Source organism: Ammospiza caudacuta, chromosome 2 (genome assembly GCF_027887145.1).
Source record: "Ammospiza caudacuta isolate bAmmCau1 chromosome 2, bAmmCau1.pri, whole genome shotgun sequence".
NCBI lineage: Eukaryota > Metazoa > Chordata > Aves > Passeriformes > Passerellidae > Ammospiza > Ammospiza caudacuta.
This window is the reverse complement of record NC_080594.1, coordinates 105,547,003-105,777,624: the sequence shown is the minus strand read 5'-3', so window position 1 is coordinate 105,777,624 and position 230,622 is coordinate 105,547,003. Positions and strand designations below refer to the sequence as shown.

Genomic DNA, 230,622 nt, shown 5'->3' with positions numbered 1-230,622 from the left:
GCGTCCTGCAGTGTTCTTATTAAATTCTGGAAGAGAACTCTGTTGAGTAAAGTGGGAAAAGTGGATACATGAAGAAACTTCTGACATGGTAGTTTTGCTAACACTGTTTGGAAGTAATGCTGGAGTAGTCAGACTTCAGTCAGTTAATGCTGCTTTAACCAGGTTTCAACATGTGACTGACTCCTGATTTTGTGATTTATTTTATCTATGCATGGTTAATTTGTTTTGTACTTTACAGTTTAGCTTTGTGTTTATTTCTGCAACTGGGAGCAACATATTGCAAAGAAGTTTGTGGGTTTTTTGGCTTGTTTGCTGACTTTGGTCCCCCCCAACCCATGGTCCTAAGATGAATGTCTTGTAGTCGCTGTTTCAGTTGGTTTATCTTTTGTATGATCCCATTTGCTCAAATCACATTTTTACTGATAATTTTACTTAAATAGTTTTGGATTCTGTCATGATAAAACCTCTTATATTCTAAAAAATGCACACAGAAATAATGACTTTTATAAAAATTCATGGCTTAGGTGCTAGAAACATCTGGTCTATGATATGATGTGAGACATTGCTATGTAGATATACCTTTGTGAATTACAGAGACTTGTGTGTATATACTCATACCCAATTCAGCTTGTTTATTGTTTTAGCACAGAAAATTCTGTTGTACTGGAATACAGTGTTTGATTGAGGGCAATGTATTGAAGTTACTGTTTGGCTTGTGAAGGCACAAAGAAAAGGGTTAGGAAGAAGAAAGGTCAATTTACTTGAATAACCTGGTGCCTTTCAATATTGTGACTGCATTGTAGAAAAGACATGTACAGAGACTTAAGTTCATTGCAATCTTTCTAGTGAGAGCATGGACTGATAACAGTTCTTGTTAAAACAACTGTTTACTTTAAATAGGTGTGTAAGCCTCTAGGAAAACAGTGACTCTTTCATTAATAAAGTCTGTCACTGCATTGGAAGGGCAAGTTAAAAATGTGATTGTCTTAAGAGCTTTCTGACTTTCTGTTTTACACTTTGAAAATACAAATGTGAATTGCCTTTGTTTTGTTTAGCTTGAAATGGCTGTTAAATGCTGTCATTTTCAGTTGTTCACATGTGAAATTTTATTTTTAATTGCTATCCAAAATGTAATGGGTTTAATATGACTAGAGTCTCCCTTTTAAGTGTCTGAAATACTAAGTTGCTATGATGTTAGCATTTATATTGCTGATTCATTTAATTTCCGCATAAATTGATTAGAATACTTATTTTAAATTTGTAATTCTTGAGTTCACAAGGTTCACAAAATTCTGGGCCAGTAAGAAGCAACATATTGTGAGGTTTCTATAAGTCTGCCTTAACTCATAATTGCATGTTTGAAATCGTTTTACCTGATGGATATAGATGGTCTTGAGACCTGAACATAGCTGTCTCAACTCAGGTAACTAATAGCAGAGGATACGAGTAAGTCCAGCTGATCCATCACCTGCTGTGTAATGTTTACCTGCTCCCATCTTCCCTAGGGCCCCAGGCTGAAATGCTGAGGTTTATTTAAATGAGCTTAGTTGCTTTACAAACAGAACCAAACCCCAGGATTACACTTTTGTGGCATTAGAGGCAGAGTTCTCAAAACTTGATTGTTATGCATCAGAAAGTCATTTTCTGCCTTGTCTGTGAAATGGATAATGAGAGTCACTTGAAGAAGGTGATAAAAGATCATAACAAAGAGAGACTGATTTCTCAGTATTCACCTTAGAAGACTGTAAATAGAGGGATTTCTTTAATTTCCTTGCTTTCCTAAAGGGAGGCTTTTCCCATACTGTGTTGAAATCCACCTCTTGCCTTTCTTTAAGCATCTGAACAGCAATCTACAAGGTTCTTTGTGTGAGAGCTCTCTAAAAGACAGACTTCAGACTTGCATCCTAATGAATCTGAAAAAAAAGGATGTTTCTGCACGTAACTCTGACCCTTGACAGACTTCATTCCATTGCTGCAGAATGTGAAGATAAGAAGTTCTTCAGCCTCCTTACGAAGGAAGGAAAGAATAAAAGCCATTTAAAGATTGTTGAAAGCCTCCTTGTGACACTTGATTCCCTAACAGACCTTAAGGATAGCCATGAACATTTAAGTGTGTTCTGTTTTGAGCTTTGTGAACATTATTTTTCAGTGTCAAGATCAGAGAAAACTCTTGTCATAACACCTGCCCCTTCCTTCCATGCCTGGTGGTTTTGTTGGAGGGATTTTGAGTAGGTATTTAGACACATGGTTTAATAGCCTGCCACTTTTAATGCAGTTTTCTTCTGTTCACTGTTCATTGCTCTGAATTTTGTCTAAGTAGTCTGAATCTCATGTTGTCTTTTTAATATTTCATTTTCTGTAAATAATGTAGTAGATGGCTTTCATTTTGTGACTGGCTTCTCACGTCTTTAGTATCGAGGGAGGAGGCAGTGGAAAGAGTTGTTGTTTGAGTATGTTCTTCAAGGAATAAAAAAAGCCTCATTGTTTTAAGAATAGCAGGAATTTTCTACTCCCAGTTGAATGAGGGGAACTAATGTCCACTTCTAAGGAATAGATTGTTGATGTTATTTATACTGTAGTTTCTCAAGGACTGTCTAATGTGTGTATGTGTACGTGTATGTGCACATGGAAACACACTGTTAGAGAAGCCTTTAATTATTTGTAAGTGTGGATAAGAAATTACATTTTTAAACTACTGAAGCTGGAGTTAAATGCAAATGCATTTTAAGTCTGTAGTCTTTGAGTCCACGACGGTGCTTTTGACAATGTTACTCCATATCTAAAAGCCTCATTCATAAGGATATATAGTAAGATGTAGGTATGTTTATATGTATGTTTAACATAGTTTATATAAAATAAATGTAAATTTTGTTTCTACAGACAATAAATGTTTTCACGAAATTTTTACTTATAAATAATTCAGTTATTTGATTCAGTAGTTATTAATGTTTGGTGTAATTTTCAGGGTAAAAAGAAAAAGCTTTTTTCAAAGTCTCTTGCGCAGGGAGTGGTAAGTGGCAGTTTTCTGTTTTCATGCACAAATTAACTATCTGAGGTAAGAACAGGCTCATTTTGCTACTGTTTCATTAATAGTCAAGGTGATCATGCTGTAAAATGTTACCTATACTTTAATACCAGCTCTTTTTTTTTTTTTTTTTAATCTGCGCTTCTCCTCTGCTGCTATTGTAGTTTTTTTCCCAGGGGTCTTTACCTGTGGGAAGGCGTGCCTGTGCAGAAGCCTCCCCACCCTCCTTCCATGCCTTTCTGTCCAAACACGTTGCTGATGTGTGCGTACTGTTACTGTAGCAGGGGTTCGCATCTTGCGGTACGAACAATCCGTGCTCCTGTGCCACGCCGCTCTTTTTAGTAAAGCATCAACACTATCCCAAAGGCGCTCTTCATCTTCCCTTTTTGTCTTTTCTTCCTTCCCTGCTCCTAAACCCAAACCTGGAGCGGTGCGTGCGGGGAAGGTGGGCCGGGCGAGGGGGCTCTGCGGCGCTGCCGCTGCCTTTCCCAGTCAGTCGCTCAGAAAGCAGCGCCTCGGGGGCCGGGCCGGGCCGGCCACGGCTGCCTGGGGCAGGTGTGCGGGGCCGGGATGCGCGGTTCGGGGCCCGTCCCGCCGCCCGGGAGCGCTCTGCATCCTCCCCCAGCGCGCAGCGAGGACGCGCCCGTCCCCTCCCTGTGCCCGGGGAGTCCTGCCCCGAGAGGGCGGGAGCCGCCCCGCTGCCCGCCGCGGCTCCGCTCCCCGCCGCCCCTGCCCCCGCCGGGACCGCGCCGCGGCTCCGCTTCTGCGCCCTCCCCGCCCTCCTCTCCCGCCGGCCCGAGGCGGCGCAGCGGCTCTGGCGCAGTCTCGCGACACTTCCCGCAGCGCGGAGCCGGAGCCGCCGCTCGCCCCGGCAGCAGCAGCGGCAGCCGCGGCTCTCGCTGCCCTGCCCGCGCCTGGAGCCGGAGCCGCTCCCGCCCCGCGCCCGCCGCCCGCCCCTGCCGCGCCTCGGCGGCACACGCTCCTCCGGGCGCTTTCGCCCCGGGCTGCTTTTCCCGGCGGCAGCGGGGACCCAGGTGGCTGCAGGAACTGAAGGCTTAGCCCCTTCTCTCGCCTGATTTCTGTATATTTCCTTTTCCTCACACACGCCGAGGGAGCCGCGGCGCAGGACGCAGGATGCAGCCCGGCTGCGGCGGGTGCTGAGCGCCGTGGCCGCCGGAGGAGGGAGCGGCTCTGTCAGCGCCTCCGCTCCGCGCGGCGGCGGCTCGGGCCGTCCCTCGCCCCCTTCCTCGTCGTGGCCACCCGCCCCAAACTTTCAGCCTGTTGTCGCTGCCAGGCGAAGCCCAGCTGGACATAAATGGGTGAGTTCAGGCCGCCGAGGTGGCGGTGCCGGGGGCCAGCTGCGGCTCCCGGCTAGCCGAGGGGTGCGTGTGCCTCTGGGGGGGCGGGAGGGAGGTGGCCGCCACCGGCCTCCGCTCCTCCGCCTCACGGCTTTTAACTTCTCCTCCCCTCCCCCGTCCGAGGCAATAATTGTTTTCATGTGACAGGCGGAGAGGTCGGTGTTGGCGGCGGCGGGGCGACGGCCGGGTGCCCCTCGGGGCTGCCGCTGTGGGTGCTCCCGAGCGGGGCTGACGCGGTTACGAACCCTCCCGAGCATCCCGGCCTCGCCGCCTTCCCGCCGGGCACGGCCTCCCCGGGCACTCTGGGGTGTGGTGGCACCGGGCCGGGCCGGGCCGGGCGGAGGGAAGAGGCATCTCCGTGCCGGGCGCGCAGGTCGCGCTCCGAGGGCTGCGGCGGGGAGGGATGCGCCGCCCGTCGCTGCCCTGCACGGCCCCGCACGGTTCCGCACTGCCCCGCCGGGCGGGGGCGGCTGCCGGGGCCGCTGCCGGGGTCCTCGGAGCCACAGCGCGGGGGGCGGCCGCGTTCGGCTGCCGCTGCCCGTGAGGTGTCACCCGCGGACTTCGGGAAGAGGCAGCGCCGGGATGCTCGGGCCGGGCTGGGCAGCGCCCGTCACCTGTGCAGGGGCAGGCACGGAGGATGGGGTGAATTGTCCCTCATGCGGGCGAGGCGGCGGCAGCGGTGCCAGGCGCGGGCTGAGCGATGCGCACGGGGAGTGCGGCTGCCGCGGCTCGCTCTGCCCAGCGCGGTGCCCGGCAGAAAATGACGGATAGTCGGGAACAAAAGAAGCGGCGGCGTCGGTGGGCAGCCTCGGTGCACACACCGGCCGGTGTCTGGAGACAGCAGCGCACGGTGCTCCGAAACAGCGGCTCTTGGATGTCCCCAGGCCCCGCTGCCCGCCTCGCTCACGGCGGCGGAAATGCGGTCGGACTGTGGGGAAACCTAAGGGCAGCATCACCGAAACGACTGAATGTAATGCGTGATGTGGGAGGACATTTTACACCATTTCACCTGTTATAGTACAGCGACTCTTGGAATATAGTGGGAAATATATCCCCCCTTTGTTCTTTGAGAGATTACTTTGCGGGGTGCTATGGGAGCGATGCACAGCTGCTGTACCTGTGTGTTGCCAGATTAAGCAGAAGCTTTTTGCTATCGACTTCCAGTTATCCCTCCCGTTGGGGCTGAGATGGGCCCATCCCTGTGTAGCTCGCTCGGCCCCATTGATCCGGCTGGGCTCCGAGGCTGGGCCGGCACCCCCGGCTGACCGGGGCATCGCAGGAGCTCGGCAGGGCTGCTCTGCCGCGCACTGACACAGCCCTCAACTTCTGTCCTCTGTCACAACAGATGAGGCTCTAAACATAGTGCTGTATTGAGAGTTAGGGTTTGTAACTGCTGAATGGAGCAGAATCTGTACTCACTAGGGCATGTCATAGGAATTTTTTAAAAATTATTTTTGGTTTCTTATCCTCTTCCAATGCATTCATTTCTTACTAACTTTGTATTGTGATACAATAAGGCTTTTCTGATTTCAATTTGCTCCATAGTCCAAATATTAGCCTTCATGGTTCAAAAGATTTAGTAAAGCAATAAAGAACCAACAAAGTGATTTGCATTGATAGAGCTCTAGGAAGGTTTTTAATACAGTAACTTGGTAGTAAAGGCCATCTTTTTTCTTTTTACTCACCCATCCCTCTCCTGGGCAATGATCCTAAACATCTGGTTTCTTTAAAGCTCATTTGGGTGATTACTTTCCCAAATCATCATGATTCAGTCATACTTTGCTTTGCAAAATGGGAGTGCAGGGAAGGTAGATCTGATTTAATATTTTTTCATATCTTTAAATGATAATTGATTCTCATAGTTTGCAAACAAATAGAAAAATTGTGAAAGGAGGTGAAGATATGCATAGTATGAAAGTAAAATCTTTATAGGAGATATCAAATGAAAGCAGTTTTATTAAACACATTTTTAACATAGTTAACATTTTTGTAAGGTATCTCAGATGCAGAAGAGAATAGGTGAATTCTTTGTGTACTATTCCTACTAGGAATTTGTGTACTAATCCTACTCAGGATTCCTATTTTTTTTTTTTTAGATTACTTGTAAGCCTTCTTATATTAACCATTTATATTTTCTCAGTGGCACTGCAGGGTGTTTTAAGCCCAGCCCTGTGCATGTGTGTATGTTGGGTGTATGTTATACATACCTTATGCTGAGATTCAGTGCTTCTTTACAGCACACACCCCAAACCTTACAAGAAATTCCTTGTGTAATTGGTGTTTTATGAGCTCTTCTATGACATTATAGGGAGAGTACATTAAAATTAATTAATTTGCACTTGGAATGGACTTCTCAGGAGAGTTGAGTGCAATAATGGTACAACATAAAAAAGGGGGGATAAGGCAAAGATGTTGAAGGTAATAATGAATGCAGTGAAACAAGCTTGGTCCCTCTCCTTAAGTGTTTGAGAACTGAAGATGTGGTGTTTTGTGGGGACATGTGTGTGGGAGAGGATTGTTTGTTTGTTGTTGCTTTTGGGTCTGTTTCGTTTTGAAACTACTTAGACTCGAGTGTGGTCAGGGAACTCAGTCTCAACTGCAAGAGCATGGAGTGTCCACAAATCAGACTGTGCTCCTGAAGTTGAAGGCGCAGAAAACAAAGTAGATATGGGGAAACCTGGTTTGGAATGTACTGCTTGTCAAATTTAGAAAATGCAAGATTAGAAGTGTGATTTTAGAGAGCAGAGTTTGACTGCCATCATCACAAAGCAGCTGTGCAGCTCCTTCTGCCAGTCGAGGCACACCTCCCAGCTTCTGCAGTAAATGAAGGAAAATCTTTTCTTCTGCTGTGAAAGAAAATCCTTTCTTCTGCCTCTCAACTTCTGCAGTAAATGAAGGAAAATTGTTTCTTCTGCTGTGCACTCTTTGCTCAAGTTCAGAGCACAGCCAGTTTAGTGCATTAAATGAGTTGTGTGTCCTGTATAATAACATTGCAATGAAGCTATGAAACGTTCATCACAATGCTTAAACACTTTCTTCATCAATATTTTTTCATCTAAATGTTTTTTAAGGTATTGTTAAAGCTCTGCTGTTTGGAAAGGGGAAGAGAGGAAGCGCTGCTTTTGTTTAGTGAAATCACATCCATCACCTCTGCTGCCACCACAGTTGGGAGTTTGGATCCAGAGAGTCTTGTGCCCTTAGAACCAGCTAGATTACTTCCCCTGCAGGCAGCTGTTGTCTTGGTGGTTTTACATAATTGGCTGAGAAAGGTGCTTGCTGTGGAATACTGCAGCTGGTTTGTACACACCGAAGGAATATTACACCAAGAGATAATGCAATCAAAAGAATTCAGTCTATGTGAGAGTGAGATTTTTCTGTACTAGTTGCAATCCCTTTTTCTGTTTTTACCATTCTTAATTTTTTTTCATTTTCTAAATTCTTCTCTATCCCCTGCCCTCAACTTTCCCCCTCCTCTGTTTCTCTTTACGCATTTCAGACTTGCTGCTTCCTCTGCCTTCCTCTCTCTTATCACAGCATCATCAGAGGGAGTGCTCTGAGCACATTTCCTGCCTGTGGGGCCAGGCTGACCCCAGCACCAGGGCTGTGCCCCATCTAAACTCCTGCTTGGCCCCGTGGAGACACCTGGGGAGCGCAGCTGGAGAGCTCCAGCAGCCCTGCTCTCCCATCTAAAACAATGAATTTTTGAGGCCTGAGCTTAGCAGAAGTTGAACACAGAAGATGGTAGGTGTGCTTGTGGTTGCCTTTCCAAAATGGTGAAAATATTAGAGCCTTTCAGTGAAATAGCTGTAAGATTTTAAAAATAGAAATAGTATTTGCCATTCCAGTCATCCTTGAAGGCAGTTGAACAGTTTCAGCTGAATAAGGAAAAGCAATAAGAAAGATGATTAGCATGACTTTTTCCACTTGGATTTCTTTTTTTAAAATAAGGTTTTAAGCAACTGTAAAGTGTCTTTATAGGAAAAAAGTTGTGTAAAAATCCTTCCCAACTCATAAAAAGTCTTTATTCTCCTCATAGGGGGTGTTACTGATTTTAATTCTTTTGTGGTCGTTGGTAGGTTTATTTCTCACAAGAAAGCAGCTACATTGGAGCTGTTCAGAATCAGATGTCCAGTGGTTTGGTGGCATTATACAGCCTGTGAGTGGCTTATGATCTGAGTTCCAGTGGAGTTTTCATGAACTGTAATAAAATACTTTCAGTAATCTGTATAAAGTTTCATTTAAAAATAGCTGGTGTGAAGTTTTCTTTTCCTAGAAATCAAGAGATAATGACTCCTGTCATAAAAGGTTGTCAGAGCTGCCTTCTATATGGATCAAGATAGGTGTTGGAAATCAAGAAATATAAAATATGTAAACATGTGTGTATATGTAAAGGATTATAAAAATAATTCATGATTGTGGCATCTCTTCTGCTTGCTCCTTTGCAGTAGCTCTTTCTTCCTGGACTCTCCATTAGAGTTGTTTTTTTATATTAACTGTTGCTTTTAGCTCAGGAAGTGTGATAAAAAACACAATACTTAAAATAGATGGTTTCTTAAAAGAACAGAATTCTTGCTTGTTTTGTGCTAGTCAAAGATTTATATGTAGAAAATGACAATTGAGCTGCTAGAAAAGGGTATTTTTAGCTGCCTGGGTTTGAGGGGGGAATGTAATGAGCATGTAATAATAACAATGTAATGTAATAAAACACTTTCTTGAGAAGCAGTTTTGTTTTGATATGAATGCTGAGTGCGTACATATTTTTGTTTAAACTGTTACTAATGTAATAAATACAATTTTTCAATACAATTATATACAATGTATACAATTTATCTCTGGTGTTATTAAGATTGTTTATTTTGTAGTTGTTGTCCACTGGATGTTAGAGGGTGTTTTAAGAACGTGGTATATCAGGATTTGTATGGGAGATCAGTGTTGGCCTTGTAGATAATGCATTGACTCCTTCCCTGCTTACAGGGCAAGGGTTGCATGTGTTAGGAGGAGAAAAAGGAGAGCTTGGGAATGTGAAATGAGCAGCTGAAATTTCAGGTCTGATGTGTTAGAGGTCACTGACTGACATGCTGCAAGCAGGTTAGCCCTGATGAGATCAAAGGAGTGAAAACAGCTGCAGAGATGGGATCTGTTGTTTTGCTCTGATCCTGCTGCTACAGAGCAAGCTTATAAAAAAAGATGATGGATTTTGTATGGCTCCTATCTGTGTGGTTTTTAAAATCCTGGGCCAGGGAGCGGATGTTTTCCCTTGATGCCAAAGCAGGAAGTAGCTGCGGGCCATATCTGCATTCTGTACGCTGAGGAATGATGAAAGAATATATTAGGGGGAGGGGAATGATGGAGGAGGTGAGTATCAAGATTCAGTAATTCAGCTAATGTAAAAGTAATTGCTGACAGTCTGCTTCACACTGAGAGGAAACACAATAAAAGCTTGAAGTCCCTGTGTGTGAGAGAATATGCAAATACTGCAGTTCAGTAGTCATGGATTGTGTTAGCAATTCAAGTTGTCTTCTCCCTCCTTTTTGTTATTGATAACTGAGAAGCATCAGTAGAAAGCAGCTCCTGAGAATGCAGTGGTAAATCCAGATAAATTCTGTGTGGTGAGATGACTGCTGCAAGGTCTTGGCTGTGCTTTGTTCCTAACATAACTTTGCCTTAGAGAATGGAGCATCCTGGAGGACAAGCAGTGAAAGGGGAAAGGATGTCTTTGTTCCCAGTCTTACAGCAGTTTGTGTTACAGTGGGAGTGCTCCTGAGAATTTGTGCTTCTGATTTTGTATGAAGAATTGTGTGGAGTTGTGGATCAGAAATTATGCTTGTGCTGAAAAAATTCTCTTTAGCAACAAAGATAATGTATTATAGAAAGCTGAGGATTTATACAAGAGAAATGTCCCTAACTTCTGATTAATCAGTAGTGTCGGTGTAAAGAGGTGTCTTTTGAACTCTGCCTTTGGATTTTATTAGAAGTATTGTACAGAAGGAAAAAGTTCCTCTTTACCTCATTCTCTGTCTTTCAGACTGTGCAGCTAAATCACTTCTGACAATTGAAACCTGCTCACACCAAAACCAGTGTAAAAAAGAGTGTAAGTTTATTCATTTATTCGAAGATCAAAGTCAGCATTGCTCCCCGGGGAGATAATGCCTTTTTGGAACCGTCAATATAGATTCATGGCATGTGTTGCAAGTCAAGGCCCAATTAGACTAGGTCTAGACCTTTAAGGGTCCCTCCCAACCCAAAGCATTCAAAATGATCTATCAATATTTAATTAGCTTTCAGTGGTCACACCAATTGTATTTAAAAATTAAGTGGTTTATGTCCCAGCAGTAATTTGTATTAATGAATTTGTGACTTACATTTAAAAAAACCCAACTCACCTAAAACAAGCAAACACAAAAACCACCCCTGCAAAATAGGAATACTCATAACACGTTGTGTTCTCTGCTTGTAATTTCCAGGAACTTGCTTGTTACCTTAAAAAGCAGCATATTTGTGCTTTTTATTGATAATGGGGTCTAAAAGCAAACACATACAAAAGTCACTTCAGGGTGTTTTGTTTGTTTTAGGTTGGTTTTGTGGGAAGAAGTTCTTGGGGGTCAGTGCCACTGCTGGTGCTGTATGGACTACTTGTGCCAGCCTGGCTCTCTTTGTGTGTAGCCCTGTCTTCCCCCATGAGCTGGATTTATAAATGTTTTCATTAAAGGTAGCAGCAGTATCAGAATATAAGTGTACACATAAAGAACTTTTCATTATTGAGCCAATTGTAAAGCATTCTTTGAGAACTTCCATGTCAGGTTTAAGTTAAATACATTCTCTATCTGTGGTTGCTGATTCATCCTCACCACTGGCAAAAAAATCATTTTTCATACTCTGGTAACTTGGCAGAGTTGATTTTTTTTCCTGATAGGCTTGTGCAGCATTGAAAATTTTCTGTCCTTGTGACAGATATAAAACTGGCAAGCAGCAAGACCTCAGCTTAATTTTTCAGTGTTTTTCTCATTCCTGCTGTTCTTTTGGTGAGGTCTCACTGAGCTCTTATTGAGCTGTTAGTGCTCCTCTATTTCTTACTGTCAAAGGGCACACCAGATTGCAAACTGTGCCCAGGAAAAGATGCCTTTATTTAGAGGTTTTGTTATGGCAAAGTTTAAAAAACTTCTTTGCTGTTAAATTTGGACCATTTATAAAAAAATGTTTTAGCTTTGGCTTTGTGCTTCCAAATGTAGGGATTAGTGGCTTACTTTGGAAGAGTTTTGATGCTTATTTATAAACAGTATTTGAATGTTGATGAAGATTGACTACTGCAGTACTTTTCTTTTTTGTGATTCATTTCTTATGAACATTTATTTATTGTCATCAACAGCTTTATGGAAAAATATCCTATGAAAGCATCTCACCCCAGACAAGACCACCTTAATTTCCCATGAAATAGCCTGGTACTATTTCAATTTCATTGAAATTGCAGAACGGCCAGTTTCATTGAATACAACTACCCAACTTTTCTGCTTAATGATTACATTAAAGAAACCCTCGAAAGTTTACACAAGGCAGCCAAAATACCTCAGACAACTCCTAAAAAAAAAGAAAGGAAATAATTCTAACCCTAGAGGAACCTGACTTTGTTTCCATCAGACTTTAAATGGTTGGGTGAGAGGAAGGGATGGAGAAATGAGTGCAGAGAGTGAACACCTTGAGAGCCTTGCCTTGAATGCACAATCCTGCAGTTTGTGACAATGGGAATTGCTGAACACCTGAGAGTGAGCAGCAGTGCTTCCAGGCAGGTCCTGCTGGCAGGGAAGACAAAATTGCACCATGGTAGTAAGGAATCGCAGGCCTGGTAGTAAGAAATGCTTGTAACTTCACTCATTAATAAAATGAAAAAAAAAAATTAGTTCCAGGAGAGTAAAAAAAAATGTCTACAAATTTATAAACCCTCATTATATTAAAGATTTTTTGATGGCATGTGCTGCACCTTATTATTTGATTTTAATTTTTGTTCAGAGAAACATCAGGGTTCCAACAGTTGTGGAGAACACCAGTTTGAAAGCTTACAAGCTTTTCCTTTTTTATATCTGTATTTTTAGATTGCAGGTGGGAAAGATAAGGTTCATTGCTATGCAATCTTGAAATCCAGATTTGGTTCTGACTTAAATATTGATGTTGAAGTTAAACAGTTAAACCTCTTTAGTAGATCTGAAGTTTGATGCACTTCTGTGCTTTTGTTGCATTTGTTTAATGAAAATGGTAACAATTAAGTTTCATCTCATTTTAAGGTTCTTAGCCATTTGCTGAACTGACCTGATCATGTAACTAGTTCTGTTGTTAATCTCAGTCTGATACGAGATTACTTTTAATCTTGATTCATTGCTAATTGCTGTATCCTGAATGTTGGAAATGTGTTCTTTGTAGCTATTTTTGTTAGTGAGTTGAACAGCAAAGTTAATTTTCCAGGTGACAAAAACCTGAGTATTTTGTGGGTTTTGTTGGCTTTTAAGTAGTTACCTTATAGATTTGGCCATCTCCTCAGTTGCCTCTTTCTTTGTTGCTTCTTTCTCTGTAAGTCTGGTAGATGACAGTGGGTCAAGTTTATCTTTCTGTATAGAACTGCTCCAACATCGTAGAGGTAACATGTGGTTAATTAAGGGATTTGTGTGTCTGGTTCATCCAGGCTAGTTAACTGCTATTTTATTGATGGGAGGTTTGCTTAATAAGCAAAATCCTTTTCTGACTTCTTCCTTGCTTGACTAAATGTGTGATGAAAAGAGATTTATCCTTGAATGGCCAGCTAATTTGTACAAGTAAGATCAGCTCTTTCTTTTGCAAGAAACAACCTTTCAACTGGGAGAGAAATCTTCCTGCTGCTGTTATCTTTGGTTATGATTGTTTTTAATGTTCATCTTCCTGGACAGCTGCTATTTCCTCCTCCATCCAGTAATCTCTTTTAAAATGGAAAAGATCTTTATTTTCTTTGAAACTTAATACAAAAGCCCCTTGTATCTGCTGCTCGTTTCATTCATCAAACACCTTTATTCAGCTTCATTTGAAAACAGTAGAAATACAATTGTCAGTTTTCCTTTGACCACTGAGGTCAGTTTGAATGCTCTTTGTTCTGTCAGCTCATAGCGCCCTTCAGAATTGCTCACTTTGATTTGCATTAACCATGCTACTTATTTTAAAGGCCACCATTTCTGTGTATGAAGCACCTATAAATAGTGCTTTTGATTAGCTGACATCTCAATTATCTGACTGTGGTTTGTGGAAGATTAAGATAAGATACCTTCTAGTTCATGATGAACTATCTTCTGTCAATTCAAAATTGTCTGCACTGGTTCTGGAGTCATGAGACATCTATTAATATGTATTCCTCTGCAGTGTATTTGATAGTTTGTTCACAGTTGTGGAGAAAACATTCTTGTTTGTTCCTGTGTGTTTCTCATTCCTTCACCTCATTCTGTCAGAAAGCAGTTGCACCTCTTCTCATCACTTACAGAAGTACATGGATGCTTCTTTCCCTTTGTAAGTTGTGCTGTTTTGTTGCTTTGGGTTCATGTGTTGTGGTGCTTTTTGATTCTTAGAGTGTTTTTTTTTTTCTGTTAAAAATAAATCTACGTTACAGTTTCTCAGCTGTTTCTCAGGAAAGATGCTCTTCAGTCTTTTTTTTTTTTTCTCTGTTCACATACCTGGTGCTCTGTCATCCCATGTTTTCATATGCACTTCCTTTGAATTAATCTTTCCTTCTTTGACCTTTCTTTCAAATGTACTGCTTCCCTTTTAAGAAAGCTTTCTTATGTATTTCACTTAGAGTCTCAAAATTCCCTAAATTAAGATGCAAAGGTATACAGGACTCTGAAGGCAATCTGGTGTAGAATACAGCACAATTGTAGCTGATCCTTTATGTGTTTTATTTGAAATTAGGGACAGAAAAAAGCTTTGGCTGCAATCCCATAAATATGATGTCAAGAAGGAAAGGGACTGACTATCTTTTAGAGACTATTGCTTTAATCTGCAAAGATTTTTCAAAGTTGAAATTGCTACCCTGGAATAATGCTGAGGTGTGTGTTGCACGTTGTGTTTTGCCAGCCACGTTTTTGAAATTTTCTGATGGAAGAGTGATGCCTATAGTATGTGGAGTAAAACAGGTTGTAGAAGTTGGCAAAGCCACAAATCAGATTGTGAAGTTCCAATTTTTTTTTTTTTTTTAATTTGGAGAACTTTAAAGCAGGATGTTGCTATTTTAAGTAGAATTTCAGTTCCTGTCTGTTCAAGTCTGTCAGTGTCTCTCTTGAACCAAAAACAAGGAGCTGATGTAAATGCAGCCTTGTAGGCAAACTGGATGTAAGAAACACTCTTTGCCTCTCCAGACCCTCTGAAATCTACAATTAGTTTTGGCTTCCCATTTCCTTCACTCTAAGAACCTGTACCACTCGAAACCAGGGAAGGTCATTAAGGGGATAAAGTTCAGGAAACTTTTCCTTAGATGGAAAAGTAGAGCTGTCTCATTAGCCTTGGAAGAAGTGCTCAAGGTAGAAAACTTTCAGTGACCACCTTATTGCTGTCCTCTCTGGTTCTCTTGGTTGCATGGTTTTTCCTGCCTGCTGCCTCCTGGGTGCTGTAGAGAGATTTTGTGCCAGCACCTGAGGAAGTTCTATCTGTCTTGAGGATAATCTGTGCTGTTGTTACTTCCTTGGCCACACACTTTGTTCTGTTCCAGACAGTACCAGTGCTGGTTACTGGCGGTGGATGAGAGGAGCAGGCTGTCAGAAGAATAACAGCCTATAAAACAATGGGGTTTATTGCCTCTGTTTGTTTCCTTGGGCTCCACAAAGCCATCCTGCTGCTTTCTCCCCCTTTTGCCCCCATCCTCAGTGCAGCAATGGGTTCTTCTGTCTAAATGCTGACTGTTGTTTGTGCTTTCACTCTGTGAGCAGCTCTGCTGAGCATTCCCATTCAGGCAGCACAGAGTGGCTCAGATTCCCTTCTGGAACAAGGCTATCATCGGGTCACAAGCTGTTCTGGCTCACGATGAAAGCCAGGGATAAACTTTCAGATGTACTTCTTTGGCTGCATCAGGTTTTGCTTTCAGGATTGTTCTTCTGAGGAGGAGCTCTGTGTAGGGTCTCCCTTTTGGAGGTTTGTTCTCATTGTAAGAGTTAAAGAGGATCCCTTGGAAGGGAGTGTTTTTTCAGGTGGAAGAGACTTCTTGAGACATTTAACCTGCTACCAGAGATACCTGTTGAAAGAGCTGTGTCTTCTAATTGCAGCATAATCTCTGCTTTCTGAAAGGCGTTGCCTTGTTCAAAATCAAGAGAATTTTTCAAAGAGAAAAATAAACTAAAAAAATGTTAATGCAAGTGCCTCATTGCCCAGGCCTACCACGGTCACATGGGATTTTGAAAAGCACCATTAAAACAAAACATACAGCTAATGCCTCTGATGTGGATTTTTGTTCATAAAAGAAAAAAAGTTACTTTGTGAATTCCATTTATTGTGACATCCAAAAAACATTACCTGCAGAAACTGATTTGAGCTGAGAAAACAGAGGCATTAAAGATACCATCAAAAACTTATTACTCCAGAATTGCATCCTGAAATCTAAAATTGAAATTTGAAAGTTTTTTTATGCACATAAGCTGACACATGTTATCTGATATAGTAGTGAAGTTTATTTGCCCAAGGATTGTCTGGAACTTGTGAATTCATATATGCAGTAATTTCCAAAGCAGCATTTTTTTCCTCAGTCCTATTGTTCTTACCACAGTTTGAAGGAGAATAATAGAACCTGATGTTAAAAGAGAAGATGCTAAGGGTCATGAGCAGCACTTTCATGATATTTCTTTATTAACCAAGAAAATATTATATTGATAGGTTTTAAAGGTGTTCTTTTAGCCACATGTGTCCTTTCTCCAAATATTCCTGCACTGCCTTCCATTGGTGCTCACATAATTGAGGAAGTTTGGTGGTTGCTGGCTTAGTGGAGATGGCTTAATGCTGGTGTGTAGATATTGTTTTGGACCATAGTGATGAAATGCAAATTTCCCATCACCTGAGCTCTTGTACTTAGGGCTGTGAGCCCCAGTACACACACACAGAAGTTAGAGCTCCTGTAATGCCCAATAGCTGTGTCCTTTAATTTCACTTATAAATTATGAAACTATGAGAAATGATGAGAAGTTCCATACTGGGCCTGACCTTCCTCTGAATGTGAAGTTTTGTAGCTTGAAATGCTTGGATTTATGTGAGAGGTTAGAAAGAAAAAAGCTGATTATTTCTGCTCTCCATCCAGCCCAGCTCCTTGCTGTTGCACAGCGCACGTCTCTGTGACAGTTTATTGTGCATCAGTTAAAACACAGCACTGGCTTGTAGTCCTAGCATTTGACAGGTGGAATCAGAAAAGTTGCTGCTGGGGTAAATATTTTGTAACTGCTGTCTTAAAAATGATAGAATTCCATTGAACTGAGGGAAAACAACATAACTTTGAAATTGTTTTAAGACACGGTGTTTGTCTGCAGCTGGCATCCCACAGCAAAAGACTCAGACTGTAGCATAGTCTGAGGATTTTGGCTATATCAGGCTACTGCTGCCAGCAATCTCTTGCAGAAACTGCCACTTCCAAAAGCAAGAATACCTCAACAGGATGTATCTGTGCACCACTTTTCAGTCTGGTTACTTAATGTAGCACCCTTTTTATGAGCACTTACAGCAAATGTGGCTGAGATGCAGAGGAGTATGTTGTATTCTACCCATCCTCCTCCTGTGCAAAAGGGTTGCTACTTTTGGCAAAGACGTGTGGTGATAGTAACAGCTTAGGCATCTAGTGAAATCCTCCAAGCTCCTCTGAGATCATGTTCATAATCACATTCATGCTTCTCTCTGATGTTAATGAGATGAGGTGGATGCTGCTGGTGTAGAAGCTCAGAGTTTCAACGAATGCTATCCATCGCACAATATGAAGACTGTGAACCACTTGTTGATCACAATCTCTGCTCATCTTTCTGAGGGTTAAATGATGCTACATCATCTCTGAAAAGGTGCTTATTCCTTGTCTTTTTAATTTTTTATTCATTTGTCTTTTCACCTCAGTACCATCCATCAACATCTATAAGTATTATGAAGGCAATTTTGGGACTAGAATACTGGGCTAGTACTTGGGAGTAATTTAACACAGCACTTACTATCATGGCATCAGCTTTTGTATCCTGTTTACTTTATATGGTGATACATTCATTTGGTAGCAGTTCTCATGAATTTAGCCAAGTGGTAGTTTTATAAATAGTTCTGGGTGTATTTAGCTGTTATCTGTCTCCTTTTTGTTCTGAAGAAGTAACTCATATCCTTCCTATGTCCTCTCAGTTGTCTGAGAATGAGATTTAGAAACTGCAAGAGTAGAGAAGCATTACTAACAAGTTTGTATGAAGATATAGTTTGTCAAATGGGACTTATTTGTCTTTTTTTACCTTAAGTACTCTTCTCCTTTTCTGTTTTTCTCAGCAGTGGGTATAATAATTTACAGTCTTCAGAACTTGGAATTGTTTTTGTGGATATTGGAGGAGGCAGGAACTCACGTCAAGATGACGATGTTAAATGTTTTCCTCTGAATTTAATGTCTTCCACTTCTTCTGAATGGGTCCTTGTGCGCATTACTTTCTAAGGGAAAGAGCAATTCCAAAGGTGAACAGCTCTCAATACACTTTTGCCTCTGAGAAGCACTACATCTCTTTAGTTACAGGTTAACACAATGCACGTTTTCTGCAAACTTGACAGTGTGAATTTAAAGTAGGTTTGTTTGTGCATGCCATGTGCATTGGGAACAAATGCTGTAGTTGAGAGGCACTTTGGCTAGATAGAACCAAAGAATTACATTAAAATTAGTCTCTTTCAGTTGCAAAAATGTGTTTTGAGTAGTTTGTTGTCCAAGGCAGAAAGACCATTTTGCCTGCAGGAAAAGATCAATTAATTAATGGAATAGAAGTGTTTCCTCTGACTGACAGCCACATGAATGCCAAAGAGTATCTATGCAATCTCAGTATTTTTGAACAGTTAAGGAGACTCATCCTAATAAACTCTAACATGTATTATTGGATCCGAAGTGGTATTAAGGGAGAATACAGATGTTACTGCTGCCACCTGGAACTACCACAGTGATCTTTCCTTGTTTACTCCACAGTTACATGTGCAAGGTTTCTGGTGTTCAGATGTGCTTTGGCATATTGCATAGAAAGTTTGTATCAGAGATACGGTGTGACACTATGAATTCACTTAGAGGCAACTACTATGATAGGCTTAGGAAAAAAATTAAATTCATAGTGTTTCCTAGAAATACCTACCTGAAGTAGTTTACTACAGACTTGCTATGAGATGTATATTTTGTGTGAAAAGGACCTACATAAATACAAAAATACAGACACACTGACTTACTGTTGTTCTTCACCTGACTGTAAATGTGAGATTTTTTCAATGGATTGTGGTCATACTAAGTGGCTTAGCTGGAATATAAAGTATTTCTTGTCCTACTGGGTGATTTCCACTCAAATAACTGTGTGTTTGTTTGTTCTAAAAACTGGAACCAAGCACACCTCTTTGAAAAACAGAAAACTAGCTCTCTTCTTTTCTTGGAGGACAGCTCAGGTGTTCTGTCAGCTGGAGTGGCTTCAGCCCTGCTGTTGCCCAGAGAGGAGCCACATCAGGACAGTGCCAGGCCAGGTGCTCCCTGTCCTGTGGATTAGGACGTGGTTGGGGTCCTCTGGCAGCTCCTCTGTTGTGTGCCTGTGTGTGACTGTGAATTCACATCTCAGAGCTTCCCCCAGTGCTTCCCATCTGCCCTGAGCTCTCTGTGGCTCCCTGGGCTGTCCCAGGCGCAGCTGGAGAGGATTTGTGGCTGTCACAAGGAGGGACCCCGGGCAATCTGATTTAGGTGCCCCTTCTGTGGCTGCTCTGCCCTTTGAGCAGTGATGCAGTGAAGGTGCTATTCTAGGATGTGACCTTTAGCTCCCCCCCATTGTTTGCAAAGGGGAAATAGGAAATCTAATGTAAGCTAATCTAATGTAATCTAATGTTGTCTAAGTGGAGGAGCTGCTGTTTATCATGTAGCATGAATTTAACATCTTGAAGATTAAATAGTACTGCTTTTCCTTCTGATATTGATTTTTCCTTCCCCTACAGCTTTTCTTTTTCATGAAGTGAAACCCTTGCAAATACTTTTAGCAGGGTGTACTATTCCTGCTATGATTGCAAAAGAAAAATGTTAAAAGTTGAGCAAAGTTTGGAACTAATTTTTCAAGGAAATTATGGATCTTGCTTTTGCAATCAAGTAGAAACAAAATTTTGAAGTTATTTTTTTTGTGCCACAGACATGCTGCAAAACTAACAGCTCAAGCTTTCTTAAAAATCCCAGTTGTAATTTACATTTAAGCTGTAAAGTCAGAGGTATATTGGTATTTACCAATTTTTTTACGAGGCTTTTCCATTTTGGGAGAATGATGACTCCAAGGCCTGTTCAGTGACTCATTCCTTCATCTCATATTATAAAGTGTAATGACATTGAGAGACTTGAATCTTTATAAACTATGGATTATTTTGTTCTCTGGTAGAAAAGCCACATCAGACTTAATATGGATCTGTTTTCCTTCTCTTCTCTCAGTCCCATCTGTACCACAGCATCCCTCATGTGACTGGGCTGCCAGCTGCTCAGTGTTCTTAGAGTGAAGCAAACAGTGGCCTTGTAGGGCATATTTGATCTTCAAACCTTGTGGCCCTCCAGGTCTAGTTTAGGAAACCAGCATTATTGAATGTAATGTAGTTTGGGTTTTGGTTGGAGGGCTTTTTTGTGGTTTTTATTTTTCCTTTCCTGTGATTTCCCTTTTTCTTTCTTTCCATATATTTTTCTTTTGGTTTTGATTTTGGTCTTTGTTGTTTGTTTGGGTGGGTTTTTCTTGGGTTTTTTTGGTTTGTTTGTTTGGGTCTTCACGGTTTTTGTTTGTTTGTGTTTTTTAAATTTAAGTTCAGATTGTTCAGTCATGCTTTGCTGTTTGGTCTAATAAAAGATATTGATTTTTTTCTCTCCTGGTGGTTCCTAATATTTCACTAAGAGTTTTATTGCAACCTGTCACAGAGCAAAAAAGTATGCCCATATGTGGTATTCACATGCCCTCTGAACAGAGAGAGATTTAGCTTTCTCAGGATTTCTCGTGAGAGAAGCTGTGAGAGAAGCAGAGAAAAGAGTGATCAAAGCAATTCTTATCTCATTTGCTGCTCCTGTGTTTGTGTCCATGTGGAATGTGTTCTGGAGATTGTTTACCTGAGGTGATTGCTTGATTGGGTTCTGGTGATGGTGCTTTGGATTCATTGACCAGCTGGATCCGTGTCTGTGTGTGTGTGTGTGTGTGTGTGAGGACTCTGGGGCTGAGTCACAGGTTTTCTAGTTAGTTAGTGACAGTTCTTTTTAGTGTAATATAGTTCTAGTATAATATAGTATAATAAAGTAATTAATTAGCCTTCTGATATCATGGAGTTCTGCACATTGCCTTTCCCGCCCGTTGGGCATCTTAGCACTGATACCCCTCAGCTCTGAAAGTGTGCTGGGCTCACCCGTTTGTACCCAGGTGTCTCAGATAGAGCAGCACATTTGAAGAAGACCTTGTCTGTGAAGTTGAAGCAGATGGAATTCAATGGTCAGATTTTTAACCTGTTGTAAGATGTTATCTTCATGCAAAAGCGTGATGCACTCTCTTCTTGGGAAATGCAATTTGAGCTTTGACTGGAGGCTTGAATGCAGAATATTTGCAGGTAGTCTGTCTGGTTTCTGTTCTGGCTTTTTTGGGTAAGCCAATGCAACAAGCATGTTTATCCTTCATATGAAGCTGAGTGGCTTAGAAATGTGAAAACATAAAAATTACAGCTCTTAACTCCTTGACTGCCATGTCTAACTGTATTTACTCACTTTAATGTCTACATTTGGGTGTGAAAGCAGACTGTTGCAGAAGGTGGTGCTGCCATATGGATGCTGTTACTTGGGTGGAATAGTGCCAAAGAGGTTAATAACATTTCCATTGTGCCTACACACTTCAGATGTCTCACAAGAAACTGATTTAATAACATTATTTTCTTGCTTGGAAAGGCACTGTACAATAACTGAAAATAGAATAAACAGAAGACATTTCTGTCTCAAGTATTGGTAGCATTATTAAAGAAATTCTTACTAGGTCAGTTCAAGAAATTAGATTTTACTTATAATTTAAAATGTGGCAAGGAAACAAACTAAACAGTAGGAAAAATATTTGTAATTATCACTAAAATAATTTCACCTGTGTGCGCAAGACTAATTTGTGGAATGAATGAATGAATGAATGAATGGTAGGACTGTAGGACCAGTTAAACTTATAATCAACAGGTGTTTTTCTAGGTGTGCTTTTTAAAAATACAGCTGCTAGGTTACATTTCAATGCCTGGTTCATATCATTAGCAATTCAAATTGTGCATTTTAAATCCAAACCACTAAGCATTAAATGAAAAAAAAACTTTGTCCCTGACATTGCAGTAATGAGTTGTACTGTGCCAGTCTCCAGCGGGGCTCTTAATAACTACCTTTGATTCTATTTCATGAGTTTTTATGTTACAATTTGGATTGATGCTAATACAGGACTAGGAATGGCTGATTTTGTTGGCATGAGAATAAATGTTCTCCTTGTAGATCAAAATAACTGAATTGCTTTTGATATTGAATTTCATTCCTAATGTACAAAATGCTTTTTTCTAACAGAAAGAGTAGCTAGAGTAGCTGGCTGGGGCAGGTTTGACTTTCAGGCATCATGAGTTACAATAATTTGAAGAAAATTTCTCTAAAAAGAGAAACCAGATCTGCCTGTCCCAGTTTTGCCAGTTTATTTTTCTCTTGGCTTGAAATGGATTTGAGTTTTGGCTGTTAATGCAACAATCTGTTTACCTTGGCAGAGCTGGGCCTAAGACCAGCCTTTGTTGGTTAACAAATAACATTAATTTGAGCTCACTGTCCAAGGAGTGTTTTCTCACATCATGAATCATTGTGCAAACTGGGACACAGTTTTAGTCCAGTTCCTGAGGAGAAATCTAGCACAGCACTTCAGGAATCAGGTATGTTGTTCTTACAGATGTGAAGCACAACTCTGATCTGCTTTTTCGTAACAAACCTGGATCAGTGCTGTCTCTAGTATCAATCCAGTTTCCATGAAGACTAAGTTTCAGCTCAAAAGAAACAAAAAATATTAAGTTTGAGTGGCAGAATGAATTTTTCAGAGCGCAGTTTGAGGAGGTGCTGTGATTTAGCATGCTTTAGAAAATGAGTTTGATTTAAAAACTGCAACTGCAAGAACCCAACAATTGTAGAGCACTTTTGCCTGTCTTGTGCTCTTCAAACCTCAGTACTGTGATAAATGAGAATTTTGAGTGATCTCAGAAGTACCTTCCCATCAGTTTGTCACAATTCTGCACATTTGTTAGGTGTACTCTTATTCTCTTTTGTGCTATTGGTTTCCTTTGAAGAGTTTATAAACATCTTGATTGTGTGGTCTCACTTTGGTGACTCATATGTCTCTGACTGCTTACACACACTTATGTTCCAGTAATCAAATTGTCTGAGAGGAGGCAGATTTTAAAAATATTTATATGTGTTTTTTAAGAAGTGGAAACTTTTATAGACAGAGAAAAGCCTGAACAGTGAAGGGTTGGGGTTTTCTGTTTGTTTAAACAAACTTTCAGTAAAACAAAAGTGATTGAACAGCTGCTGTCTGTATGTGAACTAGTGCAAACTTCAAAGAGTTAACTCCAGTGCCTCCAGCCTACCCAAGCCACTGCAGAGTCAGGTCAACAGCCCCATTCTACGTTTTGGTGCCTCAACTTAAGAGAGAGAAAATAATTAATAAGAAAACTGTTGTTAATCATGTCATTTTTGCAGCCTTCTCTTAGAAAACTGCAAGAACAGCAACAGGTTCTAGAACTCTTGAAAAATATGGGACTTAGAGAGTGGGAGAGTTGTTTGTCTTCCTTCATTATGTCTTGCTGCAGTCTGAATGCTGAGGAGTGTTTGAAGAATCAGTGGTTGGAGCCAGCCTGAATCCCTGCTGCATTGTCATCTCCCCTTACAGCTCTCTGCCCACCTCCTAGCTGCTCAGGAAGAGCAAGGCACTATGTAGTTGCACTCACTGCAAAATCAGAATAGGATTTTAAAGCTTCCTAAGCAGGGAGGAGAAATGACTTGACACACACAAAAAGCTTTGAGTCCTGAAAGCAAGGACATCCTAGTAGGCTGCTTAAAAATGAAGATACAGGACCTTGCTTTCAAAATTCTTTCCTGGGGTTCAACCAAACTGGAAATACCCTGCTGAATAGTCTAAATTTTGCCTTTTCTGAGGCACAGTCCTGTTGTGTTCTGTGGAGATAAAAATTTTCATTGATGTGTGTACCTTGCTGCCTCTGCTTGAATCCAGTAGTCTTTGGGGAGCTATTGTGTAAATACAGCTTCTGATCCAAATGCACTGGTTGGTCTGGGGTAAACTGTATGTATGTATATGTGTGTGTGTATATATATATACACATACACACACACACACATATATGTAAATATATGGATAATATTGATGCTAGTTTAGGGACTCTAGTTCATATATTAGAAATATGTGTAAACATTTCTTAGATGGCTGAACTCAGAGGGTTGGGCTTTCCAGCTCTTCAGGTCCCTGAGGTTTCAAGAGCCCAAACCTACAACTTTCCTGAATAAAGGGCAGATGGAGTCTGTGCCTCTTGGGGTGGGTTTAGAGACTCCCAGAATGGCAAACCTGAAAACATGAATTTATAATTTCTGATGCCAGGAGGAAGGTTCCTGCTCCACCTCAAGATCTGAAATTAAAGAACAGATTCAATACTTTTGTAGGTGATGGGGATCTGGGTACTCAGTCCGGTGAAGCACCCAAGCTGGTAAATCTGAGCCATGCAGAAGCACCAGGAGAAAGTGGGAAGTGATAACAGTAGGGAAATTCCCTGCTGTGAGTGTTGTAGACTCCCATCTGCTGACCTGACCTGACCTGACCTCATCTAGGGAGGCTTGTTGCCTGCCAGGGTCTGGAACACTGTGGTAAAACTGCCAGAGCTTGTCTGGCTTCACACCACTGCTCCTGCTGCTCTCCTATGTGGGTTTGTGATACCACCTGAAGGGATCTGAAATCATCAGCTGTGACTCTGTGGTTCTGGGGTGATGACCAGGAGTGTGGGAGCCTGGCTGGATTCTCCTTGGTCCTTCGGGTGAGAGCAAAGTGCATTAGGATGAGTGGAGAGATCTTGTGGGTAAGCTGGTTTCATAGTTGGTGTCAGCAACAGAATTCTAGTTTTAGAATAATGAGGGTCTTTTTGAGGATTGCTTGGAAAAGATGGGATTCACCTGACTGAGGCAAAAGCATCTCTGCTAACTATCTTATGAGCAAGTGGTGGACCAGGCTGGCAAACAAAATGTGATACAAACAATGGAGACCTTGTAATGAAAAAAATCAGGACTGATGGGGGCCTTTCCCAAGCATACCTATATAAACAAGGAAGTGCTTTTCAGAATGACAGGGAAAACTCTGCTACTCTTTCTGGGAAATGAGCACAGCTGAAATGACTGTTTCTCATGCAGACAGCATGGAATGCAAAGAAGAGGAATTACCTGTCTGTATGCAGTTTTAGAGTTAGGATTTCATTGGGATTGTGAAGATGCAATAGGACAGCTCATATTCCATCACCCTGATATCTGCTGGAGGGATAGTGGAGCTTGTTAATGTGCTGGGTTGGGTGTGAGCAGTTCAGGAGGTTTCTGGAGTGTGTTGTCTACTGGATGTCATACCTGCAAACAATGAACTGTTTGGGGCTCTGGAGGCTGAGGGCAGCCTTGGTGGCACTGACCAGGAGATGATAAAGTACAGGATCCAGAGGTGGGGGGGAATAGGCAGAGAGCAGGGTGGCAACCCTGGACTTGAAGAGGAAAGATTTTGGCCTGTTCAGGACTCTGAAACCAGTAGAAAAGTCCAGGGCAAAGTAAACTTTCCCTCAGGGGAAGAGAATCAGGTTAGGGAATATTTAAACAAAATGGTCACATGCAAAGCCATGGCCCTGGTGTGGTATGTCCTGAGGGAGCTAAATGACACTGGGAGATCCCTCTTGATGGTCTTCAAAAAGTCACTGTGATTAGGAGACAGTGACTTTTTTCTTCATTAAAACCAGAAGAATGCACCTCCTGTCTTCAGGAAGAGCGAGAACCTAATTTTTTTTCCTGAAAACTACAGAGTGATCAGCTCCATGTGAACCATTGGAAGATGATGGAAGAAATAATCCTGGAGGCCATTTCCAAACACATGAAGGACAAGAAGACAGTTGGGAGTAGTCAGTGTGGATTTATGGAAGGGAAATCATGTCTGAGAAATCTGTTAGTCTTCTACCATAAGATCATTGACTTGGTGGAGTGAATGTTGTTTATGCTGACTTGAGCAAAGCTTTTGTCACTGTCTCCCATAACTTGACAAACTGAGGAGGGGCAGTACAGGTTAGTGACAAAAGTGTCTGAAATGCAGCCCCCAAGGGCAGCAGGAGCTCCAGCTGCAGGCTGGTCCCTGGCAGTGGTGCCCCAGGGGTGGGAGATGGGGCTGGTGCTGCTCAGTGTGTGCAGGGATGAGCAGGAGCGCAGAGGAGTCTGAGCAGGCTGCAGGTGCTGCAAAGCCAGCAGGTGTTGGACTCCCCAGAGGGTTGTGCTGCCATGTGTGGAGGCCTTTAGAGGCTGGAGAAAGGGGCTGAGAGGATGCTCATGAGCAGAGGGAAATGCCAAGTGCTGCAGCTGGAGAGGAACAGCCCCAGGCAGGAGCAGAGGCTGTGCCTGGGGGTGTGGGGAGCAGCTTTGTGGAGAAGGGCCCAGGGGTGCTGGTGGCCATGAGGCAGAGCACGAGGCAGCAGCGTGTGCCTGTGCAGGGGCAGCTGCTGGCTGCCTGGGCTGCTTTAGGCACAGTGCTGGGAGCAGGAGGATCCTTCTGCCCTCTCCTTCCTGCTGAGGCACCTGTGGAGTTGTGTGCCCAGTTCTGGGTTCTGAGGTACAAGGGAGAGATGGAGAGAGCAGAGTGAGTCCTGTGCAGGGCCATGAAGGTGGTTGAGGGATTGGAGCCTGTGATGTGTGGGGAAGGTCTGAAAGAGATGGGGCTGTTCAGTCTGGAGAAGAGAAGGCTCAGGGTGATATTATTGACGTATCTGAAAGCATTTTTAATCTTAAGGGTGATCAAACACTGGAATTTCCATCCTTTGAGATACTCAAAACTTGGCTGCATAAGGCCTTGAGCAATCTGTGCTTTGGCTGTTTCTGCATTGTTAGGGGATTGGTCTACAGAGGTGCCTTCCAACCTCAAAAACTGTGATTTAGGCAGTGGTTAGTGGTTTGTACTGCAGGTGCAAACTGATAATAAAAAAAGTACCACCGGGGGCTGTCCTGGAACTTCTTCAGTCTAACGTCTCAATCGAGTACCAGAGAAGGCAGTGGAGTGCTCTCTCCTCATATCTGTGATTTCTACCAAATTGGTGGAACAGTTCATGTGTTAAAAAGTGAAGGAACCTGAATCTAGAAGAGCTTTGGTTGTCTAGCTTGGAGAAGAGAAACTGGGAGGTCCTAATAGCAGCCTTACAAATCTTACAAGTAGGTTATCAAGAAGATGGAGTTATTGCCCTGCAGTGGAGGGTGGGCAACAAGACCAGTGGGTGAAAACTGATACAAAAAAGGTTTTCTCTCTACAGTCTGTTGGAGCCTTTTTCCCAGTCAAGCAGTGGAGTAGATTCTACTGCATGCCCTACCTGCCTCTGTAGGAGGAGGTTGGAGGATTTCAAGACCCATGTGGCAAAGCCCTGAGTAACCTGGTTTGACCTCACAGCTGGTCCTGCTTTGAACAGAAAGCTGAACTAGAGATGTGAAGTCCCTCTCAGCCTGAATGACTCTGATTTTTCAGCTAAGTTTCACTGATAAATTTTTCATGTTCTGTTTGCCTGTCAGCTTACAGTGTGTGGTGCCAGTCTTTCTCTTTTGCTGTTCATTATGTAGTTTAGCAGGCCTCCTGTAAACTGGTTTTACAATGGTTTTTGACTTCACTGATGAAGTAATAGAGGAATATTTTAAGCCATAAACTTGTGGCTGGTGTGTATCCAAAAGTCAGAACACTGCTTTAGCTATGACTTGCAAGCTCTGGAGGAGGGATGGAGATATTCAGCATTGTGACTGTGTGACATTTTGGGGGTGGAAAGAAGTAACTCTGCTTTCCTGTCAACTTAATTCAGTTTAGTATGCAGGGTTTGTTATTCAGGCAGAACCTTTTTGCTGCCTGTGGTGCAATGGTTGGCTTTGCTTTTGCAGGCTAGAGCTTGCAGGGTTACATGGCACAGTCATTTGTGCAGAAAGCAGATGCCTGATACTATTTCTCACTTTGCTGTTTCCATGGTTCAAGTGCTGTTTGGTGGGAAGGCTTGGGACAGGCTTTTCCACTGAAGAAAGCAGGAATAAATTCTAGAGATATGGCTGTCCAGACCTCACCAATCTGGCCAGTAAATGTTTGCTGAACCACTGAATATAACTATGGCTTCCATGTTGAGTACCCCAGGTGTGTTATTTTTGGTTCTCTGAAGGAATTTTTCTGTCTTTATGACACCCTTAATTCTCTAAAGAGACTTCCTTGTGTGTATGGTTTCAAAAGATGGGGTGACTTCTTGGGAAAAGACAGACATATCATGTAATGTAGCAAGTTTATAATGCTTATAACTCTGATAACAGACATTCAGAGCTTAATTCTTTGATGCATAATCACAAGTGAAAGTAAATCTTCTCTCTTCGATGAAACCCTATGAGGACATGTTCATGCAGCAAAGCTTTGCATTTCTATATAAACAGCAGTGAAAATCATCATGATGAAAAAAATTCTTGTTAAATATATTTTAGGTTGATAGTGATGTATTTAGCAAGGTAGTTGTAGTGGCTTGGGATGCTTATGAATTTGAGAAACTTTACATATTTATTTCCATATAAAATAAAATGCTTTGAAAGCCCTGTAAACAAAAGGTAAAACTTTGTCCAAGAAACAATAATAAACTTTGTAATGCTGCCAGAATTAATACTGGTGAAGCATCACAAATTGATTTCCTTTAAAAAATAAAGAAAAAGGCATGTTTCCTTAACCATGATGGGTTTCTTGTGTGTTCTTTCACTTTGGCCTCTCTTGTAGCAGGTACCCACAGAACATTACCATTGCATGGTGCCTCTTTGATGTACTCTATTGGTTAAGCTGAATATTATACTTTCACTGAGAATATATGATTGCATTGCTGTTTTCTTATGCCTCTGAAAGCCAGGAAAGCTTAAATGTAGTCAAAAATTGTGCCTGTGTGTGTTTCTCTTTTAGTGGAGGCGATAGTGGAGTTTGACTACAAAGCTCAACACGATGATGAGCTGACAATCACTGTCGGTGACATAATCACCAATATCAAGAAAGATGATGGAGGCTGGTGGGAAGGACAGCTCAAAGGCAGAAGAGGTTTGTTCCCTGACAACTTTGTAAGAGTGAGTACAAAGTGGAACTGTTCTTGTATTGTGTGTATAAGTTAAATGTACTGTGCTGTTCAGGCTAAATATCAGCCTTTATGTCATAATATCTCTTATATTCAAAACCATAATATTTTGCATATACACATGTATTGTGTATAGACATATATTGCATATATATAATGCAATGTTCTATTGAGACAATGTTACAAAGAAAGATTACTTGCTTTGCAAAGACAAGCTGAAAATAAAAGAAGCTACACCTACATTTCTCTGGTGTTCAGTGAAAATACTTGACTTTGTGGTCTGAGAACAAACTGGTTATTCTAGAACTTATAAACCATTGTATTTTAAATATTTTGTCTTCTCTGTAACAGATGCTGCTTTTCCCGAGTGTTTTCTTAGGTTTTATAGAAGTTTTTTTTTTTGGTGAATATTTATTCCTGGCTAAACTAGTTGAGAATAATTAGATTTCTCCATACAGTTCCCTATAAAAACCTTTTAAAAAAAGATTAATTTGTATTCACTTAATATATCAAATAACTTGCAGTAATCCTTGTTTTAGGACAACCATTCATAGGTTTGGAAAGAAATCATAATTTTTACTGAGCATCTGTGTTTGCACACATATGTCTGCACATGTGAAGCCAGCTATCAGAACCTCTGGGCCTCCTTGATTTATCATTGCAGACCTAGGCTGTTAATTTCCATAAGTCTCCATAAACCTGGCTCTCCACTATGGCAAAGAGAGCAAGAACTACAATAATTTACATAGATTTTATGTTAATCTTTTAGTACAGCTTCTGAGGAGCTTTGGTACTTTCACTTTTCTAAGGGTATAAGTGTATTTTTTTTTCAAGTTCTTCTAACTGTGTGAGCCTGTTGTGTGTATGGGCATATGGACCCAATGAAGTAATTTCATTTTGCTTCCCTAGTGCTGCCTGTGTCCAGGTCGCTGGGGAAGTGTCTGGCTGTGATGTCAGCCAGCCCATAGCAGGGGCTGTGGGGTGGACAGGGAGCCTCAGGGGGTCACACACACCCCGTCCTTGCTCCTGACATTGGAGAGAGACAGCAGCTCTGTGTGTGTCAGGCAGCAAAAACGAGGAGCAAGACAGTGCCTCAATGAGATGAGAGGGCACAGTGGAGGACAATGAATAATCTGGTTTTTACTTATCTCTGAAAATACACACTTTGAGCTAGGGGAAGAAACTGTTTTCGTATTCATTGTGTGTTGGTAATATTTTTCTGCTTGAACTCTGGTGAAGTGAACTGTGTGACAAATGCAGACTTCCTCTGGGCTTTTTCCTGGCTGATATTTTAAATTTGCTGCTGATTTTAGGAGGTGTTTGATTTAGTGTTCTAAACAAATGCAGCCTATGAATGTCTGCTATGGGAATATAATAATCTAAAGATTTGTAAGTTGGCACCATTAATACCTAATTTTAAGGCCTCTTTTTCCCAAAATTACTTCAAACTGTGGCATCCTGTCACATAATTGAAATATAAATAGCTTTTTCTTAATAGAAAGTTCTAAAACAACAGTAAATGGTTTAGGTTTTGTCTTCTCATGAAATACCACTCCCTGCTCTTTCCTTCCTGCCTTTTTTTTTATCAACATCCAGGGCTGTTTTCTAAACAAGTAAAAACCACATTGTGTACAAGCTGAGGATGAGGAAGAATTTAAAGTCGAAGATGTTTTTGGTAGCCAATCATTTTCTCTCTAAACTAGGTAAGATGTTTAGAGAGAAACACACTTTAAGATACACACTTTAAGTAGAATTAGTTTATGAATCTCTTGAGTGAAAACTTTCATTTTTCTTGTTTTCCTTGTGTAAATCTCCTAGATGGAGAGATATAGTCAAAATATCAGTCCTGTTAGAAAGCTTGTTGAGCATAATCACTCTGCCTAGTAAGAGTAATTGTGAATTTCTCTTGATTATGGAAATTTTTTTAACAAGTGAATGCAGTCAGATCGTGCCCCATTGGCAAAGTGTGTGTCAACAAAGTAATAGAGAAGCTGGCAAAAAGGGATGCTACAGACAAGTAATGGACTTGAACGCTACTCCAAATTCCTATTTCATGTCAAAATTGGTTCTAGGTGTAGTTGAGACAGTCATTCTTAAAGTACTTTGCATTCCACCTTCAAGAGGTAGGATTAATTTCTTATGGAGAAGAGCTTTTTCTCCCCGTGATATTATTTTCTTTTGAATAAATTCATGATGATGTTCCAAATAAACTGTTGGAGTTTGCAAAAAATTGAATGTTTGGGCTGGAATGAAATAATGGAATTAACACTGTAAAGAGTACTGGATGGTTTCTGTCAACATTTTTGCACAGATTCTAGAAGTCAAGTTTGGAAGAAAAGAAGTAGAAATCAGAAATAGAAAAATTAGAGAAATGCAATATATTGGAATGTTTATGAAAATACATTTATTTGAAGCGTTACTTAAGAAATAAATCCGCCGTATTTTTCAAGGGAATTTGAAATAGGTCGTGAATATGCAAAAGATTTTTGGAATTGCCTGTAGTAAAAGCATTTTTAAATTTCTTGGAATAAATGCAAATTATGAGACCATTGAAGAGGCGTTATCTGAAGACAGATGTGAGACAGAAAGAGGAAAGGGGAGGTAGCAGTGATATACGTGAAGTACATACGCAGTTATTTTTTTTTCAAGGGACTTTCTCTACGAAGTTGTAGTAGAGGTGCTTCCTGTTCTTGAATCTACAAAACAACTGCTTTGAATTTTTTGTGTATTTATACATATAGCGACGAAAAAAGACGGATTCATACCCTTCTTAGGCTCTGAAACTCAACATGCAAGGCGTAACAGAAAAGGTATTTGACATTTGTTTTCTGTTTCTTTTTCCATTGCCTAGTTGTCTGCGGCGATGGCCACTCGAAAGATTTTGAGGAAAAGTTTGTTGAGAAATATGAGAAAAATCTTTGGTGTCTCTTCAAGCTCTAACTTACCTCTGTCAACACTTGATAGATCCCTTGTTTTGTTAGAGAAAATGGTGCTGAATGTATCGTAAGAAATGTACAAAAGTGTATCTGGTTGTTGTCTTCTGTTTTCTTTCAGTTTTTCAGCAGAGAAATAGAAGTAGGAACGGAGAATTACGTACTGTTCCTGGTGTCTGTTTTGATTCTCAGTTATGCAGCTGACAAAGAGGAGGCATCAGGTGTGATTGCAGTGTTGATCATTTATATGATATAAAGTTGGTTTTCGATGTCTTTCTAGCTTGAAAACTTCAACTTGAAATCCACGCTCTGCAGTGTAAAGCTGTTTGTAAGTGTGGCGGCGTCTGAGACAGACTTTGCTGATGGCGGATGGAGATGTAGAAAGCAGGAAACTGGTGCACAGCCATGCTTGCTGGCTTGAGTTTTCAGAGTCAATTCTATGTGGGATTGAATAGTGTTACACTGGCAAACTGAATCTGCTGCATGTAGCAACCTGAAAGCTTCTCTGTACTCCAGAGGACTTGCCAATATTACTAGCAGAGTTGGAGAGGTAAATTTATCTCAAGCAGGAAGTGTAGTGTAGTTGTTTTTGGAATTCTGGTGTATAGCTTTTGTTTTAGAATCAGTGAAACAGGGCAGGGATTTGTGTAACTGTACTGCTGCCTCGGGTCAGAAAAGCAATCTGGATTTCTTGTTATGCAAGCAGAATACAATCTTTAAATAGTGCACATTAGTTGTAGGATGTCAAAGATGTTCATGCTGAATCATGGTGCAGATCCTTATCTGTTCCTTGTTATTTAATTTTCTTCTGTGTATTTGTTTGTTTTTATCACAATCAGCCAGAGGTTGTGGAGGGACTGTGAGTGATTTCTTGATGAGACCCTTGTGCTTGTTACACACCCCTACCTATCTCTGTTCATGCTTTCATAAAACTTAAAACATAAAAAGGTCCTCTGCACATGCAGGGGCCCTTTGCAGCTGAGGTTTGTCTCCTGGGTAGGAAAAGAGAATATTTCCCATGTCTGAGAACACTTTGGTTCTGCTTGGTACCCACCAGGACAGAGAGCTGACCAACTCCTGCTGTCCTTCCCTGCTGCTTTGCCTCAGCCTTTTGCAGTCTCTGGCACTCTGGGACTTCCTGCCCTACAAACCCCCTTGCTCTGGGGTTTGCAGGCTCTTAGGGCCTCCACTGCCCTCCTCAGCAGCCTGAGTACTGCCAGGTAAGGGATGTCTGGGTCAGCTTTGCCTCAGTAGCCGCTTGTCATGGGTTCAGTCCCCACACAGGCCATTCACTCAAGAGCTGGACTCAATCCTTATGGGTCCCTTCCAACTCAGAATATTCCATGATTCTGGGAAAGTTGTGGCTTTAGCAGAGGCACTGAGGTTATATGCAGACTAGGGAAATTATTTCTGTCGGTACCTAAAAAGATAACTTGCTTTTTGGGTCAGTGAATTGTTATGCTGGGGTACTTTTGATTTGGTTTTTTGGTGTTCTTTGTTTTTTCTTCTTTTTACACGCTTGGCAGGAATTTGCAGCTCAATTAATAAGCTTTTTCTTTTGTTGTTTTTGGAAATCTTACTAGAATATTGTCTACATATTTGTTTTCAGGAATTGTTTTAGATTGTGGGATCCTAACAGAATGAGACTCAGGAGTACTAACTTCTTATTCCAAGTTTTGGGTATGGCTGTTAAACTTGCTATACTTATGGTGAAATGCAAGGAAATATAATAATATGAAAAGGTTGTCTCTGAGGTTTTGTTCTCGTCAACAGTGATCAAGATTTTATGAGGAGAAAACTAACATCACAGGCTGTAATTATTTATTATTGCCATTGTAATTACTCTTACAATGATGAAAGCACAACTAGTAAAACAAAATCTTTCCCCCTTTTCCAGCCCATCTCCTCACAAAGGCACAGATTGACCAAGACTGTCTTGTGCCAGTCAATAATCTGTGGCTTGGCTGTGTTCTCTGTTCTGAGGGAGCTGAGCACAGAGCAATGGCAGCACTCGGGGCTGTCCTGGGTGCCCAAGGCGTGGTGACAAAGGATGTCACACCTCAACCTGTTCATCGGCATTCAGAGGAGGTGAGGGAGCTCCAGGGAGGCAGCTGCCTGGGTGCTTGGCCTGGCAGTGATCTGCAGCTCCCTGGCAGTGAGGGAGGCTCTTTCCCCTGGCAGTGTGGGGCCTGGAGCTGTTCCCAGGCGGATGGACGCGCGCTCGGGGCAGGCAGCAGCACGGATGGAGCCCGTGGGGGGCAGCGAGGGCTTGGCTGGCCTGTGGTGACCGCTCTGCTGGATGTGTTTTGATGGCAGGCTTAGAAGGGAGGGGTTTCTCAGGGGAGTGTGGGGGTGTGGAAAAGAGGAAAAATGGTGGTGGTTTGGGTCTGTCAGCTGCTGGATGTTGTGTGGGAATTTAATGAAGTATGTGAAAGTAAGAGTACGTGCAGCAGTCGTGTAGTGAGCACACAGTAATGTAAAGCTTCAGTGTTGAGGTGTTTACTCAGTGACTAGTACATTATATTGCAAAAAGTAACCTTCTGAAAAGACAGTGGCTTACTCGTAATTATATACTGATAGGACTGATAGAAATTCTGCCATGGATCCAGCTCCTCCCATGGCAAGGGGAGTTGAGCTAAATGATCTTTGGGGTCCCCTCCATCCTCTAACCATTCTGTGATTTTATGAGATCCCTGAATTTGAAAACAAAATTTATTGGTTTCCATTCTTTATGCCATGTAAATGCTGAGGTCTAAAACTATTCTTATTTAAATACACATTTTACTGCTTTACTAATAGAGTTAATGTAGGTAGTATCAATTAATATACAAAGGAGACTCAATTGTTTCCTTTCTTGCTCAGATTGTTTTTCATAGTCTTAAGAAAACCTCAGTACAGCATTTCAGTTTAAAAAATGCTGTTGTTTAAATTGTAAATCACAAAGACTCTAATTTGGGAAACAAATACTATTTTTTCTTTCTTTCCTTCCTGAAGCTCCAAGCTATGAGGAGAATCTGATCAGAGATTGAAACAAGAGCCCAACATGTCATCTAGAAATCATCTTTTCAAATATATAATTTCTTTGGAGCTATAACATAATAATTCTTTAAGGTAGCTTCAATTTATTCAGAACTTAGTTATATATTATTATTTGAAATGTGTGTTATACAAAGAATTCAATGTGGTTTTGGCAACAGCTCTTAAAGTAGTCATAAGGATTTATAAAATTGGCAGGATTAGATGGTTCACAGCATTTCTCCAACCTAGTCCTAAAAGCTTGTGAGGCAAAGAGAAGGTATTATAAAAGTATAAATTTATATTGTGTCTTCCCTGAAATCAGTTTTCTTTTCTTTTTTCCCCCCTCTGGCAACCTTACAAGCTCCGGATGTTTTTATTTTCTCTGTAGATTGTGTGTGGGTGGATATGTTAGTAATCCATGTATTTTGGTCTGATTCATTTTCACGCTTGGCCTGGCAATTGTTTTTCTGTTGGAGGAGGCTGCTGTGAGAAACTCTGCTCTGCAGCTAGAATCTGTAGAGGCTCTTAGCAGCATTTGCATACAAATGTCTTGCAGAACATACTTCTACAGTTATGGATTTGAAGGGAGTACAGCTGTGTATCTGATTTTTCCTGACAGGACCAAAAACCTCATTAAAATTCTTAAAGCACAAGCTCCTAGAAATTGAATTGCAGCTCAGTCTCACTGCTGTTTGAAGCTAACGTGAGAATACTTGTCAATACTTCCACCTTCTTTGCAGTTTAATTGCAAGAGCACTCAGATGGATTCCTTCAAGTTTAGAAAATAAACTTTTACAAAATTTAAATGAGTATTCTGAAAGCTTGTAGAGTATCTACAGCATTTAATAATCATAATGGTGAAAGGTTGTGCTTCAGCCTTAGCCTGCCAAATAGTGCATTTACATAGAACAATACAGCCTGTATCCAGACTTCATCCACTGATTGTCTTTTAGTTTATATTACTTAAGAATTAACAGTAACAGTAAAAAAGAATGAGGATGAGAGCAACAGGGACATGTGGGGAAAAAAAAGAAAGCTATCAGAGATTGCTGCTATAACTACTGCTGCCATGACTTAGTGATACTCTAGTTCTGATCAAACACAGTTATTTATTAAATCTGTATGTGTCTGTGGGATTTGTTTAGTGGTGTTGATTTTTAATTTATTTGGATTTTTGTTGATGTATTTAGGGTTTACTTTTATGTACGGAAGTGCTGGTTTTTTCTGAAGTATCATGTGTAGACCATGTAACAGTTTTCATGTTTTTATAGAGTGAATACCAACTGGAATGACAAACTTCTTGCACTATTTGCTGTTGGAAGTAGTATTTGACTAATTAGGTATCTGTATTCTGTTCCTGTAAGTGCTGCAATTTCCTCCTAGAATCTTTTGGGAACTGTTTGGGAAGCTGATGGTGAAGACAGTCCTTAAAGGGTCTGCCATTTCCTGCTGTCACCTAATTATGTACTCTACTAGAATTTCTCTGGCACTGTTAGTGAAAAGTAAAATTATGACATGACAGAGTATATTAGAGCAGTTTAAGTTTATGAGCAGAACGTGTTGTTCTCTTCAGAGCTGGAAAGAGCCGAACGTGTATGAGCCTCTTAATCCTGATTTTTTGGCTTTGTTACAGCCAAATAAAATATATCATTGTTTATATATAGGCACTCTAGTTATTCAGTTACCATGGAAAAAGTCAAAGGTGCAGGTAAATGACCATAATGAAATAGGATGGTTATTTAATAGGGTTATTTACTCACTCTGACTTCAGACTTCAGTGATGGATACATAGTGCCAGTGGTCGTGAAGGGAGGTGGTGAGGGATGGAAGGAAAACAAATAGAACATACACTTTAAAAAATAACATTGCTACTTCCCACCCAGGGAGAAGGAACAAGGCAAACCTTTCATTTTGACAGAAGGTGGTAATGACTTTTGCTTTTATTGAATTTTTTTAAAATGGGAATATCGAGAGAAATAAATGCATCACAAGCCATTCAAGAATGTGGAAGATACTGAGTTTAGGTATCTGGTGCCTCACAAAATCTTAATTCATCCATTTCCCACTTGGCGAGGACTCATTGCACCTTTTGAAAGATGGAGTCAGTACTTGTTCTTCCAGAGAGCCTGCATTTGCCTTCCCAGAAGCAACAGGCCAGTATTATCTAAAGCCCGGATTAAAAACACCCTTCCAACAGATACTGTCTGTAAAGCAGAAACTTCTTTCATAATTTTCATGACTGCTTCAGGATACAAGCTACTGCCATTATTTTGGCTGGTTCCTTACAGCCGGCTTAGCTAAGCCTTGGTTTCCATTTTAAACATGCTTTGGTGTGTTTGGGCTGCCTGATTTATCTGTCAGTATTTACCTATTAATCGATAACACAAACCAAATGAGAATTCCTTTTAGTGCTTTTGGCTGAAAATTATTCTCTTCCTACTTGGAGCCAAGAGCATTACATCATTCAGCTTTGCTTTTGCCAACTTTTTAATCAGCTTTTTGGTCGCTTGAAGGATCTTTTCATTTTTGTTCCCTCACCCCAAGTTTCCTAATCATGGTGCCCCAGGACCAGGTGAGCAGACTGCCTGTCCTAGCTCATGGTGCTGTCATGTTGTCTGCATGGCACTACAGACATGGCTCTTACACTGTCATCAGCCACTGCCAAATCACTGGCCCAATGAATGCCTAATAATTAGAGGTAGAAGAAAGTAAAATGCAAATCTTCATGTTTCCTTTATGCTTCCTCAATGTCCCATGGCTCAGTTTTATTGTGCTATCAAAATGTAATCTGTTCCTCCTTTAAAAGTCCCTCTAAGTTGATCTGAATTATTCTCCTTCCAGAAGTGAATTAGAGAAATATGGATGGAAAATGTCTGTTTCTGTAATTCAGAGCTACCACATTACCAATCTTGAATAAAAATTAGCTGAAACTCACCCACCAAAAATCTGCATGCATGTCTCAGTGTAGCTTTCAACAAAATTTTAAATTCTCCTGTTTTGTTTTAGAGGAGTCTAATTCCAAAATTTAGTTGAATAGTTGCTATATAACTTATGTCATGAAATAAACCATTTTTAAGTAGAACTACCTGAAATGTCGTGTTGTGCAGGTACAGGACATATGCTCAGGATTTTACTTTTGTTCCCACACAGCTTATGAATTTTGCGACTTTCAGTTGATTTGTAATGCTGTGTGGGGCACTGGCTGTATTTACCTTTCTTTGACTCTGACTCTGTCCTTTCAAACTGAGAGAACCTGCAGACTGCAGTTGTGAACTTGAGTTCACAGGTTAGAGAATATTCCAAGTTGGAAGGACCCACAAGGACCATGAAGTCCAGCTCCTAAGTGAATGGCCCATATGGGGATTGTCCCCACAACCTTGGCATTATTAGCCCTCACAAACAGATTGACACAACTAGTAATAGTTAATTAAAAAGCAAAACTAGTTTATTGCTGATGTTTTGTTAAAGTACAGAATGCTGAAGTTGAAGTAAATCCTGGAAGGAATTAGGATTTGAATTATTGCGCTGTCAGATAAAACTGGATTTTTCCCTGCAGAAGAAAAAAATATGTACTTTGAAACATTTCAGTGGTTCACTGAAGTTGATAGAATGTGCTTGTGGGACTGAGCACTGCATTTCATGATTCTTAATTGCTCTGTGGTTCTGCACAGAAAATTTTCTAATTTCTGTATTGTTAGTCCACATGTTTTTACTAGGTTGTTTGAACTTCTGCAGTCAATGTGAAAATTTTTTAGAGGCTACTCAGACTGATGAACATCAGAGGAAAATGTTGAGTAAGCAGAGGGAGAAGAATGACTCATTAAACTGTAAAATAAAAGCTCTTTCTCAATGTGTAATCCCTTTCCAGGTGTTTTCAGAAGTCCATAAATATTTATATATATGTGTGTATATAGAAGGCATGCATGATGTATGTGTGTTGTGCAGAAATAAACACTGGGTCTAAAACCACAACATACAAGTTAAGGCATAGGAATTTTTTTTTCAAGAGACTTTTATTATACAAAATGAAGAAAGAGAATTTATCCTCTGGTATCCATTAATTCAACCTTTTTTACTCCACTAAGCAATTGTATAAGGATGGGGGTTTTTTCTACATGAGGGTTTGCACAAGGAAATAGCATGTGTTGCTTGCCCTTCTGAACCCTGGTGACACTTGCAGTGACACTGCAATATTGACCCCATTTCTTTTTGCTGGGATTTTTACCATTGCATTGTTTCCTCAGTGAACATTCAGATATTTAGAAAAGGGTAGTTTTTGTTTGGTCTCTTTAGCTGAGTATACTATACTCCCAGTACGTTTTCTTTCAGGCTCACAGGTTTCCATTAGAAGCTGCACTTCTCTTCCCACTTTCCTACCCCACAGCTTCTGTGCGGGTTTTATTTTCTCATGAAGCTGAAACCAGGCATACAAGTTCCAGGGCTGAAGAACTCCTCCAGGGCTTCCTTGCTCATGCCTGGAGTTACTTGTAATATGTTGGTAACCTGCCTCTCCAATCTCTGTACTGTGCCCTTCTGCTGTCACATTGCTGCTCCATGACACCGAGCACTGTAAATAATGAGAGAAAGTATTAATTACAGCTGTGTTAGAGAGAGGTTTTTATTTGAAGACTGTTGTATTAGTGGAGGCTTTCCCAGTCACTCTTTTGAGCATGTCTGTGCTGAAATGAGATTCTCGAGTCCTGCCGTTGAAGAATGTATCTGGAAGGACAGACAGGGAGATGGGATTTGAGTTTTGACAACCAGCAGCACCAGCATTTCCTAATGAGTGCTAACAGATGTGTTTGTTTTCTACTGATGTTTTCAGACATTCATAAAGTGAAAACAGGATTTACAGGGAGAGGCTAAATTACTATCTCTTACTAGATTGCGTTGCTGGAAAAATTGACTTGGCTCCCACACAGTATCCCCTCATCAGATCTGGCAACAAGCAATGAAATGAAAGATAAATACTGGCTACAGGCAATTGTTTTTAGTTAAAGCCAATTAATATTAGCTGGTTAGACTGCTTGAGAGAAAAGGGAAGTTTGCATCACTGGAGCATGATGTGGGGTAGCAGAGGGGGCAGGTAAGCTTGAAATGGCATTTTTGATACTGTGTTGCCATTATAGTGACACTATCGTTTTATTCAACTTCATCTCAAAGTAGTAAGATTTTGCATTCCTGCTGCTGTCAGAGAAATACATGTAAACAGGACTTGTGAAAAGATGTCACATGTGACAATACAGTGACAGATTCAGTGACAATACAGAGTGATTAACTACAAGTGCTTTTCTAAGTGTGCAAAAAAAAATACACCAACATAATTGTCTGGCAAGGATCCTTTGGTAGCACTAACAGAGGTCCTTGATTTTTTTGGTGTTAACAGTGGCCTCTTGAAATATTCTTTTTGTTTTTTTTTCTGAATGAGTGTGCCTTTTGATGAGGAGCAAAAAGCATAAGATAGTACAGAAACCAAATTGTTCTTTGTGAACATTATGGATGAGCAGCCTCACTTGTGATAGGAACTTGCACCTCCTGCTCTGGTGCTTTTTCATGGTTATAAAGGTGTGGGTGTGAAGTGTTGCCAGGGAGCTCCTGCTCTGCAGCAGCTCTGCAGCAAAGTCCTGCTCCAGGGCCATAAACCCCTGCACCTAATAAAACCCTGCACAGCGAGCAAACAGGCTGTACCAGTGGCAGCTCAATCAGCTCAACCAGTTCTGCTGCTCCAAGTCAGTGGCAGGGGCTTCTGCTGGTTCAATTGCTAATCAGCCCCTGGTCTTCCTACTTCAGCTATGCTGGCAGAAGTTTGCAAATAGGTGCCATTTTAGAAAATTCCACTTTGGCTGTTTAACACATATAGCACATTGTTGCATTGTACTATTTTCCTTTTTTTTCCCCCCCTTCTTTTGTATCTTTCTTTTCCCTTCTCTCTAAGGAATTTACAGCTATGCCTCTTAGTTATATGTACCTGGTCTTGGATGCAGTTATTAATCACCTGCCTCTCTTGGAAGAAAGGAGTTTAAGTTTGAATTCTATGTCTGGGAGAGAGTAGTTAATATTCAGATTTTACTCTCATGTGAAAGGGTTAGAATGAATAATGACAGCCATGGAAGCTGTGCAAGGTACTTGGACAGCATTAATATCCAAAGAAGTACTGCTTTTTCATAAAACATTAGCATTAACTTCTGGTTTTGTATTCAACTGTTAGCAGATGAGACAACTGGAAAGGAGTGATTGAACAGTTTCTCTAGCATTTTTTAAGTGAACAGGATACCTACAGGGTATCAGGAAAAGCTTCTTTAAGATGAACACATAGTAAGCTAACTTCATTGTACAGATCATTACAGGAAATGCAGCTAAGGCATCAAATTACATTGTTTGAAATGTTAATGAAGCATTTTTGTGCACTGCAGAAACCATAGCTATGCTAGCACAAAACCAAAGTTGTTTTCAGTGGTTGTTGCCTTGCAAGCTCCTCTCTGCTGGGTGCACAAAACCTTGTGTGCAGAGAGAAAAGCTGTACAGCTTGTACTGTGTCAGGTTGCTTCCATGCAAGTGGTAACGATGGTGTGACTAAGAAAAGCTTGAAGAAGCACAAGTTTGATCAGGAAATAAAAAGAATAAATAGGAAAAACATTGAAAAATGGGCACAGGATGAACCGTGTAAATTCAGGCATCTTTGAAAAACCAGTGGTCTAATAGCTCCCCAAGGAAAGTTGGATGCTTTATTTATGTAATATATGGTTATTTTTTAAATTGTAGCTGCCAGGTTGTATATATGTTCTAAAAATTACATTTTAGTATCAAAGGTGGTGTTCCAGTTAGTCATGGTTGTGTAACAACAAGTGTTAGAATTGCTTGAACAGTTATGTCTTACATGGCTTCATTGCTTATCCTTGAGCTTACATCAATGCTTGGTCTGTGTTATGATTGGCTTCAAAAGTATAGATAACTTTATTTGCAGTATTTTGGGTTTCAGAAACCTATTTTACTGTGTGAAATGTCATTCAGTAAGTCTAGATCATATTTGCTTCCAGAGTATAAAGCATTCTAAAGCATTCTCTATCATCCTGCAACCCAGCCTGATACCTGAAAAACAAGTGTTATTTTCATTCATACATCATAAAGATTGTGCAGATAGATCTGCTATAATCCCTCATCCAGAAGAAAATCTCAGAGGAGACTAAACTGACACAGAAAATTGATTTTCTCAGAAAGAACCTTGGGCAAGGCTCCTGGGGAATAGCAGAAAGCAAAAGTTGATCATCTTTTCAAGAAGGAAAAGAAGAATAATTTGGGGAACTCAAGTTTCATGTTTACATCCTGGAGGCCATTTCCAAACACATGAAGGACAAGAAGACAGTTGGGAGTAGTCAGTGTGGATTTATGGAAGGGAAATCATGTCTGAGCAATCTGTTAGACTTCTACCATAAGATCATTGACTTGGTGGAGTGAATGTTGTTTATGCTGACTTGAGCAAAGCTTTTGTCACTGTCTCCCATAACTTGACAAACTGAGGAGGGGCAGTACAGGTTAGTGACAAAAGTGTCTGAAATGCAGCCCCCAAGGGCAGCAGGAGCTCCAGCTGCAGGCTGGTCCCTGGCAGTGGTGCCCCAGGGGTGGGAGATGGGGCTGGTGCTGCTCAGTGTGTGCAGGGATGAGCAGGAGCGCAGAGGAGTCTGAGCAGGCTGCAGGTGCTGCAAAGCCAGCAGGTGTTGGACTCCCCAGAGGGTTGTGCTGCCATGTGTGGAGGCCTTTAGAGGCTGGAGAAAGGGGCTGAGAGGATGCTCATGAGCAGAGGGAAATGCCAAGTGCTGCAGCTGGAGAGGAACAGCCCCAGGCAGGAGCAGAGGCTGTGCCTGGGGGTGTGGGGAGCAGCTTTGTGGAGAAGGGCCCAGGGGTGCTGGTGGCCATGAGGCAGAGCACGAGGCAGCAGCGTGTGCCTGTGCAGGGGCAGCTGCTGGCTGCCTGGGCTGCTTTAGGCACAGTGCTGGGAGCAGGAGGATCCTTCTGCCCTCTCCTTCCTGCTGAGGCACCTGTGGAGTTGTGTGCCCAGTTCTGGGTTCTGAGGTACAAGGGAGAGATGGAGAGAGCAGAGTGAGTCCTGTGCAGGGCCATGAAGGTGGTTGAGGGATTGGAGCCTGTGATGTGTGGGGAAGGTCTGAAAGAGATGGGGCTGTTCAGTCTGGAGAAGAGAAGGCTCAGGGTGATCTTTTTAAGTGTCTGAGTACGTGATGTGTTGGAGTACAGAAAGTGGAGCCAGAGTCCTCCTGACAGTAGACAGTGGAAGGAGGAGAGACAGTGGGTATGAATTGAAATACAGGAAAATCTCTTAAACATAAGAGAAAATGTTTGAGGTTGGCCAACCACTGGAACAGCCCAAGGATATTTTGGAGCCTTCATCCTTGAATGTACTTAACAGCCAGCTGAACACAGCCTTGGCTATCCTGCTCTCACTGACCCTGCTCTGAGCCAGTGGGTTGCACCAAGCAATCTGCAGAGCTGCCTTCCTGCCTTGGCCACTCTGTCAGCCTGTAAAATCAATTAGTTGGATCACAGGACTTTGGCTCAATAGGGATCACTCAGCTATGGAGTAGTAAACAGGAGGATTAGTACAACTACAGGACACCTAGAGGCTCTATCTTGAGAGTAAGCAATGCCTTTTCTGTGTAATCAAGTTAAGTGTTGGTTATAGTTTCCACTTCTAATTATAACTACATGCTTTTTCTTTCAATGAGCAACATTTTTCACACTGCAATTAAAAATATGCCTACACACACACATGCACTTATGCCAAGAATGAAGAAGGAGGTTTTAGTAACATTATGAAAATATGATTCTTAAAGCATTTGAATGGGCTGAGCGAACTGCTCTCTAGTTGATTTTTTTTTTAAACAAAACCCAGCTTTCTTCAGGCTATACTTCTATGTGCCTCCCTTTTCCTCCCTCATTATTTCTCCCATATGTAACAATTTCTGAAGTGACCTTTAACGGTGAAGAAGTGAGTTGTTAATTTATAAGTCACAAGTAACCCTTTGTGAAAATAGGCATCCACAGAGAGCATCCATATTCTGTGAAAGGCAACAATACAAATTCAGGACTTCTCTGATCTAAAGTCTGGGGGGAGAAGAGTGGTTAAAGGTAACTGCTGAGAAAACTTGCAAACAAAGGAATAAAATATCAGAATATTAATGAATATGGGTCTTCATTGAAGATGTATCTGAGTATCTTCAAATTACTCAGAGAGAGGTGGGGTGAGGTCACTGCTCAATGTGTATGTGTCTATGTATGGGCTGGTGTAGGAATGAGAGAGCAAGGGCTTGGGAGGAGTTTGGAAAGCATCTCTTAGATCTCCCCTTACTCTTGTAGGCTCCATGTTTCACATCTACGAAGATTCATTGGGTTGTTGCTGTGCCCAGCAAATGCTGCTCAGGAATCTCTTTGCTCTCCTGGTTAGAAATGCTCCTTTTTACTTTCTCCTCATCTTGTGAGTTAAGACACCTTTTTGGGTTTTTTCCTCCCCATGGTATTTCATCAACCCTGTTTGCTCTTTTTCCTTGTAAGGTCTTTTCTGTGCTTGAGAAAGTGTGGTAAGGTAGGTTTTCCTTCTCCTGAGAGTACAAGCAGCACTACTCTGTGTTTTATTTTACACCATGTGCTGGACAGACAAGACATGATAAGGAGTGTTACATTGTAACCCAGATTAAACTTCAGTATTGCATTCTATATTGAGTTTGACTCATCCATTGTCCATTTAAAACTTTTTTCTCTCATTTTCAGTAACCTGTGAAGCAATTAATGGGCCTGTATTTGTGAAATGGAGTCAAAACTATGAGAGAAACAAAGTCTGCATGGTCTTTTGAAAATCACAGGAATTTTTAATATCTTTCTCTAGCTACTTGGAATTGCTTAAAATGTCTCTGAAACTCATCTCATGATAAGATTGGGGTTTTTTTGAGCTGTACACTAAGGATTGGTTTGAATTTTTTCATGTCATCGGGGCTGCTTTTCTCTCCTTAGCTCCTACACATACAGTTTGGCCTTTTCTCCAAAATGGATTTTGCTATCTTGCCTGTGGGTAAGAGTGTGTGTTAATTTGTGTTTATCTGTCAGCCAGAGAACCACCTGTGTGCTGTCTGTTAAAGCAGGGTGCTGACTGGGATGAGTTTTGTTGAAGAAGTTATGCATGGAATGAGTGTTGGGTTTTTCACTTACCTGAAACAGCCTCCATTTCGCACTTCCATAGAACCATGTTTTCCCTACAACCCTTTCTTTTACCACTAATAACCTTCTCTTATGAGTTCTCACAGCCATAGAATTCCCAAACTACAAAGGGGAGAAAGAAGGATTTAATAATTCATAGAAAAAATGATTGAGTGAAAAGGAAAAGAAAAATTATTGTGGGAAAGGAAAAGGAGCTCTGATGTATATGGGGCTTTATATGCCATTGTGGAACTATTTAAATAATTTAGCTGCCAAATGAATCACACTCCTGTTCTGTCATTCATGGAGGGGTCTGATAAGACAGAAGCTTTGTATGAACAGGATGTTTTCAGAACAGGGTGTTTGAGCAGCCCATTCTGTCTTGAAGTAAAAATTATTTTCAGCAGGCATATTCTAAACACATTGTACCTGTGTGAGAGAAGTACAAAAAGCACAAAGTCCTGCAGTAGAATTTTGTGCCTGAGTTCAGCAACACTTGGCAGAGGCCAGCCAGGATAGGAAATTATCTAAATTATATTTAGAAATAGAATATTTGCCTCTCTAGGACAAACTTGTGAGAAACTGGTATTAGGTTGATATTAGGCTTAATTTAGGAAAATAGAGGAATAGTGAAATTATGATAGAGGGTTAAGGGAGAAGATTGTAATGGCTGAGCTATGTTTGCTGTTCTGAATAGTTAAAACTGGCGACCTCTGTTAAAACAGATAAAAATAAAGAAATAAAAGGATGGCAAAGAGTAAAAACTTCTGTTGAATTGCTAACAAGGTCTGAATTTAACAAGGGTGATTGAAAGGGAGTGAAGCTGTGGGTTGGGGTTAAAAGGCTTGAATAGGGCACTGTGACCCAGGGTAGCCTGTTGAAAAATGTAAATGTAGTTAAAAAAAACCCCAGACAGCGCTAAGATGAAAGTGCACTGGAGGAAATGCAGAGTAATGTTCAAGTGCAGCATACCAGCTCTGCTGTGTTTCCTTTTGGGTTTTTGGGTTTGGGTTTTTTGGGTTGTTTGTTTTTCATTTTTTAGGTGTTTTTTCTTCCATTTTCTTCCTCAGTTATCACCCTGCTACTAAGCCATGCCCCGTGGCTTTCTCTGCAGACCATAAACACCTGTAAACCATCTCTACTGCACCTGTTTCACAGAGGTTTGGTAAAAAGATGAGGGACAAGACAAGTGAAAGTTGATGGAATGCATGGGAAGTTGAGAATTGGAGCCCTGAGGTGGAGCAGAATGCTCTTGGGAGCCACCCCATAGAGCCACTGTTTGTACTGAGATTACCAAGGTTTAATAAAAGCAGTGATGAGTTCTTGGATTTAAAAATCCTATGACACTGTGTACTGGCAAAGACAGACATCTGTGTTTGTAATAAATTTTTATCTTGTGGTGTTTTGAAATTTTCCATCGTGTCTATATATTGATTCCCCCCAGTTAGCCTCCTTTGAAACTGCACTAAACTGTGTAATCAAAATCAATTTATTTGATTTTATTTTTGGTTTTGGGGGTTCACTTTTGACAGATACTCACCAGCAGTGAGTATCATATTACTTTACATATCTTTGTTTTATGAAATCTTTCCTTAATGGTGGTTTGCAGTGTTACCTTCATGGATTTGATCTAAAGTTCATATAGTCTAATTTATGGCTCCCTTTGGATTGCACTGCCTATTGCTAATCATAAAGTGCATATTCTTCAATTTACACTGTTGTTTGAATATTGTAATACTTAACTTTGTACATGTGTGTGTGTGTCTTATCTATCTCCAAACTACACTCTTGAGTTTTTTAACAGTCTCTAAGGAGAAGCAGAAAAAACTGCAAACTGCATGGACCAATGTTGTCACTTAAACTTACGCCCCTATGGAGCTGGTTTATTGCCTTTTTCTTTCTTGAAACCTTACTCTTTCAAATTATATTAATAAGAAATAATTCTGATTGTCTAAGGACAAAATCTTAGAAGTTGAATCAGGTAGATTTGCTTTGCTGTATCAAGGTGAGGTGGCAGAAGGTAGCCCCTTGCATCTATTACCTTTGCAGAGGCTGAGTGTCATTCTGAAGTCTCTTTTCCTCTTTGTGGCAAGTGGTATTTAGACCATCTTTCTTGGCTGCATCTGAAGATCAGAGTCAGGTGTGATTTCTTTTAGGATCCCTGCAAACAGTACCCCTGGAATGTGCAGGGGGCAGTTCTTGCTCATGCTGATGAATTCTGCTACAGCAGCTCAGCATGCCTTTGTTCTGCAGCTGATTATAACAACCTCAGGTCTGAGGGCTGTAAGTGCTCAGCATGTCAAGAAATGAGCACCTGCATGAACCTTTCTTTCTCCTGAATACCTGGTTAATATCTAATTAATGACCACATTATTTAAAATTGTTTGTGTGTTTATGTCCCTTTGCCTGTAAAACTTAGAGACACCTCTGATATTTGCTCACAGTGAATTAGGGCTGAACCTTCAGGAGGAACATGACCTCTGAACTCCTGTAAGCCCTTTAGTGGCTGCTGTGGTGGCTTCTCTGTCACCAGCTCTTAACCAGTCTCATCAATGCTGCTTGGGGACACTTTGAGCATAAACAATGCAAAGTAAAGCTTGATGTTGTGCAGTACAGCACTACCAGTGCAGATGGCAAACAGCAGTTTCATTTTTTGTGAAGTTGGACCACTTACACAGCATTTGCATAAATTCAAGCATGATCTGATGCAAGGAGAAGTAACGTGTAGCTGTGTTTTCAGAGCAGCATGCCAAAAGCAAAGCCAGCTAATGACAATATGTTTCTGATTTGAGCTTCAGGTATACACTTTTTTTCTTTTTGGTAATACAACCTAGTGTCCCTAAAATGATTATGCAAGAACTGTGATCAGAGGGCTCTGTTAGCTTTGTGGAGCTTGAGGATGAACTAGAACTTCTGCTTAATATGGAAGTTATTTGGCCCTTTAAAGCAGAATTGCATCAACTGGAATTTAACAATAGCTATGAAGACAGTGAATCTGAATTCTGATGCAATTAAAAAGAAGAAGTACTGTCATAATTTTGCTGCCTTCTTGCAAACCTTGTAACAAGAACCATGGGAAGAACTGACATGACTGTCCTCTTTTCATGAGAAGATGCTGACAAAAGCAACAAGGGTGAGCTAAAGGCTGCAAAAGTTTATTTCAGAATCTATTTCTACATAGCTTTATAGTCATTCTGCTGAAATTGGAAGAGTAACTATTGTTGTAGTTTACTGTCATAAATAACCCAACCTTGAGGACTTTTATAGCCCCAAAAATGCCTCAATGTAATGAAAATTTGTAACTCTTGAGGTAAGAGTCATCATATAGCGTGAAAATGAGCATCTTGGATGAGCACCTGGTTTTCTGCAGGAGCTTTTAGAAACTGCCTTTGCCAAGAGCAAAGCTCCTTTCTGTACCCATTCATTTCTTGTCAGGAAGAAAGGTGTTGCCACATTCCTGGATGAGCTGACCACCTGACTCACAAGGGCATTTTACCATGTTTAGTCAAATATGATAGCCTATCATATCAAACACATTTCCAGGGTGTATTTCTACTTTAGAAGATCTTAAATAATGAATTTTTAATTTTCAAAAAATGATAGAATTCATGGAGAAAACTATCCACTTGCTCTTTAAAAAGAGAATAAATTTGGAATAGATGAATTGACATCACTAAAGCCTGAGGCATAAGTTTAATTAGTTACTGGCATAGGTTCCACTACAGCTATTATGCAGTACATCCCTCAGGGAATGTTTGTCTCAATGGATTTATACTGTCTTATGCTGCATGGATTTTTCTTACCAATGTTAAAAGAAATGAGGGGAGGTGTTAGGAAAACTTTTTTCATTAATTTGTGAAATGTTAGGATTTTTAAACATATAACAGTGTATCATTATCTTAATTTTTTTTTTCTTTTTACTCTTTCTGAAATGGGCTTTTGAATCTTTGCAGAGACACTAGGGATTTATTATATTTCTTGAACAAAATCCTTCTCAGGTACCAGAGCAGTTGTTGTTTTTTTTTTTCAGAGGAAGTATTTGTCTTTATTAGCAGGAGTGCAGCATGGGTGCAAAGCAGGAATGTGGATTTCTGTTGTTTTTAACAGTGAATCTGAATTTTTGTAGTTATTAAAATTATCTTTGATTTTATGAAGTTTATCCCCATTGCAAAATGGCAGCAAGTTACCCTTGCACTTTTTTGGGTCTGAATGTGTTCCAGGTCTTCAGAGGGTGCCTGGGAATTTGTCCCAAACCCAGGCTTAGCTCACTCATGGTCCTGTTCCTGATCCCTGTGGGAGGTGCTGGGCACTGGGCTGTGTCTGAGAGCCTGTGTGATCACTGCCTTTCCAGGGCTCCTTCTTGTGTGGAGCCTCAGGATCTTTTGGCACCTGCACTCTGAGGAGTCTGGCCACCAATGGTCCTGGAGGAGCAGATTCTCCAGTGGGCATTGCTTTATCAGGCCTGGGAAGCAGTTGCTGGCATTCAGACTTCTGAAAAGATTGCATTTCCAGCCCAAAAATTCAAACTGAATTATAAAGAAAATTTGTGTGCTTGTGCACTATGGCACTGTCCTAAAACTGGAAGCTGTAGTTTCAGGTCATGCCTTTGGTGCCAAGTTTAGCACATTAGAAACCAGGTATAAAGTTTCTTTTCCCGAGGACAAAGTAAGATGAGATGCTGAGGGAGAAGCCTGTGGATCATAATGCACTAATTAGAAGGGATCAATGAATTAGAGTATCCTCTCCCTTCTGATTTGGTACAACATGGAAAATTACTAGCAATTGGCATGCAGCATTGTGGATTTACCTTTCCTTGTTTTGAAACTCCTTAAAACGGGCTGTGAAGAAAACATCTTGAAATGCAGTTTTGGAGATTTTGTGCTACTTCTACTGTTTATGAAATTGCCTTTACTAATTGAGAAGCATCACAAACCCTGGAAGTCACCTGTTTGCCTCTTCCTGCTTTTGGACTGTTGGGGTTGCACAGAAGTGGCAAACATCTGCAGGTCTCCAGCTACTCCTAAACCTTCCTTTGACAGCTGTGTCAGAGACCATGCCAAAATCTAGGTGTAAGATGTGTAATTAACTCCTTGGGTAGACACAGCCCTTTCAGGGTCTTGGACACCTCAAACAGTTTTGGCACAACTTCTCCCCCAGGGTGGCTGCTTTAATCTGTGTTCAAGGAGCTCAGACAGTTACTTTGTTTGCCACTTCTTTTTTTTTGACTCCCAAGTAGCAGCTGAGGGAGTCAGAGTTGAGCGTTTCTTGTTCTTAAAATGACTGCTCTCTTGCTCATGTTCAAGCTGAAGCTCCTCTTCAGAGATCTGTTTGGAGACGCAGATGAATCATCCTCCTCTCTCCCTCCCTCTGTGGTGCCACAGAAAGTCACTGGAGCTGATGCCTGAACTCCTGAGACCAAGGGGGAGCAATGGAAAGGCAGCTGGAGAGGCTGTCTTGTAGAAAGGATCAGAGTACTGAAGCTTACCATCAATGAAAATAATTTAGAAAAAATTATGTTTTTAATGAATCATCTGTTAAAAGCCACATTTTTAGAGCATAGGAGGGCTGGGAAATAATGGTTCAAGTCTGGGGATTAAGTACTAAGGAAGATAGCACCTCTTTTTGGTCTGTGAAATTGTTAGAAAATGTTTCCAGCCCTGGAAAACTTGATATCATATATGCAATCCTGAGGCTCTAGATAGGAGTAAGCCTGTATTTCATCAAGCTGTGTGAATGTGCACAATCCCATCACTGAATGGTTGATTGTTTAAAAATAATTGTCAACAGCCCTATGACCTCATCCCTTGGTGTGAAGGAAGCCAAGAGATTTCTTTGTATTATTCACTGTTTTTCTCTAAATGCAAATCCAACAAACTACAAATCTTTCAACAAGAAAGTGGATAAAGAGATACTAAAGATTCAAACAAATGATAAACACATGAAGGAGAAAAGCAGAAATCAACATAATCTTGCCTGTTGGGTGGCTTTTGATGCCAGTTCTGTCTAAAGTCTGCCATGGTGGAAGCAAGAGGAAAGAGAAGGGTAATCTGTCGGTGTCTCAAGAAGAATGTGACTTCTCTAACTATTACAGAACTGTGGATGCCATGGGACAGAGAGAGGGAAATTGCAAGTGCTTCTCACAGTGGCTTGTGAGAATTTTTAAGGAGTTGTAAAGATGTGATAACTTGTTTAGTATAAACAATCTGCAGGTGGTGTTTCCCTACTTCGTCTTTCTGTTCTTCTCAAGGACAGCGTGTGAGGAAGATGTTTTTGTTAGTTAGCCAATCAAATAAAATCTATCCTATCACTCTATAAAAACTGTGTGGTTCTCTTGAATAAAACCTTCTTTGCTCTTTTTACAATACTGCCTCCTGCCTGTTCCTGTGTTATTCTTGTTGCAAGAGTGACACAGGACCATGCTTATGACAGCTGGTCTTTGGGGTGAGATTTCCTGTAAGAAATGCCTTTGCCTGGTTTTACTACTGCTGTGCACTGACCACACACTGAAATAAACACAACAGCTTCAGCTGTACAAGCATCTTTGTAAAATGATCATCCATGCTGTGTGTGGTTGGTATGAATGAGACCCCTTTGCAGCCTTTGTAATCACTATCATTACAGCTAGTGAACGAGGTTCTTGCAAGAGGAATACCTTTTCTCCCTGGCATTTAGGGAAATAATATGCATTTAAGATTGATAGGATAGAGATCCAGTTGCAGTGGGGTGATTTGAAGGTCTGAGGGGTTCCAGGAAGTTCAGACAGCATGTCTGGATGTTGCCACAGGAAATCTGACTTGGATTTCAGTACTTAAATGGAATGGCTTGGATCCTGCCAGCCATAGATGCTGCCTGCCTGTATCTGTGTATCCAGGGCAGTGCTCTCAAAGATACAGAGCTGCAGCAGTGGTGGTAGGCAGAGACTCAGCGTGCCTGGAGTGTTCTTGTTCTCCTGTTGCCTTACTTGAAGCTCTGAGCCTGGCCTGCTGGGCTTTGCTCCATGGTGACCTGGTGGGTGCTGGTGAGCTCTGCCTGCCGTGGTTTCTTGGCCCCTCAGCACTTCTGGACACACTGAAGTTTCCTCAGGTCGCTTCGGAAGTCTGAAGAAACTTCCCAAGAGCGTTATCTTAACATTTGCCACCCGTGAGAGGCCTTTGCCTGTGCTTCTTCCCTTTCTCACTTCCTCCTCCCTCTCCTCTCTTCTGCTCTAGAGAAACCACTCCATTGAGCAAGAGCCTGTGGCTGCTCAGGGTGGTCACCTGCAGGCAGCTCTGAACCCAGAGCAGCTTGATCCAAACCCACAGTGAGAACACAGAAATACAGCCTAATGTTTATCACAGAAGAGATGGAATGGTTGAATGCTGCTTTGTGTTATAGCAAATGTCTGTACAAGAGGGAAAACTGATTCTCACTGAATCTGAATGTAATATGCTGTGATTTTTAATTTTCTGTTATTAATTTACCTACATGGTGCATATTTTCACAGTTTCTTAAAAAGCAGTGCAGCAGTAAGGAGGTAATGCAGACAAGGATAAATCTACAATTAGATTTGAAGCTTTCAGCTGTATTTTAAACTGAACTGTACTTTTTAGAAAGTCATGCTTTCTATTTTTTCTAGTCATAATGTAAAAAAATCAAACTTATTTTATTGATGTGGGGAAGCAAGTATTTATAATAAGTTTGAGCGCACTTATTTCTCAGCATTTACTGGGGGGAAGGGGCATTTTGTAACATTTGATAATCTGAATTCTATCTGGGTTGGTTTTTTTGTTTGTTTTTTTTGGGGGAGTTTTTTTGGTGATTTTTGGTGGGGTTTTCTTGGTGGTTTTTAAAATTTTTTTGGGGGGGGGAGGAGTGTTTCACATTTTTGAAGACAAGAAACTATACTAAAACCTGGGCAATGGTATGCTGCAACAGCTGGGAAATAATGATCTCAAACAAAGAAGGAGTGGGGGAAGCCAAGAACCAAGGATGATTTTAGGCAGCTGTGTCTTTTAGCATAGGAATGGCTTTCAGAAAGTGAGGATAGAGAAACAGACAGTAGATGCCAAAGAATTCTTGCTGGGGCATAGGATCTTGTGGTGCATTTTGAAGGATTTATTCGCATTTGGAATGATTGGAGGACTCTAAGCAGTCCTTTCACTGTGATGGGATATCCTTACTCAGGCACTCCCATTGCTGATCTGGTTTCAGAGTGCTGATGCCAGAGGTGGAAGCTGCCCTGGACAGAGGATGTCTGAGTGCCCTGGGTCTCCTGCCTCCTCCCACTGCCAGCCTCTGTGGAGGAATGGGCAGTGTGGTGTATGGGAAGGGTCTCGAGGCATGTGACAATTAATATTGACCTATGGCAAAGGTCTGAGTTTGGGGTAGCCTCTGTCACTGTGCCTGTGTGTGCAGGTGGGCAAAACAACTGGTCACGAGAGGGTCATGCTTTCAGAATGCTCTTAGTGGGAGAAAGAAAGGAATAATCAGTTTTGACCAAAACCTCTGAGGTGTGGGTATGATCAGAGCTGAAGCCCTTTGTTTGTGGTTGCAGGTCATCTGTAAACAATGTGACTTTAACAGGAAGTATTTTTTTTTTACACATAAATAACAAAAAATATCCTGGGTGTCAAGAGTTAGGGCAAAAAGGATTATAGATATGTGGGTGGCCTGGAGTCTGCTTGTGTTGGGAGATGGATTAGCTGGAGTTTTTATTTGCATTTAAATATTTATTAGAGGTTCTAATAAAATGAAAAGTAATTATGCAAAGTAAGAGTATTCATTGCTATCCTACCACAAAATGCCAGTCTTAACAGTGAAATGGCTTTGTGCCTTTTTTCACTAGAAGTGTGCCCAGGCACTGCTGAATGAAACATACAATTAACCAGTTGTTTTCTGGAGTTCTCTGTTGTGGGGCCAGTGTGTCTTTTTCCTCATAGCAAAAAAGAGATGAATTTCTTGTAGTTAATTTCTAGATAATTTTAGGGAAGCCTAGTTGTTTTGGAACGACTTTGATTAGAGTAAAAATGAAATGTTTTCAGTTGTGGTGTATTGTATCATTTTTTCTCCTGAATGGAAAGATTAAACAATTTAACTACTGCATTCTGTAGTTCCATGGTAAATGTTTAGTCTGGAGTAAAATTCTGGTCTCCACTCAGTACTATAATTCCTATTTAATTTAATGGAAACAGGGCTTCACCCTTAAGTCTGAGAAGATCTACTCTAAATGTGAGTGGGATGCTGATTGAATAGCAGTTAAAAACAGAACAAAGCCTTTTGTCAAGGTAGATGATGTGTGTGTGTTACATCTGACTCGCACTGTATCCCAGAATAGACCCAGAGATGCTGTTGGTACAGTTTACAGGTCTTGCAGCAGAATATATTTCTATATTGCAAAAATCATTCCCTTCATGCTGCTTTCCTTCAGCTGTGGAGGAGCTGTACACAGAGGTCAGAAAAGCATTGCAGACGTTTCAGTCAGACAGAGCACAGAGCTTAAAAACAAAACCAAACAAAAAGCTGTCTTTGTGTGCTGGTCTCAGTAAACTGTGCTTTGCTGGCTCCCTGCTTTTGGCTGTAGCCATTGGAAATTAAGAGGCTAAAAGTGAAGCTGGCAGAGAGCAGAACCACGTGTGATTTTTGAGTGGAGCACGTTACAAGCTGTGGTGCTGTTTGGGGGGGAGGAGAAAGGCAGCCCCAGCTTAGAACCCTGAGCCTCTGGGTCAGTATCCTGCTGCTCCTGCACAGCTCTGAGAGCTCATCTCACCAGCACAGCAAGTTCCACTCTGACGGATTGAAAGGTGTTGGTGGAGAGATTTTATTTTAGAGGGAGAGTTTCGGCTTGTTAGCTTGACATGGCTTTGAGGGTTTTGTGCATCTGAAAAAGGCACATTATTTTTCTTCTTTTTAGATGTTATTGAAGATACCACTCTTATGATTTAAAAAAAACAAACCCCAACCATGCCAAAAACAACCACCAAAAAAACCCAGCTACAAATAACTTCCTCAGTTGTTTAGCATAAAATTATTCCTGGGAGATCTTAGCTCATTTATTCTCACGACTTGTATTTCTGATTAAAAAGTTCCTGCTCTTCCTGTTATTTTACTATTTCTTCCCCTCTGATGTATTTTTAGAAAATATTCACACATATTTTCAATGTATCAAAAAGACCAAGCTCTTTTGATTTCCCCTTTCAAGTGTCCTTTCCACTGATTGATCCAGCCCTTTGCTTTGCCCCATGAGTGTGGTTGGTTCTTCACTGCAGAACTGTGTGCAGCACTTCAGCAAAGCCTTGGCACCGAGTTACCTACATGGTAGCAGACAATTTTTTACAAGGCTCCTGCCTTAATTCAGCCTCTTCAGTTTTCATATTCAGACTCCTTATCTGGCTTCAGCTGCTTTCCCCCCCTTCCTCCTGGCTCTTTCTACTCTTGAGCTTCAGCCCTTCCCATTTGTTCCCTTCCTTGTCAGGAATGGCTGCTCCTTCCTCACTCCCACCTCTGGGATTTCTTCAGCTTGTGTTAATTTTTCCATCCATGCCAGGCCTCCTCCTCTTTCCCCCAGCTCTGTTTCCTTTCCCTCTCCCCATTTTTCATCTCAGGTTATCCCATTGAATTTGCTCTGCTTCACCCTTGTTTGCTTCCCCTTCCAGGTCCTTATTTCAATATAAATGCTCTTCCTCCCCCAGCGTGATCTTGTGCTCCTCCAGCTGATTTTTGGTGATTCCCTCTTGCTGTGGCACTGCCAGGGCTGTTGGGAGCACAGGGCTGGGGCTTGGAGCCAATTTCTGCATCTGGCACCACCAAGGGGATTTCTGCCCAGTGTGTGTGGCAGTAGTGAGTGACAATGAAATCCACAACTATCCTAACAACTGTTACTAAATCTGCCAGTTGTGTACTTTTAAATTTTTTTAAATTTTGAAATAATTATTTTTTACCATAATTGCGAGATTTTTTATGAGGATACCTCAAAGCATAGTCATTGCATAAATATTACCCATGGTGATATTTAAAGGCATGACGTGTTAAAGCTTGTGTTTTTCAAAAGTTTAGGATTTTAGAACAGTTAAAGCTACTTTTGTCCTAAGCTTCTTGCCCCTGCCCCCAGAAGCAGGTTCTTGTTAGAAATAAAAGAAGGGGATCCTGACATTGCTTTTTTTAAATATCAAATATTTTGTATTATCATTTTTAAAAAGGATTGTCAAGATAATACCTAGATAAATACAGGTTTTATAATAGGAAGTTGTTTGCAATAATGGAGAGTACTAGAGGGTCCCTGTGAAATTGGTATAGTGTAAGTTACATTTTCAAGAAGACAAAAGTAGGTCAGTTTTATTGTTGAACTTGTAACTTAAAGCATAGCTTTAAGCAAATCAGAACCAAAGAAAGTATGTTTTTGTACAAAATAAGCATTTCCCTATTTTTAATTTGAGCAAGCTATTAAAAAGCCATAAAATTTTAACTGCTACCTCAGCCAAATTTTGCAGCCTTGTTTTCATCCAAGATGCTTGAAATAAATACCAACAAACATTTAAAGATAAATTGGATTTTTAGCTGAAACTTTTATTTATCTGGTATAAATTGTGCAGCATCACGTATATATTAAACTGTGAGCTCTTGAATATGAGGGCTCCAGCTTGAAATGCAAATGTTTTTAGTGCTGAGTTACTTTTTTTTTCCTGGAAGAAAAAAAAAATCACAAAGGAGCAGAGTGTATTTCTTTATATGTCATAAGAAAAAAAAAATCTCCTGAGGCAACAAATAGATTCAGTATTGACTGAAATATCTAATATCTGCTCATTGCTTGGCAGAGATAGTACTGAGCCACCCTTACAAAATCTGTGCTGTTCCAGAGCCCACTCAATAGATTTAGGAGCACACAGCTTATGAGGGAAGTAAGTGCATTACAAATATCCTGCTTGAATTTACTCCTTGGTGCAGACTGTTTAAAGATGTTATGAATAGTAGAAAAAGCAATGAAAGCTAAAATCAGGAATTTTGGTGTGCTCTGATAGCTGTTCTCTATTATGAAATGAAATAGTTTTAATTTCAAATAAAACCAAAATTGTTTGTGTTAAAGGTAGTCAAAAAGTAAACATACTTGGTTGCACAGTTGAAATATTATTTTTTTTCTACTTTGGACAGTGTTGTGAGTCTTTTTTTGTTTCTCACAAGTGTGGAGTCTAATATAAGGATTCACTCTTTGAGGACATCACAACGAGTGCTGTGGAAAGGGGACTTGGGGATCACTCTAAGCCTTTTCATTATGAGGGCTTCCTCTTGGGAAATGAAGGGATATTTTTATTTTTAATACTCCTTTCCCTCTCTAGCTGACATGCTGTCTGACATGCTGGCAATGGCAAGGTCCTGGAGGGTGTGTTCATTCAAGAATTGTCACTGCTGGATCCTTCAGCTGGACTTGGAATGGGCTCCCTGTGAAAACCTCTGCATATCATTAGAACAAATGGTGCAAACTGCTTGGGCTGAGGAGGTGGGAAGTGATTGCTCTTTGCTGGCGGTGATAGGATGCTTGTTTTTCCCGTGAGCTGGTGAATGGGTCTGAATCACCATAACAAAGTGTTCAGGGTTGTTTCACGCTCTGTGGTTGCTCTCTTACTGCTCATGAAAATACACATTATTGTTGTTTCCACGTTCTTACAGTTTCTCCCAGGAGCCTGGGAATGTTTGTCATCTCCTAGTTCCCCCCTCCTCCCCCATCTGGTTCTGAGACAAAAGATGTCTAAATCCCCCATGTTTCTTTAGTGCTTCTTCAATGGCCTGTGTCACCGTATTTTGCCATTTCATACAGGGTATGTAAACTCCTCCGCACAGGGCTCAGCACAGGGATGGAGAATCTGGGTCTGGGAGGGAGAGGAGTTTCTCTTGCCACAGCCCAGCTGAGCTGTGATCTGTTGAAGCATCTTAGTAAGGAGGGAGACTTAGGAAAAGTCCTTTGTATCCATATGGAATCTTAGCTTACCACTTCAATTGGAAAAAAAACCCAAACAAACCCAAACTAACTGTGTCAGCACTACATCTTTTGAGTGGAATAGACTGATGCTATGACCTAGTAGGGTAATTCTACTGTATGCTACTAGGTAGAGGGACATTTACAGTGTATTTAAAAATAAAACTGCCTGTAACCTTTGTAAGTTGCAAAATAGCAATATCAAGTTGTTATGTACATGTAACTGAAAGAATTACAATGTACCCTTACTCCTGCTCATTTCCTGGACTCTCTGGTGCTGCTGGAAGGACAGCTGAGGGTGGTTTTTTTTCTTTTTCTTTTTTCCTTTTCTAATATGTTCAGAATCTGTTGAGGCTGTTGGAGTATTCAGGTGTGATAGCACATGTGTGGTTTGTCCTGCTCGGCTTTGAGTGAAGAATTTGTGGCTGTGGTTGTATGGGAGTGATAGTGCAGAACATGTAGTAGGGAAGAGATAAACTACTTAAGCTGCATCATTTTTCCTTATTTCTTCTGTAGTCTAGGCACAAAGTACCACATTTGTGTCTCTTAAAAAAATATATATACTTTTTTTAAAATTTTGAAGAAGAGGTTGCTCTATTCCTTATTTGTAGTAATGAAATGTACTTATGGATATCTTACCCAGTCTTAAGAAATTTGTTTTCATCAATTTTAACCTAAAATGTGAAAATTACATTTGGACTTGTCTGTATACTTAACTCAGATTGATTACTTTGAAGAAAATGAATTTGCCTGTCTTTGAGAGCATGTGGAAATAATCTCTGATTCACCTATTAGGCATACTCTATGGTATTTCTGAAAATAATTTAAAAGGAGAAGGAGGAGGAGGAGGAGGAGGCCATCCTGAGGCAGCCGAATGTTAACTGCAAAGGTCTCGGAAGTGATATAGCTGAGCAGGATTTGTCAAAGCTGTGATGAGTTAATAGTGAAGAACATAAGTGATGAAATCCATTTTCTGTTGGTTGACCTTTTAAAATATTTGATATTTCTTCTTGTGTTATTTTTACATGAGCCTTTCTTGAAAATATGATGATATTACTTCACTTTAACTCCACCTTCACCCATTTTTAGTTCTAGCTCCCCCTCTCCCCTCCTTTTTTATTTTATTAAAGCATTTGTCAGATGTGCTGACAGGAGTGTGAAGAAAAGGCAGTGAGGTGTCCCTTGTTGTGCCTCAGAAATTATTTGAAGTAGAGTTATTGGGGGTCTGGGGATGGAAAAACTGGAGATTACATCCTAAAATAGATCTTAAGAACTGAAAGGATGGGCCACAACTTTGATATCCTCTGTGCTTATTTTGAAAGGGTTATGGAAAGTCCATATGGTTAAGCTTCAGATGACTGTCCATATGACATTCCTCTTCTGCCACACAAGTTTCTCCTTTCTCTGTAACTGATTAACTCTGTGGCTGGTTCTGTACACGGGGGTGTTTACAGCCTGCAGAGTTAAACCCCTCCAGTGACCGTGGCAGCTCCCACTGATCCCGGCTGTCTGGCAGCCTTTCACCAAGTCAGCACATTTTTTAAGCTGCAGGATTGGGTTCCTGGGTCTGTGTTAGCAGTTTGATTGTCTCTGCTGCTCCGCTCCTAGTGCAGTAGGAGAGCTTAGAGTGCATTTCCCAGTGGATTTAGCATTTTTTTGCTATGTGGAATGTAAGCCTCCATGCCTATTAATAAAGACTTCTTAAAAACCTTCCAAAAACTCCTGAGTGGACAAGGCCAAGCCCATTCATGCAAACTTCTTGCATGAGTAGTTGGGTCTTATGGATGCCTTGAAGACCAGCAGAAGAGCTTTTGGACTATTGCTTCCTCCATGTTACAGCCAATAAAGTACAGAGATTGCTGCTTCAGACACATGGGTCTGTTTGGGCATAGGGGAACATTCCAGTTGTGGAAGAGAGAAGGGCAGGGCTCTCCCACTGACTTATATATGTATGCTTTAAGAGCTTTGGCATGATGAAATAAGAAAATAGTCTGCAGATTTTGAAAGGAAGCTTAAACATGTATGTCCTGGTTTATGGCTTGTATGTCATCTGTTGTGTTGCTGAAGTAGCTGGAAAAGGTATCAGCTATTTAAATCTAAATTGTAAACTTTTGATTAAAATACATGCTTGTTTTCCTTTCTTGTACCAATTGAAGTTCCTTTCTATGTGTAACAGAAGGTATTGTATCCCTTCCATATAGCATGGTGATTTTAGTTCTCACTGCTTTCAAGATCGCTTTGCAAAGCTGAGGGTTGCCCCAGGTTTTAGAAGACTGTGGCAAAAGAACTGAAAATACTCAAATAATCACTGCATTTTTGCATAAGGGTTTCATTAGGGAGGTAATGGGATAGGACTGCAAGGCCTGGCCTTCTGCAGGTAAGCAAAGAAACTCGGGCTGCTTGCCTAGAGTCAGTGCATGTTGGAATTGCATCCTCCCTGCATGGAGACAGAGGTTACACCTTGAAATGAAGGAGCTGCTGTGGTCCTGGTGTGTCTTGTCCAGTGCTCTTTTCCCAGCACTCAGCAATAATCGACAGCTGAGAAGGACAGGCTCTTCTGAATTAACCCTTTAGTGTTGTATTTCTTGTTACGTCTCAAAATGGGAGCATAAAACTGCCATTAAACCATTTTTGTTTTCTGTTCTGGTGCTGCATATAACCTGCCAGCTCTGGGCTTGATGCTTTGAGTATTGGAATACTTTGAGTATCTACTTCCAGTGTCCATCTTGCTCTTGATTATAGCCTGTAATTGCATTTTTTGAGTGGATAAATGTAATTTCTTCCATTTATTTGTATGAAAATTGGCTTGTTATCTAATGTTGGTGACTCCTAACTTGATCTCTTTCACTCAGGAAAAATCACGGTGGATTTTTGAGAAAAGAAAGTCCAACCTCCTCTGCCTTATTCAAATTGCCTGTTTTCTTTCTTAAATTAGGTCTTCCAACTAAGCTGTCACTTATAATTTAAATGTGACAGAGGAGGTGGCTGAGTTGCATTTAGTTTTTTACCTTGAAAAGCTGTAGGTCAAACCAAAACTATAGCAATGGTTGCACTTCATACAGGGCAAGAGAAGGACAGAGTGACATCATTTCCAAGGCAGGTAACCAATTGTGACTAGGTGTGCAATATATATGCTGAGAGAAGAAATGCACACATAAAAGTAAAAAAAGGTAAAAGCTTACTCAGTAGGTGACTTGGTACTTGGTCTGCTGGATGTAATCTATGCAGGTCACTATACTGAACTCCCTGTGCCTTTGTTTTCTCAAGTAATACCTTACAGAAATTATCTACACATCAGATTGAGAATATTCTGTGTGTAACCCTAGGAGAAAAATGCTGTGAATATGCCACTCCTGCTCATTGCAGACCTGTGCTGTAATGGAGTTAAGCTTTCATGTATTTACCACTCCTAATCCATATGTACAAAGTTGCAGATAATAACCAATTTTCACAAGAAAATATAGGTGCTAACTTTAACTTGCTGCTGTCCTGCAGTGCTGTCAGTGCTGTCTTTGATGAGCAGGGATCTCAGGAAAGTGACTTGGCAGATACAGATGTGAAACAGTTTATAGCTTGTCCTTACTAAGCAATTTGTCTCTTATGTGGTTTTTTTTTTGTCTGTTTGTTTGTTTGTCTGTTTAAATTTACCTATCTATATTAGGGAAAAAGCAATTTTCAAATCCCTCCCTTCCCCTTTGAGTTTTGTAAACAATAGATTGAGTGTTAGACTACCAGTGCCTGCTGATTTATGTGTTCCTGCTGTTCCAGACCCAGTGCCTGGTTTGCCAGGCTTCTGGCTCTGTTAGGGCATGTTTTGTATTTAGCAGTTAATCCATGGACTGACTTGATTTTCAAGGGAGAGAGTTTTGCTTTCCACAGCCAGGTCTTTGACTGGAGCTGATGCCCTACCTGCTGGATTATTAATACCCAGTTCAAAGTGTCCAGTTCATTTTTCATTTCTTGACTTCCCCATTTTCCCTCTTTTAAGTCTTGGTTGTTATAGAAATACTGAGTTTTGGTGACAAACTCTATTTCTTCTCAAGTACCACATAAAACAAGGTGAAACTTGTTAGCAGGAACTGTTACTATATTATTGTAGACATCTGTAATTGTAGAATTTGTATTTTTTCCCCCTTTCAACAGCTCAGCCCCCTATTATTTTAATGCATACTTCCAGGCTGTAAAGGAGCTGTTACAATAAAGGGTGTTTACAGGACTCTGCTGCAGTCTCAGGAAATTCAGAGAGGCTTTTTTGCAGCCTGTCCCAATCCCCAGCCTCTCTGGAAGCTTTCTTGCATAGTTACTCTAGCTGTGAATTTACAACAGTACCTCAACACACCAGGGCAAAAACTGACTGGGCTTCATTGGATAAAATATGAATACTACTTTGTACAAATGTTGTGGTGTTTAGAGTATTTCTTCCCAGTCTCATTTTCAGTAGGTCTTGGTTCTAATTCAACATATGTTCTTCCTTTTAAAAACAAACAAGGTTGGTTTTATGTTCTTACTGAGAACCCTGTACAGTTTCTGAGGGTGGGAGGCAGAGTGCTGTGTGGGAAGGCAGGAATACATTGATGCTGAAGGGCTCTTTACCTGCACTACATGTTGCTATGTTCCCTTTTCCCCCTCATTTATCTTCATTCCTGTGTGTTATCCCACCCCCATTTTGAGGATTTCTTGGCCTTTTTTTGCATGTTAACTAAAATCTTGCAGGCTTTGATGGCTGTTCAGTTAGCAGAGCTGATGTCACTCCCTTTAGTGTACCTAGCACTAAGAGTTGCACAGTTGGCTTTTCCTCTGTCCACAAGCAAATGGGATAGACAGAAAATAAAGTTGGATTGTATACAGGCTTTGGGGCTGGTTCTAATATCTTTCAGTTTTAATTTCCAGCTGTTTGTAATAAAAAAAAACCCCTGCTTTAGAAATGATCATCAGCTTGATACAGTTATATGGTGAATAAAACCTGCATCTTCAAACCTGTATATCAGTTTTTGAGGCTTATTTTTCGCTTGACAGTCTGTAGTGGTACAGCATCTCATGGTGGTTTTTGTGCTTGCCCTCCTGAGATTCAGTGTTTCAGCAGGATACACATGCAGCATAAAAGGTTATGGAGATAACGAGTTCAGATTATTACAGTGGTGATATCACTGCAACAGGCAGAGAGACATCTGGCTGTGGTCAGATACAGGTTCTATAACAACAGGTGCTCTTGGGTTTTGTATTGCTGTTTCCTCTGACATCTGGATAGTGCAGCTCTGAGTTTTCTTCCTCTGAAGAACAAAAAGTCATGTCCAATACACATTTCTGCTGTGAAAGTCCTTACAAATATATAAGGCTGGCTTTTCATGTGTAAAGTGACAGCATGAAAGCCACCAAGCAGTTTTTCTTGTGCTGTTAGACGCCGTTGAATCATTGCTCTCTGCCCTACAGATCAAGGCTTCTCAGCTCCTTCAGCCAGGTACTGCCTGTTGTCACTGCCTGGGCAGGGTTACAGGTGATGCTCATGATGTCAGCGCTGCTACTTCTGCTTCAGACTGGATCACACAAGCATGGAATTGAGTTAAACGTGTTAAAATCCAAATAAACACTACCATGTTTAGTACCATTTAAATGGGATAGCTTTTTCAAGAAGATGTGAAAAAATCTGGACACCTTCCACAAGTGTCATGAATCAGCTAGAATTGCAAGCTTTCTGTTGCAATCCATTTGGGCAGAATTTCTACTGGTAATGATGATAATTTTCCAATGTATCCAGCAGACACCTATTCAAGCAGTGACTGGGGAATAGAATCAAAACAGAGTGTTCTTATTTAAATAATTGCATTAAGTGTCCACTTAACTGGATAATATTAGATTTATGAAATAAAGCTTACAGAATTAAACAGAATATAAATGAGTGTCAATTGACTATAATCTTGTCTTCTACATTATCAAAAGGATTTTACACATACTATGGCAATTTAGATTTTTGTTATTTTTAAATACACTGAGCAGTTTTGGTATTCATTTACATAAAATAATGTCCTAAAACACTGTTCAGTGTAGAACAGCAGAGTGGAGAAAATATTTTGGCTCAAAATAATCTTCAGGACATCCTTTCTTTTGGACATCTCATATTGTTAAAATGAGGAAAGAAGTTCAAACACATGATATGAGAAGAGAGTGGAAGTAAAATTTAGCTGTGTCCTCCAGAGGGTACTTTAAAAATTAAGGATTTTTAGAAATAAGCTGTGGAGATTGATTCTAATTTTCTCTGGGTTTTTTTCTGTTAACCTCATTGTGTATATGTGGGTGTGTGTGTGAATTAAGAATGCAAATAGACATGATAATTCTTGCTATTTAATATAATTTTCCCCTTGTTTTAAAAATACTATAGATTTTAAACAGCTGGTAAAAATAGTTGCCAAAGATTCTTACTGAATTCAGGGTTAGCAATGTTTTTACAATACTTAGCTGAAAAATGTAGTTTGTGGCTAACTGCCCCAGATTTTGCGTGAATGAAAATAAATATCCAAAGACAAGGTCTGAGTTGTGACTTTGTGAAAAAGGAATAGTATGCTTTTCCAGTTTTCCTTGTGCACTTCAGAAATTTGGGTAAATATTTTGACACGACTAGGAAACCTGAGCAACTAAATGAAAGAGTCTCATTTTCTGACCTTAGAAGCATCTTTGTATAGAAAATTACTTTTGAAAGTTGAACTCTGAGTAAGAAGATCTTAATAGATAAACTAAGACAAATAAGTAAATACACAGGATTTCCCTGAGAACTGCATGTATGTGTCTTTTGAATATATTTAAATTTTAAAAAATTGGAAGTATGAGAGGGAATTTCATGTTATTGAAAAGCAAACTGCTTCATTTTTCGTCCCTGATCTGTGAAACTGTCATACTGAAGGCAGTGTCATGAGTTAAAGGAGAACCTGTGAGAACAAAATATTGTATTGTGGGATAAATAGGGAGAAAGGAAGCTGAAATACTTGTTTTGATTACCTGTGTCTCCAACCTTTGTTTTCTAAATGACAAATAAATTACTTCCTATTAAAATCTCAGTGGTGTTAATGTTAAGGTGTGGTTGGTTCTGTTTAAAGATTTGTGTAGCTGTGTAAATAAATGGAGACCAGACCATTTATTTTGATCTGTGTGTATATTTAATAAATATTTAAAATACAGGAAGTATGGAATTGACCAGTACTTGGCTAGCATGGTACTTATTATACTCAAGCTTCCTTTTTGCCTTTTTAAATGACTTTTCCCAGTTATTGAATGTTTATTTGTGTGGGCTTGGCAACAGTGAATGTAAGATAAAGCCTATTTAGATGAGGACGTGAGTGATTTTTTTAAAAAAGACACATTAAGTAAGAAAGATAAACATGACTCTTCAGGATTTAGAGCATTTAAGTTGTTGGTTTAGGAGCTTCTTTTAGCTGCTAAAATACCTGGCCTTAGCAGATTAACTAGTGGTTATCAAATATGTTTGACCAGATTAGTTGCTTCCTCCCCTTTTTATAGGTGGAGGTTCTTTCCAGCACTTCAGCTGCTCAGTGGGCTCATGTGACTCTTGTCATTGCTCACACCCTGTACAGTACTTCAGAAAAAATCCAGTCCAAAGCAAACAAGCTCTTTCCTCGTGCCTTGTAGTCTGTGCCAACTTAAATTTTGCGTTAGTACTGATGGTAGATAATGAAGTATGTGTTGAAAATACCTAGGTCTGAAAATACCTGTAAATACTGACAAATTCAATGCAGTAATCACTGACTGTGCAGTGCTTACCTGACAGAGGGACAGAAGACGGATGAAAAGTGACCAATTGGCCCATTCTCTTTAAATGAGTGAGTGCTGAATGGAGACACTGTTATAGGAATGTGTGAAATTCATGTCCCTAAATGGGAATTTGCTACAGCTACCTGCTCTCATCACTAGCAGGTGCCCTGATGCAGGCACTGCTCACCTTTCACAGGTCTGCATTTCCCCCTGCCTACAGCAGGGAAGACCCTCTGCCCCTGAGCTCTTGTGTGTTGTGTGCAGCAGTGCAGACACATCCAAAGCAGTTTAGAGCTGTGCTGCACCTCCCCAGCCCTGTGTGGGGTTTCCTTTCACTTGTGCATTTCAAGCTGCTTGCCAGATCCTTGGATCTAATGTTTGCCGCTTGCTTGCTCTGTAATTGTCTTCCTTTTCCTCTAGGAGAACATCCTCAATAGGCCTTGTTTCTTCCCAGTTTTATATTGGGATTAAAAGTGATATCTTTGTCTGTTATACTTTTCAGTGTGGCATGATCTGTGGTCAGCTCTGTTTCCTTTTCAGAGGTATCTGTTCCCAGGCCACCACTCCCATGAATTCTGGGACATGTCCACCACAGCCCTTGTCTGGAGTGGTTAATGGCTTTCCTGAAGGAGTCTGTTATTTGATTTGGGATTAAAACTGAACTGTTTACAAAGTAGAACACACCTATGCTTTGGGTGTTTCTTTAAACCACTGCTGTGTGGGTGTTCCTAGATAACTCTGTTTTTTCAATATTCCCCCATGGAGTGGATCACAGAGGGGAGGAGCAGTGTATGCACAGGGTAAGGAGTGCTGACAGGTATGGGATCTTGTTTTTCCTGAGGAATGGGCCTAAAAACTTGATTTCCTGATGAGACCTGTTAGAATCAGTAGAACTACCTGAGAGTGTGAATGTATTCCCTGACCTGAAGGAAATGTGTCAAGGATGGCTCCCAATGAAAACAAAGGAATCAAGTGGTTTATGCTCTGTGCTGTCAAAATTAATATTGTAAAGGTAAAAATTCCCTACATCTCGGCTTAAAGCATTTTGCAGTAAAGGCAGTTAAATCTAAATGCATCTAGAATATCCTGTAATTTCTAGAAGATATTGGAGTATCTAGAAGGAGTGTTGCTTTTTGCTTTCCCAGTAAAAAATACAGCTCAGGGGAGACCGGATAGAGAGTACTCTTGTGACTTGCCTGGCAAGTTACTCTGTTTGCCTGCAACTTCTTAAACTCAATATTTGCCAAAAATTGAAGGGTACTCCCTTCTGCTAAGTGAGATTTCTCCCCGTTCTTTTTGAGATATTTGTATTTGTATTAATTATCTAATGACTGGCTTAATTTTCTAAGATTTTTATTGTGTATACACATTTATCTTTTAGAGCAGGCTGCTACTTTCAAGGTAGGCTGCTCTTGGGGAACAAAAGCTAAGTCATATATTGTCATTTTTCCTGTCATCCGGAGAACTGTGAAGGTCAATATTTAGAATTTCAAGGCATAGATCTGGATATATATAATTGGAGCCATGGCAGTTTAATAATTAAAGTTGCAGTAAAGTCTACTTGAAATGTAGGTGAGTCCTCTTCAACACTGAGGAATAACACCCAGTGTCTCCCCTCAGCCTACAACACTCAGACCAGGAATGTTTCAAATGTTCAAAATGAATTTATCTTTTCTTGATAAATTGGTGAGTAAAAAGAATTGCTAGTGCTTAGATCAAAAAATAGGTCTCTTTTCTATATATGCCATATGCAACTTTTCCCTCTTGATTCTTATTTAAAGGTAAAAATGAAAAGTAACTATTAAGTTTTTTAAATGAAAAGTATTTAAAGGCAATTTCCCCAGGTGTTTGTAGCTGGTGAAATCTTGTTCCTGCTTGCTGAATCAATCTGCATCATCAGCATCAGCATTCAGTGATGCTCAGCAAGGCAAACAAGTTCAGAGGACTCAGTCCTGCAGTTCCAATATACCTCTATGTATGGTCAGACCACCATTTCATCATCCTTGATGACTCCTGTGCACCTGCTTGCTTTCTTTAACTGTCATCTTTAAACTTTCATTTCCCCTCAGCAGAACTGCATAATCAGTACTTTTCTTTTACCTTTATCTTATTTACAGTAATGAGCCTCAAGCATTCTGGTACCGCATTGGGAGAAACCATAAAATAGCTGTCTCTGCTTGGAAGGAGACTTATCCAAACAAAGATTATACTTTCTCATGCAACTCATCTGTGAGCAGGAAACCTGCTGGGTGTGCTAGGCAGATACACATCATTTTTTCTCATGTGGACTTGACCATAATATGTCCTATACTGTTTTGGGGTTTTTTTGTAATACAAGCCAATGAGTCTCTGTGGCTCTGATAGCCATGAAGGTTTGCTCAAAGTTTCATGCTGGCTGAATAAACACTAGGTTGAGAAACTCCCAAGGTAGTTTCAGTATGATGCATTACTTCAAAGGTAGCATGCCAATCTCTTTTGCAAACATTGAGTAATTATGGGATTGAGTAATTTGAGGTGAGGATTGTGGTCACCAAATCTTCTCCCATCTGTGATGCTAGGCTGCACCTCTCCTGCAAATACTAATGGTGTATCAAACTCTCTCAGGCAGTTTTAGCACCCATGACACATTTTTTAGTCTTGAGCAACGCTCTTTGCTGTTCTGGATAAGTGTTGAGCATGGTTATTTCTTCTATTTGCATTCTTTATACCTCTTTTCCCTTGGATAAGGCCAAGATACAGAAGGTTGTTTTGCTAGAAGAGATTGACCAACACATCCCCTTTTCCCTGCTTGTTCCTTTGTCACAGCTGTAAAAGAACAGACAGAACATATGAAGAGCCTAAAAATTCTACCATGGAAAGCTTTGTCCAGAGACCTTAATTCTACCAAGAGAAAGCAGTCACAAGTGTAGAGGACAGCTGCTGCATTTCTAGGGACTTTTTGAGACCCGTTGTTTAAGGTTTGGGTCAAATTTCCCAGCTATCAAAACTTTATGAATGGGGCTATCTTTTCTAAATATCAAATCTCTGGAATTAAGTCTAATACTTCCAAAGAAACATGTGACCTACATTTTATAAAGGGATTTCCATGGTTCCAGGACATCTTTTAATAGGGATTATTAAAATTGTTGTTCTCAATCTTTGTGGTTTCATACCATTTTTTCCCCCCCTCCAAGAAATTACCTCTGGGTTTGAGCATATCACCAACATGCTGGAACTCAGAAAGCTAGAGCAGACAAAAAGGAATCCATGAGATATATGGCCCCTTCCAAACTCACATGAATTAACCTGTGCCTGCTGTAATGTTTAAAGGAAGAAAGGTCAGATTAAGATGAAAAATAATCAAACAACAAATTTTGCTTAACATCTCCAAGGGTTGTAAGCCTTGAGGAACATGACTGTCAGAAGTGCTGAGGAACTGCTTCTGCCATTGGCTACCTCTTGGAATTGTTGGTGCTTATCTCCAGGAATAACTGGAATCATAATACATTGTCTTGAGAACAGTGGCAGGCGGATGCCAACAATATTTATAAAGAGACCTCTAGCCCTAAACTGTCAGACTGCAGAAGGAAGAGTGTTAAATTCCAATCTCTGATTTACAAGTCTGGCAGCACACACTATTCACATGGTGTGTGATTTGAATAATGATGCATCTACTCCTGATCTCATTAACCCTGATCTAATCCAGGATCTTATTTCATTAATTCCTGCAAGCTTTCATACAACTGGTTGCACAAACAAACAAAGCCCTAAAAGTCCTGTAACACTGTAATTATCTTTCCCTCTGAATATTTTCACGATCCTTTATTTTTGTCTTGAAAAAAAGTCTCAACTTGTCTTTTAAAACAGTGATGCATCTTCAAGAATCTGTTTTAATTTTACATGCAATGGAACTCCCTGGCACTTGCCCTCCCCAGGGCTCAGTGGACTTCTCTGCATAACCTTAATAACTGAGTACTGCAGAGGGTTGAGCAGTTGTGTTATTTCAATAGAGCATTTGGTGAAAGGTCTATCAAAAACAATAGGAGTGTCTGTAATTTGCCCTTACCTTTTTATGGCACAGTTCTTCATTCTATAATGCAGAATTTGTGTGTTTGAAGACATCTGTAGAAATTTGTACAATTTTTCATTACTTGCTAATTGGGTAGAAAAATGGCTGTTCAGACAATCACCAAGGGTTTTTAAAGTGGGGTTGAAATGAAAATTTTGAAGTTATGTGCAGCTGTATTTTATGTATTTTGCATGTTTTTGTGTAGAACAATGACTTCCTTTCAGTTTGTGTGATTTATTTTTAGTTGTTGTTTCTTTTTTTCACTGTACAACATAATTTAGAAAAGAAAAATCCTTTCTTAAAAACACCTTCCAAATGATGTTAAACAGAGAATGCAAGATACTGGGTGAGTCAGTTAATGTTCTCATTAGAAAATCCTGCTGTTAAGGATCATCTGGTTTGTGATAGGATTTTGCATAAAGGATTTGTTACTTTGTCTCTCTCTATACCTATCTGTGTCACAGAGATAGCTTATCTGCTTATCAAACATGTTACAATTTGTGATAATGTCTCCCATCTCCCAGCGCTTTTTTCCCCTAAGACTGTATGTTGTTGCTTTTTTTCTGCATTGGTCATCTTTTCAAATTGGTATGGTTGTGAGAAGGAACATAAATTCAACAGAAGTTTCATATATATATATGTGTGTGTGTGCTAATATGTACAGGGTTTTTTTATACTGACAATAGAAATATTTTTACTTTATGAAATATCCATTTTTGAATGTCTAAAACTGTAGTCTGTTACATTTTTTTATAAGGCCAGGTGTCTATGGGGAGAAGTTCTTAGCTTGCTAAATTCTGGCATATCCCACTCCCTATTCAAAGAAATGAGGAATGACATTGCACTTTCAAGCAAAGTTAACAGTGCTTCTAATAGCTGGATGAAAATGGAACCTTTGTGAGAAGAAATTTATTTTTGTTTGAAACTGCTTGAGTAATTTAATTCTGCTGGAGCTGAATTTAAGCTCTGGGGAGAGGATGGCTGAGAAGCACCTTCTGTGTCTCCCCACAGTACCTCCCTGCAGCATCCAAGGATGCAGGGAGAGCACACGAGTGTTTCTGAGCACCTGCAGAGATGTGTTTGTGTGTGTGCTGAGAACACTGGGCAGCTGAAAGGCACACAGATGTACTGTGCCATTGGCAAACACAGGTGAAAGGCAGCAGTTCCAGCTGATAACAGCCTGGCTGGCCTTCCATTGTCATGAAGGTTATAGAGGTGGGGGAAGAAAATGCCAGTTAGAGAGTCTGGTTGTGGAGCATCTTCCCCATGGCAAACCCTGCTGCAGCAGTGCCTTCTGCCCTTCATCCCACTGCTCACATGTATTGGTAAATAGGTAAAACAAAACAAATTCCCAGCCCCAGAAGAAAACTGGGAAGGAGTGTGTGCTGCAGGGGTTCATGGGCTGACAACTCCACAGTATGAAATCAGGAGGTTGCTTCCAGTTCATCTGCAGGTTGAGAGACCTGCTGCAGTCATACAGTGTGATTCTCTGGGAGGTTTCTGAAATGCAAACTCTCTGTCAGCTCTGCAACTTGCCCACTCTAAATCTTAGAGTCTTTGGGTCATCATGTCTCAAGTGTCTCACATGGATGGTGTGTCCCTCTGTTCTGGTGACAAGGTGACAGGTTTGGTTTTCCTCACCCTTTTAATAAATTTATAACAAACTTCTGCTTTTGTATTTCTCACCTACTTTGGGTAACCTGCACATAAAGATCAACAAATGTACTTGCTGTTTTTCAAAGCCTTCCTTGGAGGTGTTTTGTCACAGTGTGCACAAAATGCTAAGTGCTCATGCACCCGGCCTGTGCCAATCACTTCTGCTTCTTCGTGCTTCCTGCCATCTGCTGTGTCTGCTCATCAGTTATGCTCTGCTCACACCTACGTTGGGAGGCCTCAGAGAGAGGTGCTGTTGTTTGAAAAAAATAGGTCAGGATGAATTGAGTGGCTTGGAGTGGCATCCAACACCCAGCACACCATGGTTTTCCAATTTCCCTTTTGGTATTGCTCTAATTATGATTTTCAGTCTTGGTCTGTTAAGTGCATTAAGATGTAATGAATTGCTTCTTCTGGTGGTAGTGAAGCTGATCACTGATGTAGCCAAGCATGTCTCCAATACCCAAACCACAATGTGCAGAGGGTGTACTCTTTTTTCTTCCTGGATTTCTCTGAGACAGGTGGTGTTTTGTGATTCTTTGTTTTAAAATGCGCTCTCTACATTTCTTACTGTTGTATTCTTTGCTGTTTCTCGTAGTCTCCATCTCCCTTCCCCCTCCACCCCCTCCATGTTCCTTTAATCATGTTTCTTTAATCTTTTCTTTTCTAGTAATTAAAAAACCCCCACAGTAAACTAATTGGTATAGGTGAATATGAGCTGTCTCCTTTTGAACTGAAGTACAAAGTGTAAAGCTAAGGGATTTAACAAGATTTTCTGGAGCTGAGTGAATGCAGAAACACACACTTATGTTCACAGACAAGCACAGCTGAAGGATTGCACAAGACTCAATGCATCTGAGAGTTTTCCTAATTTTATTATAAAGCAAGCACTCATTTCTCTAGAAGTACAAGGCTTTCTACATGCGTAAGAGTGTAAATCCTATCCAGAAGATCTTTACTTATCAGAAAGATGTAACAAATAACATAACAAATCTGTATCAGAAAAGGAAGAATGTGGAGGTTCTTTAAAAGAGGAGTTTGAGTTTGCTGTGGAGTACTGGTCATGGATGTGTAGAAGAGGAACAGAGGATTTAGGAATGGCACAGTGTGACCTCCTGTGTTATGGAGGGCTTTGTATCTTGAGCATCTTTGGCTGGGATAAACAGGAGAGTTCAGACCCAGATATCACAGAGAAGTATCAGCAGTTAGGAAGGAGCAGGCTGCATTGTGCCTTCAGAGCACAGTGCTTTCATGGTTAATGTAGAATACACTGGATGTAGGAGTTATTTTTTTTTCATAACAGCTGCTGGTTTGCCACTTCATAGTAAATTTGTTTGTTGCCAATTTTTTGCATTAAATCTGATCTATTATTTGTTTTACATTGGTGTTTTCAATTTTCCCACTATTGTCTCAAATGTCTGAGGGATGACTTTTGTTATAAGTAAAGTTTATAAATAAAATTAGTACCAAAATGAGTATTCAGGTGTTCAAAGAACAATGTGCATGACAGATGGGCTGCAGAAGCCTGTACCTATGGCAGTGTAATGAATTTATGATTGTGCAGGCTGGTTCTAGGTGCACAGTAGGCAGGGGAGCAGAGTCCTGTCAGGAAAGGCCTTTCTATCTGAGAAGCAAGGGTGGCACTATGGGCTTACCTGAGCAGCCATGAAAGCAGCACTTCTGGCTGTGTTCAAGGCTTTATCTGTGCTAGGGGAGAGCAAATCAGTGCATCTGTTTTATGTAACGCAACAAGAAAAACAAAGGAGGGTAAAGCAGGTCAGAGTCCTCATCCTTAAGGTACCTGTTCTGCTGAAGTAGATTTGCTGTTCAGTATGAAAAACTCGGAGAGCAAATTACATTTTCTCTGTCAAGCTGTAAATCAGATAGCAGTCATGTGAGCCACAGAAATAGACCTGATTTTAAAGGCCAGATACAGAAATGAAAGAGAGGTTTAGGAGGCTGTGGTTAGGGAAACAGGCAGTACTGGCACAAACCAGGAGGCTCATGAACCGTAACTCGTGGGGTTTTTTGGTTGTTTTTTTTTTTTTTTTTCTCTGTCACATGCCTGACAGCTGGGAACATGTTTCCTATAAACTTGGGATAAGCTGATAGTGTAAAAAGGAGAGAGGATGTGGAATTCTGCAGCAGTGAAACAAGAGCACAGCTTTTGTCATGAGCTCAGAGGATGTGTGCAGAGGCAGTTTGGGATCTGTGCCTCTGTTAGAAGCTGGGGATCACTGCTGCAAAGCACAATCTCCAAACCATCCTTCCCCCTCTGCCTGGTGACAGAGCCACTGGTGAGTGTCTCCTGTCACAACCAGCTGATGGGGAGGTCTCAGTCTTGATCACGGAGCTTGAAGTTCCTATGTCCTCCCTCTGTGTCTTGGACCTGGCATTGCCCTGGAAAGGAGAAACTAAAAGCTAGTGATGCAGAAGCCTGGAAAATAAAAGCTAGATGGTTTCTTATTTCTCCCTGAAATGTCATTTTGCTTTTTAACAGAATGTAAAGCTCGTGCTATGAAAGTATACTGGATTTTAGTGCAGGCAACATCTTTCTTGTTGAAAATAATTTCAATCTTGATTCTAGATCAGTTGCTGGGAATGTTTGTTCCAACCTTACTTCAGGATACTTTGTTTATTTATATTAGAACTACAAGATTCTTGAAAATCAGAATCACATTTCTAACTAAGGACATTTGTAATTATTCAATAACTCTTAACTAGTTTTAGTGAAAATGTCACAGGAAATTACTTCGGAGGACTAAATATTAAATTGATGTACTGTGCAGCGGAGTTCTATTTTGAGGCATTTAATAATTGAATGATTGAACTCATATATTGTTTGAAGTTACAGACACAGTCTGCAGGAAATCAAGGTGGCAGTTGTCTCTTGAAATGTAAAGTATGGTTTTTGAGAAAAGGGATTGAAGGAAAAGCGTTCTGTGTCTCAGAGGGGTCAAAGTGCTCCTGACATTTCCATTGTTATCTTTTGATAATTCAAATGTGTTGCATTGTTTCCTCTTTGCTGTATATGATTCCAGACTCTTATTTCTGCTCCCAGATTTGGCTTCAAGCAGGGCACATGCTACAGATTTTAGAATTGTGAACGACTCATTCTTTCTCAGCGTTCAACTCTTTCATTATGCCTGTGTCTTGTTTTCAAAAGCTTTGATTTTTATTAAACCTCTTGCTCCCAGGATGCAAGAACTGTTGTTCCCTTCATATGGAAGCCACAGATAAATCACTTTATAGTCTGATAGTGATTCTTCTCATATTTTTTCATGTCTTCCAACAGTTTTGAGGAATGAATTTTGTACCTGCAGCAGTACAAAAAATCATTTTGTTGCATTTAGAGTCATGGAAAAGGTTGCAGCAATTTCCTCAAATGTTTTCAGCTGAGTTTCCTGTAAAGGTCAGAACTGTTATAGTAAAAAAAACTTGAAACTTTGGTGTAGTGAAAATGGCGGAAATTCTTGTACTTTCCTAACTGTAACTTTTATGGCTGACCTAATTCAAGCATTTGCTCTTACTTCAAGGAAGCTTTTTGACAGAGGGGCGGAAACTTCATCGTGTGAAGGCACATAAATAGAGGAAACTTGTTCCTTGAAATGTAATAAGTGATTCAATTCTGAGAAAAAGAGCTAGGTCTTGCAAACAGCAGTAGAAAAACTATGTTTTCACTTTGAAAGCTGTTAACTGTTCTGTTTGCCTCTCTTCAGAATGACAAAGCATGTGTCATTCCAATGAGTAACAGTTTTTTACTTACAAAAGATAAGGTGCTTAATTTTAATTTAATAAATTTTGATTGTGTTTAATTTATACATTTTATATGTTGGAATAGCCATTTAATAGGGTACAGGTATACTTGAATATATTGTATTTTCCTATGTGGTGGACTTTCATCACACTATGTAATTTGTTGTTATTTGAAGTTTTGTCACGTTGTAAAGCTGATGAGTCTAGGGATAACATCTTTCAAATTTCCTGTGGCTTATATTGATGTAGGATAGGATTAGAGAAGATCCAAATAAAAACAGCTCAGGTATTGTTTAGGATTTTGTGTTTCTTTGGAGAAAATATATTTCAAAGCTTGCCAGAAGAAAAGAATCTTTTCACAGTGAATTGGCTGTTGATATCTATGCAGTATGGTTGAATCCTAGTTACAAAAAAGTGTTTTTTATGTATTAAAAGGGTGTACAAATTTTAAGGGCCTTTATGCCCCCATAACGTCTTTGAAATCATAATATTGCATGGAATGAAGCCTAGTTTATTTTTAAAGTTCACAATTACTTTTTTTTAGTACTTCTCAGACTGAGGATGCTTCTTTCCAGTAAGAACTGCTCATCATATTGGAATCACCCTGAAACCCACGTAGACAGGGGGTGGGAGCTGTCTCAAAATTTCTGACATCAAGAGAGCATCTTTTAGGTTTATTGGTTGAAATGCAAGGTTACTTACTTAAGGGTTGGGTTCCTGAGGCATAGCCTGTTGAAAATGATCTGCTATTAACCTGAGCCCGCAGTTATCTCTGTGTGGGCTGGGAAAGAAGTGCATCATTTAGATCCATGAAATTTATACCAGGCAGGGCTCCAAAACCAAGAACCAAATAGTCCCAAAGATTAGGTTTAGAGATATTTTTGAAGCTGCTAGCACTGTGAAAGCCTACCTCTTTGCAAATGGGTTGTGTGAGTGAGACAGCTGCTCTTTCTGCAGAAACATCCCACAGGAACTGAGAGGTAAAGAGCCAAGCACTGCACTCAGGATCCCCCTGAGCTCCTTCTCCTGAGGCTCTTTGTGGGGTTTCCATTGACATCTGTCTTGTGAACTTTATTCTGGGAGGGGCTCTCAAGGTGGCCAAGCCTGTTCCAGATATTGTCAGCCCAGGGATTGCTGGTGAAGGTTCTCACAGTGTGTCCCTTGCAGGAGACCCAGCACGGCTCAGATGTCCGGCTGTACCAGTCCACCCAAGGGCAGGTTGAGTGGTGGCTGTATCTGATCAGGGTGTGACTGTATCTGCTGTAGTCAAAATAAAAACCAGAAACCAGTGCAAAAGTCCTGGTCAGGAGGTGCACTGAAGTCCTTGCTGGGCAGGCAGCAGGTTGATCCTTTCCCAGTATTTTTGGGTTGCTCTTTTCCCAGTATTTGTTGATATTTTCCCAGTATAATGTAGTCCAATATCTCACCTGTCTAGTTTCTCCTCTCCTTTATTACACAAGCTTATTTTTCAAGACACAGCAGTTCCTGAACTTGAAACTGGACTATTGGTTTCTGTTCATCCTCCTTTAGCATTTAAATTCAGCTGTTCTTCAACTACTTATGGCAGATTGAGGTCTTCTATCCTAACTGGAAATTTGCTTTCTGCTTATTTGTGTACATGAAATTTCTTCTTTAAAAAAATAATATCTGCAAACTTCAACTTGAAATCACAACTGGAAATAGATTTTGTCATACACTGGGGAAAGTTCCCACAAGCCACCTTTGATATGCATGGATTTGCAAGCTCATTTGCCTACTCTTTCCTCATGTGGTAGGATTCAATTCCTTGCAGATCTGGAAGGACTGGGTTACATAGAGAGATTTCTATAACTATTATTGATAAAGCACCAAGCTTTTAGGGCCATTGTAGTTAATTTACCAAATATGCCAGGCAGTCATATTCAGTATAATTTTTTCAGTAAAATAAAATGAGCTTTAAAATAAAAATAAAGTTACTTGGTATATTTATTTCGCCAGAGTTGTTTGTGTTTGTTTTCACTTCATTTTTCAAGAATAAATGAAATTTATAAGGCATTATGGTATTTTACAGTAATAATTTATTTTTTTACAGCAGGTTAGAGTGGGAATAGATGTAAAGGGCTGTGTCAATATTTCTGAATTTAATAGCACCAAGAGTCCCTCTGGCCTGAGGATAAGGGTGCCTGGCTGTGTTTGAGCCACAGCTGAAGAAAAGTTCTAAAATCCTGAATTCCCCAAGGGTGAGCACTACAGAAAAGACAAAAAGGAGGCAGGAGCAACATACTAGAGAGAGGAGAGGGGCTGTAATATTAGCACAAGTGTTTGCTGCAGGCTACAGGGGTGAGGCTGCTGGAGGCTGGGGCATCTGTTAGGTTTTGTTTACAAGTTTTTAGTCTTGTCCTGTAGTCTAAGACCAGGAAATAAAAAAAATGTGCAAAGGTTTTAAAGCTGGCATTGCTTACTGCAGAATGCATCATAAGCCACTTAGATATGGCTTCCTGTAGGGTATTGCTAAGTATGAATGTGTTTCTGATAAGATTTTAGCTTAGTAGGGCTGGATTGATCTTTACTTGATTTCTGTTTCATTATTTAGACAATTCTCCCGTTTTTCTTTCAGCTCCCTCCAGGGTGTGCAATTTCAGGTTGCTGGGGTTGATCATGTCATGTTACTCTGGGCAGTAGCTATGAAAGATTATGGCCCTTCTCAGGAGTATCAAAGGCAACAGTAGTGAAAAGTAGCTCAAACAAATATTAGAAAGGCACACAAAAAAAATAAGTCCTTGGACAATTTTGATAACTGCAAGGTGCCAAACCTTCTGTATGAATTTTGGCTTAGTGGACACTCAGCATGTGTCTTTCTTCTTTCCATGAATAGTGGATGAGAAGGAAGTGCAAGACTCCCCACCCTACAAACAAATGCCAGTGTTTGGGAGTTGTCTTGTATTCCTTTGCTTTTTCAGCAGCCAAACAAGGCTTTCTCAAAAAGCTGTCAGCAGCAGCAAAGGCACCAGTGTCATTCAGCTGGAGACTAAAGGGTACAGCATTGTTTTCTGCTACAGCAGGCAGTTTTCTCTGTCAGTTTAGAAGTTGCAAAAGGATTTTTACCGTTAAAAATCTAGTACTGCTGTTTCAGAATTTGTGAGTTGAGGATTTAATTACATTCTGACATAAAGAATGAAAAGTAACACAGTAATGGCACACAGGAAGTAACTTCTGGCAAGATGGGGTCTTCTGTAGGACGTTGTCTTGTGGTCTTGTTCACATGAGAATGCTATTTGACTCACAAATTCTGTTTAAACGGCAGATAATTTTTTAATAGACTTTGTCACCTAGCTGCAAAATAGATGTAAAGCTCTGGGTGAAGTAATTTATTTACATTTTCATTTTTAAGGCTGTGAAAAAGAAGCTTGTGGAATAATGTACGTGTTAAGTCTAGTCCACTTCTTTTAGAAAGTGATATATTCTTCTAAATGCATACAGTGTTCCTAAATTCTCACATGGTTCACTTTTTTATCATAGCTATGAACAATATTTCTTCTAACAACAGCAGCATCTATCACACAGATATCACACACCTTTCATACACATATTCACATTTGTTATTTCAGTTATTATGGTTACTCTGAGGAGCTGTCTCTTAGATACTATTTTACCAGTGTGATGGCAGTAGATAAAGGATTTATTCCACCTGCCATAGGCAGTAATTTATAAAAGTTTTATCTCTGCTAATGTACTGATACACAGAAAATACTTTGGGCAGATGTAGAAGACTGTATTAATGTTGTATAGCTTATAAGTCAGCTTTGAAATAATAATTGTTTTGGGGAAATAAAAGGTAAAAAAAATTCTGAGATTCAGGTTTAAGGTGCATCTTACAGAGAATAACTTAAAAATTCTTGCTTTGCTCAATGCTGTTCACAGATGACAACTTCAGAAACTTCAAATAGAAATGTGCTTTCTATGCTTTAGTGCTCATGTCTGATATGCTGAAAATCTAAATAAGATCTACAGTATTTCCTGTGTATGTACAATGCTGTGGGGTGGTGGAAGTTGATCCTGCACTGGTTTTAGAAGAAGGCAGTGAAGATAAGAGAGGTGAAAGAGAGGAGGAGAGGTAGTGGTTTTTGTCATGGGAAGAGCTCATCCAAAGCCATCACCTGTCTCTGATGCCTGTTTAATGACGATCTCATCAAATTTGCAGATGATATCAAACTGGGGGAGCAGCTGACATGCTTAAAGGCAGGGCTGCTCTTCAGAGGGCCCCAGACAGGAACATTATGGAATCCAGCAAGACAAATACCAATGCTTGCCCTGGGAAGGAGGAATGCTGGCAGCTCTGCAGAGTTGAACCTGATAAATTTGGGAGCAACTCTGCTGAAAAGGACCTGTGGGTCCTGGTGGGCAGCAACATAAGCACATGCCAGTCTTGTACCCTGGCACCAACACAGTGAACAGCATCCTGGGCTGCATTACTAGCCTAAAGATTAGGGAAATGGAAATCCTCCTTTACCTGGCACTCATAAGTCCACATCCAGAGTATAGCCTCCCATTTTGTGTATGGGATGAGAATTTTGCATAAAGGGAAGATATTGATGAGCTGAAGCAAGTTCTGTGCCTGTGGAAGCTGGAGCACATGCTCCCTAAGGAGAGCTAAGGGAGGTGTGGGCTTGTTCAGCCTGAAAACAGGGGTTTGGGGGGACCTCCTGCTACATAAAAATTGTTATCCAGGAGATAGTGACACACCCTTCACAGTGATACCTGCTGGGCAGGACAGGAGAGAGCAGATAAGACTTGAGAAGAAAGTTCTAGACAAGGTACAAGGAAAATCTTTGTCACTACAAGTCAGTCAAGCAGTGGGCTTCTGCAGCCTCTGTTCTTTGAGGCTTTCAAAATCCAGCTGCTCAAACAGCCTTGAACAGCCTGGTCACCTGCAGTGAAGGTGACCCTGCTTTGAACTGGATTGGAGTAGGGACGTTCTGAGTTCTCTCTCAGCCTGAGTGGATCTGTGGCTCTAGGACAAAGCTTGCAGCCAAAACTCTTTTTTTCCCCTTATATTTTGGGACGTGGTTATAAGCAAAAGGTTCAGCCTCTGTGGTGTGTCAGTCGCCTGTCTAGAAAGTGGAGGTAATGCTGTTTGTTTTCTTCAGTGGCATTTCCATATAAGATGTATGGAAGGTGATGGTATTTTGGATGCTTTGTCACAGTGGGTATGGACAGCAACAGTTAGGCTTTTAAAGTCTGCCTAAGAAGCTGATATGTGGGGATGTTCACAGGGGTCCCAGGATGTGGAAGACACAAGGATCTGACTCCATGTTTCAGAAGACTAATTTATTATTTTATGATATACATTATATTAAAATTATACTAAAAGAATAGAAAAAAGGATTTAATCAGAAGGCTAGCAAGGAATAGAAAAGGAATGGAATGATAATAAAATCTTGCATCTGACCACACAGTCTGAGACAGCTGGACTATGATTGGCCATTAATTACAAACAACCACATGAGACCAATCACAGATGCACCTGTTGCATTCCACAGCAGCAGATAATCAATGTTTGCACTTTGTTCCTGAGGCCTCTCAGATTCTCAGGAGAAAAAAATCCTAAGGAAAGGATTTTTCATAAAATGTGTCTGTGACACTTGATAAAGAGGATACTGTGCATCTCTAGCAGTAACTGTGAAGATGTTTTCTGTGCATTTACATTCATGAAACCCCACCATATATATTTTTGATATATACTGTCAATCCCCTTAAAAGGTAGTGAGCAGCAAAATGTGTCAGTGTTAGCAACAGCTCTGACAGCAGTCTTGCTATATGCTTCTGCCAATTATGGTAACATTTGTCATATTTTCCTAGTTAATAGTTTTTTTCCTGCTATGGTGGTTGTTTCTGTGGTCTTCTCATGGGAGGGAAAGCAGATTTAGCTGCCTCTACATCAGGAGCAATGTGCTGGTTCTGCCCTGTGTATCAAACGTACAGCTCACTGCTTGATAAACTGAAACATCTATTTTCCTCCCCCTCACACTTGTCAGCTTTAGTGATCTTTATTAAGGGATTTTTAAAGCTATCCTAGAATTTTCATGCATAGACAAGGAGATATTTGAAAAAGAAAAACAATAGTGCCCATTGGAAAAGGTTACTGAAAATTGCTTTCTTTTTGTGGCATTTCAACTTTGTAAGAGTCTTTGAGGTTACATTAGAGCAGGCAGAGGTATGTACATAGAAGATTTAAGAAATCTTGGGAGCTTGAGATTTAGAATATTCTGTAATAACTTTTTTTAAACTGGTTCTTTTTTCTTCTTTTCCCTCTCTACCTGTGTTCTGCAGGAAATAAAGAAAGACATGAAGAAAGAAAATACTGCCAACAAACCACCAGAGAAGCCTATAAATGAAGTTTCCAATGGAAGCCCTTTACTGTTGTCTGAGACAATTATTAGAACCAACAAAAAAGGTACAGTATATGGACATTTAATACAGATTAAATTCAGGCTCTCCAAAGAACAAAATGTGAACCTTCCTTGTTTCTAGAAATAAAGCTAGAGTCTATTTAACTGAAAAGGCATGGCAGGAATAATAATAGAAAAAAAAATCTTTGTCCTCTTGGATTGGCATATATGGATGCATGTCTAATATTTCCACTTTAATTTGCACAGACATCCCTTTCTTTTTAAGGAAATCCTTCCTCCATACATTTAATTAAGGAAAGTTGTATGAGGAGATTGCTAAAGCTTATTAAAGTAAGGAAGTGGCAGCTTGCATATATGGAGGGTTTTGCACAGGGATGTCAGTCTACATTCACATATTCATGCTTTATCTTGGACAGAGAGCTCTAAAAAAGGAAAAAAGAAGTGGAAAACATACAACTTAATGCATTAGTTTCTTGGGAAGTGTCTTTCACTGTCTTTCATTTGAGACTGGAATGTGTGCTCTTCATGTCTGGCTTGACTCCCAATGCAGATTCCTATGTAGGGTCTTGGGTGGCTAAAATGAAAGCCCCAAATCTTCTCTGTCATTCCCTAGCTCCCTGCCCTGCTTTCAGAACTATCAGAACCAAACAAAAATTTGAAAATATAAAACCTGGATTTTTCTTCAGGTTATGTTTATGCTCCTGTTTGTTTGTAGGAGGACAATTGGGTGTGGGCAAGAGATGTGCTGTAACTTTTTCTGGAGGATTCACTCGACAGTTCCTTGCTTGCTGTTTTATACAGAATATCTGCTGCCATTAATCATTGCTGTGTTGGTTTGACCAGAACATCCTAGAATTCCCACTTCTTTCTGGTCAAACCAATGGGTGCTTGGATTTTGATATTGGCACCTGGGCTAGCCAGTGGGTTTTAGGACACACCTCCGAGAACACCCAGGGGTTAAAAGCAGAGCTTCGGCGCTGGGAGGCTCTCTTGGGACTTCGAGGGACCGAGGTCGGAGCTCTCCCTCGTCCAGCCGCTGCCGCTGGGCGGGGGAGGGGCAGCCATGCGGTAGGCCTGGGCCTGGACAGACATGGGAGTGAGGAGGCCTTGGAGGATGGAAGGGTGGAGGAAGAGCCCCAAGAGACATCGGACAGCCTTCCCCCCCCCCCCCCCCCCCCCCTCCCCCCCCCTCCGGAGACAGATAGAGAGAGAGAGAGAGTGCAGCCTGTGTTTGTGGCCGTTACCTTGAAATTCAGTAAATATGTGCTGGCAGCAGGCAGCCCAGCTGAGGAGATGGGGGGGGGGGGTGCAGCCAGGAGTCCAGCCGCTTGGAGGAGTTTTTAACCCCTTTTGGACAATGAAAACCCTACAGAACATTAACCCTTCCTAGACGTGTGATAAGAGTGGAGGAGGACGAAGGAAATGAGTGAGTGATGAAGGCCTGGACCGGAGAGAGAGAGAGTGAGAGATGTTGAAAGAAGGGAGAAGATGGAGTGGCATTTTATGCTGGACTCTTTTGTGTAGCCATGGACAGAGCTATCTTTCCGTGGGATACAGAGACTGAGTCCAGGGGGAGAAATGTCCCAGTGCCAGAGAAGATTCAGTGTGGGTACCCCTCGGCCCCAGGGGGTATATAAAATATGGGGGGGACGGATGTCCCAAAGGTGAGAGTGTGAGATACTGTGGTTTTCTGGAACTGGACAAAGCATCCTTAAAAAAAGACAACCCTGGAAGCAGCCCTGATCCCTGTTCGGTGGTGAGAGCACCGGAACAAGGACGGAAGAGGCCACCACGACACACGGAAGGACTCCCTCTCCTCTTGAGGAGCTGAAAGTCTAATCTGAAGGGTGGTGTTGGACTTAGAATTGGTGATTTTGGAGGGATGTATTGTATTGGGAATTTAGGGGGGAGGAGGAGGAGAGTGTTTTTGTGAGGTTTTCATTTTCCTTGTTTTTTTTCTCTTTTGTGTGTAGTTTAGTAATTGTTTGTGTGTAGTTTAGTTAATAAAATTTTCTTTATGTTAAGTTTGGAGCCTGCTTTGCTTATTCCTGGTCACATCTCACAGCAGACACCAGGGAGAAGGTGTACCCATGGGGCTCTGGCTTTGCCAGGCCCAAACCATAACAATTGCTGTAATGTAATTTCCATTTTAGTGTGCCTTCTATACTTTTAGGACTGTTGTGGACATTTCCTGTTATGTATTATCAGCTAGCATTTTATTTGAGCTGCAGTTTCAGTAGAGGTCTTAAGGTTTACAGCAGCAAGTGAAGAAGAATTGATAATTTTTGCAAAATGTATTATTCCTTTAAAATGTGAAGCAGACTAATCTCTACCTCTTTTGCAAGGATTGATATCCTCTGAAAGAAAAGAATGGAAATAAATCTCAGAAAACTTTGTCTTTTGAGCTTGCAGTGTTGTCTTGAGTCTAGAGACGCATCCAAAATTTCTGCTTTGGGTCATAAGTTTTTCAAGCAACAGCAGAATTAAATTACTAAGAATTATTATTTTTCATGGCTGCTATACAGAACCATATGAGTAGTTGGGAAATTATCTAGGGGCCAAGTTTGTTCCATATTGCTTCTGCTGCTATTTGGAGAAGGCTAATAGCTGTGGCGGATACAGAGATTTGTTTCAGTCACAAGGGGATAGCACTCCAAATATGGATCTCAGAGCACTTTCTCCTCCTTTTTGTTCCCTCTGGCTAGAAGCTTTAAAGGATTCAGGAGAGAAAGATTTTCTGTCCCTAGCCGAAGAATACAAAACCTCATATTTACTGAGATGAGAAAAGCAAAGTCTGACATGAGGATCTGTAAGTTGAGGCAGGGGTCAGGTTTGGAAGCAGCAGATTTCGTATGAGGAGGTTGTTTCATTGGACTTGGCTGGTGGGGATTGCACTTCTCATGGCCGCCTGTACATCGTGTCAGGGTTGGTGCACTGTTCTTGCTGGCTGCTTCTCCTCAGCCGTTTCTGCTGCTGCAGAAGAAGCAGGTGCAGGAGGCCATGATCTGGCACCACAGCCAAGGATGCACGGGGCACAAGGCAGGAGAGCTTCACCCCGTTTTTCCAGGGATCAGTTTGAGCATGGTGCCATGGTAGCCTTGTTTAAGTGTGGAGAGTTGAGAAACCCAATTGCTGCTGGGTTCAAAAAGAGTTTTTTAAGATCTGTGTGACCAGTCTCCTTGTGGAAAGTGTTGCCATATTGAAAAGGGAGCCCTAAGTGCCATGGGTGTTACTTTCTTCAAGTGCTCTTGTCCAGGGATTTTTATTAAATCCTAACTCAATCTGTTTACTGATCACAGAATATGACCTGAAAGACATGAAAAAGGGGACAGGATGTTTGTGTTTGGTTCATTGGTTGGTTTCTTTTCTTTTGTTCTCTTTGTTGTTAGGAAGTGAGTAGGACAGAGGTGCATCTAGAGGTCTTTAGCCACTGTTCAGCAGTGAAAGTGATAGGCAGTATTATTTATTTTCTTGGTCAGTGTAATCCTGCTGCTTGTAACTTAAGAGCAGATCCAGTGATGTGGGAGTGAAGCATTCTGTGCTGCTGCATTGTTTTTATTACCAAGATGATGAAAATAATGCTATTCTACTGCTGTGGTGTTATATTGTGTAGTTTTACTACTTAACTTGGTTGGCCTAATTTAAGTGTCAGCACTTTAGCAAGCATTTACATTTTGAGGAACGGAATCTTGGCCTCTTGGGCTTCTGGCTTGTAGAGAGTTTTTCCTTGAGTAATATTGACAAGTGTCCAACAGTGGTATTCAAGGAAAATAGCTAAGTTATTTGTAAGAAACATCTAAGTAACTAAGAGGAAAATAATGAATTTCTCAACTAAAAAGGTATGTAGGATCCAACTTTATATCCTGTTTGTTTCATGCTAATTATTTCTAAGTACTGGATTGAAATTAGGGGTTCTAATAATAAAATCAGTGTAAATTGAAATAAGTGGCTGCATAATATTTATTTGCTGACTGAGGTTAAACCACGACAGTAATGGGTGTTGGATTACACATGTAGCATAGGAACAAATTAAAGTTGGTGTAACTCCACCAGCAGTAGCCTACCTGGGTTATTACTTCCATTACATAGTGAGGGTTACAACTGGTTGTACGTCACCATTTGTGAATCACTCAGGTTTTTGTTGCAAAGGCCAAGAGGAGATGGAAGGATTTGATTTTTTCTGCTTTTCACTGTGGGCAGTAAAACCAGAATATGTCTCATCCTTTAATGTTTCTTGTTGACCACAGATATTAGTGACCTAATGGAAAAAAACATTAGTGACCACTGCTGTGGTGGACAAAATTTAGTTTAGGAAATACGATGGAACTCTTGCTAAATCACTACCTGTTGGCCAAATTACCACACTTATCTTCCTAGGTCAGGTATTTTAATATGTATTGCTTTTTCAGATAGGCAGGACTTTATTTTTTCTGATTTATTGCAGTGACTTATCCAGATTTATGAGTAACTTCCATGTATTCTGGGTGGCTCTGCCTTAGGCTGCCTATTGGCAAAACCTGGTTTATACCTGCCTCATTAAGATGTTGAGATCTGTTCCAGCATGGTAGAGATGGCAATTAACATCCAGGAAATTGAGCATTTTAATTTAGCACTGCAGTGTGCTCATTCTTCACCTCTGAAAGGCTCAGGAAAGGACAATTTGCTGGAGTGTAGGGTTGGGGTTTGGGAAGCATGATGGCCTCGTGCTTTCCCTGGCTGCTCCCAGGGCTGCAGCAGCTGTGGGCTGGTTTGATGGTGCTTCAGGTGCTGCAGTGCCAGCCCTGTCCATTCCCTTTTCTGGGGACAAAGCTGTGGCACCTGTCTGTAGCTCCGGAATGTCAGACGTTGGTTGGCTTGCATATGCATTGCCAGAAACTGGGAGCGATTGTTCTTTTGCTTCTTCCTATAGTTCATAAGTCAAGAAAATCCTTTCCTCATCATGAGTGGGTCTTTGAGTATAACTTTTCCCTGCTTCAGATTTTTTTGTTGGTATACAGTACTATTATTTTAAAACGTTTATAAAGCTGACATTCTGTTTAGAATTGGCATTGTTGCACTTTCGTAATAGCAGGATAGGAAAGTCTTTTATTCTCCGAGAACATTTTCAGATTGTTTGAAAAAAGCAAAATTATTGCTATTGTTGCAATTATTTAATAACATAAGAAAATTACAGCCAGGTCCTGGAACAGAAAAACACTGAACTTTTTTTTTTTTTTCCTTAAATGCTTTTCCAATATGGTGAAATTCCATCTCTTCTAAGTTCATTTTCAAAATCTAAAACAAGATCCAAAGTTGTGCAACTGTTTCAGATCTGTCATAAATTCAGTATGATCTTCATTCAGGTATGAAGGGATATAATGGAAACCTGCCTTCAATAAGCTTTAAGTGTTATATAGCTATAACTTATTTTAGGCTAGTTTCGTTCTGATTTTTGAGTATCCTATTTTTAAGTATCTTATTCATTATGCTGTTTTGTGTGTCTGGAACAAGAGCCAACTTGCTTAGGTCAAGTTGCAAAACTGGAACTGATAGATTGTATTTTGTAAGTAAACTAACAACAATTGTTATATGAGTAAACATCTTTGAGGCAAAGACATATTGCCTTGTCAGATATATTTGTTTTCTATAAACTGTAATTGCAGGCTGCATTGAGCCAGCAAATCTGGAACAGCTTATCACGTGTTACATGCTCTTAATCAAAGCCAAATACTGAGAGCAAGGAAAGTTTTTTCTAGTTCTCTTGAGAATTATTTAATTTACCTTCCAGCCTACATTTAAATAATAGAGAGCATTTGCATGCAATGCTAAAAGAGAAGTTTTGTGTAAATAGGTTTGTTGATATAATAGGTTTAATTTAGGAATAAATTACAAGTCTGTTATATGCAAAACTGAGATTTAAGACCATTTTTGTAAATTAGATAAACAGGAAAAGTATTTTGCAAGAAAAATGCTTCCTAATTTTGTTCAATAGTTTTTTTTTATTATTGGGATATAAAAAGGCACCCCAGTTATTAGAAGCACAGACTGTTGGCTTCTCAGCATATGAGTGTGTTGACTCAATCTTTTATTAAATAATCTATGTAAGCTATGATTCTGGTAATATTTTTCAACAGAAAGGCAAACTTCAAAATCTTTTTCATAAAATATTTTATTACCAAGAAGTGGAAATGGCTGCCTTCATCACGCTTGATGAGGTGTCTGGCCCTCAGTATGCTCAGCTTTGGTTTTACTTTCTAACACAGTAAGTTTGAAGGCATTGATCTTTCGTTGGATTATTCTTCTGCTGTTTACACATTCAGGCCCTCTCCACAGACAGGCTTTGGTGTTCCCTTGCAAATACTGCCAGCTTCAGAGAAATTATTGCTAGCAGGGAAAAAATCCCTTTCATTTCTAAGATCAGCTAATTGGTGTATAATCAGTACACAGTTTACACAAATATGCACAAGAACATACTGCTCAGCCTATTAAGGTTAAAATATGCATGCAACATATGACACCAACCCAAAACGAGACATAAAAAATTAATGGCACAGGAAACTTGAATGTGCAAAATATTTATTCTTTGGGTTTAAATACCATATCTGCATATGCATATGTAGTGTTTCAGATGATACACATTTCCTTTAAAAGTACTCTTTTTTGAAAATAAGTGTGGAAATTATCCCAGTATTTAGGTAAGCTACACTGCCCTGGAAGTCAGTGCTTTCAGTTCAGAGAGGCAGGAAAAGACACCAGTCTGTGTTGGACATGTGGGTGTGACATTGACATTGGTTTTTTTGTGGCTGGAAGAAACATCTCAGTGCTGTCTTCTTGGCAGGAGTGGAATGGGTGCTCACTTGTTCTTTTCAAGCCCATCTTGTTTATGAGTTTAATTTAAAAAATTACTTGAGACACATAAAATCTAAATTTCTTTTCCTGTGTTATGGTCATTTGCTACCCTGGTATTCAGTTAAGGTTTCATAATCTATCCAGATTCCAGTATCTTTTCCCAGGAGATAATTTATTTTCTTGTTATTTACTGTGCAGTGTCCCCCATATTTTTTTTTAATCCCAATTGCTTACCCTTTCTTTTCAATTACTCCTTTCTTGTAGTCTTCAAAATGCATGAACGCAGAGCCCTGACTTAGTTTCTGCAATTTTGAATCCTTGGATCCATCCACTGGTGTGGCATGCCAGTATCATGAGGGTCTGTGCAGGAACAGCCTATAGAAACAAGTCACTCTGGGTTTGAAGTGAAATTCCAGGTTAATTCTATCCTCTGGGCATCTGTTTGGCTCAGTGGCTCTCTTGTGTGTCAGATATTTAGCTCTGGGAATCCCATTTATGGACCATGCTGGGAAACACTAAGCAAAAACACAGCCACTGCATCAAATAGCTGACTGTATACACATCTCTGTGTGTATCTATTAAACAAGGTAACAGAGAACTAAAAAAAAAAAAGAGTAATGCAAGAGAAGAGAAGATGCCATATTTGGGCAATTGCCAGCTGTCTGAGCACACTTGTTTTCATAAAATATTTAGATCTGGATCTGCATTTGGAAACTGGGAGGTTGGTATGGAGAAAATTGGGACAATGGTTTAGAATTTAGTTTTTTCCTGTTGGGTGCTGGACAGGACAGAGAAGAGGCAGAAAATGACCTTTTCATATGGAGCCTAAAGAGATGTGGGAGAGCAGTCCCTGCTGAGCATTCCCAGCAGCTTCCAGATGAAACAGAGGGAGGTAGTTATGGAAACAGATGTGGGCATCATTTAGTTTGTTGGTTATTTTTATTTAAGCTAGACCCAGAATTATATTTGTATCAATGAAAAAGCAGAGGCAAGTGAATTTTTAGGAAGAGAGTGAGAGAGAACAAGAGAAGTGGTGGAACAGGGCTACAGGGAGTGTTGAAAGAATAAGGAGAAGAAAGTATTTTTGCAAGTAATTTATGTTTATGCACATACTCAAAAATGCTGCAAAAATGCTGTTGAGGAACAGTGTGGAGAGTGGCAGCTTCTTTTTCATGAACACTGAAAAACTTTTGTCTAATCGGTTAAAGGATTTTTTTAATTTCTAAGAGCTTTGCAATACATTTTACATGCCTGAAGTATAAAACTGTCAGGTATATAATTTATCATTTGTATGAGCCATTTGCAAGCTCACTTTATCACAATATGTGATAACTGTCCACAAGGTGCTAGTCAAAAGCAAACGTTGTCAAACTCAGGTGCAAAATGTTTTTCTATTTAAATTTTTATTGAAATCTCCTTTAAAGAATGCAAAAGCCAATAAAATATGCTGGTTGTTGAAGTAACAACAGCAATGAAACCTCCTCTTGTCTCAAAACTACCTTTGCCCACCACAAAAGTGGCTGTTGATTTTTCCACGAGGTTCTGCAGTTTGTCTCCCTGCAGGCAGCAGTTCTGTCCCTCTCAGTGCTGCTGGATAATTCACCTGGCACCCAGCAAGGCCTTGCTGCCCTTGAGGTCTGTCCCTGACCTTTCTCCTCTAGACTGAGCTGTGTGTCTCCTTTAGCCTTTCATCTGGGTGGTGTGGGATTTTTGAGAAAAACATGGCTAACTTGATTTGAAAATTAGCAGATCAACCTTTCTCCCCTGTCCCTTCTTGCCTGTAATTAAGGAATAACAGAAGATGAGCAGGGTGGTTCACCAGATGCTGAGACTTGGAGCAAGACTTTGGGATCTCTGTGTATTTCCCAGTGCCAAGACCCATCTGGCAGCTGTGATAGGAGAGAGTTACATTTCTTATTCTGTGATAGAGACAATGAAGGTAGAGGAGAAATGCAGGGATACTGCTGTGGAATATAGAACAAAACCCTATCTGGACTGAATTTTGGGGCCAAGAGAATATACTTTGACTGTGCAAGTTTACTTTGACTGTGCAAGTTAATATATTTTCCACAAACTCTGAAACTTTGCAGGTGTACTTTAAACTGGGTCAGTAACACTTTTTTTGTTGTTCCTTCCGTTATCTTGATGAATTTGTAACTGCTAAGTTAAATATGCCCCTGTAAATGTGCAAGCACACTGACAGGCAGATGTTAAGTTCAGAGTTCCTTCACCTTTGCTTGATGGGGTGGTAGCTGGGATGGTGCTGTGTTGATTTTGAGGAGACAGGGAGTTGGTGTTAGCCTTTCCTGTGAGCTGGAGCTGGGGCTGTGCAGCTGTTTACATCCCTCCCCCATGGCTTGTAGATAAGAGTAAGCTGTGCTATGTAAATTACAGCACTAATCAGCATCCTGAGGTAGCTGAAGGTCTCTGGCTCCTGGACAACCATAAAATCCTTTGGAAGATTTCTGGGGTTGTAGGTGAGAAGAAGGGCCTGTCAACAGCTTCCTTGGGTCTCCTTCAACTGGCAGTGTCATGCAACATGAATTGAAGGCCTAAATAATCTGGATTAGAATTTCTTTTTTCACCCATTAAGCCCCCCTGTAAAAAAGATTTTTGGATGTAGGTGAAAGTTTAATGTAAACATATACCTTTGTATTTTTTTAAATAAAAGCTCCATACTTGTGCTGTCTGCATTGCATCAAGAGACTTATTCTGCTGCTGTTGAGTCACTTCAGTGTAGGACACCTGTTGATTTCTGTCTACTTGGACCTGCAGGAAACTACAATTATTGTTCAAGACCTTCCTCTTCTGATGGAATGGTGCTTTTAAACCAAAGTTGGAACAAACTTCTGCAGAAAGTGGCTAGAATGTACATAGCAAAAAGGACCTGTGGCTGCTGGTAGGAAGGAGCATCACTGTTTGGGTGGTTTAGGAGAGCTGGGCAGAGTTCTGCTCAGAAGTGTGCTGTCCTAGGAACCTCTGAGCCAGCTTCTTGTGGGGGTTTGGACAGCAGTGTGTGTCTGGGGAGGGGCTTTAACTCTGAATGCATTTTGTAGAGGCATTTTTCACCTCTGCTTTTGCCCTGCTCCCTTTCCTATGTGCATACATGGGATCTCTAGAGTGGTTTAAACCACTCTAGTTTTGCTGTTCCCTGCAAGTAGCAATAAACAGTACAATAGCAATGCCCATCAGGCACATTGTTCAGACTCTTTTATGGTGTATGATAGAGTCTATGAAACATTTTACTTTCAGGAATTGATACATACTTTAAAGCCAGTCTTCTAATAAAGCACCATGCCTGGAATAAACTTGTTACTGCATTCATTTTAATTATTTTTCACACACTATATGGAATACTTTGATTCATTGGGTTAAAAGCCCCTGAAATTAGGGGAATTTGCTTTGCTATAACTAGATTTGAAAAACACATGTAGGTATCAGACAGTGCTAACAATGTATGACCTGGATTATCCTGAATAAGATGGTGTTTTTAGCTATTTGGGCGTTCAGGTTTTGAATTCCTGTATTATGTAGGTGCAGTACTCCAATAACAAGATAGTTTGCCTGCAAAGGTATATTTCTAGTTTCTGCTGGTTTGAAGTTTCCCAAATTTTATTCATTGAGTGCTTCATACATGTTTTATCTCATTTCAGAATTTTCTTCTTTATAGTCTACCCTACCATTGTCAAGGTGCACACAGCATTGGACCTTGTGCTATTATTAGTCATGTGTTGTGATGTATAGCACCATTTACCCTGTTTTTTATGGTTATGTCACTGTTTTCTAATGTTATTTCACAGTTAAGATGCACCAGTCATTTGCATTAGCTCCTATTCTATATCTTTTTGCATTCCCTTTTCAATTATAAATACATGTTTGTGCCTCTTCCTTTCTTGCAGTTAATTTGTAGAATCATCCTCTATAAAAATTCAAAGCATGTTGCTGATGAGGGTTAGTTCCCAAGCTCAATGGTAGGGTGGTTGTGCTTGACAAGGGAGTGAAATGTGGAAGTGCTGACAAGTGGCTGATGGCTGATTCTTGGCCCCAAGCACAGGACTGAGATATGAAAGATTATTGCTGTTGTTATTATCTGTCACACAGCAAGAGCCGCTCTTTCCCAACTTCGGCGCCGACTTTATTTAGAAACAGAAGTGGCGGCTGGGCAGAGTTCCTCGTGGTGAGAAGCAGCTCCCTGCAGATGCCCAAACTAGCTGGGAATGATTGTTGCAGTCAGCAGGGGTGATGTGCCGCTGGCATGGTCTCTGTCTGAGCTGCACTGCTCTGGTGAAGCCCTCACGACTCCAGCTTGTACTGCAGGATCTTCTGTGGCTGTGTGAATCTGCCACTGTGTCCCACAGACCTCCAGAGAGCACTGGCACCACTGTGAGTGCCCAGGATATATCTGCTTTCCCCCAAGAAATACTTGGCTGCATCAGAATCTGTTTCTGATATTGTTTTGTCTAGGGACCAGATTTTACCAGCTCTCTACCCAGGGAGTACTTAGCCTGGCACTGAAAATATGCTACTATGGCACTTCTCAGATTAATACCACGCTATTTTGACTTTCCATTAACTCTGTTCATCATAATACTGTTACTTAAAACACAATTTGTTAATATATTTTTTCATTACAGTATGATAATATTTTTATTAATGATGTGTCCAAGCCTGATGCCATTGTTAGGACCTCTTTAAGGATTTCAGGGATTTATTTTATATTTCCAAGCTGGTTGTTCTGTCCTGTACTAACACGTTTCATTACTATACATTTAGTACCAGATGTACTTTGTTCTGGCTTCTGTTAGACTCCTGTTTTATTCCAGATGTCCCTGATCTATAGAGTCTGGTATCTAGCTCTGCAAAAGCTGCAAGATGCAGTGTCAGCCATTTTTGTTTCATTTTGCAACTGCAGTCATAAGGCTTGGTGTTTTTTAGACCTAGGAATTCTCTGCTAGACTACTGACTCAGCATAGTGTTATCCTAAATTATAAGGGTCACAGTCACTTCTGGGAATTCATAAGAGGTCAGGAAGTCTCCAGGAAATTATATAATAAAAAAGGTCCCATGACCTTAAGAAAACCAAAAGATTCAGTCACATGTGTGGCAGTTATCGAGCAAGTAGAGTAGTGGAAAACAGAAGTAACAAATGTAAATATTAGCCTGAGGCTGTAATTTCATGAAGATGTTAAGCTTGCATTGCCACCAAAAAAAAAGAGTCATTTTTTTTTTTCTTTTTTTGTTCTTCCTGTGTTCTGGTACAAATATTTGGCTACATTGTGGGCCAGATAAGGAGAATGATCAAGGTTAGCATTAAACTAGCAAGAGAAAAGCTTGTTTTTAATAGCAGGTCTGTTCCTTGCCTACCTCCTCATACTGCTTCACAAGCACTTGATCTGACAGGGTGGCAAGGGGTGTTGCAGGACCTGCAGGAGCAGAAGGATCAGTGCTACTGCCTTTTATTTGGTTGCAGGTGAAATACTTCCAAAAGTTCTACGAGAGAGTGTGATGGTTTGTCAAACTTTTTGAAAGCAGGTTCATAGTCATTCAATTAAATCAACTGCTAAAGAAAATTGCTCTCTTGTTAGTTTCTATTGTGAATATTGCTCTTCACTTTTCTCTTGTGTTGGGAAGGTACAAGCATTGGTCATTGTCCAGAAAAACCATCATTGCAGTTGCATACTGAATTCTTCTTATGCAGATGCCTTCTTGCCTGCCAATTCTATGGCTTTTAATCACAGAACTGTTTTGGAGATGGATTTCGTTGCTGACACAGCTGACTGGAGCCAGAGGCCTATTTATTCACAGCTTTTAAATCTGAGGAAGTAACTTCTCATTCATGTAGCAGGAGTAATGGAAAAGACAAGAGGAACTCAACAGTTATTTTTAGGAAAAGATAGTGTTTATCCCAGCAAAACTAAAAATGTTGTTGAGACATTACACACTTGAAACCTAGACAGTTGTGGTTTTGTTCTTCCATAGTTATTTTAATGTGAAGGAATTTCTCTTAATGCATACTCTACAGCCCTGTCAGCTTCAGTAGTTCTCCACATACATTTTTATATCTATGCAAATTGGTATTTTCCTATGTGGTGTATGAAAAAAAACCACTGAAAAGATGGAAATCAATAATGGCAGAAAAATAGTAAACCTGATAGCGTGCTTTCAAATGCACAAAGAACATTTTGCCCACTTTCACAAATAAAAGTAATATTATTGATCAAAAGCATCAGCATAAGAGCTGACAATAGTTTTGTAGCAGACTGTATGATTCAGAAGGAGAAAGTAGTGAAGGGTGTACAGATGCCATTAAAAAGGCAACTAAGTTGTTAAGGTATGAAAGCAGCCTGCCTGCCTTGCCCAGCATCTGGAAAGTGTGGAAATCTCCTGTCTAAGGAAAACAGAACAAAAAACAAAAGGGACAGTAAACTGGAAGGAATTGCTCGGTTCAACATGGAGAGCTCCAGCACTTTGGTTAACATGATGCTGAGGAATCTTAGACAGAGTTCTGGTGCAGGTTTCGAGTGGTGGCCAAGTGCTTTGACCTGGGGAGAGAAGTAGTTTGTGTAATGCTGCTGAGGAGGGAGAAAAGACAAAGATTAGGGAAAGTTTTGGTGGCAGGGTCAGAAGGGGATCTTGCGTGCCATTGCACCCTTGGATAGAATTAGCAGAGCTGTGCAGCTGGATTCCAGGGGTTTGTTAATTTGGCAGGAAGTTTCATCCTTGCACAGATCAGAACTGACATGAAGTCATCCGTACTCACAGTGAGTTGGCAGAAGTGGAAATGGTTGTGGCCCTAGAGGCAGAGCCAAAGGGGATTGAGGTGAGGAGTCATGCAAGTGTGACATGCCCAGATGTATCATGGAGTGGGGAAATCTGGGTTAGCTGCTGCATGAGGGACTTGCAGCAAGCAAAGCAGCAGAGGTTTTTGACATAAAGTTCAGTACAGCTTAGGAGTTGGCATTTGGAACAGTGTATTAAGACAGGGTTACTTCTGTACAGAAGCCTTTCAGTGTCTAATTTAAAATCCATGAAAACTAGCAAAGAGCTGAAAATACAGGGTAAGAAAACATCACTAGAAAGGTGGTTGGCAATAGATCCCTTGAATAGGAGACAGAATGTTTAGTTTGTTCATTAATTGCAATTTTGAGAATTATGGAAATTGAAGGGCAGACAAGCTTTTTTTATGAAGACTGAAAACCCAACCAGCACATGTTCTGCAGTCAGGTTGTAGGAAGTTCTGTGCCAAAAACTGGGTAAACAAATGTGAACTCACCATTTCCAGAGAATGGCAGAGTGGTTAAAATCCAGCACATAGGTTTGTTTGGACTATGCCTTTGCTGTGTTTTGGGGCTTTCCCACCATTTATGTTGTGAAATTCAATGCTTGATGCAAGAGTGAGACACTGCTCAAGTGGTTATTTGAAGTTAATGTTTAGAAACATAATGCAAACTACATTATCTTTGGGACCAAAAACAATTATTGTGGAAATGGACCACTTTCTGGCAGTCTGCAGTGTAAAGGAGACAGATCTTTAGCAGCTATTTCATTATGTAAGATATTAAAGGTTTTATTAGATTTTCAGCTTTTCAGTGTAAATACTGGACCTAACACCAAGAAACTACTAGTACGCTGAAGGGTATTGTTTTCCATAAGCAGACAACTGATTACTATACAATATAGAAAACTATGAGGATTTTATTTTCTTCCTTACTCTTCTTGTTTTTCAAATCCAAAAATGTAGTGTGGGAGACAGAACTGCTTTTGAAATAAAAATTTTACTATGTCCTTGAAGAGGAAAAGACAAATTTGTCATTAAGAGATTCTTCATAAATGGTGTATATCTTCACGGAAACTTAATTGTTAAGGTCCCGTAGGAAACTTATTATAAACCTCATTTCATGATATGAAGGCTCTGATGTTGTTTTCTGAATACATAAATAGTGATGTGCACATGAGAGAAGAGTCTTTGAAATCATAACACCAAAGACACTGTTGTCCTGTGACATTCTGGAGGTCTTTGCTACTAGGAATTTTATTCTAATTTCTTAATGGAACAAATACTTTTTTAAGAGCATCTGTTTATTCGCCCTATTCCCCTTGATTTTTTGAACCCTCTGCATGAGGTTTCAAAAACCAGCTACAGTTGGCAAAAGGGTAGAGGAACATAATTATTCCATAATTATAGGAACACAATAGTTCTTTTAAATTGAAAGTGGAATAGGGGAATTAGTGCTTCTAAGGGAATGAAAACCTCAGTTCTGAGAGGCAACAGGCAGTGGCCAAGTCACACAGGGGTGCTGGGCAGTCATTCAGTGCCTGTGCTGCTCTGAAGCAGTCCCAGCATCTACCATCACCTTCCCAGCTGTGCAGGTGTAGGACACAAGTGGAAGCTGGGGCAAGATGTGGTGGGAGCAGGTTGAGGTGATTAGAAGGCATTGGGTGCTGTGGGAGGATGGATTGTAGAATAGAGACAGTGCTGAAGGCAATCTCACCCCTGAGGAGCTGCAGCTGTACTGATTGCCAAAGAGTAGGAACAGCCCTGCCCTTAACAGGCCACAGCTGTGTCCAGTAAGGATGAGTGGTATAAAAGAGTGGGTTAGCTGCTCCAGAGGACTTGGAAGTTGTGCTGTGAGGAGGAAGGGTCAGGTGGGTGTGCAAGGGGCAGGAAGGAGTCAGCTGTCCATGCAGAAGAAAGAGAAAAGGAGTCAGTGTTGTGAGTAGCTGCTTGTGGGAATTCACAGAGAGAAGGTATGAAAATTTTACAGTAAAATAATGAACTGGTGCTAAGCACCAATGCCAACAATTGGTGCCCCATATGGGGATGAGTCCTGACAGGGTGAAAATCCATGGTTCTCCAAGCTTCACTAGTTCTGCTGCTCATGAAAGAATTATTGGATGCCTTTGGATGTCACGTTCTTTGTGAAATGATGAAATAATTTAATAACATTGAGATGTACGTAGAAGTTTCATGGAGGTGTATATAGAAGTATATATATAGAAGTATATATATATATAAGTATATAGAAGTTTTGTGTATTTCTAGGCAGAAGAAAAAATTCTTTTTTTCACTCACCTTATGTCATCTTTGTCAAAATAAAATCAAGAGCAAAAATGAGGAAGTTTGCCTTCCTGATTTCTCTATGATGATAAAAATAAATGTTTGTTCTGGAATATTTTTATTACAATGATGAAGGTTTCATTTCACCTTGTATTTCAGCTATCTTAGTGGCAGTCTTACCAGTTAAGAAGAAAGAGACAAAGGAAAAGTGCTAAAGAAAGGCTGTCTGCTATTCCCTAGTGAAATGCCAATTCTCATAGTTACAGTTCTGGTATTTTCTTTTTTATCCCAAGTGGCATTTGCTGCAGATAAGATCGTATGGGAGTTTGGCTCAGCCTGGCAAGCTGAAGGATGGGTTACACTAACATGTGCTTTGTAAACAAGGAAAGGCATCAAATATATGAAATTGGATTTCTGTGGCTTTGCTGACAGCTCACATGTGGTTGCAATAATAAACTCTGCTCTTGGTATCTTTACCTGTCAAAGGCTGGCTCAGAGGAAGGAGAATGCCTTTGAGAAGCTTGGGAGGCTTGGTTGGATTTCAGCAATCAAGCTGTAGACAAGGAAGATTAATGACAGAGAAATAAGACAGAGTCATGGGGCATAAGGGTTTTAAAGAATAGCCTTAAAATAGGGTGACAGCATAGCTCAGATTGGAAGGCACCTCTGGAAAAGGTCTGGGTGGGCCCTTTGCTCAAGCAGGGACAGCTAGAGCCCGTTGCCCAGGAGCACGTTGAGTTAGGTTTTGAGTATCTCCAGGGACAGAGACTCCATAAACTGAGCAACCTGTGCCAGTGTTTGATCATCCACACAGTAGGGAAACCTAAACAAAAACAGCAACAACAAAAATTAAGAAAAATTTTAGCTGTAGTTCATTAAGCAGAGATCCTGGTCCCGTCCTAGTCCATCAAAATCACTACTTCCCTACTTTTCTGGCTGCTGGCCAAATAGAAATATACTGTGCAGACAGGAACTTGTAGTCCTGAATGCTCAGGGCACAAGTTATAAGTTATTGCAGGTTAAAGCCACACTGTGTCCCAGGCTAGTGTCTTGAAATGAAAACTTACTACTCTATATTTACTAAAAATGTCATTGTGCCTGGAAAAAAAAGGACCGGATAAGAGGATAGCAGGAAAGGCTGAGAGGAATATGTTGTGGATGGGGTGACAGCGCAGGTGAAAATGTTACCAGGAGTAAATGTTGCCCATAGCCCATTAGCCCATGCCAGGAGACTTGAAGGTCCAAGCCACGTTGCTATATTGCAGCGCTGGGCACTGCTGCAGTGTCTTCCTCTCTTGCCAGTGCTCTCCTGTTAGGCATCTCTCAGGCACAGATGGCTCAGGTGACTGTCCTGGGCTGGCCTCAGGAATGCATTGTGTCCTTTAACTGCCAGCTTCAAACACAGAAGCTTTTAGAGCTTTATGTGTATTTCTTTTAACACCACGCAGTTCCATGCTGGACAGCACTGGAACAATTTAATTTTCAGTTGCCTATCTTCAAAACTTTACTTGGGTGAATGTGCTATCAGTCCTTTATTTCTCCCTTTCATAGCACAGTAGTCATTTAAAACAGAGGATGCATATATATGCATCAAAGAATATGATATATATATATATACACCAAAGAATAAAGTGATGAGAAATCTGAATATGTGCAGGGTAACTAAGAGGTAAATCCAGCCCTGGAAATAAGGGCAGGTCACATGAGTAGAAGAAAAAAATTTAACATAGGCAAAATTGGAAGATAACAGTGATGCCTTTTATAAAGAAACTGTTGCTGTATCATTTGAAATCAGCAGAGAATCAGTCAGAGGACAGAAGGCAGATGATGAATGATTCATTTGCTTTCCTCCTCCTTGAGATCCCTTTCTTTGCCAGCTTGAGTTAACAGATGTCTTAAAGATTATGAATTCACAGGAAATAAAAATGCAAGACAATGGGCAGCCAAGACAGTATTCTGATAGTCTAAATATTTTGTTCTTCATATGTTATCAGCTATTGAATCTCAAAATCTAGAAAAGCTCTTGTATTAAGGAAGGAATTTGCTCACAAACACTCTGGTTCAATGAGAAGTGGTTCTTCTGTATTTGAACTATAATCTCTTTTGTTCATTCTGATCCAGCCTTTGGTTACAGGTAAGTCAGCTGGGCCTGGGGAAACATGAAGACTGATTTTCTGTTGTGCTATACATCAAATAAAGTCTTATTGCAGAACCTGGTGATCTTTGGTGAGAATGAATTCAAAGGACACTTATCTTTAATGGTATGAAATCCTTCAAGGTTAGCTCAGTGCAGTCTGTTTTCAGCTTCAGTATGGGACCATTTCTCTGCAGCCACTATTCACTAGGTGGGATTCTTGTATGAATATGCTAATCCCTTCAGGGATGGGGAAGTTCCGCCCCCCAGGTTTGTGTTGAAGGTGCCAAAGAATACTTTAGGAATACCGAGATTTGTTACAATGAAAGTTTTGCAACCTAAAACAAACATGACAGTGTATTCTTTGAGGGTTTCTACATTGAAAACACATTGCATTTACAGTACCATAAGCAGAATAAGATGTGAAGTAATTATTCTGACTCAAAAGGGCTTATTTATATACTCCTTCTTTAAGAGAAAGGCTAGACACATTGGTGAATATCTTGTCATTTATGTGTATCTCTGTGCTAACTGAAGTGAAAACTGAAGAACTGAGGGCTCTGAAGTGGCTGCCAATAGTGTGCACTGTTAAATTACCAAGGAGTTGTGTTTGCAGAGCCACTCTGTGCTTGTCTGCAAGCAGATGTGTCACCATGAAGTGCTAAGTTCTGTACTGCAGCCCTGCTCTGCAGTTAGATGGACCCTCTGTCTTCCTCTGTTTCCACACACAAATTTGGCTTTGTTCACTAAGCTGTGCAGAGTTCAGAGGTCTTTTACATGCATACATATCCATTGCAAATTGATTTACAAGAGCATGTTTACACTCAGAGTGAAGGCCAAATGGTCATCAGATTTGCTGTCATTCCAGCTCTGGGTTAAACTTCATCTGCTGGAAAAGGATATAAAACAGTGCTGTGTTTGCTTTAGCCTGTTGCTACAGAGTCATCATCCTACCTTAGTGCACGCTTTTTAAAGTATAAATGCTTTTTTTTGTCTTTATAAAAGGTTTAAATTGCAGTTTTAGTGCAGGCTTCATCTCTCTTACTGGATTGTAAGATACTGAACATCTGTGAGCACCACAGAATGACAAAACTGGGTAAGTGGTCTAAGAGCACTTTTTACTCCAAGAAAAAAAAAGTTAAGTATTAAGTTACTTAAAGGGCTATTTCTGTAAATAAAAAAGCATGAATCATCTCAGATGCAGATGATATTTTTCTTATCAGATATTTTTCTTCCTTCATCATCTGTCTTGCAAGGCAAAAGATAGTGAATTACACAAAGCCTTAAAAATATTTATATCGATCTTTCCTTGCAGCATAAAGATATCAAGTATCTTTTATGAGGTATTTGATTTGAAATTTTTCTCTGAGATATGGAGTCATAGATTTGCTTTGGTAATTTTTTCCTCTTAGGTGTTGCTAGGTGTTTAAATAAAGGTTTCTATATTACTGGATTTCATTACTCAATAATGTAAGCAGCACACACTTAATGGGAACAGCCAATATTCATATTAGTTCTCAGGTGTTGGCTTTTGTAGAGATATTTAGACTGATATTAGTAGATAACTTAATATTTACAAATCACTGTATCAGGATATGGTGTGGCTCATAGTAGCTCTGTAAGCAAACATGGTACTGCTGTTCACAACACAGAAAATAATTCTAGCCCTGAGGACAAATATGAGCATTAACCTGGAAGTGAAGTTGGCTGTGGCTGCAGCTGTGCTGTGGGAATGTAGCAGAATGCAAGGCATGACTGGAGGTGGCTGGGAAAAGTCATTTGAAATTCCTTGATCACTCAAAGGCTGCCAATGGAGTCTGCAGACTTCACCTGTTCCCCTTCTCCTAACAGCACCATAGACTAATCAGAAAAAGCTGATTATCTTTGATCTTTTTAAAGCAAGATTTTAGTGGATATTTGTACCTGCAGTAGTGATGAAAGCACGTGATAAAAGGGCTGTAAAAGGTGTTGATCCCATGGTACTGAGGGGGTCACTGGCTGCTCTCTTACCTGTCAGCATGTCATATTTCAGCTGCTTTTCTGGCCAGGGGCTTTCCTATTTCCTTTCATGTCTAGAAGCTTTCTGAGTAAGGCTGTTTCTTGTATTGTTTTATAGCTTCAACATCTGAAGAGGGGTGTGGTGACACCAGAGTGTGCTTGGGCCTCTAGATAAGAGTGAACACCATACTGAGATATGACAGTGCTTCCAGTGACTAATGGAGCAATTATAAAGTTTGACTATTGCTTTTCATGTAACAAATATAAAAGTCTTTAAAGTAATGAATGATCAGTGGGTTGAGATTGCAGCAAGGTTTTTAGGAAAGCTTTTGTGTTCATAATGCTTAAATGGAAAGCATTTTTAAATGTTCTTTCAAATTGATGGAATAGAATTGTAGGCTGATTATGCATATCTCTGGCTCTATAAACAGGTGGAAAATAAGGTTAAACCTATCACTGTTGTTATCTTACAGTCTTAATCTGTATATTGAATTCATGCAGAACAGGAAATATGTTACTGGAAAAGTATGTAGTAGTTGTAAATCTTGTGAATAATAAAGCATTAGGAATATATTACAAAAAATTGTGTGCGTTAATTTTTTCATACCTTAGCAGTGGTTGCTTTTAGTTATGGAGAAGAAGTTACTAGAGAACATTTTCTTGTACTGACATTTTTAAGCACTGTGATTGATACATGTATTGCTCAAACTCACTCCCATCATTTTCTGCCCTCATAAATAGACTGAATCGCTATCATCCAAGTGTCCTTGTTATTCTAAATTGGTGTATTTCACTATTGTAAAGACAAAAATGCATCTTTGCAGGATTTAAGGGGCTTTATATTCAGGCAGGAAAACAGAATAGTTAAGCAAGCAATGAGAAAACAACTGGGCCAGTAGGGTGTTGTGTAGTTGTGAAAAAGTGTTTGAGTTGAGCACATTGGGCCTTTTATTGGGCCACTTTGGACCAGGATCTTTTCTTGAGGTTGTAAGATGGTCCATGGTTTTGGTTTTCCATTTATGCTGGATTCATGTTGTTGGTTTAGCATTAATTATTGCAGTCAAGGAAATCCCTTACACTCCAGGCACTCTGAATGTGCTCAGGAGCAGAGGATTTTGAGGAATAAAGCCTGCTTTTTGAGAGAACTAAAGCTACAAGGCAGTGATGGCAGAATTCAATGTTATACCTTTTGGTATTTTTGATTAAACACTCTCTTGATAAATTACAGCTTTTTGACTGTATTAAAATATTTCGGGAAAAAAAAAGTAAGAAGACCAAAAGAACTTGATTTGTTTGTGGCATCTTTTGAAAAAGACACTATATTAAAAAACTAAATTGCTGGCAGCCTTCTTACCATGAGCCATCACTCTTAATATTTCATCAGTTTAGTAAAAATGAATGCTTATAAATGCCACAGAGGCTTGTTTAACTGATGAGAACAACTAAAAATATACGGGAAAAATTCTGTGGCATTCAGAGTTTCTCATGACCAAAACCTGAAAATGCTGCAGAGCTGGCTAGATGCAGGTGTTGCAAAACTGCCTCCTCTTTTTCTCCAACCTTGCCTGCGGTGGCTTTTCTCCCCCTGCACAGTATGTGTGTAGGCTGACTTGCCAAAACAGCCTTTTGTTTCTTTTTTGGCATTTGTTGCTCAGTTTTGGAGGATAATGATACACATCTGATCTGCTTGATACAGAAGTGTTTCTCCTCCACTTATGGAGGGAACTATCTGTGTGGATCCTGTGCCAATGTTAATTTTTGAAGCTGTGGGACAAAGAGTGTTAATTTTCACTTTCATTACTGAGGTGCCTTTCAGGAAACCTACCTTCTGCTCAGCTATCACAGAGCTAATGGTGCCTGGTGTGGTAGAGGGCCAGCAGCAGCAAGAAGAATTGATTTATTTCAATTTATCGTATTTGTTTATTGCTGTTCTGGATATATGTTCCTGTGCAGCCCTCAAATACTAAAGTATAGCATAAGATGCCCTTTAAGACAGCAGGTTATTTTGGATTATAGAGTTTTCATGATGGTAGCTGAGAAATAATAACAAATCTGAACACGAGGAGTGCAGTTGAGGGCTCCTCCTGGGGCTCTTTCCTCTCAGCAGAGCTGAAGGACAGGTGGTTGTGTAACGCTGCACGCTGAGCTGCAGCGTGTCAGCAGCCCAGGGAGGAGCCCTGCCAAAGCCCAGCTCTCCATGAGGTTTTGAAATGTCATGGCTTAATTGCCACAGGAGCCACATGCCTGAGTGCTCCTGCCCAGGGTCTCGGTGTCCGTGGTGCAGAATGAAACTCTTGGTCCCACCCTGGCTGAGTCATTTTCCCAGTTTGCCAGGGCATCTCTTGGCTTCCTAGTGTTAGCTTTCTAGAATTTAGGATTTGTCTCTGGGCTTGTGTTTCAAGGCAAATTTAATGTAGTTTCCTAGGCTTTAGGAGCACTGCTGAACTGGAAAGTGAAGTGTTTGCTGTTTGTGGATGTGTTACTAATTTCTGTTTAGTTTTGTTGCCTTTAATGGCAAAATGAACAGATTGTACAGATAGTATAGAGGAAAATAAAATTCTAGATTACAAAACTGACTGATGTCCTAGATGCCAAATATGAAAAAGAGTTTTGGTTTTTTTTAAGTTGTTGATTTGTTGCATGTGTTCATTTTGTATTAGCTCTCATGACTGCAGCAAGCAGAAAAATAATTTCTGTATTTTTTGCATCTTTTCAGCATTTCTTGATGCATTTGTTTAATGCATGTTGTTACCTCTTGGAATGAAAATAAAGTGTTGACAGTGGTGGGTTTTTTCCACTGCTAAGAGAGGCTTATCTGAAACTGATCTAACAGAGATCAGAGTAAGACCTGCAATGTAATGTCATTAGAGATTGAAAATCTGTTGAAAAGGATGGATACTCTGGTATCTTAAAATGAGGTAGCACAGTTGTTGGCAGTCTTTAAGAAAGTCATCACTTTTTAGAGGTGTTTGTGAATTTTACTCTTTAGTTAAGTTGGCCAGAAGTCAGCTTCAAGACAGCAAGCTGGTAGTATAAAGCTAATAATTTTGGAGAGTACTGTGTAGGAATCCATGTGGTTTAATTATGGTGAGGAGAACATAACAAAAACTGATTATGCACAGTGGTTTTGCAATTTAGAGCTATTTTATGTCATTTACTGTATGTTGGAAGTGCTGATGTGTACAGGCAGCTTAAGCTTAAGTGAATTATGTGATGGAACATACAAAAAGTGGCAAAGATGCAGCAGCAACTCATGTTTGCTTTTGGTTTATTCAGATGTTTTCTCTAGAGATCAATACAAAATAACAGCAAAGACCTAAGTAGTTGGCCACTACCTCAAAATTTAGCTAAGGGGATAAAAATTTTTGGGATTCTCCCATGATGTATATACAATGAGAATGGCAAGAGAAAAGACCTGTTTGGGCCATTTGGAAATCTTGTGTTTCTGAACTTGCATTTTTAAACTTGGTCTGTCATCCAAGAAAGAATATTTTGGTTTGTATATGCCTTCTTGTTCTTTAGATACGGATGCTACAGATATCTATTGTCTGCAGTATTTCTTGAAGCTATTTAGATGATGAAGTTTAACAGGTACAGGTACTAGAATTTGTATATTTGATAAACTACCACATTTTCAGTTCTGCATGTGGTTGAGTTTACTATGTAGTTTAATACTGTATTTTACACTTTCTTTCTTAAAGATAGATTACAAAGTATGTAGCCTGCATGCAAAGTCCTAGGGTTCCTGTTAGTTTGGAGTTGCTTTATCTAATTTGCTTGTGATGATTTAACTGCATTCTTGATTATGTTTCTATTCCATTTATGTGCATTTTAAAACTTTCGGATTAAGAAAGAAAAAATGTTGGCAGTGTATGGTTAAACTTTGGAAGTGTCTTTTGAGTTTGTTTACAGTTATTTATCTGATGTTTCCTTCTGCTTTGGGTTAGGCCTGAGTGATGATCTCAGCCTCACTAGTGTTGTGGTTCTGCCTGTCACACACACAAGCCTGGCTCCAGCTGTGCATATGGAATTAACTTCTTAGTTAATTTGCAATTTTCTCCTAAAAGCTTTTGACCACTAGTACTATGTTTTTGCTGTAAGTTGCTTCAGTTAATTACTGCTGTTATGCAAAAGAATTATACCCATTAAAAGGCCTGATTACTGCTGCATGTTTTTAACAAAAGAATAAATTAATTGAACAATGAGGCTTGCTGTTATTCTGTCAGTGCATATGTGTTAAAATGAGATGGTGTTAAAAAAAGGTGTCCTCCAGCCGTTCAGGTTCCTCACAGACAAATCTTGGCCATAAAATCCAGAGCAGCAGCCAGATGGCTGAAAGTTGGAAGTGTTGCTGTGGAGTCTAGCAAGAGAAAACACTCCTGGGTACCAGTAGAACATTAACACACTCAGAGTAATGCACTACTTGCAGTGATGCCATTCTGCATTGTGGCTTAATTGTGCTTGATGGAGTCCTACAGTCTCTGTGATTTAGCTGCACATGTCAAAGCAGGGCAATTCCCAGTTCATCTGCCTGTAGAAGAACACAGCAGCTTTACATAACCCCTTTGAGAGAGTACTGGAAGCACCTCAGATATTCTGCTTCCCCTCAGCTCCTTCAGTTTATTTTTCTCTTCTCTGGCATACAAATGCCACAAATTCAAACAAGACCAAAAGCCCCAAACTAAACAATCCTCTCCCACGAACACATCTTCACCCCCAGTATGTATTTCCCCACCCAGTATTCCCTCCCATCTTCATTCTGTTTTCTGCTAGACATTTCTGTTTTCTGCTAGACCTCAGCAGGTGTTTTTTGTCATCCATCCAAAGCCATTCACCCTTTAATAGCATGTGGGTGATGAGAGAGTTGGAATTGACATGTCAAACCACAGGTCAGAATTACACTGCCAAAGCCTTCCAGGAAAAGAAGGAAACGGGAACTTGACCATTCTGGAGCCTTCTAAAATCAGAATGGTGTTTTTGCTAGTGGGTGGGGATAAGAGGATGGAGTTCTTGTGTTGTGGAAGATAGTGACAGAGTCCACATTAGAATTTAGTATGACTAAGACTTCATTTGAAGTCTTATAACACTATCTTCAATACACTTTAAGTAATTTAAAAAATTAACATTTTTTATGCTGTTTGCTCTTAATTAGGTCATTTTCTTAAAAACAGCTAACTTTTGGAAGGAAGTTTGCAGTCCTACCTTTTTTCTTAACGTGTGCATTTTGATACACACAGTTGTCATGGATAACTCGTATTTTGCTTCTGCTTATTGGTAGAAAGGAACTGGCTGAATCAAAGGGGGGAAAACTCATTTTAGAGTGTTCTCCTTTAAACTGTCTTAAGCCAAGAAAAAAATTCAGTTATTTAAAAAAAACGAAAAGGGGATACAGTAAGCACCAAGGCTGGCTGTGCAAAGCAGCTGCATATAGGTGCATAGATTAAAATCTATACACATACATGTGTAAAAGTCATCTTTAGTTATGCAATAGTTGCCTTTTATCTTTTTACACATTAGATTTAGAACTAGTTTCTATCTGAATCATATCAAAGCTCAGCTTATCTAGTCAGGAGACACTGACTGAACCAGTTCCCCCCAGTTACGGATACAGCTTTAAAGATGGGAGAATCGAACGTCAGACTGAGACTGATGGGCAGATAATGTCATGTGCAGGAAAATCTGAAATAGAAGACAGGAAATTTCTTCATCTTGTCATTTTTGTCATCATAGAGCAACAGGATAGGCTACAAAGACATTGGCATCAGGGAAGATTAGACTCTACAGAAACCACCATATAACCCACTCACACATGCACATGTCTATATGAACATCTGTTTCATGACAGAGGTTTTGAGTTTAAAAAAAGGGTAGTTTGGATTTGAGAATTCCAGTTAACTTTGAAATAGTTTACTTCCTATGTTGCTTCTGCTGCTGCTGTGCTTTCCAGCTAATCATGAGCTGTCAGTCTGTGCCCTTTTCTGGGTCTGATGTCAGTACCTAAGTGCCAGTGCGATTTTTTTTTTTTTTTTTTTTTTAGTGTAGCACTGCCTCAGCTCCTGATGCTGCTTACAAAGGTAAGCATTGAATGCCAATGTGCTGTCATTGCCCCTTCTTTCCTGCTAATGCTAGAGGAGGATTTAAATGTATGGAAAGGATGCTCTCTCTTGCATGTTTACAGCTGGAGAAAGCTCCTTTGTGGCCTCCTGCTGTCAAAGGCAAAACCACCATTTTAAGGATCCGATCAAACACCACCTAGATTACACCACAAATTAGATTTGTGGCCTCAAAGATTTAGTTGTTTCCTTCTCTGTTTCAAAATTCTAAATATAAGTTAATAATTTCCTTTTCCATTTGGCCTAACTTTAGACCATTTAAAGTTAGTCTGTTCTAGCCACACCAGTAGAAAAAGGGCTGTAGAGCTCATCTCATGTTCTTCTCAAGTGCACCAAGCGTTAGCATGCGCATAGGGACCCTCAGCACCTTCTCCTTAAAACCAAAGGTATTCACTGCTGGATCTGTTGTCTTGCATTAGATCAGAGAGAACAAATAATTGGTGCATAGAATCAACTAATTGGTACATAGAATCTGTGTATCTTGCTGGCTAGCTACCCCTCACTTAGGTATTCCTTTAGAGAAAGATTTGGAAGGAGAGGGGAGAGCAGTGACACAACCATGAGACTAATAGAGATAAATGCAGACTTTCACTAGATTTTGTATACAGTAATAAAATAAGTTTATGGATTGGGAGGGGGAAGGATTCATACAGATGTATTATTAACATCCAGAATTTTGTTTATTTCTTACTCTCAAAAATATTCTCCAAAGAGTCACACAATACTTATTATTAAATAGCATGACAACTGCCATCTGTCACGTCAGGAAACATCAGCATATCAGTTGCTATTTGATGTTAGAAATCATAGTGGGAATGCTATTTTTAGGGCAGATAGCCAGCCTCTCTTGCACAATCAAAGAAGCCATCAACATAGAAGGTATTTATTATATTTAAGTTATTTGGAATGCAGTTGTGTAAAGTTGTCAGTTTAGGAGCATTTTAGTTTAGATGGTGAAGAATGAGAAGGCATTTTAGGTGGAAAAACAGCCAATTTGAGAGAGTTTAGTTACATTGCATTAAGGTATCAATTTTAACATTCAGAAAGCTGCCACTCATCCAGAATTGCAGTGGCAGTGAAAAATATTATCAGAAAGCTAATATCAGTGGATTCCTTTCTATCTTCTTTCTTTAGTTTCAATTACTAGATTAGGAAAAAAACTTGTAACTCTGTAACTTTTTTATCACTATTCACTCTAGAGCAGCATTATCAAGAGATGTTGCAGAACAAAAAGTAGACTCACCAGAAAATCTACTTCTGTAATTTAATTTCACATTAAGACCATGCTTGGAATATGTTTACACTTTCAACTTTGATGCTGAGCATTGAGCATGTTTAACAGTCAAGAGAAATAGCATAAGAGAAAGTACATTTACTTGTGTAGAGTGCCTGTATATATTTGTGTGGATACAAGTATATAAATTATATGAGATAACATGGGTAATACAGTGCACACCTTCTAGGAAGAGAGAATAGTTAGAGAATTCTGTGTTTTGAATAAATTCTCTTGTCCTACCTTCTGCTCCTCCACCATATTCCAACACAGTCATGATTTGCATCAGCAAGTTGTACTTCACCTAACAGAGGCTAAGCAGCCAGCTTAGCAACTTAATTTAGGGAAGCTCTCTCATCTCATACAACATAATTACGTGTAAGCCAGCAGATCTGGCAAACGAACCTCTGGAACAGAGTATTTTCACTAATCTCTCTTGAAACTCTGATGGCAGAAGTGTCAAGTTGGGGTCTTACTCAAAGCTGTGGATTCACAGCCTGGACATCCAAGCTAGAAGAGAAAAATTGCTGTTAACATAATTTCCAGTGTCTGACTGATTATCAAAATTAGCCTGTCTTAACCTTACTAACTCAATTGCAATGGTTTTCCTTCTATTTTCTTTAACCTAGCATTAGTGCACCTTACAAATACATGTGTGCACAGACACACACACACACATATCTGCGTGGTATATAAGTGTGAGTTCCTGCCTGGTGCAGCAGGAATATCTCTGTGACTGCCCCACCTCCCTGGTGCCTTGGCATAACGGGTGTGAGGCTCTGCAAGTGGAACTGGACAATGGTGCATCTGCCTTGGAAATATCATCAAGGTGATGTCAGCCTATGCCCTTTGTTCAAACGGATAACCTAAAAAAACCCCAGAAAGGCAGGCCACCATTGTGGAAGACTGTTTTCTGAAGGAAACAGAGATCCTGATATGCCAACAGGACCCACTTCTTTGGGAACTCTGCAGTCTCCCTGGGGCCAGGGTTGAAGGTGTGGATGGAAAGGTTCCTACCCTAGTACAGCCCTCAGATTATTGTCCATTATTGATTTCTCAGATAGACAGTGATAAAGTTGCAGCTAGCAGACTAAGGGAAATCTTGGAGTTGATTATGCAGGGCCTTGGGACACCTGCTTAAGGGATCAGGAGCACAAGCAGAATTCTTCTCTGTCCTTCCAGTCACAGGCAATGAGGATGCAAGAAGACACATGAGCTGATCAATACCTTGCTCTGAGCCCTTCCGTACAAGAAGGACATTGAGGTGCTGGAGTGTGCCCAGAGAAGGGAACAGAGCTGGGGAAGGGTCTGGAGCACAAGTCCAATGAGGAACAGCTGAGGGACCTGGGATTGATTAGCCTGGAGAAAAGGAGTCTGAGGAGGGACTTCACCACTCTCTATAATTATCTGAAAGGTGTTTGCAGTGAGGTAGGAGTTGGGCTCTTCTCCCAGGTGACAAGTGACAGGATGAGAGAAAATGGCCTCAAGTTGTGCCAAGGGACATTTAGATTGGATATTAGGAAAAATTCCTCCACAGAAAGTGTTGTCAATCATTGGAGCAGGTTGCCCAGGGAAGTGGTGTAGTCACAATTCCTGGAGGTATTTAGGAGTTATTTAGTATGGAATTTAGGGATGTGGTTTAGTGGTGGACTTAGGAGTGCTGTGTTAACAATTGAACTAAACTGTCTTAAAGGCCTTTCCCCACCTAAGCAATTTTATGATTCTGTGAAAAAAATATAAAGAATGGTTAATGAGTTATTTGTACACCTGTGAGAGAGTTGTGGACAAGATACAGCTGAGACTTTATTTCCTTATAAGATTTGGATCCCTTCCCCATCCCTCTGGTTTCTGGATTTGCCTACACCATGTGTACAGAGTATTAGCATAGAAGAGAAATTGTAGTGAATACACCTGGAAAGATCCATTGGGTGAAGTTTGTCCATTCTGTCATTAGGAAGCACAATTATTTAAATTTGGGCTCTTTTTGTAAGGTAAATCTAGGCAGAAAGACTAAGTATCACAGACATTCACATTCTGATAATAATGTTCAAAGATTAATTTTTCATCTTTAATAATTTCCCATGGCTTGTCTTTGGCATGGAATTTTATTTTAATTTTGTGATTTCCCTATTTCCTTCATTTCCCTCAGGAGAGAGAAGCAGAAGAAGAAGATGTCAGGTGGCTTTCAGTTACATGCCTCAAAATGAAGATGAATTGGAATTAAAAGTTGGTGATATCATTGAAGTTGTGGGAGAGGTGAGCACATCTTTAATTGAATATACATACATGCATTTCTGACATGTCTTGTGCATGCTAAGCTCCTCAGTATAACTTAAACCAGACATTTTTCTTCTCTGCTATACTGACCTGTCTGGTTTGGGTTACTGTTGGGGATTAGGGGATGTTGGTATTTTTCTTATGGATTTTGTGACCCTTTTTTCCCCCCTGTAGCATTTCTGTTGGTTTTACATCAGTTGATGTTTCAGAGTTCTGTTCAGGGAAAGAGCTCCATGTTTGTGTTACAGAGAAGAACCAAAGATTAAAGCAGAAGAAACTTTTCCCAGTTTTAGTAAGTCAGCCACAAAGAAAAGTCACCTTTGCAAAGTTAAACACATTTAAGAAATTTACTTGAATCTCTACCGGAGTTTGCCTTTTGTCATCTTTGCCAGCAAATTTTAAGAATTTCATTTTGGTCTTAATCAGTTAAAAAAAACCCCCTAAAACCAAAGAAAACCCCCCAACAAAATATTTAGAGACTCAAGAGCCACTTATTTTGGTTAGAACTGGATGTGAAAAATTAATCACGCGAGCTGGGAGCAAATTATGCAAGCTTGTCCAGAGGGACAGAGATTTTCCTTGCAGGGGTGACTCTGGCTGCAGGGTCAAGAAATGGTGTTTGCTCCCAATACCTTCAGTGTTCCATTAGAGATTTTACAAATATCTTCTTGGTAGCACGAGCAGCAAAGTCAAAATGATAACCTACATCCTTTGAATAGAATACATTTAAACTCTTTTATACTTATTTACTTAGCTTTAAAAAGAAGACCTTAGTCTGCTCAGGCAGCCAACATAATGTGTGTTGCAGTTTGTATCATTTATTTATAAGATTTTATTTTCTCTCTCATAACTCAGCAGTTAGTAATTAAACATTCATTTTCTTGTCTAGGATATATAGATAATTTACTTTTTCCTGCATCTGTCACTTAAGCAACCAATTTGAAAAGAATATAAATTCTACTGTAATCTATATGGTATCCAGCACTTTCTTATAAGAGATTAAATTCTCACATCTGAATGTAAGGAGCTTAGTGATCACTGGTTTTGCTCTAACCTAGCTGTGCACACCAGCTCTGCACAGCATTCTTCATCTGGAATCAGACATGATGTGTCACTGAACCGACCTTATTCTGTCTGTGAGCAGTTTTGTAATGGGGGAATTCAAGGTTAGAAGAGCATGTTTTGAACATATTGTAAACTCCACATTATGATGAGTTTCATGACATCACATGAACTGTTTTCATTGGGCAATTTGACGTATATTTCATCTCACATGGCCACGCAAATACAACTTAAAAGTTTTAAGTCTGTGTTTTTTAAGAGTAAATTGATGGAATAAAACCTTTTGCTAGTATCCAGCCAACAAATTAATTCTACTGAATGAATTATATGATTAAATAATTTAGGTGACACACTAAGCATCTCTTATGGAATGGATCTCATCTCTTTTTAAATTTGAAAAACTTAATTATACATACCTGATTTATTTATATCCAAAAGAGACTGAAAATATCAGCATTAAAATTGAAAAATGTAGAGCTATAAAAGTGAAACATTCCATGTACTTGCATGTGTGTGCTTATAGTTAAGGGCATGTTTTTTGAAACCCACTTAGGTTTCTCTTTTGGGTGAAAGTAGATTAGCTGGCAGAAGAAGGAAAATAGGATATTAAATAGAAATTCTCAGTGCTTTAGGAAGTATTGTTGTGGGACCCTTATTTTTCATTTTGGTTGATGCTAAGCAGTTGATGTTGAACACTTGTTGTAGCTTCCTCTTCTGCTGTTATCATAACAGTACTAATTCCTCGAAAAAGTAGAGCAGAATGTGTCTTTTGAAACAGGAACTTTATTTGAAGCAGAAAGTTGCACCAACAAATGTGCTGATTTAATTGTTTACCCTTCTGCTTTTAAGTAATGCTGCATAAAGAGTTGTTGCATTGAAATACAATTCATAGTGGTTTTGTCATTATACAATGCTTCTTATTTCAAATTATAAATATTTGGGGTGAATGACTTATTGTTGAAAAAATATGTCTTCCTCAGTTGTGAAAGTTGAGGGGGTTTTTGCAAGGGCCAAAATCATGTTCTGTTATTGTACAAAACCCTCCCAAAAAAACCAGAAAAAGCCTTTCCACATAGGCAACAATTTGAGATAATTCTTGTAAAATACAGGTTTTGTTTATAATTACTTAGGAATAAAAACTGGATGATATCTTCCACATTATTTAGAGCAGTTCCATGTAATTGGAACATTAATGGTAATTCACTTTCCATTTCCAGTTGCTCTTTTCTCTCATCCCATCTTTTTATTCATGAATAGGTCTCAGATTCCCACAGATAGTATTTTTTTGAATCTTCCTAAGACAGTTGATCAGTTGAATTTATTGGTTTAATTGACTTGGATTAATATTTTAAAATCTCTATGGATTTCTGTTTAGTTGAAAATAAATTGATTCCTAACTGAGTTACAGCAAATAAAACTGGTGTTATTTAGGTCAAAAGACCATCTATGTATCTTCATGTAGTTACTGAGAAAAAAAGCCAACATGTTAAAATGTTGCTTCTGGTTCAACAACTCATAAAGCTTTTCCTGTTGCAAAGAAAAGCTAATTGGACTTCATTATTAGAGAAATGTGCTCTGCTCCTCCTTAAGATCACTGCCTGCAGCACAGGGTTGACAGAAGGGAACACAAATCTCAGATGCCTCCAACAATGTCCAAGTGTGTTTCCCCAAATTCCCAGTGAAAATAAATTACACTGATGTCACATGGGGATCTGCTGAGGATGAGGATGCCTTCCCTTCTCCCACCTCCCCATATGTAATAGCATCCAAAGCTACCCAGATCCTTCTTCCTCCTGCCAACAGATGGGATAAGATGTTTGGAGAGGGTTTTTGTGCCTGTAGTAGTGGTAGGCTACATGGAAATTCCTGTCGTGGCAGAAGTGATTTGGGCCTATAGAGTGGATTGAAACAACAGCAAGTTGAATTTTGAACTTGTCACCAGATGGATATACTTAGAGGTTGTGTGTGTTCAGAATTTATATTTCCTTCCTATTTGTCCTAAGTAGTTAGAAATTAATTATAATAAGATCAAACATTCAACACAATAGATAAAATGCTTGTCATTAAAATAGGTTTCCATAACTACAGAGACACTGATACCCATGAGGCATTAATTAACAGACTTAAATTAAAAGTACATTTAAAACTAACAAGAGAAGAATTTCCATCATTGTTTATGTTCATGTTTATTGTGTGATTGATAGCTTTTTGCTTGTCATTTTCTTACCTCATTAGCTCTAACTCTAATTACAGTTGTTCCAAAATACAACTGTAACTAATTGTCTTATTAAATGCAGATATCTGAATTCCAATTATGTTTCACCCTTACACTTTCAGGGGATGCCAGATAATTAACCTGCAGCATGAGAGTGAGGACATTTGGCACGTCACTCAGGAGTTCTGAGGCTGCTGGCATTTGGGATTACTCTGTCACTGTGCTGCTTCTTACCTTTTGGCCTCCTCCTCCCAAAACAGCTTTTTGGCAATGTGTAGTGAATGGAGTGAAGCTCACAGGGCTTTGACTGAGACCTTCTGTAATGCCACTGAGCTTATTTCTTTGACTTTTAGGTAACATTGCCATATATTACGTGATCAAATCCTATCAGTAACTATTTTTAAGTTATAAAAATGCAAACTGAATTTTGGCAAATCTATTGCCTCTTATTTGCAAGATTAGTGGATGGATGTTTTTTGGTCTTGTTATCAGATAAAGTGATTCAACCCATGTCCAGGAACAAGATAAACTGGGAATTGAGCTGGACTTTTCTTACAGTGACATTTTTTGGCATCTGTAGAGTAGAAAGGGGAATGAATATTTAACTATAGTGAGGGGATGGTCTGTGCCACAAATATAGAGCTGTATAAATTGCAAGAAAACAGCTGGGAATGAATGCTGGGGTTTCACATCCCTCAGTTACTTTTCTGTGGAATGCTGTGCCAGTTATTCCAGATTCTCTTCTAACAGGTTGTTCACGAGGATTTCTATGCCTACTTCTTTTTGGTTAGTTTATGTGGTAGGGGACTTTTTTTGGGGAAATAAGGGTGCAAGTACTGATGAGTCCATATAACGTCATCCAAGTTCTACATGATTGGTTTCACAATCCCTTAGTTTCTTATTTAGAAGATGATATTAAAAAACCCCATCAAAAACCCAAACCACAAAATCAAACACTCAAAAATTCCCAAAGCACATTTTGACACTTTAAAATAAAGAACCCTGAAGCTGAAAAGATTCTCTACTACAAAGTACTTGTGCATTTTTATTTTTTATCTTCTGCATCCGAGATATCAAACAGTTTCCAGATCTATTCTGCTGTACCAGAATCCCAAGGGATGGCTGACCCCTTAGGGGCATGGCTCTCTCTGAATGCACTCCCAGAATAAGCCATCAAGTGGCACTGTAGGCACCATCTTCTCTTGAGGTCTTGCTTCCAAAATTTATTTTCCCATTGGCAGTGGATGTGATTTGTTTATTTTGCCTCTTGGGAATCTATGTTTTTAATTTCTTTTCAACATGTGATTGCTTTTGTCCTTTGAGCTCAATGTTTGCTCAATGTTTTCCATTAGAATTTATAAACGAAGGGAGCTTTTTTCCTCTGCTTTCTGTGCTCTAGTTCTCTCAAAGCAAAAGAAAATCTGTTGACCTTGAGCTTCTCTCTCTCCTGTTGTCTGCTTCTGGCATTGCTTTTATTCCTGGGACTGTGTTTTAGTTTCAACAGCTCAGAAAAACTCTGTTATGATCCAGGGAGACTTTCTTCCTTTTGAAACCTTTCCTGACTCTGAGCTTCCCTCATCTGCCTTAACTAAACTGTGAGTAATCTGTCAGCCTAACAGGCAAAGCTGCAGCTTGTAGAACATCTTGTGGGACTGGCTAATAGAGGAATTTATTGGAAATACACTTTAGGTCAGTGATTCCAAAGAGCTGAACATTTTAATAATTTACCAACTTTAGCCTATTAAGTATATAGCAAGGTGTAAGCAAGAAGCTGTGGCAGCCCTAGATTTTCTGGCAAGCTGGTAGAACTTCTTTTCCAGCATGGGGACATGGACTGCCAAATGAAGCCCTCCTCTTTTTAGATTCTTTGGTTCAGCACATGAATGCTGGGCATAAACAGGACATAAACATATAAATTCTGAAAGCACTTTGTTTTAATAGCATGGTAACAAATTTTATTGAGTTTGTGCCTCCAGATGGATTACCCCCCATGAATAATGGATTTTCATTTGTAAGGTTTTATTGGCTGTGAATTATTGCAACTTTTCAAACCAAATGGTAATGGAATGCCCCAGTTTGGGATAACTAAATCCTGGAGGCATTTTAGTGTCTTGTATTGTATGGATTCATCTCTAGCTGGTGTGTTTTAAGGCTTAAGGATATGTAGCAGATAGCTTCAGTGTTTAAAATACTTAAAACCTTTGATACTTTTGATGAAAATTTCCTAATAAACCTTTGGGAGGCCCAGTTTGACCTCAATCTCTAATGTCTTGCTAAGATGATTCTGCATTTCCCTTGTGGAAGAAACCCCTTGGTTTTGCTTTAGATTTTTTTCTGAATTTGTAGAATTATTGCATCCAATATGGTATTTTCAGACAATTTTTCAGTCAACTGAAAAACTTAAAATATGCGAAGGAATTATCTGAGCATATTTATGTGCACTTTAGATTTAGCTGTCTAAAGATCTTTATATATATATATATATATATATATATATATATATATTTCTATACATATAGATAGAGATCCATAGATCAACACATCACATAAAGTGCTTATTTTAACTGTAAGAAAACTCTGAAGAGAGCCAAGCAAGTAATAGTAAGAAAGTAGAAGTAAGAAAACTCTGGAAGAAGTAAGCAAGTGAAAATTACTTGAGGAAAAGATGGAACTGAATGATATTAGTCACATTATTTGTCAAGTAATCTCAGCATCTTGCAAAGCAGGGACTTGGGAACTGTGTAAATCCTCTAATTAATCTTCTGGTCAATCAGCTAATGCAGTTATGGTTTAATATTTAGCTCTAATTAATATAGCCACATGGGAATACTGCATTAGAAAAATTGAAATATTTTATAGCTCAAAGAGTCTTGGCCATTTTGTGTATTTTCTATATAACAATAAAATTTTATATGGAATATAACATTTATATCAGATGGTCTTTAGAGATATAATTTGTAGAGTCTGAGTGCTGTGTATCATGCAGTTTCAGGTTTGCATATTGTTTTTTATTAGTCTGGAAAGAAGAAGGTAAATATTACCTTTTAGAGACTCTGATACTGTGATGTAAAAACCTCCACCTCACTGAAGGGATTGAGTGAGATGTGCACATTCTATCTTCTCCAGTAGCAGCAGGATAGTAAGATAATTCCCAGAGATGTGCTGGAGCTCACCAGTGCTACCGAGGCATTGAGGGAGGGGAAGTTTTGCCAGGGACAAGTACTGAAATTAAATGAAAGTCTGGTCTGAACTACTTTCAAATTAAAACAAAAATTCAGCTCATGAGATCAAGAAATGTGGTGTTTTTGACTAAAATGTCTCATGTAGCTAAATTGAGAAAAATGCACACATTCCTCTATATTTTGAGGCAATATTTAGTTGTATTATTATGAGATTTCTTTCCTAAGGACTCAAGTCTTTTCACACAAGATAAGTGAAAAGACTTTTCACAGACTTTTTTCCGTGATAATTAGCTAGGTTCATTTAAAGTGTGGGGTTGTTTTTTTAACAATAAAGTTAACTTTCTCTTTTCATAACTGGGGAGAAGGTAGGCAGAAAAGATATGAGTCAACCATTATTGGAGACTGATGTGTCACAGACCTACACTGTCCTCTCCTGTCATATTTTTAGTGAAGGGACAGTGTCTGACAGATGAAAAACATTTATCTATCAAGAACGTGTTTAGCAGATGCATATAATCAGTCATTTCTTGCAGTGCCATTATAACCTAAAGGCATTTCTATAGGGCTGTCATTTCACTGCCTGACACCACCATTCAATCCTAAATGGGTTATGGAGGAGGGAGTTTGCAATTTTAAAGCGATATTTTCTCTTAAGTTTTGGCTAGGTAGTGTCCTTGCTCCTCCTGACACTATCATTATTATTATGTATTTCAGTGCCTCTTTGTAAATCTCGAGTCAAATATGCATTAGTACTGGTCTTTGTTCTCCACAGGTTTCTTACATTTACACATGAGTGATGTAGCAGCATTCTGAATTTCTAAAATACAAAATTTCTGATTTTGATGGGGAAGGCAGGAATGTTTTCATTATATTAAGATAACTAAATTAGATTCTCTGAGTAGCCCTTTTTAGGTGTTTCTCTTTCACCATTAATTACTTAGGGAATTCAAACAGAATCTGCAAATCGCATCCACTAAGATGGTCTTGAATAGCCATACGGTGTGCACTGAAAATTTACTGATTGAATGGATATCCATAAAAGTTGAAATTGTAGCGATACCATGTGCTCTCTAGTTGCTCTTTTATCCTTTTATTTAATGCTCATCCGTGCTTCTGACTGCTGTCAGCACTGCTGACATTTACAGATGGGTTCATGCATCTCTCTTGTTTTCACTTATGAAGAAAAAAGGAGAGGTGTTCTGGCTTGGAGCCCATGCCATGTGCTCCTTATACCTGAAATTAATTAATATAAACTATTCATGACTATTAGTGTCATTTATTGAATGTATATAATGGTGCTCAGTAAAGTGTTGCTTATGTAAAAACCCCCTTTTTTTGTCTCTGTGCAGGTGGAAGAGGGCTGGTGGGAAGGTATACTCAATGGGAAGACTGGCATGTTTCCTTCCAACTTCATAAAGGAGCTCTCTGATTCTGATGATGTTGGAATAGCACAGGAGGAGCAACTGAAGTCAAGTAAGGAAAAATTTTATTATTGATGCACTGTATGTATGTTTGTGTCTTTAGCTCATAACACATTGATAGGATAGCACATTCTTATCTCTTGCTGGGAAGCGTTTTTGAATGCCATGATCTTAATTCATGCTGAAAGGGTCAGAAGATGATGATTTATGTATACCTGCAGTGCTACCTGAGTTGCAGCATTGTCAGTGCTCTCTGAGCTGTGTAAGCCTTGCTGGGCCACAGCAGACCAAGAGGAGAGAGAAGGCAATGATGATGACTGCATTTGTATTTCAGAATCAGTTACAAGGGAATTTTTGTCCTTAGAAGTGGAAAGTACAAAGTGGCTTATTTAAAGTGGAGGGATTAAAGTGCCATGCTTTCTATAACAACTCCAGTAGATGAAGGATTGATAATTACTGGTGTGGGACATGCAGCACTTTTTCCCTCCAGGTGCTGAGCATGTTTCTGTCACCTCCGACACCCACTGCCCCAGCAGCCAAAGGGAAAGGGGCCAGAACTGGGACATGGACTTTGTTCTCTCATTTACAGTGGGCCAGTACTGCTGCAGGTGAAAAGCATGTTTGGTAACTAAGTTTGCAATAGTGTAAGCATGGGAGTGGGTTGTCCTATTTATAACTTCTCATGGAGAATAACCTGAACCAAAAGGGTGCTGTTACATGAAATGGAAAGCTGTTGGTCTTCATGTTTTTTATGTTCTTCAAGCAGCTATTACCTTTTTTTTTTTTCCTAATTCAGTGATCAAATCTGACTTTTCAGAGAAAAAAAAAAAAAGAAGCCAATTCTATTTGCATATTTCAGGCTAATTCCACAATACTTTCCAAGGTCTTCCTATTTTTAGCACTGCAGATGTTCATTGCTATGTAGCATTCTCCTGAGATCTCTGAATAAACAGAAGTCAAAGGACTACCAAGATCCTTGTGAGCTGATTTCAGCTGAAATTTACCAAAACCTTTATAGCTTACTCTGTCAATAAAAGGTTGAAAATTATAACACTTTTTTCTGTTTTCCTTATTTTTCCACTTAAGGCAAATTTTTCATCCTTATTCCATAGCACAAAAATAAGATCCTGAAAGCCCTGACATTTGCAATTATGGAAATATTTTATCTTTTTTTGTAATGGAGTACATTTTCATGTGTGAATGTGTGCTGGTGACCTACACCAGTAGGTGGTCAGTGCAGTTCAAGATAATTAAATGTAACATTCCTTCAGACTGGAATTAACATATTTTAAACTTTAAATTTTTTATGTGATGGAGAGGGAGAAAGGTCATTAAGTGAAGGTGCATGTTTCAGTGAGATTGCAAACTGCTTTCTATAATCTGTATATGCTCTCTTGAATTATGCTAATTATAAACACAGTGAGTCTTGGAAGAACTAATTGTGTAGAGTAGTTTCAGCTCTGGAGTCTGTAGTGTTTGGTACTATATAAATGAACAAGGTAGGTGATAATGTTCAGAATGGAATACCCCAGTGTTTTCTATATGAATGAATGAGTATTCTTTCTTTTCAGATAATTTGTTGATATATACTTCATAATAAGCATCCTAAAAATGGCTTTAAACAAAAACATACATGGGAGTGTGCAAAAGCAGCCACAAAGCATTAACTCTTGATTCCATTATGGTCCATGCTTTGTTCAGACTTGGATTTGTGTGCTGGTTCTGTCAGTAGAACCCAAGCCTGTGATACTTTTATGAAGAAGACAGCAGTAACACAAATATTGTTTTGCATCTTTAAATAAATTGAAGGTAACTGTAGGTGGGAGATGGGTTTCCTACTTTCATGTATATAATTTAATTCTTTGGAGATGCTTTGTGGCTATCTGAGGAAGTGTTAGATATGCCTATAAATCAAAAGAACAGTGTAAACCTCCTGAGAGAGAGACAGTGACTCAAGGAATGCTGAGATTGTTATGGGGATTTTAATGTTTTTTAATTTATTTTTTCTTCAAGTAAAACTATAAATTTAAGAATTACATTCCCCTAGGAGAATTATGGGAAATATATATAAATTCAGTTTTTTCTGTATGTGATTTATGTGATTGATACAGCTGTTGCTCTCCAACACATAATGCTTCATGAGGCACACTGAATATCTGGATTTGAAAATCCCTGTAATGAGACTGCAAAAATTTGAACAAGTTTACACAACTGAATAGGAATGATAATCTCATTCAGTCTGAAAATATATTTTAAAAAATGAACAAGTAAACCCTGAAAGATTTGGCCATCAGGCTAGTAGCACTGCTGAAATGCTCTAGGTTACACCTCAGAAGGAGAGATGAAAGGTGTGTATTCACACCTCCAGGTCAGCTCCTTCCTCCATGGATGACAGGATGTGACAGCACCTTAAATGTGCAGTAACTCCTTTTTGTTTCTCTGGGAACTTTGAGTGTGTCTGTATCACAGGACTTTGCGAGGTGGAATCCCTGAATATGAATTCTGGATTATGAGGTTGGCACTTGGGTGAGGGGCTGTACCCAGGCACTGAGCTCAGACCCTGGGCAGCCACTGAGGTTCTGCTCAGCTTTCAGAGGAGCCCAGACAGGGCTGGGGTCTGGCTCTGCAATCCTGAGCAGCAGCCTTGAACTGTTCAGCCCAACTTGTAAAATGGATAAGGTAATACTTGGCAGATTTACTGTGAGACCTGGGAAAATAGCACAGGATATGTGGAGAACTGGCACTGTGCAAACCCATGAATGTTTTAAAGTTAACAATTAAATTTAACGTCTTGGTTAAATTAAATTAAACTTGATTTTTAAATCACATTTTAATGTCCATCTATAAAGAGAATTTTTGAAGGGCAAATGTAATTTTGGTGAACTCAAAGAAAAAGAAATACAGAAGAGAAAAATTACATAACTTGGCTTTTTAGGAATAAAGTCAATAAAACCCCATATTTCTCTGTCCTTCTGTTGCCATCTACACCAGCTCCAATGGACAGAAAAAAGTCTGATTTTATTGCTTTTGTTGTGTCCATGTAAATTTTATGGCAGATCAGAGTAAACAGCCAGAAGAAATTATCCTGGTTTCTTTTCATGCTCTGCCATAGACAAACCTCAGAAGCTTGTTCAGAGCAAAAATTTCCTTTTTTGAAAATGCCTGGGGCTAGTTTTAGAAGTGCCAAATGTTTGTGAATCCTGACTGTGGGACTTAGCTTGAACCTTATTTGGAAAGGGTTGGGAACCTGCGCCTCCCCTCAATGGTGTGTGCTCAGCAGGCTGGAAAGCAAGACTTGCAAGATCAAAATATCTGGGGGGGTGTTTCTTTGATTTTAAAGTATTTGTCCCAGCTGTAAGATGGTTGCCAAATTTCTTCTCTTCAAAGGCATTTTGCAGTGTAAGTACAGACAGGATCTTAGAGTAAACAGCAATTCCTTGCTCTTTAAAGCATGCTCTTAAATGAAAATATTGCTTTTCTTAGGCCAACTGTTACAGCATGAACAGGTAGTATGCATTATCAATTTATTACTACATTAGATACATGGATTATAAGATTATTTCCCATATTTCTCAGAGATACAGTATTAATTTTGAGACTATTTTCAATATACCACTTCTTATCAATACAGCCTGTTGAGAAGCAAAAAGTTGACATGTAGTCAAAAAAAAATCTGTTTGAGATAATCACAATTTCACATTGAGAAGATTATTTCAAAAAACATTTAGTATGTTCACAGCAGTGTCATGACAGCATTGAAAGGTGGCCTTTTGTATCTTGCTGTCTCTGATGTGTGTTCTCTGAGGTACAGCTGGGCCTCATGGTATCTATCAGCTATTTTTGGAACCTGTTAGTGATGACCCCTGAAAAGTCCTGGCTGCTGGAGGCAGAACTGATAATAGACTCATCAGCTGATGCTTCAGTCAGGCAACCTCCTCTGTTTTGAGTTCTGAAAACTTTGGTTTTCCATTACTGTCTCTCTGGCTCTCCACAGTGTCATGAAGCTTAACTTACATTTCCCTTAGCAGTGGGTTGATGTTCGACTGTTTTAATAGCACTCTTTTAATGGTATCCTGTAAAAAGAAAGTGTAAAGATGGATTTCTAGCATTTTTACTTCCTCATTACATGAAACATTACATAAGGCAATGGAAATATTCTGTTATTAATTAAACTGCAGCAACAAAACTAAGAACTAGCTTATTATAATATATAAATAAGTATAGTTTTGTATTGTCTAAAAGTCCAACAGAATGATATACAGGAGAAAAAAAATCCCACACATTTTTGGTACCAAACTGGGTGCGATTCTGTGTTGTGACAATTCAAATATACTGTCTATTTTGCTATAAAATTTTACCCAAGACATCAATTTTTGTGATGGTATACCTAGGGGGGATTTGGAACAATCTGGCATTGGTATATTCTTGGGCTTGCCTGGGTTTTTAAACCTGACACACAAAACACTTCAGCTGCTCATGCCTTTACCTTCACTTGAATTTCATGTCCTAAATATCAGAGCATGAGCTATGTCACTAGCAATGAAAAAAAAAAGGATTTTGTAATAAAAATGTTATCTTAAATATCTTAGATGAGAAGTGGGATTTGCTTTTTGTAGTTTTACTGGTTTTCCTCTTAATTTTAGATTTTTGCTTCTGTTAATGTCAATGCCGAGTCACACCTGATGAAGCTTGTAGCTGAAAAAATAATTTATTCAGGTTTTACTGTCCTATACTTCCTCCTAAGCACTGTTTAAGACCAGTTCCCATGTCCAAAATATTTCCAATAAGTGATCTTGGAAAGATGCAGTATTTCTGATGCTCACAGGATCCTGGTACATTAAAGAGATGTGAGTATTTCATTGCCTTGTTTGGATGTCAGCTGTGCACTACTGTTCAAGTGCACTACATCTGCAGCAGGAATGTTGAGCCACTGTGAGTACATCATTGCAGTAATAATATTTTTTCAGCATTCCCCTGTGCAAGACTGCAAAAACCAGACAAATAATTTTATTTTCAAGTCTCACAACTTGATGGACAACAGACCAAACCTAAGAAGAATGCATTCTGTTGGACATTGTAAATAACAGCTTTAGCAAAATCATGAGATTCTGTTATCTGACATACAAGCAGTAAGAATATTCTAACTTCATGTACAATCAGATATGTTTGTTAATGTTCTCGTCATTTTGCTAATGAGGCTTTGAAATGTCAGTGACTGAAAATACAGATTAAAACCTCTTCCTTTCCCTTCTTTTTACCATCATTCGATCTCTTTACCCCCACCCTGCCCCTTCTCCTTTTTTTGTCTTTCCTTCTCTTGCCTGCTGTCAGGAAAATCTGCCTTTGAAGGGACAATTCTGTACAGAGTGGCACCGGCAAAGATTGACAGCTACAGACGTTATAACAGTGAGTGCGCTCAAAATCATCCAGCAATAGCTTCAGTCCTCTGACCTTGTTTGATTTAGCTACACTTGTAAATTGTGCCACTGCTACCCACTTATGGCTACTCCTCGTGCATTTATCTGTCTGTAAGCTGAAGTCAGTTTGCTGCTGATGAACTGCCCAGCCTTAATGCAATGAGAATGCACCTGTTCCTCCTGTGCATGTGTATGTTCTGTGTCCATACAATGTCTGTGTATAAGCCCACAGTAAACTGTGAATTACATTGTTTGTTTTGGTCTCAGCTATGGATTGAATCTAAGAACATTTAGTCCCATCACTTTCGCCCCCTGAAATGAGAAGACTGTTGATAATCACCACTAATCTTTGAATTAAATGTCAATCTGCCCTAAAAGTAAAGTTTCCATTGTGATTGTTGAACTCATAAAGTATGCTTTGCTTTTCTTAAAGGATATTTTGGGTCTTGATTTGTTTGAAATTTTCTTTTTTTGGTGATTTAAAAATTTATTTTTACTGCATGCTCTTCATTTGGCATTCTGTCTTTGACAGTTATTACTCACAGCATTCTGGCTGATACCTTCTTTCTGCCAAGGAGAGTAAAAGATATAAAGCTCTTTTCATTTCATGTTCAGGTTTTTGGCTTCTGCTTTTTAAAAGAAGGGCACATCCTGTTTTCATGTTCTTTTACTGCCCTGGTAATACAGAAAAAGAGAGAATGGTTATATCAGATGCAAGACAGAGGAAGCAAGGAAGACAGAAATCTGTCCTTCCACCTGTTTCCTCATAGCGAAATCTAGCTGGAAGATTCACATTTGATGTGTCTAAGTGCAAAGTGTTCAGTTCTGTCTTCCAGTGAACAGGATGTTGTGCTAGCTTTGGCATCTGCTTTTGCCCCAGAGAGCTTTCTCTTGAGAGGATCCATGCTGTGCTGCCCTTCCTCCTCCTTAATGGGTGGGAGTGTTTGGTCTTCTACCTCTGAGGACTTCTGTCTTGTGCATGTTGACAGCAAAGGATGAAAGCAGTTGAAGTCACGTTATTCTATTCTGATATTTGCCCTTACACCTATTTTTTTTGCTTTTCTTAACAAATCTGATCCTTTTTTTGATCAAAAATCTATGTCAATGTGTGCAGCTCTGAGTATTTCCTCATGGAAAATTATCTCCCTGTCCACCAGAATTCATTTTGCAGCTCTTTGCAAGCTCCAACCAAGCCCTTGCTCTGGCTGGAGCAGACCATGTGGCTGATGGTCTTCAAATTTTTGTGCTGCTTCTCACCTTATATCTCCATGACTGCTTATCAACCACTCGAATTTCATGCTTCTTGCAGAGTTCTTAGACCCTCATGTCTTCTAATCCACCCATCTGATAAGCATGATAAGGATTTATGGAGTTAATTTCCAGTATGCTTGACTTTGGACATAAAGATGAAGCTTCAAATCAGATTCAAGGTCTGCTTGGAGCCTTTAATTTCACAATCTTACTGGGCAGTGCTGCCCTAACATTACCTTTCAAAATTTTCCAAAAGCCTGCTCTCCATGCCCAGCCTGTTACTCATTGAGGGCCAAATCATCCTTCCCCTCTTCTCAAGTCGTCTAAAGTAAGCGGAACTGAAGCCAGGAAGAATTCAGTCACCTTTTGTGCCAGAGCTCTGCATTTAGTTCTTGTTAATCATACTGGCCCATTGTTGTGCCATGTCAAAGAGAGGAAATTGCATCAAACTGATTTCAGAGCGCAGGATTGGATGAGTGTCTGGAGGAAAGCTTGATAACCAGCTGCAAGAAGACAGCTTAACCCACAGCAGATTGTCTCACATTGCTCTGGGCAAACACCCATCTAAACTTTGTTTTTAAAGCTGATAAAATATATCTGTTTGTACTACCTGGACTTGGCTTACCTGGAGGTTCAATTCTACCTCGCTTTGCATTTGGTTGAGACTTGCATGTTTTTTCATGCTGCAGAGATGTGTTACTTTCTCAATAAAGCTGCATCTCAGAAGGCCAGATATCCAGCTACACTTATGGCCTGTTTGTTGCTTTTTGGGTTGGAACTAGGACTGAGGAATTGGTAATACACAAAATCAGGTCAAATGGAGAAGTCTTAAACAAAACAAGGGTTTCAATGTTGTTACTATCAGAGATGCTCTTGCCTAAACCAACAGACAAAAAGGAGGGTCTCTGACTCTCCCTGCTCCATCTATTTACAGCTCACTCCCTGCAAACTTACTCGTCATGCTCTTCCTGAACAAGCTGCCTGGTGGTGCAGCCAGCTCCTTCCATTTCATGTCTCCTCTATGGTCCATATTTTTACACAAATATCCATGAGCTTATGTCTCCAGTGAAAACCATTTGGAGACATTCCACAGAATTGATTTCATTTAGGAATGTCTGGTTAAAACAACTCATAGCTGCTCTAATTTCAGCTTGCTGATTTCTCTGTAAGTTAAGCTGGAGTCAGTTCATAACTTAAGATTAGTTATGCCTAGGCAATGCTTGGATTCACCTGTATCACATTGCATGAAGTGTTGCTCAACTTTGCAATTAAGCTTAGAGCTTTTACTTTACAAACACATGCTCAGTGCTCAGTGCTAAATACTTTTATTTTGAAAGCCATTTTCCAACTGCTGCGTTTAAAAGGCATTTTCTTACTTAACCAAGGCCTGTAATAGCTGTTGAATTGGTCGCTGCTTCTAGAGGTACCTTCCACTGAAATATGCAAGATTATCTCCTGCAGAAACACCCAGCCTTGCCTTTATATGCTGACATGGCTTTCTGGGTCATGAGGTGTGCCAGGCTCTGCTCAGCAACAATTCCAGCTCCTTTGGCATTCTGCTCATCAACCTGCTACCAGAAAATCTTTGCTGCTGCGTATGCTGGGTGAAGAGAGACACAGAGCAACAAAAAACTTGTCATTTTGTTGATCACAGCCCTCTTTTCTCTCATCCTGCAACTTTCTTGCACCTCCACGAACAACGCTTCTCAGATTTCTAATTTTTTTATTTTTACTGATTTAGTTTCTCTTTCTTGCTTCGCTTTCTTTCTCTTCAAAGATGCAAAAACTGAGGAACAGTGCAGATAAAATGCTTGATTTGACAAATATTTGCCTCTCTTTCCTTATATGTGGATCCACAATGCTGTCAGTAATAGCTATTAGATATAATGGAAGAAGATCAGGATCGTTGAAACAGAAACATTCGTGAGTAACCTCAATTGTGTTTTGTGTTTTCTGATGTTCCACCACTTTTTTTTTTTACCCTTTTTTTTGTCTCCCTCCCCTTAATTCTTGAGGAATTATGGCTGGTCAGAGTTCTGAGAAATCAATATGGCTGATGTATTTATGATGTTCTAAACCCCATTTAGGAGTGTTAGGATGTGAGCAAAGTTCAATAAATGAGCAAAATGTGGATTTTAACCGTTCTGAAGAGAGGACAGTTACAACTTTGTATTTCTCCTCACCTTGTTACAACTTGCTTGCAATAAAGAGCTTGTATCAAGTACACAGCTGCTACAGGTGCTGCAATGAAAAATGATATCTGAGAAAGAAAAATTATAAAATTGGGGAAGGGAAATTTTAATGATTAAAAATTAGCATCCTGTTTGCTGGAGAACAAATGTACAGATGACATGGGACTGGGGGCCGTGTGTGGAAAAAATATGTTGACCGTGGTGAAATGTGAAATCCTTCTGTTGATTGGGATTCCCACTACCAAGTGGTTTTCCATGAGTTTCACAAAAGACCTGCTTGGTGAGTGGGAGGTCAAGAACCCTGCTGCCTGTGGCTGCTTATCTCTCCTTCCATGTGTGATAATGTGCCTGTGCTTGGTCAGGGTGGTGAAAAAAGCAGCCCCCTAATGAAGAGGACAATGGTTGTCTACAATTGTAGAGCTCCTAAAAGAATGATTGTTCCTCTTTGCTCTTGGGGAAGTGTCTGGGGAGGTGGGGAAGCCACCAAGTTCTGTACTGATGGCTCTGTGCTCGTGCTGCAGAAGATGCTTGTGCTGCATCACCCTCAATGCATGCTGCTACCTGGGGCAGGCACTGCTCCCCTTCCCCTTGCATGACCACTTGTGCAAGCATAGAAATCTTGGGGCATTTCTTATGTGGCAAGAACTGTTGTGCAAAGGAAAATGAACGTTGTAAGCAAATGACAAAATATTTAGCTAACATAGTTACATTTTTTCAAGGAATGACTGAGATTAATTGCTAATATTGAGCTAGTCTGCCTCAGTTATTTGTATAAGTATAATCACTCTTGGTAAAGAAGCATTAATTTTTGTTTGAAAGAATGAATTTATTAATCTTAAAATAAGCAGAATCAACATGTCTTTCTTTTGCAGTAGTATTTAGAATCCAATTTAATTTTCTGGTTTTGATTTTTTTATGACACTGTAATGTTGTTGGGGATGGCTTCAGCAAATTACAGATTTTGATAGAAAGCTCAAGAGTAATACCTTATAGGATGTGGGTATTTGTTCTGTGTTCACCAGTATGTGAGGAAAAGGAAGAAGGACAGTTCCTGTCTCATCTACTGCAATTACCATGTGTAATTTCACCACCTTTGTCATTCACATTGGTCACCCAGGCGTTCCATGCTATCATTCTCTAAATGGAAGGAAAAGGCATATTTCCCCTTGCTTTCCTTCCCTTCCATAAAAGTAGAAAAACCTAATAAGCTTCATTTAGAAATGTCTTTGTTCTATTAAACACAGTTGGCAGTGTTTCTCTCTGGCTGCCATACCAGATCAGGAGATCCTTTGCAGTGTCTCAGGTGTGTCTCTGAACAGCTGCCTTTGCTTAGCAGAGCTGAGAAGTGCTGAGAGGGCCAGAACACCACTGGCCTTTACTGTGTCAGTGGCCCAGGGCCATAAATTGTCAGCAGAGAGAGCAATCCAGAATAAAGAACAAAAATTAAATTGCCAAGTAATAGCTCAAAATAGAAATCTCTGTAACCTTAGAATGTATTTCCTTTTCTCCCCTGCCATTTTAAGCTATTTAGAAATAATTTGTTTCCTGCTTTGAATGGAGTTAATTTTACCACAGCTGTTTATTTTTGTTTTACCAGCTTTAGTTACACAGCCCTTTATCATCCCTAACTATCTTTCTGATTTAGAATTCTGGTTTGATGCCAGCACAGCTCTGAGAGGCTGTTTCTGAATTAAGTCTGATGTTGTGGTCTCTTTTTAATCCCTGTTTGAGCTAATCTGTTTTGGTACATTTCAGAATGTTGCTCTCAAAAGACCTCTAACTGCTATAGCAGGAGTGTGGTGTGTTTGAAATGTCTTGAGGAAGCTAATCTCATTTATATACCCATAAAGGAAAAAATGTGTGAAGTGCGAAATTCCTCCAGACAGTTTTGAGAAAATTTAATCTTCATGAATACTAAATGAGCTTGCATTTTTAAGGAGAATGAATCAATAAGGAATCAGAATTCAGAGTGTTTTTAAAAAGCTGTAGACCCATATCTTGTTCCAGGCAAAAGCTGGGAACAGTTGGACCCTGGGAATTTTAACTCCTTGCTGATGATGGTGCCCTTGTTCAGACTTCAAGGAACTTACTGGAAAAATGCAACCAGTGCTTAGATTTGAACTCTACCTTGTGATACTACAGATGATTCAGCAACAATAAATCAAGGGAAAAGAATAACAGTTTTGCTTATAGATCCAGAAATTTGAAGTGACACTACCAAAAGACTTGAGAAATATGTTCTGAGAACTATTAAAGTTCTGAAAAACTTTCCTGTTATTAAGACTGATGTGATAGTAAGCATGTTAGTGAGCACCTTATTGATGTTACGTTCTTACCTTGTCAGCTCTCCAAATGCTGACAGCGAGCTGACAGATTCCAAAGAAGTTCTGTTTAAAAAAAAAAAAGCAGGAAAAATAGTGAGAGGCCTGACTACTGCAGCTTTTATCCTATACTGGCTTTATTTGAAGTACTTAATGGGCTGACAAGAAGAGCAAGATGTTCTCAGTGTTTCTGAGGAGAGCAGTTTGCTGAGCTGCTGCCTCACCTTGTGCTCAATCCATGTCTGTGGTAGAGCACAGCTGTCCCAGGCTGAGTGGGTGTGATGGGCAGCACAGAGGGGACTGTGACCACTGAAATTCTCTCCTGCTTTTAATGTTCATTTAGCAGCCTGACCTTCCTGATAGCTCTTCATGAAGAAAATTTCATACTTAAAATTAATCATCTGACACTCTGTGTCACTCAGGTTCCTGCCTAGATTCCAGCTGTGTCCATGGGCTACATTTATCTTTTGGAGAAACTATGCAGCCAGCTGTGTTCTGCCACACAGCTAAGCTATTTGTATAGTGGCAAAAAAATCCATGAAAAGCTGAATGAAAAAAAAACCCAAAACCCCAAAACCACCTAAAACACAAACAAAAGAGGAACATTTTTCTGGTTTTAAGAGGAAAGGTCACCTGAGCCAGGTTGCAGGTGCACCAAGAGAATTGCTGATAGATACATACTGATACATACACACACACACATACATATGTATTAGGGAACAACCCAATGGAGAGAGTTTATCAGGCAAGGATGGGCGTAGTGTTCCAAATCCTTGCTTCCAAGATTTTATCTGTCCAAACCAGAAGAGTGTATCTCATGTACCTGGACAGGAAGGTAAGAGAGAGTCTCCTGAGCATGCCTTTAATAGTAAGAGCATGTTAGATTATTTTCTACAGGACTGTTCTGTACCCAAGCAATGCATTATTCTTTCTAAATGTTACTGCAGATCCTCAATTTATCTGATTTGTTCTACAGTTTCCACTGCATACAGTTCTTCTCTTTTGTCCTCTTTGTCTCTAGACCCCATCATGTTGTGGTAAGAGCACAAGCAGGGCTTTTATTTTTACTGATTTATTTAGTGAAGTACAGAGAACTTCTCAGTTTGGATCAGTCAAAAATAATAAATTAGGTCATTTTCCCAGTTGATCTGGAAGAACTCTTTTTAACTTTGAAGGAGCTTTGTATCTGATCACACAAATGCAATTTACTTTGGTCAGGCCAAGCTTCAGTCCATTCTGTCCTCATAAAAAAAAAAAAAAAGAAAAAAAAAAAAAGAAAAAGAAGCAATTCTGTTATTTCTTATGTTGCTTTCATTTTGAGGACTGTATACTGAGACAGCTCTGTGGCAGTATAGAGAACAAACCACTCTTGGATTATCATCAAGCACAGATGGGTGATGCTCAGGAAATCTGTTGTGGGCCTGAGGTGAGGCTTCTGATACAAAGCGTGGTGTCTCATCACAGAAAAATGGTCATAAAAGCTGAAAATGCTGTAATGAGAAACAAGTGATGACCCAGAAACAAACAAAAGCTTTATTCTTATTAGATCCCCTTGATGTTTCTGATCTTTCTTTCATGTAAACTTCAAAGATCTGAAGTCCATGTGAGACCTGTTGAGTAATTCTCACAGTTACTTTCATATTTTAATTCCATCCATTGACCAAAGTCCAGATCTTCTTCCACAATGAGGGATGCAGAGAACCTATTTTAATAACCTATTTTAAAGGTAGCTTTTCTGTTCATTTCAGGGAGTGGCAATGGATTCTGATCAGTTACTTCTGGAGGGAGGTGTCTTCACTGCTTTTTCCCTCCATCACAGAATAGTTTGAGATTTTGGCAAGGATGACAGTAGAAACCTTTGCCAGAGGGTAATTTTCCATATAAAGATATTTTGTTCAGCTAAAAGACAACAATCACTACAATTTGAGTTTTTTGAGTTGTGGAAATTTTATACTCAGCATAGTCAATTGCTGACCATTGTCTTTGCAGTTAGAAGTGGTAAATAAAGTTGGTTCTAGCTTCTGTCTCAGCCAGTGCCCCAGTGACTGACCATTTGCAAAGCTGGAGAAGGTCCAGTGGGTAGAACTTTCAGCTTCCTCACTTACTGCCCAGGTCAGAGCAAGGGGAGGGAGCAAGAAAGGGGCAGTGACTTTGCCACACTGCCCAAGGAGATTTATACCTGTCTGGCTTAATTTACCCTTAATTTACCCTTGCATCTCCGAGTGCCTCTGCTGGAAACACTGTGCAGTGGCTCTGCTGCAGATAACCACTCCTCTCCTGCCCTCCAGAGCTCCAAGCAGCATCACAGTCAATGCTTAAATTCTCTGGTTAATGATTTCCTGAGGTCTGGAAGAGAAGTAGTGCACAGAATTTACTTTACTGAGGGTAGGCATGCTGCCATTTTAACTACCATAATAAATATGCTAATTAACCTGATTTGAGGTTTTCTCCCAGGCCCATCTTAGAAAAATAAAACATAAAGAAATCAAGACTTTTGCATATTTAAGAAGAGTATTGTAATATAATTATTTAATATTCATTTAAATTGCAATCCTGCTTAGCTTATGGAGCAAATAGCTTGTTCAGTGTTAATTGAACTGAATACCTGATTAAATAGAAATGTTACTGATGTTCTGCAATAGCTGCAGCAGCCACTCAGGAGGCTAGAGGGCCAAAGTGTTTTGTTTAGTCTGTAGTCTTTCTGTTTGTTTCTAATTGGGAACTTTCTCTAATTCTGCTTTTATACTGCTTTCATGTTAAAGGTACAGAAAGTGTCAGGGCAGCAAATCATGGCTTTCCTGGTTTTGGCTGAAAGTCCTGATCTGACATGAATTCATTTCCTAGCAGCACCCTGGTTTGAAACGCATTTAACAGATGAGCCTCTCATGTCCTGGATCATGCAGATGTACCTGGAGGCCTCAGGACCTGGTTTCTGTGGTTCATCTGTACTGTCAGCCTTTTATGATGAAAATCAATTGCAATCTCTTTGTCGACCTTGATATAAAAGTAATTAAGCAGAAAAGCTTATTTGAAATTATTCTTCAGCTTGCAAGATCCACATCTGTGACATCATGAGTGCTTGTTAGGGAAATGTGAGGATTTGAGCTTCTTATTGTTAGGTAGAATTCATGCTGTAGCAGCAGCAATTGCTGTGGTTTTCCTGGAAACTGTTCATGTAGAGAGGCAGATTTCAGTGGTCTAGGGAAGGAAACTTCAGTGGGTCTCTTTTGTTGCCTGTGGCTGTTTGACCTGATGCACCCTTCTGTAAAGTGGCTGAAACATCACCTATTGCATCTGTGGCCTCTGTTTTTCGAGCAGCAGATATTTTCAGATAAATGCAGGTAAATTTTCCTATTCACTGAAAGAAGTAATGCAAATCAGAACGTCAGTTTTGATCTGTTGTATTCCTAGAGGAGAGTGTGCATGGGTGCTTTTCTTATGAGGCTGTCTATGCTGCAGAGAGGTTTAATTTTCAGCAGGGAACATATTATACAGCTTATTTGATTGCAAATTTGTTTGAACAGCTTTCAGCTTTATATTTCCCAGTTAGGTAATGCAGCTTTAGATACTAATTGCATAATTGGCCTGAGTCACACAGATTTAAGGTACAGCATGCCTGATCTGACTGCTTGTTAGCTTTATGTGGCTTTATACAATAGGAGCCTTACAGCTGAATTTAACTCTTTCTTTTATTGAGGTCTCTTGCAAAGAGGTTTTGCCTTAGGAATGAGGATTTTCTTGGTGCTCAAGGAATCACCATCCTCATTTGTGAAGTTTTGATGCTGAAGTATGCATGTTTTGTGATTTTGTGGATTGGTGTAATTTCTAACCAGTACACCAATGTGATGAAATAAAGTCATTTTTCAAAGCCAAAATGAGTGCACGGCACAGAGAGCATCTTCTCTACCTGTTTCTTGTGGTTTCATTTTCCTCTAGAGGATGCTGGGAGGGATATTTTCCACTCACAATCTGATCTTAAAAGAGTGAGTTTCACACCTTTCATCCCTCCTTTCCACAGGCCTAAAAGATGCTACAGGCTCTGAGAGTGACGGTGGTGACTCTTGCAGTACAAAATCAGAAGGAGCCAATGGAGGCACGACAATCCAACCCAAAAAGGTCAAAGGTGTTGGCTTTGGAGATATCTTCAAAGACAAACCCATAAAGCTACGACCAAGGTCAATAGAAGTTGAAAACGACTTCCTCCCAGTAGATAAGGTATGTGTTCTTCCTTAATTGCCTCTTGGGTTTAAAGAAGTTTTCATCTTAGAGTTTTAAAATCTGTCACTGGCCAAAACTTGAAGCTTTATGATCATCATTTCCTAATCTTTCTGTAGATAAAGTTCTGCTTTTTCTTATTTTTGCCTCAGACCAGAAAATTGACTCCGGTGAGGTTAGCTGCATGATAAAAAGAAAAAAAAATTTAAAAATTAATTGCTCCCAACTATGTTCTTTAGGGAAACAAACAAAGAAGTCCATGGTTTCCAATGAAATCACAACTTACAGAAAAATCTGTGAAATCCTTCCTTTAAATGAAGACTCAGATTTGCACAGAGTTACTGATGTGCTGAGAAGTGTTTGGAGGCTTCCACAGCCCCAGGTTCTGCTAAGGGCATAGTTACATGATGCATTTTATTTCACCCCCAATCACCCCTAGTGGTGATTTTAGGAAGCTCCTGGGCTCTTATTACCTGGTGTGGCAACTTCTTACCTTTTGATTCATGCTTGTCCACTTGTCTGTAGAAACAGGCACTACAACAGTTACCATTTTTGGCCTTTTTTGGCAAGATTTTTTTTCAACCTAGATAATTTCAGTGATCTGATTTATAGCACAGGACCTACTCCCACATCCACCCTGAGTTACAGTAGTACAGGAGGAGAGGAGGTCCTGCAGAGAGAGGTGGAAACTTCTGAACTAAATTACCCTGAGGGACATTTGATTAATATTTTGCAGGTGACCATTTTTCCCTTAGTATAAAGAGGGTAGGGAATAATCTAAATAAAGGATAACCTACACTGGATTACTGCTTGACCATTGCTGACTTCAAAGCATGCTTGCCTTCTGTTTCTGGGTGGACTTCCTAACTCACATGTAGGGCTTTGCAGAAGCATCTCTTTTCATTTGAAGTAGTTGAAAATCCTTATGAAGTGTCCTTCATTCCTTGAAGGAAAATCTTACTCCACTTTATAATTATGTGAAGTCTTACCTTTGTTTTGCACAAACAACTAACATGTTTTTTACCCAGCCAAAAATGGGATTTGCAATTTTCAGGAAACTTGTAACACAGGCCTTCCTTCCTATGTCTTCAGATTCTCCTAAAATTGCCATAGTTAGTAGAAAATAATGGCTTCATTTTGTAAACACAATCCATCTCTTGTGTTTGCAATGTGTAGATAACTTAAGGCAACACCTCTTTCCTGTTGATGCTTTTTTCCTGTCTAGGTTCAGGTTAACCTTTGAGAGGTGCCATTCAGAGGCTTCAGCACTGGGATCTTTGCTTGCTGCCAGCACCAAAACATGAGGCAGAGACAGGATATCTGTCAGGATTGCAGACCATCAACCTCCCTAAACACTTATTTCCCCACTGCAAGAAATTCCTCCCTTGTCATTGCCATCTTGTTTACCATTTAATGCTCAGTGTAAGAGAATCCTGAATTAAATTGGCCATCATTAGCAAGGTCCAATTCAGCCTGAGAGTTCTGCATACTGGTTCAAAGTGTAGCAATGCATGAAGAGTTCCAAGTCATGCATATTTTTCTCAAGCAATGTAGATTTAACAGGATCTTTGCCCTGTTATGTGTATTTATCATTTGCAAGTACCCTTAGTTTTTCAATAATTTGTAAACTTCTGAAGAAGGAGTAAAAATGCTTTCTTCTATTCCCCCTTTTAAAATTTTTTAAAGCTTTCTGAAGTCTGGAGACCCTAAAACTCTTTCTGTTGCTTCTTCCTTATACAGTTATTGATGAAACATTATTGATGTAATGATAATTTTAACTTTTTTGATTTAAAATATTTCCTAACAACAGTTGTTTTTTAAAAAGCATCAGTAGGCTACTGTGAGGATTTTATAATGTGGGATTATTTATAACATGATATTTCTCATGTAAAATGTCAGTCCCATTTACAGAAGAATCAGCAGGGTCTTATTTTGTTGGTGTTATCACTTTGTGTTCTAATATGTTTTCAATTTTATGAATCATAAGCTTAGATCATATTTCACACAGAATTACTGGGGTGTTAAAAAGGCTTTTACACAAATATTGGCAGGAGCATGAAGGCAGAAAGGTTTGCTGCCATCTGAGCAGAAGCAGATGCCATTAGGGTCTCCTGTAAATCACCAGGCAGTTTAATGTGCTTCAAGTGTTTGATCAATGGCAACAATGTGGGGTAAAATCACCCTTGCCTTCTAAGGTGATCAATAAACTCTCAATAAAAAGCAAAACTGAGGAATTGTGTGAAACCCCATTGGTTTTATTGGTGTGTAGAATTCATTGCTTAGCTGTTATTTGTTCTAAAATCACAGAGGCAGATTATCCTAGGGAAGTTAATGATGCAGTTGTGCGAGATTTGTTTGAGCAGCACTATCAGAGCTCTGGTCTTTTAGAGAAGTAGTAGAATCAAATACTTATTATGCTTTGTAGTCCATTTCATGGCCTGTTGGTGCTGACAAGTTGACCACTGGCAGTGTGTCAGCAGAATCAGATTCCTGAGGCTTGGCTCTGACAAATTTCCATTACTGACAAATGTAACTGAACTGATTTACAATGGTGGACATGACTGAAGTCATGGTCACGTGCAGTCATAGTCAAACTCACCAACAGATGAGTTTTTAGAAGAAATATGGTATGAAGACAGACAGGCTGTGTGTCCTGAGAAAATTCAGGGTAACACTCTTGAAACAGCACAATATTTATGGTCAAATAGAAATGCCTGTCTCACATGTCTCACCTCAGCTTAAACACATTTAAACAGGTGCTTATGCTTACTTATTTTTTTCCTTTTTCATTTTTTAGTAGCTTATCTAAAGCTTCTGTTGCTAGGTTGGACTTCCTTCCAATATAATCTGTATGTGCTTCCATTGTTCTAACAAGCTATCATTTTTTCCTCTCCTGTATCTAAGAATAAACCTCTACAAGTACAGGAAAATTAATTCAACCAATACATTTCTTAGTCTGAGTTAACTGTATTGGGTTGATTTGTGAGTTGAGGCTTCAGCTTGGAAATGCTGAAGACCATGATAGATTAATATAAAATGTCTTAAAAAGCTATTTTTATCTTTCTGAAAACTACTTTCTTCAGAAGATACTGCTGAGAGTATTTCTTACATTTTCCACTTGAGATGTATTTGTAACTTTCTTCAGGCAAAACTTTTATTGTTGGCTAGCCATGGTGGATTAGATTAGAGCTAGATTTCATGAACATCCTTTGATGAGATCACAGTACTGTTTGCCACAACTTAGTGTAAATTATATACTCAGCCATCAGCCCAGGGAGTATTGCAGACTCTGTAATGATTTAATATAAAGGGGGGGAAGCTTTCATGGCTCTAGAGTCAGCAGCTTGTAAGATCTAGTTAACTGCTGTTTAGGGATCCTTACTGCAAAGCACTGAATTCCTACAGAAGTTTTTATTTTTTTATATATTCAGTATGTTTTGGATAGGAGAAATGGAGAAGAACTAATGGAAGTAGACACAAGGGCTAGAAGGGCTAGAAGCTCTTGTCAATTATTAAGTCTACCTGTCCTTTGTAATAAGATAAAAATTTGTAAACTCTGAGACTGAATGCCTGCAAGGTCTGAGTTTCTATTTTGAGCCAGCAAGCAGGGAACCCAGAAAGTGTGCTGAGAGTCTGTCTTTGCACACCTGTTCTGACAGTTCCTGCCTGCCTGCCTGCTTGCAGAAAACGTTTTTACCCTTAATTTTCAGTTGTCATTTAAAGAGAAGTCCTTGAGAGACACAAGTTGGAGACTCCTGTGTTTCTCACAGCTCACTGCCACTTGCTCTGCCTCTCCCATGCCTTTGGAAGTGCTTCTCCCCTAACAGAAATGTTGGAGTCAGTGCTCAAAATCCTGAGATTAAAAACGGATGCAAGCAAAACCACCTGGTGCTGACTAGCAACACTGGAAAGCACCTGCTGAGGCAGAGAGCACACAGTGGGAGCTCCAAGTGTGTGTGCAGCACTTTGCACTTGAAAGCACAGGTTTCTGGCACCCCTTTCTTCAGAGACAGCCACCAGCAGTGGCAGCAGCAGACGTGGCAGCATCAGCAGTTTGTCGGATTCCGTGTAGGAACAGAGGAGGCACTCATCTGTTCAAGCCACACCCATGTTCTGCTTTGAAGCTTCTGTCTGCTACAGTCTGGCATCCCTGTCCTGAGCATTTATTCTGGTGCCATCTTGTGAGGAAAGCTGCAGGGGAAGAAGGACCCTGACCCCTTCTGCAGCTGTCATGAGAGCAGGGCTGCCTGCAGCAGGGTCCCTCTCCTTTGCTGGTGTAACTTCCTGTTCCTTGTGGAAACATGATTTGTGTTTTTCTTTCATTATGTGAAAAAATAGTACAGGTTTGCAAATGGTGGCTGATGTTCATGAGGCAGCCTGGACATTATAAATAAATAGTTTAAATAATTTACTACCCTATTCTGGAGGAATAAGAAGGAGGGGTAGGGGAATTAAGATTGACAGGGGAGAGTTGAAAAGCAGCTTGTCCTATTTTAGGGAGGCAGACTCAAAGCAGGACCTAGTACTAAGGGAATAGAATGGGAAATGCAAGATTAGGTTTAAAGAGAGGTATAAATTTGCTAACTTCAGCTGGCAGTGACTCTCTGCTGAGTCACTGAACTGTGAAATATGAGTGAAGGGTGACTCCTGATCTCCTGTATGCTTCCTTCCTTTCTGTGCTTTCATGTTCTGCCACTTTGGGTTCTAAAATGTTCAAGCTGTCTGAACAGAGCTGTCCAGGTACCAATGACATGGTTCAGCTTACACATCAGCCTGCACTACTGGTTTTTGGCAAAGGATTGCCAGAAAGGTGTGTAACACACAAAGGATGTGTGTTACTCACACAGTGGTTTGTGCTGCCTGTGAGGTTTTATTAGGCTTTTTTTTTATAAATTAAAGCAGCTATTTGATTCTAAATAATTGCAAGTTAGTTGTCCATGCCACAAGACTTTACATGTATACAGTTAGACTTTATTCAGGAAAAATTTGTCAGTGTGAAAGAAACACACCAAACATATGCATGAAAGTATTTTCAACTGTTTCTGACTCAAGCTGCTCGAGGAACATCTTAAAATAGAAGCAGAGTAGTGTAAGAAATATTGATAGTACAAGTTATTCCTAAAAGCAACGTGGAAGGTCTGATCTGTTCTCCTGGGGCACAGCACTGGGCTTCTGCCAGACTGAGTTCTCCTGGAGGAGTGCTCTGTGGGAAGGAAAACTCTGTTATTTCAGTCAAGGTTTTGATTAGGAAATCTTAGGATGCTCCAGCCAGAAAAACAGGATGTGTAGGTTTAAGCTAATGCAATTTTATTTCATAATAGGATGGCAATAAAAGTCTATATGTTTTAAGTTGCTCTGGACCCAGCTGGTGATCATTAGCTTGCAAGTCACTGTAAATCTCTGAATTTCAGTTATACCATTACCAGGCCTTTTACCCCAATGGCATCCTAAAAGAAGAATTGCTAAAAACCCCAAAATGCTTTGCTTACGTAGCTTACAATAAAGCTGATTTTCTGAGTTCCACAGATACTTGATGGAGCTGTAAACTGAATTTCTAGGAACTTTTGTCTCGTGTTTCAACAGTACAGAGAAAATGCTTCAGAAGGTGACAGTACTGACATGCAAGCTAGCTTAGTTACTGTCTGATGAGTTTAAGAGGACTGGTTCCTGAATCAATATGATATGTTCATTAATAGCAATAAAATCTACCTAAGCAAAATTAATTTATATACATCGATCTGAAAAGATTTTAATTAGTGTAATGAAGACTTTAGGGATAACATTTTTATAAACCATCCTGGTGGTTCTCAGTAAAATGTATTTTTCTTTCTTGCTCCATTTGGATTTTGTTGGATGGTATTTCTGATTTTTAATTACTATATCTGACTTGTTGCATTTAATAACTTTGACAAGATTATAAAGCAATTATAATGAAATAACTTCTGATAATCTTAAAACACATTACCTTTTGAAAATTGAAGAAATAGTTATACAAAAAAAAAAATTACCTGCCTTGAAATTTACTTACACCACTTTGAAAATTACATAAATAAAAAGGTTGATGAATGTAAACCAAACTGAATATAACCTTTAAAGTGAAATCTATGCCCTCATCTTTTGTTGTCTATTTAGCTTTACTAGCTTGTGGAATTTTTCTGAAATGTTTTCTTTCTTTATATTTTTCCTAGTTGAGGATTATTTTTTAATAGTCAAATGGAAATGAGAGTGTATAGTATCTTGTGGCTTGCTTAAATATAAATCTTTAATTTCTTCCAAATCATCTGTGTCTTTCCCTCCCTTGACCTTATTCAAACATTTTAAAGTTGAATGTTTTTAGGGAGGCAGCATTAAGAATTTATAAGATTTTAATGGAACAGTGCATCATGTTAATGATATTTCAGTTTCTTGAACATTTTTCTTTAAAAACAAAACACAAAACAAAGACATAAGTTACATGAAATGTCAGCCTTTTTCCCCAACCCCAACAGAAAGACCTGTACATTCAGAATTTGTCATAAGCTCATTTGCCAATAGAGTTATTTGCAAAATTTACTGCCTGGGCCGTTCACAAAAGTTCTGTAAATTGTCACTCACATCCTTGCTTTCCTTAGCTGGTGGTCTCAAGAAGCCAGGAAAGTCTAAGCTGGAAAGGAGAGGAAACTTCTTGCTGTGAGTGAGCAGGGGTAGGAAAAGGTCCAGGTTTCCTGTGAAACAAACAAGTGGAACTTTTGTTTCCTGGGGATGGCCCTGCCTGTGAGTCAGTGTCAGGGCTGGGCTCCGCTGGGCTGAGCTCATGCAGGGCAGGGCCAGGACTCCAGGGCTCCTCTTGGACACCTCCAGCTGCTGAGAGGCAGCTTGGCTTCACAATGGGAGAGGAGGTATTTATTTTACAATTAGCTGGGGTTTTCTTTCTGTGGCTGTTTAAATATGTATCGTAAAATATGCTCTGCATAGCGCAGGTTTCATGTGCAGGGTTCTCTGGCTCTTCTGCACACTTCGGAGATGCTGGCTAGGTAAAATAAAAGAAGGAAAAAGAGTGCTGAGGATCCTGAAATCCATTCCTGCTGTGGAGGTCCATATTAGAATAGGGGGTTACTTTTGTGTGAAAACCATATTCTCTCCTGGCTCTATTTAGCTTGCATTTTTTCCTCTCTGCCTGTTTGGCCATTAAACTTGCACACGTGTTTTCTATTTCTATATGATGTGGTTTCAATTTTCTTACTCTAAAGAATAATGCAAGTTTAGAGTTAAGCAAGACTAGTTTTAAAGTCTTTAGGATGTGTTGCTCTTTCAAATGTTTGCTTAGTAAGTGAGAATTCACCACCCCCCACCCTGTGTTTTTTCCTTCCTAAAGACACCAACAAAACTGTACTTCTTGTCAGAAAAAAGAGGAAGAGCTTCACTAATTCCTCTTCTGTGTGAGGTGCCATTTGTCCAAGTGAGGAAAATGGATATGAAGGAGTGTTTTAGAAAATTATATTGTGGTAATAAAACCTACATGGAAATGATTCTTTTTTCTCTCCAAGAAAAAAAGGAACTAAAATCAACTGTTGCTTGTAAAATTTTATAGAAAGCTGAATGGAGAGATACCAAATAAACTGTTTGATTATTTGCAGATACTTTGGGAGCTCTTAGTATAAATTTCCCTCAACTTTGGCTTTTCACAGCAAAAGTCAGTAAGCTGTGTGCAGAAATAAAGGAACAAGTTTTTTGAGTTGCCTTTTCTCCTAAAATGTGCCATGTGTCTTTCTTGTTTTCTGCCTTAAATATAGAAAAGAGGAAGGAGGAAAGTAGTGTGAAAGGATCATAGATGAGCCAGGCACTTGGTAAGATAAAAAAATCTGTAGGCCAGTCTCTGAGAAGCCTTTTTAATGCTTTGTGTGTGTTTCTATAGGAGGTTCTTGGCATTCTGTGTTTCTAAAATAGTCCTTAAATACTGGAGATGTGAGCTCATATTATTACAGTTAGCTGGCTAAGGGCTTTATAAAAGCTTCCCAATAGAAGCCAAGGAGAGGGAGAGGGGAGGTCCTGCTGCAGCAGTGACCAGGGGCCAGGCTGGGGCTCCTGGTGGCTCCTGGCCATGCACTGGCCACACAACGAGCAGAGCCCTCCACCTGCACAGCTGATGCTTCCCTCTGCAGCAGCCTCTGTACCTAGAGCACATGCTGGAAAGAAAAGCTGGAACACATGGTGAAGGTCATTTTCCATTTGTGTTTTGAGTCACTTGTCGCTCTGCAGTCTTCCCTGTAAGTGTTTAAAATAAAAATATCTCCCTATTCTTCCTCAGTAACTTTTGATTTAAGTGATGTAAGGTGAAGGGGAAAACCCCAAATCTAAAAAAAATTAAAATTAATCTGAGGAGAAAAGAAGAAGTATTATTCCAAAATGGAATAAATATTTGTTGTCAGCACTAAATCTGGGATAATCTGCATGACAATATGGGTTTGTTCTTTTGTTTATTATAATTGAATTTGAAAAATGTCATTGAACAGCTACTTGTCAGTTTGTTGACATCATAACTTTCACAAAGGAGCTAAGAAATATTGTTGCCACTTTGAAGAGGATGATATTAAAGAAGAGACATTCCCTGCTTACTGTTTTCATAGATTTTGTTATTCTTCTCAGAGATGGAAGTAGCTGCACTGCTTCCCTTACTGCTGGAAAAGGAAGTGGAGATTCATGTAGCAGTTGTAAGGTTCAATAATTGTTGTAAAAGAGGGAGGTTTTCTAACCATGTTTCTAGGCTGGATGGTGCAGTCTGGATCATGCAAGGTACCAGCGCTGTAATCTAGACAGGCATGGTTCTCTTGGGAGAGCAGGAAGGAATTTCATTCACTGACTGCAGACTGACTACAGTATTTTTCCTAGAAGAGATAGAAATTAATTGTGAATGGCAACCTGCAAATTGTAAAATTCATGACAAAGAGAGCAAGGGGACATAATTCCTTTACATTTATGTGAAGGAAAGTAAAAAAGGAGAATGAAAAATAAACCAGGGAAGAAAGAAGGCTTTCTGCTTAAAAAAAATACTTTTGCTACAAAAGCACCTTCTAGCATTACAAATCTGCAGCCTGAGGAAAGCAGAAAATGAGCTTGTTCACCGTGCTCATTGTGATGTGCACGCTTCCAGAGCTTTGAGATCAGGCAGCTGGGAGCATGCTGTGTGGGCTTCATTCTGTGCTTGCCTTTTATTTCATTTACTTAAGTGGTTTTACTCATCAGTGGTTCTAATATGTCTCGCTCCAATTGTTTCAGCAGCATCTATCTAATCTAAACTCTTCTGTTCACTTTCTCACCATTAACCTTTTAGCAAGGCAGATTTTTAGTTCATTAATGGTTTGAAACTGACAGCTTGACAGCATCAAATGCCAGGAGTCCAAATTTTACAGAAATACTGACGATCTAATGTATGCAAGTTAAGGTATATAGGTTTCTCTCCTGTCCAACACATCAAGCATGTTGGAAGGAAAAAAGCCTCTTCAGTCCCCTCCCTGCCCACAATTTCATATTTTAAGAGCTTGTCAAAATATGAAGTTACAACAGTTTTAGAGACTAAACTTACCCGTTAGTAGAACAGATTTAACTGTGGACTACACTGCAAAAAGCAAAATTTGCACTCCAAGCTATCCGGAGTTTTACTGGGAGTGATGTTTCACTGTTCATGGTTTTGTTTCTACTCCCTTTTCCATCCAAGAGGTTAAACCAAAAACTTTGCATTGCATGGTTTACCTACCTATTTCTTTGAATGTTATTTCAGATAGCACAGATTTCTCTGGTGAGTTGCATAATGCTAATGAAGATATTCTTCATCTGTGGTTTGAAGACTGATGGCTTCCTAAATACCTGGTAGTTTTAGTGCTTGGATGAGACATTTGGTGCTGGCTCAGGTCATTTCTAAATGGAGCTCAACAGCTGGAAACAGGAACAGAATCAATTTTCCATTTAAGTAGCTCAGAAATTGCTGAAGAGATGTTTTGTCATTGCAAATGGGAAGTTAGGAGTCTGTGCAGCAGCCTCTCTAATTAGAAGTCTTCTCCACTATGAAGCTTTGAGACTCCTCTAAATGTAGAAATATAAATTACATGAATGTGGACGATACAGTTCAGCATAAACATCAATTTCATCACTGAGAGAACAGTTTGTATTCACACTCTGAAATATTTTGCATCTCAAGATGTCTTAAATCTCTAGTGGTTTCTCAGCAAAAGCTGGTAACAGTCAAAGCCCTTCCAGACAGCTTGACTGGAAATAAATCAGTTTATTCAGGAGGGTGGTAAGTTGTACAAGGTTTCGCTTACTGGGGTTGTGATGGACATAATCCACATTACAGGTCATAGCATGCTTGAGGTGGCTAAACAGGAAATGTAAATATACATTTCTGTACTGTGGATTTGTCTTTTTCATTGCAATAGCTGACTGTCAATCCAGTATTTGATTTTTATAATCTTTTAGATTCATAGTGAGTTTTCCATTTCTGTGGCAACTACGAAAGATGGCCCAGGAAAGTAGACTTACACACATAAAACATTTCTTAGTTTTAAAAATTTTCCATTGGAAATTTCTGTAGCGTCTTATCAGAGGACTGTATAATTTTGAAGGCTTTTCTAATTATTTCCTCCATATAATTTTGTTCTCCCTATGATTTTGCTTTCTTTTTAACTGAAGAACTTAGTGTGTCTGATAATATTTGGGTGGGAGATAGGAGTTAGAATAATCCTTTCAAGTTTCCCTTAAGTTTTCCCTCACTTTGGTTTTATATCACTTTGCTTTATTTGAATTTACTTTCTGAAGAGTCCTGTATTCAATATTCCATTTCCCTATGTTAAAGGATAATAATTCTTGGAAACTGGAGGATCTTGGGAAATCTGTAGTGCAGATCAGAACTGTGTCTGGAATCTCATTGTGCCTCCTCGAGAGGTCAATACTGCAGGCCTGGGGATGATGTTGGAAATGTTGCACAAAGAAATTCCTGTGGGGAGTCTTAACAGCCTCTAATAATTTTGAAATTTGTATTAATAACCATAAAGGATCTTTGTTCCTTGGCAAATCAAGTAGTCACATTTTCATTGCATGTGACATTTTAGCACCTGTAGCTCCTGTGAAAGAGTTCCAGTCTGCTGGAGCACACACTGTGGGAAGGAGTTACCTCCCTCTGTTTGTTTTGAATATGGCACCTGCTAATTTCATCTGATAGCCCTTAATTTTAATTACTGGAAGAGAAGAGTGAGTCCTTAATTTTTATTACTGCAAGAGTTAATGAGTGACTCCTCCCCGTCTACCTTCTCCCCTGATTTTTATAGACTTGTGTCACCTGTATCTTTTTTTCTCAGAATGAGAGATCTGTTCCGTATGTTTGATCATTCTTGGGGACTTTCTGTCTTTTTCAGTCCCTTTGAGAACTCAGGGGGTTTGTGTGTGAGGGCAAAAGGAGCTGAGAACTGCACACAATGGCCAAGGTGTTGGATGAATTTATGCAGCATTTTTATAGCTTCTCATTGCTCTTTATTGCTTTCCAAAGTATTAACAAGTATGGGTTTCAAAGCCTGTCATTTCTCTATTAAAATAGCACTTTTCCTGCAAATGTGTCATTTTATTTCTACCTGAATTTAGTTTCTGTCTTTTCCCTTTGGTGGGTCATCTGGGAAGGTGTGGGAAACAAGAGCCTTGATCTAGATCCCTGAACAGCTCTACTGATCACCATGATGAAACTCTTTGTTTTCTGTCTTTTAATAAGTTACTTATCCAAGTTAATACCTTTTTTTAAAGGATGAACAGTAAACTCTTCCTATTCTCAATTTTAGTTTTGAATGTGCAGTGAGGTTACAGTTTGAATCTTCTTCAGGAGCCAGAACCAGGAACTTTTAAAATTTGTGTATTTTAATGAACATTGCTGTGAATTGGACAACACTATATGCTGCAACATCATTGTCTTATTATTTAGTTATTAGGTAGCTGGATTTATAGCTTTATTGCTAATCTGTAGATATATAGATCCAGATAGATAAGGACAGATCCTTAGAAAGATTACCTGGCTGTTGTCCTGGCAGGTAACATGCATGGATCACACAACAGATATTTAAAAATAGCAACTATCATGGGATTCTGGTGATTGAATTTAGGTGTCTGTGGTGTTGCTTTTGACAACCAGCAGTCTTTCTTCATAGTCTGAAGACTAAAAAGCATTATTAGGACAGGAGATTTCTTTATCCCAAAGATGAATTACATGCTAAAGGGACTGTTTTACCTCCAGTGACAAAAGGGAAGCCTGCAGGGTCTGGCATTTGGCTCACAGCTGATGCTTGAATGAAGTTAAGTCAATCTTGAATAACTACATCAGAACACTAAATCTTGACAAAACCAGCTGAATGTCATTGTACTAAGAAGTATAACCAGATTACATGTAAACTGTGAGGCTCATGTAGTCACAACAGAGCAAAGGGTAGTATGAAACCCTAAATTTTAAGATTACTTAGTTTTTCAGTGGTTAAGTAAGAAAGCATGCTAAATAATCACTAAAATAATAAGCAATTGTGAGTAGCATATTCAGTAGGTAAAATTTGATTCATACAAGATAAAAGCAATAAAGCAAGTTTAATTGCAGGACGTCATGCCTTCTCCTAAAGAAAATACACACCTGGAAAATCTATCAAAGAACTTAGTCTCATCTTTAGTTTTGGAGTAACAGACTCTGAGCCACTAGGGAGTGTCAGCATATACTGATTAAATGATCCTGCCCTTCCTTTCTCCTTCCCTTTTCTTCTGTATGTAATCCTTCACAGTGCTATGCCAAAAGTAGTACAGGCTTGTCATTTTCCCTTTATTCTGCCACAAACATATAAATAATTTCTTCTCTGTCCAGCAGGTGATTTTCAAGGACTTCCCCTCATGTGATTTTCAAATACTTTTTGATGTAGTTAAGTAAAACACCAGCAACTTCTTTTACTAAATATTTCAGAAGTTACAGTTATTTTGAAAACTATAGACTGCCTTTTAATCAAAATAAAATACAACTATTCCTTAAGCATTCAAAAATTTATACTTAGGCTTGATGTAGTTTAAGCATTTTAACCAACGAGTAAAACTTGTTTTGCTTCTTGTCAACTGTAAGAAAGAATCATATAAGAAGAATAAACATCAGTGATGAATCAGAAAAAAAAAACCCAGAAAAATCATGGTTTTTTCTAAAATTTCCCTTGTCTGGGGACCTCAGTTCTGTTTCCTTTGCTTTGTTTACTTGCTTGCTTGTCTGCTTGGATTCCAGGGCTGTGACAGTGGATGACAGATGCAGTAATTGTAAGATGCTCTGACAATCAGTGCTGTATTTCTAGGGCACCAAGTGAGCTAAGGATGGTGTAATGTAATCACAACCTGTTCACCATTCTCTGTGATGGGTATTGTAGCAGGATTTAGACAGACATGCTATTTTTATACACACCTTGTCTTTTCTTTCTTTTTCTTTCTTTGTAATCAAGAAGTAACACCTGAATTGAACACTAGAAAGCCCTTTTCCCCCAAATACCTTTAGTTTTTCTGCATATGCATGCTAATTCTAAAAGCCTTTAATATTCAAGCAGCATATTCTTGTTGACTACTTGAATATTGCTTTCCTCTAAAGCACTGATGGTGTTGTGGCCAGTTCCCAGTGGACTGATGTACATGAGCATTTATGGGGCCTCCACTCCTTCACTCTTGACTTGGTTGCTTTGTCCAAACTTGTTAATTGTGGTAAGAGTCATGCTGATGGCTGAAATTGTGTTCATTTCCAAAGAGCTCCAGTGGGATGAAGGCTTTGGTCTTTTGCTTTGAAACAACAGGATGCTTATTTGGAGGATCATCTTTTATTTAGAGATTGTTGATTTTGTCTAGACAGAGAGAATTAAGATGCTGGAAGTTCATATGCCTTTCACAGCATCTAAATACAGGGGCTTTCAATCTTACTGCAGAAGGGTAAAGCCTTTCACAGGTAAAATCTTTTTCAAAATTAGAAAAAGGACTTATTTCTTTACAAAGATATGATGTAAATCAGAAGACCTCTGTTCATTCAAGTCCAAGTGTCATCTAAAATAGATATCAGTTGGAAAAAACTGCCTTTTAATCTGCTGGAATATGGACAAAGTGTGAAAATGTGCCTTTGTCGGATGGAAGAAAGTATAGTTTGTCTATGTGAAAAGAAATTGTAATATGAAGCTTAAAATACTTTAATTGCTTTGTTGTCTGCATTCTGTGGAGTATTTACCAAACATCCCACTAAAAAGTCCTCTGAGTTGTGCTACATCTGATGCTTAGATGGTGGTGGTTAGGGGGACCGTTCTTTAGGGAAGCATCATCTGGTATTTAGAGCTGAGTGATGTTCATGTTTCAACTTCTGTATGATTTAAAGGCAAGAGCTACTAAAGAGGAGTTTGAACCCTGGGTTTGAGGCAGAGTTGGTTTATTTTTAAGCTCAAGCTGGGTGCCTCTGGAGAGGGACCCTGAACAAAGAAATCCCTGGGCCTTTACACCCTCCCAGTTTGTGCGCAAGATGTTCACGTGCCCCGCCTGCCCCTCTTGGTCCAAGGGTGAATCATTGTCTGGGGTCTTGCAATATCTCACTGGATTCTTTCTCCTTGTCTACCTGGGCAGGCCATTAACTGCTCTTATCTCCCAGCCTCAGGCTCTCAGGGACTGGGCACCCTTATCTGAAGGTTCCCAGTCTTTGTTTCCTCCCCTGCTGAGCCAAGGGGAGTTCACCTGCACCAGGCTGTGAGCTGGCAGTAGAAACGTGTGCAGTTTTGGCAACTGAGTCTCCCCATATTGACTGGGAGTGCATTGGGCAGATGTACCTAACTGGCTGGTGTCAAAAAACGCAAATAATTGTACATGCACATGGATAGTCTTTCTAGCAAAGCAAAGCTGTGAAGAAAGTAGTTACAGAGCAAGAAGCTACTGTAGAAGACTGAAGCAATCAAATGTTTAGACAGGTGTTTGGTTCCCTTTTCTTCAAGAACTTTTGTTTTCTTTATAAATGTTTCTTAAAATTCCCATTACCCTCTTTGAAGTCCCATGTGGTGACCCTTCAGAAAAGTGTTAACTCTGTCCTTTTGGGAAACCTCAGGATAGCAATATTTGATCATGCTGTCACAGAAAGGGCTTTAGGTGGAGCTGAATGTTGGTAGCAAGGGAAAAAATGAAATCTTGGACATTTATTTTGTTTCTGACAGAGTGAGAGCATTTTGACATCTGAAAGTCTTTGGGGTTTTTATATTTTTTCTCTTTTTCAGATTTTAAGGCAGAACAGATAGGATGGATAGAGCACTAGATGACACTCCTTAAGCATATTAGAAAAAAAAGAATTAATATGGCTTTTCCTTTACGACACCAGCATTATACATAGTCAGTGAGAAGATGATTTATGCTCCTGTTAATTCAGAGCTAGAAGACTCTAATAACCATTTCTGCTTCTTTGTGAACAAATGTTCTCAGTTAAAAAATGGAGTGTAAAACACATTGAAGGCTACAGCTTTTATACTCTCATGAATAGTGGCCGTGGATTTGCATATAAACCTATATATTAGAAAATTCACATGCATATAAGCCACATCTAAATATACTTAGGTGAATGTTAGGAGGAAGTATTGTGGTCAGAGAAACATGACACTTTTTTCCTCTGACCCGGTCATTGAGGTTTTCTGAAAATCTAAAAGTTCAAAAGATACATAACTGCCTTTTCCTCCCTTGTGCAAAGCACCAGTGCACATTGTTGTATTCACTATTCAAACTGACAAACTATGTTAAGCTTCATATTTCTAGCTCATACTGCCCCTTTTTATGAATTCTTTAATGTCTGATGTATTCTTTAACAGTATCTTCATAGAGTTGTATTCCAAGCAGCAGTTTCCAAATAATTTTATTTAGGATAAAGACCTCAATACACTTTTCAAAATAAATAATGATACTGAGTAAATTCTTTTTTCCTTATTCCTGAGTAAATAAGCTATTGCTTCAAGAAGCCTGTATTGTTAAAGAAGCCTCAAAGGATAAGGATGCTACTTTGGTGCAAAGTGAAACAGAACCTTCTGCATTGACCTACCTGTGCACATATGACAATTCAATTCGAATTTTCAGATGAAATATTCTAGATACACTAGATCTGAATAATGAAAGTAAATATACAAATCAGTTTTCGGCCACAATAGAAAACCCTGAAATATAATGTTAAAATATCCTGAAGGAAGTAACTTGGTCACAGGTCTACTTTTCTCTTTCTGGTCAGAGCTCAATGGTTGTAGGAACAACCACAGTATCTTCAGGTGAGAAAAACTCAATTTGTTTATTGTCCACTTCGTGTTCTGTTTCTTTTGTGTTGTTCTCTGCTGTTACAGGGACTGCAGTTGACACAAAATATATAAATGAAAGAAACTGAGACTGTTCAGATTGTACCATGACCTCATTTACCTGACTTTGTGGCCACCTAAGCAATTTTTGCAATCCCTGTTAATTCAGTATCAGAGGAAAGTGGTCTGCAGTGATGCAGATTTGCAGTGTGCCAAAATGCCATCAGGGCCCACAGAACTGGTTATTTGGTGCTGGGCTGTCCTTCCATTTGTTTCACTGACCAAGCATTAGCACTGCCAGCTTGCTGCTAAATCTGTCTCACCCCTCTGAATATCTGTACACCAAATCATGGTGATTTTTCATGCTTTTATCAGCTGTTGCTGCAGCAAGAGGGCACTTCATCCCTTTTCATCTTTAGGATTCTCTTGTCAGGAGATAAATGAAATTTGTGTCTGACAGCTAAATAATCTAATGCAGAAATAGTGGGATTAAGATTCTGCCTCTTTTGTTGATACTATTCTGTTGTGTTAGGTGTCAACCTAGGCTTGGGGTCAGAAAACACAAACTGTTTCCACCATGTTTTTCTTGTGTGACAGGACTGAGCAAGTCAGAGTGATATCTACAGAGAAATGCAAGTGGAGCAAGGCTCACTGCCACCACCTAGAAAAGGGATTTATGATAATCAGCATGCTGGAGGGGGACAGATGGAAACCGAAACTTTAGGAGTGTCTTTAGGAGTGTCTCTGTACCACTGGGCTAGAGATACAAGGGCATGGAATGATATGCTGCCTTTCTTGCTGGTGATAAAACCTTTCTGCAGCCAAGAATCCAAGATAGTTTAAGAGAGAAAATGCAGAACTTCACTTGTCTTTGTAGCCTGGTTTTTAGGACACTACTGGGAGATACCATTATGGGCATTCTGGTTCATGCTGCATTTGACTTTTAATTGCAACCATTATTGACAACATGATAGATTTAGGTAAATGAAGTGAGACAGTTTATGCTGGGAGAGGTCAGGGATTGCTGACAGGGTTGAGGATCCTGGTATTGCATTTGGAATGTCTAAATTCCCAAAATGTCCTTCAAGTTCTAAGTCTTTTGTGCCTGTGTCCCAAAGGGCTAAGATGTAGTTGCTTCTTAGGAATCCTGAGCCCAAAAGGTAAGAATTAATCAGGCAAAAGACTACCAGCAAAGCTGGAGCTGTCTATCAGTACTTTGTAGCACAGATCAATGTGTCTAGAAGGGCTTGGCCCACCTTCTTATGTGAAGGAAAAACAGAGGAAGAGAAAGAATTATATTGAAATCTTCAGTTCAACATATTGGGTGTTCTTTGCTGAAGAAGACAACAAAATATCCTGTAGTAACTGTTTTTGAGAAGAGGAGTCTATGTCATGCAGATGTGTATTGGATCAGCAAGAATTCAAGTTGGGCTTGCTTTGTTCTCCCCACCACTAAAAATTTGGTAGATATTTGACCTGTATGGGAGTATGAGTGACACAGAAGAGTTGGAGAAAGGGCAGGAAAGTTTCTGGCTTATATGGGAGATGTCACCGTCTCCCATTTTTGTTTTCTTGTCAGAAAAATTGGTGGGTCTGCTAATAATGTTTGGTCTGGGTCTCCAAGTCTTAGCTATCCTGGAGTTTTTAGCCTGTTATAGCAAAACCATCAGATTTACCAGATCAAAGAGGATTCAGCATCTCTTAGAGTGAGGAGAGTTTATCTTGGGTATTTCCTAATGAACAAAAAAGTACTATATTAAGTTTCATGTAGATGTTTTCAGAAAGTGGTGACACATTTTCCATGCAAATGTAGACCAATTGGAAACATAAATAATAATTTTTAAATCCCACCTCCTTTAGAACCTCATAACAGGACAATTGAACTTGGCAGTTCATGTCCACCTGAAACCAGATTTACGTGACTTATAATTTTTTATTCCTTTTTCCTGTCAGTGATGCTTTTTTCACCCCTAGAAATCACAGAGTGTAGTCCCCTCACAATTAGAGAGTAGCAGTTCCACTTGTCTTCTGCTTTCCCTGTCCTGCAACAAATTCAGGTATCCCTTCTCACTGGAGTGGGTCCTATGCAACCCTCATAAAAATTATTTTAATTCTTCCTCCTAGCTCCTAATAAAAGAGCAGCCTTGTTTGGATAGTATTCCCTTTTCTGTTCACAAATTGGTTCCCAATGCTGATTTATCACCTGCACAGCCATTTGTTCTGAATGAACAGATGAAATAATGTTTTCAAGCATTGCTGTTGCATCTCCTTGTATATATTAGGAAATTACTTTGCATAATGGATTTTCCAGTAGGATACACAAATATCTTCCTTTTTACTCGTTATTCTTTTGTTGTGATCTGTAGCTTGTTATATTTTAGCCTGTTGTGGGTTTATATGGTGTTTGGTTTCATGGCATAAAATTGATGATTCGTGTATGGTAAAGCAATTACTAAAATATTTCCTTTAATTAACTCCTCTTGCATAATAATTTCATCTTTAAAATAACAAAACCTCCCCTAATTTAAAGAGTTTTCATATTCTTTTAGTGAGCATGTCTATATTGCAGTGCAGTTTAGAGTATCTACTTTCATCATTTTCCTAAACAATTTCATGAAGCAGAAATGTGAATAAAGGTTTGAGGATGACTGAGCATGTACTGTGATGTGCAGCTATCTTGATCTGCCCTGTTTGCCTCTGAACCAGGAGCTGCCTTCCCAGTCTTGCTTTCATCTTGGAGGCATTCTGTACTTCTGTCTGTGTAAATGCCAATGCCTGGTAGCTTCAAGTTCTTCATTGTATCTCTTTTAGTACAATTTTCACTGCTTTGTAGATAGATCTCAGATTTATAATCATCCTTCTTGACTTTAAACTTCTCCAGCACAACCAGGTCATGAACTTTTCTGTTTCGCTCTCTCTCAATTTGCAGATATCTGTTATCTCCTATTTTTCTTATTTCCAGCTAATGCCTCTTAGCTTTCATTCCCACCTCAGAAAATAGTTTGGGAGGTTCTCTAGTGTTGTGTTGTTTATTTCTCTTCCTTAGCAGTTCACAAACTCTGGATTCTGAGCAGAGTTATAAGCTCATTAGAAGGGCAGGTGTTTCTTCTTCCCACCTGCAAGTTAAATTTCAATGGAATGCCTTTGGTTATTGCAATTCATAGTCTGCATTGCTGCCAGCATGGATTTGATGATGTCTTGTGCACAACTCTCAGAACTATCTTTCCTCCTTAAGTGCTCTTTTTACCAGCCTGAAATCCCTGTGTGTATCTGAGTCCTTTCCATAGATATATTATCACACGTTATTGCATATTATTAACATGGAGCTCTCAGTATTCTTTATACACCTTGGAATATTCAGCTACTCAAAGAGCCCTACTCCTGTTGCTTCTTACATTGACCAGGGTTTTCTTATGGACCTTGTGGTACTCAGCACTGGCAGGGCTGGATCTCAGCGCTCTGCTCTCTAAGCTGTCACTCGGGAGGTCATGAGAGCCTGGAGGAGATTTGTGGTGCTTGTGCAGACCTTGCAGGGAATGGCAGCTAGGGCTTTTCTGAAACAATTATGCCAACAATTATGCTTATTTTCTTATCTACACATTGCTAGGATTTTAAAGATAGAAAACTTTTATCATAGGGAGACAAGCTGAGAAAGAGAGGGGATAGTGTGCATATAATAGGAGAAGATACATAAAGATGAATATCACTGATTTTCTTCTATTTTATTTTGGTGGGAGCAGATGGTATTTATTTAATATTACCTCAACTTACCTGTCTGAGGCAGATTATTGCTTATTATAGTAGTTCACTGTAAATTAGTTACTTTTGCTAAAAAGATATAAAAAAAATAAAATAAGAAAGAGATGTTGATATAAAAATCACACTCAATCTAGAATGACTGAAATGAATGTTCCTTGTATGAACAGAAGTCAAGTGAGTTCCTCTCTGCTGCTTCTTTCAGCTTTACTTTTGGTACTGAATAACATCTTTCCCTAAGTCATTTCATCAATTGTTTAATATTCAATCTACCAGTGAAACTTCTGTGAGTCTTCCCTGAAACTAAGGGAAGTGTTAAGGGGTTATCATTTAAAAATGTTAGAAACATTAGTAGAGGGAAATTAAAGGATCACATTTTTACTAATTCTTTATAATTTTGAAAAAAGTTAATCCCCAGTAACAAGCATAAGTATAGTTTATAATTTGCCTCTTTTTCCTTACTGTCCCTTTTCTACTCCTATATTTTGTATTTCCATTACTATTTTTATGTTGTCCAACTTTTAACTGAACCTGCAAATTTTAAAGAAGAATAATTATTTTTTTTCAGAGTGTTGGGAAGAAATTACCTCCAGCCACAGCAACTCAGGAGCCAACAAAAATAGAAGTGGACAGCAGAACAAAAAGTAGGTTTCATAGGTTTTTCTTTTTTGCACTTTGTGCTCTTAAAATCAAGCTGAATGCTTTTCTTTGGTTTTGGTTAAAAGAGTGTCCTATATGTAAAAAAGCCAGGATGCAGATAGATATATTTAGGATAAACTTTGAGTAGGTGGTACCTAGACAAAATGCTTTGTTTCACAGAATCCTCTGAATTGTTTTTGCTCTTGTGACCCTACCTCAGATTTTCTGCTACTAAAAATCAAGTTAAATTATGTGATAAACTTTCAGCCTTGAGGATACTTTGGAATTAATCAGAGTTGAATAAGATCCAAATTCAGGTTGTAACTTGTAGGTAGGTCATAGAAAAAATTCTCTCATTGCGAATGCCTTTGCCTTTTTCCTTTTTTAAAAAAAATATTGTAATTATTTTATTTTTATTTCTTTATGTATCAGAAATAACACTGTATGCATGGAATGGTTTGTATGGGAAATCAAAGAGAAGGCTTCAGGGAGACCTTCCAGCAGCTTTCCAGTACCTCAAGGGGACCTACAAGAGAGCTGGAGAGTGAATTTTTATAGGGGAATGTAGTGACAGGACGAGGACAAAATGGCTTTAAACTGAGAGAGGGCAGGTTTAGATCAGGTGTTAGAAATTTCTTGCTGTGAGCATAGTCAGGCACAGAGCAGGCTGCCCAGAGAAGGATGGCTGCCCCATCCCTGGCAGTGCTCAGGGCCGGGCTGGATGGGGCTCTGAGCCACCTGGTATAGTGAAAGGTGTCCTTGCCCATGGCAGGGGCATTGGGACTAGGTGATCCTAAAGTTTCTTTCTAATCCAAACTATTCTCTGATTCTCTGACCTTCAGTCCTTTTTGCATCATTTCAGTGCTTAGCACTGATGAAATAATGATTAAATCTTTCAGGTATGTCTCTATGCTGTTCTAGGGAGGCATATGTAACCAGCTTACCAAATAACATAAATATATATTCCCCTTCTTTTGATTTTATTTATGTAGAGTTGCAAATAAATGTTACAGATTCTGGTGGAAAAGAGTAAGAGGGAAGAGACATACCTTAGAAAAGAGGCTGAATATAACAGAGTTGACTTTCTTTAAATATTGCCCAGTCCTTCTTCCCTGATGTGTTAATCTTTTTTGGATAGTTGTCAGATAACATTTTGTCTCAGAACTGAAACCAATACAGACATATGTAGGAAAGCATCTGGATCAGCAGGGCAGGGTCTGTCTGAGGGAAGTGTGTGGTTGCAAACTGGTTTGTTCAGGTTTTCAGCTCAGAGTTGGAAAAGCAGCTTAAAAGAGCTTTTAGTGAGTTACTGTCCATTAGCCCCACCACAATCACTGACTTGCTACATCCTCTCATCTTGTGCCCCCATGCCAGCAGGCTCTAATGGGAAATACTGCATGATTTCAATTGCCCTGAGGAAGTGGAAACTTGAAATACTGAAAAATGTGTGAACTGCTAATGCAGAAGAGGGCTCCTGAAGGTGTTTTGGAATTGCCTTTGCCAGCCTGCAGGCTGAGCAGCTCAAGCTGACCTGAGTGCAGGTCCAGGGGCTTTCCCACCTGCAGCATTGACCCTTGTGTGGAAGCCAGGCTGCTTCTTCCACATCACCTTATACTTCTGACAGCTGAAGCTGCTCACTAAATCCCATCCCAGGGTATGGGAGGTTCATATTTTATAAATTGAGTGTGGAAACCTTCTGACCAATGGTTAGAAAATTGTGTCTTCTACCATGATGCACTGAGCTCTGGCTGAATGTATGGGAGACACTTTTCACTTTTCAGAGACACTTTTCCATCAACACTTTTGGGCTCTGGATGGTCCTCTTTTCACCTCTTTTCATTTCCCATGGACATATCTTTTTGGCCAGAAAGATCCTTCTATTGCTGTCTTCATTCAACATCCACTTTGTCAGAGTTGGTGAGAAAAGTGGACTACTTATTTGCACAGTATCTTGTTGCATTTTAACAAAACTGCATTATTTATTGTTTTATATTTTCTGGAATCTCTGGGGCCTCAGTAGAATTCTTGGCATCTCTGTTAATGCTTGGGAAAGAGAAGCACATCTATAGGAAGGTCTGATGTAATGTAATTATATATAATTTTCTTAGCCTCAAATGACATCATTGAAGACACATTTCATTCAGCTGAAGTTGTCCTTCACTTAAATTGAAAAACCTTTCAGTGTAAATGAAACCTGCTTCAGTCTGGTTTGGTGTTTAATATAGGCAGAGGAATAATTTCTCCATAATAAAATTAATGTCTGATAGTCAGAAATTAGGAGTATGATCAGACCTTGGCACAGGACTATAATCTGTATAGTATCTGTCTTTTCTCAAAAATTCAATTTTTACTTTTTACCACAAACAAGCTTGAAAAGGCATTCAGCAGAAGGAAGTTTGCAGTCTCAGAAAACTGGTGAATGTTCCCATTGCTGTGCTCAGCACAAAAGTATTATTCCACCTTGGACCTCAAGTACTTTCACTTCTGCCTGGGATGGTCGTGTCCCAGTCCTTGCTGGAGTCTTTACCTGCTGAGCAGAACAGATACTGTGCCATTCTCCAAGGAAGCAGCAGGAAACAGAAGATCCACAGACTAAGTTCAGAACACAGAGGGAGCTTTTAGATACATGGTTTAGATTCCTTTGGGATTACTCTTGGAGATGAATGCTGCAAGCAAGACAGAGGTTATGTTGGGTGAGGAAGAATCCAGTTTTTAATTTTCGTCATTTATTTCCATGACTGATGATGTTATACCTTAGTGCCAACTGGATTAAAAAAATGCAGTTGCATTGAGAAAAGAGAGAGGAAGCAGGCACCAGCAGCATTTTCCCTCTGCCCATGGGGCTTCATCAAGGAGTGATGATTGCTGACTTTTCTCACACTTGGATTCCAGTCTGCTTTTTTCTGTAACTTTTCTGATGTGATGGGGCAGTGATCAGCAGTGAGGCACTTAATGTGCCAACTGCTCCTGGAACGTGCAAGGTGAGCTAAGCTCTGCAATGGGGTGAGTTTGTTGAAGCAAAAGGCAGAGGTGTGTGGTCTCTAAGATGCATCTCCCAACAATACACTTTGTAAATCTCCCCAGAAATGTACTTAAGATTTTATGAGTCTTGAGGGCCAAAGACAATTTTTGCTCAAAGGAAGAGCACAGTGAAGGTACAAATCTTTACAGGGTTTGAGTGATCCCTTGGAAAACATCAGTAATCTTTTACAAATGAGGGAATGCATCTTCAAAGAGAAAAGGGGAGAGCTGTTTGATCTAGATTTGTGGATTCCTAGATTTAGAGGAGTATTCTGCTCTTGAAGTTCCATCTCTGCCAAGTAGATAGGATGGCACATTAATGCATGAGTGTTTACAATCCTCTTTCTGGGGTGGGATATATTGTTTTCTATGAAATAGCTTACTTTTAGTATGAGTGGCTTGTGGTGAATAGGATATGTTGTAGAAAATATATCTTTGAAGTAGCTCTGTTGGATTCTAAAATTAAGAAAAACAAAACCATCCACAACATCTCAGAGTTCTTGCAGATTACTGAGACTGCATTAATAAAGTATAAAAAAGCAGACAACAAAAGAGCAAATGCAGTAAGTCACAGAGTGCCTTCACCACAGCACTTAATTTGATTACTCCACTCACTATTTAAAATTTGTGTTAAGCTATTGTATAGGAATACCAAGATCATAGCAAACAATCTTTTTGCATGGTGAATATGTATTAATAGGACCATAGTTACTTCTGTTTCTGTTTTCTTAATAAGATGGTGTTTTGACAGTTTACATCTTACTAAGTTCTGTGAAAATATTTATTAGTGAAATCTATTTATGAGTCTTGAGTGCAGCAATTAATAGTAAAACCAAATTGTGCTGAATATAGTGTTTGGATTTTTTTTTTGTTGTCTGATTTGAGATTTTGGTAATAATTATGTAATTTTTCATTAGATTTTGTATGTTTTACTGCATTTCAGAAACATTTTATGAGTGATAGTCAAAGAGAGGAAGTTTAAGCTCAAGGAATACTACCTTAATGCTGCTTGTTTTCTTGCTTAGTATTACTGTTTGTGTCCATATTGATTGCTGTATGATTTAGACTTTGCTAATGGGGAAATATTTAAGCCACAAAGATTAACCATACAAAGAAGCAACAATAGAAGTAAAAGAAAGAGATTGTGTCATCCTGCCCTAAGAGGAAAAGCAAATTCCAGAGTCACTGTCCCCATTGAAATTTAAGCTGGAATGAATATTTGTCTGTGGACTGCCTTCTTGAAGGTTTCAGCTCACCCCAAGAGTGTGGCAGGAGAACAAACACAAGAGTCATGCTTTAGAAGTGCAGCAGGGTTCACTGATACAGTAAATGGAGTTTGCTCAGATCTGGTTGGAACAGTACAATATTTAACCAGTCTCTCAAAATACAAACAAACCAATTTACCTGGTATACTACTGCAGGACCCCAAGTCCCAGAGCAGGTCTGCAGCTTGACATCAGCTCTTTACGCTGCAGTTGTAAATACACATTGAGCCACTGGATTCTGTCAGGGGAACACTGTCCCTGCAATGGCCTGGGTAGTGAAGTGGCCCCTTGCTATTGCTCTTCCTCTTGAGCAATGATGTTTCGAGGGGTTGGGACTTTGCCAAAAAGGCCCCATTTTCAACCTGGGGACAGACAGTGTTGCACAAAGACACATGATAACAACCCCCATAAAATATCTCATACCCTTTAGCTTTATCCATTCACTCAGTCCCTTGAGCAGTGCCCGTGGTTGGGAGGAGCTGTGAGTTTGCAGTGAGAGACTGATGTCTGATAGAGTAAAGTACTGCTGAATTGATAAAACAGCACTAAAAAGCTCATGAGTATCATCTTTTCTTCTCCCTTACTGTTTCCAAGACATCTGCTGTTGGGGGTTTATTAACAGATATATTTTTATCAGGTCAGGAGGAAAAACAGAGGCTTCTGGAAGAACTGTCTGTGATGTATAAACTCAGCTTTGGATGTCAAATGTAAAAATGAGATTTATCATCTATAGCTGAGGGATACTTAGTATCTTAGTTTGAAGTTTTAATTTGGCTTATTTGCCAGGCATATAATAGGACATATTGTTTTGACTCTTAGTATTTTTCTGGGTTTTTTTTTATTTTATTCAGAAAATCCCAAATTCAAATTCAGCAAATTCCAGTGTGGTCTATACAATGCTGTGTCTGAAATAAGTTTTTTCTCTTTTCTTCCTTCCTATCTAAACAGGACTGTGGACATTAAGTGTTTCTACATTCTGCTGCGGTATTGTGTCTTACTGAGTAAGGACAATTTTAGTCCTGATGTGACATAGCCTATTAGATTTTTCTCTGCTTTTATTAATCTGATTTTAAAGGTTCATATTATTTTGAGTTCTGTTGGCTTTGTTTTTGCTTGCTTAAATCATGTTGGTTTACCTATCCCTTAGGAGAAGATTGAAAGCTGACTTTGTCCAGTTGCTTACATTGCTCCCAACCCATCTGTGATGTTGAGACCTCTGTTGCAAGATGATCCACTGGGCTCAGTGATTTAGTGTAGGTTTGTCTGAATTGTACTCAGGAAGTCCAGACTTCCACTGTACATAAACCATATTCTTTTTCTGTGGCTGTTCCTTCACTCTGTGTTCCTGTGCCAGCATTCAGAGCACAGGGGGACCATGAGCCTCCCCCAGCTCCCTCTTGTGCCTCTCAGAAGTTTCTCCTGGCTCTTTATGAACCACATCATCAATTGGTTGATTTTTGACATTTTCTATAGTTTAATTCCTTGGTTTGCTGTTATTTAGGTTTGCTTTTGTTTAAGAAAATAAAAGGTTTATAATTTGGTGGGGAGAATGGACAGAGTTGGGGACAACAGAGTTCTTGACACCAAAACTAGAAGGACAAGAAGTGTATCTGTCTGCTGGAGAGAGCTTGCTTCCTGATCATCTACTGATATTTCAGATGCTGAAACCACAGCCCTTTCTCCACTCTTGTCTATCAGGGTCTTCATCCTGAAAGACAATTCAAATACCCAGTCTTCAAATAGCAAGCCTGAGGGAGGCTTCTCTGTTACAGGACTCAGGATACCCAAACCCTTTGCTATCCAAAGCATTTTTTAACCTGAAGCCTGTGTGATTCATGTGCCTTGAGCAGAAGGTGCACTGCAGACATCCTGTCAGAGTGATGCTGTGGTGCCTGTTTGCAGTTTTTTGGCTGTACTTTGTGCTTGGCTTCCCACTTAATCTTCAGCTGATGCTGTTATTGAACGGAGGATCAATGTATGTGTCTGAGAATGGATGTTCTGGTATCATCCTTCTGGGCCTCAGGTGTTGTTTACCTCTGAGAATCCAGTCAGTTCTGCATCCCAAAAAAGAAATGCTAAGCCTCTTCCCAGTAACTGGAGACTTGCCTGAGTGTGCAGCACTCAGCTTCTTTAGTGCAGTATTGCATCTACATCAACTCTGGGCTAATACATTGAATCTATTATTTAGCACAGCTGCTTTTCAGAGTGTGGATATACTCAGAATAGGAAAAAAACCCACGATGATAATTTAAGGCAGCATGCCACTGAAGTGTAAAATGTGTTGAATCTCATATTTATCTACATGCTGCTTTGCATCCAGCTAAGTTACTGTGTGTGAGCTTTCTACCAGCTTTTACATAAAATGTTGTTATACTGTCTCTAAGGTAAGGCAGTGAGCAGGTGAAACAACCTAGCCAAGTCCACAAGGAGACATCCCAACCCTTCCTCAGAATGCAGTAAAGCAGCAGTTGGACATCCATTTTATCTTCTGAATCTGAGTTGTGACCTGGTGGTTCGCACATGCCCAGTGGTTTGGAAAAGTCACCAAATGTTTATTTCATAGCGTTCTCTGCTTTCAGAACAGGGAAAAGGATTTCCCTCCCTTGCTCACTTCTTTTCCCTCAAAACTTTTGTTCATTTTCTTCACCTGAATTTTGTTTCTCCAGCGACTCCAGGGGAGGTTTGGTGAGCTGGCCCACCCAGCAGCTGTTCTCCACCCAGCCACTTGCTCCCCATATGGGAGAGAGCCGAGCAAGCAAAAGCGAGAAAATCAATGAATAAAGACAGTTTGATAAATAAATGAAAGATAAATAAAAAGAGGCAGCACAAAGGCAACCACCATTCAGTAGCTCAATTCTTTCACCACCTACAGGGGATCAATGTCCAGCCAGTCTCCAAGGAATGGAAACACCCCCAAAGCCATTTATTGCATTATTCATTTTTATTGCTGAGCAGGGGGCCATATGGCACAGAATATCCCTTTACTCATCTTGGGTCAGCTGCTGTGTCCCCTACAGCTTCTTGCTCACCCTGGCCTACTTGGGGGATAGAAAAGGGGGGAAAAAGAAAGCTGTGTAGGTATGCTGGGCAACAGTGAAAACACCAGTGTGTAACCAGTGCAGTTTTAGTCACAAATCAAAAATGCAGCACCATGTGGGCTGCTGTGAAGAAAATTAACTCCATGTCAGCCAGACCTAATACAGGGCATGGCCAGAAAACCAACTGTAATGGTCATCAAACATTTTAAATATTTGAGTTCAGAATAAGAAATCTGAAAAGCCTAAGAAGTTCTTGCTTGCTTGAACCAATGACACATAAAATTCATACTGTTTCTGAATGACTGTGTGTGAAATGAAGAGCTTTCCTGTTCACTACTAGTGCTATTTAATTTCTCAGGCTGATGGTGCTTGCAGAGAGCAAATTTTCAGATGCACATTTCTGGGCTGCTTCTTTACAGCTGGTGTTCCTCTCACTAAACTTTAGAAGTTTGGAGGGAGCTTATGTGTCAGAGCCCTAAGTTTGGGTTATAATCATGAGTTTGGTATCTGGATTTTTTGGGGGCTGGTCCCATTACACATCTGTCACTGCTGTCCAGGGAGCAAATGGTTCAGGTAATCAAATGTAGGTGTCTGCTCCTGGAGTCAGGAGTGGCTCTCAAGGCTTTGCTCAGTTTAGTGACCTGGTCTCCATTGACTTTAATGCCCTGACCAGGTTGGTTTCTAACATTGGATGCCTGAATCTAAATTTAGACACAGGACCAAAGCTTGGGGGCTGAAATCAGTAGCCTGCATCTGGAGCTCATTGAGATACCCCCATGGTATTTTGTTTTGAATTACCTCCGGCTGTCAGACCAGAGGAACCTGGGAATTCCATAGGTTCTGCCATACTATGCATGTGTCTTACACACTCACAAGTGTCTGAAAAGGCACTTAGTGTCTGGGCAGCTGAACTGACCCCCTGGTAGAGCCTCAGATACCCTCAAGTGTGATAATGCAGGTTCTCTTTATAGTAATGATAAAAGAATAAGTCCTGTTATTTCAAATTAATTTGGATTTCTGTGGCCTGCCAGTACTTCTCTGCATTGAATATGGAAGTTGACTAGACAGAGAAGTCATCAAAAATGAGACATTTAAAGGGAGATGAACATTTCTACAAAATCACATGCCCTTCTACAAACAGTAGAGTAGTTTACTTAGTCCTTTTAGACCTGCTGTCTTGGAGTATCACATATTTTTATGCATAGTTTAACAGCTGTAAAACATATTCCCTTTTTATTTGTAAGGCACATTGACATACTCATCTGTTGCACAGCAACATGGAAGTAACTGCTTTTCATGACAACTGCTTTTTATGATTTCTGAGTAGGAGTGCTGGCTTCTGTATTTTCCAGATGAAAGTTGAGATGATGCCCTTATAGACAGTAAAGGAAAAAGAATCAAGGAAACTTTGGAGTAATACTCAAAACTCTTACACTGAGTGTACAGGTGGTTTAGTTATTAATGGAGTAACATTCATTAATGTCTTATTTATTGTTGTACCATCTGTATGGATTCATAAATATCTGCTTTCTTGCACACAAGGGGGTAGGTAAGCTGTGTCACCCTACTGCATTCTTTATGTTTCAGTTTATGCAGTCTGGTGGGAGGCTGTACCAGTGGAACTATGGAAGGAAGTGGCAGATACAGGTTTACTCTAAGGGAAAGGCTGGTGGCAGGTTGCTGTCTGGAGCAATTTCATTTGAGATAATGGTTCTAGGGGCTACAGAGCTGACTCCCTGGATGACGTGTGTGGGAATGCTTATCAGCCTGCAGTTTTTTAAATATTTCATGTTGTTTGTGAAGGTCTAAAATACAAAGAGAAAGATGGCAAGGAAATGAGGCAGCACAGAGACACTAATGGAATATTTTATGAAGATTATTCACCCTTGAATAAGCAGTTGTTATAAAGTGATAATTTATCACAGTGAATGTTCTTCCTTTCAGACAAGGAGTATTGCAAAGTGATATTTCCGTACGAAGCGCAGAACGACGATGAACTCACAATCCGGGAAGGTGATGTTGTCACACTTATCAGTAAGGTAAAAGCAATACTATTCTCCTATAAGCAGTGATACAGTTTTTAAAATTTGCATAATTAAATTGCCATAAAATTAGTTTGTGCCTATAGTGTTGCTGCTAAACCAATGCTGGTTTGACAATGAAACATTATGCAGACTTCAGAGCTCTACATCTCCCTTCCTCTTGTGCTTTAGAGCCTTACCCTGATAATGAACGTTAAGCAAAGAACAGCCAATGTGTGCTCAAATTTATACAATTAATTTTAATTTGAATCCGCTGGCAGATCAACATAAATTGTAAATTGATCCCTGTAACAAACATAATGGCTTAGAAAATAAACTGGAAGATTCAGGAAAGCAACAGCTTTGAATATCTCTCTTTGGTGAATGAGTTATTTCTCTTGTAGGCATTGTGAATTAGATTTTTGTGTTAGATTTTGAAGTAATGTGGCTAAATTAATTTACTGAACTAAACATTTAAAATTTAGCCACCCTTAATATTCTGGTAAAGCAGAGAAAGATGACAGAGCAGAAAATAAATAGTTTTACATCTGTGTTTTTTCTAAAACTATGTGTAATTATTTAAGATTAGAAATTAAAAAACAGTGCCAGGATTTATACTAAATCTCCAAAAGCCATAGAGTGAGATGGTGAGTAAACAGTTGGTTTTCCTTTGGAAGAGCTGTGCACCATGTTACAAAGAACAGATTACAATTTAGGTGCACTTAATTTCCTGCTCCTCTTTAAAGACTTTACAGTTTGTTTAAAAGTTTTGGATTGCTGGACATAAATATTTGTGGGGGAAAAAAAAATCTATAAACTAGAAAAAGCTGTGGATCTTCCATGAGGAAGATGAATCATAGCAATGTACACAATACTGCTGCTTTTGTTTGAGCTTATATGAAAGTAAAATAATTAATTCTATAATTGATGTGTCATAAGAAATTGTTACTTGACTGAACAATTTGGCACTGGGTGAAAAAAACCCCAAAACTTGGGAAGTCCATCTGGGGCTGTGTTTGCCACATATGAAGCTATTTTCAATCCTATAGGACATCTTTGTCCTGAACAATATGCATGAAACCAAAGAAAAGTAATCACACATGTGGTAGGAAGAGAAACTGCAAATGTAAAAATAAATTGTGTACATTAAATATCCTTTAATGGCTTGCCCTCATTGACCTTTGTTTAGCTTGTAGAGCTGTGTAGCTTTGCCTGATTTAGAATGTTCTCTTGTGAGTATTTAACAGTGTTTCTGATCATGAAAATGGCTTTTAAGAGGTTTCTCCTGTCCACTTTATGCTTTATTGACCAGAATGATTTAATTCCCCAAGATGGCTGGTCTCTGGGTGGAGCTGTGTTCATCAGCAAGCATAGATAAAAAGACAATTACATTACTGAGGTTTCTATGTGAGATTTCATTAGCTTGCTTTTTTGCATTTTCTTCTTCCCTCTGCCACAGTGGAAGGATATTTGTCTTTTATAAAAACTAAGCTGATGATTTGACCACATTGATCAATTTTCCAAGCCAGGCAAAGAGAATGATTTGGAATAGTAAATACACTATTCTCTAGCCCTGTCCTTCTGTTCTCCAGTGATATCAAGCCATTGCAGACATTTTATTTACTTTTCTTCTCTTTTTCTGTGTCATGTCACATCTGTGAACACTTACATAAACCCATGTCTCTAGAGAGGGGGATCTCAATGCACAAAATCCTGGAGTTTCTCTAGGGATGCCTTTTTATGCACTGTCAGAACTGATCTGAGCCACTGCAGAAATGGTGCTTAACAAGCAGTCACTTTGCAGATCCTTTTGTGCTTTGCAGACTTGTGGGGTTTCTTCATCTGTTTTTAACACAGTTAAAAAAATAAAATTCAGGCTATGTGGTGTCAGGGTCTTTGCTGTAGAGTTCTGAAAACAGTGACGTCTCCTTTATGCTTTACCACAAAATACAGTAACTTTATTTTACTCCAGATCTTCTGAAGCAGATGTCTGTTGTCATCTTTCTTTTAGTCAGCAATAACAAAGTCAGCCCCACCTTTCTGCCCACCAATGGCTTCTGCTAGAGAGTGACCTGGAGCTCAAATCACCACACATGACCAGTTAGTGAGCCATGCTGACTAAGAGGCATCAAAGAGAAACATATGGAATGCTTCAGAAGTTATTATCATTGATATGCTTTGCTATCAGATCACAGAGTTTCTTTTAATTTATTTGTAATGAATTGTTTTGCAGGTTTTGCTTTCTATGCTGGAAAGCATTAGGCAACATTTATTCTTCTCAATTATGTAGACCTAAAGAGAGAAGACTGCTACTTCTAAGGAAACAGATGGGTGTCACAGTACTTCCTACAACCACAGATGCATTATTGTAAAATAATTTATTTTGTTGAAATCACTAAAACTAAAAAGTGATATAGATTCCCAGCATAAAATGTCTGTCACTAGACTAGTCTGGGTTTCCACAATTAGATCCATCGGAGCATTGAAGATTCATAATTTTAACTCATGCTGAAATTGCTTCTATTTGAAAACAACAGCATTGGTGAGAATGTGTGGGAGTGGCTGAAGTAATGAGTGACAGAAGAATGGGAGAGAAATCTCATTAGAAGAATGTAAAATGCATTACAATAATCTTAAAACCATGAAGATAACACATGATAGGTGGTAAGACAAAAGGGGATGGATCAAATGAGCTAGATGGGAAGTTCCTACAGGAGCCTGGGTACGGGTGCACACTGTGTGACAATGGAGGAAACTGTTTGTCTAAGGTTCATCTTAAAATGCTAGGACCTAATTTTGTGGAAAGGTGTAGAATCAGTAAATGCAGAATTCAATATCACCATTTTAACAGTATCCACAGACAAAAAGGATAAGAATATAACAGATTTCTCTTTCTTTTATTCAATTGAGTTGTAAAAGTCCCTTTGTCAAGATCATAAAATCAAGATCATAAAATATCTCTCTAATATAAAGAGCAGACTCTGTTGCAAGTTCTCACTGTTTTGATGGATGTTGAGATCTTGAATCACAAGCTGGTCAGAACTTCCCAATAGGTCTCTGTGATAGGAGAATTTGAATATCTGAGGTTTCTTTGAAATAGCTAAAGAAAACTTTGAACAAATTTGCTAAATCACAAGTGACTCCCTAATCACATGGAGAATGTGCTGGAAAGGTTTATTTAAGTGCTGAAGAAAGTCATTAGAGGCTGATCACTTACAGGTCAGAGTGGTGTGTATTTGGGGAGATACAGGGTAAAGGATGGCATTATGCAAAACTGATAACCAAAAATAATTGCCAATTATTTGGAAAATACACACTAGGAGATTGAGTCCAAATATATCTTAGTTAAAATGTACCTAAAAGACTGAAGAAAAGCCCAAAATTCACATACATCTATTCCAAAAATTCTGGAAAAGGTTTTTCTTCCCTTTCATTGCCCAGTGAAGCAAATACCCTTGTAAATACCTAGAAAAGGTTTTATTTATTAATAAGTGGAAATAAAAGTGGGCAAATAGTATTCCTTTAATTCTTTCATGCAGAATAATGTAAAACCCCTGAAAACATTGGTCAGAATTGTAACAGAAGGTAAAAACTTCATCTTCAAGGCAATAAACGAAAAGATCTGGTACCTTTGCTGTGCAAAAAGGGAGTCTAAGAAAGATGCACCTTTGAAAGAAAGAATAAAAACCAAAATACAGTAATATTACTTATACAGTTAAGGTGATGGTTGTGCATTTTGATGATTAGATATGTTCATAAGGTTAAAATTATGAATGGTAATAGGCCATGAGATTGACACTGTAGATTATTTTTATATTGTCAAACATTTGTGTTCCTTAGGTTTTTGGTTTTTTGGGGTTGTTTTGTGTCTTCAAAATATTCCTGACAGCATTTGGGTGTGGGTAAGAACACTGGTAATCACTGCACGCTGCAGCTGAAGGAGAGTGGCAAACAAATCTTTTATCATGCTTGTATTTGTAATAAATATTGTATTTTCTAAGCAGCAGAAAATTCATGTGACATTTTCAACGGTCATCATTAAAATTTTACAGGACTTTTTATTCCAGCCTTCTTAGATCTAGCTTTTGTAAGCCACTTTTCTACAAATTTATTAATAGCTTTGATAAATTATGACAAAATGCATAGGATTCTGAAGACTTCACTGGCACGCAGAAAATTACCTGTGTGAGGGATCAATAGAAATGGCTACATAATTTCAAAGCAAATACATCAAGCACACGCTGGCAGCTGTGCACTCATTCAAAAGCAGTTTTACTGCAAGGATGTAAAGAATATTTCATTGCAGTGCATCAATCTACATGAGCTCTAGACAGCAAAGACCACTTTGTTCCCAGGAGTGAAAATGGTCTGGATAAATAAAATTAGTTGCTTCAAAAATCATTGCAAGTTTGAAAAGCTGGCAGCAATGGAAAGATATCCTCATCTGAACCCTTATTATCAGTGGGCAGCACTGATATCAGCAGCAATTCTGAAGTTATAAGGTGGTTTTGCTCATGCTATTCAAGTAGCACTGGGAAAGTTACTGCATTGGTATCATAAAAGACACAATAGGATAATTACTAGTGAAAAATTTACATGACTATCTGGTCTAGATATTTAATGGCGACCCAATTTGTAGAGCTTAATTCTGTGCTGGGGGGCAAAGAGCCACAAACCTAGTTATAAAAATAAGCATAATGGCAATCACTTTTTACAAAGCTTGTATTTGCTTTTGGTGTTACCGTTAATAATTTATTGAGAGATTTGCAAGTTTTGTGGTTCAAAATGCTGTACATTTAGCAACTTCCTGCCCTGAGGAATGTGCAGTGGAGTGATAAGACAGACAAGTAAGCACAGGTGAGTAGAAGAGCATAAGGAAACAATTCAATGAGTTTCAGTCCTGGTAGTCTCTTTCACCATGTCCTTTTCTCACTGCTGCAGTGGTGCTGTGTGTGTTTGTCCCTGTAAGAGCATGGAATCTGTCCTTGTGCAGAGCCTTTAATGCTGCCCAACCCTTGGGGTAGCCTCAAGGCAGCTCATTTAACCCTGCCTGTGTTCATAGGCAGTTACAGGAGCGTGGCCCTTTTGCCAAAACAATTCTCCTGCTTTTCTCTCTTACACCATCTCTAAATGCTCATCCTGGTGCAGGAGGTAATTGTCCAGAGCACTTTCTTTAGCTGAGAGATTGGCAAGGCAAACTGATCTGGGCAGGGCAGTGAAGGGAAACAGCTGCTGTGCTGGATGCAGGGGGCTCCTGAAGGGATGAAATTGGTGAGTGCTGTGCTAAAGGATCCTGCCAGAGAGCTGGGGCCGTGAGCAGGGGAAGGAGCACAGGCAGTGTGATGGCACAGAAGGCACTTGCTGATACTCAGTTGAGCATTTTGCTGGACTGGGGAGTCACTAGGGTTGCCAGAAATTGTTTCTGTGGGGTTTTATTCATTGCTGAATTTTTCTGTATGTCTTTAATTACAAACAACACACACATATTTTACAAACCTTGGCTATAGAAATATGTGAAGGAATTAAAAACTAAGATTTTCTTTAATTATGAGCTAATAGGTAGCTATCACTAATTCTTCCTTATTATGATGAAATCTTCACTATTTTCACCTCTATGGGTAACAACAAACCAGAGTGATAATATCACAGATCAATTAAAAAACACCTAATTGGCAAGAATATAGAATTCTTCCAAGCAGAACTATTGTAGCTTAAGGCTTTCAAAATAAAGTTTAATATTGTCTCTTTCTTCCTTTGAAAGAAAGGAAAAAATTAGTCACATTTCATGATAGTCAGGTAGTTTTGTTTTTTCTTGATTGACAACTAAAATCAAGCTTTTAGCTCATTTTTAGACAATAGTTTTCTAATATAACCATGCAAAAAATTAGGTTATGTAGTTAAAGTATGATCTGATTTATTAAAATAAAATGATGGCTTTCTGTCAGAGTAACACAATGGACTTGTGTTGACACTGAATATTTGGTCATGCAGATGCCCCTTTTTGGGATTTTAATACAAGATATTTTGCACATTTGTGCAAACTTCTGCAGCAATATTGCATACAGAAACTGAAAGGAATACTTTAAGTAAAGTAAGTAAGTAAACATTTAATAATGCCCAGCTTTAAGAAAGCTTTTATGATAGCTTTAAGAAAGCTTTTATGAATATTTGTGTTTAAAGAGAAGCATGTAAGCCATAAAGGCACTTCTTGCCTCTGGAAATGAATAGGTATTTCCTTCAGAAAGAACAGTACCATAAAGGCTCCTGAGATATCCATGAATTATTCATCACTGGCCAGGCCTAATGGCCGTACCTAATCTGCTTTCTGTGTTCCTTGCCCTCTACCCTTCACCACTTCCCTTGGCACCAGTTTTTCCCCCAGGACATCGTGCCTCCTCCTGTGATTGGGAGCCCTGCTTGTATCCCACTGCTGACTCCGTACAAGGAATGATTTTGCACACTGTGCATGCTGAGGGTGCCGATTTACATGATGGATGAGAGGTGGCTGCTCAAAGGGAGGGCTCTCCTGCCCTCTGCCCTTGCATCTGGCAACCACAGCACGCACAGAGGGGCTGTGTGAGCAGGGACAGGTGATGGAGGAGGGGGACTGTCCCAGCAGCTTGCTGAGAGCTTGGTGTAGCAGTAGGGTCACTTTTCCCTGCCCTGAAACTTCCCTCTGTAGGGTTTGACTAACAGGAATCAGAGGGTTTGGATCTCTTCTGGGTTTGAAGCCACAGTGCCATGAGGGATGGCAGCTGGGGTGGGTCCTGTTTGACACACCTCCAATGTGTGCAGCTAGTGCCTGGGGTAGAACTTGTGTCATTGCAAAGAAGCATGAATGCTTCCTCAAATGAGTGATTTAAAGCACTTACATAAAACTTGTGGGCACTCTGATGATCAAGTAAATAAATGTTCATTTTCTGAAATTATGTTATATACTCAATACATTATGGAAAAAAGACTCTGAGTAGAGTCTATTGCATGAACCTTGTCCTTGGCCAAGGATTCTTAATGTTTATAAATAACTTTGAACACTTAGTCACATCTTGCAGCATTTCTTGGCTGCTGTGATTAGCAGTGGGGCATTAAGGTCTCTGCAGAGACAAACCCTGACAATGTTTATTTGGGAACCAGGTGCAGCTTACTTTTCATTGGTATCTTTAGGTATATTACTGAAACACAAATGTTTGAGCTCAGCACTTAAATAAGCTTTTAAGCCTGTGATTAGTCTAGGGAGAGTGGAACAGCCAGCACTTGAATGCTGATCTCAGTAGTATATTTATAATATTATTTTTTTTAAGTACACACTGAAGTTGTCTTTTCCTGGTTTTGTTACCCCAAATTGTGATGCTACAACAGTGACTTCAAAAGGAGGTGATTCTTTTGTTCATGGGAAGTCCCAAATTTGAATTTTGACAAACACAAGTTCATGCCAAGCTATGTAGGTGAAGTGGCAGGATCCCTCATGCATGCAGTGCTCCAAGATTTGCATAATTTGAAAGGCATTTTGTTTGTAAGTATGTTTAACACAGCCAAGCTAATCTAAAAAGGTGACATATTTTGAGATAAAAAAGGAAAGAATCTTTTTTTCTACTGAGATATTGCTGAAATGCTGAGGTGTCTGGAAAACTGTGATTATTGCTCACAGTGTGGGCTTTAGATGCATTTCTTAGCTTCATCCCTTCTTTTATTCTGAATGTTGGGTTCACCTGCTGGTTTGATGGTATTATCTGAAGCTCAACCTTTTCAGGGCAGAGAAAGCTATTTCAAGGGGAAGTGAAAATGCACATACAGTCCCAAGTAATTAGTAATTGTAATTAGGACCCAGGTCCTAAGATGTCTTCAATCTAAGTAGTAATAGCATTAAATAGTCTTTCAAATGTTTTGTTCTAGGTTTTTATAATCTTTCTAAATACAGAAAATGTAATTACATAAATATTTTATCTTGGCTCATCAGAGGCATAAATTATGTCTGTTATTAGAACCACCTTTCATGTTTGTGTTGGCTAATTTAGCTTTAATTTGAGTATTGGAGTGTTAGAGTTTTATGATGTGGAACATATTTATTTTTCCACAATAATTCTGCTGACTGAACATTGCAAATGAAGTGAATCCTCAGAAGAGATGGTTTTGTTCAATAAGCAACTTAATTCTTCCTGTTTGTACAAATATTTCATCAAAGCTTTTTAGCCTCATTACTGATTAAACCATCTAGTCACAGAATGTAAAGTCAAAAGATTAGACCTAGCCTGAAACATATTTAACAGAAAAAAACCCCTGCTCTGTTAGATCCTCTGCTCTAATGTCCTGGGAATTGCAGGTTGTTCATTATTCTCAGCCAGTTCTTTTTTGCAGGATTCAATAACCTGAGCCAATTTTTGAACAAACTTTTTCTTCTGGAGAGGGGTCTCCTTGTTGTGCCTTCCAGTAAAAACCACAGCCTGGAAAGAGCAGTGTAACCACAGCTGAAATAATGTCCAATTCCTGACTATCTCTCCTGTTTCCTTCCACAGAAGTTTGTAGAGCCTTGGAGCTTGCAGATAAATAAAAATGTTCCTGTTTGTCTCCTTAAGCTTTGAAAGATGCAACTGGCATTATCAGATGTGAGGTTCTGTGTGGCTTGGGCATGAGAACTGGCAGGAGCTGGGAAGGATCCATTCAGGATTTGGGGCTTTTGGAAGAGGTTAAGGATTTGAGCAGGATAAGCCTCTGGGTTAGGGGCCAAACAGAGGTTAGAGGCCAGACTGTGAGGTTTCCTTTAATGCTTTTCTTTCAATATTTCATAATCTACATACATTTGCAAGAAGTATGTAAAATGAAAATGGGTTTTCTCCAGGATTGCTTCAGAAGGCAAATTTATTGTCTATTGGGCTCTTTTATCTAAATTATCTCATATTAGGTAGTTGTTGAGAGACTCATTCTGTCTTATTGACAGATCTTAAAATCATGTTTCTGCCACGGAGTATCTGATTACTAACCAGATGCTCTAAATCATGGCCATTTTCTTAACAGAATTTAACAAATTTTGCACTTTTTTGCACTATAAGTTCTCAATCCCAGTAGCTGAGCTTATAGTAAGTAACAAACCTTGATCATTTGGAGAAGTACTAGGTAGCACAATGTGAGTGTAATGTTAGCCCCTGGAGAGATGATTTCCTTCATTCATAGATAGTTTACCAAGTTTAATGAGAACTGATGAGGATTCTAAAATCAATTCTTTTCTAACTCTTAAGATAAACTTGGATTTTGAGTATGATCTGTCTTGGTGTCAAAGTCATGACACTGAATGTAGCAAGAATTTCTAAAGAAACATATTTGAATATTATTAAAATGCTTTTCACCCTGATTTAACATGACTTTGTTGTTTCCCTCAAAAGCCAGATTGCATTAATGAAGATCTGATGTGTTTTTAATGATGGTTTGGCAATCACAGAGCCTGTCCAGTGGCCTTCTCTGGTGTTTGTGAGAGCTGGGACCTCTCGGCCCCAGCGCTGCAGTCAAGCCTGGAGGCCCCAGGGGTGCCCTGTGAGGGTGGCCTGAATGGCAGAGGGCTTGTCCTCCAGATTTGTCTTTCTATGAGCCTTTAATCCTCACATTCAGAAGCCTTTATATGTTGCATGTATCTCGTTGTGTATTATGGTTGATGTCTTGAAAAGCTCACTAGACACATTTTGTTTGCATTAAAGGTGGTTTGTTTTTCTTTCAATGATGATGTTGGCTAGCTGTTGTTAAAAGAATTCTGGAGAGATGCCTACAGTGGGGTTAGCAGTAATTTAATGGGGGGCTGCCAGCACAGCAGAGCTGACACATGAAAGCTCCCAGGGCAGGCACAAGAGAGATTCATGGCTTTCTGAATAATGCTGTTTTTCTAGCTCAACATTCTTCTTGATGAGAACCAACTTTACAAGGGCAGAAGGAAAGCAGAGATTTAATGAATGGAAATGCCAACTACTGGGATGATTTATTATTATTATTACTATTACTATTGTTTTTATTATTATTTTGTAAGGAACTATGTCGTCTAGTGGAGATTTCCCAAAAAGTGATGTTTTCTTAAGCCCTGCACCATTATGGTGTATGTCAGTGCAGATACTACAGTATAAGCTTCACATACACTTTTCTGGGGGCCTGCTTTTTCTTGTTCTTGGTGTTGCTTTCTGTCTTAGCTGTGATGGTGTAATCTCTGTGATGGAAGAGTTCTGAATCAAAAACTTTTAACCAAAGAGCTGAAAAATCAAGCAGTTGTGGGTTGATATCTAAACTATAGCTTCATATTTTAGCAGTATTGCAAACTACCATCATGTTCAGAGGATGCAGAAATCAGCTCCCTCAGAAAAACAGAAGTCCTATTTACAGATGAGAAGATTGGCCTTTTTCAGATCTATTTCTTCAAGAGTTTACACAGCTACAGTTCAAGCCATGGATAGGAGAGAAGATAATCACATAGCTTATTACTCAGTTTGTGACCTTGGGGAATAGAAAATAACTCTCATTTACTTATACTGGGAAAAGCCTTCCTCTTCACTGGGGGAGCTTGGAAGGTAGGTTAGGGAGTGGAGAGATGAACTGGGGCCATGGCACTCCCTGAAGTTGTCAGTCCTCCCAAAGGCAGCAGGAGAGGAGGGGAGTGGGTGCTGCCTCGAAGGCCTGGCTGCTTTGGGGGAAAAGGCAGGAAACACCTTTGCCCCTACAGTGGAGTGGAAAGCACAGCTGCAGCAGTGGATGTGGATGCCTGCTTCCTCTCAGGCCTCCTTGAGCTTTGGTAAAGCTGCAGGAATTGCTCAGCCGTGGGTAGATTCCCCGAATCAGATGGTTGTTAGTGCTGGAGAGAGCAGTCTTGATGCACTTGCAGCTGGCTGCAGTGATGACTGAGGTGCAAGTCCAATGGGCTTCTGAACACATTATAATGTATACATAGAGCCAAGTAGCTACAGGGCTTTATTTAAGTGATTAAGAACAGTCTCATAGCACACAGTAATTCTCCTGTAAGTGGCTTCAAGAAAAAAAAAAAAGAAAAAGGGTAGAATAATGCATGGTACTTGGAAGAAAACATACACTGGAGCATGTCTGACATTTAAATTATAGTAATCTTGCATGCTTTATTGATTCTTGGTAAAATAATGAAAAAAATACAAATAGTAGAGTTTTATTATAAATATGTTCACAACGAGAAGTGCTGCTTTGCACTTCATGTTCCTTTTATCTGGCTCAGGCCTAGAGTACAAATAGTAGTGTGGGCTAGAAATAAACCCATCTCTAATAACCAAGTCTGTTTTTTTTAAAAGAAAGAACTTTATATGAAATAAAACCCCCTCTGTCTGTGGGATGGACGAAACTCCTGCCTCCTTGGAGCTGAGGGAGAGGCTGTGAAGCTGTCAGCAATTCCAGCAGGGAGAGTTCAGTCAGGTTTGGTAGTGGGGTTATCAGTCACAGCCAAGCTTGTAGCTGGGACACACCTTGGCATGAGAGATACCTGCCAGGCATGAACTTAAGCCTTTTAATTTCATGGTCTTGAATGTGGTATCAGGTACTAAAGGGGACTTGTGGTGTTGTGAGGGTCCCCAGGACAAGGTGAGAGATGGGAATTGACTCCAAGTTCTCAGAAGGCTTATTTATTATATTACAATATTATATTAAAAGAAATTATATACTAAAACTATAGTAAAGAAAGAGAAAGGAGACATCAGAAGGCTGGACAAGAACGATAATAAAAACCCATGACTGACCAGAGTCAGACACAACTGGACTGGAATTGGTCATTAATTAAAAACAACTCACATAGAACCAATCAAAGATGCACTTGTTGGTAAGCAACCTCCAGACCACATTCCAAGCAATCAGATAATTATTGCTTACATTTCTTTTCTGAGGCTGCTCAGGATAAAAATCCTGGCGAAGGGATTTTTCAGAAAATATCATGGTGACAGGGACTGACAGCTCTGCCTTATCCACCTCCATTGTCACCTCTTTTACCACCAGGGAAATGGTGTTTGACCAAAGGGAATTCTGTCTTCTTGGCTGGTGGCAGCTGCTCCTGCATGGGGGATGCCATGGGCCCGTGTGGTGTGGGTGGGCTCTGTCTGGGTGCAGCAGCTTCTGAGCACAGAGTGGAGCATTTGTCAGATTGCAGAGCATAAAGTGCTTTATGCTGGGCTTTTCCTTCAATCTCCACCATCTTCTGCTCTTTTCTTGTTGAACTGAGATCACCAAAGTAAGGAACAGCACAATGTTTGCTCTAATACAGAGCAGTAGTTCTGCTGCTAAGAAACCTTTTAATGTAGGATACTGTGTGCATAAGAGACCAAAGTCATGATTCTTACACCCAGAAGAGGAGGAAGCATGACTCTACCATTTTATGACTTTTCTTCATCAGTATGAGAGTGGCTGCAGAATCTCTGCAGTTGCTAAAAGGTAACTAAGCCTTGATTTTATGCTGTCAGCTCTACTTATGTATCTCACTGTATTTCCCTTCCATTCAGTAACAGTGTGATAAATCTGGTGCTCTGAATGGAAACTTTCTTTGCCAAATATCTCCCCATGGTTTTGGCTGGTCTCTCTACTCATGTATCTCTCTCTTCCCCCTCTCCTCTGTCCCTTCTCTTTTAGTCACCACAGACATAAGTTTCAGAGTAGAACTGTGTTTTTACCTTTCTTGTTGTACCATTGGTTTGGGTTTGTATTTTGTTTTCTTTTTAGATGTTCCCTTTTGAAAAAAAAAGTCTGTTTTCTCCAGATGATTTTCTCTTCCAGTTTTATTCACAGCTTGCATGTCTCACTGCTAATTACATAAAGAGCAGTTCTTATTTTTCACATCAATGAAAGGACTGATGTTTTTAGTTCACTTGTACATACTCTGATAATTCTTGGCAACACGTTGACAAAAGGTAGCTATATTCTGATTTTCTAGTACTTTCCATTTCTCCCAGATTTACCCTTTCCTCTGACTTATGTAAATGTTCCAGCCCAGGCTGACATTTTAGTACCTTTTATTTAGTGTAATATTTACTTCTTATAAAGTTTAAACATCTCAAAAATTCCCCAACACTTTAGTCTTTCCCTTTGCTATGTTTTGTCCAACTTTTGCCCAAATATTTAGCACAAAATGAATGTTGCTAGTTATGCCAGTGTATTCAGTTTTTTATGCTTTATTTGGGAACTGCTGAGGAATTGGAATGGCTGCTGAGTGGATGTGACAGCTGGAATCACACCCTGCCTTCCCTGGGGCAGGTCTGATGGGCAGAGAGGATGCTGGACATGGAGGATTCCCTGTCCTCCCTCTGCCTGGAGGGACTGAAGGGACTGAAGGGACAGGGCAGTGGCACCAAGCTCCTGCCCAGCACAGGGGGAGCATCCCCTCTGTGACTGTCCCCCCTGTCCAGGTGCCCTGGTACAGGCAGTGTGAGGCTGTCCCCAGTGACAGGTGACAGGCCTTGAGCTGTGCCAGAGGAGTTTTAGATCAGAAGTGAGGAAATATTTGGTCACCAAAGGAGATGTCAAGCGCTGGAGCAGGCTGCACAGGGAAGTGTAGGAGTCTCCATCCCTGGAGGTATTTAGAAGACATGTAGATGTGGCACACAGGGACATGGTTTAGAGGTGGGCTTGGCAGTGCTGGGATAAAAAATGGATTCAGTAATGTTAGAGGTCATTTTCATCCTAAACTGTTTGATGATTTTACTTCACTAGAAATGAGGATAAAACCAAGATTTGTATTTTAATGAGAAAATACCAAAATCTCCCTCAAGATTTTTAATTTCTCTGTTTTATGAGTCTGCCTCTGCTTGAACAATCAAAGTAGGCTTGGCAATGTGAACCAGCAGTGAATTTCTCTGAGGTCTTTGATTGCACTGTCACTGCAATGAGAATGGTGGGTATACTCTCTAAATTAAGCTTTGGTAGGAGCTGATTTTTACGGTAGTTAAATGTTTACACAGCTACCCCTTAACTTGATGAATTTCAGTAGCTGGAGTATCTTTTTTGCAACGTTTTACTCCTTCAGTTTAATAAATATTTTTGAGGGCTTTTTTCTTAAGGGAAACCAAAATGCATTTCTAGTACTTGGGTTACATTTTCTTCATAGGACTTTGGGGATATTGCATCACCTGATTTTTGTTTAAGTTGTTATATATGATTCTGACAGGATAACATGGAGATAAAGCAGAGATCCATTTGTTTTGTTAATAAATTTTGGCTTATTAATAAAGATTTGTCAATCTTGATATTGGATTGCTTGACAGCTTTTCTATAAAATTTGCATTTTGAAATTACAGCCATTTTGCTGTACTTGAACACGTGGTTTTTTAACAAGATGTGTTTAAAAAAAGACAATATGGTTAAGATTGCATGGCTGATGGCAATCTGGAAGAATTTGAGTGATTTCTGCTCAATGTTCACAAGCAGACACGTTGTTTTCATCGTGCTGCCTTGATTGTGCTTCATAGCTCTGCCCTTTGTCAGTACTTGGGGCAGCTTGTGCAGTGTAGCTCAGGTGTGCTTGTGTGCTGCTCTGTCCCACAGCTGAGACCTACCTTCTGCCAGCACCTTAGGATGACTTCCAGAGGTTTCTGGGGCATGGCAAACCTGCAGATGTGGGTAGCAAAAGGGTACCACCATGGAGATTCTTCACCAGATTTCATCAGTAGCTTTTAACTTCTGAAATCTCTTTATTTCTTTCTCAGTGACCCATAAGCCTCCTCTTGCAAGTGAAGTAAATGAGAAAATTAAAGAGAAACTGCCTGAAGAGATTTACTTACTGAATTAAATTCCACTGGTGATTGGCTGCATAACCCTGAGTGACAAGCTGGAGAGGGGAAAAAAGCAAAACTGCAGCTGTTTGGGATTTATGAATGTGTGACACAAACAGCAGCTTCATGAAAACAAATGAGCTTTAAAAAGGAAAAAAATTCAAGTGTTAATGAAGTGAAGAAGTAGGAGTAATATTTGTGTTCCCTAAGAGCATAAAAAATCTAACCTAAAAAGCATATTTGTGATGTCTTGTGCTGTTCAGTCAGGATTATTAGCTAGTGCTAAGCTGTGCAATCAGTTGAAGCACAAGCTTTTCATCTCTGGATGCTCAAATTATTCTTAATATTTTTCAAAATCTGAATTGGGTATAAATATTTAGGCAATTAAAGCTTAGCAGTGGAGGGGTGGAGGGCATTATAAAACACACCATGTGATAGAGCAGTTGAGTGCCCTGAGTATTGGGCTGTGCAAGTGGACAGAGCCAAGTGGGAGAGATCCTTCAGAGCAGGAATGAGGGGCGCTGGCTCTGCAGCATGAGCAGAGTCCTGCACACAGCCTGCCCATGCCTGGCCTCCCTGGAGTCCTTGACACCCCTGTAGGCACTCAGCTCATGTTTTGGAAACATCAGCTGGTCAAGAACCAGCCCTGGTCACTAACAAAGGTCTTACAGAGCTGGGAAACGCCTCCTGAATAACTGTGGGAAGGCCTAGGAAATGTCCTCCCTGGTGGAGGCCACCCTGCTGAAGAGAAGGGAGAATACAGAAAAGCAAAGATTAGCCATGAGAAAAGATTATAAAAAAAAAAAAAAAAAAAAGAATGGAAGGATTGTTTTGTGCCTGCATTACATCAGAAAAAATACTGAGATAGTGGGGGGAAAGAGCCAAATGCACCAAAACAGACATGATGTAAGAAACCAGTCTCTTTAGCTGGTGTGTTTAGTTAGCACATACTCAGGAGACCAGGAGGACTAAATAAGCTAAATAAAGATTCTAAAACAAAAAAGTAACAAAAACCACCCCCTAAGCATAAAAGCAATGATCTTTAATGTTAGTCTGTTTTCTCTCAAATATCATCCAGTGTTTGTCTCCTGTAACTTACAGAAAAATACCAACAAGCACACTCATTGTGAACAATATTTTTAAGACTTGGTATTAAGCACACTTCACTAAGTTAACCTGCATTGTTCTGTCATCCATTTAGCAGCTGAAATAAAAGATTTTATGGAAATCAGGAAAGGCTGGCCAGCCTGATGTTGAGCCAACTGCAAAAATTGGCTGAAGTGGGTTTAAGACTGAGCAGACAATGGGTAACTTTCCTGTAATTGTGTTTTGGAAAACAGCTGAGCTGTTTCAGCCTGAGCTTTCAGGAAAAAAAGAATGTGGAAAATCTCAACAGGAAGTGTTCTATGTAGCAAACAGACACAAAAAAGGGAATATGGAGCACTGAAGGCTTAGGGAACAATTTTAACCTTCTCTAAAATGTTGTGGCTTCTGTTACTGTTATTATTCATAACAAAAATAACTTCTATTCTTTATAATTTATACTCACTGGTGTTACTTATTCACCTATTTAGCTGTACATTGTTTTGCACTCTGCATTGCACTGCTCAGAAATGCTGCAGAAAAAGAAGGTTATGCCAGATATTAATCAGGTGCATTATGCCTTATTAATTGGAGTGAAATGGAATTTAATAATTCCAGTGTGTCAAGCTTTTTTTACAAGTATGGGAAATAAGAGAGCTTTTTTATCTCCTGATGTATGATGTCTAATGAAGTTATTGTCTTTCTGCAGAATGAAGTCAGAGAGACATAGGGTCATGGATGATCAAAATGCTGACTTGTTTAATAGATCAAATGGTGAACAAGCATTTTGTTTTAGACACAGACAAGGTCTTGAGCTCTTACAGCATGTTCATTGTTCTTTCCTGGCTGCTCCATGTGATAATAGAATGCAGGGTGGTTATTGAAGTTTTTGTCTGATAGATTACCCTGTTAACCTAGCACTCCAGCAAATTGTCATGCTCTAGCAAACAGGCAGGACATTATGCAAGAGAGTACTTTAGCTCAAAAATCTGTTCAGTGCACCAGCTCACTGTGGTTTTCATTTTATTTTACTGTTTTGTAGGATTGCATTGATGTGGGTTGGTGGGAAGGAGAACTCAATGGCAGACGAGGTGTCTTTCCAGATAACTTTGTCAAGCTACTCCCTTCAGACTTTGAAAAAGAGGTAAGCAATATATTCTTTCATTTTCACTTGAAAATTCAGAATTAAAGTAGAGCTGAAAGAAATCCTCTTTCAGATATGTGGAAGTTTTTTCTTCTCATCTAATAACATAAAAACATAAAGGAATAAAATTCTAGTTAGAAAGCATCCATAAAAAGAGTGTGTGGCACTCAAAGTCATATTACAGAGTTTCCTTGAAGGGTTTGATTTGCCCATCCAGTCACCCCACCTGCACTATGCTGCTCTGAAAGCTCTCTGTCCTGTGTCCTACAAGTTTGAGAGAGACAAGAACTAGAGGAACTAGAGGTCCCAGGACTGAGTCGGGTGATGCAATGATATCCAGAATTCTTTAATCTTCTCCATTGTTTTTGTGGTGGAATATGAAAAGTTGAGGATCACCTGCATGCTGATGAACAGCAGTCAAGCACTGTTCCAGAACAAAAAGGGTGAGATTTTAACAGTGAAATTTGAAAAATAATAAGCTTTTGGTATCTCAGAAGCATGTTTCTTTACCTCTCAGAATTACTAAAAAAGAAGGTATAAAACCTATGCAGAAGTTTCTTCAGCTCCTATTTATTTGAAAAAGATGGCATTGTTGCTTGCCAGACAATATTTAGAAATCTTGTGGTTTCCTGGAATAAAGTAATGGATTGCTTCCCCCAAAAGACCATTCCATTTTTAGGAACCTTTTGAGTCATCAGTGGGATATTACAAGCTTGCAATCAGGCTTTTGATGAGTATTTCACAGTGACAGTGTAAGCCTTCTGTGATAAAACCAAAACTTACTGACACCCAGCTTCCCTCTTTGGCAATAAAATTGGATGCTGAAGGCAAAAATTAAATAACTTGGAAAGCTTAATAAAGCAACTGTTAAACAACTCATAGAGGCTAACATGATAATTTTTGAAAAAGAAAGGAGAAGAGCAGCAAAAACTGTGGGAGATGAAAAGGTAATTCCACAGCAAAGTGCATATCCTGGCTTAAGGCTGAAAAATGAAAGAAGGTGATTTCTAGAAGAGGCAGAAATCAAAAACCTGCAGACATAGTGAGCCTATTATAGAAGGAAAAAATCCTTATTGGTGTCCATTTTGTGTGGTGTAATTATTCAGTCTTTTTGAACTTAAAAATTATGTATCTTTAAAGTGATTTTTAGAGTACAATTGACTATAACTTGTAAAGTAAATTAGGTATTCAGGCACTTGGAAATTACAGCTAGGTTTGCTCTAACTGTGGAGAATAAAATTTTATCAATTTTTGAAATGCCACAGATCTGGCCACTTGAGTAAGTAACTGGTAGGACTATAGACCATCTGTCTTTGCTTGAATCAGTGCTAAAAGGGAAGGAGATAAATACTTTACCAGTGATTTTGTCAGGTATTTTCTGATGTGATCCAGAAACCTTGGATTCCATCCCATGGTCTGAAAGTATTTGTTGCAGTAGTTCTTCTGTCTGTTCAACAAAAGCTTGGGATCTCTTCCCATCTCCTTGTCCAGTCCCTAATTTTCCAAGCCTGACTCTTTTCCACACATGTCTATTTGTTCCAGGTTTTTTCTATTCACTGCCTAGTCCCAATCTCCACTCTCAGGTGGTCTCCATTACAGGATTTTCCCCTGAGCTCACTACCTGAGTCCAAATCACCATCTGGATTTACTTTCTATCCCTACACCAAATTTCTTTATACAGCTTTTTTTCCTCTCCCCTTTTACTCCGTGTCCCTGCTCTGTAGTTCTGTTCTCTTCTTGTCCAATCAGTCCTGGTTTCCTTTCTGTAAATTCTTGTCTGTCTCCATCACCTTCTCAGTTATCTCATCCAGCCACAGATCCTTGTAAATCCTTCTGGCTCCTCCATGTTCCCCTAAGGAGTCTTTAAGGCTCCTTCACCCTACACCCTTTCTGACCTTGGTCTGTCCTTTCTAACCAATCTATTTCCCTCTTCAGCTTTCAGTTAAAGCCACTTTGTCAAATGAACCATGAGACCCTTTCTCCTTTGTGTCTCTACATAAGTGCTTTGGTTTTAATCAGAAGTGACCATAGGGAATGTGTCACTTGTCCATCTGCACTTGTCATGCCTTGGAAGACATCTCAGGGGACACAGAGCCCTTACAGGAGAGAACTGAGCCAAAAGATGTGCTAAGGGAGTGCATCTCTTGTATTCCAGCTGCTGATGTATGGTCAGTCAATGGGATCAGTCCACAATAAAACTCCAAATGCCTGTACTGTACTGTTGAGTCCTCAGCATCAGCTATTTCCCTCTGCAGCCATTATGAAGAGAACTCCTAACGCCTATCACAGGACATTCATTGTCTCTGTCTCATTTCCCTTCCAAATTTTTATTCACTTTTCTACATTTAAACCTTAAACCATGTTGCCCAAATTATTGGACAAGTGTCTCTGAGATGTAAGGGACTCAGTGTTTGTGGACAATGGCCCATGGCAGCCAGGCTGTAGAAGATCATTCTGATCTCCTGAGTTCCTGGCCATGCTTTGTCAGGTTGGTGATGGGAGGTGATCTGGTCAGGGTGAGATGGTAGGAGAAAATTGAAGGTTGCTGGATGACAACTTTGAGATTCAGGATGTTAGGCTTACCCTGTCTGGGCTGAAATTTTATTTACTCCAGAGATGAAAGCATTTGCTAGATTTGAGAGAGATCCCTTGGAAGGGTATGTGGCAAGCACTCAGCCTTCACAGCAAATCTGCTCTCTTTCAGCACTCAGACCAAGATCTGAGAGTTCTTGGGCAGACACTGAACTAATTACTGCAAGTGAACAAAGCAATTGATCTTTCTCAAAAGCTTTGGCAGATAGATAGAAAATAACTGGGAGGAGGGCAGGGATCAATAAGAGTTTGAGAGAAAATACTAGTCTAAATGGCTGATTGAAGTTTGGCAAAGCTGAGCATATCTGGAAAAATCATTTCATTTCACATTTGTTCCAAGAGACAATATACATTGCTACATAGCCAGCAATGTAGTCAAAGTGATTGTGATCAATCTGTAGCAAAGGAAAGATGAGAAAAAAAGAATGAACATATGGGGAGGAAAATGTTTTTTTCTTCCTTAGAATTTCTTTACAATAACCTTGATAGTTGGGTTTTTTTTCAAAGTGAGAGATAGAGCATGTCTTTTGATCTAGCATGATGCTCCATTTGGTTCTGTACTCAGTCCACGATATTTGTGGTGACTGCCAGTGTGCTGTGCATGCATTCACACACATCAGCACAGAGGAAAAGCCATCAGTCCCCCAAACTCAGGTGAAGAGGAATTGTTCAGGCACTGCCAGAACCATTGGTGGCCATGTTTCTCAGTCTTACCATTACAGATCTACAAGGAAAATCATCCTAACAGAGATGGTAAAAGTATTAAAAGGACAGATTAGTCAGAATAACTAGTTTCATTTCACCAAACATCTAAATCCGGATCTTTCACAACTGGAACTCTAAATTTTTCCTAGTAAGTGAATAAAGAGTAACCTTTGTTGTATTTCCTGAGTTCTGCATTTTTGCCTCATTTATGGGTCTGAAAATACCTCAGGTTTTGCCACATGTATCTCGGAGTTTCTTTGTGTTTGCTTTTTTTTTTCCAAAATGGGTAAATATTTACAACGTTAAATTTTAAAGAAATAGACTTCTTCATTAGACCAAAGGTCATGTATTCCTCCAGTCTTAAGGTACATAAAATGAACTTTTTAAACTCCTCAGCAGGACATTTCAATTGCAAATATAAAAACGATATTTTATTTGTCAATGCTATTTTCTCTCTTCAAATTCATTTTAATGAAGTTATTTCAGGAGAAATATGTGACAGGTCTGTAGTCTCATGACTTGTAATAATTAATGTTAAGCATTTTATGATCAACTCCAACTTCTGTATGAATGAGATTTACAGGCCTTTTGAAGCAACCTGTTTTCTTCTGTTATTAAATTTTAGAGACCGAAGAAACCACCACCTCCATCAGCTCCTGTCATCAAACAAGGATCAGGTAAAGTGCAGTTGAATTTTTACAGCATGTGTCAGTGAGCACATCTAAATCTAAATTAAGTGTATTCAAATCCGTATAGAATTCATCTGTATCAAAATTGACAAGCAGATGTCTAGACTACAACTAATGAAATCACAATAGTTGGTAACCCTGAAAGACTGTGGTTGGCTTTAAATGTATTTAAATACTCAACCATCTATACCATTTTTTAAAATAACCTGTTTTGCCCCTTAATCATATTAAATCAGAGCAAGTGTGATACTTCAGTTTTTCAAATTGTTTTGGTTTTGTTCCCTGACTGGAGTTGATTGTGTGCATGTCCTTCAGTACAGACACAGTATGTGGAGTCTGACAATACCTGCAGGAGGAAACTGCACTCACTACAGATCTGATTTGTTCTAGAGACACAGAGCTTTTTAGAATATCTATAAAATAGTGTCATGCAGTGGCCTCCTCTGAGCTGCAATCTGAGTCTTGCAGATCTGCATGAATGCTGGATCTGGCTGGCTGCTACAGGTTTTAGGCCATAGATTCTTGGTTTTCAATACTTTTATAGCCCTAAGTGTAAAACTAAAAGTAATAATCCTGAATGGTTATGTAGATAAAGGTGTTGAAAAGATATTAAGGGGCTGAGTCTGATTTCCAAACAGAAGTGCTAGCAAAACTGATTTTGTGATCTGTTATACTGAATTGTGTGTGGTTACTGAGAGTTGAACATAGTTCTATTTGTAATTTTAAAAGCACCTCTCCATACTAATTTTCAAAAGTGCCTGCATTATTTATTTTTATCATGAAACTTAGTTAAAAGAATCTACTCACTTGACAGATCTCAGAAACCAAATTCCAGTTCCATTCATGTAAAAATACAAATCACAAGGCAGGGGATGCTCTCAGAGTTTTCATTTGTATTGCAGTTGTGGTGGAAACATAACTGTGGCTGGAATTCTTTAATCCCTTAAGCCCAGTCAGTTTGTAAAAACTCTGCAGCAGCACTACTGCTTCCCCCGCTGCAGGCACACATTAGAAACCAAAACAAATGTGTCCAATTTCCAGATAGTTTTCTTGTTACTGTGATGTGTTTCAGCTTTTGGTGCTGTAAAAAGTAAATTTTCCTCTCCTACAGACTTACACTGTTAGTAGAATTGCCACTTATACCAATATACAATTTTGTGTGAATTAATATGCTATAATTTAACTACTTTGAATTTGTCATGCAGTTCTTTGACTACAGAATCATGACCATAAATATATGTGTTGTTTATTGACATCCCTGGTTTGTTCTTCATTCTGTCTTGAGACTCAAGGAAATATAAATTTGATTTTAAATCAGTAATAGTGTCCAGAGAGAGCAGTATGACTTTGCCATCTAGTGGTGCCTGTGTAACAACGTCTTAGTAACCACTGATGTAAAAGCTTGATGTGTTTTGTAAAAACTCTATAAAACTTCCTATTTTTTTCAATTTATACTGCTAAAATTAGAGAATAACACTTTTAATAGGTACCTGCTTGCATAGAATGCTTTACTGTGTCACCATAGCATTTTTCCTTCTGAAATGTACCCTTTTTCAGAAGGAAAAATGGTTGTAAAAAGGATGCAGACAATCTGATTAAGGCCTTCTGAAGTCTATGTCAAAGCCAAGACTATTGCAGTTTTTTTTCATTTCATTCATTTAATTTCATTTTCATTTTATTTCATACTCATTCTTTGACAACTCCTGGTTGATAAGGCACAAGAGTTTCTTCTGGTACATATCTAGAGCTGAAAATCATCCTGTGTTTATTAGGATTAATCATCCTGACATCCTCTACTTTGTCAAATAACTGAGATTATACTTTATTTTACCACATCTCCACATCAGGTCTTACTGTTGATAGAAGGCAACAACTTCAATAATGCTTCTGCATATTTGACCAGCCACAGTGTGATGAATAAATTTAAAACTGTCAGTTGCAGCCTAAATAATTAAATGTCAGCATCTTCTGATGCAGAATATAAAATCAAAGCAGATAATTAGAACTTGTCTTTGTAGTACAAGTGGCATATGTGTAAAGAGGTGTCTGTATTATAGTAGAGATAGAAATTTATAATCTCTACAGCAGTAAACAGCCAGACATCTGTGCTGCACTTTACAAAGGAAGTGAAAACTGGAGAGCCAAATTTAGGGGCACAAATTCCTTAATGAACTAGTCATTGGAAAGCATTGGCATTTCACTGGGTATCTGGGTAAGCAACACAGCTGTGTCCAGACTGAAGGGTGGCAATACTCTGGAGTTCCTCTGGAAGCTGATACAGAGCTTTCCAAAGCTTCCTTGAAGGTGACTGTCCCCTGGGAGCTAAGGCAGGGCCATGGTGCCTGCCTGGGTGTTAATTAATCAATCACAATGCAAGTAGGAAGAACAACTGAGTCTGGGAGCTCCTCGGTGGCTGCTGGCTCATTGCTCTAGACTTGGCCTGAAAATGTCCCTCTGTGTGTTAATGATGACTGTTAATCATACTGTAATTAGGTACAGACTTATGTGTCTTTCTCTTTGAACACACTAGTGTGTGCAAGATTATCAATACATTGACTTGTGCTTTGCATAACTTGAGGTTTGAAAGGCTTTGATTGCTCAGGAGCAACAGCTTCTCCTCTCAGGAGTGAAGTCTTTTTCATAGAATCATTTCTGTTGGAAAAGACCCTTAATATTATCAAATCCAACCATAAATGAGAATTTAGTATTGTTTATTGGCATGGTATGTGGTACTATTGCCTGTCCAACAGCACACTTGGGTAAAGAAACAACGGCTGGTGATCACCACTGATGACTGATTTCTAGGAACCAGCTGCAGAAGAGAGTTCCAACAGCACATTCAGAAAATGTAAATGCACTGGAGAGTTGCATATAATAGAATAAATTGGAACAAAAAAATTGCCTTGTGCTCTTTGCCCTGCCTTCTCTGCTTTTCTTGGATTTCATTTACTGTAATTTTTATTGAAATGCTAATAGTGTTACCTAAAGCAGTTTTCAACACTACTAAGTTGAAATGGCATTAGCACCTAGTGGTTAGCCAATGCAGCAAAGCCAATATCCAATAAAGTGTTTGTTATAACGTGGGATTAGAAGATTTTATCTTGTATGTGCCAGGAAATTTTTGCAGAATCTTCCCGTTGTTGGTGCCACAAGTTCTCATATTTCTTGAAGCAACAGAATGTCAGGGCCTCCAGTACAGAGGCAGGAGAAGCCAGGGGCTTACACCTCCAGGCCAAAAGCTGTCAATTAAAATAGTCATGCAGAATGCTGCCAGTACTGCTCTTCTCCTCCTTCTAATATGTGGAAGTGAACAGCTAATAGTAGTGCAGAAAAAGGGGAGGGATGTGTTAATTTAATGTAAAATAATCTCTGTATATTCGGCTCCATCACGCTTTCTATTGACATTGCTCAATTAATTGATTTCCTAATGTTTCTGCACACTGTTGAGTCGCTCTTCATTCATGTCTGTGATGATAAAGGATTTGTCCGCATTTTTAAATCTGCAGTTATATTTTTTTCCCATAGAATAGTCAAAGAGTGTCTATTCTTTGGGATTGTACACTTTGGAAACTGTGAACTTGATTACAAAGACATAAATATCCAATTGCTTTTTTGTCATTATGGTACAGGCAAATATTTTATATAAATTTATGTTCAGTTTTAGCAAGACGTTTTCAAATTGGGGAATATAAAAAGCCTAAGAAAATGCAGAATTAAATCTTATGTCACTGTTTTGTTGGCTTGGTCAGAATTCCAAGTTTTTCTGTCTTTGGCAGGGACCACAGATCGAAAGCATGAAATCAAGAAGATACCACCCGAAAGGCCAGAATGTCTTCCTAATCGAACAGAAGAAAAAGGTATGAAATGTGCTTTCCTGCCTGTTCTCTGCTGAGAGATGAGGGAAATAGAACCAATGCACATACTCATTTCCCACTCTCTGTTTCCACTAAGTGTATTGTTTGGATGTTTGTTTTCCACTCTGATAGACTGTGATGATAGGCGTTTTGGAAAGGCTCTCATTTTCACTTATGGACTGAATTCAGGGTGTTCAATTGAACCCATCCAGAGCTGTTGAGTACATGCAGCCACCACTGAAGGCCAGGGGAGATTTGCTCTCAATACATGAAAAGCTGTATAAAGCCCAGGGCTCTGTAAAACCCAGGTGCTCGATCAAGCAAAATACCCCAGATTAGGGTGTACTTTTTTCTTAACATCTGTCTTCTTTGGTTCTCTAGTTGAAAGCTGGGTTGGTGGTTTTCCTGCATCACAAAGGGATTTTGTGGAGATACAGTCATTAATGCTTATGAATCACCCCATTATCATAGCCACAAAAGTCACAGGCAAGGCAGCGAAGAAACGAAAAAATCCTTCAAAGCCATGTTTGAACATTGTGAGAAATGGGACACAGTACCACACAGAGCAGGGACAAGCAAATTAAACCTTTAATAGTTTCATTGTGTTCATTGTGAATGGTGAATAGTCTCAGGAAAATAGCCACATCTATTCTCTAATTGAAGATGGTGCCAAGTTTGATATGTTAAGTGGACTATTAGATTGTAAGAACAAGTTTGTTTATGGGATTTTTTAATGTCTAAGTATTTGAACTTGCAGCCTTTTAAAAGGCACGTGTATGTACATGACTAAATGCAGTTATAATTTAGTGACAGAACCTTCAGACTTTGTACCAAGAGCTGTTTCTGGATATACATCTTAGCAATCTGACAAGTGTTTTAGCTATTTTCTCTACACAGGTTTGCTTTTGATGATGTGTGCTGCTTCTTGTGGTTATCATAGCAATAAAATTTTTGCTATGCCATTATAAGATTTAAAAAGCCAACTACTAAAACAGCAGAGGACATTTAAATATGTTACTCTGCTGGGCTATAAATATCTGTAACTTTTCTAAACATTGAAAAGAGGCTGTAGGAGTAGTGCCTGCATTTAGGATTACCAGGGAGTGGCAGGAATAGCTCATGTGGTGTGACAGCAGGGGTGGCACAGGAACATCCTTTGAGCTGTGTGTTGGCACACTGCCCAGCCTGTCCCTCATACAATTCAGATTCTTGGACACTGACGCAGTAGAAACTGTCATAGGATTAAGTGTGTAAAAATTACACAGTGTGCTGGAAAAGCTTTGGTGTTAGTGAGGACCCAATGAGTGCATCTGCTCAAAGCATACTGCCTGTGAGCAATAGCTGCTAGCTGGACTATTCCAAACCTAATGTGCCTAATGTGTTTCTGGGGATTTATTCCATGATCCTCTCATTCATGGGTTCTCATTAAGAACCCATTAAGGAATATCCTGTAACATTCCCAATACCTCTTAGATGTATACAGAGGTGTAACATTCCCAGCATATCATAGGCAGCATTGTCAAGGGAAGTGGGGTATTGAAATAGTAGTATATAAAGAACACAGAATCACAGAATCACAGAATTTTCAAGACTGGAAGAGACCTATAAGATCATCTAGCACAACTTTTGTTGTGTTTGTTTTGTTGTGTTTTGGCCTTTCTTTAAGAAAAATCAGTTCTTCTGGGGTGTGGCAAACACGCTTACATGTTTGTTTTGTACTAGGAATTTAGAGCACATTATTTAGAAGAGCTATTAATGTGTATTCTACTTTACACATGCACAGGCACTGCATATTTGGCACTGGGTATTAGCATGGTTTCCCTCCCTAACTGTGCCTAATCCATTCTGCAAATGATCTAGGTTTTCACCAGCAAGCTGAAAAACTCAGCATATAATCCTGTGCTTAAAACCTAAATAATAGGTCTGATTTTTCGGAGGGATTTACATTCTGCTAGATATTGTTAAATTTTTCTGCTTGTATTTTATTTTCGTTTAACTGTAGTTCACTTGAAACATACTTTTTCCCCTCCCAAAAATAGTATTTCTCTGTTTATCCAAGAGATGTTAAGAATATCCAGCATAATTATTTTTGTGAACTTCTAAATTACTATTGTTTCATATTAAAATTTAATATAAGTTGTGCTCGTGGGAAGCTGTACCATATGGTATGTAATTTCTTGCCATTCTTGTACTTTACACTCAGAAACCAGTAAGTTACTAAAATAAAAAATAGTATTCCCATCAAGATGCTGCACACATGTTTTGGCTGAGGAGTTCCAGGCAGAACAGCCAGGCAGGTTGAGCAACTGATTTGTGGCAAATGTATCAAATAAAGAATGATTTAGAACAGAAATTGAAAGGTTTTTCTTTGTATACAGTCTATCTACAAATTTCTTCTTTGAATGTAGACTTGTGAGTGCAAATGAATTCCACTTAATAATATCCCTGTTCTTTTTTTCTGGAAATGATTGATTTAAAGAAAGATCAGAGAGAGAGCAAAAGCAGCTAGACTTGCAGAAGCCTTCAGTTCCTGCTATACCTCCGAAGAAACCCCGGCCCCCCAAAGCCAACGCTGTGTCCAGACCTGGCACCTTGCCCCCGAGACGACCAGAAAGACCAGTTGTGCCTGTGACTCATGCAAGGTATTGCTTTTCTCCTGTCCAACGCTTTTGGGATCAGTGGGAAAAACACTCATTTAAAGAATTTAGGTCTTGCAGTTTATGTCCCAGTTTATTTCACAGTAAGCTGTATTTAAAGAACAATAAGAAAAAAAAGAAAATCCTTATAGTCACCTGGCTGGATCATAACTGACTTCTCAATAATAGCAGTCTTACACTGTTCATGACTAGCTCATTTCTACTGATGAAATTCTACTGTTGCTGCAACAGTGCAGAATATGTGGGGAATACCTGCATCAGAATGTTACTCTGATCCTGACTTTCTTAGTTTACCTGAAATTTTTGCAGCTTACCTTGGGCACTAAGTCAATGCACAAGCTTGGATTGTGCTGAGGAACAGCATTAGCAATGCACATTTCAAATATTGTCAGCCTGGTTTCAGTGTGGTTTCCTTGATCATTTTAGATCAAACTTTAGCAAAATACAAATCTTCAATGCTCTTTTAGCTGGTGCCACTGCAGAATAGTGCTGTCAAGTAATTATTCTCTAATGTTGGTTGTCACTCTGCAGTTACATAATGTTTTTATCACTGATGGTTACAGTCTTTGAGAAGACTGAGAAGCACTGAGAAATTGGACTTGCCAACACAAGTCCATTTATTCTCTGCTAGAGGAAAGGTTGCAGAAATTAAAGGCCTCACTGTAGTCCTAAGCAGGTCTAGGTGGCTACCTTTGAGTCATCACAAGTGGGTTGTGCACTGTAGATTTCCTTATGCATAGTGAATAGAGTTAGATGAAAAACAGAATAAAACAGTTGCCTAAAATGGGCAAGCTCTGCATCTTGCAGAAAAAGTGGAATATAGGCATGAAAATATTTTTACTGTTGTACTGTTAGGAAAATTATCTGCTATTGAACTACTGGAGTTCAAGTAGTAATAGTAATGGTGAATTAAATACCAGAATAGAGTGTAGGTTAGAGTGAAATGCTAGACATTGATTCCCTTCATACTTCCACATATGATTAAATTAAAAAATGCTCTTAGTAAGAATCTGGGGCAAATGAAAAGAAAAATAGGCAACTGCCTTGGGCTCCCAGTTTCATCTTACTGAAATGCTTTGGTTGTACATCTCTGAGAGCTTACTCTTCTCTCCAGATGCTACTGCCACAGCTTCTTTTGGAGTTGGCTTTGAACATGCTTGCCCAGTTGCTCCAAAATACAGCCCATACCTGCTGATCACCTGGGCATACTTGGAAATACAAGTATTTGCTACAGTCTTCTGATTTAGCTGTGTGATGTCTTGGAAAGACCAATACATACCCTAGTGTTCAGTTCACTGGTGAGGCATGCAATGGAGTAACTATTCTTCTGTTCTATAGTTTGCTTGAAATATTTTAAACATGCTATAAATTTTTAGCAATTTTTAGAATTTTGGAAGGTTTTATTGCTGCTCTTGTGGTTTCCTTTTTTTTTTCCTAATTACAAAATTGTATGAAGTAACCACGTATTTTTAAAGATATTTCAGTTTTCATTTTATCAAAGGCAAAAGGCACACCTAAACAGGCAACCTTTTTTGGTCTTAATGGTCCTATATCTAGCACAGAAAAAATGGAAAATACTTTTAATTACTTGGATAATTAAGAAATATGATGCTTCAAGTGGAAGCAGTTACTTCAATAAAGGTGTTTTGTTTTTAAATCCATTCAGTTTAATAAGATAGTAATTATTTTAAGACCTACTGGTATGCATTTCCATAATCTAAAAAACCTAAAGCAATTAGGATAAAAATTGAATCAGCAGAACTTTTGCTGACCTGTTGTAGTTTAGCCCTGGTGGGCAGCTGAGCCCTATGCAGACACTCACTCACACTCCCACAGCGGAATGGGAGTGAGAATCAGAAGGGAAAAAGTAAAAAACTTGTGGGTGGAGACAAAGACAGTAAAACAGGAAAAGCAAATGATGCATGTGCAAGCAAAGCAAAGAATGTTGCTACTTCCCATGGGCAGGCAGGTGTTCTGCTATCCCCTAGAAAGTTGGGCTTCATCACCTGCAGTGGTGACTTGGGAAGACAAATGCCATAACTCCAAACATCCCCCACCTCCTTCTTCCCTCAGCTCTACATGCTGAGTGTGGCACCCTGAGGTGTGGGACATCCCTGGGTCCATTGGGGCCAGCTGTGTCCCCACCCAACTCGTTGTCCCCCCCACCCTCCTCCCTGGTGGGATGACAGAAGGAGAAAAGGCCTTGACTCTGCAAGCACAGCTCAGTAACAATGAAAACACCCCTCTGCTATCTACACTGTTTTCAGCACAAAGCCAAAACATAGCACCTTGCAAGCTGCTATAAAGAAAATTGACTCTATCCCAGCAAAAACCAGTACTGGATCCTGAGGGGAAAATTGCTGTAGTTGTGTAGACCCACAAAGTGGGTCCTGTGCAATTTCCATGGCAGCTGCTAAGCCAAAGAGGGTTTTCTTCTGTACTAAGTGACTTGCATCTTATGCATATCACTGACTTTTTGTAGTGATGATTGTTTTTCCATTTAAATATAATCCTCCTTCACTGGAGGCAGAGTAGGGCTTCAAGGGCAATAGGACAGATAAAAAATATGTGGGACAGTGAATGAATAGCTGTCAGTTTGTTCTAATGACTTCACAGCTTACTTAGACGTACCATGATTATACAATTTATAGATAAGTCAATTCTCTGGAGTAGGCAAGCCATAAACACCTATAGAAGGTGCATCTTTACAATTAGTTTAAACCAATCCATGTCCATGCCACTGCTAACAGGGTTCCTTGTGCTGGCACCCCATTCCCACAGCCTCCCTTATGTTTAGCACCAGCATTTGTGCAGCTGCGCAGCCATATGGGTCAGGGAGTTGCTCCAGATGGCAATTAATCAATTTGCAGTGGGACTTCTATTAGTGTGGGGTTTCTCTCAGGCTGATTATCTGTCTGGTCAAGCTGACAGCCTGTGTGTATGGGCATAAGCAGAGAGGGACACTGAATGAGAAGGGAGGGCTCCACTCCTTTCACAGCACTGTGGATGCAGGGTGCCACAATGAGCCTGTTGATTCTTCTGACAACAGGATTGGGGGTTTTTTTTGTGGGGCTGTTGCCATATATCTTGGTATCTTTTGTAGGCAAATGGTAAATGTTGTAACTTTCAGCCCTAAATCGTGCCATTCTAAGAATCTCTCCAAAGCCATGCTCACACATTTCCTAGAGTGCTTCCAACTCACATTGTGCTCTCAGATTGCTGGGAAATGAATGTGTGCAAAACAGAGTATGCAGTCAGATGCTCGTTGCTCTGTCAGCCAAGAAACTCTGTTGCTTCTTATAGGTTTACAAATATATAAGCAATATAAGAAAAAGTTAAAGACCAAAAAATAAGAAAACTAATTGTTCCAGTAGATCACTTGGAAATGCCCTTATTTATCATCATGCCAATTAATACATTTTTCTATGCATGTGTTAAATTTCTTCTGCATCCTTCCTGGTGCAGACTTCCTGCCATTTGAGAGCTATGGAGGACTTGTTTGCTGTTAATCTGATTGTCTATTTTTTTGTTCGCTGGTCACCCTCTTACAGGGTTTAATGAGATATATATTCACTTAATCTATGACCTCTTCTGGGTTTTAATAAAAATTTTCAGCTCTTTATCACAGCCTCCCTGTAGTCTGAAATAGGGTTTCCAGCCACTTTGTGTTTTGCTTATAAGCTGCTGCCATGAGCTGAGGTTCAGGCCATCTGTCATCAGCTTATGGTATCAAAAGCAGACACCAATGAAAAAATCAGTAAGATTTGTGAGCTCACTACGTATTTTTTTGTCAATAGCTAATTATTGCAATGTATAGTACACATCTGCCTGGGTTGTTTCGGGGCAGATCTATGCCTTTACCCCTAAGCTGGGTACCTTACATACATCATAATTTTTATAGTGTTACACTGGGAATAGTCATTGTGGACAAACTAGTGTATTTGTCAAGTGACCTGATAATGATGGCAGGTACAATGTATTGCATTAACTGAACAGTTGTCACAGTTAATATCAGAGATTTGAGTGACTGTGCAATACTGAGTTACCCACTTACCACTGCTGGTTTTTTTTATATTGTTTCAGTAGATAAATTATTTTAGTAAACTCAAGTGCTTGTGGGAAAGAATTTTCTCCAAAGCAGGGATAATTTTGTTGCTTTTGTTTGATCTCCTGTTTGATTTTAAAATAGCTCCTCTGTGCAAAGTACAGTAGGTCCTGATGCATTACCATTCAAAGACATTTCTGACAAATTAGGTGATCGTTGTTCTTTGGACTGTGGAAAAAGTATTCATAGACTAGTCTCATAAGTAAAGTGCAAAAACATGGTGGACAACTTGCATTTATAAATAAATACTCAGAACTGCTGAAATGCACAATGCTAGCATTAGGTTCTCTTACTTTCTGCAGCATTCCAGGTAGTCCAGTTCTGTAGTTTGTGCAAGCCAATTAATTAGAAAAAAACTACAAAGAAGATGTTGAATAATGTCCCCTTGCCCTTGGACTTCCTTCGTGTTGAGATGCTGTGAACATCTGAAGAATTATTCCGGACACTAGGGTGTCTAAAAGAGGCTTTTTGGACAGGTGTTAAGGAGAAATGGGATAAGGTTAATCCGGACAGCATGTCGACTTGCTGGAGATTGCTCTCGCTGACATTGCTGGCACTTGGGTGCTGCAAAGGAAGAATACTTTGCTCTCTCATTATTAATTGCAAGTTAGCTACCAATTTACTGTAACCCACACACAAAATCTCCCAATAAAACATCTCCTCTTCTTGATCCAAATGCAGGAGTGATAGTCCAAAAGTGGAATTAGTGGGCAGTACGGTATCTGGCACGCTAGAGAAAGACTCCTCTGAAAGAAGCAATGACATCGGTAAGTTACAGTGCTTTCTACAGTTTGCCTAAGAAATTTATTGTGCAAGTTTCTGATTTTTAATGACTTTTGTATGATTCAAGAGGCAGATTGAGGACTTGGCAATAAATGTGAGTGCTTTTATATGAGTTTTTAAAAGATTGCAGGATTAAAGGATCATTTCTACTTTAATTAAAATAGTTTTGTTGGGGTTTTCTATTTTTAAAAAATATATAAATATATAGAATAGTGAGCTATTTTCAATAGGAGGCTCTTGTTCTTTTTGTTTAAAACTCTGAAGTAAGTGAGAAGGCCAGCAATAATAAGGCATACTTGTTTAACTGATGTAATAGTGCTGCCACGGTTTTAATACTGCAACAGATAGTAGGTTTGGTGCAGTTAGTAATCTTTATACTGTCCAGTACAAAGGAACAGGTCAATTTGACTAAATTTCACTGCATACACTAATTAAAAGCAGTCTAAATGTCTGTTGTAAACAACTTGTGTTCCTGACACGTGAACCATTTAATCAGGAGGTCACCTGGAAAGGAGCAACAACAGGTTATGTTTTGGTCTTCTCTCACCCTCCTTCCTCCTCAAGCTGGCAAAGCAGGAGCGATGGTGTTTGCTGGGTGAGTGCTGCAGAGGTGGCCCTGGGTGAGCAGGGTGCAGTGAGCTGTGTCTGTCCTGGGGCAGTGGGCACGAGCCCCAGAGCCATCTCCTGCAGTGAGCTCTGTCCCAGGGCAGTGGCACAAGCCCCAGAGCCATCTCCTGCAGTGAGCTGTGTCCCAGAGCAGTGGGCACAAGCCCCAGAGCCATCTCCTGCAGTTAGCTGTGTCCCAGGGCAGTGGCACAAGCCCCAGAGCCATCTCCTGCAGTGAGCTGTGTCCTAGGGCAGTGGCACAAGCCCCAGAGCCATCTCCTGCAGTGGGCACGAGCCCCAGAGCCATGTCCTGCCCTGCTCAGAAAGCCCAGCAGCTGCTGCTGTCGCTCTCGGTGCTCGCTCGCAGCTGTGCCCGCACACAGATCCGTGTTTGTCTCAGGCACAGCCAGGGATCCTGCCTGTGTAAGCATTGCTACCTTTCAGCAGGGCATGAAATGTCATTTTGGTGTGGTGGTGTCTACCCAGACTCCTCTATCAGTAAAGCATTTCTGTACAATAGCATCCTTTCAACAACCAAACATGCCTTTTCCTCAGATTTGGAAGTAGAACTTCAGGTTATAAAGGAATTTTAATTGCAACATAACATCAGAACACTAAATGCATTTCACATACGTCTATGAGCTTTCCAGCATACATAGATCTGCTTTTTGTAAAGCTTCTGCTGTTGCTATGGTTCTTCTGGAGCAGCAGGTATTATGCTTTTCCCAGGTTTTCATTTGGCTTAAACATGGAAAGCTAGAAGCTCATGATAAATTGTATGAACATTTTTATTGTAGAGATTATTAGAAAGAATGGTAAGGAAATGCAGACAAATTCTACCATTTAGTGTTTCTTAACTGTGTTTACAAATTTGCTTCAAGGCACATAAGCCTCTGCTTACTTGAAAGTTATGAGTGCAGGCAGCCTATGCTACCTGTGAGTGATGGAGATGAACTTTCTTATTCCTTGTTCTAGTTCCTTTGGAATCACTATCAGGATAAAAGCTTAGAGTGTTTTGTATTTTTAAGTTTTGTTGGTTATGGTTTTATTTTGTTTTGTTCTTAACATGTCAGGCAGGAAATCTGATTTATAAAAATTCTTGTTCATTTCCAGAACATGCAGTGGGAGCAGAGGGTAGCAGAGGGAGGAATTTGTGTTGCTTAGGGGTTTTTTTAGATGCAGAATAGGAGCCAACAAGAATCCATAAACCAAACCATGTTGCAAAGGGTTTAGCTGATGTCCTCCTGTTACCACTTACACAGAGAACCTACTGAGCTCAAGGATAAAATACTGTGAGTACTTAAATAAGTATAACTTGATAGGGTCAAACGAGAATGGCATTTACAAGGGCAAATCATGTTGTTCTAGCCTGTTAGACAACTTGTTAAAAGAAAAAATAAATAAATTATGAGTTTGAATTGAAAGAGGATCCAGAGATCAGAACTGCTATAAATTTTCAGGCAGCTTTTGACAGCTTGTGTAAAATATTGTCAAATAAATAAAAGGCATTTTAAGAGAGGCCAGAGCAATAAATCAAGGCTTAATAAGGAAAACCAATTCAGAGTGTATTAATGTCTTTTCCTGTGAGAGAGGTTTGGAGTTCAGAGCAGTTTATGGTACAATGTAATTGTAGAGATTTATGGTAAGTGTGTGATTTTGTTTGATTTATTTACAAAGAGAACAATGGGCTGGAAAAGTCTTATGGCTACATGAGTTATTAGAAAAGATGATGGATGTGTGAGAGGAGTTGTCCAGTGTGTTCCAAAACACTGCTGGATCTGGCCGTGTGGGTCCAGCTAACATTTAACAGTGATGTATCTTACTGGTTTTGCCCCTATATCTTGTGCTCTGTAGGAAGGACAAACTCAGCTTCTCTGAGGCTCATCCATCCTGTCAAAATGAATTTGATTAAATCTACCATTTGGTGTCTTTTCAGAAATCCAGATTTGCACAAGTTAAAGTGAACCTATGTGGCAGACAAGGTGTGACTTAGCATTAGCCTTTAATAAAAATTAAAGTTAAATGCCTTTTTAGCATCTTGGATGCATGACCATTCTGGTTACTGGGCTCCTCTTTATTATTCCTTTAGTCAAATACCATTCCCAGTCACTCAGCTCTCAGGGAGAACAGGGGTTAAAGCAACAATCTCTTGCAAGTTGCCTCACCCTCTTTCATGCTTCTGCTAAGTACTGATGGTAAATTGTGTGCTGAAAGTGAAAACCACAGCACCTCCTGGCTACTTTGCACTAGAGATGTTAATCTGGGTGGTGGCTGTCACTTTCTTAGTCCTACAGCCAGTCTAAAGCTCTTGTTCCTTCCCTGCAGAGCAGAGAAATGGAGAAAAAACAATGGAGACAGTTTTGGTTATTAAAGCAAAGCAAGATAATGCTGGATGGAGAACAGTTCATTATTCTGTGAAGCCTTTCTAAGGATTGCTAAGTTGGTTCCTTTTCTTTACTATGTTGAGACCAAAACCTCTGTGATGGGGAAGGAGAAGATAAAGGGCTCTTCCATATGCCATCTCTCAAAAAACAAATGAGTGATCAGCAGCAATGAAATCAGTAATGCCATCAACAACTGAGAGCAATATGCTGAGCTGAATTGGGAATCCAGATTCAAAACTTGCATTTTGTCTAGGTCCCTTGGAAATGGCATTTTCCTATTCATTTTCTGAGTAAAATTCAGAAAGTGGATCGGTGTTGTCTAACCAGAAAACTCCACACCATTAAAAACATTCTCCCCTGCACTTTACCAATCGGGAAAATCACAAATGCTTGAGCAAGGCTAAGATGATGTGCAATAGTGTTAAAAATGTTCTGTGAGTTGCATATATAAAAAAGTTATTAGCTCATTACTTGGTTTCCTTACCATGTTCAGCAGAGCCGTGACTTCACATGCAAATTTCTTGATGATAATTCAGTACTGATTACAATTTTCCAAACTGCACTGACATTTTGAAAAAATTCTGCTTAGCAACATCACTGCTGATTGTAGATATAATGGCAGCTCTTATTTCTGTTCATGCAATTACTTTTTCCACACTCTTTACGAAACCACTGGAAAACTAGCCTTCAGATGATATTATTTAAGAGGAACCATTCCCCATTCCTCCTCACTTTTTCTTTTGTTTTCTTTTTCCCTGTTTTCAGTGATGTCTTTATTTTCCTTTCCACACATCTTGCATTCAACTTTTCCTATTTACATCTCTTTGCCATGGCTAACTCTTCTTCATTTCATGAGGGTAAGGCACTTTTTTCCCCATTTCTTTTCTGTCCTGTCTTTGGTTTAGTTTACAATGCATAACAAGCAAATACAAAAAGAAGCATTTCATAGAATGCTGAAGTTTACATGGATATTACAGATTTTTTTTTATTAAAAGTTGAAATTGAACATACTGTGACAGAAAATCTTGCATCATAGTATTGAAATGAGAAATCATTATCATTTATTGTATCATAAGAAATTTTAGTGACGAAGGTCATGTGCAGTTTACATGTGGTGTTTGTCAATGCTCTGGATTCATTAGCTTGTCCTTGCAGACAGATTTTGTCTTCACAAATTGTAATACATATATTTCATCGTGAAAAAGCATTTAGAAACATACTAGTATGGTTTTCTAGTCTGAAAGTGGAAAAAAATCACAGCATACATACAGTAAAAATTTAATGAGTGTTCAGGACACTCAGTGGAAAGTGTGTGGTCATGTACCCAAGGCTGTGCTTAAATCACAGTGGTTACTTGCATCTGTTTGCACATCTCTCCCAACACTGGTCTGGATTGGCAGTGGCATTTTGAGCTTTGAAAATGCTTCTAAAGCAACATAAGCTACACTACAATAAACCCTGCTCTACAAACTGGTTCCTACATAGAGCTACCAACAGCTTCAATTCAGGCCTTATGGCATAACTTGACCTTTCTTTAGGTGATATGTTTCTTTTCCATTTCATAAAGAATTTTGTACATGACGGCCAGTGTGATGGCAGAAACCTGTAGCAGATGGAATAGCTTAGTGGATGTAATGGGTTGAGCACTGACCAAATGCCAGTGTACCTACCAAAACAGTGGATCAAAACCTAATGCTTTCCAAAAAATAGTATTGGGTTATTCCTGCAAGTCAGGATCAATCCCACATCTTCTAATTACACACACAGACACACAGACACACACACGGAGACGCACACACAGACACACACACTTTGGAATTCTGGCATCCTGAAACAAGCCTTGTCTATCCAAAGCAGGGTTGCTTTGTCATCAACTGATACTAAAATCCATATGGATTTAAGCTAAGTGATTTAGGAATAAACCCCAAAGAATTAAAAATAATGTATCTACTGTGGAAATGATCAGTTAATCCCCACGAAAAGCCATTTCTGTGCTTTGCAGAAAGACTGAGTTGCACAGAGCCAAGTGGACACATCTTTCCAATATTTTTCCTGGCTCTTTACACATTTGCTTAGTATTTATGAAAGCAGTTAATAATCTTCACTGGTGCTAACATAAGGCACATATACCTTCATTGATTCCTGCTGAAACATCTAATGATGGTATGAAATATTGCAAGAGCTTCCCTGGAAGCTGGTCAGTGCAAGTCCATTTTTTAGCATTTCTTCAGGCTTTAATCTGCAGGTTATTTGCTGGTGGATCATGGAGTCCTGGCCAAAGCCATGTGATTACCCATTCTTTTTGTTTTTCTGTCCCTCCCTGCAAGACTGGTGCTAGGTTGCCTGAAGGGATAGTTAAAAATACCCTCTTGAAAATATCTAATAAACAAACTAAATTTTTTTCAGTATATCAAGTTTCCTTGAACTGTATTTGCAGTTGTTCTAGAGCTGCATTTATCAGAAGAGGTGATTGCTGTGCTTCTAACTGCAAGAAAAAGTGATCTAATAAGATTTGGCCCACACTAGGGAAAAAGATGGAGAATATTTCTGGGGAAATGTTGTAGAATGGAGCACATTTGTCTTTAAATCACAGGCTGTTTTACTGTGAGATATTATAATTATTTTGCCTGAAAACACAGAATGAATGTTGGAAAATCAGAAAATACTGGTTTTTAAATATAAGTGTTGGAGGACAAAATGTGACTCATATAATGAAGATCAAAATCTGTCTAAACCTCTTTCTATGCTGCTATTCATACTCATTTTAATAGGGCAATGCAAAGGAACAGAATTGCCCAACTGGTTTAAGTTGCAATATTTACATCAGTGAGTCAAAATTGCACATAAAACATAGTTCTGGACTGTAAATATTGTAATCAGGAATATGGTAATGGTCCTTCATATAATTTAAGTAGGGCTCTTGTCCTGAAGGGTCCAGAAAAAAGCAGTAAACTAGAAATTTAAATTGGTTGCCATGTGTATCAAGTTGAGGTGCCTGAAAACAGCATATCCATTTCCTCTAGCTCCTCAGTTTTCTTGACCTTTCAGTTCTTTCTTGGCATGTTCTGAATTGTTAAAAATAAAATCCTTATGAGGGCACTGGCAAGTGGTTAGCAGAGCTCATTATGGCAACTCATTTCTACATTCAGCTATTAAAGTGATAAAAGTCAGGACTGAAATGGGAGAATATAATTGGGTGCTTTAGGAGAGGTTGTCCTAAAGTCACAGCAGCTGTGCAGTGACAGTCCTGGGGAGCCAGGTGAGCTGGGCTGTTTCACCCCAGGGCACAGAGCTGGGTGGGCAGCTCTCCCTGGCGCATGAATAAAGGAGCCCTGAATAAAGGAGCACCCCTGAATAAAGGAGCCTTGCAGCCAGGGAGCCCTCCTCCTAAAACTGCATTACCCAAACCTTTGGAAAACAGTCTGTGATTCATTCTGAGTGAGATTTGCTGCCTGGACCCTGGCTGGGAGTATGGCTGTCTTCCTCAAAGGGTACAGTGCTGTTCAGCATGGAGGGAGTAGCAGAATCTGGATGCTTGAAATAGTTAAAATAATTGTAGTCTTCTGAAAATTCCAACTAACATTCAGATTATTGAGTTGTTTTTAAATTTCTACTATATATTGAATGGGGCACTAATGCAGAAGATTTTGTCTGCAGTGTGTGTCTCATTTGACATCTTTAAGGATTATTGCACTTAAAGACAGTATATATCCTATTTCACATGCCTGTTGTCAACCTTATTGAAGGTGATTATGGAATGAAATCCACCTCTGGCTTTTGTGACATAATCTTCTTCAAATGAACTGAATGCCAATTTTGCCTCATTTCCTTCAGCCCTGCCATATTTCTGTTCTGTGAAACCTCACCATTAGCATTCTCAAAGTGTTGATTCTCTTATATATAATTTCCCATTTCAGTTTTTTTCAAGGTGAATTCTCTCTAATAATTAAAAAAAATTCTGTCATCATTATGTATAAATTATTTTGCCCAAATACTAAAAAACCAAAATGGAAGATAAAGCCTAGCTACATTTTATGGCAGAATAGTAAATATAGGGAATAAGAGGGGTAAGGAAGGAAGCATAACCACTTAACCATTTATTTCTGGGGTCTTTTGGGAGGCAGGGACTAAAGGTCATTTTTCCAGGAAGGTGCCAGTCTAATGAGTTTAGAACTTTTTTTCTAAATAATTGTTTTCCTGGATCTGGGCATTTTTTTAAAAAATACCAACATGATCCTTTAAATACCCATGTTTCCAGATAAACATAGCAATGGGGAGAAATACTCTATTCTAAAGGTCCATGAAAGGATACCAGGGAGCAATTCTTGCACAGCTAACATTTTTTCATATTCAGGAAATATGGTTGCTCAGTAAGCCAGACTTTATGTACTACACTGATATATTAAAATTATTCTGATGCCTTTCTCCTCATCTCATGAATTACTTAATGGATTTCCAGCTTGATCAGTGAGACAGTAATAATGATGAATGCATCTGTTTATTTGTATAACAAATAGAAACTCTTTTTTAATTAGGGACTTAATTGATGGGTGCCATCTCTATGTTCTACATGTTTACTAGACTCTCCCTTACTGTTTGTTATTACCAGACAAAGAAAAAGCTGGACCAGTGCAGAGTCCAGGTCTGCTGGATGCTGATGTTGCTGTACACAATTAATGTGGCTGTGAATACAGTAAAATGGACTTTTTCTTTAATAAAATTCTACTTGGGCCCTGTCAGGGAGGCTGTACATTTTCTTTAGTATGTAAATTTAAGCTTCCAATTTCTGATAGCTGCAGAAATACAAACTAAAATCAAAATTCCTGCATTTAATGACCTCAGTGAGTTTAATATAGTCAGAACCATATAGCCTTGCTTTCCACCAGCAAGAAATAATCAAATAACCAGCACAAGTGAATTACTGATTCCACAGCATAGATGACAGCATGGCAGGAGTTTTGTGAGTGGCTCTGTTACCAGTTCACTGGGTGGGAATTTTCTTGAATGAATATCTCCACAGGTGATGATTGTGGGAAGTGGTGATAGCCTTAGATGCACAGTGGATTTGGGTGGAAGAACAACATCTAAATAAGGAGGACAAATGGAGAGAAAAAGGGCATAGAACAGTGCTGGAAGTGGATTTACTATTTTATTATTGCAGCAAGTATTGTCCATTACACTTTAATAGAATTTCATTCAGATTATCAACTGAATGGCTGTGATTTCACTAGTTTGGCAGCAGATACTACCTGTGGAGCCTTTATAGCCTCTGTTCTACTCTCTTTAAAACTCAGTGCAGGTATAGGATGCTTTAGCTTATTTTTCTAGCTATCAAAAATGCATTCAGAAGTGGGAAAAGTGTAGGATTCCCAATATTTCTTGATAATAGAAGTTTTGCACATCAATGTTCATCTTTCATGGTGTTTATAAAATGCATGGAGCAAATTATGTCTGCAAATGCTTATAGGTCTCAAGGATGCAAATCTATACATTTTCTGTTTATCAATACCTTTTAAAATTTAAACCTGAGTATTTTATTCTGATCAAATATAGAACTCTATGTATTTGGTAGTTTATTTAAGCCAAAGAAACACATTGAATTAATTGACTTCACTATTTTTTCATTGATAGTTTTCCATATGAGTGTTCTCTTTTGTAAAAGCAGAGAAAGGGACAGTGGCACTTACAAAATCATAGAAACTTTAATGTTGGAAAAGACCTCTGAGATAATGGAGTCCAACCATTAACCCAGCAGTACCAAGTCCACTACTAAACCACCTCTCTAAGCACCACATTTGCACATTCTTTGAATACCTTGAGGAGCAGATGGCTCTTCCACTTCCCAGGGCAACCTGTTCCAATGCTGGACCACACTTTCAGTGAGGACATTTTTCCTAGTATCCAATCTAAACCTCCCCTAACTAAACTTCAAGGCACAACTTGAGGCTGTTTCCTCCTCTCTTGTTGCTGGGATAAGAGACTGACTCCCATCTCACCAATCTCCTTTCATATCCTGTGTAGAACACAGAAGTGGAAAATGGGGAGAGGGAAGTCATGCCCTGCAGCTTTCCTAGGCTGCAGAATAATTTCAGCCAATTTCCTGCCCCCAAAGCAGAAATCTGCTCTTCCCCTCAGTTTGGGCAGCTTGAATCAGTCCTTTGGTGCTGATAACTGATCCTTCCTTCAGCGCATGGCTTGGCACATGCCGCTGAAAAATGAGCTGGATTAAAGCTTGCTCAGGAAAAAAAATAGTAAAAACAGTAAAGCAGGAGAGAGTGGCTGGAGCAAATGGAAGGATTGCTTCAGCCTCCATTTCTGCACATGTGGGTGAGTATCACCCATTTAGAGGGAGAGTGTATATTTTTGATGGTATTACATTTTGGCTGTGCCATTTAGCAAAGTAACTCAGTAGTGAAGATTAAAGTTAGACAATATGTTAATATATTGATTACTGATTTGCTTTGTGATCTTAACTCATTTGGCTATCTTATGGGTCAGCTTAAAACTGGATATTAATAGAAACCAGCTCTTATAATTACTTGCTATATTTTTTCCCAGAAAACAAATTTTTCCTTCTGCTTCTGCTCTCCTGAAACCCTGAAGTTCTGTAGTACTCCATATAGGTTTTGTGCAATCTGCTAAAATTAACTAATTTTAACTTTTAAAGCACTGTGGCCTCACCTGACATGTTGGGTACAACTGAGGCTTCAGATTGCCAAAATCCCAGTGACAGACTGGGTGGGTGACCTACCTTAGCACACAGGCTGCAACAGTCAATTGCAAGAGCAATGACAAAAACACATGCTAGAGGACAGTGGGGTCACTGGTTATATATAGGAAGAGTCGCTCCAAAAATAGAGTAGCATTTGGAGGTGAATAACCTTAGACTATTTCAGGGCTATTGAAAGAGCTCTCTTTTTTTTCTGCTTCTTTTTTTTAATCTCTTGGAGATGGGAGGATATTGCTGAATAAGGGAGCTACAATCCCATTTACTTTCCAGCTGACAAATCATGAGTACTTGGAATCAATTTAAATGTCTTTCAGTGCATATAGTTTATTGCACAGGCCCATTAATTAATTTGTTTTTCTGTTGCATAATTTTGTACAATGGTTGGTTGTAATATGACAACAAAACTGGATCATCAGAGATTTATTGTTCTGTAATATTTGGAAAATTAAGTGCCTAGTATATAGAACTATTAACTTAAAAACTATTTTTTCCTACATGTGTGTAATGAAAAATAGTCTCTGAATAATGAATATCATTCCTATATTTGATTCATATCTGAAAGTAATTTTGAAGAATTTTGATTTATCTTGTCTAAAGTACCTCTTGTGTGTTTTCTGACTCCTTCCTGCTCAACATATGCTGTAGGGCATTTTGAAATGAAGGTGAGTGAAACTGATACAACCCATAAAAATAGATGAATGGTATTAAGCCATTTGATTTATCCATGTGATCATGAGCTGTGGTATTCCTTGAGCCTCCACATCTTTCTTTCACGTAAACATGCTACCCTGTGGCTGGATTCAGTAAAGACTTCCCCAGAGCTTTTCACTGCCCATGGAGATGGTTGGTAGAGCTTTCAAGCAGACCTGCTTTCCCTGGACTCTGTACAGCTTCAGGAGCCTGTTGGAGCTTTTCCTTAGCACAGCCTCTGGGCTACTGGAGGGAGATGGTCCTCTCACCTGCAGCTCCTGGAAACCATGGTGCCTCCAGCTGCAGGTGTCCAGGAACGTGCACATCACTTCCAGCTCGATCATTCTCATTCTGCATTCTCCTGAGCAATTACTGCAATGCAGAGCTGACAGTACAGTTCCTGAGACAATGTGTGCAAAGTCTTATGTCTCCAGTTATTCAGGAAAAAAAATTACTAACCCCTTCAGTAGCCAGATGGAAATTTTGAAACTGTTTATTCCATGCTGTAGAACCCATGATGTCATTTAGCTTTCACTATGCTGAAAACAAAGCCAAAGGCTCCTCTACACGTTCCCCCTCTGCTTTATTGTGTTTGAGATGGAAGGGTAATTGTTCTTGGCAAGGGTGACTGGATTACAGCTGCCTTTGACTTCCAGGTTTTTTCAGTGCCATCATGGTGGCTAAATATGTGCAGAACACTGTGAAAATGGGGAAAATGGGATTTCATTTCTTTGAAATTAGGAAAAAAATGTGATTCTTTCCCTTTGAAGACAATTGCCAGAAAACCAAATCGATTCTATTTTATTTTTAAGACTTGGAAGGTTTTGATTCTGTAATACCAATTGCTGAGAAGCTTAATCATCCAACTACAACCAGACCAAAAGCTACTGGCAGGCGACCACCCTCCCAGTCTCTCACATCTGTAAGTTAATTTTCCTTTTCTTTAAAAACTATTTTTAAAAATATTTTTTCTGAATTTCCCCCCCTCCTACTTGTGCTCCTTGATGTTTTTATACTTTTACCCAGCCACTCTTTCACACGTACAATGAGGCAGAGAGATGCAGATTGGGAAAATTACTGTCCAAGGCTGCCAGTGTTTTGAATACTGATGTTTAAAACATTCCCTTCCTTCTAAGGTTTATACCCCCTTATTTGGGTGCTGCCAAGTGTTCCTTGCCAGACATGATTGAGCCCAGAAAAATCCCTTATAAAAATCTTTGGAATAGACTAATTTGTGTGAAATATTGAGGATTTTGAAAATGTTTCCCAAAAGAAGCATTTCTCTTGGTTTCTTGGAGACATTTATCAGATTTTGAGGACAAATAGACCATTCAGTGTTCAACAGCCCTCCCTGAGCTATCATGTGTTTCTTCTCATTAAGGTCACAGTTGTAAATACAAGGGTGATTTAAATTTCACTCTCTAATATCTGTCTTTAGACAAGTTGGTCTCATAATACTGTGGAAACCACTGCTTAGCTTTTCAGTGTCTTCTTCTCTGGGGTTTAGGGATTGTTTGTTTCCATGCTTTCTGTGTTCTGGAATATCAGAATGAGAGCAACTACTGATGGTTACCTGGGTCCATGTTGCTGAAGGAAAACCAAGTGGAAGGAAGCAAAAAGGATTATTGCGAAACTAATAGAACTCAAAAAAGAGAATGCTTTCCAAAATGACTGCTGTCATAAGTAGAGAAATATATAAGAGCAATATAGAGGTTCTCCTTACCCTGTCACATCTATGAGAAAGCATCAAGGGGTGGAAAGAACCCTCCCTTTTTGTGCCTTTACCTTCGGCTGTGTCCAAGGCAGTGCCAGCACCGTGCCCTGGCAGTGGCTGGAGCCTCTGGGGAGCAGCAGGGTCAGACCTGCTCTGAGCAGAGCCAGGGCAGAGCCACCCCGGTGACAGAGCTGGCATCATGACAGAGCTGGCGTTGTGACAGAGCTGGCATCCCCAGGGCTCAGCCCTCAGCACATCCCCAGGGCACAGCCCTCAGCACATCCCCAACATCCCCAGGGCTCAGCCCTCAGCACATCCCCAACATCCCCAGGGCACAGCCCTCAGCACATCCCCAACATCCCCAGGGCACAGCCCTCAGCACATCCCCAACATCCCCAGGGCACAGCCCTCAGCACACCCCCAACATCCCCAGGCTCAGCCCTCAACACATCCCCAACATCCCCAGGGCACAGCCCTCAGCACACCCCCAACATCCCCAGGCTCAGCCCTCAACACATCCCCAGGCTCAGCCCTCAGCACATCCCCAGGGCACAGCCCTCAGCACATCCCCAACATCCCCAGGGCTCAGCCCTCAGCACATCCCCAGGGCACAGCCCTCAGCACATCCCCAACATCCCCAGGCTCAGCCCTCAGCACATCCCCAGGCTCAGCCCTCAGCACATCCCCAGGCTCAGCACTCAGCACATCCCCAGGGCTCAGCACTCAGCGTCCTGCCTGGGACAGGAGCCCGCTTGCATCTTGTGATATCATGCAGTGCAAAGCTGTAAATTGGTGCTGAATTCAGCTCATAAACATACCTTATTTCTTGAATGCTTTGAAAGCATTCTAGCTTTGAAAATGAGATGCAAAAAAGAGGGAGTACGGGGACAAAGAGTCCTTATTTTAAGTATTGTTACTTAAAAAATGATGGCTAAAAAAGTTCTTGTACAATGAAAATATCTGTGCTTTTTTTTTTCTTCTTTTGTGGTGTTTGTCTATACAGTCATCCCTTTCAAGCCCTGATTTCTTTGACTCACCAAGTCCTGAAGATGAGAAGGAAGACCATGTTTCCATTACTCACAAAACTCTTGAAGTGTCAAGGAAATCAAGAACTGTTACAATATCACAAGTAAGTTAATTGGAATGCCTCTGCTTAACCTTATCACATGCAACTTCTTTTTTTAAAGCAGTACTGAAATATTTAAAATTTAATTCATCAATCACCTGGTAACTGCCCACTTAAAGAAGCTTAAAATTATAAAGGGTACTAAAGATTGTTTTGTGCTTGAAATGCAGGTTTAAAGTGAATTGCACAGTTAAAATGTGTCAAATAACCATACCGTGAAAAAAGTACTTCTTGTGTAAATGCATTTTACAGAATCACAGAAGCTGGGAAATAAATTTTAGAAACAAAGACCCTGTCTTTTTGCAACTTTAAATTGAGTTTACATTAGAAGAGTCTGTGAGCAGAGAAAATATTTAAATTTGAATTTAAATTTGCAAATATAATCAGTTTTTATACTGGTATAATTGTATTCATTTTATAGGCTTGTGCCATTCTTACTGTATGTTGGTAGACTCCTACAGCACAATCAATATTACAAAAGGACTGTGTAGGTCAGGCTTTAAAGGTTGAAACTCTTTTTTAATACATAAGAATAACTTTAATAATAAAAATACTACATTCTAATAGTTTAACAAGTATTTGAGAGATGAAGTTGTGCACTTCTGTGATCAAGTTATGAGGACAATGTTTTGCTATGTAGCTCCCTCTTCTGGGAGCGCTTGCACCAAGGAATACTGCAGGGCCAACACTTCTGAGTTATAGACAGCACTGTAGATGTTGTTCTTGTAAAATGAGATGGCTGCTATTAGAAAACAGCTACTTGAGGCTTTAATGTTGATAGCCAGTTAAGCTCTGGAATAAGATGCTCAGATCAATGACTCCAGTTGTGCCTTGCTTGCCTGCTCCAGATTTGAACTCAGCCTGAAATTTATTTTCAGTCCAAAGGAAACTTGCACCTACTGTTATATGGGGTTATTATCCATGAAAGATCTGTTTATTGTTACATATTTCTCACACCCCTCTCTGCTCTGGTGAGACCCCATCTGGAGTTCTGCATCCAGCTCTGGGGTCTCCAGCACAGGAGGGACATGGGCCTGTTGGAGCAAGTCCAGAGGAGGCCACTGAGATGGTCAGAGGGATGGAGCACCTCTCCTATGAGGAAAGGCTGAGAGAGCTGGGTTTGTTCAGCTTGGTAAAGGGAAGGTTTTGAGGTGACCTAATTGTGGCCTTTCAGTACCTGAAGTTAACTGTCAAGAAAGATGGAGGGGGACTATTTATGAGAGCATGGAGTGATAGGAGAGGATGATGGAATGGTTTGAAACTGAAAGTGGGTAGGTTTAGATTAGATATTAGGAAAAAATTATTTACTGTGAGGGTGGCAAGGCACTGGAATGGGTGCCAAAACAGAAAAGTTGTGTATGTCCCATCCTTGGAAATGTTTAAGACCAGGCTGGATGGGATGTGCAGCACCTGGTCTAGTGAAAGGTGCCCATTTCCTTGGCAGGGGGATTTGAACTGGGTGACCTTTAAGGTCTCTTCCAACCCAGATACACAAAGTAATTGATAAAATGTTAAAAGAATACTATTCAGGTCACTGAGTCAAATTTTCAAGGCACAAGAGTGATTCAGCTTTCTTGTGATTATAATACCATTTTTGTTTATATTTATGGTCAGACTTGGGTTTTGTGCAGAATGCTTCTTGAATCCAGTGTTTTCCCAGACCAGGTTCTGTGCTCAATTATGGTTGTATGACCTAACATTACAACAGTATTGTAGGGAAGACTGTTTTTTGCACAGCTTGGTGGATCCTGCTCTTCTCTCCTCATCATAATTTCTCCTGATTTTCATGTCATCACTAACTTTTCTCTCAATTACTTTGTTCAGCTAATGCCACCCTGCCAATCTCCAAGTCCTCACTTAGTGTCTCCTTCCATTTCCATACCATTTATTCTCAGTATTTTGCCCTATTTACCATTCAACTTCAATATCTCTTTTTCAAAGAGAGTTGGAAGGTTGCCTAGAGCTTTTTCTTACTCTTGTCCAAATTAGATTTTCAAATATGCCTGGTAGCTGTCATGTAATGCACACACAGCACTGCCAAATAACAGTGCAAAGATTCCCTTCACTTGCCATTGTGACACCTGTGCCTGTGCACTGCTCTTTGTATGCAGTGAAGTAGATGGTCATGTATGGTTGGTAAACTGCAGATTTTTTAATTGTCTAGTAAGTATAAAATTTTATATTACATTATATACGTATATTACTTTATGTAGCATATATGAGTAGAGGCTTGTCTAATAAGTAGAGGACTGTATCACAGTTAAGAAGCATGGAATCCTTTTTAGCTAATCACATGATTCCAGGGCTATAGGTTAATGGTGTGTTTTTCTGTCAAGTTCCTGGAGGAATAAACAGCTATTGGTAGTTATGGGGATTCATGGAAGCTTTGATTAACAGAGTACAGTACACTACATTTATTTATTATTAATAAAATGTTGAAGCCATGGGGATTTTTTTCTATATATGTCATACCAACAAGTGAATCTAATGAATTTTTTTTTTATTTTCGTAATGCTAGAGAGGACATGTAATGCATTTTTTAATTTTTGAAAAAACTTGGAAGATTCCTTCAATAGTTGGTGGGAAATTATGAATTTAGTTTACAAAAAATATAACTTGGATTCTTGTCCACGTGGTTTTGTGCTCTGTGGGAGACATCCATGGATGGAGATATGTTCTCACAAACATCTGAGAGAAACACTGAGCATCTGTCCCTGGTTTAATTCACTGCTAGGTCTGACATCTTGGAAATGCTGTTGCTGAACTTTTGCATCACAACTAGACCCCCTCTGAAGCACACATACAAAGATGATGACTAATCACTATATTTATCATGCTTTTGCCAAGGCTGTCCATGTTTGACTGATGGAATTTCAGCATTACTGAAGAGCAGCTAAATACTTAGCATTGGTTAGAGGTTTGATTTTCATAAAGCTTTCTGCAGACATTAAATGTTGTTTTTTGGTTTTTTTTGTTGCAGGTGTCTGATAACAAAACTTCCTTGCCTCCAAAACCAGGAGGTCTGGCTAGTGGCAGTAATGTACAACCATCACTATCCCCTTCACCATCACCTGGATTTCACTCAATTGCTATGGGAACAACAGGCCACAGGTCAAATTCCCCATCCCTGTTTGGTACTGAAGGAAAGCCAAAGACTGAGCACTTGAGCCAAGGTCAGACTGCTCTGGAGGAGCTGAGAACACAAATTAGGGAGCTGAGAACCATCATTGAAACCATGAAAGACCAGCAAAAGTAAGTGCTGCAAATCACAGCTGTAGGTGGGATGGATCCGTTCGTGCATAGTGGTGGCAGCTTCTGATTGAGTTTGCCTTCATGGATGTTACAGCTCAGCTGGCATATGTGTTTCTGAGTGATTTTCATGTGACAGAACATATTCAGGGGTGAGAAACTCCACAAAAAAACCTGCACTATCCACCAGCTTTTTTTTCCTGTGTTATGATGTTTATGAGGTGTTTAAAAAGTTAACTAGCAAGCTATAAGCAGTGAATTTTGGTTTATTTGTCAATAACTACCTGGGAACTCATGTGCATTGGTCATAATAAATGGGGTGCATTTGTTATAGTTGTAGTACAAATTGCTACAAGCTCCTAAAGTTATTAAATTGATTTGTTAGCACATTTTCCCAGGAAGCTCATGTTACTCGAATTGTGACTAGGTCTTCTGAAGGCCTTTGTGTTTATGGCCTTGAATCTTACTATTTTAGTTTTGGGCACCTTTGTTTTCTTTAAGTTGCTCATTTCTTAGGAGAGAGCGGGGCTGGCATGTAACTTTTGATGTTCCTGAGACTATTGAATGCTTTGGAAGCTAAACCTTCCCTTACATTGTCAGTTGTGTGTAGCCCAGGCAGGAAAAGGAAAAGGGCAAGCAGCGTGCAGAGCGTGTGGCGGAACAGAGGTGTGCGGAGTTTGGGAGAAGATGCGGGAGGGCATGGTTCAAGCTGGATGTAGCCAGCAAGCCCCACGGCCTCGCCTCTCAGGCTGACCCTGCTCCTCTGATCTCCCCGGCCCTTCTTGCAAGGGCAGCTTCCACCTACTGGTATCTGTCCTAAGGTGAGATCACTCAGTGGGAACATGAGAACGTGTCTGCTCCTCATAGCTATGTTCCCTTTCCCAACAAAGAAGAATGGCAGAAAATCCATATTTGGGATTGTTAAGTCTTATAAATTAAGTTGAAGGTTACATTGTATTGCTGGCATAAATAGATTTTAAGCGGCTTAAGTATGTGATAAGATGGGCAGGATTTGTGTTACCAGTTCCTATAACCCACCAACAGTCAATGCATCTACATTTTGTATGCAAAAAGGCAGCTGGGTGCTGATGTGTTGTTGATACAGCTAGGCCAGAGCAAAGCCTGTGGATGCAGGGCTGTTAGGAGGCATTAGGCATTAGTCATGTGGGATGGGCGGGGTACTGTCCCATAGGGAGTTTGACTTCTCTCTACCATAGCCTGGAGTATACAAGAGTACATTGACTTCAATTGTTCAGAGGAAAAAACCAAACTAGTGAAGTGGGGTAAATATGTCTCCAAGAGATAATATTTTGTATTTTACTAGTGTGGTCATTTCCATCCCAAGCTTCTTTTGCATTCTTTTAACAGAAAAGAGATAAAACAGTTGCTCTCTGAGTTGGATGAAGAGAAGAAAATCCGTCTACGATTGCAGGTACTTGAATTATTTTTAATGTTGGGGATGTGTTGTCAGATTTTGTTTAGCCCCCTATTTTTAGGGGTTTGGGGAGTGATTTAAACAATGACCTTAACAGCATGCTTTAATTTGGTCAGGCAGATGGACTGAAGGGTCATTATATGCCCCTTCCAACCAAAATGATTCCATTCTAATCTATGCTGTGCTACACTCTTCTATTCCATGTACTTGAAGTGGTCTGGTATCAATTATATTTTATATTTTTATGATGTAGGGCAACTGTACTTCAAACTAGGGATAGAAAATTGAATTGTAATTTCACTGGACTGTTCCCTCTCTGTAAAGCACTTGGGAACATGACAGAGGGTAGCAGAACTGGAGATCCTCAATGTCCATGCTCCAGGGCTGCTTAAAGGACTTTATGTGTCCAACCACATAGCAACATGGCTTCTAATAATACACAATTCTTGTTCAACTTAAACTGAAATTTATTCAGATAAAACCCAGGGAATATTTTCAATAGGCACTGTTGATTTAGTCTATCGGGCCAGGCTATTCAGAGTTATCCAGAGATAACTTTACATCTTTATGTCCTGCACTAATGAGTTTAAAATTATGATCTTATAGCTGAATGCTTTTACTCCAGTTCGAATGTTGCTTACACTGGTAAACGTTCAGATGCTAGATAAGATGGCGCTATTAGATTTACATGAAGATAAGAGTTAACAAAAAAAGGTAGCATTACTTTACTTTCAGAGTGCTCTGACAGACACACAGTAGCACAGTATCAGGCCATGTATTAAAGACTGCCTTGATGATGGTGCAGTTGAACACAGGCTGAAACTGGTGGGTTTGAGTAAATCCAGGACCCTGCCTTAGGGCTTCCAGTGTCAGTCACAGGGACCAAGTGTACACCTGGGGCTGCTGATGGTTTCTGCCACATCCCTTTAAGCATGGCTGTACATCCTTCAGAGCCTTTAAGATGCCTGGGCACAGGCTTGATGGTTGTAGAAGGCAACCACCATGCTGGCTGTAAGTGCAGCTGCTGGTGCATGCACATTCTGCAGTAATGCCAGGCAGTGAGCTGTGTGGCTTGTAAAAGTTGTAATTTAAAGAGATTGAAAGATCTTGCAGAACATTAAATGACTGTACTTGTCATGATCTGAGAGAGGAGGCTGTGAATGGTCATCTTATGTAGTTGAGAAGTACCTCTATTTGTGAAATCTGTGGAAATAAGAGTGGTATAAAGCCTGTAGATGACACCTGTGGACAAGAGGGAACACACTTTTCAAGTGACACCAACTGTGCCTCAGTTTGCTAAATCATCTATTTTAATCAAATACTTTTTCCTCTGTTTGTTTTTAGATGGAAGTTAATGACATAAAGAAAGCTCTTCAATCAAAGTGAATACTTGATAGGTGGAATGTTGCATTATTCTTCATGACTGAGACTCAAATTTATGCCCCAGCCAAAATAACTTTGTGCCAAATGATTTAAGAATTGCCTCAACATCCCTTTATTTGAAGGATTAGCACAACAGTTTTTGATAGCACAACAAAAATACCAACAAGAACAAATTTCTACCCAAAGCTGTGCTGTGCAGCACTAGTTGTGACTGAATTGATCTTCTTGTGCTAAAGGCTCTCTACTTCAAGATTCTAGGTGAAATGAAAACTCAGGCAGTTTAGTCCATAGTGGTACTATTTTGATGATATTTTTCCATAAATAAAGTGTATTTCAGATTATCTGTTTACAAGCTTTATGATTTTGACTTTTGGTTTTTAATTGTCTTTTGTCACAGATTTTAAGATGTTTGTACTTCATATAGCCAGGAATGAATGTTAATGTTGGGGCTGAAGGGATTATTTTTGCTTCGAGATTGAACAGCCTACTTTTCGTTATGGTTTTAAGTTCTGTTAAATATGCAATTTTTTGTCCCCAGATCCCCTACAACTTAAACTTACATTGTGTACAGTAATGTATTTACAAGAAGGAAACAAACCAACAGAAGTCTGGTCTTTGCAATGATTTGTGCCTTTCTTTGCCACACACTGACTGGAGCCGGTTGAGGCCAGGTCTCCCTATGTAGCCACCACAGCAACTCCTGTCCCCGGTGTCCTGCTGTCCCCGGTGTCTGGCAGAGGTCACCTTCCCAGTGCTGGCCAGGAGAGCACGTTGGTGCCAGCTGGCAGGACAAAAGAGCACAGCTGAGAGCAGCTTTGTCTTGAGCAGCTGTGGCTTTTTAGCTTCCCTGGTTTGGATAGGCCTCTCCCTCAACCTGAATGTTCATCTCCGCTTGATTTTCATTAGATGATTTAAACACCCACCTCTGTCCCCAATTTTGCACAGAGTGAACAGAATATGCATTATTAAAGCAAAAATAAATAAAAGTAATCTATAAAACATGAATAAAAAGTTGTATTATTTCATGCACAAGGTTCTCTGCCGTGTGACAGTGTTTCATTTGCTGTTGATGTGGTATTGTTTGCTATATAATATTGTACACTTACACTGACACACTTCATAGTCCTCCTTTTGCAGGAGGACTGTCTTCTCAACATTTTGTTGAACCAGATGCTTACTTCAGTTTCTCTGTTTGCTTTCATTCTTTCAAAATTTCACATTTTCATGGTTGTGGTTTCATATGTTCTTAACTAACCACAGAGTATCTCATATCTTGTCAGCAATCTCTGTTAAGTTTAACAAGTGTTTAAATAACAGATATTTTTGCATAGCATGGAGTGAGTGGGTAAGTGATGCTGGTGATGGTGATACTTCCAAGTAACAAAACCCCACACACAAAGGATCTGCTTGTCATCCCATCAAATGCTAGAGCTGGCTCCAGCAGCACACCCTGTATCAACGTGAACCCCCCCGCCTGCCAGGAGCTGGGTGAGATGCAGTATGAAGTTGGCTGGTCACATTCACATATGGTTGGCAGAGTTCCCATAATCTTTTTGGTATGCACAAATATATAAAATACACACTCCACCATACCCAAATCTGGCTTTAAAGGTCTCAGCTGGCAGTACAGAACCTTACTGTTGGGATGATTTTTTCTTTCAGAGCATCTGCTTTTATTGTAACAGTAGTGTCTGAGATTTAAAGATAGGGTAGTAAAACTTGAGAATTTTTTTTAATTGCTCAATGTACTCAAACAGAAACACTAATAAAATATTTTATCACTGAAATGGTCCTATGTAACATTTCTAAATATCTACATTAAAATATTTTTGTACAAAGACTGAGAGTCCTGCCATAGCTTTCCAGGAATAAGGATTTCTACATTACTTCCATGATTTTTGTAAAGTTAGTAGCAGAGTTAGGAGAACAGAAGGAAATGAAGGGATAAGAATTCTGTTTGGGTTTGTAGTTATACATTTGCCATATTTATCCAGGAATTAACTGCTCTGGATTCCTAATTCCCTGGAAAGAGATAAACTACTGTATCTGTCATAAATAAAGTATTGATTCCTGAGCTGTGCCTCAGAAATATACATATATATATACACATATAAGTGTTCCATCTTTCAAAAATGAAAGTCTGAATTTGGTCTAGATTCCAAAAGAAAAAAACATTTTTTTTCCCTCCTGTTGACATGATAACTTGTCATTTTACAAATCTAAGTTAGAAGTCCAAAAAACCGTGCTTTGTAGGAGATGGTTAAAAAGTATTTGTGAAAATGCTTTGCTTTGCAAGTTGGTTTTTTCTGGGAGAGGACACTGTAGAAATACAAGTTCTTCTTGCTGCATTTCATTATTGTAATACAAAGTATTTCACATAAGACATGGATTTTCCCTTTCTAAACAATATCAAATATGCATTAAACATGTGGATATAAACTGCTGCTTTTAAAAGTGTTTGGTTTTATATTTAAAGAAAATCAGAAAACATTGGTGAGGTACAAAGTGATTTTGCTGTGAGAGTAATTAAATCTTGTTGTTTGGAGAGTTGTGTAAAATGACTTTTAACATGCACATACCATTCCTGTAGCAGACTTCTGTTCATGTGTAGAAGTCAGGCTCATACTTTTGCATGATAATATCCAAATTCTTGATTTGGTAAACTTTTGGTTATTAAGGAAACAGTTTTATGTTCTCTTTTTGTTCTTACAATTCTTAAAGGAGCAAGTATTTCTTAATGTGAGATCATAGAACTTTAAGAAGTTCTACATGGAAGTAAGATGGCAAATACTCGAAAGTGTATTTTAAATTTCATCTTCTGTGCTTTTCTTAATAATTCATTTGTGAGTGAGCAAAAGGTTCAGATAATTTTTTGTTATGCTAACAGGTCAAAGGACTGAACACAACTCTATGCAGTAGTTTTTATGGGTTAATTTGTGTATGAAATGTCCATGACCACCACGCTCTGTGACAGACAGGACTGAAATTTGCATGTATGAAACAAGGTGAGACAGCGCTGTAAACACCCTCGGAAGTTCATGCTCTGCTGAGAATACAGCATCCTTTCCCTCCTCTTGCTGTGGAGCTGACTGGGGTGTGCGCAGCCCCCTGTCCCCCGCTCCCCTCTCCCAGGCTGTCCGGCTGCAGGGCCGCTGCTTCCCTGTGCATCCCGCGCATGGAGCCTGCGGCACTGACAGCCCTGGGGCTTTGCTGCTGCAGGGCTGGCGTGGCCAAAGGGGTCTGGTGTTCCTGTGCTTTCCTTGGCCATGCCACAGCACATCTGTGCTGACACTTTTATCCTCTGTCTGGGGTGTTTATGCTCCAGGGGCCTGCCTTGGGAGCAGGGGACTGTGGTTGGAGGTTCTGCAGTTCGTGGGTCCCCATAAATACCAAGCACCACAAGCCAAGGAGAGAATATGGCTGGGTGGGGTGATGGGCAGTGCTCCTGCTTGCAGGAATGATCAGCAGTCCCTGCAGGGCAGGAAGAGGTGAGGACTCCAATGTCTGTGTCTCCTCTGAATGAGGACCCTGGGGCTCGAAACTGGACAGAAGTGCATTGATGAGCAAAGTGTGAAGGCTGGTGAGAAAGATCATACCTTTCACACAGTAGAGGACTTTTGTTCGAAAGCAGGCAGGAGTTTTGTTTAAAGTAGTACAGCTACTTTACAATTTGGCACTTTACAACTTGGCACTGAGGAGGCTTTTCAATTGTGTGAGGGTGGCAGTGCTGCTGGGCACCAACAATTCCCATAGGCTTTGGCAAGGACAGGGTCCTCCAAGCACTGACTTCTGTTCATGGCAATCCATAAGTTAAAAAGAGCTACAAGAGCTGGAGCTGAATTCCCCACACAAAACATTGGGTAATTGTCTCCATGGTTATTAATACCCTTCAGCCAGAACTTAGATTTTGCTTGGCACCTTTTGCCTCAGCTGACTCTGGAGCTGGCCTAGGAATTAGCAGCTGGCTGTGTGTGACCCTGCCTGTTCACTCCCAGCTTCCTGCAGCTGCTTCCCTCCTCCTGAGCTGCAGCCTCACCACTCCAGCCATTCCCTGCCTTTGGAAAACAACCAGCTTCTTTAGGTCACCACACCTGGAGGTGAGAGGGTGTCAGCACTTCCCAGCCTGGGGAAGAGCAACTGAGGAAGCAAAAGACACCATTTAAATGCTGGCAGGAAGCTGCAGTGGTGAGTGTGCGATGGAAATGAGCAGCCTCAGTGCCACCAGCCTGGTGCCACCAGCCCTGTGCCAGTCAGGAAATGGCCCTGGGCCATCCTTCTCTCTGCTTTTGACTCGGGGAACAAAGGTTATTGCACCACTCCACACGTTGCTGTTTGGTGTTCTCTCTTTTAATGAAGATGATTTCCAACCCAACGCAGACACAAACTTTGAGAAGTGGTGAGTGTAAACCACAGGCAGCCTGAGGAAGAGAGGGTTAAGGGACTTTCTTTATGCTGCCTCAGTCAGGCTTTTCTTGAGCCAATGATGCAGCTGAGGTGCCCCTTGGAGTGCTCACAGTTCCACTATTGAACAGGGGCTGGAGTGCAAACAGCTGAACTAACAAAATGACTTCATGCTCCTGTGAAATTTTACTTAAAGTATTAGAAATTAAATAGTATTTTTAACTGTGTTAGCACTGTAGGATGAAAATTTTAATATGCGAATTTTTAAAATTGAATTTTTACCCTACGAACTGGAGTGATTAGTATATTTTGGCAAGATAATTAACTATAATTCTAGACAAATCAATAGATTCATTAGAATAATTGTCCTGACACATTGTAGAGGTTACAATAGAGAGGCAGGGCCTACCAATATCTCTTGGCCCCCTTGGATAAGCAGGTTTCAAGCTCCATTATCTTTCTTTTTCATGTAGGAAAAGCAACAGGAGAATATAGCTGATGATAATCACAGGAAAACAAAATTGGCATTTATCAGTACGATCTTAAAACATCTAATAGGCTGTTTCTTGAAGGAGAAAACTTGAAAATTAGAGCTCCAAAGCAAATTAGATAAGAATGAGCAGACTTCAATTTTGAATATCAGGACATTAAAGAAACATCTGTTCTTGAAACTGTTTCTGGTAAAACCTCTTCACTTCACTGAGCCCAGACCCAGCATTTTCATTTGGCATGGGAGATCATATTCCTCAGTACAACAAACTCTTCCCTATTTCCTTCATCCAGCTACTGAACAGCAAGCATCCTTTTAGCAAAGGGGCCCATCAGGCTGCTCTTCACCTCCTCGGGTAACAGCAAGGAAGAGTTTGGGATTTTGTGAAAGCACTTCTTTGGCTTATCTTAGAGCTAGTGAAAATTAGGCTGGGCAGCTGTCCCTGCCACAAGATGACCAATTACCTGGGTTTACCCCCTTCTAGACATGGTTTTCATTGCCAAGGGCACACCAAGTAAAGGAGAAAGCTCAATCACACAATCTGTGCACCATGCTCTTTCTCCTAGAACAGAGCACCAAACAGAGAACAACAGCTAAAGCAGGGTAAGTAGAAAAGAAGGTGCACCTGCATGGAAATTGCTACTGCTAGATAATTTGGCTGCTCTGGATTCAAAGAGCCAAATCTACTGAGCTCAGACAAATATACTGTTAGAAGCACAGATTCAGATATTTAGCAAATAAAAGTACTAGGTAGGGGGAGGCATGATGTAAATTTTGAGACCTCAGCAAAAGCAGTGCTGGCTGGAGAAATTTTATTTGTGTTTGGCATGTTTCGTGTGGGAGGTGCAGGTTGTTTGTGCCATGATCACACAGTTGTGCCTGGTGTGTCACTGTTCTCAGGGAATGGAAAACGGATGTTCTAACCTGAAGAACCTGCTCACCTCAGAAATAAGCTCTGTAACATGTGCTTGGGAAGCTCTTGACACAAGAAGGATGTCACACTACTGCAATAACTACAGGCTTCAATATTGGACTTGATCTAATTGAGATCTATTAAAGTCAATAAGGCTGATTCAGTCTAAGTGCTGATTCAGAACTCCCAGATGCCACCAGTGCTCTCTCCAGCTGGGTGCAAGTCTGGGGTAAGCCTGAATTCTCCTATCCCCATTTTCACTCACCTTCTGTGTGCTCTAACTCAGGCCTCATGCTTCCTCAGCCTTCTCCTGCATAATTATAAAAAGCAGCAATCTCAGACTCTAAATTTCCTCTTGTCCCAAATCTGACACCTTCCTGCTCTAGAAATGTGTGTCCCAGTACCCCTGTGACACGGAGAAGAGGAATTGCCCACTTAAGGACACAGCCCACAGCCTCTGCCTAAATGAAAGTGCTGATGCTGCTCAGGTGAGCTGGTTGCCTTCTGCAGGCTCTGGCTGGAGTAATTTTGTAGGATGGACCAAGATGTGCTGGACCAAGATGTTGCTGTGCCTCTTTCTGTTAAACAGAAAGTAAATTGGACTCTCCTCAGGTTGGTTTCATGCTGCAGCAGTGTGTGTGTCATAAGGAAATCTGCAACCCATTGTTCTTTCCATTTGGGGATATAAGAAAGAGTAGCTGTCGTTTGTCCTATGTGCCTGTGTGTGCCAAAGTACTAACCTGATTTTCTACTTCTTTATTGCTGTGTGAATAGCTGAGAACTCTCCAGTGCAAAACTGAAATAATTCACAGTTTTACAACTGGATTTAAACTTCTAGAGGAAAAAATTCTGTGCAGTAATAAAAAGGATACCTTTTACTACTGCTTCCAGAAATCTTATTGCTATCACTAACTCAACTCTTTTCCTCAAATTGCCATTACTTGAAATTTCCCAAATAAAAAGAAGAGGTAGGTGTTTCCATTGCAAGGTTATTAGCAAAGACTATATTGGTTCCTACAAAAAGGTCAGGAATGCTCAGTGATTTCTAGGTGTGTTGGATTAGAACAGGAAGCAGGTTATTATTTAACTTGCTTTTTACTGTGAAGTACAGGAAGAAACTCTTTGGCATTTTGACAGAAATGTGATTTGACACAGTGATGGGCTGAAGGTCTTGCTTATGGCACTGTAAAATTTTCTGTAATGATTCCTATCATTCTGGCAGATAGATGTCTGAAAAGGGACTGCATTTGAGTGACAATGTGTCTGGCCATTAAATTTTCCAACTGTACAGGAGTGACGTGTTATTTGGCAGCAACTTTAATAGTCTCAAGCCTGTGACACTGCTCTAGCAGAGAATAAATGTAATGCAAGTTGACAAAGCAGAGAAGTGTCTGGCATCACACATAGGTCTCACTGCGTAACCAGGAGAGCTTCAGGACCTCACTACTCAGTGTTACACACATTTGGATTCCACCATTAAAAGTATTGAGAACTCCACCTAGCCAAGGCCAAATATTCAAGTCAGAGCCAATGCTAATGATTTCACACCTTCAGAGCATGAGCATCATGCAAGCTGAGAAAATAGTTGCCAGAAATTTCAAAACAGGCTGATGTTGCTCTCTGTCTCGCTAGGTACTTCAGCTGTGCTCCTACATATTCCTGCCTGCTTCTCCCATGACTGTTCACATTGCTACTTCATGAAGGTGAATTATTTAATAGTACTTTTTTAGAAAAAAAGCCAGCCCCTATTTTGGATATTGGATATTGGTAATTTTTTCTCTTCACATATCAAGCTCATATTTAATAATTTTGCAATTTCTCGACTGCCTTAACAAGGAGTAATGCAGGTGCAACCGAAGAATTCTTACTGAAATTTTACTAAATTTCCATACTTGCTTAAAAATATGAAACTTTCACTAGTACCTATTACAAAAGTGAGTATCAACATAACAGATAAGTTTTTTATTTGTCACTTTAAAGCAGCTCCCCAGGACTCCTTTGCTGTTCACAGTCCCATCTGGTAACAGCAAAACCCTTGTGATTACAAATATTTAAAATATTTTCAAACAGCACTGAGAGCTTCGCTTTTGTCACGTTTCTAAGCCCCATGTATCCTCATTTTTCTGGGATCTACAGCAATATAAAAACCACCCAAATGTCAATAAAAATGAACCACATATTCTAGTCTTCTCCATTGTTTTTACAATAGGAGTGTAACCAGGTTGTCTTCCCTGCCACAGACACAATTTTCTTGGGTTTTCATGAATCAGTAGACACAACTGTTTGACTGGAATAAAAATAATATTCAGGTAGTCTTTACCATGAATGTTTCTTCAGTGAGAAACAACTGGAGAATGGCTAAAAGTGACAATATTTTCTTAAAATGGTATGAAAAACACTGAGCCATGACACATAAAGAAGTCTAGATACTTTGATCAAGCTGGAAACAAGAAAATTTATCAGTCCTGGTAAGAATATTTAATCTTCTGCCCATGCAAACTTTTTAAACCAGACCTTTTGAAGCTGCTGCTTGTAAGCAGCTGCTTCTTATTCCCTAGGGAAATGTGTATTTCTCACCCTCAGGACCTGCTGAATTGGAGAGGACTGCAGAGGAGAAAACATCATGCCAAGATGCTGTATGAGTGGAAAAATCTTGGGCTTATATTGTTATTTATGAACATCTAGTACTTGAATACAAATATTCAGAATTTTATAGATGGTCAGATGAAGACTCCATCCCCCTAAGCTTAAAGTTTTCCTTTTCCCCAGGTTTTCTTAAGGTTTTCTCTAACATTAGTCATCTTAGTAAGGGTTCAGAAATTTCAGGGTCTAAGGGAGGTGTTTCTGAGTAGGGGCCTGGTTTGGTTTTCTGCCATCTGAAATGTAAAAACGAGAAGTTATTTGAAATGTTTTTAAACTGGAGATTAGAGGTTTTCTGTTTGATTAATTGGCTAAAAACCGTATTTGAGAGAACTTGAGTTATCTTCTGGCTGTTTGCTCCTCAGTTCATGAACTGAGTGAGAAAGTCCAGAGAGCCATAGATACCTAAATCAGAATAAAGCTTTTAAGCAAATTTTATAAAAGCATGTGCCAAAGTCTTGTGTCATTGATATGATCTAGCTGTCTGATAGCAAGAAATGCCAGCTATCAGACATAAAGAAAGTGTGAGTTCTGCAGAGATTCAGGAAAGGTTGAGTGGGTTTTTATTCCTTCACTTTGCTATGTTATTTACAGGTGGTCTATTGGTTTGGTTTATTTTATTATTTCAAATGCAGGCATTCCTCTCTAATTGAAAATCTGATTTTATGGAAGCTATTGAGAATACCTATATACTTTTTTCACTGCTACCTTGCATTCCTTAGTCATCCCTGCTCCCAAAGTCTTGACATGTAACTAGTCAAAATCCAAAAGAAGAATTTTTGGTTAGGGTTCCAGATGTACCAAAAGCTAAAGATTAGGAATTTGGAGCCAAAGCCAATTTTGAGTTGATCACACTGCTCTGTGTGCCTGTGAGCACACAAGTGCAATCTATACAGTTGTTATTCTCCAAGGCAGGAAGAGAGCAAAGAAGGAGAAAGATCCCCCTTTGACTGGCCTTGTCTGTCACACAGGATGTCACTCTGTCCTTCATTGGCAAGGGTTGGTGAGGAGCAGATGTTCTGTACAATAAACATGCTTCGCTGTGCAAAAGAGTGGGTCTGAACAGAAAGCTGTGCCAGGGATTCTATTCTTAGACACACCAGCCACTTTCTTTGCCTTCATTCTTCATCAGAACAAATGAGCTTGTGAGGTGTCACACTGCCCATGAAGTAAAAGCAAGAGGAATCCCTGAGATCTTTGAGCCCAGCTCCAGTGATGATCTGGTGGCCAAGGTGTTTTAACTTCACATGACTCTGAGACATCCAAGTTTCCCCCTTGCAAAAGAGGTGTGCTTTGCTGCAAGTCAACTTTTAAAGCATCATAGCATTTTAAAGTCATCTTCATTAAGTTTTTCTTCAAGAATTATACCTGTTGCTTAGATTCCATTTATGCAGAGTTGGTATTTTTAATCTGACTTTTGAACAAATCCAAGCAGTTTATTAGGGAGAATTATTTGTAGGGAGAATTCACAGAATTTTATTGAATAGCTAGTAAGGTTTCTACATAATGACTTTGAAAATTAAAACATCTTCTGTCTGGATTAATACTTCAGGAAAAAAAATCCTGTTCAGTAAAGAAATCAATTATTTTCCTTGTCATCATGTGACAGCAGTATCTGTAGGGTTACCTGGAGACCTGCCCACTGGGAATGAAAATAAATGTGGTAGCACACTAGCACCAGTAACACCAAAAGATCCATTAACAAAATGTTTGCTTGGAATAGTTTAAACACCACAACTTGCATTATCCTGTGGCAAGTTGGTACACTGGCTTGCCAGGAAACAATCTGGATATCCAAATATTTTCCCTAATGCCTGATATTCCCAATACAGGAAAAAATATCTCACATCTAGGGTACAGAATTCAGGCTTTTAGGATGCATGTTCATGCAAGGCAGCTGTCACCGTGACAGAGCTCTGTGGGGAAGCCTGTCCAGGATGCTGCTGCTTGCCTGACCTGGGCTCTCTGCCTGGGACACAAGGGCAGGGGAGATGTGCCCATGGCTAAGTCTGCGTCCATAAGTGAGGTGGTCAGTGCCAAGGGCCTGTGGATGGGCTCCCAGGCACCTCTGAGCAGGTGTGATGGATGCCCAGGACACTGTGCTGGTGAGCATCCTTCAGCAAACACTGCCAGGGCGTGGCCAGGTGGGTTTGCACCTCACTGGAACAGCTCAGATCTGCAGACTCCCCATGGACCCAGATGTCTTCTGGTTTATTTGCTACTTACCTGGTCCAAGAGAGCTTGGCTTTCCCTTACACTGCATAAAATGGGAGGAGCCTCTTTATAGGTGAAAATGTCAGAGAACAATGAAATTGCAGACTAACCTTTATGATTGTTCTAGTCTGTGCTTTCTTTAAAAAAAAAAGGGATGCTGTAGCTGCATATGCATTAGGGAAAAGGTGGCACATTTGCCTGTGGAATCAAACTTTATATAAATTTACAGTTTGAAATTTATATGCCTTTACAGTTTGAACTGAAAGTTTTTAGCCCTGGGGAAAAAAAAAAAAAAAGGAAGGAATCACTTCCCTTAGCTCAGTTATGCTACTCAGGGATTTGCAAAATGAAAGAAAAAAAAAAAGGTGGTTTCAAGGACATCTATTTTCTTTGCAGAAGTGGTAATTAATATTCTGTACTAAGTGGATTTGACAGGTGCAAAGTGCTGACTGAGAAAATTGTACCATCATCTTTACAGTTCTGTACAAGAGCAAATGTTGACTTCACAAACTGGGCTTGGTTTTTTTAAGCTGGGTTCTATGTAAAGGCAGAAAGTCTTGGAAAGTGATCTAGAAGCTGAATATTAACTTTTGTCCTGGACTTTTAAATAGGCAACTCCAGGGGCAGAGTGGCTCTTTCTATAACCTCATTCTTGGACACTTTTCCAAAAAGAGGAAAGAGCGTTGCATGATTCAGCTTTTTTTCTTTTACATTTTACACTTTTTGATTTGCACGGAAACAGTTCAAATATCCCAAAGTCTGATCTCCTATTTATTCTCACTCAGGTGACTTGCTAGATCTGAAGATACTGTTGCTCACTGGAAATGTCAGGCACTGAGCCACAGTTTCTCATGACAGTCACAGTCTGTAAAATGAAGCTTCTTCATTTAAAAATGGTCCTTGTTTCTAGCTTGAAAGAAGGCATACAAACTCTGAACAAGTTGCACCAGGTTAAACTACTGAAAATCAATGATAGATTGTTAGGAAACATGTCCAAGGAACAGTGAGAATATTATTTGAAAGACAAACAAAATGAGGAAAAGGGGAAAATACCCTTTTCTTATTTATCATAATGTAAAATATCTACTAAGAAACTATCACTCTGCTTCAAGACCAAGAGACAGACCTCTCCACAAGTAATTTAAAGAAGTAACAAATGACAAAAACTGCTAAATGAAACCTGAAGACATGCCTTAGACCTAGAACAACCTAAATTTTTATAACCTCTGGAAGGCACAAAAGGCTTATTTACTATGCCTCAGTGGCATCCCACTAAGCAATCCCAGCCTATTTGTTGAAAATTGACACTGAAACAATTTTCAAGATTACAGAAGGCACCACACCATGCATATATTGTTCTAAACACATTTAATTGCAATTTGGTTTTTTTTTTGCATGTTAGTTGCTAAAAGCCCAAGAATGTTCTTGAAGAAAAGCTTTCCTGTGCAAATAATCCCTTAACTTTGACAGTACTGTACTTTCCAGTTTTTAATAACAGCTGTTCAAACAAACTTTTTTATAATTCAAAAAGTACAAAGTAGGATTGGTATTGGGGAGGATCATAAACTTATGTGCTAGTGCTTTTTATTGATGAAAGGCTCAATGTGCACACTATCTTCTAAATGCAGACTTCGATTTTTCTCCTGTTATATCAAGTAAGTGGTGCATTACTGGATCAAGGCTAATAGACCTTGGTGTGTCATACAATAGCTCACTCTTGCCTAAAGAGAAAAGCTGCCGGGAATGGGGGGATCTCTGATGGCCATGTCATTCCTCCAAAGTCTCATATTCTAGTGCTTCTGTCAAAAAAGTACATACACATCCCCAACCTGCGGACCAAGTACAAAAGTTGATTTGTCCCAAACTTTCCAAAATGAGAAATAGGTTTGCCTGTTAAATTATTTATCTACATTCTCTCTAAAATCCTTATGAGCCACTAAGCAAACACGAATACTGCACAGCACTATGCTATCCTCATCTTGGAGTGTTTCGTAGAAATACTGGCTATTGCAATTCTTACTGACAATATCTGGTGTCACAGAGATCAGACCCTGGATTTGAGGCAGACTTGGTTTATTTTTGCTTAAGCTGCTGCACAGAGACTCTGAATACAGAAATCCCCGTGCCTTCACACCCTCACAGTCTGTGCACAAGATCTTCATGTGCCCTATCACCTCCTGATCAACAGAAATTTATGGTCCAGGATCTTCCAGCACCTCATTGGATTCTTTATCCATGCCCACATGGACAGGCCATTAACTGCTCTTATCATGCAGCTTGGTGCAGCCTTGGGACTCTCTTTTGTGTTACTGGGTACCAAGGTCTTGGCCCTCATCTGGAAGTGTCTGGTCTTACTCTGTTTTCTCCCCTGCTGAGCCAGCCATGCTGACAAAGGGAGCTCATTTCAAGTTCACCTATAGTGTTTTGTGCAGGGCCTATTCGTGCTAAATCGTAAGCAAGTTACAATTGAACTTAAGCCCATGCATTTCTCCTATTTTATAAGTAAATCTATTTTAATCCCAAACTGACAGACACCTTGAGAGGAAATACCATGCTGTAAGCCTTTCATTGTTGCTTTTGTTGTATAACCTCATTGAAAGGCTGGTGAGGCATTGTAACAGGCTGCCCAGGGTAGTGGTTGAGTCACCACCCCTGGAGGTGTTCAGGTGTGGGTGTGGCACTTGGGGATATGTTAAGTGCTAACATGGTGGTACTGGGTTAACAGTTTGACGTACATGATGTTAGAGGTCTTTTCCAACCTCAACAGTTCTCCATTTCCATGATTATAGCATGGGGTAAAATCATTTTCTTGGATAGCCACATTGTCTTCACTCTGCAGCAAAAGGTGAAGACACTCTTTGTCTTAAACCTCATCTGTCACCATGAGTGGAAAATAAAACAAAAAACTTTCCAGAGACGTTTACTACTTCGAGCACAAATTTGCAGGAGGACTATCTTTTCCACTGTTCCCTTGATCACCAGTTGGTTGTGGTCTCTGTAGGGTGACTTTTGACAGCTGGGGTACAAGGCTGAGCTATGAAACTATCCAGGCACATGCACCAGTGCCTGGACCAGTAGCAGTGCCGAACCCCAGGCTGCTATCACCAGCGTAGCTAATAAGAAAAACGTGTTAGAAAAGAAAAAATAATTTTGTTCTTATAAAGAAGCCAGGAATTGCCACAGAGTTACGAGAAGCTGATTTTGACATGATCGTGGGAGATGATTAAGAAAAGAGAAGGAAGTTAAGGATGAACTATTACCCAAACTTCTGACACACTCTAAATGTGGTGAAAGTCGTGTGAACAACTGGATGGGGGATTCAGCAGGGGAGAAGTTGCGATGGAGCAGAGGGAAGACAAACGGGCAGCAGCTGCCTTCGCTCCGCGGGCGGTGCGCGGGGGCGCTGCCGGCGAGGGGCGGGCAGGGCAGGAGATAAACGGGGCGCGATCGGCCCGACGGCGCCGCTTCCTCTCACAGCCGCCGAGGTCGCGGACGGGAGCGGGCGCATTGTCCCGGGAAGGCACGGCGGGGTGGAGCCGGACTCCGCGCTGGGCTGCCCGGGCTGTCTCGGTCGGGGAGGGCGGTGCCCAGCTGAGCCGAGCCCGC

The 230,622-nt window shown here is 39.7% G+C and overlaps 1 protein-coding gene across 2 annotated transcripts; it reads left to right on the top strand.

Moving 5' to 3' along the window:
• Positions 1-4,058: 4,058 nt before the first annotated feature.
• SH3KBP1 (SH3 domain containing kinase binding protein 1) lies at positions 4,059-218,037 on the top strand. 2 transcript variants are annotated; one of them, XM_058821978.1, is made up of 19 exons: positions 4,059-4,344; positions 28,806-28,963; positions 81,599-81,722; positions 111,232-111,338; positions 119,168-119,291; positions 124,571-124,645; positions 134,439-134,635; positions 155,273-155,348; positions 164,612-164,706; positions 181,555-181,656; positions 185,579-185,630; positions 189,419-189,499; positions 191,976-192,138; positions 196,940-197,025; positions 208,264-208,373; positions 210,169-210,294; positions 213,272-213,543; positions 214,909-214,972; positions 216,320-218,037. In XM_058821978.1, exons 1-19 carry the CDS (start codon positions 4,341-4,343, stop codon positions 216,359-216,361), a joined length of 2,058 nt encoding a protein of 685 aa, XP_058677961.1. In that variant the 5' UTR covers positions 4,059-4,340; the 3' UTR covers positions 216,362-218,037. The 2 variants fall into 2 exon arrangements, with proteins under 2 accessions (XP_058677961.1, XP_058677968.1); XM_058821985.1 differs by lacking the exon at positions 124,571-124,645 and having other exon boundaries at positions 216,320-218,033.
• The last annotated feature ends 12,585 nt before the right edge of the window (positions 218,038-230,622 follow it).

What these genes read in the sequence shown, in the direction of transcription:
- SH3KBP1 (XM_058821978.1), top strand. An exon ending in ACTTCCTCCCAGTAGATAAG is followed by an intron (nt 134,636 to 155,272) that starts GTATGTGTTCTT and finishes ATTTTTTTTCAG; the next exon opens with AGTGTTGGGAAGAAATTACC. An exon ending in AAATCCGTCTACGATTGCAG is followed by an intron (nt 214,973 to 216,319) that starts GTACTTGAATTA and finishes GTTTGTTTTTAG; the next exon opens with ATGGAAGTTAATGACATAAA.